The following is a 288,358-nucleotide window of genomic DNA, read 5'->3' as shown; positions in this document are numbered from 1 at the left end:
TTGATTGTTTCTCTAAAAATGTGTAGAAAATATCTTGTCACTGGATTATTTCCACACATATTTAGAGAAACAATCGAGATTCAAAAGCACAAGAACTGCTTAAACAGAAAGGAGGAGAGGATGAAGATCATCTTTGCTTGGTTTCCTGTCTTAGAGACGAGATTAAAATCCATGCGCTATTCAGAGCCCTTGGGAAGAACTTCAGCTAATGGGGAGAATATTGCTCAACGGACCAATCCCAACAAAGCAGTGTGACTCAAGCAAGGAGAAGACATAAGTAGTAGTCCATCTTCTCCCCCCCCCCCCCATTACATAAGATTTTATTTCTTTAAAATGCCGGCCACCCATTTGAGCAAAACATCCAAAGATGAAAACTTTGTCACAACAGCCAAGAAACCCCCCTACCCAAAAAACTTTGAATTTTACTACTTCACATGATGGTCACAAAAGCCTTTTTTGGATCTAAAGATAGTTCATAATTATATTCACAACTGAAAATATTAAAAAAAACACAAACCTTTGCTTTTGTTGGCATCTGTATAAGCGAAACCTGGTGCCTGACCAGTTTTACGACCGATTAAACCATTCAGATTAGGTCCAACCTTGTGTTTTCCACCTTTTTCCACCGTGTGGCACTGAGAACATTTCTGGACGAACAGCTTCTTGCCCTTTTCCGGGTCTCCAGCTGGTATATCTGCCATTGCTGAAAAAAATAGGAAGAAAATTAGAAAAGAATCAAGTATAACATAATGGAAAATGAATGCTCTCTTAACATGGTATGAATCAGTTTTCCAACCTGTGGTCAGGGGTCCACGAGTATTTTTCAAGGAAGTGGTTCATAGAGACGCTGATTTCGCTGTGGTGGTCGAGTGGTTATAGTGACGGACTCACGATGCGAGAATCCCAGTTCGAACCCCACAGTGGTGGTCGGCTGAAGTTGGTTTTCTGTGGTTCCCAACTTCAAGGAGCAAATGCGAGCCGATCTCCCCGTTAAAAAGTCTCGCCACAGAGAGCAACAGTCCTACAATGATAAATCATTCAATCATAACACTTCACTCATAGTTAGAAAAACTGGTGGCAGATGGCAGCACTACACATAACAAGCATTACAGAGAAACAAAAAAACTTCACGTCAGGTTTCACTATACGTACACGCACATACCCGCATGTACCGATTCATTGGGGGTTTCGCGGGGGGGGGGAGAGAGTGCATGTGTGGTGTAGCAGTAGTAGGTAGGGCTCGGGGATCCTTGATGTTCTTAAGTCAGCCACCTCGTTGGGCAATTTGCCTGTTGTGGCGATGTATTTGTATTTGTAATAAAGTGTGCATCTAAGGGGTGTCAATAGACATGTGCCCATTCGGTGCTTTGAAACGATTCTTTGCCACACTATTGGTGGGAGCCAATAATAGATGCTGGCCGGAACAAGGGAGCCACAGATGACGTGAATAAATGAACACCAGGACTCTGCCACGGGACTTTTCCCATTGCTGAGATCTTGGCTGATTTTTCATAAGTATGGTCAGTGCCAATGTAGCAACTTTTTTGTGCCAAAGTTGACAACCCTGACAGCTAAATCAATATTTCCTTGTTTTGGCAACTCTTTAATTAACCAACCCTTTAATCAACCGCATTAATTAACCAATTTTTTTGTGTTTATTTTCACATCAGTTAACTTTCCATAAGTGAGGACGCCACCAACGTGACAACTTTTTCCGAGCCAAACAATCAGTGCTTTTGTGGCAGCCAATTCAAGATGGTGAACAAAAAATTTCACAAAAAAAATTCAATTTATTAAATGAAAATCAGTCTAAAATTTGAAAAAGTACCACAAAATTATTTCAAAAAATTATGTTGACAAAATATGTGGTTGATACAGAGCTGCTGAAACTAGGAAATACTGATTCAACCATCAGGGTTGAAAACTTTGGCACGAAGGAAAGCCACCACATTGGCACTGACCACACTTATGGAAAATTAACCTCATAGTTTTCCCCCACATATTTTGATTCATGTGAGAAACTATATTTTTTGTGTAGACCTAATTGCATGTGTTCTTTGATGGCCAACTCAAATTTACCATTGAAAAAACTGTGATTGCTCGGGAGCAAAACAAAAAGTCAGCACTTGGCGCTTAACATGCTTATAAAAAATTCAACCAAGATCTCTTCCAGCCCACTTATGCAACAGAGTCTACAACAAAGTGTGTGTACCTAACAGTCTCGCCTGTGTTGTCTGATTTTTTTTCAGTGCTGCCATCTACGTTTCAAATTGTGAGTAAAATAAGATTAAATATTTGTACCATTGTAGACCTGTTTCTCACTGTGGTGGGACTTTAACGGGAAGATTGGGTCACATTCACGTCTCAAAGTTGGGAAGAACCAAAAACCAACTTCAGCAGACCACCAACATGACGTTGGTGGAATTTGAGCCTGGGTCCTCTCAATGCTAGTCACGTCATCAAGACCACCACAACGGATGCCAAGAGTGACAGAAGTTCAAGAACTTTTAAGGGGTTTGTGGGATTATTTTCATTTACCATCATTGCATGAATGGTGCATTTGGTGGACAACATAAAATTGAGCCAAAACAGTATTTTTTGACGATTAATTCTCAATTTACAGTGTACCTTTTTGTCCCTATATTTTTTTATTACACCCAAATAGCGACATGTCACTAACATCTTGGCAGTTAGACATTGATCTTTTTGTGGGTGTTCCTATCATCTCGCCTGTAACCCTAGCAAATAACGCCAAGTTGAATCTAGTGATTAACCTTTTTGACTTGTATGGGATTAAAGGACTTTTTTCATGCTAGCTGACAATTTTGTACTGACCTTAAACTTTAATTCATTTTCCACACATAAAAAAATTAGGTACCTGGGATTAGACATTCCCTGTTGTAGGCATACTAAACACATTATCAAAGACCGCAACAGGCTGTAAGTGACTCACGCAGTCTTGAAGCCCCCTTCCACACATTTATATGAGAATATTTTGATTGAATTCATCAGAAATTTGATTCACAAAAATAGAGACATTAGGTACCCCTGCAAACCCTTCACATCCTGTAGTTTTTTCCTCTGCATTAAATTAATTCGTAGTTTTAAAACAAACTTCCTGGGCTGGACCCTCTTACCAGCATTACCCCACAAAGCCATATAGTAAGACTCTAGGTTACCCCCCATCCACGTCACCTAGACATTACATAGGAACTAAATATCGGATGCATAGAGCTCTAGTTTTCATAGAGCGTTCATACTTTAATGTTATAAAATCATATTTGTAATAGTTACATATGTAATCATTGAAATGTATGCGGATACGCGAAATAGCGGTCACGTTGCAATGATGCAACACGTCCAGCACGCTCCACAAATTACGCTCTGGCCACGTATTTGGACGCAAACGGTGCGCTATTGCGAGATCATCATCAATAAACTACTCACCTCTTGTTTGAAATGTGCCTCAGAGACGAAAATCGTACAACGAAATGCCCTTTAAAGGTACAAAATCACCGGTTAAGATTTACGCACTTCAGGTCAACGAGGGCGAGTTAAAAAGAGATTGGCTCAAGTTTTAGAAATAGAGGAGCAGACGAGATACGCTTTTTTTTATTTCGGATGCATTACGTGATCCACTTATGATAGTCTAGCAGCAAACTTTAGAACTATTGTTAAAGGCACATTTTAGGCAGGTGAACGATTCATTTGCATTGAATCAATGAAGTTTTCGATAATTTTATCATAGATAGGGCCGGTTTTGGACATTGTTCAAGTGCACGCAAATAATACTTTGATGACAAAAGGCCCTCCTTCAGTTAGCGTCCCGAAAAATTGGCCCCTTCAGTTGGTGCCCTAAAAAATTGGCCCCTTCAGTTGGTGCCCTAAAAAATTGGCCCCTTAATGTGATGGCTTCTGTGGCCGCGTAGTTTGCAGGATTCAGTCCGGCCCTAATCACACCTACAGGTGGATACGGGGGGGGGATGGGGATTGTAAGGGACAAATGTGTACCCCCCCCCATTTTAGTGAAAAATTTGTCGTTGAAAAGTATTGCCATAGGGAGCAACAGACCTACAATAATACAAATATACAATCAGTACACATCCCTCGCAAGTTGAAATATAGATGGCAGCACTAAAATTCATGAAAAACACCGGATGCACACACACGTACACTTCCGGCACATATCTTTTAGTAGTAAATTGTCCATGGCGATAGACTGGAGTTGTGCTTGGTTAGAAAGAAAAGGAAATAGTTGTATTATTGGCATAGGTGGAAGCAGAGAGAGAGTAGTACACGTAGGTTTTCCCGCAATGGGGGTGAGGCAGGGCTGTCAAGAGCATCATGGGCCCCTGGGCCAAGTGATTTTTCCGAGGCCCTTTCTAAAGTACTCGCCTAAAAATTTACATGCTCACTCTATTGAAAATTTCACGACCAGATATCATTCCTGAGCCCCCCCCCCCCGCGCCTGGTTTGATACATGCATTGAGAGACAACCCTGGAGGAAGGAGGGTTCCCTTGACTATGGGTGTGAGGTGAACATTCCCCCCCCCGTTAATACTATATACACACCCTCAGATTTTTATTACACCCCCCCCCCTCATTCAAGGAGTCTATATCCGCTTATGCATGCCCCCATCATGCAGCAGAGCAATTTATGGTGTATTTACAGTACGAAAAAACACAATAAGAATCTTCTCAGGCTCAAGCCCTGTCATCCCCACCCTTGTGGACGGACATCACATGTGGTTGTCATACAGAGGTGGCAAAAGTGTTTCAAACCTGTGGATGCTTGTCTTGAGGTTTTACGTAGGAAATTTTGATATATGAATCAATTCTGAGGATTCTCAAGCACCCCCAGCCTCAATGCCACTCTGTCAGAATATTGTCAACTACTTGATCATGCACCTTCAACCCATTACTCGCGAGCACCACGGTGCTCCCCAAACCACCCAGAGTGCTTGATGCTTGTGCCCAATTTTGTGCTCAAGAGCACTTGATCAACAATTCCAATTAAACAACTTGTATACATTGAATTCAGGGATTGGAATCAACATAATGTCAAGCAAGTTCGAAATGCATTCGCATTTCAAACTTGCTGTAAGGGGTGCTCTTCTTTTGATGATAAGTACAGGCAGTGCTCATGACTAGAAAAAGGTTGAAGACGTCTGCTATAGAGTGTAAGGGCTATTTAGGCTCGTATTTCAGAAAAAATGTCTCACTGCATCAAAAGAGTGGTTGAAAGAAAAATTCACAGAAACTGTTGAAAAAAATTGTAGTTTCAAGACAATTGTTTCTTCCTCAAAATATTGATTGGAAGACATAAAAATTAAAATTTTATACCCTTAACTTAATTGATGCAATACCAATTAATAAAATATACGTGCTACTCTCTATAACACCAAATAAATTCACAATATAAGATTTAAATGGAAATTTTACTATCAATTGTTTTTTTTATAAAGGCCATATAATTTAATTTTTATACTTTCATTTCAGAAGTTCAGTGAAGAGTTAGGGACCAGTGTTTGCCAGTATGCATATGAATGTGTGATTTAAGCATAAAAAACATTCAATTTTACTCCTCCAAATTTCGTTGAGGAGTAAAAATATTCCTTCAAATTTTAGGTAGTTTTTTTAAGTACAGATTTAGTTATTTCTCACTGCTAAATATAAAAAAAAATGGCCCCTATTTTACAAAAATTCCCCTCAAAATTTTGGAGAGGAGTGAAATTACTCTTCAAAATTATATTTTTGGATAACACTGGTAAGGACACTTGACCAATGTTGCGTCTGAGCTCACAGAAAAAATTCGGGATCCATAAATTTTTCCTCTGACATTTTGCCCCGGTAAGTTTCATTCCTGGTACATTTCATCCCAGGCATTATGCATTATGCCTGTCCTGGCCGTATGAGTGGCCAAGTAAGTGACTGACTGTGTCAGTGACCAAGTGATTGGGTGAGTGGCTGTATAAGTGACCATGTAAGTAGGTGAGTGACCGTTTTTGTGATCAAGTTATTGACCACTACTACTACTAAAGTACACATTGTTTTCATTCCTCTGCTGCATTTCTAACGAATTGGTACATGTTGGAATGCGCATGTATGTGTTGTGAAGTTTGTTCCTGTGTTATGCTTGTTATATGTAGTGCTACCATCTGCCATGAATTTTTCTAACTATGAGTGAAGTGCAATGATTGAATAATTGTACCATTTTAGCCCTGCTGTTCTCTGTGGCAAACCTTTTTAAAGGGAAGATTGTCTCACATTTGTGCCCCAAAGAAGGGAACAAGTTAATGACCGTATGAGTGACTACACTCACAGTTGCCCACTCATTCACTTGTTCACTCATTCTATCTCACTCACTCTTCAATTGGTTTCTCATACTGTCACTCACCCCCTCACTTGGTCACTTTTATGGTCACTAACTTGGTTACTCGTACAGCCATTAACTTGATCACTAATACGGTCACATATTTAGTCACTAAACCATATCACTTATTTGGTCACTCAAACAATCACTTACCCACTCACTTGGGCAGTCTTTTATGATCTTGGGCAGACTTATGGTCATTCATTCACTCATACGGTCACTCACATGGTCGGGGCAGGAAAAATGTCCGGGGTGAAATTTCCAGGTGTGAAATGTACTGGGAATGAAACACGCCAGGGGCAAAACGTTGGGGTGAAAACTATCCTGCTCACATAAGAATACCACTTGTGTATACAGTAACAAATTACCAACTGGAAAACAACAAATCAACACAGGTAAAAAATATAATAATGAAAGGAATGTTGAAGAATCAAGACGTTTTCTGTTAGATTAAACACATGAACTTGAGGAAGGATAAAAATTATGTGGCCCTAATTACCGTCTTCATACTCAACAAAGTTCTTTGTGTCGACAGATTTAAAAAAACATTTCTTAGTCTTGTCATACTTCTACAAAATGATACAATAGAGCTCTTAAAATAAAAATGAAATCCCAAGTAATAGGATATGTGTATGAATAAAAACTGGATAAATCACACAAAACATGCTTCAATAAGTAAAAAGGAAATGAAATACAGAATTAAAACTTTTAATGATGTTTTATAAATGAACAATGATCTCTTATGTATATTCAGTCACTTTCTGAACTTGAAGTATCATGTCTTTTGGCAGTCCTGTGACATTCATCCTCAATTCTTGTGTATCTAGACTCAGAGTGCCTATATTTAGTGCTCTTCTTATTCTTCGAAACATCTTCATCAGTGTTATCATCTGAAGAATCATGACGAGTTCTCTTAACCATCTTTTTAGAATCAGAATATTTCTTTGATACCAAACGATGATGTGGTTGGTTATCGACAGCATCAGCTCTATGCATAGATCTTTCTGCTTTGTTATCTGAATCAGAGTCTGAATGAGAGTTTCTTAAATTCTTTCTATGAGGTTTATTCTTTGCAGTTTCATATTTTGGCTTACGAGATCTATCATCATCATAGTCTGAAGAACCAGAATCTGACGATACTCTTTTATGCTTTTTCTTCTTTTTCTTGTGCTTTTTCTCTTTTTTATGTTTCTTAGAGGATTTCTTGTGGCTGGAAATAAATAAATGTAAAAGAAATCAAATTTAATTTCTTGCTGAATACAAACCAATTTAATTACAAAGTAATTTAATCAGACCAATCAAACCACTTCCAGATAAATATTTAAGCAATTGCTAGATTACAAGTATTAAAAATTAAATGCCTTTGTTTATGGGATGTAAAAAGTTAATAGAATTTGACATTTTGGACAAAATCACAATAAATATGATCCAACATTATTTGAAATAAAATGACCCGGAATAAAATGTAAAAGAATTCATGGGAAATAATTTGGGGGCTGGCAAAAGATGAATAAATAGTAGATTGGCCGATGGAGAAAACAGAAATAATAATAAATTTTAGAGACAGTATTTCATTTTCATGAATCTGGAATTTAGCATTTATTCATTATTATATATTGGGTGAAACTTTTTTCGACAATGTGCAGAAAGTTTTTACGGACCAGCAGTTGGCAATTGAAAAGATCTAGACTCAAAAGACCCCCCACCTCACAACAGAGCTCTTCCTGGGCTAAGCCATAGCAGAAATTAGAATGAAAATACAATGAACAGCCATGTTCTGAAACTGCAGACTATCATTTCAAATACCTCTGATTTAGTATAATTTTTAATGTGAACTCACCCGAGGATAGCTTGACAAAATACAGAGGGAATCAATGACATTTATATGTTATCACATAATTGCTTGAGAGAGTTGTATAATGAGTGGATTTTCTCTACAAGCTCATGCTAATTTCTTATTTGTTCCTCCTGAAGCACTCTTTACAGACCCATTCTTAAGAACATCTTGAGAATCAAGAAGGTTTTGTGGATATTATTTTGAACAGTACTGGTCTCAGAGGCGGCTTAAGCGCCAAGGGTGTGATGCAGCTGGGCGACAGATTAGTCTTTAGTTAGACACCAAATTTTTTTAAAATTTCCAATGCTAAAAATTCATATGACTAGAGGCAGCTTATGGTTTAGCTGACTGTGGGCTACAAAAATTTTGCCGCCTTTCTCTCATCTCCTAATGTAATTTTCTTTACTATTTATTTCTTAAATTTGCCGGGCTATAGCTCGCTCAGCCTGTGAACATGCCTCCGTTCCTTAGTTATTTTTTCTGTCATTCTTTACCTCTTGAATGATCTCCTTGCTTTCTAGTTCACTTTTTGATCACTCAAATGCTTACAAACTTTCTAGGTCACTAATAGACTTGGCCACCTTGTTCTTTAGGTAACTCGTATGCTTGCACATTGTTTTGGTCATGCACAGGCTCGCAAATTCTATAGATAACTCTTTTGGCCACTCACATGTTTGCAAACTCTAGGTCACTCACCGACCTAGTCTTTCTCCCTCTCTGGGAAGAGAGGGATTTATAGTTTTGGAAATTTTAGTGCCCTTCTCCCATTATAATAATTTTCTTGACCACTTATTTTTCAAATTTGCTACCCTGGGGGTGGAAGCTATAGCCTGCTAAGCCCTTCTGTAAATAAGCCTCTGCACATGACATCATAGTTTTGAGCCATACCTTACTGATAAAGATGTTGAGAAAACTTAAGGGAGAAGACAGAGCTTGGGACAGTAACACCAGAAACAAGAATGCAGTCTATAATGAGGTGCAAAGGTGCATTTTGATGCTCTCGTATAGTAATTTTTTTGGAATTGTCAAATGAAGGCACGCAAATTAAGAATTAAGCTTCTTGTCCTATTTCTGGCACACCAGAAACAGCTGTAAAAATATTTTTTTAAATAAAAGTTGCGTTGATTAAAAATGGGTGATTGAAATGCAGCAGCCGAGCATTTTAAAAAATATCGGAAATTGAAATATCTCCTAGTATTGATTTCACCGAGATGGGTCACACTCAGGATGAGGAAGAATTGTGATTACTTTGTGAAATGGGCTCAGGTCTTGAGTTGAAAACAATGTGAGTTTCGATTCTTCTGAAGTCACTCCACAGTGTGATGTTTCCACTGGTTCAATTAGACCTTATGTGCCTTCAACTTTTCGCTGTGCTATTTTCAATTCAGCGCACAACCTCTCCCATCCTGGCGCCAAAGCTACTGCTGAAATGTTTCGCAGACGATTCATCTGGAAATTTTTTGAAAGGGAGTGCAAGGAGTGGTGCAAAACTTGCATCCCTTGCCAGCGATCAAAAGTTGGTCATCACACACATTCTCATGTTGGTGCATTCGGATTACTTTCCACAAGATTCTTGCATGTCCATATTGACATTGTGGGTCCACTTTCATCAATTAAAGGAAATCGGTATGCTGTGACTTGCAGTGACCAATTCATTAGATGGCCGGAAGCTATTCCTGTTCCCAATCAGACTGCTGAAACTGTGTCATTTGCTTTCCTTTCGAATTGGATCTCCCGTTTAGGTGTTGCAGAATGCATTACTACAAACATGGATTATCAGTTTGAATCTAAACTCTCCCAATCTCTTGTGAAGCTGCTGGGCATGGACAGAGTGCGTACTACTGCTTACCACCCACAAAGTAATGGAACCATCAAGAGATTCCACTGAGACCTGAAAGCTGTCATCATGTGTCACGCCACTGAAAGATGAGAAGCCCTGTCAGCCTTCCGCAAGTGTCTTCTTTAGGGGCAATACAAGGTTTTGCACCCAGATGGAAGGTAAGCTCGAGCCACCCCTGACTTGTCTAGAGATGCATCCAAGAGCAAATAGACTCAAAGCCTTTGTCGAGCATAACTAAGTTTTTATGCTCAATTCTAGCTCACCTGCTTTGCTTAAAAGTGATTAGCAAGAAATTTGGATAATCTCTGTTTGACAAATCTGTGATAAATATGGTAAACTTTTCCTAACCCAACCACAAATTAGAAAAAGGAAGGGAAGAAAAATTAGAAAAGAAAAAAAAAAGCAAATGAAAGGAAAACAGTATAATACATAAGTATACAAGAGAGAGAAAGAAAGATACTTATCTATTATACTCTTATCTATCCCTTACTGTAATACTTACAGCTAATAGAGTAGGTACACAGTAGATTTCTCTTTCCCCCTCACCTACCTGTTCTCTTTCACTTTTAGATGTATGTAGAAGGATACACATCACAGAGATAAAAATAACTATTTTTTTCCATAGGGTTGCAACAAAGCTTTACGGTGATAAGGACAGAGAAAAGAAAACAAAGAACTTTTTTGAATTTATTGTGTTTGGATGCAATACAGTCTATTCTTGTATTAACGAATATCGTTACAGTGAAAATCTAATTTTAACAAAAACTTTTCTAATTCCCCAGATAAGTTTACATAGGAACAACGTAAAAAATATACAATTCCTTTATAATGAAGTGATTTCTTCAATCTCTTGAAGTTTGTTATAATGGGACTTGACTGTATTATGTCTTTGATTGTAAAGTGGTTAAATATTTCATATCAATTGATGAAAATTTTCTCTCACATGTCAAATATATCTCAGTAACGATTTATGACCGGAAATAAATAAAAAACCAAAAGTGAAAAAGTAGTTCTTACCTCTTGGAATCCTCATGCTCACAAGTAGCTCTTGACTGCTTGTCATTCAGTTTGACAGTTTCAAATGTGACTCCATCACTGCTTTTCTTTGTTCGTCTGTTCATCATCATTGACATTCTTTCACTATAAAATCACGAATTTGAATAGATAAATGAAAGAAATTCCTCTATGGTGTCGAATTATAATGTTAGATTCCAGTCAACTATTTACTGGAAATACAATTTCATAATTATCACATTTTCTATCAAACTTGGAAGATCAAAAGGAGGTTTTTATGTGAAAAGTCATAAAAGATGCAGGCTTCATTCAAAAATGGGAATATGCTTTCCCCAGAAGGGAAAGTTCAGGGGTGGGGGGGGGGGAGAAGTTATTCATGAAATTTATGCCTATTTATGATATTCGTGGGGAAGTTAGTTAGAGTGCTAAAAAATCTTTTTACTCTTAGCTTTTAAAAGAAATCTATTGTCATAGATGCCTATTTCCAATCAAATATATTAGAGAAAAAGTACAGAAATATCTGCAGTTTGTTGTGTCAAAATATCTTGTTGCTGAAGAAAGCATGCCATACAAATATAAAAGGGGGAATTTGGGGGGATTGCATAGTGTGACCCCATTTATATATTACTAGCCATAATACCCGGCGTTGCCCGGGTTTTTTTCAATGAGGCTTTTTTGGATCACGTGATATCTACCTCTTTCTTTGAGGGACATGCAAACCGTGTCTAAGTTCACCAATATGACGACTGCCTGCGCGACTCATGAAAGAAACAAATCTAGATTTAAAGAAACGTAAAAAAATAAATATATATATTTTTCTTTTTTAAAGGGTGCTAGGTATTTCGATCTCCCCCTTTGAACTTCAAGTTATCCATCTGTCTGTTCCAGCTTCCAAAAATCCTTAGTTAAAGCTGTGGAATTTTTTCGATGCACTTTTCACGGGCTCAAAACTAATTTTAAAATATCCTAACCCACATGAATTTATGCAAATAAATATCAAAAGAGACAATATGGAGACATTAATTTTCATACTTGAGAAGATATAAATGAAATCAATGATATTGCTCGAATATCCAACTCAAAAGTATAGGTTTTGCTAATTACTTCATATTTAATCTCCTGGGCTAAGCGAACTGAATATTTCAAAAATCGAGAATTCAATACAATTTTTAAAATTATTGATGGGGCGGAAAATCCCACTAATTTCCGCATTTCTACAGTAAAATCGACAATTTTATCACTGATTTCTATGAGGATCACCCTTTTCCTGACTCTCAAAGCGATGCTGATGATGATTATGACGTCTATTCAAAAAGCCTCATTACTGAGAGTATATTGAAAATGTGGCAACCATTATAAAGGCATAAACTGTTATACATATACTAACAGGATTAAAGAAGTGACAAACCGTTGTAAAGGCATATACACGTCTGAAACGCATTGCTAGGGAGCCACAGTAACCAAAGTAAGCGCTTCGAAAGTGATTGTTGAGGCTCAAAAACCATTGTTGCCGGACAGTTTTTTGCCCATTTGGGGCATTTGCCCTGGGCTGACGAAATTTTAAAGTAGCCTATCGTTCAAGTCGAGTCCCATTTGGTATATATGCAAAATTTGGCGACGATCGATCTAAAATTGTAGATTTGTATAGAGAACATATACACACACACACACAGACAGAAAATCAATTATATATATATAGATTTATTGTGATTTTATGATCCCCATTTCCTGGCATATTCCGATATTTTCCCATCATTTTGACTGTCCAATTTCAGAAAAATTTTGTGTGAGCGTTTCAGACTGGATTTTAATAAGACTAAAAAAACATTAGGCGGTTTCCAGGTGAATCGGAAGCATTAGCACCTATGTATTACCATTCTATCTAATAGTTGATTCATAACTTAGACAAAAAAAAATGTAAATAATACTAATGAACACTTTGTTGCAAATTATTTTGAATGGGCTAAATTGACTATGCATTATATCTCAAACAACCTTTCAACACCAAGTCCTCCTATTCTTTCGATGCTCATTTCACCTCTGTCACTTTGATTCCTTTTCAGAACTTCAGCTATATCCTACAATAAATAAAAAATGCCTCAATACATGCCAGCCACAATGAACGTATAGTATAATAAAATTTGTACTAGAAAGCTCACATTTTTGTCAATTTTATCACATTTTGTTAAATATTCAACTGTATTTGAAATTCCAGTCTAGTTTCCTATGGACCACAAATGTAAAACATTCGAGAATCTCTGGTATAAACAATACAATCTATGAACCTCTCATTTCTAGTTAAAATATTTTACTAAATTGACTCCTCTGAGAGAATGTTAATTTTTCACTCTCTTGTTGATGGCACACTTAGATTTGTTGCTCAAATTCTGTGGAAAATTTAAAAATATAATTTTCAGTCTCACACTATCGATTCCAATATGAGTCGTAACACCATCAGATGGTCATATAATCAGGGCCCTACCACATATATTTTAAATTTATTATGCAGTGCAAACACAAGTTGTAAACTGCACTGTAGCTAATGAGCAAGCACCCTGGTGGTTAATGTCAATATTGTATCACTATTGATACATATATTATTAATATATAAGTGCATATAACATATAACAACACTATTATAAGGGTCATTCTCATGAAATTGGACAAAAATGAAAAAAAAATTGTCAAAAATAAATGTCAATCAAAAAAATCCAAAAAAAAATTTTTTAGGGACACTTCTTTACCTGCTGACAAATAAAATATAGCCAACACTGAAGTTTGTTCAAAATTAAATGGTGGAAAAAAATTAATTTAAATTTCACCATGTCAAGAGATAGGCAAATCTGACGAGGCATTTTGCCTATTTCAGTGCTTAACTTGATATTTATGCTTGACAATCGCAACATGTTCCATATATTTTGGTGACTCATTTTCAATTTGTTTGGACAAACATTGATACTCTGAGCAATTTCTTTGTCGATTGCGCTTTGATTTCTTTTATTATCTATGTTTCTCGCTCTTTTTTCATTAGTTTTATAGGGGACAACAGATTTATAATTTGCCTCTGTTTTGCTGAAGTATGAGATGCACTCTCAAACCAGTCTTTAGATGAAACATAACTGCAGCTTGATGTTGCAACCAAGAAATTTGGATTTTGTTTACTTCTCATTGGGTAACGCCAAGAGAAAGACATTTTTACATGTTTTGCAACACTGATCAAAAAATAAGCATATTGAAAACATGAGGTTTTTTTCAGAAATAATAGAATTCTCTGGAGTGAAACATGTGGAAAAAAAGTGAAAATAATTTCCAATTATATATTTCTCACAAAAAAAAATTGCCAGGAAAAAGACTTTTTAATAAAGGCACTTGCCTCTCCTGATTGAATCTTATTTGTGGATTAACTTACAATTCCAATTGATTTAAAAGGAAGTTCAAGGCTACATTCTTCTTTACCTTCTCAACACGAAATTTGACAGGAAGGTGGCAACTGATGTAGAACTCGAATATATGTTTTCCAAATGTCATGAATGGAAAAAAAAGCTGGAGGAAATTTTCATTCGCCTATAAACTGTTGGTAAAAAAATATTTAAAATTGTAAAAAAGATGAAATATAAAAGTATACTAGCCCAAAAAAAAAATTTTTTTTTTGTTTTAAGATAGAAGGTTATCATTTTAAAATTTGAAAAATGTGTTGGAGACAGCCAAGAGAGAGACATTTCCCTAACAAATGAAAATTTGTTCAAGCAAATTTTAAAAATCTAAATCTATAATCTAATTAAAAATAGAGCGGTGACTTTTCAGAAACTGGAATATACATAGACAGTGCTGAAAAAATAAAAGTTCTGTGTCAAATATATTCAGTGCAAACTGCCGGGGAATGGACGGAGATACGGGGGGGGGGGGGCAGCATCAAAGGTGAAATCAACTGATCTAATGTATATGTCTATATATGAATCGACATCATCATCATCATGCCACCTAGCAATAATGACAGTGCCCCTTCCAGACTTTCAAGTCTATTTCCGCCTATGTGCTGGGGGACACAATTTAGGCCAATTTCTTGAGAATCACCCATATACAATCCAGACTCGATGTAACAACCCCCCCTTCTCGTCCCGTTACAAATGGGGCATTATATTGGGAGGGTCCTTATATAAAAAATAAAACATATATGATAGTTGTTCTATGAAAACATTTGGGACTTATCCTACCAGTCAAAATAATAGAATGGTTGTTATAACGAGCGTTGATTGCATATTATATATTTCTCATAAGAATTTTAGTTTTGCTTAAAAAAAGAATAATGTAGGCCTATTGATTTCATTTTTCATAAATGATAATCAAAAGACACATATCTCTAGCTAATTACCTCTTTGACTAATGTCTTGTCTTCTTTTTTGGGCTCTTTGAGACCCCTGCAAATACAAAATTACTAATGTGAGAGAAATTCAATTGGAAATCAGCAAAGAATGAGTAAGCTAGAATAAAACAGACTGATGAAAAATTAAAGTCACACTTGAACATGTGTGACTTTAATCTAAAAAAAAAACCAGTTAAGATTATGCTGCTTTAACAAATAAAACTGTTCAAATGAATGCTTATTTGAAGATATATAATGTCACTCTCCGCTATTCATACAAAGGTTTTAACAGCTGGCTGATGCAAAGACAAATTTGGGAAAGAAAATTCCCCAGGGAATCAAACAGCCATCCCCTCAAAAACAGGGCGAGTGTGCTAGACCACTACACTACAGAAACAATGAACATCTATCCTTAGAGATTAAATAAAACATGTTATAAGCAGAAAAACATTTTAAACGGGAAATGTCTATAAGAATTATAAGCCATAGTGTGTTTTAAAAAGCAGTTGTTATTTTGTTAACAAACATTACAGACATATAGCGATTTAATAAGAAGCAATTATTTGTTATTCCATTAACTGTCTTGGACAAAAGCGCGCATATTGACAGTGCTGTCTTAATGCATGGGCCAAACCGGACGGGCCATACAAAAACAAGATCTAGTTGAAATTTTCAAGAGTAAGCATGTATTTACCAGGGACCTCAGAAAAATCACTTGGCCCAGGGCCTATGAAACTCTTTAGACGGCCTACATATTGAGACACCTTCTATTGGTGATCACCTCAGGTTCGGTAGGGCAAGAAGTTATCAGCTATGTCCTTTCCTGGGATTGAACTTACAGACCTGATGGTAGCCTTCATGGTGGTAGATGAGCATCTTACCACTGCACCCCAATTATATTATAGCTTTCTCTCCTCCAGGGTTGGGTTTTTGACATGACAAGCGTCAAAAACTGGTTTAAACTGTCAAAAACTGGTTTAAACCATCAAAAACTGTCGAAAACCGTCAAAAACCTAAATGAATGCCTTTTGATAACGTTTTGAACATAATAGGTGTACAACATGATGAAAAACTTACTTTTTGGCATATTACAATGTTTTATTTTTAAACATTAATTTATTACAATAATTAAAACAAAATATTAATTATAATTTGCAATTTTGAATTCTTCAACATAAGAGCCTAGAACATATAAAATATAATTTTATGGTTTATTTATCTAAGCTACTCATTACCTGTGTTCAATTTGTTAAGTGGATTAGAGCTGCTTATTCAAAATATGTATGATAGGGCATCAGGGTTAGGTTTTTGACCCCAGAAACTAACTCGGTATTAAAACTATCAAAATCTTACTGTCAATGATGTCAAATAGTTTTTGTTAACTTGATAGATATGTTAAATAACAAAACACTTACTTTTATTTAGATTAAAGGGTTTTATATTCAGAATTATAATTACTGACGAAAAATATATATTTTGATATTTTAAATTTTCTGATCTGCCCAAAATTTTATTCCATATAAAATTTTTCACTCACTGTTAATGCACTAACTAAACTCATTTATTTTCACCTAAAAATTTCTTAGATCAGTGTGTATAAATTCACAGAGCTTTAAAGATTATTTTCAACCAAAGCAGAGCTGACAAGACTTGATACCCAAAGCATTTGTTTTGCATGTTTGAATACAGCTTCAATTGGAAAACCATTGCATTATAAATACTAGTAAATGTACTATATCATAGTGCAAAAGTAAGAATAAACCAAGTTTGACATCTACAAGCTAGCATTGCCGAATTAAATGACATTTTAGTTCTACAATTTAGTATTTTGATCGCTAGATATATTTCAATATTATGTTCAATAAGAGTATTGTTTTAAGTATCAGTGGTTATCTAGATAATTTAATAATAACAGAAATCAACATTACATACATGATGTAATAAACTTTTTTAAACACTTATCTGTTGTAAAAAGAGTACAGCAGATGTTTATATCAATATGCGTATATAAGCAGTTGAAGAAATTTTGGAAGGTCAAGAATCATCTTGAATCAAAGAATGTCAAATCGTTCCACAGTTTTCCCTTCAATGTTTATGTTATGCTTTATTCAAATTTTATAAGAAAAAAAACCATATATTGTCCAAATTTATTCTGTCGGGACTAGAAAATTATTTTAGAATCTTATTAAATATTTATTCTTTGTATAACATAGTCACTTTAAACATTACATGCAATTAACGTGTGCATTTTCAATGGGAATTTTTATATCGAAAAGCAATATTTGAGGTTTTTGACAGTTTTTGACCAAGGTTTTTGACGTGATAGTTTAAACTGCGGTTTAAACCATCAAAAACTGCCATGTGTCAAAAACCTGCCAACCCTGCTCTCCTCACAGAGAGGTTTGGCCATATAGTCGCACACATAGCTTAATGAAGCTGCAAATACGAGTCACAAATTAAATAATTTTGAGGAATCACAAATTAAATAGATCTTCAAATACTCACAGAGCAATCATCATGGCTTCCTCTTCAGCTTTTTTAATGGCCATCTTTTCATTCTTTGCTGATTTATCTCCATCATTTTCAGATTTCCTTTCCTTGGCATACCAAGAGAGATCTTTCCCTTTTTGCCATCTTCCAACTGGCGCCATCAACGAATGCCCTATTGTGAGACAAATGGCATGCTCATAGTATAAATGCCAGGTTATTAGTGTGAAAATTTTCATTACCACTCACAAAACTTTTTATACACCTAAACATTAAATTTAATGTACATATATGGTAAAACCCCTCTTTTGCAAATACCAGTGGGACCAAAATATTTGTTCATGAAAGGGGGGGGGTGACCATAAATCACGGGTCTGGAACACATACTTTCATTTTGCAGAAGAGAAGTTATTGCAGTAAAAACCACTTTTAATGCTCACCCCCCCCCCCTTCTTTATGGCCAAATAATAATTTCCCATGTACAATAAAAGTATGCATTTCAGATCCGGGCATGAATCCAGGACGAGGTGATGAGAAATATGAATTGTGTAAGTTCATTAGATCGTCCTGTATTTTATGGGACAGACAAATTTTCCCATATTATTCAGTTCTTGGGGGAGAGAACGGTCATTCCTATCACCTTCTCTGGATCTGCATCTCAGCGAAGGCAGATATATTCAACTAAAATGGAGGAGAGGCAGGCATCTTCAGCTGTGAATAGAAAGGAAGTATACATCTTCAGATTCCAACGGAGCAAATGTAGACATTTTCAGCTGCAAATTGAATGGAAGCAGACACCTTCAGCTGCAAATGAAGCCTAGGCAGACATCTTCAGCTATGAGTGAAGCGAGGAAGACATCTTTAGCTGCAAATGAAGCTGAAGCAGACATTTTCAACTGCGAATGAAACCAAAGCAGACATCTTCCGCTGTGAACGGAGTGAAGGCAGGCATCTTCAGGTGTGAATAAGAGAAGCTAAGGCTGATATATTTAGTGGAGGCAGGTATCCATCATCTGCAAATGAGCCGAGACAGATATCTTCAGCTGAGAACGGAGTGGAGGCAGGCATCTTCAACTGCAAAGGAAGCGGTGGCCGATATCTTCAGCTGCAAATAGAGCGAAGGCAGACATCTTTGGCTGCGAATGGAGTGGAGCCAAGCGATATGCAGGAAGCCAAGCGGGGGAAGCGGTATACTGTGTAAGCGCAACGAATCGTCCCGTATTTTTTGGGACAGACAATTTTTTCCCACTGTTATTCGGCTCTTTCTTGGGATCGCCGCCTCCCACGGGATCCGCACTTGTTCAGACCCCTGATAAACGGTCACCCACCTTTTACGAACTTTTTTTTTTTTGTCTCACCGGTGTGAGGGGTTTCAATGTATTTGATCGTAAAAAGGGGGGGGGGAGATGACCTTTAAAAGGGGTGTTTCACTGTACTTAAAGAAAATCTGTGTCATACCTAGATAATTTTCCCTGTGTTTATCAGTTTTAACTGAATCCCACGTGAACTGATCAGTGCCGCCTCTAACGCCACCTCTGGACGGATGATACATCTTACAATTTGCTTCTATCCCGATTATTTACAATTGTAATGGTTGAAAAATAATCAAAACATATATATTTCTCCCGATCTCTTGTACAATGTAATGTTTGGTGAGCAACGTAAACAAAAGACTGGAATCACAACATTATACAGGACTTTTGGAAATATGGTTGCTTAGTATGTATATTTGTGAAAAACAAAAACGAATTGATTATTAAATATAAAGGTGATGAATATGGTAGCAACCTTTTCCAAAGTCTCTATGGGTGTTTTACATTTTGAATGTTGTGCTGTTATGTTTTTATGAAAAATGATATTTTTGAAAACGAAACAAAAAAAACATGGAGGTGAAGTACTCATGCTGCTATCTAGTGAAGGTCGAAAACACCTTGGGTTTCTTGATTGAGCTAGTAGATGGCAGCACTTGTTCCAATAAAGAAAAAAAATTAAACTAAACTGAAATCAAATAAAGAAAAAACGAATGAAATCAGTTAAATCGTAATAGAGTGTTCCCGTTTAAAAACAAAGCGAATACATTTCTTGATTGAAACAAAGAACCTTCAAGTATACTGTTGTCTACTGATGTGTTTCAAAAACTCGAATGTTATCCGTCACAGGTGGCGAAACGATGTACATTTCTGTTTTTATAATGTTTTGCTATCCCATCAGCAGATGGCGACGTAAATGTCCTTTATGTTTCATAACTCGGCTGACTGCATTTCCTACAAAGAAATATTATACAGTCAAATCCCGTTTTAACGAATACTGTTGCAGCGAAAATCTCGTTTTAACGAACACTTTTCTAATCCCCCAAATAAGTTCACATAGGAACAATGCTAGGTAACCTGGAATTCCTTTATAATGAAATTTCGTTTTAACGAAGTGATTCCTCCGGTCTCTTGGCTTTCGTTATAACGGGATTCGACTGTAATTCGAGATCAAATACGGGAACCGCCAGTAATGATTAGGATAAACACATCGAAAACTGAGAAAGGACACGTGCAAGCACACTTTTGGTAACGCCATTTTTTTTCAGTTTTTTAAAACAGATGGCGCTACTCCACTGAACAAAAACAAAACCGGCCACCAGAATAATCCTTTCCAACTAAAATGGAAAAACGAACAAAAACAGATGCCTCCCATCGCTTATAATGAATTGTTCCTACCAGTTTTATTGCATTTTTGCGGCTTTGCCTGAAGCACAGAGCGTGCATTACTTTGACCAACGATCTTCTCTGTTGTTACATTTATTGGTATTTTTGAAAGCTTTCAAAAGCCTTGTTGTTCCAAAAACTTTCAGGTTAATAAAATCTCAATTACATTGGGCGAGTTTACTAGCTACTCGCTTGCGCTTTTACTCGCTGCTACTGAACTCGCTATGTGTAATAACATTAGCAAGTAAAATCGCCGCTCGCTCTGCTAGTGCGAGAAAAGTTAAAGGGTAGGCTACTTTTCTCGCTACTCGCCGGCGTTTTTGTCATCTCTCGGGTGCAATATGGGCGTGGCTACTTTTTTTCAATCTCGCTTTGGCTCGCAACAAAAGAGGAAGACGACAATTCGCAGAAAAGGAAGGGAAAGAAAAAGAGTTGCTCGCTCATCTCTAGTGAGCGATTTTACTAGTCCTGTGTAATTGAAATTCGCTGCGCTAGTTGAAACCGGTTCGCTCGCCAGCGACTTACTCGCCGGAAAATAGCTTGTAAACTCGCCCAATGTAATTGAGTCTTACAGAGGTATAGTGTGACCACGGAAAGATGGCCTTTGACATTGTATGGCCTTAATGATGAAAAGAGAGGTTCATTCATAAAAATAAGGGGAAACATAAACATCCCCAGGGTTGCTGCTGGAGTTCTTCCCCACCCCCCATTTCTCCCTATCGAAGAATGAACCCTCTATTTTCGTGATGAAGAGTCATGCAGTGACCACCTTTCCGTGGTCACAGTATACAGAATGCATAGGTAGGGTATGACATATGACATTTTATTGGCGAACCGTTGCTCCTAGAGGCATACTTCCAGTTGGAAAAAATATCCAAATAACGTGTAGTACTCAGATATGTCATTCGTGACGCTAAGGGTTGTATGGCAATTAAAATGAAGAAATTAGCTTTTCCTACCTTTTTCGTGTGTCCAAAAACCCAATTGGAAATTTTTTTTTTGTCCCTGTTTTTGAGTACAATATTCACAGAAATATTTGAATTCAAAAACGGAGAAATGTTGGGGGAAATAGCATTGAATACGGGAAAAGCATTCCGCCGACAAGGTTCATTATCTCTTTTTTCTCATTGACCTGATCCCTCGTTCCCAGGTCACTCTTTTGGCCATTCTGCTTGCCATGGGCGGAGATACGAGGGGGGCCCCAGCGTCAAACGTGAATGAGTCAACTGATCTAATGTACATATGAATTGAGATCATCATCATCGTGCTCCCCCTCCCCCCTCAGACTTCCAATTCTATCTCCGCCTATGATGTTTGCACACACTCTAGGTCACCTTTTGATCATTTCCATGTTCATACACCAGATCACTCTTTTGGCCACTCAGTGACCCGGACCCTTGCCCTATAGATCATTTCCAACGCTCAAATTCTCTAGGTTTTGCCACTCGCTGACCTGGTCCCTTGCTCTCCAGGTCACTCTTTGGCCATTTACAATCTTGCACACGCTCTAGGTCACACTTTTTGATCACTCACAAACGTGGTCCCTTGCTCTCTAGACAGTGCCGCCTGGGACACCAACCGGGAGCTCTCATGATAATGAAATCTTGTTAAAATTTTCGATTTTAAGCATGTAAAGTTCATAAGCTATCATTTATAATGAGGTGGGGCCCTCAGAAAAACCCATTAGCCCCAGATCATCTTACTTAAGACGGCCTTTGTCTCTCGGTAACTCTTTTGTTCACTCACATGCTTCCGAACTAGTTCACTCGTTCCGTCACTCACTCACCAAGTCTTTTGCTCTCTAGCCAGAGACGGCTTCACTGCCTGTGAGCAATGCTAATTTTGGTACACTTCTCCCATTCTACTAATTTTCTTGACCACCCGTCCCTCAAATTTATCGCTTTGGGCTATGCTCCCCGCCCCCCTCCTCCAGCACGTAAGTTTGAATGACACGTCGTTCGTGAATCGGAGGACTGACTGCATTCACAAAAAACAATTTTGTACTGGAAATGCTTTAATGAAAATGAAATGTTAGACACAGAAATACACTCACGAGAAAGGATACAGCGGGTGATTCCATAGCTTTCTTTTATAGAAGTCCCCAGTAGCACACAGTTATAGATCGACGTAGGGATTTCGATATCGTTCGACGTAGAAATGGCATACATTTGTTGACGTAGTTTGACATAGAGAAATTTAGATAATTATCATACAAGATATTCTTCTAATGAAATGCTGTAAAAATTAGAGTAAAACTATTTCAGAGAAAAAAGAAGATATTGGATGTTTATTGAGTGAAAACATTTTTACTATATTCTTTCAATATCGAACACGTAAAAATGTCTGACCTGTTTTCGACGTTAGGTAATCATTCGACGTTCCAACGTCGGACCGGTATTGGTACGATATTTTAACGATATCGTTGTGCTACTGCGGGTAAGAAAAAAAAATCGTAATGAAAGAAAAGGGAACATATATACGAGTATATATGTTACTGTCAAAGCCCGAAATTGGCCACTTCGTGAATTGGGCAATTTCGTTATATATTGACCCCGGACAATGTCCAAAATTCGGGCATCGGCCGGCCCGTCCATGAAGTGGCCGTTGATCCCTGGCTACAGAAGTCCAATAACAAAAACATGATTCGGGATCATCGCCAAAAAGGCGTATTTTTTCGTGCCAATTATGTCCACGTTAGTCATGGCAATCCATCAGACTGCAGTCACGATGCGGTAATCATTTTTTCCCTATAAAATTTGGCACAAAAAACTATATGCTTATATAATTATTTTTCATTTTTTTCTCTCAAATCTCTTTCTTTTTTCTCTTGTCATGGAGCTTATCATCACCACCTAGAGATAGAAGGCCTCTGCAGTGTTTGCCATAAACATCATTCAGACTACCTAGCAAGTTTGCCACATTTTGAAATACAGCATCCTATTTCGTTTCTTCTTATTTCGGTGTAGAATATACCTGATTGACTCACAAATACCGCGTCGTGATTGGATGTGGGGCATAGAAATCGCCAATTCTGAGCCCGATCATTTCTTTTCCTCGCAACGATGATACTGGCGCGAGCAGGGAATTTTTTTCCCTGAATATTCTGAGGGAAAATGGACTACTTACTTGACGTCACAAGCAGAGTGCGAAGGCCTTCTATCTCTAGGTGGTGATGAGCTAATCCAATACTGCTGCTACATATAGACATGTATCACACGTTGGCGTTTAAAAAAATGGATCTGGTTCCTACCGGGCTGTCTTATATCAGCACATCGAGCTTTGGCCAAAACTCTTGGCCACTTCGCGAAATGGGCTGCCAAAGTCCTAATCACTTCTGCAATTTGGACTTTGTTCAAAACTCTTGGCCAATTCGCGAAGTGGCCGGTTCCGTTGCAAATTGGCTTCACTTCGGGTTTTGGCAGTGACATGTGTATATCATTCAAAAATGAAACGAAATATTTTCATCATCGCTGACGAATGTCCATCATCACCTGTATAGATCCTGGAAACACCAAATGTTTACTAGCAATTGCAGGCTCACTGGTATTTCATCAGAAATTCTCCTAGACCTTCTGCCTTAGACCAGTGTTTCCCAACAGGTGTGCCCCGGCACCCTAGGGTGCCGCGATATCAGCTAAGGGATTCCGCGAGATATTATGGAGATAAATCAAAAAAATATTACAGTCCACTTAAGGTATTAAAATAAATCAAGTCGAATAAATTACTCTCGTGCATGACAGACTAAGTCGCCATCTGTGGTTGCAGTGTCAGCAATGAGAACTTTCCCCTGAGTCTGGCTGTCCATCATGTACGGTCCCGTTCAGAGCACACGAGTTCTAAAGAAAGATGATTCCTTGGCTTTGTAGTCTCGTGTCCGGAAAATTCACCGCCAGCAATTCACCGACAACAATTCACCGCCGGAAAATTCACCGACCAACAATTCACCGCTAGGAAAATTCACCGACCAACAATTCACCGCCATGCAATTCACCACTAGGAAAATTCACCGCTAGGGAAATTCACCGACTAGCAATTCACCGACAACAATTCACCGCCGGAAAATTCACCGACCAACAATTCACCGCTAGGAAAATTCACCGACCAACAATTCACCGCCATGCAATTCACCACTAGGAAAATTCACCGCTAGGGAAATTCACCGACTAGCAATTCACCGACAACAGTTCAATGCGAGGGAGTGAGCGATTGAGTGAGTCAGTGATTGAGTGACCGAGTGAGTGAGGGACTGAGTGAGTCAGTGATTGAGTGACCGAGTGAGTGAGTGACCCAGTGAGTGACTGACTGACCGAGTGAGTTAGTGACCCAGTGAGTGACTGAGTGAGTCAGTGATTGAGTGACCGAGTGAGTCAGTGACCCAGTGAGTGACCGAGTGAGTCAGTGACCCAGTGAGTGACCGAGTGAGTCAGTGACCCAGTGAGTGACCGAGTGAGTGAGTGACTGAGTGACCGAGTAAGTAAGTGATTGAGTTACTGAGTGAGTGAGTGATCCAGTGAGTGATTGAGTGACCGAGTGAGTCAGTGATTGAGTGAGTGAGTGACCCAGTGAGTGACTGAGTGACCGAGTAAGTAAGTGATTGAGTGACCGAGTGAGTGACCCAGTGAGTGACTGAGTGACCGAGTAAGTAAGTGATTGAGTGACCGATTGAGTAAGTGATTGAGCGGGTGAGTGAGTGACCCAATAGTGACTGAGTGAGTGAGTGACCCAGTGAGTGACTGAGTGACCGAGTATGTAGGTGATTGAGTGACCGAGTGAGTGACTGAGTGACCGAGTAAGTAAGTGATTGAGTGACCCAGTGAGTGACTGAGTGACCGAGTAAGTAAGTGATTGAGTGACCGAGTGAGTAAGTGATTGAGTGACCGAGTGAGTAAGTGATTGATCGAGTCAGTGATTGAGCGAGCGAGTAAATTGGTTAGTGAGTGAGGGAGTGAGTGAATTGGTAAGTGAGGGAGTGAGTGAATTGGTAAGTGAGGGAGTGAGTGAATTGGTAAGTGAGGGAGTGAGTGAATTGGTAAGTGAGGGAGTGAGTGAATTGGTAAGTGAGGGAGTGAGTGAATGGTCAGTAAGTGAGTGAGGGAGTGAGTGAGTGAGGGAGTGAGTGAATGGTCAGTAAGTGAGTGAGGGAGTGAGTGAATGGTCAGTAAGTGAGTGAGTGAATGGTCAGTAAGTGAGTGAGGGAGTGAGTGAATTGGTTAGTTAGTTAGTTTTTAACCTAGTAGTGCCACAAATGATTAACAAATCCGATTGTTCCGAAAATGTATTTATGATGAAGTGTAGATTTGAAGACACTTGGATCGGGCGTCCTCTTCGTCGTGGTGGTCGTCGTCGTCAGCCGCGCTTTGACATCGACATTTGGAACTGCTTTCAAGGAACGCGTAACGATTTACCAACAATTCTATAGAAGGATGGCATCGAGCGTTCCAACAGCAATTATCTGCTCACCACCCACATAGATATATGGAAGTTCATCGGTGCCATAAAAAGAGCACAGAGTTTGAATGAAGTTCGGATGGAGCAAATTGTAAGTGGACAAAACCATCACATTGATTAGGAGAAAGAAATACCGGGACTCTGCGCAGAGATTAAAGAATTTACCCTTGACCGAATTCGCAAATTTTATGGGGTCCCAGACTGGATATACCTTGGGCTTCCACTATCGCAAGGACCCCTGGAAATGAAACCTTTTAATTTCCCCATGAAGGTATATGTGCAATCCCCCGGGTACCCCGACCCTGTATGTTGGGAGCACTGGTGATATATGCATATTTTACGTATACATACCTCTCGGCATGACCCCCACGAGGGCAGGGCTGACAGGGGCCGGAACGTTTCTTATCGCTTTTTGATATTTTCACACTATAAATTAAGCACAGAGGGGCCCGTGAAAAAGCTGGTTTGGGGGCCCGCCATCCATTTCAGCTTAGGGGACCTGCTGTAGGATGTGGGAAACTCGGGGTACATGCACATTACTTGGTCCCGATGTGTCAAATGGGTCCCGATATATGCAAGAGTTAAATGAAAACTTGACCCCAAAATCGTAACCGACTTCCGTAACACAAAAACGTAACAGATTTCCATCACTCAAAAAACGTCACCGACTCCCGTAATAAAAAAATCGTCACTAATTTCCGTTGCATAGGAAGTATATATATATACGTATATAGTAAATATAAAGTACATATAGATATACTAGATACGCACTAGGGCGGGATTCCTGAAAGTTCATCACGTGAAATCGCGGGTAACAGCTAGTTCATCATAAAAAAAATCCATTGGTTACTGATGATCAGCGATGTTTTTTTATAATATCAAAGTGATAACAGGAGATGATTTTAAGCATTTTTAGGAAGTTAATTCATCGCGTATCCACCTACTTTATTATCTTTTAATTCTGTTATTATCTCTTTTAACATTTCATTAGAAGTTTCTGAGTAAAACAGAGTTAATGGAATTTTGTTGAATATACTATCTTGTATTGGGCAACAGCAATTGTAATTTATACAAATACAAGGCCACAACAGGCAAAATGCCCAGCGAGAAAAAGATGCCCACAATAAATATGGATGTCATATATTTCAAAAATACAGCAACCCGAATCCGTATCATCTGAATTTCTTCTCATAAAGTCATTATTTAAACTTTCCGCCATATCTTTAGGACATGGCACTTACTCACTCAATAGATCACTCACTCACTAGATCGCTCACTCACTCACGGACTGACTTTCTCGCTCATTGAATCAGTAACCCACTCGCTCACTGAATCACTTACTCACTCAGTCGCTCACTGAATCACTTACTCACTCGGTCACTCACTCACTCAGTAACTCAATCGCTCATTCCCTCGCTAACTGACTCGCATCGAACTGTCGTCGGTGAATTGCATGGCGGTGAATTGTTGGTCGGTGAATTTTCCTAGCGGTGAACTGCATGGCGGTGAATTGTTGGTCGGTGAATTTTCCTAGCGGTGAATTGCATGGCGGTGAATTGTTGGTCGGTGAATTTTCCTAGCGGTGAATTGCATGGCGGTGAATTGTTGGTCGGTGAATTTTCCTAGCGGTGAATTGCATGGCGGTGAATTGTTGTCGGTGAATTTTCCGGCGGTGAATTGTTGGCGGTGAATTTTCCGTAAACCTTGTAGTCTAGTACTAGTGCGCTCATTCGGTAAGTGAGAGGACGTAGGTTCACAATTTCCCTCAAAGACAGGATTTATCCTTTCTTGGATTTATCTTCGCATCAGCCAGCTGTCGAAACCTTCGTAATAATAGCGGAGGGTGACATCATCTTCGGATAAGCTAAAAAACTTCATTTTTCAACACTTATCGAGATTGCAATATGCAATAGATATGTACTTTCCATCTCTTTCCACCGAGCGTCTCGACTGGCTTGTCTCATCATTTGATTTCGCAGACAGTGCGGAGAAAATAGATTTCATTGCTTGCTGAAAAAATCAGATGAATTTATTGATCTTCGCGGTGATTCCACACTCAAAGGTAAAAGCTCACCAAGAGTGAGTCGTCAGTGGCTGTTTTTTGTTTTGATTGGATTGAGAGAGGAGTATCATAATCTAATGACCCTTTCACCCTTTTCAACATCATATCATTCTATGCGAGCAAGCCTTTTCTGATTATGGAGACTATTAAAATACAAAGCAATAAATACACTGCAAGGCCTTGAGGACGATATGGGTGTTTCGTTGCCAAATCTAAGGCCTGATATCAAGTGTCCGTGATCTAAGCATCAATCAAAAGTTTCACATTAATGTTAATCGAACAAAACTCTATTGATGTATTTTCACTCAGTGATTTTTGTTGTAGTGAACTCTATTCAAGGAAGGGTGCCCCAAATTTTGATGTTATTCCCAAGGGTGCCGCGAACTTCAATAGGTTGCGAAACACTGCTACAAATATTCGCTGACTGACCCGGTCTCGTGATCTGCAGGTCACTCCTATACTCATACTCTCTAAGTCACGGGTTTCCAACAACTTCACCAAGCACCAACTCTGACCATATCGCTATGTTGCAATTTACTGCCATTTATGAGGTGGGTTAGAAATGAAAACGATGTGTCTATCGGTGGTCGCCTCGAGCACGTAAAGGGTAACGGGTTTCCAACTGGATTTCCGTGGCAGCTTTTTTGATGTTTCGCATGAACAAACGCCAAGGAATCCTTAAAAAATCCCGGATGCCAGAGAGCTTTCAAAGAAGAAAACTTTCCTGTTACTTACATTCGCGAAACAGTTCTTTGTTTTGAAGTTTACGAGGTAGAATCGTTCAAAAACAAAAGAAAAAAATCCAGAGCATTTGGATGACTAACATGGAGAATATGGAAGCATGTGAGGAACCAAAAAAGTGTGCAAATATGAGTGACCAAAAGACCAAATTATCTGGTGAGCGAGGGTAAAAAACAGCGACATAGAGGCAGGGCAGTCATAAGAGTATCAAGAGCCCCCCCGGGCCAATTGATTTTCCTGAGGTCCTACCAAACAAATTCTCGAAAATTTCAACCAGATCTCATTTTTGGGATGCCCCTCTTCGCTTGAGGCCCCAGGGCCGTGCCCTGGTGGAGCCCATGCCTTAAGGGGGTGTGAAAGCACGTTAAGGATCGAAAGAGTGACCTAGACACAGAGGCATATTTTTGGTGTGGTGGGAGGGGGGGGGGGACTATAACCAGGCAGGGTGGTTAATTTGGAGAAATGAGTGTTCTCAAGAAAACTAGACTATAATGGGTGAATGGCGGCAAAATTTGTATAGCTCACAGGCCACAAAACGATAAATCCGCCTCCGGAGGGGGTCTCGGGCAAAGCGCCCTCATCGGAGGTCCTAAAAATTATGTGACTGTTGTAAATTGCTCGAATTTTCACGTAGAAAAATGAAGCATTTGCCCGAGCGGCACCTACCATTTACCATTATCGTGGAGTGCCCCCCCCCCCCTATCCACCAGAGAAAACAGACCATGAGGTAGTTTATAAAAGAATCAAGAAATTCAGAATTAAAATGAGTGAAACAGCACTCAATGGTTCATAAATTTAGCAAAAATACCCTCCGTTGGAAAGCACCGGAGGTGTGGTAATGAAACGGCGGTTCTCAACCTTTTTTTGACTCGTGGAGCCCTTTCTGTTATACGATTACCATGGCGCAGCACCTCAGGTCAATATTTTATTTATTAATCACAGCTATTGATTAATTTTTATAATTTAAAAATATTTATAATAATTTTTTTTTTCGAATTTACTATTTTTTGTATATTCCCTTTCCTCGAGCGGCAGCGGAGCTCCTGGGGAGTGTGCTGCTCCGGGGAGCAGCGGTTGAGAACCGCTGTTTTAATTGGAAAACAATTGTTGTTTATTGTTGATGTGGTGGCGCCATCTCTTGTAAACATGTGTAATGAGCCATGCGCACGTGCGTTCTTATGTCCAAGTTTAGAAAAAAAAAAAATTCTGTTAACCCTAATTCAACGCTTTCTCTCGCATACTGAGTGTGTAAATTAATATCGTTACACATTAACGCTTTACTGCCGGTTTAGAAAGCCCCGTTGAGCGGAATAAAATTGATATAACAATGATACTTTATATTTTCCAGATAGAGGAACACACACTTCCTTTAATTTCGATATCTGTACAGAATGACAAAATAACATGCTACCTTTTATACAATATAGGGGATTTTTTTTTCACATCAAAAAAACTCTATGTACTCTATGAGAAGCAGTCTAAGTCATTCTCAGAGTATAAACGTCCATATTTGTAAAAAAAAATGGTGCCTTTCGTTGTTACTTATGTCCATAACCAACAAATGGGTAAAAAGAAAATTTTATCAGCCAAAATATATCCCCTTTTAGAAAATAACTACAGGATGTATTATACTGAGGAAATAATTGAACTAGAACCCCTCCTGCCACCTATCAAAAAAAAAACATAACTGTTAATGATCCTGCAATTAAAATTAGTAAAAAATGATGCGCCACATTAAAAAAAACATACGATATTAATAAATATTTTGTAAGCAATAATATAAATTTTGAAGTTTGCTGCAAAAAATTTAACAGTTGATGTTTGTGTACAATACAATAACAGTAGTAACACATGCAACGTAAAATGAAACTGTTTCATATGCTCTTCAATTGTAGTCACAAGAACACAACGGTCAAAGATGTATGAAGATTTCGAGAGCCGCTTTGACAGCGGTCGTCGCCCTTTGTGCGTGTTACTAACGTTACTTTATTGTAAACAAATATCAATTACTAAAATTTCGAAACAAATTTAATAGTTTAAGTAATATTTAATTACTTATAATATATTTACTAATATGCCATACTATATATTTTTTCTTTACGCGGCTCATGAGTCAAAAACCGCTCATGAGGGGACCATACCCCCTCCTACGCCAACCAAAAATTTAAAAAAAGTTCAATAATTTGGTTAAAAAAATTAAAACATTGAAAGAAAATATCTTTATGTGCTATTTCAACCAATTTCTGTGTGTGAATTTCAACTCCTTTTGGAGAGCGGTAACTCCAAATTTTTCGCGAAGACAATTTTTGTACTCCCCCCCCCCCCCCACAAGCCTTTTGTACCCCCTTGGAATGGAAGGTCGATCCTGCGTACGCCCCTGATTAAGAGGTGGTGCCTCTTTCATTTTGCCCTGGGGCATATGAGGCAATAGGGACACACTTTGTTTGGATAAATATTCTAAAATTTGTTTGAGCTCTGCAAAACAGAATTATTATCAGTGACGGACTCGCATCACGATGACCCACCACAGTAGTGGTCGGCTGAAGTCGGTTTTCTATGGTTCCCAACTTACAGGCGCAAATGCGAGCCGATCTCCCAGTTAAAAAGTCTCACCACAAAAAGTAATAGGCCTGCAACGGTACAAATTTTAAATCATCACACTTCACTCATAGTCAAAAAAATTGATGGCAGCACTAACATTAAACAGAACATTTACAAGTAGGATATTAAACAGGCTTAACAAGCGTTAACCAGAAACACATACACTCCGACATCTGCCAATTCGTTAGAAATTCCGTAGAAGAATGTGTACGAGGTGCATGTGCGGTTAAGTAGTAGCCTTATTATCCTTGAGGGTTCCGCCGAACAGCGTTATAAACATCAAGGGTTCCGCGAGAAACTTTCATGTTGGAAACCCCTGCTCAAGGTCACACTTTTGGTTGCTCAGTGACTCGGTCATTCGATCTCCAGATCACTCCCGTGCTCATACTCTCTTGGTTACTCACTGACCTGGTCACTGTTTTGCCCATTCACATGCTCTATAGGTTTGGTCCCTCACTCTTTAGTCATTTACAAGCTTGTAAACGCTCTAGGTCACACCCTTGCGCACTAACACTCCTGGGCTCACGCACTGTCTAGATCACTCACAGACGTGGTCCCTCGGTCTCTAGACAGTGCCGGATGGGGATCGCGTGTCAAAATTTTTGATTTTGCGCATGTCAAGTTGGGAAGCAATCATCTATTATCAGGTGGGGAGGGTGCCTCTGAAAAACCTATTTACATTTATTTGAGTGTCCATATGATCTTAAGACGGCCACTTCGCCACCCTTCTCCCATTCTACTAATTTTCTTGCCCACTCTGGTCCATAGCCCGATAAGTTTCCCTCCGTCCCAAGTTTGAATGACACTTCTCCATTCGTGTGAATCTGAGGATTGATTGTACTCACTAAAAACAATTTTGTATGTGTACTGGATATGCTTTAATGAAATGCTTAAACACACACAGAAATACACTCATGAGAAAGGACATTGCGATCGTCTCCATAGTTATTATAGAAGGGGAGAAAAAAAACAAACTTTTATATATATATATATAATGAAGGAAAAAAGGCAACATGCTCAAAACGAAACAAAAATATTTTGTATGACTGACAAATATTCATCACCATTATTAGCGGCCTACTAACACCAAATGTTTACTTGCAGTTGCAGGTTCACAGGTACTTCGTCAGAACTTCCCCTAGACCTTCCACACTTGCCCTGGACGGATATTCCCGCTTATACACGGCGGATAACCCGTACGTTTGGCGAAGATCGAGGCGCCTGAGATTCCCGGCGTGGTTGACGAAATACGCCAGGTCCTTCAACGTGACGGAAACGCCGTGCAGCTTGACGGAACGTATCGGGTTCTCCGACGACTCATCCCCGTCGATCAGTTGCCCGAGAGCCTTGCCGAACTGGCAGTTGATCCGGTCCTCGATCCTCATTGCGATACTCAAACAACGCAGGGAACGTTTCCATTTCTGCGTCATCTTGGCGTAGGCGTCGTCGTCCCTCATCACTCCTGGACGTCGGCACTGGTATTCGAGTTTCTCGAGCTTGTCGGTCGACAATTTGGACAGGACGTCCGGGGAATCGTTGCAAGTGATGAGCCGGACCAAGTTCGGTGAGTTTCCGACGACCAGGTAGAGCTCTCTGTCCGTCAGACCGCCGTAGCAGGTGAAGGACCGCAGCATCTGGAAACCGCCGTCTCCGCGTGCACCGCCGTCGCATTCGAAACCGATATTTCGCAGGGCCAGTTCCTTCATCAGCGGACAGCAAACCTTGAACTTCTGGACGTTGAATTTACAACGGCGGTGGCTCGAAGAAGGAGGCACGACCCGGTTCAACACGCGCAGTTCCTCTAGCAAAGGGCAACTCGCAGCGACGTCTGATAGATCGATTCCCAGATCTAGGCCGTAGACGTATAGTTTCTTTAAACCGCTGCACTTGCCGATGATCGCCTTGAAGAGGTCCCTCTCGAGCTGGCGACGTTTGTCGATGACCATCAGGTTCCGAACGTGTGGCAACAAGCCTCTCTCGGCGAATCCCTTCAGATCTTCCAACGTAGTTTTCCTCTCCTCGTGGACTTGTATGTCGCTCCACAGAGTCGGCAGCAGGGCGGCTTCCCTCCAACTTTGGCAGACATTGGCTACGTTGTCCAGCAGATTCTTGTTGCCTTCGGATATGACGTAGTATGAAAATATACGAACGAGAACATTTCTCGGAATGTCGTCCATTTTTACGGGAGACATCGCGGTAAATCAGACGACGAACGACAGCCACAACCGGGATTCCCAAGCGTGTTTGATCAGCAGAAGCGATTGGTAAGGCCTTTGAAACGGCTGTCACCGAAATAGGAAATATATTTCTAACGAAGTTTTACATCGGTGGTAACATTTTGTGTACCATGTGTGACCCGGGAAGATACGGGACATGATCTCTATTTCTTCCCCAAGGGGTTTCGCCGCCTGTGGGATTTTTCAAATTTTGCTCACTATACTCATTCTGTTCTAATTTTCTTGCCTATTGATTCCTTAAATTTGCCACCCTGGGTTATAGCACGGCCGACTCAATTCATAGCCAACAAAGCTAGAGATCACGCCATGTTATCCATCCGATGCTCGCTCATGGCTGGCTAGTTGTGTTTGGTCACGTGGCACCAGGCACGGATCTATAGGGCGGGGGCAAAATATGAAATATCACCCCCCCCCCCAATTCAAGAAATAATTTTCGTAACTTTTATTGCATCATCCGTTGAAAATTACCTGTATCAACGGTTTTGAATAAATAACAAATTCAAGAAAACTTCCACCAAATGACGGGAAAATTCTGGACGGAGAAAAAAAATGGGGACTGTCCCGAAAAATAGGGAACAAAATGTGGGACGTATGGTCACTTGATTCACAACAATTTGTATTTAAAAAAAAATAATTACCCCTTCCAACAGGAAGCTCCAGATCCGCCCCTGCGTAGCACATTCTGTTTGCAGCACTGGGGAGAAACGTATGGGGAAATATATTCAATCGTAAAGCAGGGTTTTCCTAGGAGCAGGTTTATACAACATTTGCAGCGTGAAAAAACCCCTGCACTAACCCATAGAGTCACACTCACTTACTCATATGGTCATTCACCCAAGCACCTGGTCCCCTCACGCGGTCAATCACGTACTTGGTCACTCACTCGGTCATTTATACATTCAGGGCAGGTGAAATGCCAGAGGCAGAATGTCAGGGGCGAAATTTCCTTATCCCAAATATACCATATTTGAAAACTCTGCAATGAGGACGCTCCTGCCCGAACTTTTGGCAACGACTCATTTGTTTTTGCAGACAACAGATGGCACTATTATACCGAACGTGGGTAAATGGCACCATTATTCCCAACTAAAACAGCACTGCTGTATGAATTTGTTTTTTACCACGAGACCTATTCTTGAGACGGATGCTACGGATTTTTTTCCTTCCAGGGCTGTTTTTGGGGTAAAGAGTTTTGGCTAGAATAAAATCTGCCATGTTTAAAAAAACACCTTCGGTGAATTTTAACGGTGATTTTTTTCCCCCTTTTTTTGTGAAGAGATTCTTTGTTTAACTGTTCTGGGAAGCCCCGGGTAAGCGTTGATTAGGGTAAGGGGGCACCGCGGGTGGGAAAAAGCTTGAGAAATGTCCTGCCCTGATTTGGGTTAAATTAGCTGTTGCTGGGCTAAAAATGGTATTCTCGAGATGATGGTTTATTTTTATTCCACAGCTTCTTTCTTTATGCGGTCCACGCCGCTTGATGTGATCACATCGAGATCGGGGTTTCTGATAACAATGACCGAATGATAACTATATGCGAAGAAGTCCCGTACTCAACTACAGCGAGCATACATTTCGTTTGGTTGAACGGGACGTATCGTAAAAGGGTATTGGTAAAACAAAAAAAAGAGAACTGTTTTTCTTTCCCGCGTAATTGGCTGCAAAATGTTTCAACCGATCCCTTTTTTGTGCTTCTAAAACAAGACCTTTTCTTTTTCTTCTTTTTTGAGCTGAAATTCTGCATTTTTGTTATTCGGCTAGGGGGCGCCTCCTCCCCCAGACGAAAAAAAATTTTTTTTTTTCAATTAAAATTTCGAAAGAAATACCTTTACATGTTATTATAATCGATTTTTTGTCTATTTCAATGCTATTTGAAGAACTCAAAATTTCTCTTTAAGAAATTCATTGCGACCCACCCTTTAAGCCATATATGGCCCTAAAAATGTGGCCCTAAAGGTTATCTGATGAGGCTTACCCTCGAACCCAATTTTGTAAAAATGAACTAAGTGGCACATTTACAGATCGCTTAAATGACCCGCGGCGCGATTCCAGAGCAATTAAGTGGCCCGTGGCACATTTCCAGATCATTGAAGTAGGCCAGTGGCACATTCAAAGATCGCTTAAGTAACCTGTAACACAGTTCCAGAACACTTAAACGATCCGTGGCTCATTTAGAGATCCCTTGAGTGACATGTGGCACAATTTTAAAGCACTTAAGCGGCCTCCCGGTACCGTTCTACATCACTCGAGTTTACCCGCGGAATATTCCCAGATTACTACTGTGATCCCCGGCATAATTACAGATCATTTAAGTGATGCATTGCACAGTTCCAGAGAACAGTTAAGCCTCACGGAAACATTTCCAGAGCACTTGAAGGATCCGTGAAACATTTAGAGATCGCTGAAGTGGCTCTATAAGGGATTTATCATTAGGGAGAATGTTAATTCATTTGCCCACAAACTAGCGAAAGATTTTTCTCGTATTTGGCGCACCGAGTAAGATGCCATGAAGAATATTTCATATTTTCATAAAGGCTGGTTGATGACGTAAGCATCATCCAAACTCCCCCCCCCCTGTCATCAAAAGTCAGCAAATCGGGAACCCCCCCCCCCCCATCGATGCTGACGTAATACTTGAATGACCCTTTATGCGTAATAGCCAAGCGTCGTCCATGACATTATGAATCGTAGCCTACTAAATTCATCACATTTACCGGTTATTATGTACAATCGCCATTTCTAATTGGTAAGTAGGATAAATATCGGTCTCTTTCCGTGTTAACATTTTATTATTCAGATGACCGTACTGTGAGCCAGAATCTGAATCAGATATAATGAACTCTGATTTAGCGAATTTTTTCGAACATCGTCGAAATAACTCCTATAATTAGCTCATATTTGACGAATTCTGAAACCTGATCTTGATATAACAAACTCCTATTTGACAAATTTTACGATTTACGTGCAATAAATCTTTTTTCCCAACATTAGGTACAAATTTAGAAAACAGATGAACATTCCCTGGATGTAATCAGCTCTAATCTCAACAATTTCTTGAGAAAACGTCATCAGCAGCGAAACAAGTGACGAAAAATTCGTCGTTGTATCCGAGGTGGTTGCATTTTAACGACGCTATAAGCAATGTTCATCAACATTATTCTTTATGGGAATGAGTACGAACCGTCAATTATAGGCATTACAGTCGAAGTCGTTATAACCGAGTTTTACTGTACGTTTACAGTCACGCATATGCACAAAACACGTTTGGATTGCACAAATTCCTTAGAAATTTCCCAGAGGAATGTTTATGAGATGCATGTGCGGTTAAGTAGTACGGTATAAAACTCCTCTTAACGGACACTGCACTGATGGAGTGCAGTGTCTCTCTTCGACGGGCAAATAATATTCCCCCCGGTGTAATAAAAGTATGCCATTGAAACCCTTGATAAACGGTCACCAATTTTTTACGGACGATTTACTGTACTTAATTATCGCACTAGTAAACAGATTAATGCTTTCCAAATCTGTTAAGCTAAGCAAATGGGTGGCTTTAATTAATGGGCGGCTTTCCTTGGCTCAGCGTGGAGTCACTTCGGTTATAACTGGAGAAACCGCGAGACACCCAGACTGACGCAAAAATCAACGTAAGCACTTCAGCCCCTCCCCCTGGAGGGGAAACCAGGTATTTCAGGTAAAACCAGAATTTATTGATATGCCAAAGATTACATGTACTGCATCGTAATGAAAATGATGTAAATCGAAGAATCAAATAAACCAAAAGTGAAAGTCAAAATGCAACGGGCACCAATAATAAATTATAGAAAAAGTTGCGTAAAATCATATTACAGGGGCAATCAAAAGTTTGATCGATCAAGGATTGCATGACAGAGAGGCGGAGCACCCCATTCCGCTCAGACAGTTCAAACGGTACTAGTGTCCTCTTGTCGAAACAGTCGATTGACGGTATATTAATAACTCATGTGGTCAATCCTATCCATCCCGAAGAAAATTTTACGGGAACCACAGAAAACCAACTTCAGATGACCATCAATGTGGCGACGGTAGAGTTCGAACCCGGGTTGTCGCATTCGACCACCACAGCGGCAACTAAGTTTGGCTGTAGTAGTCTTGAATGAAACGATTTCTGCTCAGCTCTGCGAACCCTTAGCCCACCACCTCAAAACCCGGCACCATTGGCACAGTGACTCGAAACAACGAGCCAGTGATACCATTGCCACGACGATGTTCAGTGTAAGTGGCTGAGCAACTGACCTCCAAATGCAGAGAGGGCGAACGCAAAGGGTTCGCTCACTCAAACTGCCGGGGGCCACGATGCTCGGTACCTCTCTGGTCCACAGAGCTAAGCCAAACTAACAGGGGAGAAAGAAAAACGAACCACAAAAACATCAAACGAGGACATTGGGAACCCTTCCCAGAGCTACCTAACCGTGTCAATGCCCACGACCGAAGCCCTAAAAACTGTGATTCTTACCTAATTCTAGATTAGGCCTCATACATAGGCCTTCCTTCGAGGCTAGACGCAAACGCGTCTTACCAGATTGGAATCTCCAACACGAATGATTTTCAACAGACGTTTCAACACCTACAAAATGTATTTTTAAGCATGCCATTGCTCAATAAGGAGCGAGAAAGTAATTCATTTGTTGAAACACATTGTTGTTAACTATGGTAAGGACGAATCGGCCAGCACAATGGTGCGCAAAACGGGGGTCGCGTCAATGAACTAGGGGTGTCGCGAGAGATTCTCCAAAATAAAAACTTCCAAATAAGAAATTCATTTTTATTTTAAAATGCGTCAAAACTAAAGAATGCCTTTATTCAGCTGAGCTAATTACCATGTATCGTACAATGTAATTTTTCCAAATTCTACTTGTACAATAACCAATATATCGGCTTCGTCATGCCAGAATGACGAATGTGCAATGTCCTTGCAAAAAAAAAAGAACGTGAGAAATGACAATTTTATTTACCATCCGTGGATGAACTATGTAAATGTTCCTATGTAATTCATGTTCCCATGAATGTCTGTGCGACTTGTCTAAGACTTATTAATACACCTTATTTGGAGAAACATCAGGAGTCAGTATATCTTCCTGTATAGGACTATAAAGCAACGCATAACAACAAAGACAGGCTGGCGTTGCAGAGAGACGATTTATACCCGTCTTGTATACCACAAGTATTACAGGACTTCTGTCCTGTGTACTCCAAGATGATCCACCATCTCGGTGAGATTTTACAAACCAACGGACACTTCAAGAATGTACCTCAACAAAGCTATAACCACAGTGTCATGGGACGCTGTTTAGAGCGCATGGGCGCTAGAATGTTCATCTTCGGATGGAATCAAGAACTTTCAGAAGATTATGATGTCGATTTTACAGTTGATTTTTAATTTCTTCCTCCGTATATTATGATACGTCCATTGATTATATGTTAATTTATATGTGAAATCTATATGTAACGAAGGTTTTAACAACTGGATGTTGCGAAGATATATTTTGGAAAGAAAGAAAATTCAACTGCCCCTGCGGGGAATCGAACCCACGTCCTTTCACTTTCCGGGTGTACGCACTAGACTACAGAGGCACCGAATTTCTCAATCTTTCCTTGGAGCTCGTGTACACTGAAAGGGACCGTCCATGTACGGTCCTTCAATGACCCCTAAAGGAGCTGAGAGAGAACACATTCTAGCCTCCTACATGGTCTTGCAGCTTGATAAAGATAACTTACACGAAAAAAAAATTCAGTTTGGTTAAACCTTAGCTTCAGAATGTGCAAAAAAAAAACTTTCGGTCGAAAAAAAATTGATAGCATTTTACGAAGTCCCGAGAACTATTCCCATGTATTGGTTCGTTCCGTTTCTTGCAAAAGTGATAACATTATCCGTGATTATAGTAAGCGCGTCAACTGTACTAGTAAAATGGAGCACAGAAGCACATTTATGGTTTTGCCGCCCTTCTCCGATTCTAGTCTAATATTATCTTGACTAATTTTTCCACGAATTCGTCACCCTGTGCTCTTACCCGCTTGGTCTCCCACGCTCCTGCAAGTACACCTATGTCTCTAAGTCACTCTTTTGGTCACTCCCATGCTCACACACTCTCCAAGTCACTCTTTTAGTCATTCCATGATTGCGCACAGTTTTGGTGACTCAAAAACTTGCAGACTGTTCTGGTCACTCACATGCTTGCACTGGACATGCTTGCGCACGCTCTAAGCCATTATTTTCGTTGCTCACTGACATGGTTCTTTGCTTTATAGGTCACTCTTTAGATCTTTTACACGTTTACAAACGCTCTAAGTCACTTTTTCGATTATTCACATGCTTGCACACGCTCCGGGTCACCACTCTTTTGCCCAATCACTCACTCAGTCCCTTGCCGTCTAGGCAGAGGCGGTTTATTGAGGGTTATACAGGCTTCCATTCTACTAGCTCTTGTGGTCACTTATTTCTCAAATTTGCCATTTGCCGCCTCTCTGAACTCTGGCTATAGCCCGCAAAGGCACCCCCCCCCCCCCACCTGCAAATACGCCATCAATGTAGCACGCAAGACCGCGTGGCTAGAACAGTATTTGTCTGGTGGTATAGTCAAGTGGCAACTTGGGTTCTTGTTTTCTGGAACTTGGATTGATTGACTGACACATGACTGATGTTTTTGAGGCATATTCATTCATTCCGTTGACTGTTCATTCGTTCATATTCGTTCATTTCCGTTGAGGCATTGCGGAGAGTGACTGAAATTTTCATTCTTTGTTTGTGCCCTCTCTGTGTTGCGAAAGGTGAACATTTTTTTTAATCTATTGTGCAGTAATTGCAACGACTGCTTGCAAAGGATAGTTTATAGCTATTTTCAAACTGAGATTACATCGTACAACACCCCCTGTGAGCAACACTTATAACTTCGGTATCAGATTTTTACGGCTTTAAGAATGAACATGCCGCTTGTTTTATTCGTCTATTGATCACCGTTCCCAAGTTATTTCATTTTAAAATCAGGGAGTGCTTTTGGGACACCCTGTATAAAGGCGTGCGAAATTACATAAAAAATGAGGACATCTGCAACCCTATCCACACGAGTTAAATCGAATGGCAACAGAACGTTGAGTTTTGAATCATCCTGTATATATTTTTTGAAAATTTTCGATATTTATTTGCAATTTTAGAAATCTGTAGAAAGTTTCTGGAATTCAATTAATGAGAATTTTCGTATTTTCGCGGAAAAACAAGTAACCAATCACAACGTAGGCTGTCCCAAATTGTTTAGACAGCAATTATCTGCGCAACCGTTGACTTTAGAATTACAATTTCAAGTCCAAAAAAGTTTCCAAATGACATGCAGTTACTTATAATCCAAAAATTTGTATGAGGGGTAACATACACACAAAAAATAAATATATAAACTGAAGAAAAAACTGGTACAGGCATGCGTATGCAAATAAAGTGGTATGGAACCAATCAGAGTACGGAGCTTCGGTCGGCAACGCCTATATAACACAACAAGTGTCTGGCATAGTTGTTAGATCGGTTACTGCTGCTACAATGGCAGGTTATCGAGATTTAAGTGAGTTTGAACGTGGTGTTATAGTCGGCGCACGAGTGATGGGACATAGCATCTCCGAGGTAGCGATGAAATTTGGATTTTCACGTAAGACCATTTTACGAGTGTACCGTGAATATCGGGAATCCGGTAAAAAATTAAATCTACGACATCGCTGTGGCCGGAAAAAGATCATGCAAGAACGGGACCAACGACGACTGACGAGAATCATTAAACGTGACAGACGTGCAACCCTACCGCAAATTGCTGCAGATTTCAATGCTGGGCCATCAACAAGTGTCAGCGTGCGAACCATTCAACGAAACATCATCGATATGGGCTTTCGGAGCCGAAGGCCCACTCGTGTACCCTTGATGACTGCACGACAGAAAGCTTTACGCCTCGCCTGGGCCCGACAACACCGACATTGGACTGTTGAGGACTGGAAACACGTTGCCTGGTCTGACGAGTCTCGGTTCCAATTGCTTCGAGCTGATGGACGTGTACGGGTATGGAGACAACCTCATGAATCCATGGACCCTACATGTCAACAGGGGACTGTTCAAGCTGGTGGAGGCTCTGTGATGGTATGGGGCGTGTGCAGTTGGCGTGATATGGGACCCCTGATACGTCTAGATACGACTCTAACAATTGACAGGTACGTAAGCATCCTTTCTGATCACCTGCACCCATTCATGTCCATTGTGCATTCCGACGGACTTGGACAATTTCAGCAGGACAATGCGACACCCCACACGTCCAGAATTGCTACAAAGTGGCTCCAGGAACACTCTTCTGACTTTAGACACTTCCGCTGGCCACCTAAATCCCCAGGCATGAACATTATTGAACATATCTGCGATGCCTTGCAACGTGCTGTTCAGAAGAGATCTCCACTCCCTCTTACTCCTACGGATTTATGGACAGCCCTGCAGGATTCATGGTGTCAATTACCTCCAGCACTACTTCAGACATTAGTCGAGTCCATACTACGTCGTGTTGCGGCACTTCTGCGGGCTCGCGGGGGCCCTACACGATGTTAGGTAGGTCACCAGTTTTTTTGGCTCTTCAGTGTATATACATACAGCCCTCGTATGATAAAAGTTCCAATTATTGAAATGTAGATCCCGCTCTGGAAAGTTATTTGCAAAAAAATTTCATATTTTTAAATGCAATGTATTATTTATCGACACATTAAATATATAAAATCACTTTGTTTCGAAAACCTATCACTGCGTTCGCAAGTTTTCATTGGCTCAAAAGTTTTTACTTTTTGGAGAAGAACACAATAGAATGATCACTCACGCATTTTACTTTTTTTTCCCAGTAGATGACAGTTATTTTGACAATTACAGAATTTTTACAACTTTGAATTTAATTTACTTGCAATTAGTGAACCACACTCTCAGAGTCGGTCGTTGGCAATAAATGCTGAAAATTTCAAAGTCAAATATCCCTATTAATATCGTATTTAAAAATATGTAATTTTTTTGTAAATGACCTCTTAGACCCGTATTCACACGTCACTAATTGCATTGGTGTCTGGAAGAAAGGCACGTGTTACAATTTAAAAAATTTTCAGAAAACGCCAAAAACTTAAAGGCATCTATCTCATTTCACAATTCCTGCGGAAATCACACATGGCCTTCATCGGTGTGCCCTTATGCGGTGGTTTTTGGACACCGAACCCATTACAGCAAAGTTTTTTTCACATCACATTTTACCTTCTTCCGTACATAATTTTTTTTTTGCAAAACATGTAGCATATTATGCCCTTCTTCCAGAAACCCATTTAATTGAAAGTTTTAGCATACTGGGCCTACAAAAAAGTTAGTTCCTCTAATTTTTTATGCACAGGAACCCCTCAAGACATTTTGACCAACCGTACATCATTTGGAAACATATTGTGTAATTTAAAGTACGTATGTTTCTAAAGGCAACGGTTGCAGAGATGTCGGCTGTGCAAACAATTATGGACAGCCTGTATAAAGAGTTTTGTTCGGATATTTCCATTTTTCTTCACTGAAGTTGTAAGCCTCCAAATCAATATTCAATCGAATCACCGCCATTTATTTACGTTTTTTCTCACTTCCAGTTTACAGGTCCGATTTCACATCAAAAGATTCCGGTTTCCAGATGCATGCCAAAGAAGCCCTACACCTTCTATGGGGATTCATCCATTCGACAAGTGTATCGAGGTACCCAGCAATGAGATCCGCCCTACAGAATACGAATCGATTCTGCTACAGGGAAGTTCTCGGGGAAGGTCGCTATGGGTTGGTCGTCAAAGCCCTCGACCTCGATGACAAGATGGTCGCCATAAAGGTCGTCGACGCGCGACACATCAGAGACGAAAACAGCGAAATTAAGATTTGGCCGAAACTCGAACACCCGAACATCGTCCGATTCCTCGAGTGGTTCCGGGTGGGAAAGCTTGCCTTTTTCGTCATGAGGCCCGCGGCACCGATAACGCTGGATTTCATACTCTGCGATAGGCGGATCCGTAGCGGCGACAGCAATTTCCTGATCCGCAGAAAATGGTTCAGGCAGATTCTGCACGCTCTGCATTACTTACATTCCAGGTCGTGGTGCCATCTGGACCTGATGCCCGAGAACATTCTGGTATCGGAATCGTCCGACGTGCTGTTGGCTGATTTCGGTAACATGATGAGCGGCGACATATTGTTTCCGAACTCCCACGTTGATCACATCCACGCGTGCTACCGACCCCCAGAGACTTTCTACGAGTTGGAGGTGCTCGGCTCGGAACTCGACATGTGGTGTTTTGGGATTCTGGTGGTCGAGAGTCTGACGCACTTCGTGATTTCCAGAAGAGCTCCGAGGCCGGTCAAAAGTCGGTTGAAAGCGAGCGCGTGCATCAAGCAACCCTCGTCGGATTTCTGGCACCCATATATGCTACCGTTCTTCACGCACCTGTTTCAACGCAACATCTTCCGAAGCATCGTCCGCAATCAGTGTCCTCATTGTCCCCTGAGCGACCAGCAGTTTTCCATTTGTCTTCACTTCATTTCGACGTTCTTCGCACCGGATCCGTCCGACAGAGTGACGGCGAACGTCGCACTTCGTCATCCATTCCTCACGGATTTCCAGGAGGTCTCGTTCAAGGTCGGAGCTGATTATGTGGATCACGGTATGAGAGCCTTCTCTTATAAGATTCCCCCTTCAATTATTACATAATTTCATCCCAGTTGGTTAGAGCAGTGTTTCTTAACCTTTTTTCCACCCTTGACTACCATTTGCACTAGATTTTCTTCTCTCTTGTGTCACCCCTCTCCCGTTTTACCAGCTGTTAGAAACCTATGTGTGTTTCAAATGACTCTTTAAAATCGAAGACTTACATTGCTTAGAAATAAAATTTACTTCAATGATTGAAGCATTCTGAGTGGGAAAACCTAATTGAGATGCTCTCTTTCGGAGTATGTTTTTCTCTAAAAGGGTTTTTGGTGTTTAGACTTGGTACGGAATGCACAATACGCTCTCGTTCAGAACGAATAAAAACTCAATGATTTTGGGGGAAACATGTGTGAGTCAAGACCCTACGCCTCCATTTGGCCACCCGCAAATACATCACTACTACTAAACCACACATGCATCTCGTCCACATTCCTCTGCAGAATTTCTAACGAATTGGTACGTGTTGGAATGTGCTTGTACATGTTCTGAAACTGATATAAAGTTTGTTACTGTGTAATGCTTGTTACGTGCAGTGTTGCCATCTGCCATCAATTTATCTAACTATGAGTGAAGCGCAATGATTGAATAATTGTATCGTTGAAGGTTGCTTTTAAAACGGGGTACGAGATCGGCTCGCATTCGTATCTCGAAGTTGGGAACTAACGCATCACTGGAAATTACTGTATTGAATTTCCTTTTGCTCTGTCACTCTAGTTCTGTGCCATTTGCAACGAGTTGTTTCTCATCTGAATTTTTTTGATGTATCTTCCAGTAAAAGGTCCAGATGGAATGTACCACAACGTGTGTCATCACAAGATGTACAAATACAAGAGTGACAAGAAACGACCTCAGAGACCTAAAGAGGCCTCCTTTCCCGACGTGACCACGCAAAAGAGCGACCTGACGCGAGAACCGTCGTCGCCGTCGACGGACGACGGAGGAGATAGCGAGTTGCAGAACCTGGACCTGTACAGGAGGATCATCAGGAGGAGCACCAAATCTGTGAAATTGGCTCCGTTGGCATCGGAAAATCCTTTCGTCAAACTTGAGCATGGATACCCACTGCATCGAAAGAAGACTGTTCACAAGTGACGGGAAAAAATTAATAAATATATTTTTCAATAAAATTAAATTTTTTTAAGGAGTATTTTCTTCCGAAAAATTATATTTAATAATGGAAATTTTTTTTGTAGAGAAGAGATATTCGATTTGTACAAGTCATAATTTATAAATTGATAAAGTTTTATTTTGTCTTATGATTGTTTCATAAATTTCTTAAGAGATGTAAAGCAATTATATTAATCAGATATGTTACGGGAACTGTGATAAACACGGTTATTATCTATAATAACCGGTCATTATGCATACTTACCAAACATTTTGGTAAGTTTGATAAATTTCCCTAAATTTATCACTTTTACTGTTGATTAAGCCTAGCACCCAAGCATAGTTGATAAATCTAATAAGTACTGAAAAGTTATCACTTTTACCGCGGCGATTATACATAATACCCAAGCATCGCGTCGTTAGTTAATATGATAAATTATACTATGCATGATAATTCATGCATGTAGTATATCGTTATATTGGGTATGATCGTAAAATTGGTTATGATTACACCGGGGTACGACTATATTAATCACACACACTCTAGACCAATTTGTAACTTTTTTCATATTTATCAAATTCACCAATTACACTAAGCCACTCTAGGGTGTTATGCACAATCACCCTTTATCATCAGATAAAGGCAATATATTTCAAGTATTATCAAATTTACCATTGGCACTTTATTATGCATAATCACCGGTAAAATTGATAATTTTTTAGCATTTATCAAATTTACAAACGACGCTTGGGCACTACGTATATTCCTCAGTGAAAAAGTGATAAATTTATCAATCTTACCAAGACGATTAGTAAGTATGCATAATATGTGTGTGTGTGATCGATTTATCACATTTACCATAACATGTGTATAAGATTCGGGAGGGATGGGGGTTATCGTTCAGAGCATCAGAGCAGTGGTTCTCGACCTCGGGTCATATTCTATAAAAAATGAATAATTGCATAGTTATTGAAAGAAATAATTATTAAGAATTACCAAAATATATAAATAGTTAGTGATTTAACAAAATAAATAATAACTCATTTAAAGTAATTAAGGATCAGAATTAATCAGAAAACTTTTGAGAATTAGTGATAAAAATTATTTCAGAACTAATGGAAATTGATAATTGACAAAATAAATTATTTTAGAATAAATAAATGTCTCCAATATTCAAATCGGGCTCCATTGGTCCCTTCTATAAAGATGTCAGTGTAAATTACATGAGAAGCACTCGTAAATCTGGAGATTCTATCTTAAAGTTATAAATACTTCAGTATATAAGTTGATGGCCTGCGTTCTTCGTGGGCAATTTTAATTTGTCCCGCGGTATTTGAACGGTTGAAGAACCCTGATCTAAAGTGTGACCACGGGAGAAAAAAAGATTAAGAAACATTGGTCTAGAGCAGTGTTTCTTTACCTACGGTCCGCAACGATGGTATAAGTGGTCCGCAGGCAGACTTGATAATTTAATTCTAACTAAATAAAAAATCAACCGTTTGTAATTGATATCAGTATTAACGGTATGGGTTCAGACAAAAAAATTACACTTTCATACTTAGGTTCACCATAAGTCAGCGAAGAAAATGCGATTCAAAATATGGGTTATCACTATAAATATTGCTTAAAAAATGCAATTTAATGCCTTAAGTGCAACTTGCTAATTACTATTGCTAAAATTGCTGAAGCGTGGGGAAATAAAAGACGTAACAAATAGTATTTAAAAAAAATTCTTTCACCTAAAATGTATTCGCATGATCGGATGCGATATTTCATTGAGAAAAATACGATGAACTGGAATCTTAAATACGGTAAAATGCGGACATCGGCAATTGTAATCCAAAACGTTAACCGAAGTAGGAGCAATGACCAGTTGTTATTTAAATTGCTGAAAATTGTGGGAAAAAAATGATCCTGACAAATATATGGCTGAGATGATATTTATATTTTTCGTCATAGTTGTCATAATATAATTTATATATTATCAAAACACTTTGTATTCGCGACTTTAGTAAACATTGAAAATTCAAATAAATTGTAAAAATGATACAAATTTATAAAAAAAAATCGGGCCGACCAAAATTACAGGAATGTCCCGTAATATGGGAAACAAGAGGTCCGTCAATTTGTTTCATTCATTTTGCTGGTCCTTGAGTTCAGAAAGATTGAGAAACGCTGGTCTAGGCAACACCTTCTAAAGCAGAGCCTGCTACTTTAGAAGGTGTTGGTCTAGAATAGAGGTTCCCAAACTAATTACGTCACGGAGAATTTCCAAGGAGATAATTTCATCAGACAGCACTAATTTTGAAAACGATCTCGATACACTGAAGTACCACACAATTAGGGATATATAGACAACAATATAATATCTTGTATCGATACTCACTACTCACTGCATCTGTAAATATGTCAACTTTTTTAAACAGGCGTTGTGTACCGAATTTGGACGAAACGTAGGAGTAAAACAATAAATCTCTCAAACCGGCATCTTTGTTTTAACATTTAGGAAATCAAGGGGAAAAAGATAAGAGCAAGTTTTCGCCAGAGAGGCGTTTTAATACCTGTAGAGTAAACATGTAAATTTATGTAATGTCCCGCAGCAGCTGTTATAAAACCCAGAAACATTCGCGGAGATCTTGTTTCTCAATGTGTTTGCTGCTCACAATGACGATAAGTTTACGAGATCGCGCTTTCTTGGTCAGATTGTTTTACCAAAACCGCAATTCCACAGTAACTGCTCTATAGAAATATCGGACTTGGAAGAGGATTCGAAAAGATCCCATGAATGTTGAAAACATTCGGAGTATCGTAACGAAATTTTAAACCACAGGATCGTTGACTGTTCGTCCTGAACGAAGAAAAAAACCCGTTTCTATAGACCCATTACAGGAGGTTTCGCTTCATTTGGAAGAGGACAGCTTCAAATTCTAGAGGTAGCTCTAGTGTCAGGCGTGTAGCACAAGTGTTGGATAAGCTACGTTCAACTGTCCATAAGATCATGCAGAATATCCTCCGATATTATCCGTACAAATTTTCACATGTGCAGCGGTTGCTTCCATATGATTATGACGTTCGACTACGGTTCTCCCTGCAGTTTCTAGCTCGCGTTGAGGACGATTCAGAATGGCCTTGGAATATTCTCTGGATAGACGAAGTGCATTTTCACTTGGTTGGTGCAGTCGATACTCACAACTGCCGAATTCGGGAAACCAGAAAATTCGCACGCTATCTTAGAGGTTCCATTGCATTCACCAAAAGTGATGGTATGGTGTGGATTTCTGCATCATTTATGTGCTCGGTCCCTACTTCTACGATGAGTTACGTTCTACAGGTACAGTGACATGTTCGATCACCGGGAAGCGATATGCATTTCTGTTACAGAACGAAATTGTTACGGCTCTGCAAGGACGTCACTGCCTTGCGGACACAAAATCTTTATGCAAGACGGAGCTCCTCCACACATTACAGTGTGTGTTAAGAATGTTCTTAAAACACATTTTACAGAATAACGTGTCATCAGCCGGCACTTCCCTAATCTATGGACTCCCCGATCCTCGGATCTTAATCGATGCGATTTTTGGCGTTGGGGGCACTTGAAACGTCTGGTAAGTCATGATATTCCAAGAACTTTACCTGACCTTAAATATAGTATTTCACGCCAGGTCGACACGTGCGTGGTGTGATTTCCCCGCACACAATTCGTTCAGTTGTGGAACATGCCATCTTGCGATTTCACATGGTATCTGATGTAACATCAATGATCTAACGAGCAAAATAATAATAATAATAAGCCCCAAAAATTACTGCTATATCAGCGCAAATATTATCATTCTTCGTAATATCACTAGAAGGGATAGAAATTAGGCGATTAAATAAACAAATCATTTTTACCGATGGTCTCAAGTATCTTCTACGAGTCCCGGAACGGCGATGGGACCACGAGGAGGAAGTCGTTGAGGGACCTGACGACAAGTTTCGAGAGAATGTGACGGTGCCTCGGGTATTTCAGGTTACAGGCCTCGGGCCACCTTCAGGCTTTCTCTCTTTCTTCAGGCCTCTGCTCTACGTAGAAGGCCTAGGACCCTTGTTGCGGGCCCTCGGGATATCCTCAGGTTTTCGAATGCCCCAGCTCAGCGTAGACGGCCAAGTACCCTGGTTGCGGGCCCTCGGGATATCTTCAGCTTCTCGAATGCCACTGCCCAGCATCGACGATCAAGGACCCTTGTTGCGAACCTTCAGGATATTTTCAGGCTCTCGAGTGACACTTGAGGTACCAGCTATGGACGACTAACTGTTAAGGATATCGGTGGAATTACTTATTATATGAGAGTCCTTACACACAGTTAACTACTGTCCGGAGGTGTCGAGTCTAACCGTAACCTTTTGTACGACATTCTCCTTCCACAGACCCCGATTTTGAAAGACCTTCCACTCATCCGCTCTGGAAATTCATCACGAATCTCTGAAACATCATTTGAATAACAATTTTGCTCATAACTAAAAGAAACATTTATGAGAGTATACCAACGAATCTTTAAGGTTCGGCTACAAGCCTGCTTTCCCAAGGGGCTCACTTCTCAGCGCGCTACATTTTTAGAACATCTCGTCCTTCAAGCTAAAAACCAACGGCCTCGACAAAGGGGGACGCTCGCCCTTCGAGAGAAAAAGAAGCCAAAAAATGTGACTTTCTACGTCATAAAGGTCAGGGTCGTGTCACGTCCACTGAGAGAAGAATTTCCAGGAGCGTCGCAAAAAGGCAAGCTAAAGAATATCAGGGCAACACCTTCTAGAGCAGAAGGCTTCTTCTCTAGAAGGTGTTGATCAGGGAATGTTTGCGAGGGAGAAAAGAACGATAAGAAGATATTGTATTAAGCAAAGCGTATTAAAGACGCTTTGCTTGATTATTGATACGCTTTGGTATTAAGTTGAAGCTACCAGAGAGCAAAGAATAGCTGCGCGTCCACCTGTGCCTGGCTCGAACGTGTCCAAAAATGCAGATGTACAAAATGGCAGAAAATCAAATAAATAAATATAAAGAAACGTAAAAATTCATCCATCGAATTTCAACGCAACACTGAAAATTATGGCCATCATGTGGAACATGTTTTGTTGCAGTAACAATTTTTAAAATTGAAAACGTTTGCCTAAATGTGTGCCATTTCTTAATAAAACGCCCTCTGGTGACGAAATATTCAACTAATCCCCCACCCACCCGAAACAAATTCCCATCACGTCATGAAGTCCTCCACAAAATTTCACAATTTTCTGATGACTGGTTTCGCTTGTGGCAAGTTTAAAATAGGGTCTTTTAATTATGGACGCCCTGTATTTTTACCATCTATTCCAGACTGTGATATGCCGCTCTGGTAAGGGAAGAAGTTTAGAGAGCGTTCAAAAGTAACAAAATTCTACGGGACATTTTAGATTTAAAGTTACACGGATAACACTATCATTTTCAATTCAGTTTTAATAGTATTACCTCAAAAATTAGAATTTGAAGAAACGTAAAAAACAAAGAGCTTTATCGATTTACACTGTAACATATGATATATTTTTTCAGACATCGATAGTGGAAGTAGTATTGGATGATATTAAATATTAAAAATTTTGACAGTCAGTGTACACATTCTGTGTGCACCTAATAATATATTATCATCTCATCAAATATAACTTCACAATAATTTTCAAATTTTCTCTATAACATTGTTCAAAGGCCATTGATTTATCAAAATGAAGTAAAAAGTTCAAAAATTTACCACCAGGTGGCACTCTGGTTGCTATCATCGTGTAGCGCATGTCCGATTTAGTATATCTAGACACTTTTCCCATCGTCCTATCTTGATCCATTCAAAAGTTATGATCACTTGAAGATCTCGTATACAATGACATATGCGCAGCCTCTTACAATCATTTCCACCTCCAAGAATCATTTTGGGATGCCCGGGAGCAAAAATGATACATATTTAAGAAAATAAAGAACATTGGAAATTTCATATAATCGTGAATAACTCCTGAAATATGGGAGATAGAATCATGAAAGTAGCACAGTGGTATAGCAATACGAGTACGCGCCAAATGATAAGAAAGGGTAGAACGCCCCCTGGTGAAAAATTTAGGAACTTTTTACGTTAGCTTGAAATTTAAGCAAAATAGGCAAAAAATTTCAACAACCAGGTCTTAGAAAGTCATTTAATTTATGAAAATCATACTTGTGGATATGAAATATGCATAGAAAGACATTGAAAAAATTAGTGTACCTGAGTCAGGTGCAATCACTACTCTGTGTTTTGCTGCTTATGCCTGCGTTTGTAAATTATTGTTATTTTAAGTGCAGTATTATGTTGTATGCCTAGGTATATGCTTCAAACTCGTTCACAACTCAGTCTATATGGGTCAGCCATCTCCATTCTTTGAAATAATTTCCTAACCATCACTGGGAAGACATCCATTACAAATTGAAATTCCAACTGCCAGGGTAATGCTAAATTTTGTAGTTTCCGATGACCGGATCTCTTGTGTTCAGCACATATCACAACTTTTGTCATTTTCTCAGTGCTTTTGAGCTCTCATCTTTTTTGACATGCTATGCATTTTTATTCATCATATTTAGTTTTATTGCTGTGTATATATGCTTATTTTATTCTATGTTGTGTTCAATTTTTTTTAACCCGTTAATAGGCATCATCTTTCTGTGTATTCCCCCCCCCCCTTCTGTTTGCGTTTGTTGAGTGTAATCTTGTCATTGTTTTTACTGATAACTGCTGGTTTTTCTCCCCACTTCTGTTGATTATTTTAATTTGAAATAACATGCAATATATTTTTTATACATATTTTTTTTTACCATATATTGACTTTTTTTGTGTATACATGTATGCTTTATTGCTTGTCATCTATATTTATTAGTGTCATCTCCCCCCTGCATATGCTCGTGTGTCTGATTAATTTATTGCTTTTCCTGACATCCTTGGTTTTTCTTTTCAATTTCATTGAATGTTTGTATTGTGCACCTAGTGAAGTCAACGCTCTTTGGCCTGTCACAGGTTTGTATACTGAATAAAAAATAATAATAATCATTTTGCATACTACGTACATCAGGCAAACTCACGAGGTCCTCTTTTTTTCCCTTTTTTTTGACAAAAAAAAATCCTTACAAACCCTTTACTTTTTATTTGCAAAATCAAGAGGGAACCTTCATGTCAAGGGATTTGGAGTCGTAAAAACAGTGGCCTATGGGTTAAATAACATTTTGAATAGTATATCAGTCTACGATATATACAGGGTGTTCGGTTAATGGACCGACAAACTCAGAGGGTTGTTAGTAGGCATCAAGAGGAACAAAAATTGTAATGGAATATGGTGTCACAAACCACGTTGATAGGGTGAAAATCGCGAAAAACGCATGCAGGCTCTGAGTCCAGAGGAGATGAAAGGTGGATATCAGTTGATCGCTGAATGCGTTCGTGGGTTCACTTACCATATCTGACGTAAGCAGCGTCGCGAAACACATGCGCTGGGGTAGGGTCACTCGCTGCTGACTACTTAAATTTGTGCTATTGCGGTAGTAAGCACGTGTAGCAGTTAGTTGTCTGTTTCAATGGGTATCGTGATGGCTGACTACACGAACGAGGAATACACTGATATACATCTGATTTACGGTCGAGCAGATGGCAATGGGCGCTTAGCACAGCCGATGTACCAACAGATGAGGTTGTCGTCGCTGCGGCAGACATCAAAAGCATACCTGGTATCTTCGAGCGCGTCCGGGAATCGTTTTTACGTTGTTATAAACTGTGCAATGACGTCAGTGCCACTTCCAACAAATCTTGTAATAATTAATCAAATAAATCTTTTTGTAGTTATTATTGTACTTTTTGTCGTTCCAACGTGACGTCGAAACCTGCATGCGTTTTTCGCGATTTTCACCCTCTCAACGTGTTTTGCGACACCATGTTCCATCGCAATTTTTGTTCCTCTTGATGTCTACTAACAACCCTCTGAATTTGTCGGTCCATTAACAGAACGCCCTGTATATGGTCCAAAGAGATAAGAGGATGGGGTTAAAAAAGTTTAAGAAACACCGTCCCAATACGCACGCAGTATCAGATTTTTGCAGATTCCGGTAAAAATCATCGACACGAATCCAAGTAAATGTTCATTTCGGTATGTAATGATGAATCGGACGCAACCCTGAACACACATGACATACCAAATTACGAACAGGCACAGATCGTTCGCGATTTGTAATGAAGCCGAGTCAGGTACGAAACTAAGGCGATGTGTCGAAAGTTGTGAAGGTTTCGTTGGATAATATCGTATTTACGGGACAAACAAATTCTCCTATATTATTCGGCTCTTAGAAGAGACAATTGCCCTCACCCCCCCCCCCTCCCCGGATTCACGCCTTAATGAAAGCAGACATCTTCGCTACGAATGAAGCCGAGGCAGACATCTTTGCGAATAAAGTTACGGCAGGCGCGAGCCCATGGTGACGCGTCGGGGAGAGGGCCTCGTCGTACAATCCCGTATTTTACGGGATACAAAAATTGTCCCATATTATTCGGCTCTCGGAGAGGTGATCGGCCCCATCGCTTCTTCCCGTGTATCTTTGTCTAGGTAGGAAAAGGTGCTCAGACTCTGTCTAATTTGAATAAATTGCTGAAATGAAGAAGAATTTTGGCGTAAAAGGGAGGTAGGATAAAGAATGAGACGCCCTGGAGTCATCAATACAACTTGTGCTAAAACCCACCGTACATTACTCTTAGTGTCTTCCGTACAAGAGTGGGAGCTTGTATCCATGGTAACGGATCTATCCGAGAAAACGGGGATTACATTGTGTGTGTGTGTGTGTGTGCGTGTGCGTGTGCGCAAACGGTAGCTGGGGCGATACCTGGAATTTTCAAGGTAATGGGATTCTGCTGTTTTGCATAATATATATGAATAAATATATATATATGCGATGGGACCACGGGAATAGGTTGTGGTGGAGATTAATTTTATCGCAAAAATGGAAGAAGCACAGTCACAGACGCATTTTTTCCCGGATACAAGGAATGTATCATGCATCGAATTTTCGTGTCTCTTCAAGATATAATATTTGCTTCGCTTTGAACTGTACATTTAAACCGAAGAAATAGGAATAGCATCATTAAATAACGATGAAAGAATTTGATCCAGGAGTTCTTAGCATTTTTTGACCGTGACCCAAAATTAACAACACGATCAACTTCGTAAAACATCGATCTATTTTTAATTTACAAATTTTAATTAAATTTTCCTGGTTAACAAAATTTTCAGCTTTCAAAATTAGTGAAACTAGCCCATAGTTTCTTTGCAAGTGCGCCACCAGGTCCTGATTCTAAAGGCCAATGAATCGAACAGTAGACCTCAAAATCCTAAATTATTTCTTTCATAAATTCTCAATTTTCACGAATTGAAAAAGTCAAATTTTCATGAACTTTAGACCAAATTTCTGCTTCGAAAAAGCTTGTACAACCCAGCAACAACAAAAATAATAAAATAATAATAATAATAATCGATTTTCTACCGTGATGGAATCGATTCGATTTTTCTCGGTACAAAAATTTTGTTTTTAATATTTTCATGATAATTTTTTTTCTTTTCGAGAGAATTTTATCGCAATTAGTGCATTACGCTGGAGAAAGTTCTTTTCTTTGTTACTCTTCCCATTAAAACACTGAACACACACAAAGGTTGCTATTTTTAGATCAATTAGTGAGTGCACACGGAACTCCGTGAGCTCACTTCACTTTAATTGTGAAACATCACAAAGAAAAGGGAGTAAGTACAAAGTACTCTTTCGTGTCCTCTTTAGCATTCATTTCTCGAGTGAGTGACTTTTTCGGTGAAAAACGAATGCCTTTCATTCTTCATGTTCGGGAACTAATGAAGTCACTGCTTCTTCAGAAAGAAAATAATTAAAAGAAAAATAAACTCCATTTTTTTATCTCAATTTTTCTTTTCGTTTCTTCTCGAAATTCTGAAGAAAAATCAATGTTCCAAACATAAAAGGAAAACTTAAATTAATTATGATTAATGCCATTAATATTATGATTCAGAAATATTGCCAGAAGTCACGTATCACAGGATCAGTGTTAACCGAAAAAAATAATTTTAAAAAGTAGTTTCACTCATCGGAAAAAATTTAAGGGTATTTTTGAAAAAAAGGGGGGGGGATTTTTTTTACGAGTAAGAAATAACTCTATTAAAAAAAAAATTTCTAAAGTTTGAAAGAGTATTTTTACTCCTCAATGAAATTTGAGGAGTAAAATTCAATTTGGATGCGCGAATCCCGCATCTAGGCGCGTATGGCGAATACTGGTTGGGACCGGCCAAAACTACAGGAATATCCCATAAAGTACGGGTCATATGGTCAGCTTTTATATGCAAGTTTCTCGCGAGTGGCAGAAATGCTGCATATCTGAAAATGCGGTCGTGCAATCTTGTATTACATGCAACGAACATCATCGAACTAGAACTCGTGCTACCACCTACCAAATAAAACTGCTACGATTCTTCGATTGATTCGGTGACCAGTCGCGTAAAAAATAAAAATAATAAAAAACAATGCGGTGTGATATTGTTGAATATTGAGCAATAATTATTACTTTAATTATCATGTTTGTTTCAAAATTTCAACCGTTCTTATTTATGTGTAGCAAATTAACATTAGTAAAATCGAGTATTTTACGCCCTAAGAAAATGCACTTGCCTCAGTCAGTCCCTTTGTCCTTTCGAAATCGTAATCGAATAACATAACATAAGCCAGAAGCAGGTTGACTCTGGTTTACCAAAAAATTATAACAGTTGTGTTTTTTATAAGGTAGGCAGCAGGAATTCTAGTTCAATAATGTTTCTTCATAATACTGCATGGTATTCGATAAAATAATTTTAATACTCTTAAAATAATTTAAGTGTAATTTCACTCCTCTCTAAAATTTTAATGGTAGTTTTATAAAAAGAGGGACATTTTTTTCAAGAAAAACGGAGAAATAATTCTATTAAAAGAAAAACCCAAAATTTCAAGGGGTATTTTCACTCTTTAATGAAATTTGGAAGAATAAAAATGAATTTCTATACATGAAACACACACGCATCTAGATTATGTATTGGTGAACACTGTACGGTATTTCCTGTATTACAAAAATATATATCGAAATTTTTTTCGGGAATCTTGTAGTATATTTTTCGAATTCTCAGTGAAATTGTAAAACTCTTTGAATTGTTGACGGTGAAATAAAAGTTATTGTAAAAAGTTAATAAAAAAAATGGTAGCAAGAAAACTATATTTTTCATCAATAGATGGCGCAGACATTTAAAGTCTCAATGAATCATATTCTCTACTTTTTTCTCTCCAGAGGTATACCTATGTGTATCTCATTTTTAACGGTTTTTAATGATTCTTTTTTTCAAGTTAAGACCTAACTCTATCGTAGTAAACATATCTTTCATAATTAATTAGTTAATTTTTCTTTTTGAAAGGGCATTTTGACATGCAATAAATATACAAATCAATCAAAAAAACTTTTTTTTGTTACGCACTTTTGGCCCAGGTATGAAGAGGATATACTGTATATAACAGCATCTTATTCAAGCATTCACCTAACAGATTCACTTATGTCGGTTACAGATGGGTCTGTTATCATCGGTCAGGTACGTAGCCAGAAATTTCTTTCAGAGGGGGAACACTTGAATTTCGGGGGGGGGGGGAATCAAAATCAAAGTGATGTAACAATAGATTGACCTTGCTTTCCCCCCTTTTTCAGTCATTTCCACGTGTTTCGATCGGATACTGCGAGAAGCTCAAAGAAACTGGTCTCTCGTACGAACAATCGTAGTTTTGGAGGATTATTGTATATTTAGTTATTGTAGTGGCGGGCACCATCTGTTACAGACTTAGGAAACACAGCAGATGCAGGCGAAATCCGGCAAATGGTGGATGATTGTCTGCGTCAGTAGGACCCGTACATAATGCTGGTCCCTGATTGTGAGAATCCGGGTTCGAATCCTGTTGGCAGTACAGTGGTGGTCTGCTGAAGTGGGTTCTCCGCGGTTTTCCAAATTCGAGGAGTGAATTTGAGTCGGGCTGCTATTTGAAAAATCTTTCCGCAGAGAGCATATAGGCAAACGTAACAAACAGAACAGACCGAGCATGACCAGGCTCTGTCGCTTACGCGATTTTAGCTCATTGCCTCGGAGGGCGTGGTCGTGCCAGAGAAAATTCTGAAACAAAAATAGAGAAAAAAATAATAATTGTTGTTCCTATCATGGAATCTAAATGATCCCGAATCATATATATGCATTCAAATTAAAAACTTACATAACATGAAAAAAAAAAACAGAAGCATTCGTCATTTTCAATTCAAAGTATGGAAGTGAAATGACAGCACCAGTATAATACGAGAGTGCCCAAGTGGCGCAGTGGTAAGATTGTCGTATACCAACATGAAGGCTGACGTCAAATCCACGGGTTCGATCCTGGGAAGCACATATGGTCAAACCTGAAGCAACCACCGATAGATGGCACCTTCATTTCCAACCCTAACGATCGATTGTAAATTGCTGTCTGGCGATATGACTGGAGTTGGTGTACGGTAAAGTAGTAGTAGAAGTATAACACGAAACAAGAGTGAAACTCTGACAACATGGCCACGTTAGAACCACACGCAACACGTTACTGCATGTACAAATCCGTTAGAAATTCTTCAGAGGAATTTTTACGAGATGAATGCACGGTTAAGTAGTGGTTAATGTCCGAGGCAAAAAGAGACCAGTCTTCCGCACAAACGATTCCAGTAGTGTAGACTCATAGAAATTTCAGTTATTGTAATGGCACCATCTGTTGCAGACAGAGACTATCCGCATTCCACAAGTTTGCATGATTGTGTGCGTCTGTGGGTCCGGTCATCTTACCTTTGAAGTTGATAGCTAGCCAGGAGAAACGTGTCCCGTATTTTTGGAATTTGTCAACCTTAATAACTATTCATGATCATGTGGTGTTGGCGAAGCATAAAAAATGCATGCTTAGATATTTTCTTTCGAAGAAATAGATGTCGCTCCTAAGTTTAATCAGCATTATTTCTCTTTCTGAAATGCCACCTCTCGTATTTTTTAACCACTTCGTGATAATCAGCTAACACGAGATGGGGGGGGAGATTACTCTGTTAAATTAATCTTCATCCCCCCTCCGTTAATTTGAAAATATTACCTTTGAGATTAAATTCTGAATGAATATTGTTCCAATTAGTTTTTTTTGTCCGGAATCAGACGTGTTTCCAAGGTCCTCCTTAATGATTTTGCCCTTCGACTTCAATGTCTCTTCGGAGATTATCAGGGTCATACTTCTTTTGTTTGCTTAAGAAATAATGCCTTGGGCGTCACCAAATAATGAAGCTCACATCGACAAAGTCTCAGAGGTCGACATTGCACGAAGAAAGAAATATATTATGGCCATTAAAGACACTGGTGTACAAAATTAAGATAGCTTTCACCTTTGGTCGATTATCTCCAGAAAAATTCAGGACAAATTTTAATGAAATTTAGAGTGTACATACATAGGTTGATACAATACAAACAAAATAGGCATACAACAGTTATATTGTACGCATGCATGATCGAGCGTAAGACTTCAAGACTTACAGCGAAATTGAAGAAAATGGTATTCATTACGTAATGACATTCTTAAACTGCGATCTTTCCATTACGATGATTCCAATTGAACAGTTTTTAAATGTTCATAATTAATTATTAATTACAAATTAACAAATTGTTTTTACTATTCAACAGATTTTTTTATTATTAATTTTTAATACTTGGCAGCACACTTGAGAGATAATTTTTAAGAAAATGGCCCAAGGTCCAATTGGGCCTAACACCCCTGCTTCTATAGCAGTACCAGGCACTTACACAAAAGAGATTTACCGGGCTGTGGGCTTCCAGAGGGTTCAGAACCACTGCTCTATAAGATTTAAGTCTGGCATTCGTCAGCCATTAAAATTTCATTAAAATTAAATTAGTGCCAACCGCAATCCCCTGAAAAAGGCAAAATTGGGACTTCGATGTGTCATCTCTATACCTCACAGCAGCTACAGATCCTCCTCAGACATGGAAGTCTGTATGCTCATTCAAATAAATGATGCCTGCCCGAATCTTCAAGCATCCGCTGCCATAGTGGTCTCTTTCTCTGCTGTTGGAGGACGTAGCGGGTATCCTGGTCCTTTCAGATAAAATATACACAGTAATTACTAAATATTTCCCATATGTCGAGAACGCTGGTGGTTAGACTGAACCTGTCCCGCTAACTGGTCTGTCCTCCAACATTGGTGAAAGAGATCACTATAGGGGCGGTGGTTTGGATGGACTCAACAGACCACAGCTAACGAGCCAAACCATTATGCTAGAAAAGCTGAGAATTTGCCATATTACTTATTTAGCTCTTATGATACATAAATATCGTGTTTATTTATGTTTTTTGCTGGAAATATGTCCAAATTTGGACAACGGAGAACAGAGTAACAAAGTTTCGAAACATGAAACGGATGCAGTAAAAGGAGCGGCTTTTATGTGCGAGTGGCTATTACGAAATTGACTGTTTTATGTGAGCGATATAATATTTATTAGGACTGGTCCGTTTTCTGTGCAATCAACTCCCGACATAATACATTAGATTTTCCTCCTTCTCTCCATGTCATCCCGATTGACGTAATGTTTTGTGTTTCACTTTACACGATCGTGACTTGAAAAAGAGCGTAAAAATCCCCACGGCAACATCGAGAAGCAATTTATTACCCTAGAGTGGGAGGAGTGAAAAATATTTCTCATACGTTGCTTGCCTGATTGATGTCATCCAACGTTTCTAACAAGTTCTACAAAAAAGTTCTCGTCTCACGAAATTAATAATGATGATTGGAAACCACTAATTGTATATCTGTTATGACATAGATAAAATATGTAAAAAAAAGAATCTGTTCTCTACCAGTTTTTGTGATCCATATGACCCGCATTTCACGGGCCATTCCCGTATTTTCCTGTGATTTTGGCTGTCCCAATTTTTTTTTTAAAAATTGCCCCTTTTTTTCTTACCTTCACGGAGCTAAATTTCAATTATTTAGAGAAAAATCAGGGATTAGAATAATTTTCTCAACTTATTAACTACATTATATGATAATTATGAATAAAAATATAAATATTCATCTCAAAAATTTGTCGTGTTATATATATAACACTTTTTCTTTCTTTATGTCTTTTCAATCAACTTTGATTCACAGTAAAGCTTCATTTACCGCCATTTGGCAATTTTCCAGTGATTTCAGTCACAATTGGCAACTATTGGCATCATTTTTGGCGCCAATTGGCGACTTCCCATATTTTCACTTATTTGGGATCCAGAATTCGTGTATTTTTTTCGGAGACCACTGGCCACATTAAAGGGCACGTGAGAAATAATCAGTAAGGACGAAGAACACAAGTGAAGTGAAAAATATGAAAAACGCTAGTTTTTGTAATGATGTACGAAAGGGTACGCAAGTCCCATACGCATTTCCAGAATTACTACATAATTCTCTAAATGATCAGAGGCGGATTTATGTGATACCGTCTGTGGGGCTATATAAATTTTGTCTCTCTTCTCCCATTCTAGTCTAATTTTATAGACCATCCATTCCTCAGATTTGCAGCCCGGCAAACAGTCGGGGCTACAGTCGTCTTTTAATTCACATGCTTGGGCACTTCCTTGATCACTCTTTTGGTAGCTTGCTGAACTGGTCACTCGTTCTCTGTGTATCTCTTTTGATCATTCACATGCATCAATACTGTATTGGCCACTCACATGCATCAATACTGTATTGGCCACTCACATGCTTGCATACTGCTTTGGTCCCTCTCATGCTGGCATAAGTCACTCTTTTCATCACTCGCTGACCTGGTCCCTCGCTCTCTAGTTTAGTCTTTTGGTCACGCCCATGCTCACACACTCTAAATTATCCTTTTTTCTTACTGTAATCATGAAATATGAATTTTTGTAAAGGTAAAAATGTTCCAAGGTACAACAGGAGATCTTGTACTTTAACGTATGCACAGCTGTACTTCGGAACGGGGAAAAATATGTTTCTAAATCTTTAGTTCTGTCAGTTCCTCTGATGCTATGTAATTGCATTAGAGTTACAATATCCATGATGCCAACATTTTCTGTACCTGACACTGTAAGCAATAAAATATTTTGTCACCTCTCCTGCTGATTTGGTAAAAGTTTCTGTTGTGGATGCATACCGCACTGTAAATCTATGTTTTGTGCAATTAATTTGGCCAGGAAATAGCCAGAGTTGGATGGAAGAGAAGAAATTGGAGTTTTTTAAGACAAAAAAACTTTTTAGAAATAGAACTAAAATTTAAATTGTATTTTAAAGCAAAAAAGAAGTATTAAGAATTAACGCAAGTTTTGCGTATTTCAAGGTGAACTAGGAAAATTTCAAGTTTTATACTGTTCCAAGGTACACGATCTTTTTTGTTTCAAGGTGCACGATGCTCTATTAGTTGTGAAAAATATTGATAACTTTATTCACGATTCTTGATATGATTGAGCACTTGGTACGATTTATCAGAAGGATGCATAGATTATAATCACTAAATATAGTTCACTAAATTTAAAACGTTAGGGAGAAACACAGCAAAAACAAGAACATATTTTTTTTTTACTTTATACACCTACTTGTAAAATATCTGTCAATGCTATAGAAAAAGAGCTGAAATCATGTTTAGCTGTGTAATGCTATGCATTTCTAATCTCTGGCACTCCAAAAACATCATCTATATAAAGTAGTAGTCTCAAAACTATTTCAAGTTTTTCAAGGTACTATGATTTTTATATCATAGATACAATATAACACTGCTAATCTTATGTCAGTGTTTACAATGGGCAAGGAAAAATAGTTTACCCCGTGTGCCATGCATATTCAAATACACACGGGACCATGAAAAGGTAATGCCGAAGATTAAAACTTGAAAGGAAAAATTTATACTATTCTATGACTCTCATGACATTATATTGACAGTATCTTATGAAATTACATTCCAAAAGAAGATAATTCTTGTTGCCGATGATCCATGAACGTATAAATATTGTCAGTATCGATTTGGAAATTTTTACCTCTTGATAAGGCGGCAGCTAAAAATGGAATTTGGGGGGTAAAAAAGTATTTTCCGCATTTTTTTTGTTTTGTTTTGTTTTATTTCCAAGAATGGGGGGGGGGGTGAGATACATAACCAAGTTATGTCGATTGCAGCGACCTCACAATTCGAAGGAGGATCTCATAGTCGCAAGCTAGACGATCGATCGAAGTTTCAGAAGGAGGTAGGGAGCTTCCGAAGGTCAATTTCTCCGCCATTTTGTGTGAAATCCTAAGCTTTAACCTAGCTACAATTTCGCATTTGCGAATTTCAAATGTGTTGATACAAATACAATATCACAGCACAAAATGTGCCATTCATGCAGTTGTAGTAAATGAAAATGAGATCTAATGCACCCCTAACAGAGTATTTTTGTAATTTTAGTAAAGATAACATGTTAATTTGAGTTTGTTGAAAAAAAACGGGACAATTGAATAAAAAAAGTCGATCCAACCAAAAATACAGGAATGTCCTGTAAAATACGGGTCGCTACTCATAGTGCTCAGTCGAAATGTTTCATACATTTACTGGTCCTTGGGTATAAAAAAATTCTATTACCACAGCAATTTAATTGATAATTTTTCAATTAGCTATGACGGTTAATTAATGGTAATATATACAGTTTACTTTGATTTCACACACAATGTTATTCTTATAAATTGATGAAATATTGCTTAGCAAAGTTGAGTAGTTTTTACCTTAGATTTTATTTCTGATTCCCCAATTTAGTGCGATTTTATGAAACTCTGAACAAATGGTACGAAAAATGGTATCACATACAATAGTAGCATGCTATGCTATTATACAGGGTAGATACTATTGACCACCTAATAATTACACACAGTTTTATGTGAAAAACTAATATTGAAAAGTATTTGCAGTTTTTCTGATTTGGCCAATAAATTATGGAGTTATAACGTATGAAATATTGATGACGTCACTTTCGAATCCTGACAAATTCATCGAACGTGTATCAAACGTACAATTTGGTGCGTTTTAAGTAACAAACGTAAGTTTTTAGACTGATGACAATGCTATTACCCTGAGAGTAATCAAGAAAGCTAAAGCTGTGCAACTCAGTTTTTCTTGCTTTGCCCTTTCCCCTAAAAAAATTTGCACTAACAGTGAAGGAAAGAAAATTACCGCATTTTGGCAAAAAAAGAAGTGCTTATTTTGGAAAAACAATTTTGCTAATAGATCTCGTTTGGCTAACACTTTACATATCTGGTGATAAATTTGCCAATATAGGGGGCGGGGGAAGAAAGTAGCACGCAACAACTAGGTTAACATCACTGTACACAAAGAGGAAAAAGCGCCAATCGTTAAAGAATAACTAAACTTGGCTTCGAACGGGATTGAATATTTCAGTTTATTTTCAATTACGCTGAATGGAATTTTTTTTTTCGTTGGGTGTTTGGCTCGTAACTCACCGTTAGAAAACTGGCACGCCACAAAATTTCAAAACTTTATAACTTCCGTAATATTCGTCTTAAAACACTAATATAAAAACACTTTGTTTATATTATACATATAGTTTCACAAGAAATCACGTTTGTAATTATTGGGCGGTCGATAGTATCCAACCCGTATACAATCAATAATGCAATGCTATTTTATGCAACAGATGGTACAAAGAAATGCTAAATGCTGAACTTGGGTACAAAAAACTTTATTATTCCTGTCTTGCCATATTACTGAATTATGATATAAACACGGAACATCATCGACTTTTTGTCAAAAGTGCCAATTGTCGATGAAGTTGCCTATAAATAAACTCTGGCTGAAAATAAAGTATTATAATCATAATAGTCATATCTAATTTTAAAATTTTAAATATATATACAGTATATATAATGAATCCTTATATCTCTTTGGTTACTTAAGTCAGCCACCTCGTTGGGCAATTTGCCTGTTGTGGCGTTGTATTTGTATTCGTATCTCTTTGGTTAAGGTACGTAAGATAACACAGGTCTGCAATGGAAAAGCTTTCTTAAAAATAATTAGTGTTTTTTTATAGTTTTTCGGATGCAAGTTACTGGAAAAATAATTAAAAATTCTATCGTTTAGTTTTTGAGATACAGTGAAAATTAAATGTCAATAGTAATGCATAGGCATCATACAAACCACATTAAAACAGTGCGTTGTGTGTAAACAAAAACACAATAAATGATTTCCAAAGATAATTCAGTGAATTTTATAGTGATTTTCGGGCGCTGCATTAGTTTTGTCAGATGGGCTCTCTTTTTAAGACACCGTGAAAATAAAATTTCAATGGGAATATATGAACAGCATACAAATCACCTTGAAACTGTGCGTTATGAATAAATATGTTAAATCATTGCCAAAGATATTTCATTGATTTTACGGCCTATCATTATGATGACAGAGCTAGGATATAAATGTGAAATATGTGTGTGATAAAATAAACATAAATATGCCAAAATATTTAGATTTGAGTTATTTTCCTCAAAATATGAAATTGTTTTATGAAAAAAACTTACGCTATGGAAAAAAAATTCATTCGTTTTTGGAATCAGCACTGAAAATAATATAAAAATCCTGTTATCAAAACTAAAAAAAATGCTTTCAAAAAGTTTTTTTTTGTAGACCTGTGTAATTAATTAGTAGAATAGGTTCAATCTCCGGAGTGGGTGACATGACAGACATCATGATGTCATTCGACATCAGAACGAAACAGGGAAATCGTAATGATGAACGAGATCCCACATAGGACAAGAAAAGGTTAACGTTCAGTTACGGCGGAAGGTGAAGGTGATTTATATTCCATGGAACGATGAAAGATCAAGTGATATTTGAAACTGAGTATATCATGAGAGAGAGAGAGTGACACATCACAATCTGAAAGTTCGCAAATAATTTTAAGTTCCTCCCATAATAAATATGTTGTCGTCGTCGTCCCCCCAATAGGGTTTGTGATAAATGCCACGTGCACTTAGATTAAAAAAAATCCTTACTATTAAAAAAAAAAATTCTGAGAAAGCATGCTGGGAAACAAAAAAAGATTTCTTTAAAACGGCGTTTCTCAACCTTTACTGAAAACAAGGAGCAGTGAAATGACTGAAAAAATTGGACGGACCACACTTGTCTCCCGTACTACGGGACATTCCAGTAATTTTCGTTGTTCCGATTGTTTGAATTTGAAATATTTACTAAAGTTTCATGAACAAATAAACACGTGCGGGCATGCGCACTGACACTTCGCAGAATATAAATTATGTTATGATAATTATATGGCAGGAATTATAAATAATATTTATCTGATATACGGGGTGATTATAAAAAAACTATCCCGACATATGGGGGTTCATGCTACAGTTGCCGTTCGAACGCTATTTAGGGTTTTCCACAATGGAGATCACATTCCAATACAAAAAAACTTGTGTTGCCATTTGATATTTTCGAAATTTTCTCACTGTAACCGTAACTGTTAGAGTGACACTGTTGTTTTCCATATCATTCTTGAGCGCATACCTCAAAATACCTTATGCCAAAATTTCATTCAGTTTCTGTGAATGGTATGATAGTTAGGGGCCCATATGTCGGGATAGTTTTTTTATAATCACCCTGTATTTCTATTTATAACCGATGTATCGTTGCAACTGAGGCTGAAATTTTGCAAGATAGTTTGAAAATGGGAAATAATCAAATGCAATCAAATATAAAAAAAGTGAAGTTATTTCACAATGTGTGTGTGTGTGTGTGTGTGTGTGTGTGTGTGTGACCATATTTTATCGAAAACCATTCACAAATTGTGGTCATATTCGCACAGAACATTGCTAATTCTTGCCAAAAATATGGTATAATCTATAAACTATGCAAACAACCTAAGAATTTAAATCCCTGATTTTATTATTTTAACTATACCCAGCTTCGTTGAAAAAAACAGGTCATATTTATGTACATAGGAATTTTCAAGGACTTTATTGAGAAACGGAGGCCAAGTTACAGAAAATGTGTCGTTATTTCCGGGGTCATTGGGTTTTCATCGACGTTATAAGAAAGATTTATTAACGAGACCACCAGTTATTGATATTATAGCCAAGATGTCGTTACAACTGAGGCCGTTATAACCTAGTTTGATTGTATACAGGCTGTCCCAAATTCTTTATAATAACAGATATCTCTGCAGCCGTTGACTTTGGAAGCATACATTCAATTGCAAAAATTTTTCAAATGACGTGCGGTTACTCGTAATTTGTTTGACGGGTGATATACATGAAAAATAAATTATATAATTAACTTTTATAGTCTTGGTAGGCTAAAAATTCTAAATTTTAAAATGTAGATTCTGCTCTGAAAAGCCATTTGCATAAAAATTCGTACTTTTAAATGCAATACTTACCGAGATGTTAAATATATGAAATCACTATGTTTTGGCAACTTATCACCGTGTTGGCAATTTTTCATGGGCCCAAAATTTGCCGTTTTTAGAGACTACATAAATAGAATGACTGAATAACTTTATTTTTTTATTCACAATATATAAGGATTACACTTTTGAAAATATTGTAATTTTTACAACTCCGAATTCAACTTACATTTCGCAACTTGCGAACCACACCCTCAATCATTAGCGATGAATGATGAAATTTCATTCAAATATATTCGTTAATATTGCAGTTAACTACATATTAACTACTAATATTGCACACTACACAAAAAGATAATTTTTATATTTTTCTTATGTATAGGACCCTTCGGGAAATTTAAGACATTTTGTGGGTAACCACTCGTCATATGAAACATTTTTGTGATTGAAAGTATGATTCCAAAGTATACGGTTGCAGAGATATCTGCTGCAATGCCGCTCTTACCAGACACGGGACCAGGTGCAAAAATAATAACGAGACTAGGTGCACCAAAAATCTTTAGGACCATCCTTTTCCCAATTGTATTAATTTTTCGGGGGAGGAAAATTGTCATTCATTATTTCAGAGTATACAGGAATGCTGGGAAATACCCATACAAAAAATTTTAAACATGCAATTAAATGTAAATTAACGCAAAAAATGATTAAAATTCAGAATGTAATTTTGAACTAATGAGAGAAAAAATTCCCGAAACCAATGAAAATTCTGGACTGATGGAAGAAATAATTCCAGAATTGATGGAAGAAAGAATTCCAGAATTGATGGAAGAAAGAATTCCAGAATTGATGGGAGAAAGAATTCCAGAATTGATGGGAGAAAGAATTCCAGAATTGATGGGAGAAAGAATTCAGAATTGATGAAAATTCAGAATTGATGAAAATTCAGAATTGATGAAAATTCAGAATTGATGGAAAAGATGATTCCAAAATTGAGGAAAATTCGGAATTAATAGAAGTTATAATTCCAGAGTGGATTTTTTTTTTCAGAATTATTGAAAAAATGATTCCAGAAAATCTTGAATTAATGGAAGAAATAAATTCAGCAAATACAGAATCAACGATAGAAAAAAATTTCGGAACTGAAGAAAATTCAGAATCAATACAAGAAATAATTTCACAATTATAGTGAAAGCCTCCAATATTTTACCGTGAGTGTGGTACTCCACAAAACGCGGGACCCGGTGTGACCGCACTTGTCACACACCCTTAAGGACGGCTCTTATCTGCAGTGCAAACAATTCGTAACAGCCTGCATACTATTTTGGGTACAAACGTTGAGTAGTCGTTGATTTAGGGGGTCTCATACCTTTTTAACATGGTAAAAAAACTTTCTTATGCAGAAATATTATTAAAAGTATTATTTATCCATTGATTCATTTCAAATTTTCACCACATAGATTTGATTGTGTATACTATTCTATGCTAGTACAAAACTACACATATTTAAAACACTTAGTTTTTTTACAAATTTTCAAAAAAATGCATGAAAAATAGCTTGCGCGCTTGATAAAATTGAATGAAATCAATGTAATTGGATAAGAAATTATTCAAAATGAAGAAAACTGTTCAGTTAATGAAATGATGAAAAAAAAACAGATTTTATCGCCTCAATGTTATTAACATTAATTGTAAAAATTTGAAAAGAATTTAAAATTTAAAAAAACATTTATTACTCGAATAATTATGAATGTGTGTCAAATCTTATTCGGCAATTTGTAAACTAAACAGTTTTATTTATTTCGAATAATTTTTTATTCATTTACATTGATTTCATGCATTTTTATCTTGCACGCAAGCTGTTTTTAATGCATTTTTTTGGAAATTTGTAAAAATTCAAATATTAAAAATATGTTGGCATAGGATAGCATATACAATCAAATGAGTTAAAAATTTGAAATGAATCAATGGATAAATAATATTTTTAATAATGTTTCTAAAAGAGAAAGGTTTTTACAATATTAAAAGGTAGGAGACCCCTTAATGTATAGCTGACTAATGCGGAAACGATTTCTCGAAACGGCAAAAAAAAACATTAAACAGACGTAATGGGATTGCGTGACCGATTCTGTCTCACCACATATGAATAATATTGACAAATCATTTTGAAGCCGTGCGCTTTTTTTCGTAAAAGGAAACAAAAGTGGTGCCAACATGTTTCGAATCCATTATCTCTATCGAATACGGGATTAAAACTTACTTCCAGGTTCGAACTTCCGTATGTTTTCATGGACGAGACATAAATCGATGGGTTCGTAAATATAACATTGAATGCTTTCGTTACGATGTATGACAAATAAGTAAATAACAGAAACGTTTACTGTATATTTCACAGCATTTTTTTTACCACTTCAAAGTTTTATTTCATTGAATTTTACTATTCATCATTAACATATATCAATAAGTTTACACATCATTTATAAATGAGATCTTACATACAATCACAACGGATCAAAATTAAAAAAAGATAATTTACTCTTAAATAGTTTGAACTATAAATTTCACTGTTTTTTCAATAGCTTTGGAATGTTTGGAATTCAAGAACTGAAAGTAAAAATTAGGAATCTATTTCTGATTGAAAAATTCTCTCAAAATTCACGAATTTGATGATTAAAAAAAGTGATTATTCGATTTAAAAATATGAAACATCTGAAAAAATCAGTATAAATTATAGATGTATGTATATATTTTTATAAAGAAGACGAAAAAATTAACTTAAAACAGAGAAGTATTGTTTTCATTTCATCGTATTAATGTAGCTGAATACGATGATTTTAAATACTGAATACTGAACGATTTTAAAATGCATCACTAATGAGAACTAGCTCAAAACGAAAAGATACTTTTAATAACTGTTAAAATTGTTGGTAAACTTATACACACACATTGGAAAGTCTTTATAATTAAAAATGTTGAAATGAATATACTTTTAATGCAATTGATATTTAAAAATTTATTGTGATCAGAAAATTATACGTAGTTAAATGTATATATATATATGTCTTGTTGATGTGCCTTACTAAAGTTTTTTAAAAACAATCAAAATAATTTCATAACATAATGGAATAATTTTTTATTCAATTATTGTTTTTATCATTATGATTACTACTGCTGCAAATACACCAGATTTTGTAGAACGAGCACAGGGCATTTGAAAAATGAAAGCTCACAAGTTCTGAAATTATTAATATTGATAAACTTGATACATTGGAATACAATGATCATAGATTATATTGAAATAAGTATACTTCTTATATATGTAACTAATTGTTTTAAAATTTGCTGTCAGGAAACTTATTTGTAGTAGAAAATTATCAAAATAATTTCATAACGTATGAAGTGATTTTTATTCCATTATTGTTGTTTTTATTATTATTATTATCACTAACTACTAAACATACTTTGTATTTTCTGAAATGAGCTCCAAACTTTCTGAAGATAAAATCTTTCGTAATAAAATAAAAGTTCCGAAATAATGAAAGTAATTTAAAAAACGATATCGGGCTTATTAATTTACTAAAAAATATATGTATATATAAATATGAATAAATTTTCCTCTTGATCAAAATATTTTCGGATTCAAACAATTCTATATTACCATAGAAAATAAAAAAAATTTTTGTTTTTGGAATTACTTTCTTTTTAAATTACTATTATTTAGAGATTATATTTCTTTTATACCGTTATTATTTGTTCTTTAAAAATCAGCGACACATTGTTGAATCCGAATTGGGTTATTGTACGTACGTATAAGAACATGTTATATTGCTTTCAAATATGAATTTTTATGCAAGTTATGTGTCAAAGATTAGGTTTCAAGAGTTTCCTGAAAATTTGTAGAATATTGAATTTCAAAAGGTATCTTTGTTATATTGAGCTAGTTCTTATCAGGTCATTAAATGAAGTTAAATTAATTTTTGAAATATAAGTAAATCAATTGTTTTTTAGAAAACATTATAAGTAACATATTTCGACACTTATACGCAATTAATTAATATAACTAGTTTTCTTTTTGGACATTTTTAGACTAAAATATTTTTACATCACCGGAAAAATTTAACTGATAAAGAATTAAAAAAAAATAAGCACACACAATTATACATCGCAATTAAAATCTTAAGCAAATTCGAATTACTAATACATCCAGATCACAATATATAAATCTACCAACATATATATATCTTACAAGATAAACATATATTTAAAATAAAAAATCACATATATCTTTGAATAAAAAACAATAATATCACTATGAAATAAATAAATAAATGAGAACTTCTCTCTCATGTTAAAAAATATGGTCTCACAGTAGTACATTGTAAATTGAATTATGTTACAATAAATTAATCGTAAATACACCCACGTGACAGTCACTACAAATAAATAATCGTACAGTAACTTTTATTTTTTAAATGATCAAGTCATAAATATACTTCACCGCATTAATTAATTTAGAGGTACAATATATATATCATTTTCAATCAAATTGAATTGATTCAATTGAATTTTTTCAATGTTTATTTATACATTATACATATTGCACATGATGCCGGCTCATTTTTCTACTCGCTAATGGTACGATTTTACACGATAACGAATTTACAAAATTCTATAATTAACGGAAGAAGAGGGAAAGAAAACGAATATAAAACTTAAAAACTTTAAAGCGTTACATCACAATTATCGAGTTTTTATCCTGAGGTGGCAATGTTTAAATGTCATGGCCACCTCTGGTTATACTTTCGAGCGGTGGACGTGTCAGCATTCAGTATTTTTATTTTCACACTGTACATTTTCTAAATACATACATTTTTTTTTTTTACATTTTACGTTTGGCTAAAAACAAATGTTGTAACATAAGAAGTTCATACATGTAATATAAAATTAACTATACAACAATTATCCATCTAAATTTCTTTCTGGTTTGTTACTTTCTTTTAAATTTATTTCTTTTTTTTTTTAATAACAAAAATTATTAACAATAAAGTATTTCATGGGTGTCATTTTTACTTATGTTTATCTTATAATTCCAAATTTATTCTACGTTATATTTGCTATCAGTATTTGATTTTCATGTTGAAAAAGACTTAATTATATGTTTTCATTCGCTCATACATATTTTTTTATTTATTATAATCAGTATTGTTTTATTTCACGTGGTACACTTCAAATAATAAAGTTTCAATTAAATCATAACGATATGAATCATAGAAGTTATTTTAGATGAATTTATTTAATGAATGGTCTATATAATTTTAAAAAACTAGAATTGTTGTATATTTTAGCTCCTTTTTATTATAAAATAAATTTTCTCTTTGTAGAGCTTTTCTATTTGTAGAACTTTAAATTCAGTAATTTATAGTTATTTAAATTTGACAGTTCGGTAATTTTAAACGCAATCAATTTAAATAATGTAATAATAATATTCAAATAATGATATTTTTACATCAAAATAGTGAGGATAGCATTGTTCTATGTATTTTATAATTTCTTGAAGTACGACAAGTTTTAATAAAACTAGCTATCAGACGATTCGGGATTAGTTTTAGTTTTGGAATCAAATCATTTATTACTCTAAGTTAATATGATAATCTATTATATAAATGTTTGTTAGAGGACTTAGTTTTGGTGATTCGGAATTAATTTTTGTGAAAATGATATTCTACCAAATGCGTTTGCACATGTAAAAAAAATTATGTATTCACTTTTAAGAAATGCGTAACTATCTAAAACATTTTGGCAAAGAATATGAAAATTGAGAGATCAAGTTCGATTGGAAAAAGAAAGAAAAAAAACAGGAACTTTTGAATGAGGTAAGTAGTAATAATATTTAACTGGATGCATCTCTTGCTTCTTTGTATAAACTATATAAATATGAAGGATAAATCAAATTTTAATGATTTAATGCATCGCGTGTTCTGTTTAATAATTCATCAGCGAATTTAACGCAATGTAGGCTCGCATTTTTCGTCATTTTAATTTAATCCGAATTCTTCTGGTCTCATATTCGAAGAAGAAATTTCTTGGAGGTTTGAACCCATCAACGAAAAATCTATCCGAAAACGGGAAAATTCTGGTATGAGTTACAAGAGATGCATCACAACACAGTGTTATTATAACTATTTCAGAAGTACTAAAAAAATTAAAAGAACAACACTTTCATTGATGATAAATTATAACGAACAGCAAAAGAAATAATCTCTTGAATATTCTTAAAAAACAGTAAAACAGAAATAAGAAAGAAATTATATCTTTCGCTACAGTAAAATAATTAAAATTCATTCATAAATTAAATTATATCAAATAAAAGTGTTTTTAAGCGTTAGGAATTCTGTTTCAAATTATTCCAAGAATTTGTAAATGAAAGAAATAAAAGAAATACGACCAATGGCATGACAACAAATTTTGTCGTATCTAAAAGAATATGTTTACAATTTTTGCTTCGAAAATTAAATTAAATATTTACTGACTTTCAAAAACGGTGAAAATTTCCTGTCCGAAAATGAGACCAGAGTTCTCGATAATTACGTATACGCTTTTGCCAACGTCTGCGATAAAAGTATATTTATTTTTATCTCGCTTCTACATTCTTTTTTTACAACGCGTACATTTATTGATTTCTCTGAAAAATTCCATTATTGCTTAAACGTTGAATGTCATGCCATTGATGTCTGATACTTAACAAAAAATGTTAAAAAAAAATGCAAATAAGAACCCTTTCCAATATCTTTCTCTACGTTTCATTTTATATCTCTAAGATTCAAAGTACAAACATAAAATCATAATGGAATTCATTAAAACATTTTACTCTGTTTCACAAGTAAATGAAGAGGAAATAATAAGGATTCGGTGTATCTCGTTTTTTGAATCCTTTACGGATTAAAATATTTAATCATTTCAAGATTGCAGTTTTCAAAAGAGCAAGAATTTTCAAGTGGGTTTGGTGCACGCAAAATTTTTTTAAAAACACATTTTCGAATTTTTCAATTTTCAACTACCATAAAATTTTCTGTTTCTAACTGTGTTCAAGTTTTTGTTCTACCTGAACTACAATATACTTCCAACGTATTTCAATATAAACTAATGGCAGGCATTATACATGCTAATGTTTCCAATTAAAACGTTCTTTTCTCAAAATTGAGTTTTTTGTCAGGTAAGGAACATCTTATCGAACATCACTTGCTCAAATGCTTTGAAACTTTGTGTCTCAACACTAAGGTGTTACATACTTTATCGAGAGAATTTTTCATTAAAATAACTTAAAGAAATTTTATGGCACGAAGTAGGCGTACATTTCAGCGATTTTTGAAAAAGCTGCATGTTGTTGAAGTTAGACTACGAGGGAAAAAAATAAGCAACAATTAAAATCTTAAATGATCTCGTTAAGTTTTATAAAAATATCCATAGAATTTAAGAAAAAAAACTGAAGGCCTAAAATGCGTGAACAGAAAATTTTTAAGTTTTCCTCAAAGAAGATTTTTCCTATAGGAAAGCATGGGAAGCCAAAATAGTGCACCAACCCCCTTGAAGAGAGTAAATGACACGTGAAATCTCAATTCTCATCTAACCAATATACAGCCTTTCACAGGCTGTCAGACAGGCTGTCATACAAAATTGAAAATATAAAAATGACTCGATAAAAACACGCATACAATCAATAATAACGATTTATGTCATGTGAAGTGTTTTGCTCTCGGAGTAACACCGAGATGCATAAATCAATATATTAACTCTGGAATATGGGACCTGCATGCTAATTTCATATAAACATCAATTAATTATGTTCAGTTTTTATAGCCGTGATTTATACTTAGATGATGGCAACCTTTATGGCGAATATATTATCTCTTTAAAATTTTCTTCAAGTCATTACATTCATAACTTCAAGCTCCATGGCATTTTTTATGAGGATATTTTTTTCAATGTTACTTCTTTATATATACATATTTATTTATATTTTTGCCTTTAATTTTATTTCAAGCAATTTTTTAGGCTATTTGCCTGATGTGGCTTTGGAATTTCTATTTGCGTTTTCAGATATTAGTTGCTTAACTTTTTTTATATATAATTTTTATTTCATTTTTTAATGAATTATTTGTATAAATCGCAATAATTTAATTGTAATTTTTTAAATTCATGAAACCGTTTTCACAAAACCAATAATTGCTTTATTATTAATTATTCAGTTTGCTGATCTTATGGTTATCATTTGAACTACATGGAGATAAATGTACCCTTATATACATATATAATCGACACGCAATAAGCAACAACTAACAGAATCTATTTATAATAACAATAAATTATGGAAAATAATCTAATCAATATTTTGAAAGAAATGGTCGGGGAAATATCATCATTCAAAATCATAATCGATTTTATTTTGGAACAAAGCCAAACGTCTTTGGAAGAAATTAAATATATTTCTTGTCTTTCTCAAAACTATATTATGTCCATTGAGTTATACGTGATCACGGACACTCACCAATTACACGCACACACACACAACACATGAACATGAGCAAGTTCATACAATGGAGGATAAACTATATTCTTTTCAGTTCATTACATTACAATCAAACATTTTTCTCTCTTACTTTTAAATATATATGTAAATAATGAACTGGTAATCGGATAATGGAATGTTTGCGAAGTATTTTTCATCTTCTTTCCGGCTAAAAATATGTACAAAGTATGAATTTTCAATTAAACATCACCCATTGGATGGATTGGTTCAATTCGTTCTTGGAAGTTTCTGAAGCAAAAAATTCCTATCACAATTAAGTAATGACGATTATTCGGAAAAAAATTTCTAGAACTGGATCGCTGATTAAGAAAAAATTAACACTGTTAAATAATAAATTTCCCTTTTTTACCTAAAATTTTTATTGAATTTTTATCTCGAAACCTTTCAATTTTTTTAGTATAAATATCTCACATTTTTTTTAAATTTTTATTATCTCCTATTTGAATTAAATTACTCAGTTTCTTTGATTATAAACTATTATTTCCTTATATATAACTGACTAATAAGTTTATATAAACTATTTCTAAGTCATTTAAAATTAGCTAATCCTTTAAATTAACTGTATATCAAATTGCATACCGAAAATTCTCATTTGGAAAATTTCGGAATGAAAGCTAGTTTTTTTTTATATTACACAATAAAATTGAGCTTAATTTTTTTGAGTAATTAAATGGACTTCAAATAAAAATTATTATTAAGCCTCAAGTAATGAATATTTTTTGTTTTTACAACATTTTAAAAATATTTATGTATTAATTATATTAGTAACAATTTCTAATCATTTGAGATTGAAGCAATTTTTTAACCTCATGTTATTACAAGCCCTAAAAAAATGTATTTAAATTTCTGAATCCATTCAAAATAAGAGAGCAAAATATATTCCAACAATTAAATGTAAATACCCTTCGTGACAGAGCAATTTATTTTGGAGTAAGGTAAAACAATTTTCAGAGATTCATTTTCAAGAAATTATAATAAGGTAAAAAATACAGGGTGGACGAGAAATCCAGGACACATTTCAAAAATTAATAACAAATCAACCGACCAATTGACATAAAAAGCTGTGATTTGCGCTAAAATACTTATCATGGCCTAGAGTTTTTTTCATAAATTGAAATTTTAATCACGGGTGGTTATGTAAAACGAAAAATTCGACATAACACATAAAATTCAACATAAACAGTGTATAATTAATATTTATGGCAATTTGCATTATATAAAACTATCGCATTTTCATATATGAGTGCCCTTTTTAGCTCGGGCTACATCTAAGCGAGGGTTAAAGGGTGCTCATGTCGAAATAAATGTAGTAGTTTTATGTAACGCAAATTGCCATAAACATTAATTATGCACTGTTTGTGTTGCATCTTATGTGTCATGTCGAGTTTTTCGTTTTATGGTGCCACCTGTGAGTGAAATCTGAACTTTTCTTTTTTACTTTATCAAAAAAGCTCTAGGAAAATGACGGGCAAACTTTTTTAGGAGCAGGCCAAAAAACAAAAAAATTTAGCAGGCCGGGAATATTCACACATCCGACGTAATTAGAATTTTTATACTTGGAAATGAAGTGGCGGAATTTGTTAAATTCTAGCACGATTCATTGCAAATGAGGCACATGTGGTTTATCTTTTACAACTGTGAAACAATGTGATCATATTCTAATAACTTTATGCATATTTAGTGCATAAATGTTCCATTTTTTTCATATACAAAAGTTCTTAAATAAATTTATATTTAAATTTTTTTACAACTATATTTTCCATGTGCTAAAAAAAGGGAACGTAATCCTAAACGAATTTTTTAAACACTGAAAAATTGAGTAGTTTTATACTAAAAGCGTAGATTTTGAAATTCGTGGAGAATGCATTGAACGTCTAATAGGGCCGCAGCTAGTCCTCCGGCCGTAGTTTGACCATCATTACTCTAGGCTATTATACGTATTTTAGTGCAAGCCGCACATTATGCCAATGGTTGATTTGTTGTTAATGTGTCAAGAAATTCTCGTCCACCCTTTATGTTTCTGGACAATTGAATGTAAATATCCTACGCGACAGAACAATTTAAATTGATCGGAATGAGCTGAAACAATTGACAGCGATTTATTTTGAAGAAATTAAAATAAGTTAAAAATAACATAATAACACAGGAATAATAATAATAATAATAATTGTAATAATAAGGGTCTTACCCTGCTGTATTCTAGTTGGTACCAAAGAGTAGAAGGCATCCAACTTAGCACTCGGGATCCAAACTCATAAAGAATTCGAATAAAGAGGGAATGTTGGGGAGCAAATTGAGGTACATGTTTGTTTGTTTTTTTAATTATTTTAGGCCATTAGAGTACAACATCCCTTCAGTTCCGTGAAGACTTCGGTGAAGAAACTTGGCTCACTGTTAATGCGCAACATTTTGCTGCTCAGCAGGTTGATGATGAACAGACACCGGTCCCAGAACTTCTCTTTGGAATCTTCGACTAGGAAAGGCTTCAGAGGGTAGGATATCTCGTTCCCCATGTACGAATAGCTCAAATACAGACAGGTCAACACGACCGCCTGCAGCTCTCTCTCGGACTCGATGTCCTCACCGACCAGTTCCCGGACCAGCATGTACAAGAAGACGACGTTCGCCGGATTTATGAACGCTATGTCTTGCCATCCCTGCAGCAAAAGACTCCTGTCAACAGTCCTCAACCACATGACGGCATCGGTTGGTTGGAAATCCTTGAGTTTTCGGCACCTCTTGTTTAAGAACTCGGCCAGGCATCTCAGCAACTCCGACGTGGAAGCTTGGATGACCGTCTTCTTGTGGGGGCTCTTGCCGATCCCTCCGTTGTTGAGTATGTTCTCATTGCTGCTGCTGCTGTTGTTATTAGAAGACGAAGAGCTTAGGGCTGTTATAGGCTTGGTCGATAACCCGACGGAAGCATTGTTAGAGGTGAACCCGAGGGGGCCGACTGCCCCGTGGTTCGAGGGTCGGACTAAGTTATGAGCTGTTAGGACGGCCGGCTTCGGTGGTAGCGGGGGTGGAGGAATGGGCTTCTGCTTGCTGTCTAGGTTGTTGTTGTTCCTGACAACAACGTCCAGCTGTCCGATCCCGCCGCTCTTGGAATTGTTGTAACACGTCAAGGAATTCTGTATGTTCTTGTTGTTGTCCACCAGGGAATGTATGCTATCCAACGGTTGCCTCAGGTTCTTGTTCTTCTCCGCTTTCTTCTTGCTGGACACGGTGAAATGCTTCCAACTCAGGGCGTTGATAAACAGGGAGTGCTTCTTGAAGTTGTTGTGGTGATTGCCGTGATGATGGTTTTGGTTGCCGATGGCCGACCCGTTCTTATCCGTTCCTGCTTTGTCCTTGTTCTTGGCGTTATTCAGCTGTTCGTAGTTATAGTTGTTCATATTGAATTCACCGCAGGTGGGCTTCCGTTCCCTAGGGGAGAAGCTTAGCACGGTGCCCATGTCTTTTGCGATTTGACACACGGCACAGTTCCCGATAGAAGCCAGGTCAGCTATTGCAGCCGTCACCGCTGATGTGATTCCTAACGAACCTAATTGGAACTTTTTCCGACTTATATCCTTTTATTTTCTTATCTTCCTTTAATTTTTTTAAGTCACGAGAAAATCAAGTACAAACGTAATTAACTGCGTTAATTCGCGCACACTGGACACCGTCATCATCATCGTCGTCACACTATCCTCTAGCTTCAGACACACTTTAAATCTACAGAGTCCGGTTCGAAAATTCCATGGTAAGGGTAAGGAGAAACGACTAGATTGAAATCGGTGGTTTTGTTTCCGTACAAAGGTGTGAAACTTATCATCTCTCAGTCAATTACGACACACAAACTCACGCACACACTAAAATGATTTTTTTTTTGTTTGTATGTGTGGAATTCCTTTTTCAAAATAAAATAAAAAGGGAGAACGAACAACGGTGTCACTCTTTTTTTCGGGGCTGGCGTGTACCAGCCAGCCCGGCTGCAGGGGCAAAACTGAGCATGGGCATTCCCTTCTGCGCAGAGGACGGGTCGATTCGAATCGGATTTGCATTAATGGTTTCTATAGTGATGTCGCTGCTGCCACCTCCCTTCGAGAGGGAAGTGGAGATGGAAATGGCGTCGATACTTGCCAAGACCTGGAGGGAGCTGGCGAGGAAAAAAAAAAAGAATATAATATGTACATGGAAGTACAGAGGCTTCATGAGTGACGTCATGTATGTGTTAGATAGAGAGGGGTGGAGATGGAACTAGGGATTGCCTGACTTTGTACAACCCCCGGGAAGCCGAATGCCAGACGTTAAGAATTATGTTCCTCATTCCGTCAGAGTTCTTTTCCCACTATTGTGTGTGTGAGTGAGTGTGTGTGTATGTATGTGCCAGCAATACGCCCACACACACACACGCGCGCGCGTATATTCGTGCAATCCATTTTCTGATGCCAGTTTGGTTTTTATACTCACCATGTCCGATCTCTTCCCCACACACCAAATCTTTTCTCCATATTCCTTTGATATCAAGCTCGGAATCAGATGCTTTTACTATACACCCGATTTAGAAATGTCAGTCTCAGGCAATCGCAAATGAATAGACTTCGCTTTGTAATGTCAAAACTCTATACACAGATAGAAATCGAGTTATCTGAAAGGGATTTTTAAAGTCCATAAATATGTAAAGAACTCGGAATTAGAAATTTCTTTAAAAAATGTATAACAAATAATATACACAGGATGCATAGGTAACATGGGTTATGGCATTTTACTGGCGAACCACGTTTTTAAGTACACTATTCTCTGACATATTTGAATTCGAAAATTGGAGTTGTTGTCCGTTACTTTCTGCCGTTCTTTCCCAACTTTCCTCCGATTTTTAAAGCGAATATTGCACTTGGAAACGTGGAATTTTTTGTCGGCCTCAGGAGAAATGGGACAAAAACTTTCTTATTGGGTTTTTGAGCACAGGGTGTTTGTATAAAAAAGTATGGGTTTTTTTTAATTTTAAGAACTATACATCGTATAGTTAACGTTGATAATAATAATGTTGATAGTATAATGACGTATCTGAGTTCCACACGTTATTTGGGTACTCTTTCCTGACTGGAAGTATGCTTGTAGAATCAACGGTTCTCCAGTAAAATGCGGCAAGGGGGAATTATGGAATCACCCTGTATACTAGAAATGATAACCATTAAGTCAGTGAAGTGAAACATTCAACAGTTACTAGTTTTGAAAATGACTCCGTGAAGTTTTATATATATATATATATATATAGAAAAAATTATAATTAAATTATTATAATTTCTTTAAATAATTTATTAAGAGAAATAATAAAAACTATATTAAAAAACTAAGCAATTAATATCTGAAAACGCAAATACGATTTATAAAGTAATATCAGGCAAATAATCCAAAAAAAATTGCTTGAAACATACAAAATTCAAAAAAAAAATTCAATGTCTGATTGATTTGAGTTGCTTTGTGTTTTTTTTAATTTAACTTCGATCTTTTTATTATCTGGATCGCAAATAAGTAATTCTTTCCTTAGAACAAAATTTTGCTACAACAAATTTTTTTAGTGAATGTTAAAAATCGTATAATAGGAAACTCTTTTATAATGAAATTACGTTACGGAGTGATTTCTTCAGTTCCAAGTTCCATGGAGATGGTTATAACGGGATTCGACTGAATACAAATTATTTCACCGAAGTGATAACTTTACATTTAAAGTTAATTTCATTCAGCTTCTGCTGTTACATGAAATAGAAGACGAAACAAGCACAACTCTGCCAACATTAGGGCATTAAGGCTACACACATATACTCGGACACGCATTCCGACATGTACCGATTCGTTAGAAATTTCGTAGAGGAATGTATGTCAGCTGCATGTACGTTTAAGTATTAGTAGAAGTAGTATAATATGGAATAATTTTAGGCACATTTTGTTTGAAAACTAAAGCTGGAAATGAAGACAATATTTAAAAATATCTCCTAAAAATCGAGATTTTGGACTTATTCACTTCTTTAAATTGAAAAGATTCAATTATAGCTTTCAATTTTTGGACTGTACATAGGTTTGAACTGCCATTCTGAGCTGGACCTGAAGATATTGCTTAAAATTACTGTAATCGAGTTTACCTGATGGTAATAATAACAATAAATAAGTTTCAAAATAACACCATCTGAAATCTGTCGAGGTTTTCTCTGCCGATGGAAACTTATTGCTGGGAAAACAACATCCTTAAAACATCGCGGATGCAATATACACTAAGGGTGCTCAACGTTTTGCAGAGTGCGGGCCACTTCATTGGTTTTAAAACTTATCGTGTCCCACTTGAGTGACCTCTAAATGTGTCGCGGGACACTAAATTGATCTATAAATACCCTGCGGGTGACTTCAGTTATGTAGGAATGTGCCATGGGCCACTCAAGTGATGTAGAACTGCAACCTGGGCCGCTAGAGTTGTCTGAAACTGTGTCGCGGGTCGCTCAATAATCTGTAAATGTTCCGAAGTCACTTAAGTAATCTAAATATGTGTCGCAGTCCATTTGAGGGATGTGGGACTGTACCATAAAATGCTCAAGATCTCTGGAACTACGTCGCGAGTCACTTAATGATCAGTAAATATGTTACGGGTCACTTCATTGATTTGGAAATATGCCGTTGGCCACTTGAGTGATTTATAACTGTGCCATGGGAAACTAGAATTGTCTGAAACTGTGTCGCAGGTCACTCAATGATCTGTGAATTTTCCGAGAGTCACTTAAGTAATCTGAAAATGTGTCGCGGGCCACTTGAGGGATGTGTGGCTGTACCACGAAACGTTTAAGAGCTCTGCAACTATGACACTACTCACTTGAGTGATCTGTAAATTATCTGCGCGCGCGCACACACACACACACACACCCATGTTCAGTATTTTTTACTCATTTGTTCACATTTCAGCATTTTTTACTCATTTGTTCACATTTCAGCATTTTTTACTCATTTGTTCACATTTCAGCATTTTTTACTCATTTGTTCACATTTCAGCATTTTTTACTCATTTGTTCACATTTCAGCATTTTTTACTCATTTGTTCACATTTCAGCATTTTTTATTTATTTTGGAATTTGCATTATTATTTTAAAAATTTTCTACTTATTTTAGTATGTTCTACTTATTTATTTATTCATTTCAGTGCGTTTTACTTTTAACATCGTGATTTATTTGTATCTGACTGCTCGTTTTTTACATGAACTTTAACATACTTTGCGTAAATGTTTTTCCATCCCTAGTGTAATTGCATTTATGCATTCTAGAGTTGCATATAAATGTAAATATTAAATATCGTGTATACTAATGTAAAAAGAAATTGAATATTTTTTAACTAAATTTGTGATTAAAAATGTGCATATTATTTTGGATGATTGTAAATAGTTTAGCACTGACAACCCCTTTGCATACCCCATGAAATTATTGTTTCTTCTCTCGATTATGTAAACAGAAGTACAACTTTCAGATGTCGATGGAATCTTAAATGAATTTTGTAACTGTACTTGTTCTGCTTCTACTATTGATTAAATGAATACAATAGAGGTTCCATGTTGAATGGTTCATAACAATACGCCAAAAAATGACTCTTTTATTGTTTTTCTGCTTAAGAAACTTTTTGCTTTAAAATTACTTTTTTTTCCTGTCTGCCTTCGGGGAAATTTTTTTAACAAAGGTAATTTTAGATAAAATGAACGTGGTTTTGGTTTAATACAAATACAAATACAAAAACAACGCCCCAACAGGAAGAATGCCCAATGAGGTGGCTGATAACGAGAGTTGCCCATAACAAATATGGATGTCATATATTTAGAAAATAGAGCAACCCAATTAAAAATGCAATTACAAACAATATATATGCATGGTAAAACATTATACAATGCCCATAAAGAATACTTATGATTGTTTTATTCTAAGTATGGATAGCTTCTCAATTTACCCCAACATGTTTGGTACAAAATTAAGAGAACAAATGCCATTTGGTGAATATTTTTAGCAAAAAAAGTTATTGCTAATTTTATGTAAAATTTGCTTATTTTCAGTACTTCTGATAGACATTGTACACTAAAACTACTGCTTGTATCAACATGTTCTTCACACAAATTATTGCCACGACAATGTTGTGTACAATGAAGTAAAAGTTTTAGATTACTATGAAAACTTTTTGAATAGTTTTGAACCGGATTTACGGAACAAATACACCTTTTTCGTTAAAAAAAAACTTGATATTCTCAATTCAAAATCCATGTAAATATAAAAGTTTCAAATATATCGCTTAAATTTTAAATTCACTGTACAGCCAGGGCTGTCTAAAATACAGTGGGAAAGTTTCATAGAAATATTTCTAAAAATGCTTGAGAAATCAAGTTTTTCGTGAAATGAAGAAACAAAAAAACGCAAATCTTCAGAAAACACATTCAAAAATTTCATTTTCAGACTAAAAGCATTAAGTTCGTTTTAATAGATGACAATAACTGTGCTTCTAGTTATTGTAGAAATGAAAATAAAACAGTTTTGAATTCTAGAATAACTGCACTTTTAAATGAACACATGAAAACAATTTCAAAATTTATTTTGCGAAATTCGTCATTTGAAAGTAGGCAGTCGCCTTAAGGGGTCTCACGACCCTTAAAGTCATATTTTCGAAAAATATTTAATTCAGTTACAAATAAGACACCAAAAATGCCGTGTCAATCGGTTTATTAATTCTCTCACAATAAAAGAAAGGAATAATGAATTATAATACAAACGTATACAAGAAAAAACACTTCGAACGCGATTTTCTCGGATGGCAGTTTTTGAGCTCATCCGTAAGATTAAAAAAAAACTACTCCCCCCAAAAATTCTGAAATGTTGCAAAAATGTTTATTCAACATATGTTAGTAAAATGGACCTCGAACTTAAATATTTGAAAATTTGTTAGAAATTTATGATTTTTTATTGAGCTAAGCACAACACATAAAACATACAATCAAAACAAAAAAATGACATTACAATGACGCAGACACTCTGTGACCCCAAAGGACTACAAGTCCAGTTTGGAAAAATTAATATAAATATCAAAAGTCTAAATTCAACAACTTTTTAAAAACACTAGTCAATCGCTAAATCTTAGGTCTATTTTACTTACACGTGTAGAATAAACATTTCTGCAAATTTTTATAATTTTTTGGCAGTAGTTTTCTTTTAATCTTAATGATGAACTCAAAAACTGCAATCTGTGAAAATAGCGTTCAAAGTGTTTTTTTCTTGTATACGTTTGCACTATAATTCATTATTTCTTTCTTTTACTATGAAAGAGCAAATTAACCGATTGACATGAAATTTTTAGCATTTTATTTGCAATTAAATGAAATATTTTCAAGTCGTTTTTGGAAATTCGACTTTAAGGGTTGCAAGACCCCCCCCCCCCCTAAATGCAGCAAAAGATGAGAGTATCAACTCTTGGCTTCATATTTTAATTCACGACGACACGTTACAGAGTGAATTTCTCCCTATTTCGCCCCAGTCGTTTCCCCTCGATATAATTTTTTTTAACGGCGAGAGAGAGAGAGATAATGCGCATGAGCACGAGCATGACTCATTATCCCCACTGTTAATCAACATTTGCAATACTGCGTAACATCAGTTCAAACTTAGGAGGAGTAATACTACTACTACTACTATGTATAAAGCGCAGTTCGTGGATGAACCGAAAATCCATTACCCTATAGTGCCACACACTATAGCTTCTCTCCTTCCCTATCTCTTGGCTGTTCCTCTCTTTGGGAATCCATGTTCGATCTTGTTTGATCCTCGATTCTCCCCCTTTTCAACTAAGTTCTGTCGATGTATGTGTCTCCCTCCTTTTCTGAATCATTTCTGTGGGGAAAGAATCTTCTCGTTCCTGGGGGGATATCAATTACATCGCCATATTAAGAAACAGTTCCCTCCCTTCCCGGTCTTTTTTACATGCGGTTGTCAGCAGTTCTCATCTGTTATCCCATTTATTGACTTTCCAGAATGGTACGAATTCTGAGAAAAAAAATTTAATTTTCGCCATTACGTCTGAAAACCTTGAACTTTTTCGCTAAAATTAAAATTATCAACTTTATTGCATTCAGAGCCACCCTTAGGAGTGTATGACAAGTGCGATCAAACCGGGCCCCCACGCTTTTTGAGGCCCCCCGCAGTAACGGTAAATTATTTGAAGCGTTCCCCAATTCTTAAATAAATGATTATATTTTCCAATTCTTAAATTTTTCAATCATTAATTCTAAATTGTCAATTCCGGAATTTTTTTCCACTAATTCTGAATTTTTAACAATTCCGGAATTATTTCTTTCACCAACTATGGAAATATTTCTTTCCCCAACTATGGAAATATTTCTTTCATCACAATTCTGGAATTATTTCTCTTTCTTCTCTTTCTCTTTTGCATCAGTTCTGAAATTATTTCTTTCATCAAATCTGGATTTTCATTAGAATCATTTCTAATTTGTGAATTTTAAAATTTTCATTACTTTCGTAACTTGTTTTCTTCATTAGTTTAAAATTACATTCAATGCTCAACTTTTGTGTTAATTCACATTTAATTGTGTGTTTAAAATTTTTTGTATGGATATTTCTCGGTATTTCGGTTTATTTTATTCTGAAATAATAGATGCCGATTCTCCTCCCTCACAAAGGATGCTATTACAAAAGGAGTCCTATATATTTTCTGTGCCCCGAAGTTTTTGAGATGCACCTGTGGCGCCACTATGATTTTTGTACCGGGCCTCTCGTCTTATAAGGCCGGTCTTCTGTGTGACCCCCAATAACTCAATAATTGTTTCTGTGGCTCACATAATACATTAGATGCTTAAAGAAACAGAAGTTCATCAATGCTCACCAAGGATTCATTTTTATTATCCTTGCTTCTACCGGCTACTCTATTAAATTACCAGTAGAGCTCATCATGAAATTTGTGAAGAGGCAGTTTCTCTCGAGCTCTTTAATAACATGAGTCTTAAACAGGCATGCAGTACGTACGGTGTTTTTTTTTTACTGGCCGTTTAAACCAGTTATACAACTCAGTAGGGCAAGCTCATATTTGTCCTTGCGCGTTGTGATGAATGTGACGAAGTCCAATGGTCACATTTACCAACTTGATCCTACCATCGAATAGTTACTAGGATCTCTCGCGATCGATGAGGAAGTGGCTGTTTCGGCTCCCTTGATATTCTCCGGGAACCAAAAAAGCCCGTGCCGCTGGTCCTTCCACATCGTGTCTGGAAAATTCACCGCCAGAAATTCAGCGAAAGCAGTTCCAGGGCGCGGTAGCCTAGGTCGATAAGATACCCGCTTAAAGTACCGATGGATATTTAGAGGTGTCGCGAGTTCGATACCCGGTTCGTCCTTGTCAGAAAACTTTCCTGACACCGGTTTATAACAGAAACGGCGACATGACCACAGAAAAAATTGCTATCGCAGGGAGTCCCCCATCGAGGGGTTAGTGCACCAACCTCTCGATGAGTATAAAAAACAAACCTGCCGTTCGGAATCGGTCTGATTAGCCCTAGTGTGCAGAAAATGACCGTGGTGTGACAAAAATGATCAACTAGGTCACTCACTCATTCGGTCACTCACCCATTCAGTAACTCTCACTCGCTAAGTAGCTCACTTACTCACTAGGTCGCTCACTCACTCAGTAGATCACTCGCGCACGGACTGACTTCCTCGCTTATTGACTCAATAACTCAATCGCTCACCCCCTCTTTAACTGACTCGCATCGAACTGTTGTTGGTGAATTTTCCCAGCAGTGAATTTTCTGTCGGTGAATTTTCCCAGCAGTGAATTTTCTGTCGGTGAATTTTCCCAGCAGTGAATTTTCTATCGATGAATTGTTGTCGGTGATTTTTCCGTAAATCCTTCCACATTGCTTTCAGCAATGGAAAAATGATAACCCTTGCAACGAAGAATAAATACAGTAACTCAACCGCCCTATTTTTTCTAAACAAACCTTATACCAAAAGGCAAGCTTATACCACTGTTGTATAAGCTTGCCTTGCTACCAACTGATACCTGATGACTGCCAGTTTCTCCAGCAATGTGTTGAAAAAAGTGTGGCTAATATTTCCCCATGCATTCGATTTCTCTCATTGACGCGTCCTTTTTTATATGCGTTAACTGGTGAAAGCTTCTACTTCATCAACAATGATTTACTTTGTTGATGCTTTCTAAAATATATTTACAGCCTTAATAATCATCAAGGGTTTCACATGAAACAGCGTCATAACCAAGACCCGAATGTCATTCACCTGAAAAATCCTGGAAAATGACCCAAAAACTGAAAAAAATGCCCTAAAAAATTAAAACAAATTTATACCACACTGACAAAAAATTCTATTAAAATAACAAGACAAATTTTTATGGAAACCGATTATGTTCGAGAGAACAAAAATAATTTATAAATTTGAAAAATCCACATTTATTCCCAAAATTTTTTAATTTCATCAAAAATTGTCAATGGACTTTTTTTTTTCAATTCAATATATTATAATTTATGTATGGGTTAGGAAATCTAAAAGACACAATAGAAATTTTTTTCAATTACAGTTTTGAGATAAATTTCTCTCAATATTACTAGATACTATTGGGGATATTTGTGTGGTGGAAAAGTCAGACCTACTCACAATTAGTTCCTCTTCAATTTCAAAACTTTCAGATTTCTTTGTGAAGACGTAAAAACGCAACATTAAAGTGAACGTAACTTCGATTCTAAGCGTCATATAAACGGAAAAAAAAGGCTGTTTTGATATCACAATAAACAGTGCTTTCATGAAAAAAAAAAGTATATTTTCTTCCAAGATGACATTTTCAACGTAATCGGAAACCTTTTAATTTTTAAAATGTGTACAGGATTTCTCATTCATCCGGTATTTTTCATTGGTAAAAGCTCTTGAAGTCCGCAACCTCGTTTTTTAAGACAAAATCTGGCGGCCTCCTTGATGTTCTTATTACCAAGTTTGACTGCGTTTTTTTTTCGAATTTCTAACAAGTTCGAGTCATTGACGTGGGAATCGGCAAGAGAGCCGTCGCGCCCGGTCATGTATATCTCAAGTGACTGTTATAAACCATGAGTGTGACAGCAAGTCACCGAAACGGAACACATACATCACCGTTGAAATGATCGACAAACACTTCAACTAGAAATAGAATATATAATAGAAGAGAGAATATCGCGTAATCGGTCTGAAATACACCACTGTATTGCGAAAACGGCTGTAGCTGGCACGAGTGGTAAAATAAAAAACAAAATGGAAGATGTCTGGATAGGTCACGCGACGAGTACGATGACGGCATCAAGGCAATCATTGAATACATAGTGGCAGTCACGTGGACATACTCTCAACCCCTCTCCCCTTGAAAAAAAAAATTACCAGCTAGTGACAGTATCAGCTGACGATATGATACGTATCGATATTGTACAAAACGATGGGTTGAATCCCCCCCCCCCAACTCCCTGATTGAAGGAGGCGTCTTCCCCTGCTCATACAAATGATTCAGTTGCATATCGTATCAATGAAGTATAGGGAGAAATTTTTTTTTCAATATTATTTTCCCACATAGAAAACATATTTCATCTGTTATAATAGTAGGGGAATAAGTTTAAAAAAAATGTTCGAAATAATACATTGTAGGGAAAGGAACAGATTTTTCAAAAGCTGCGTGAAGAAAGGGTTGTAATTGATGGTTTGTGTGCGTCAAGAGCGTATGTGTGTGTATCCCATTTTTCAGTTCTAATCCTTTTTTTCTTTTTCATGTGAAATTTCAAAAAAAAAACTTCACAAACCAAATAAAATAGGGTGATTTTTTTTTTGTACAAACACTTGATATGATATGCAAAAGATTTATCTTAATCAGTTGTATAAAATATGATTAAAAATTATTTAGTCATTGATTTTTAACAATCTCTTTTATTATATCAGTTCTAAAATTTTTAAATTTGAACTTTTTAACATTTTTTTATTCAGATTGTACATTTAACGATCTCTCTTTTATTATCTGAAAAGCTTTTTCTTTAATTTTTGCAATATATTTTTTTAACGTCGTAAATATATTTTTTAATTTTTAAAATATTTTTTTTATTTTTAAAACATTTTTTTTAATTTTTAAGAAACTTTTTTTTGGTTTTTATAATATATTTTTTTCATTTTGTAAAATATTTGTTTTAATATTTTAAATATTTTTTTTTCATTTTGTGAAATATTTTTTAATTTTGAATTTAAATTTTTTTTTAATAATTTCTAAATGGTTTAAAAATTAGAATTTTGATTCAACTTACGTTTCTTGTGGAAATGCATGAAAGAAACTATGACTAAGTTTACGAAATTAATTTATTTTCGCTAATTCTAGTTGAAGAAAAGTAATGTCTTTTAAAATAAGAATTATTGAACTTTTGCACATTCTCACGCAAAACTATAAATCAGATTAGAATTTTAAGTCTTTTCAATCCGTGAGTTCGTTATTTCGTTTCTTTTTCTCATAAACTTTTGGAATTCACTTACAATTAATTTTCAATTATCGAGAGCAAAAAAACGTTATTATATGCCGTTTTTATCGTTTTTATCATCAGTTGAGATTTCATAGATGCCACTGTGTAAACCAACATTTTGACCGTTTCCTTGCACCCCTCACCATATAATCTCCCATTGCTTCATGAAAAATAATGAAAATAAATCCTGTTAAATTTGTTTCCTTCAAACCACTATATAGATACGTATTAATATTTTTACCAACTTACCAACTACAACGCTCTTACCATAATTTGGTGACGCCTCAGGAAGCTACGATTCACACTTTGAGAACCAATATTTTAGATCAATGCTTCTCAACCTTTCTGAAAACAAGGACCAGTAAAATTCTTGAAACAATTTGACGGATGTCCCGTATTATGGGACATTCCTATAGCTTTTGTTGCTCCGATTTTTTGACGTGGAAACATCTTTAAAATCGATGCCGCGTGGGTAGTATTATTTTTATATTTGTAGCAGGCTGACCTCAGCAACTGCACACGCACAAAATAAACCAATGATTTTCGAGTTTTTGGTTTCGATATGTGTTCATATGTGGGATCATATCTCAAACTACTAATTCAATCATATTGAATTAAATGTACTTTTGAAGAGGAATATATGTGCTATAACTCATCTTGAAGAGTGAGTTTGTATCGTGGATACTTTGAAAGATACGAGGCTGTAAATTTATGAAACTGAACATTTCCGTATTTTTTCAAAATGTCACGATATATGAGTGCAAAGTACCACCAAAGTAAAAAGGATTGACCACGAATGCGTAAAACACAAAATGACGAAGAGAATGATACCAAAAAACCTCTGGATCCGAGCCCAAAACGTACGGGCAGTACCTCCACGACTATAGGCAACGCAAGCTCGCTTGGGCAACTCTAGCGGCATCTGACGGGAATGAATGGAGTATGGCTCTGGATTTCGTTACTGTTGAAATGTATAGTTCAACGGAGGTCGACCTAGACCCATTGCACCCACTTGGCTTTCCCAATGTGGCAGGGAGGGCCCGAAGTTGGACTTACAGCGGGGCCGACAACTACTTCAAAAAAAGTTGGAGAACGTTCACTGAAATTTCACAAGAAACCGAACACTACGAAAACCCATGGAAAGCAGACTATTTAAAAACGTTCGCTTAAATTTCACAAGAAACCAAGCCCCACGAAAACCGATGGAAAAAGTCATTGAAAAATTATAGAACAATCGCTTAAATTTCACAAGAAACCGAGCCCCACGAAAACCAATGAAATCAGCCATTTTAGAAAGCTGTGCCACGATAAAACTTCTCTACGGCAATTCTCGTTCTACATCACCACGCTCTCGGGCCTCCATTCTCATACCCAAAAGACATCCTTCGTTCTCGGGCCTTCGTTACCGTCATAGACTACCACTTCCGGGGACCTGTGAAAAAAATCGGCAATGATTCAGATTCATAGCTCTCACTTGAATATGCACTTTGCATAAACATGTCTAACACCTTCAACTCGCTTAGCGCCATTTTATGCGATCTTGCACTCCGTTTCAAATACATTCTACCCTATTACTAGCTTCAAAGTTCGTATCCACATCCATTCCTATTCTCTCTCTCTCCTCCACCATTCTCCCCGCCGAGGAGCCAACCTCAGATCGATCTTCATTTTGATATGGATTCCGAACCTTCACTTATGTGAAATTTCGTTCCCATGATCCCAATCACAGCATTTTATAGTACGAAACATTTAATTTCAATTTATTATATACGACTGATCTTTTCATGAAAATAACCGCGGCAGTGTCTAACACTGCCTATTCTTTTCTAATACATTTGAAACGTTTTATTAAACGTACTTATTTCAGTTTGTAATGTTAACTAAAGTCGCGTGAATATATACACACACACAGGGTTTTCATAATATAAATTATATAACTAGCTGTTACCCGCGGCTTCGCTCGCTTGGATTTGGTAATCTGAAAATTCTTGATGATTCCTTTCACTAACGTTTTAATCTCTCATGACCCCGTTGGGTGTTGCATTTCCAGAAATCCCGTCTTGGCGAGTCTATATTATAAAATATAATACTGACCGAATTTCAGATTTATAGCTTCCAGCGGTTTGGGCTTAGCGATGATTGCCCCATATAACTTTTGAACCCCCTCATGACCACTGTACGGGCAGAATTTGCAAAAAATCCCTCTTGGAGATTCTTGGTCATGAAATAAAAGTACTGTCCAAATTTCATAAATATTGCTCCAGTAGTTTCTGCTCGGCATGATTTTTCTGTATAATCTTTTGTCTCTGAGATGGGAAGCGGGTGTCCAGTCCTTAAATGTATAACCTTTGAATCCCCCTTAGGGGGTTCGAATTTTGAAAAACCTTTTCTTAATAGGTCTATACTTTATGAAATAAAACTAGTGACCAAATTTGATATTTATATCTTTAATGGTTCCCGCTCGGTGATGATGAATCAGTCAGTCAGGACATGGTATCATATAAGTATACATTATGGCAAAAATTATAAATATTCATTTTACATATTTGTCAGGTTTAAAGTTTTGCTCTCAACTTTTTCGGAATTTCAATTACGATTGGTGATTGTGGCTTCTTCTGACAATGTTTTGATGTCAACTGGCGATGATCCGTATTTTACGGATTGTTATTTAGGATACCAGTTTTCCCTAATTTTTTAATGAAATACGGTCATGAGTTCATTTGAATTTTTTTTTTTCGTGAAATACATTCTACATACACTGTGATTTGTAGCAGACCTTTATTTTCACAGCATTCAGAATTTTAAAATTCAAGAATGGGGTTTTTTTTTCGAAACCTCTCCATACGATTGAATGGAGCACAGAGCGAATACGAAACGACGAATAGGACCACGGAAACCATACCCTATCTTTAGCGAGATGTGCAAAGCAGGACCACGAGAATCTCATTATATCACAATATGCACAAAGCAGAAAGACCACGTTTACCATACTTATTTTATTACGAGATTTATATAGCCGAAGAATGTCAGGAACATTCTATCAAGACACATAGCAGAAGGACCACAGTAACCATACTCTATCGTGAAATGCACATAGCAAAAGGATGTCGGGAATCTATCGCAAGATTTAAATACAGCGGAAGGGACATGAAGGCAGTAATATGTTCATATCAGAAAGACCACGGGAACCAGTCTATCGCGAGATTTTTGCGCGAATTTTGCATAAAAATTAATTGCGTATTCCGGTCCTTCACTTGTGAAATTTTGTTCCCATGTCCCGTTTTTGTGTCATGGGTGTATCCTTCGCTTACGAGGTTTTTCATGAAGCGCGATCATAATTTTTAAGCAAAATGATCGCGCCGTGAAAAACCTCGTTAAGTGAGATCGTGTAAAGCGGATACCCATAACACAAAAACGGGATATGGGAACAAAATTTCACATAAGTGAACGACCGGAATCCGTATCAGAACGGAGATCGATCTGAAGTGCTTCTCAACTACTAAAAAGAGGAGGGCGGTGGAGGAGAGACAGAGAATCCGAATAGATGATGACATGAACTTCGAAAGTAGCTATGGGGCGGAGTGTTAATAGAAAGGAGTGTAAGAGCGCATGAAATAGCGCATTTTGATGTCGCGCTTGCGAAGTGAACTGCAAGCCCTTCACTTCTAAGGGTAGGCTAGCGTTTGCCCACCTTCGCAAACAGGAAAAAGTTCCAGATCTTCCAAGTAGCACGAAAGTGCAAACGAATGTCAGCGGCTGTCTAAGCCCTGCGAACCTGAGCGAAAACGGTTGTCCAATCCCTTCGATCTAGAAAGTAGTGAAACTAAAATTGTGCTGCTCTTACTGCATTCATTGGTTGCCGTGGGGCTCAATTACTTATATTATTTTTATCGTTCCGAGGAACCCCACGTAAATTATAACAATGTTTTAAACTTAAATAGCAATATTTTTTTTCAAAGAAATCCATTGAAAAAATAAGGCAAATATTTTAGTGTTCTTTAAATGCATGTAAATATAAATCAACTTAGTAGTTATGCTGTCTCTGGAGCTGCTAAAACATTTGTGTGGCCCTCGCACATGTGCGAGGTGTTTTACTTTAAGACCCATTTGAGAGTTGGTCAAATACAGCAAATCACCAGAAACAATTTAATTGTGATAGTTTCATCCTTAATGATATTTGACAGAAATACGGAATTTAAAAAGTTTTTATGCATATAAATTGCAATATAAATTAGTAAAAATTTGTATATTTTTTTCAACCGAAATTTTTTTCGAAATGTCAGTAGTTGGTACTTTCGTTTCTTGACTTAGCATTTGAAAATAATGACAATTACTGAGTGGTAAGTCTTGAAATTTTACATAACTGCTCATTTTTAGCACGTGAAAAGTGGTAAAAATTGAACATTTTAATCATCGATATCTGAATAAAATGGGGCGCGGTAGCCCGGTCGATAAGATACTCACCTAAAGTACCAAAGGATGTTTAGAGGTGTCGCGAGTTCGATACCCGGTTCGTCCTTGTCAGAAAACTTTCCTCAACAAAAAACGGCAACAAAAACGGGTACAACAAAAAACGGCGACTTGAAAAAATTGCTACTGCAGGGAGTCCCCCATCGAAGGGTTAGCGCACCAACCGCTCGATGAGTATGAAAAACAAGCCTGGCTTTCAGAATCGGCAATAAATTGTAAGTCCCGGTCTGATTAGCCCTCGTGTGCAGAAAATAACCGAGGTGCGACAAAAATGATCAAATGATCTGAATAAAATTTTCTTCAAATGTTATAAATTTCTTTCTCAATGTTATAAATTTCTTTCTCAATGTTATAAATTTCTTTCTCAATGTTGCAGATTTAACTGTTGAATTTTTTGATTGGGAACCAAGTAAACATTTACCTTGTAAATCAATAATGATTGGGGGACAGAGAGAGTTCTTAACAAACTCTTAAACGGGTCAGTAGTTCTATTTTATGACTCAGACTCGTCAAAAAAAAGAGTTTTGCAAAATTCGACCCTAAAGGGTCCCATAAGGGGATTCAAAGGTTATGCAGAGAAATCATGCAGAGCATAAACCGCTCTGGAGCAATATTTATGAACTATGGTCAATAGTTTTATTTCATGACGTAAAGAATCTCCGAGAGGGCTTTTTTTGGAAATTCCTCCCCTAAAGTAGCCATGAGGGGTCTCAAAGGTTATATGGGACAATAATTGATGAGCCGAAATCACCGAACCTTTAAATATGAAATTTGGTCATTAGTTTTTGTTTTTTTTTGTAATGTAAAATCTCTCTAACGATTAATTTTTCCAAATTCATACATAGGGAGACATAGGTAGGGTTTCAAAAGTTATATGGGGCAATCATCACTGAGCCCAAACCGCTGGAAGCAATGAATTCGGTCAGTATTACATTTCATAATATAGAGACTCGCCAAGACGGGATTTTTGGGAATGCGAAACCAAAGGAGGTCATGAGAGATTCAAATGTTAGTGGAAGGAATTCAAGAATCGCCAAGAATTCAAGCATCGTCAAGAATTTTCATATTACCAAATCCACGCGAGCGAAGACGCGGGTAACAGCTAGTTATGCATACTCGCCGAGAGACCACAATGGTCGATGATTATGCATAATCACCAGATTCATCACATTTACCATAACATATACACGGCACCAACGTATAAGTGTTGTCGAAATTGTTTTCCTTGATAAAGTTTTCTTCTGAAAAGTGCTCCTCGACGTAAAAAGTTTGAGAACCAGTGATCTAGTTCATTCGGATTTTCTCTAAGTATGATGACTATCGGTCTCAATAATATCCCCATATGAGAGATTCTATTACCATTATGCTGAAATGTTAAATTTCTCAGAATATCTTACATTCGGTGAACATAGAGAGTATGCCTTTTATTTTTTTACTGAATAAAGTTCTACGATTTTAAGTTGTAAAGTTGTAATATTGTTTAAAACGTGCTTAGTACGGTAGTAATGTAGTGGAAAATGTTAATGAATTTGTCACCAGGGTTGGGGCTTTATTGATGCTATCATCTTGTAGCGCGTGACCGATTTTGTTGCACTTGAAAAAAAAAATTCATTGCTCTATCTTCATCCATTCTCTAGTTATGAACAAACCCGTATCTCGAAACAACTTTACTCATTGGAATGGAATGAATAATAAAATAATAGAAATATCTTCGTCCAACATCCCAACGATATTAATTATAGCATAAAAACCAATTTTCGTGGTGCAGTACAATGTATTCCATGTGAAGAATGAAAGTAGTTTTATAAGGGGACGTCGTGTCGGAGGTGCGTCTCTTTTCCGGGAGGTGGCGGAATATCCCTAGACACTTGATATTGGAGGGGTATCCAATTAAAGCACGAAACTACGGAACTTAACGAAGAAGCCTTTATTTCGAAGCACACTCAAAACAACCTTCCAGGACGGAAGCCACATTCCAACTCACGTTCTCTTCTCTTGGAAGATATATTTTCTCTTCTCACCTTCTTTTAACAACGTATAAACAAACAAAGCATATTATGTGGCATAAGGCCACAGAGTTAGTAAAAATGTCCATACTGGAAAAATAGATTCGTTACAATCTCCCCCTCTGGCTCCGACGACGTCTCGGCGAGGATCCAGTAACAGCCATCTTTCCTTCGGGAGTAGTTCCTCACGAACAGAACGGGAAGCTCCGGGCAACTGCTGACACTCTTGTGTCAGGTCGAAGTTCAGTTCTCGAGTCACACAGGTTCTGGGGACGTCGACTAGGGTTCGGATGCACTTTTGAAGAACGCCACTCTCTTGGGGTCCGGGTAACCACTGTTGTGGTCTCAGCATCTCGTAATGGAGTCAAGTCCCTTTGGAATCGGTACTGCTTTACGGGATTCAAGACGAGGTCTTGTTTCCTCCCGTTCAGGAAATCTTCAGCTTCCTTAGTAGATTTAACATTTTCACTCTGATCTTATCCAAAACATCATTCCCACTTTGGGACTCGCGGAGAGTCCGTGAACTTTCTCCACTAAAATGAAGTTCAACAGCTCACACTGCTTGGCTCCTTTACCAATTGGGCTGGATAGCTTATCAGTGTGGCTGCCTGGACAGTTACGGGCAATATGACCACTATTTTTACACTGATAACACTATCGGATCCCAACATCTTCGGGCAACGTGTCCACGTCGACCGCAGTTATAGCAAGCATGCCTTCCTCGCGAGGTCGAGCGAGAATTTGAAACACGACACTTTTCGTAGTCTTCTCTAGGGCCACCTTCACAGTGGTATACCCTGTCATCACCACTCTTGTTGATCTGGTGATTGAGAAAAGGTCTTCCTCCCCCCCCCTAACTTGGAGCATTTATGGGATTCTTCTGAGAAGGAATAAAATTCTCGCTGCTCGATGAAAGGTATCGGGTTTCCCCCCTGGCTTGAAGCATCGCTTGAACTCCGGCGGGAATGAATCAAGTTCTCGTTGCTGAGAAGTAAGGTGGGTATCTTTATCTTCACGAAGTCGACACGAGGGTGACTCAGCAGGTAGTGCCAGGAGAGCACTGCTTTCAGATGGGCTTTCGACGAACGGATGTCGCTTCTCAGGAGCTTCAGAGAAGTACCACTTTCCTTGCTGAACATCCAGGACGATACCAGCATCACTGAGAAAGTCGGTACCGAGAAGGGTTTCTCTGGCCTGTGGTAGCACCATCAACTCGGTGGGAATCACTTTACCTTGGACGTTAATGTCCACAGTCGTAGTTAGGACTTCGGCTCTACGAGCATATCCATCGGTTAGTCTCATAACGACAGACTTGCGGGAAAAGGGCAAATCATGTTCTTGTAGGAGATGATATAGCTTCTCCCCTGCCACCGAATGTGTGGCACCCGTGTCAGCACACACTGCTCCACGCTTATTTCAGATGAAGACTTCGATAGCATTTCTTTGACGTCTCTCAGTTGAGAAACTGTAAAAGTCCAAGGTGTCGACACTGACTTCTGGGGTGTTCGTGGCAGGATTGCACGTTCGACATCGGGACTTGACGACACCAGGTTCTCCGCATCCGTAACATCTTAGGATATGACTGCTACTGGCATCTTTCGATTCCGTATTAGGATGGGATGATAAACTGTATAAGTCCAAAGCGTTGACACTGGGTCCTGGTCTATCCGTTGGAGGATTACACGTTCGGCATCGGGACTTGGTAACACCAGGTTCCCCACAACCATAACATCTTAAGATAGGATGACGTCCTGCATCTTCCGATTCCGGATTCGCACGTTGATTAGAATGAAAGTCTCTTTGTCGCACTGGGGACCTAGGGGGTTCATATTGCTTTGACTGCAACTTCTTCCTCGCACATTGGATTTCGCTCTTTTTGTTTCGAAGGTTATCATAAGCATCAAGCTTCTCCACGATCTCATCAGGGGTATTTCACTCACTCCAAACATCAAGAAAATGTTCTTCAGGAGGGATCCTCATCTTCATCTGATCCAAAATCATCAGATCTTTCAGCTCGTCAAAGTTTAAAATGTTCAGTTCGGACAGCCAGCCTTCAAAGTAACTTTGGATCTCAAAGTGATAGTCCTTCCAGGTACTTCCAGGTTCTTTTCTGTGAGTAGAGAAGAGCTGCCGGAACCTTTCCGAACTCAGCTTGAAACGGCGTAAGAGCACCCGGATGTGGTCGTAATCATGGGTCTTACCTTCAGGTTCTCGCGCAATGAGTTTAGCAACTTCATTCGGTAAAACTCCCAGCAGATATGCAACCCAGTTCACCTTCTCCACTTTCAAGAATTTTAGCTGTCTTTCAAACAACTTTAGGAATAGCGACATATCTTCACTCGGATTGAAATTTGGGATCAACCCCTTCACGTCGAACTTGGGCTGATCGATGAGAGCGACGGATGGCTCTTCGGCCGGTTGCGAGAGTCGTTGAAACTCAAGCTGCAACCGCATCTTTTCAAGTTCAAACGAACGTTCTAGTGCGATTCGTTCTTTCTCTTCAGCGATTCTAGAGCGATTTTCCTCTCTCTCTCTTTCTTCGGCTATTCTGGCTCGTTCTTCTCCTTCTCTTTCTCCGATAATAGTAGCCAGCAGGGATTTCACGAATTCTTCCTCATAACTGGAGGACTTTGTTATTATATGTTTGATATCTACTACACGCGAATCATTCGGAACTTCCTCTCCTAATTCTAGAGCGAGTAGAATCAAATCACGTTTCTTACCTTTGGCCAGGTAAGCCATTTTTTCTAGGCACTATCAGGAACCTCACAACCGAGTTCGAATGTCCACTTCGTATCACCTTGCGTTCGAGCTACGACGTTAGGCGTCAGTTTTATAAAGGGATGTCGTGTCGGAGGTGCGTCTCTTTTCTGGGAGGTAGTGGAGGAGGTAGGGAATATCCCTAGACACTTGATATTGGAGGGGTATCCAATTAAAGCACGAAACTACGGAACTTAACGAAGAAGCCTTTATTTCGAAGCACACTCAAAACAGACAACCTTCCAGGACGGAAGCCACATTCCAACTCATGTTCTCTTCTCTTGGAAGATAGATTTTCTCTTCTCACCTTCTTTTAACAACGTATTAACAAACAAAGCATATTATGTGGTATAAGGCCACAGAGTCAGTAAAAATTTCCATACTGGGAAAAATAGATTCGTTACAGTTTTACTTATAAGGGAAAAAATATGTACTGAAGAAGCTACAGAGTTTGGGACTCGACGTTTTTGTAAATATACATGGGGAATGCCTGTCAATTATCGAAGAAATAACAAGTGTGTTTCGAAAAAAAGAAAAATTGGTTTAAGAGAATAGTCTTTTTTCTTTTAAGGGATCTCCTACCTTTTAATATGATAAAAAACTATGTTATGTAGATATGTTATTGAAAATGTTATTTATATCCATTGATTTATTTCAAATTTTTACCACTTACATTTGATTGCATGTGCTATCCTATGTCAGTACAAAATTCTACATATCTGTAATATGTAGTTTTACATATTACAGATTTCAAACATTTCAAAAAAAATTTAAAAAAAAATGCGTTAAAAAGCACATGATAAAGTTATGTGGAATAAATGCAAAATCGTCCTTTCACGAAGTTGAAAGGACGTGGGTTCGATTCCCCGCAGGGGCAGTTGAATTTTCTCTCTTTCCAAAAATATATCTTCGCAACAGACAGTGGTTAAATCCTTCGTACGGTAGTGGAGAGTGACGTCATCCTTGCATAATAGTATGCTTATTCAATAATTACGGTATTTCTACTCAATTTTTTATAGCTTTTATTTGGTAAAATTTTGGAAAATCAAAAAATTTTCCTAAATCACATCACACTCTTTCCAAAGTGCTCATCATTAGCAAACCCTATTAAATATCAATTTTAACATTATGCCAATCAGTAATAATTTTTACACATCATCACCTATTGCAATATTAACTCTCCGACAAAAATATGTTTCAATGTGTCACGTTCTTTTGTTCGATTCCTTCCTGACCGTAGAATGATTTATGAAGCGATGACAAGAAAGTTTGCATGTTTGATCAACCTGAAATCCTCAAATTTTCAATTAAGATTCTGTTTATTTACAATACAAAACTTTTTATGCATCTGATCTTGCAAACACTTTTTTCAGACAAAGTGCAACAATTTTCATCCTTGGTTCAGGTTGGTGGCATAATACCACAAAATGTTGAATAACGCTAGAGGGGTTTAGAAGAGACGTTTTCAAATGTTGAGACAGAATTGAATCATCTCATTCACAACATCACCAATATCAAACTGTTCTAGGAAAAGATCATTTTTCTCATAAAATCATCAGTTCACTGAAGTCACTCAGTTCACTTGTCTTTTACAAGAAAAACTGCCATCTCTTTAGCTTTATTGTGTATTGAAGCTGAGATAGCTTGAAAATTAGGTTTTGATGGCATTGTCAATGATTTCGCTCATATGAAAATGCATTTATTGTAAGATATTTCATGTGGAGAATCTTACAATATATTTCTCATTTAAAATAGTGTCATATCTTTTTTTTTATGTGTTTACAAAGAACATGTGCTGTATTTGTTGACGTACCAAACCTCTTCGACCACAGTCGAGGGGAGGGGGACCACTTTTGTCCGAGGCCCCATCAAGTCTAAGTCAAACCCTGGTACCGTATTTCAAGTGGCTTTATATCATTTTCATTTGATCTTTTAATCGCATTGAAAAATGTAAAAAAAAGCGTAATTTTTCACCATATATATGGCTTTATTTATTTCATTTAACTCAAAATCCTACAAGGTTCTTAGTATCCTAGGTAGGTCCGGCCCATATTAGCTCGGATAATCGGGGTCCGACTGTGTAACGAAAAATAATTTTGTTGCTATATATATTGTCAATAAATATGAAAATTCCCGTCAAGTAAATTACCCAAATTTTTTTGTCTAATCTTCCAATTAATAGAATTTTTTTTTTCCTTAATGATTTTGATAATGTACAAAATAACATAAATGTACAAAAAGTATCTGTTCGTTGCTGACTTTCATAGATCTCAAGAGTCGTTCTTAAGATAATTTTTTCATCTATTTCTGAACAAGGTGGGGTTTCCATAACGAGACGCAATTTTCTTATAAGTTTTTTTTTCTCTTAGGTAATTCATCATATCTTCACATTAAATAGCAGCTCGGGAAAAATGGGTTCCCCATCATTTTCGACGGGATAATAATACACAAAATGACTTCAGGTGGGTGTAGCCTTGAGTCACGTGACTTTGGTATCAAGTACCTAAAAATAAATAAAAAAGAGAGGAAATGAGCCTTGACCGACTGCGTCATCTTTGGCATATTGTGCATAACCACCATTTTCATTGATCGATCAACAGGATACAAACTGCATATGATAATAATAATAACAAGAAAGGCACGCAAAAATTGTGGAGGGGAAAAAAAGTGAATTAGGTGAGGGAAGAATTTGGCATGTGTTATCGCGTTTGAAAAAAAAAAAATAAACAAATAAACATATTTTACAGTGCTTTTGTTTCCGTGACCGAGACGTGAGGTGATTTCTCTAACATTGGGCACGATTTCCAAAAATGAAATTCCCGTAACTTGGCGTGCAATAGCGTGTTCCAGTTTTTGGTTATGAGTTCTTGGTAAAAAGAAAAAATGTTTGGCCACGTTTCTGCAATTAACCGAATATCAAATGGGCAAGCGCCATTTTATTTTGTGGATTTAGGTATGTTTGAAAGTATTTTCTCATGAGAACGAGAAATAGGACACTTCGTCATTATTATTCGTCTATTATTATTATTATTATTATTATTATTATTATTATTATTATTATTATGAAGGTTTCGCTTTCTACGTATAAAAAGACACTAGGGGTAGGCACTTCCGAAGACCTAACTAAACATGTTCCGGTGGGGGGACGAGGTTTCTTCTAGTGATCATCGTGTCGTTAGTTTTCTCTGTAACTTTTCTTCGGATAAAGCTGATAATAAAAGAATGGTTCCTTGCTTTTGAAGAACCAAGTTTGACCTTTTCAGAGAAAGGTTAGTGGGAGTTTTCGTAGAGACCGGTTGGAATCAGTTGGTGTAGCGTCAATGGGAAGAATTTAGGGTAAAACTATCCTCTGTTCTGCATGACGTCACACCCTTTGTTCGTAGAAAGTGCGTTTGTTCGTCGCAATGGCGCAGTGGGAAGATGCTCGTCTACAGGTGGCTGCACACTACTCTGACGCAATGTGAAAACACGTTACGGCAGTAGCATGATGAATTCCCACGTCACGTCAGAGTAGTGTACTTGAAAGTTGCCTTGCTGTTATGAATGCTGACATCACCACCAGACCAACCGTGACCCCCCCCGCTCTGTCCCCCTAAGGGATATAAGCTGGTCCGTCTCAGGAGACGTGGGCCACGGTGGAAAAATCCAACTACATCCAAGACCAGCAAATCACCCACACCAAACCACACCGCCACAAGCCAACCAGCAGCAGGGCCCCTCATACAACTTCACCCCCCACACACTTCCCCACTTGTTGTACATGAAATGATATCAACAGAAAGATATGGGGAAACATGGACAGGTGCACAGACGCACATCGCCTGCAGGCCACGAGTGGGGCCCACGAAAACTAGTTATACAAGTTATATATTTATACGCATATAGAAAACAATGCAATTATGAAAAGATACAAAAGAACTGCGAATGATACATGGTGATCATAGATGCAACAAATACAACATACAAAATCAAAAATTAAAAAAGAAAAAAGTCCAAAGAGACAAAAACATTTGATTTGTGCAAACAAAAATACAAATATAACGAAGGATCGGCCGAACACCAATATACGCCAAAAACTGTATATAAAATTCGGTCTAAAATTCGAGAATTACACTTGCTTCATGAACACATTCAAAATCACTTTCCAATAAAACTTTGACAATGATGAATGCTGCCATCAGGTCCGCGTATTCGGTCTTGGAAAAGGACACAAATAACAAGATCATTCTCTACCGAACTTGATACGACCATCGATGTATGTCTTCCTCATTTCCGATCCAACTCGAACGGTAGTAAATTGCTGTATGGAGATATGACTGAAGTTGGTGTGCAATGAAGTAGTAGTAGAAGAGAGCAACAACTGCTGTGTGGTTGTGTGGGCATCATGATGGACTCGCCACGCGAGTTTTTTGTTTGCAAATTTGTCTGAATGGTCAGTGGTGCATTTAGATGACTTTTTATGGAAATATTTTGGTCTCATTATCCATCCAGTATATTTCCAATTCTCCTTGAGTCGTGGAATCTTTCTTCAATCTGTGATCATTAATAATTTTTGTCGCACCACGGTCATTCCCTGTACACGAGTACCAATTAGACCGGGGCCTACAATTTATTGCCGATTCCTAATGGCAGCATTTTTATACTCATCGAGAGGGAGCTTGGTGCGCTAACCCCTCGGCGTCCTTGCGGTAGTAATTGTTTTCTGCGGTCATGTTGCCATTTCTGTTGCAACCCCGCAGGAAACTTTCTGACAAAGATGAACCGGGTATCGAACTCGAGACATCTCGGCGAGTATTTTATCTACCTGCGCTATTGCGCCCTTCATCCTAAAAAAAAATCCTAATAGAATTGGCTTCAATTCATGAGAAACTAACTAGAATCTGGCTTCGAGTTAAGAGAAGGGAAATCGACCAAAATCTGGCTTCAGTTTAGAAGAATTCGACTAGAATGTAACTTCAGTTTATGAGATTCAGTTTCACACATATAACGGAAATCTCAATATTTTTGATGACGCGACACCAAAAATTAGAACTAATTATAATTTTCATTCCATCACATCCCTGGTACATTCATAAAATTCTATTTTCGAGTGACTCGAAAAATCAATGTCCCTTCTTAGGTAGGAACTTGATCGGAAAAAAAATAAGAATTCACAATCACAATCGACCCATTTTTATTTGATTTTTTTTTCTTTATTTTTTTTAAATAATTTACAAAAGAAAGTGTAGTCAATAAATAATAAATTAGAAGATTTTTGTGAAGTCCAACTCATGTATTGCTTACATTCAGCCTTCCTGATGTGCGAAGGTGGATTGATGACAGTTGGATTTGCATCTGAAACGGAATGAAAAAATTAGTTTAGCGATAAACAGATCTGAAAAATATATTTTTAAAAACTCGAAATTCTTTTTATTACGAATTTTTAATTTTGAAATCGTGTGGAACTGAACCATGTGCCGCTTAAGTGCTCTCGAGCTGCCCTGCGGGCCACCCAAGAGCTCTGGAATTGTGCCGCAGGTCATTTGAGTGATCTGTAAATGTACCGTGGGGCACTTACGTGATCTGGAAATGTTCTGTGGGTCACCACTTAAGGGTTCTGTTTGTTGGCCACGTGCCGCTTAAGTGCCTTGAAACTATGTCGAGGATCACTCTAGTTCCCTGTGTGATCTGTAAATATGCAGCTTTGTCAATTTTTACAAAACTAGTTTTGAGGACACGGGCCACATCAAATGATTCCGAAAGCCACGGGTTAAGCATGTATGCGGTAGACTGTCAAATGTTTAATTCGGACGGATAGTTATGTGAGTTATTTTACGAAAAAATATTAAAATTCCAAGATTGATTCCAAGTTGAAGTAATATATGAAAAATTATTTTAGGAAAAAATGAGCTGAAAAATAAAAATCACGAAAAAACGAAAGTATTAAATTTTTTAAACAGAATTCGAAAAATATTCAATCAGAAAAAAATTGTCCTTTTCTTCATTACGAAATAAATTTACTTCCTAATCTTATTTGGATAAAAATATCCACGAGAAATTCTTGATGTTTGTCAATTTTGACATGATCAAATAACTAATTCTGAAAATAAATACGGAAATACAATCGTATATAAAAGTGACAGAAATCAAGAATTTTTGGCGCGAATTTTCTCCCAAATATCCCCGGCGTGAATTTCGAGGAAAATGGACAAATGCGCAATTTTATCTTTCGAAAATTTTTGATTGGAGGCCATGCAGAAATCTTAAACATTAAATGCGTAGATTTGCATATGTGCAAAGGGTTCTTTAATCACTTCACGTACAAGAGTTTGTCAACAAATTTGGATTATCTCTATTTGACGAATCGGCGGTAAATCTGGTGACCTCGTCCTAACCTAACCGATCGTTAGGAAAAGGAAAAAGTATAATATATAAGGTGGATAAGATTTTTTTAGTCTCTATTCCTCCTCACCGTACGTGTAAACTTTCGCTCTTACATGCATTACATGCATATAGTAGAAAAATACATAATATGCGCGGGGAAAAAAATCATTAACAGGAGAATAGAAAGAAAGGAGGGAATAAAAAAAGCAACGTCAGTTGATAGGGTTACTATAAACTTCGCGATGATGAAGAGAGAGGAAAGAAGACACGGGACCTTGTATTGAAATTTATTCCACTAACGTTTGAACGCAATATTACGTCCATGATTGTAAAAGGGTTACACATCACTGCAGCCAGTTTGAAGATAAAAATTCACAATCACCTTTGCACATAAGCTGAGCCATATTCTTTCCATTTTATATTTTGAATTTGCTGGTAGATGTCCCAGTTAACGACGTTTCTCTAAAACGATAACTATTAAAAAATCTTCTTTTTTTTTTTCAGGAAAAAAGTGTAAATTCCCATTGTACATAAAAATCTTTAGGTAATTTCTGCATGACAAAGCATGATAACGAGATGTACAATACACCGAAATTTTGACTTCAGATATTATATATACTACAGAAGAATTTCTCACCTTATATTGAATGTTTAAATTATATAAATAGCTTTTTTTTTTAAAAATGTTTAAATTTGATTTTCATATAATTTTAGGTTTGAAAATTTTACAGAATACGAATAGCATAAAAAAGTAAATTTAAACTGTTTTCTACCTGTTCGGAAATAATTTAGTATTTGTATCCATATCCAGGTCCTTGGAAGTACATCTGAGTGTGTCCGCTTCCGTGATTGGCGTGGGCGGAGCTGTCATGGGCCTGGACACCGTATCCGTGACCGCCGTACCTGTCGTGAGAGCCGTACTTGTTGTGTCCGGCTTGAGCGTATGCACCGGTGTTGTGGGCGGCAGCCTGGCTATGTGCACCATAGCTTCCGCTGTTGGCAGCGTGGTCAGCGCTGATGTCGTGGTGTCCGGCCTTCTTGTCGTAGGCGTATGCCTTTTCGTAGCCTGCTCCTTTGTCTTGGGCGTAGGCACCGACGTTCCTGTATTTGCCGTATTCTGCGGCTGAAGGGAAAAAAAGTCACTTGTGAATTAATTTGATCTACGGAAATATGTTTTTTCGTTCTTTAGAAAGCAAGCTCTCGAACATTATTTTACACATAAATAAAATATGTATAAATATTACTGGGGCACCTACATCTTGAAGCTGGACCGCCATGGTTAGAATCTTTTTCGGGGTCCCTAGGCCATGATTTTTCACGAACTCTTATACAAGTAAACTTATAGTATAAAAAACAAAAATTAACGATATTCATCCCGGTCCCAGGGCTGGAATTCTGCTATCCTCTTCCTTGTGGAGCCACGGTACTAAAACTTTGACTTGTGACTTACGGGACATCCCCCGAACCCAAAAACATTTATTAGAAATATTGCGATTTTATTCTAACTTACCTTGTGCGCCATAGGCATCCTTGGCACCGTATGATCCGATGTTGTGGTGTCCCTGAGCGGCGTGAGCACGGTCAGCGTACTTTCCGTGGTCACCGTGGTATCCGTGTCCGTGGGCAGCATATCCAGCGTCTTGGCTTCCGTGGGCGCCATAGCTCTGGCCGTGTGCGGATGATGCAACGACAGCTGGGGCTGGGTAGGATTCAGCTACTTCCAACGTCTCATCAATTGCCCTGGCGTAAGCCGAAGTGGCGACGAAAAGGAGAAGTGCGATCTAATAATTTTATAAAAGTTTAAAACAAAATTATGTTTTGATCAAAGTCTGAAAGACTTGAGAAGCTATTTTTCTTACTTGGAAACTTAAAATACATGAGCGTGGAAAAGTTCTGTAAGAAATACTGTATTTATCATGATTATAATGCTAAAACATTAGAGAATTAGAATGTATTCCGACAAAAAGGTTTAAGAAAAATAATTATATGTACATAGAGCCTAGAAAAAAATCAATGCATGTTTTCGAATCTTAGTTCCTGAATGTTTAATAAAACTGAAAAAAAAATCCAAAATCACATCATCGAGATCTACATAAAATATTAAAAATTAAATTGAAATATCATTCATAAATAAGTCGGAAATCAAATTAATTTCAGCAATTATGAATTTTGTTAGTTCCACTTTTGTAGATTTCATACACATTTTTAAACAAAAAGTGCCACTTTTTAGTTATAAATTCAGTTAAAAGATAATAGATAATGTGTGTGCGTTTAATAGAAAAATTGAATAGGGGTAAGATAATTCAATAAAAATTAAATTTTGAAAAGCTCCAGTAATCATATCAATACAAATAATGTTTACGGGAATATAAAATTATGTATAATTTAGCATCAATGTAATCTCATCTTCTTTTCTCTCTAATTAATTTTTAAAAGAAAAATTTAATTTTGTTAAAGCATATTTTTTTCAATGAGGAAAATTTTTCCTAAAAAACTATCATTGGTGGTGGAAATTTAAAAAACAAAGTTGAATTTTTCAAATTATATACCCTTGATGATACACATGAACATTGATCTCATCGAAACTATTTGATGGTGCCCAAAGTCTGCATAGGTAAAAACATATTAAATCTTACTAAATTTGTAAACGTTTTACTGAAATTTTGTTTTGATGATTCCACGACATATTATACAGTAGAATTTTCTTTCAGAAACTAATAAATTTCCTACTCTTCTTTATATGTGGACGCCACTTTCGCAAACATTTTGCGCAATCGTTTCAAACCTCATTCATTGGTACACTACGTATATTATACTCGGTATATTGTAACATTAATCGAAGATGTAAATTTTTATTTGATCAATATGAAATAACGTTTGATGGAAAAAAGTTCCGAGAAAGAAAACGTGAAAATAAAAATGTTTGAAAATTATTTAAATTAAGGTTTTAAAAAATTAGTTAAAATTAGGTATTGTAAGATAAAAGTCAGAAAATTAGTTAAAATAAGGTCATGGCAAATTAATAAAAATTATGTATGCCTTGGCAAATTAGTTATTTGAAAATTAGTAAAGTCTTAGAAAATTATAATGTCTTGGAACTTAGTTAAATAATTCAAATAAGTTCATATAAAGCTTTAAAGGACGAAAACAAATGCCGGCAAGCAGTGCAGTGATTAGCGAGCTAGCTTCTGACTGTGCAGGTTAGAGACTAGAAGGTTCGAACCCTGGTTCGGGCATAGATGTCTCCTAACAAATTCCCTGGACTGATCCTAAAGATTTCTTAGGAATACGTGATGATCACGTTATGTTAAAGTTTTAAAAATAATAAAATTTTTAAAATTATTTTCTTACATCTTATTTTAACTTATAGGTGCTGAAACAAGATCTTAAAAAATCATTAAGATAATCCCTCGGATAATCAATCATTAAAATTTCAGAAAATCAGTGCTAGAAAATCGGGTCTTAGATAACGATTGGGAAAAAGATACCGACAATGAGGAAGAAAATTCACTAAAAAATTAGGGCCAAGACAATAAAAAATTCAATAAATTACTGATAAATATTATTTTAAAAAACACGAAAACACAAGGGGAAAGCAAATTATGAAAATTACCTATAAATTAACAAAAGGAAAATATAATAAAAAGAAAATTAAAAAAAAGGAAAAATCAAGAATTATAATTGAGCAGAAGAATGTTTTATGCACTAAAAAAAATTTGATTTATTAAATACAGATTCAAAACAATTCATTCATCGAGGAAAACTTTGAAATCGTAATGGATAATTCACCAAATTCTCATAAATAGATAAATTTTAAGATACATAAAGCTGCGAGTACATACTTAATAATGAATTTTAATTCAAAAATGAAGACAACACTCACCACTTTCATGATGGTTTATTCCAAAATGATTTTCGGATCAAATTTCCAAATACTTGAGGAACGTGTTCTTAAACTCCGATTGGTTTGGGTATGGGTCTATTTATACCAATTGGAAGTGGAGGTTCAAAACCAAGACCCTGAAAACAAAACAAAAAAAAATGGTCAATTTATTTTATTTATTCTTTAATTGTCCGGTCTTGTAGGCGTAGCTTCGGTTGTGAAGCAGATTAAGGATAGGAAACGCCTTAGAAATGAACTAACGCCATCTTTTGATTTATACATTTATTTTTTTTCCTTTCATTCTCGATGGTGATGACCGATTGAGGTCATCGAGCAATATTGTGCCCTGCCCATTGAAGTTTGTAGGAGGGTTGTTGTTGTGCATTTATTTATTTTTTTTAAAGGCATATGAATTAAGTACGGATAAACACAGTTGCAAGGATCAAGATTTTTTTTTCTCCCCGAGTGGATGTCCTCGGTTCTTTAAAGGGGGTGAGGGTCAGTCTAAAGACAGTGAGTGTGATTTCTGGTTTTAAGGATTATGAAAATGGGAATTTTGAAACGGCTCTTTCTTTAATTAAGTTCTACAGAAAAATTAATTGACAATCCCGAATAAGATGATCAGTGGTGGAAAAAAATGACTAGTCATAAATTTAGATAACGTGTCAGTCATTCATATTTTTTGTTTTTTTCCCGCGATTTTTAAAACTAGAATTTTAAGCACCAAAAGTTTTGCGCAATACCCCTTTTGGACCCTGCGCGTACAAATATGGTGGTTACTTTCTCTCACTGTAGAATTATTTTTTTTTTAACCTCAAGGAGTTAAGTCGTGACTTAAAGTATTGTGTAGGTTTTGAGTTAGAAATATAGGGAATATGAACTTTGGAGCCTTTCAGCAGAGGGCAGCACTTATATGAGGGGTTATAAGATGGATTCCAGGAGTAAGTCCCTCCGAGAAAAGTGTGATTTATTACACAAAATTCAACAATAAATTTCTGGTAAAAAAACTGTGTATGAAAATGAATATTCCCTGCATCATCTGGGGGAAAAAAATTGAATGAAGTGAAATATTTCTTCACAGACAAAAAAAAATTAAATTTTGAAAAAAAATGAAGATTTGCTGACATTTTATGCTTTTAATGTATTTTTTGAGTATCAAAAATGCAAAAACATTTTGAAAATTTCAAAAAAAGTGAATGCACGGATATGAAAGGGATACAGTCAAATTCGGTTATATTGAATTTTACTCCACCTGCACAGACCTGTTGTTGCGCGCAAAATTTCGATATCATTGAGGAATGATATATAGCATGCTACCTCTTATACAATATAGGGATTTTTTTTTAGGGATAACTTTGTGATAAGAAACAAAAAGAAAATCACATCTGATGAGAATCATCTCTTGCCCCTGGGCATGAGTCCTGCCAGACCCATCCCCTTGTGGAGGCCATGCAAGGAGTTGGATAGGAGCTTCCACGATACGATCTGGCCGAACGATATATGACAACAAATATGTGAATTAAGAGGTGGTGCCAAAGCCCTCTTTCATTTTACCCTGGGGTTAACATGTTGTTCACATGGCAGTAGGTATACTTTTTTTTATTAATATTCAATATTTTGTTTGAGTTTTGAGAACAGCCCCATTATCATCGGATTCCGCGAACAGCCTTTTAACTACCATGGGTTCCGCGAAAAACTTCGCGTTGGTAGCCCTTGCTCTAGGTCAGAGGGATTCCAACGTAAAAGTTCTCGCAGAACTTTTGATAGTTATGAAAAGAAGGCTTATTCAACGCCTCTTAATTTACATATTTAATGTCACAATTCATAGCTCCAAATCTTATCGTGGAAGCCCATATGCAAACGAGGTCTCAGTGCCGTTAAAATGGCCGTGGGTATCACCTAAAGTGGACATTAATTTTCCAATTCAAGAATCCTTACATATACGGGATAAAAAATTTCCTAAAAAACATTGTTTATTACAACTTATAATTTCCTAAAGGAAAGGGAGAAAAACATTCATGAAGTTCTGGAGTTTCTGGTTCGAAAATTCGATGTGAATAAATATAATGCCACTGCTTCTAAGTTTTTTAGTCATCCAAATGTCATCCATTACGTTTTTATGGGAGATGGCCCATAGAGGATCAAGACAAAATCGAAAAGACATCGAAAATATTCCGTAGTAACAAAATGTCGTATTTACCGCAATTTCGCTGTGAAAATTCGATTCCAGGTGGGTCCAGTGAAAACAGCTCAAGATTCGTTCACAACACCGTACAAATTACTGAACAACCAATTGCGAATGCTTTCATTGCATGATCCGCGCGCTAGTGTATACGCGCCTTTAGAGCTGTGTCGGGTTCCAAATTTTTGGGGGCGCCGCACTTATGGTAGTGATAATTCCATTTGTAAATACTGAATTTTCGTGAATTCTACAATTCGGAATTTTCATCAATTTTTCATGGAATTATTAATTTTCATCACAATTATGGAATTCAAAATTTTCCTCAATTATGGAATTCAAAATTTTCCTCAATTATGGAATTCAAAATTTTCCTCAATTATGGAATTCAAAATTTTCCTCAATTATGGAATTCGAAGTTTTCATCAACTGTAGAATTCTGAATTTTCATCAATTACTGAATTCTGAATTTTCATCAATTACTGAATTCTGAATTTTCATCAATTATGGAATTCTGAATTTTCATCAATTATGGAATTCTGAATTTTCATCGATTATGGAATTCTGAATTTTCATCAATTATGGAATTCTGAATTTTCATCAATTATGGAATTCTGAATTTTCATCAATTATGGAATTCTGAATTTTCATCAATTATGGAATTCTGAATTTTCATCAATTATGGAATTCTGAATTTTCATCAGTTCTGAAAGTTTTTCTTTGATTTATTTTGTTTATTCTGAATTTTCATCAGGTCTAGAATTACTTATTTCATTCGTTCGAAAATATTTATCAGGTCTGGTATTATGTTTTTCATTTATTCAGAGAATTTTCAATATTTTTTTAAGTATTTAAACGTATTTATTCTGAATTTTCTTCATTTCTGAAATTCTGTATTTTCATCAATTCTGCAATTCTGTATTTTCATCAATTCTGCAATTCTGTATTTTCATCAATTCCGCAATTCTGTATTTTCATCAATTCTGCAATTCTGTATTTTCATCAATTCTGCAATTCTGAATATTCATCAATTCTGGAGGTATTTCTTTCACTTATTACTGTTTATTCTGAATTTTTATCAGGCCTGGAATTATTTCAATCATTTATTGTGAATTTTCATGGGCTCAGTGTTAATTATTTTTCTTATTTTTGATTCATCGGTTCTGAATTTAAATTATTTCTCAGACGATTTCTTTCATTAGCTCCCAATTTAAATTAGTTTTGCAATTATTTCTTTCATCAATTAAAAAAAATTCTGTAAGAAGTTTTAATACATTTTTTTTTTGTTAAATCGAATTGAATTGTGTGTATATTTGTTTGTATGCGAAATTTTCAGCATTCCTGCTGTATATTTTGTTATAATGTATGAATTTTTGGATGTGACGATTTCTCCTTTCCCACAGAATATATAAAATCGGGGTCAAGGGGCACGAAATTATAAGACGCCTCTGGCCCCGATATAATTTTCGCACCGGGCTCTGCGTCTTTCAAGGGTGGCCCTGACAAGTTTATACGTATATATAGGCTTCAAAGGAGATCTATACAAAAAAAAAAGAGGACCATGACTACAAACGGATTTCTTTCATTTGATGGGCAATTGACATTTCATCTTAACAGAAAATTCATGTCTTGTATGTTCGTACTGCAGAAGCCGTACGCCGACTTCTAGCAGAAACGTCGCTGTTAATTTCCAGTATCATCCAAGACAAGTATTTATTTTGTGTTAATCGAAGTACGTTTTATCGAGGTCCTAGCGCATTATGTGTGTTTCGATTTGTTTTTCCGTCTCCTAGAAAACCAAGTTTGGCTGATGGAGCGGAAGAAAGTACGTACGCTCGGGCAGCACAATCGAATGGCAGAGATAGATCTCAAAACATTTCGGTCACGTATAACCACATGTGCAGTATTTCATGCGACAAGAAGAAAAAATTCTTTTCGGAGTTACTTTAAGCTGTATGTATGTACTACGAAAGAACGAGCGTGACCGGAATCTTTTGTGACGGATGATGTCGTGAAGCAATTTGTATACGTCGGTGCAAGGGTGTGTGTGTACGTGACATTCGGAAACGTGGAATGAATGTCAGTTTTGAAGTTCGTGTTTGTTCGATGCCATTGAACACAAATCGAAGTTTCGAAGGCTTCTACCCCCAGGGGTCTTCAATATCTCTGATACGGCGAGCCACATTGAAACTTCCCATGAAGCCCACAGGCACAGGCGTATGTACGTTTCTGCCGCTGCACAAATTTTGCCGCCCTTCAATCATTCTTGTTTAATTTTCTTGACGACTCATTCCTCGAATTCACCGCACAGTGCTATAACCCGTATGTCCTTAAATATGCCGCCCCCTGTAAATATGCCTGTGTCTCCAAGTCCTTCTTTTGGCAACTCAAATTCTTGCGTACTCTTCCGGTCACTCATGTGCTTGCGTACTCTTCCGGTCACTCAAGTGATTGTGTAGTCTTTTGGTCACTCCTATGTTCACACACTCTCTCGATCACTCTTTTCGCCATTCACATGCTTGCACACTGTTTTTTTTATTCACATGCTTGCACGCGCTCTAGGTCACTCTTTCAGCCATTCACATGCTTGCACAAGCTTTGCGTCATTCTTTCGGTCATTCACATGCTTGCACCCCCCTTTGCGTCACTCTTCTGCTCACTCACGTAATTTTGTTTACTCACGCATGCATGCAAACTCTCTAGGTCACTCACTGAACTAATCTCTCACTCTCTAGAGGCAGATTCGCGGTTATAAAATTTTGTTGCCCTTCTCCTATTATGTACTAGTTTTCTTAGCCATTCATTCCTAAACTTTGCCTCCCGCTCCGAACTTACAATCCTGGGCTATAGCCAGCTAAGCCTCCCCCCTCCCTGCATATACGGCAATGCCCACGGGCCACTAATTCATGTAATTTAATGACATCTTAATAGAAGCGGCTCATGAGGCTTAGAGTTAAACAGGAACAAAAATAATTGAAGACTTTTATCTGTTCTGAAATTATTTCTTTTATTCATTTTGATTAGTTCTGAAATAATTTTTAATTAATTACTGATTTAATTAATTAATTAATTAATTATGAGAATATTTCAATCTGAAATCACTTTAAATGATTCTGTAATTATTTTTTTCAGTAATTATGAAATTATTTTCCATCTCAATATATCTTGAAATCCTTTCTTTCAATAATTATGCAATTATTGAAAGAAATTATTCTGTTACTGATTGTGAAATAATTTCCATCAGATATTACGAAATCATTTCTCTCATTGATTTATAACTTATTTCTTTCACTGATTCTGAAGTTATTTGTTTCAAAAACTGTAATCTTTCAGTAATTCCCAATTTTCATCAATTTGTACTGAAATTATATCTTTCATTTATTCCGAAATTATATCTTTCATTTATTCCGAAATTATATCTTTCATTTATTCCGAAATTATATCTTTCATTTATTCCGAAATTATATCTTTCATTTATTCCGAAATTATATCTTTCATTTATTCCGAAATTATATCTTTCATTTATTCCGAAATTATATCTTTCATTTATTCCGAAATTATATCTTTCATTTATTCCGAAATTATATCTTTCATTAATTCCAAAATCATTTCTTTAATTATTTCTAAAATAAATCCTTTTTCAATATTTTCAACCATTTTCTGAAAATGATCAGCGGGCTACAACAAAAAGTTCCGAGGGACAAATATGACCTGCAGGCCATACGTTGAAGGCCCCTGCCCCTCCCCCCTTGCCTAATGAATTACGATGTCGATGTAGCGTGTTGTACAGGGCGGACGAGAAGTCTTTTGGACAAATTTCAAAAATTAATAACAGATCAAACCAATTAACGCATAAAGGTGCAGTTCGCACTAAAATACTTTACCATGACCTAGCGTTGTTCGTTTGTGTGTTTTTTTGGGTAAGTTAAAAAAAATCCAAATTTCACTCACAGGTGGCGCTGTAAAACAAAATCTCGACATAACACTTGAAATGCAACACAAACAGTTCATAATTATGAAAAAGTAAATTTTTACGACTAGAAATGAAAAACCCGAGGGTCAACAATTCACTGCGGTATCTAGATTCACACAGCGGCATCTAAACGGCTGGGCTAAGGCTCTGAATCAAACCATGGGGCCCGAAATTAATGAAGAATTTTATATATTCTGAGATTGTTCTTTCGTTAAATATGAACTTTCGTTAATAGTAAAGTTATTTTTCCATCAACTCCGAGAGTATTTTATCATCAATTCTTGAATTATTTTTTTCATAAATTCTGAAACTTTTTCTTTTCATAAATTCTAAAACTATTTTTTGCATTAGTTCTGAAATTTTTTTTAATCCTGAGCTTTTCATTAAATATGAGCTTGCATTATTTCTGAATCTTTTTATTAAATATGAATTTTTATTTATTCTGAAATTATTTTTTCATTGAATGCGAATTCTCATAAATTCTTGAATTGTCCCAGAAATTCCGAAAATATTTTTGCATTGAATATTAACCTTCATTAATTCCGAAATTATTTATTTCAATATTTCTAGTCATTTCTTGCATAAATCCTAAAATTATTTCTTTGAATTATTCTCAAATTATTTCTCAGTAATTCTGAAATTACTTCTCTCATTAGTTCTGAATTATTTTCCAAAAGTAAATTTTGAAATTATCTCCTCCATCAAGAAATTCTGGATATATATTTCTTCATTGAGGTTTTTTTCAGCATTTCTATGAATTCCATGACTTGTAATTATTTTCCTGGGAGACCACTGCCAAAGCCTCCTAGACACTAGTCTATCTAGGAGATATTGCCACAGCAAACAGCTTCGAGGGCCAAAAGTGACCCGTGAGTCATGCATTGAAGATCCCTGCTGAAAGTTGTGAGAAAATATTTCAAGATGAACAACATATTTCAACAAGATGATATTAAATCATGATTATAAGAAAATATTCTGCAACTATCACCGTTTCCAACGTCACCACTTTCCCTAGACATTAATTAATCGATGTTGCGATAAGTATTCACTAGGTTTTACATGAACTTTAGGGGCAAATGGGAATTAACTCGAGATTTCACGCATGAGAAGGTTGGTCCGAGGTTATAGGTCACACCAAGCATGGTCAACAATAAAATAATTGCAACAGCCAGAAGCATTTAATTCTAAACTGAAATTTTTCTCAGACAGTGCCTACGAAAGCGAAATGTGTCAGTGACCTTATAACGGCCAGCGGGTCTGGAAGCCTTGTACTTTACCTTGCACTAGATCCCAAGAAGCCTGACCTATAGCTCTAGGCACAATTTTTTTCCCCTATAATGACCATGAATGTATATAACTATAAACCAACCTAACGAAACACTTTCTTCTTTATCCATAGATATCTCATATCTTCTGAGGAGGATTGAGAATTTCTCTCGCTCATTGTCTTCTAAATGGTGTTTCCTACTTTCATCAACTCCAACGAGTCTTCTTTTCACCTCTTCGAGCTTTATCAGAGATATCACATTTTTTTTGATTAATGGAATTCAGAAATAAGAACGGAGAGGCTTCCATTCATCTTTAATAAGTTTCCCATGGATGAAGCTGCCATATGGTGCAAGCGCTTCTCAATGTAATGAGGAAAAGCTCCATTTATTGCAATTGGTTATTTTCTTGCTCACTGCGATCAATAATTTGCTCGTCCTTGTGGGGGGGGGGGGGGGAATTAAAGATAATTTTTTTTCTTCCGTCCCGAGTTATGATATCGTATAGTTTTTGTAGTAAAAAAAATTCAAAACCGTTTTTCGAAAATGACTTCTATGATTGGAAAATAGGTAAATTAAACTTCAGCCCATTATGTTGCTTGCCCAACTATGACACGGAGAAGAAACACCCCCCATAATTAGTGGTCAAAGGTGTTTGGCTAGTAAATGAAGTGGTTCTCAATGGCCCCTTGTTGTCCTAGGTCAGGGGGTTCTTAACCATTTTCTGCCGCGACAAAAAATCAACAGCAAGATCAGCTTTGCGACCCATGGGAGTGTTTGTTCTTCATAAACTAAAAACAAACAATTATATAGGTGAAATCAATGACTCAATGAATGCATTTATAACCGGATAATAATAAGTGGAATAGTTATAAGTGGATTCGCATGACTCATCTAGGTGGTGGCGTATTTACAGGGGGCCCCAGAGCGGCAAGTTCAAAGGATTTCAAGAATGAGTGGCTAAGAAAATTAGTACATAATGGGAGAAGGACAGCAAAATTTTATAACCACGGATCCGCCTCTGCCCAGAGAGCGAGAGACTAGGTTAGTGAGTGACATACAGAGTTTACAATGTGAGTAAACAAACGAGTAACCTAGAGCGTGCAAGCATTTGAATGATCAAAACATTGTAAAAGCATATTTGTGACTGAAACATTATACAAGCATGGGAGTGACCAAAACAGTGTGCAAGTATGTAAATGGCCAAAAGAGTAACCTAGAGAAGGTGGCCTAGAGAGTGTGTGAGCATGAGAGTGACCTGATCCAATCAAAAACCTTTTTGATGGAAACTAAATTAAAAAATTGTTTTCCAAGAATGAACGCTAAAGCCTGATCAAGCTAACAAAAGCTCAGCTTTTACTTCCTTGTACAAAAAAAAATATTTAAAATAAATCAAATTCAATTTTTTTTCAAGGAATATTTCAAAAAATAGGCTGTAATTATTTTTGAAAACCCCTTCCTTGAATATGTGAGTACATGTTCCATATTTTTTAGGTTATGAAACCTGTTCATATGCGCTATTGTATCTGTAAATAAATTAACACACAGTACTCGGTAATCAATCAAAAGCTGGATATAAGTTATCAATGAAAAAAAAAATGCATCACAATAGAATTTCAATTGAAATGATTGTTCCACGAATTCTGCTCTATTTTCCGAATAGCTAATTTATTATTTTCAGTTCTAAAGATTAGTTGTGAAAAATAAAGTGGGAGAAAAAACTACACGCAATTGTTTCGATGATGAAAAGAATTTCAACCCGATATAATTCATTTCAAGTTATTTAAAATCCCATTTCGTATTGGATTTTCGGGAACTTATTTCAGTATACATTTCTCGTTATACGGTTTCTTTTGGTTATTAATATGAAGTTCTCGTAGCTGGGATCTTCATAGTTCATAGTTGATTCCGTGAAACTTTTCGCATCGATCGAAATTTCTGAGGTTTCTTCCATCAACGAAATCTTTTGTACTTTGAGAAAAAGTTCTTCGATAAAGTTCTTAATTTAATTCTACCTTTAACACAGTATTATATTACATCGCAGTTTATAAAATTGCTTTTGAACTTTGTATGATTTAAAAATGGAAAATGAAACTGTCAACTAAATTAAATCACTGATATTCAGGGGAAAAGGGGAATTTTTTTTTTATCGTGTTGCAGAAAGTGAATGTTTTTTCTTAGAACCCGAAATTGAAGTTTTCAAGGAACTCGTAATAATGTATCTCAATTTAATTTTTATCTATGACTTCTATATCGAATTACTAACTAAATCAAATTACTTTTTTTTTTCTTCAAAATAACGTTTTTTATCAAAAGAAAACCAAGTAACGAAATTATACATTTCTCTTTCCTCCGAGTTTATTAGATTTTTGTATTGTCGTCATTATTCAATGTAATAAAAGGTTTGTATTTTGAAAATATTTTTAGTTGCAGTTTTTATATGGCGAGTTGTGGCGACCATTTACATAATATACTTAAACACCTGCTGTATATAATACACAGGATATAACCATTTTCATAGTTTTTTATGATTATCTGCATGCTACTCAAGCCGAGATTATAGTGTTATTTTGCAGGAAAAAACGTAAATCCCACGATGAAAAAAAATTGAAACAACACCCCTCCCCGAGAAAATTCTGCGTACACTTATGATTATCTGTGTTTTCCCCTCTAAAAAAAATTAGGTTTCATACTTTTTTTATGTTATTAGGATCGGAACTACCACCATTTGAACGATTAGGCTGTGACTACCTCTCCAGATGAGGAATAGAATAATTAAAATTTATGTACAAGAATGTGCTTGCATTTATATTTCTGGTAAACACCGGAAAAATGTTCGTAGATTTTTCCTTAAATGAAGAAAATAAAAATTCAGTTCCATGGTAAGAGTATGTTCAATAACGTTACAGGTAAATTTATTTTTGCATGGGAGTTTGATGATAAAAATACAAATTCAGTTGCCCGGTGAACTTATCCCATTTATGCTCAATAACGTTACCTGTAAATTTCTACATGTTTTTGTAAGTTTTTTACTAAGTTTACTTTTACTAAGTTTTTGCATGGGGGTTCCATCACAATTCAACATACGAATAGTAACTCATATCATTTCCGAGAGTTGGAGATAAGCCAAATCGACATTTTCGCTAATGACAGATATACATGTACAAGATATACCGAGTAGAAAAAGACAATAAACGAAACTCTGTTGCGTATCACATAAACGATGTGGTTATGACAGAATTAAATTGAATACTTTTTCAATTACCTGATGGATTCAAAGATTTTGGTCTTTCATTTCCTAAACACAAACACGGAAATAAATTTATGGGAAATACCCAGTGACCGAAACACCTTTTCCTCAAGTTTATAAACAGTTTCTGATATTACTAATTTATATGGAAGTGCTAAAAAGTATAGTCTATGTAATGTTCAGAATATTCGAATACACGCTCAAGGTTTTTTTTTATTCAGCAACATTGAACATCTAAGAAATTGCATCTGAAATGAAATATATAACTGAATGATTTTCACCTGCTGAATATGAAATCGCTGTGAAAAAAAAGTTTTATATTGGCTCTTTTCTTTTTTTTAATTTTAAAATATTTACCAGTTGAAAAAGTGCAATCACACACAGTAACATCTAACGAAAAACAAGAACACTGAATTCTCCAAAACCTATACAGTACTATATTGTAATGAAAAATTGGTCCACTTTTCTATAGTAAATCTATTATGTGGGCGGCGGCGATGTCTAGTTAAAACGGGGAAAGGCGGCAAAACAAAAATTTTACGATAAACATGTTTATTTCATTCAATGAATTTATACAGTCGAGCTCGCTTATAACGGACACGAATATTATGAATATTCGCATAAAATGAAGTTTTTCCATGTCCCGTGAATTCTGCATCGTTTTTCTGCGTTATTTTGATTGCTTATAACAAACACATATTTCAGCAAAGTGCGCCTATAACGAATTTTCAACCGGTTTTCAAACAGGAATTGTCGAGCATTCCTGTGTAATCTTACCTAAAAAAATCTCTTAACTAAATCTGATAATCTACCCCCCCCCCCATTCCTTCCCTGGAAGACATTCTATTAGGGTGTTTTTAAGAATTTACTTTATATAAAGTTATTTTTGCTTAATTTTTTTACTGTTCCCCATTGAGACTTATTTTGCTTGAACAATGCCTTAGAAGAAAGAAAAGTTGTTTATTCCCAAGGCCTCCCAACCTCTAAAAGACCTTTGCTACATTTACAACTGTTCTTTACCTAGATTCAGATGTTGGTTGTTTGTGGTGGTGTCATCTTGTGCTAGTGAATTTTGAGAATATCCAAGCACAAAACACTTCCTATTGCTTTCAAAATTGAGACTATACAGTTGATTTAAAACCAGAAACTGACAAAAAGTGATCAAAAGAAATTCAGGATTATTCGACCTTCATAATTCATGATTTTGAAGAGCAAAGAGACATTGAAAAAAAAAATCCCTTAGGATCAATCTTACTCGATATCTATGGTACTTTTATAAAAATCAATCAAAATAATCTTGAAATAATTATTCAAACTTTTCTTTTTCCATCAAAAGATTTATTTTCAGCTTGGGAGGGTGAATTTTATTACATCTACTTGTATGTTCCGTTCATCGTGTCTGTGCTTATTATACACATTATTCAAGGTGAATTTCAATTCATGCAACTCTTCTGTGTTGACTTTCCAAGATTTCGCAACTTTTAAAATGTGCTAGAAAAAAAATTAAACAAAAATTGATCAAAGCAGATATATGTAATGGTTTTCTCCTTCATTTGAAGTTTCATAATAAGATATAATATACACACACACACACAATATACACACACACACACAATATACACACACACACATACACACACACAGAGAGAGAGAGAGAGAGAACAATTTCTTGGCAATATTTGTGTTAGATCAGCTTCAATAAAACATGCAATATTTACATGTTTTGATTCTGAAAACATTTACGTTTTCTTTTGACTTAAGAACTCTAAGACACAAACCATTCCTTCAAATTACATAAGTTTTGTTTTGCCAAAAATTATATAGAACTCCTTGCATAATCATTCATCAAATCTGTAAAACTAATTTTTTCAAAATGAAAACCATAAATTTTTTTAGTTTGTCCTCAATATATTCTAAATATTACTGAAACCAAGTGCCTATAAAAGGGATTTTTGGATTCTTTTATTTATTTATTTGGGTCCTACAGAAACAATTCCTTGCATGCCAAGAAGCTTACAAACATAAGTAACAACTAACAAAGATAAACAATTCAGAGAAACTTAAAATTGCAATAAAAAGTGTAATACAAAAAATATATATATTAAATCAACATGTACGATAACAACATATGAATGCAATTTGAAAGTGCAATATAGCACTGCTGGATGCCATAAGGTATCAATGCAAATATTTAAAAAAAGAAAAGATTTGTACACACAATGCATACACGAATAGATAAATACATATATGATCACACATATATATGAAAATAGTGAGTAAAGATTTGATTCAAATAATACTAAGTAATAAGAAAAGAAAAAATAGTAATTATAATTAAAAATTAAATTAATTATTCAAAAATAAAAAAAACAGCACTTGCAAAGAAAATGAGAATGTTCACATGTGTACACACTCTATATACAAGTAATAAAGCAGTAACCAAATTATTTTTTCGTAAAGATATTTTGTACATATAGTTTTAGAATGTGAGAGATTTCCTTTTATTTGACTAAATTAGACAATACAGGCGGCCAAGAAATAAACAGTTTCTTAAGTTCTCTTCTGAGATGAACTATCTCCTTTGTCAGATTTTTTCATGCCAGAAGATGCATGAGATCTTCTTCATCGGTTCCATATTACACAACGAACTACTGGCAAGTTTCATTCTGGAAGAAATAACTTTGAAAGTTTTCCATGCCCAATAATAAATTGAGTCAAGTGAAAGTTGATGGAGAAACAATGACACTTCACTGTCGCTGGAATTGTAGGGAAAATTCTCTTTACTGGCCTTGCATTTTTAGAACTGAGATATTCCGTGTTTTACTGATGAATTGATTTATGTTGATTAACATACTTATAGTAAGATTTTTGAGCTTTCATGCTTTCTATAACATCAAGGAGTGTAGCAGGCCATGCAAGAGCATATGTCCTCTCATTCCCAATGATGGCATAGTGACTTTGAACATGTGTGAAATCGATTATAGATTTTTCTTTTTGAGATCATTTATAAGACACTGTCTCCACCACAAGTTTTTCTGTTCAATTTATATTTTGTAGACTTTACAAGTAAGAGAGAGAATCTGAACACATCAGTGCATTATTATTATTGTTTCCAACACAAGATGAAATCCACCTGGTGGCAAGATTCCAGCAAAGAATCTTGGATTGAAAGGCAGAACTAGTTTTCTCATTTGAATTGGCAAAACAGGAACTCATCTTCTTGCTTACAAACAACGTAAGCAAGGCCTACTTCGCTATCTACTTTACTGCTAAAGCCATAAAAATTCATAAAGATTTCACTTTTCCAGCCTACAATATATGAAAGAGATTTATGAATATTAGCATCAAGATACATTTTGAAAAGAAAAGTTATTGTGTCTCTGGTGTATCAGATAATGCGCTTGCTGGGACTGCAAAAGAACCCAAATTCGATTGCCAGTGGAGTGAAGTTCATTTTGACACTAATAAACAACAAAAACCTTTCTTCAATGTAAAATTCATTTTAATTCTAATTAAATTTAACTTCCCATCAAGTGCAGTCCCTAATGTAATAAAAGCAGTGTATCAAATTTAACATACTCTCCATCAATATAAAAAAATGAGTTTTCTTTCAAAGAGTTATAAATGAAAATAACCTGTAAAAATAGCACAGCCTTGTTCTATCACAAAAACTTTAAAAAAGAAGACCTGATCGGGAGAGGAGTTTGATCAGATGTACCTGACTATAGGTTATGTTAACAAGCCCCTTATAGATTTTGCAAAACACTGCCTAAACATAGTTGTGATTTGTTTTTGTTTTAAAGAAGAGCTCAAAAAATTGGAAGAATGATAAATATGAGTGGAAGGAACTCAGCTCTACTGTATTTGCTATCATAGTATAAAATAACTTGCTCATAATCAAAGAGTGAAATAAAAGATATATGTGTATATACTTTTCTTTTTTGTCATTGTAAGAAGAACAGGAAAACTTTGGTTACCTCTCTTGTGGCGGTTTTATGCATGGAATAAACTGAGTTCCTCGCTATTTGAAAAGCAGTTCTCAGAAACAACATATCAATACCTAAAAAATATTAATTACATTAATAAACAGTATTTTCTGAAAAACAACGATAAAACTAAAAACAAGTTTTGGCTGGTATTAGAACCAGTAAGATATAATTACTGATTCATCCCATTGGCATTCAGATGATCAACACAAAAAAATACTACCACCAATTGAGTTCAAATTTTTTCCGCCGATATAATTCCACACATATAAACATTGAAAAATCCCCATAAGTTCTGGTATCAATAATAAAGTTAAAGATATGAATTATTAATATATTTAAGGACATATTAATAATGAAAAATATTCCAATGAATTTTCTTATTACAGTGAAATCTTGATATAACAAAACTCTGCGGATCAAGAAAAAATATCATAGAGTGGTTATCGTTTTATCAAAAGGCAAAATTATTAACACGTCATCAAATTTATGCTCTTGTTGTCATCTTTTCTAAATTTGCATTGTTAGTACCTCTAGAAAATGTGCTTTTATATATTTATTCACCGCAAAAAATCATAATTGATTAGCTGATTAATAAAATTCAATTAGATGCATTGCCCCATTGATCATTGATCATTTTTGTTGCACCACACTCATTTTCAGCCGATGAGGGCTAATTAGACCGGGACCTACAATTGATTGTTGATTCCAAACGGCAACATTTTTTATACTCACAGAGAGGTTAGTGTGCTAACCCTTTGATGTGAGACTCCCTGTGGTAATAGTCTTTTTCTGTGGTACCCATGTCAGGAAAGCTTCTGACAAGGATGAACCGGGTATCAAACTCGTGACACCTCCAAACATTCTTTGGTACTTTAGGCGAGTATCTAATCGACCTGGGCTGCAGCAACCGCATTGCCCCGTATAATTGTTTACAGCGTTGCACTGTTATGTCACACACAGAAAATGGCAAAAACACTTATTTCCTTAGCACTTTGGTTATCCTGTGGTGCAAAATACTGATGTAAAGAGACACATTCAAAAGAATAAAAAACAAGTGATGAAGTTAAAATCAAATTCAAACTGATTTTGAGCAAATTATTAAAAGAAAACATAGTATCAGTTTCAAAAAATCTAAAAATATCATTATAGAGGGATTTATCATAGTAAAAGATATCATTATATTGAGAAAAGTTTAACATTAGACTATGGGTAATTCTAAGCAATATTTGAAAAAAATCATTGTAGAGGGATTTACTGTTATATCGAGTATCATAGTATGTAGCAAGGTTTCACTGTATCATATTTATTGGTGTTCAATTATAATAACTTTTTTCTTGTTAAAGCCTCAGCCAATCAATACTGAATGAATAAATAAATAAGTAAGCCTAAATAAAATTAACTTGCTCCCACCATACAGTTCTTATTTTTGAGAACTATTTTTCGTTATTCGGTTTTTTTTTCCTTCATAATGTTTTTTTTCCAAATAAAAGATTTTTAATAAAATTTTGTTAGTGATGAGCAATAAAAGAATCAATTTGGCCATACAATAAAAGTTTAATCAAATTACTGAACATTCAATTTCAATTAATTAACAATAAAATTTGATATATATATATATAGTATACAGGGTGTTCTGTTAATGGATCCACAAATTCAGAGGGTTGTTAGTGGATATCAAGAGTAATAAAAATTGCAGTGGAACATGGTGTCGCAAACCATGTTGCGAAAATCACAAAAAACACAGGCAGGTTTCGACGTCATGCTGAAATGACAAAAAGCAGAATAACTACAAAAAGATTTATTTGATTAATTATTACAAGGGTTATTAGAAGTGGTGGCCACTGACGTCATTGCACAGTTTTCAACGTAAAAGCATAGTAATTGCATAGTTTGCCTATTACCAAGATTCTATAGAATGCCAGTGACATCACAAATATTGAAACCATCTTCTTAAGTCACAGGTCTTTAACCTTTTTCTAGTCGTGAGCACTGCCTGTACCCATCATCAAAAGAAGAGCACTTTTATGTCATGTTTGACATACAAATGCATGAAATCAGGATGATTTTAATAATTGAATGCAATTTGTACAAGGTGTTTATATGAAACATTGATCAAGCTCCAAATCAGACACAAACATTGAGCACTATGGTGCTCGCGAGTAACGGGTTGAAGATGCCTGTCTTAAGTAGTGCAACTGAAAATATTTTTCATCTAGTACAGTGATACCTCGGCCAACAAATTTTTTGGCTAATAAAGTTTTTTTCACAATATTTTTGCTTCGGACAATGACTACGAATTCGGCTAACCAAAATTTTTTTTGACATAATGTCAAGCAACGTTATATAATGTTAACATGCTGGTATGTAGCTATGTTAACATTATAATGTTAACATAGCTACTTTGAGAGCTGAATTTTCACAAAAATCATCATTAAAATTGCTGTCGCTCTACCCTAATTAGTTTATGTCCAACCCCCCCCCCCCCCCACCCCCACCCCAGAAGCTCTTCCCAGATATACCTAGGATTTCCTTTCAGAAAGTTTTTAGATCATTCCATATATGATGAAAGATTGAGTAAAGAATAGGTGCATGAAAAAAGGAGTCTAGAATTGGATATTTTCAGTTTATACTAAAAGACGGATAATTCCTCCGGCTTTTAGTGTCATACTCCCAGCAACAAACTGACTTGTTTGGACATTCAAAGAGCTTATTTATTCACATGCATATATTGAGATAGAAAAATGATGAGCTAACCACATCACATTAGAAGACATTTATGAACCTTATTGAACTATACACATAGTGTGAAATAAAAAGATCAGTTTTTTAACCTCCTGTAAATTCTCATTTATTCAATTGTGGAGCTTTTCATTTCAGCCTTCAGTCAATTTTTTAAATTTTATTATTTTTTTTAATGTGCTTCTTGGTGGCATATTATAAAACTTCATTTAAAAACTATTATAAAACTTCAAGGCATATTATAAAACTTCATTTAAAAACTATTATAAAACTTCAAGGCATATTATAAAACTTTTCAAATTTTAGACAGAACCTGAAACGACTTTCCATAGAAACTTACGGGAAATCACATTTAGACAAATGAATGCTATTCTGGAACGAATTACCTTTGTTAGCCTAGGTATCACTGTAATATGATACAGTTCATGTTAGCGATTACCATTCATAAGAGCATTAGAAAATGAAAACAGTACCATATCATTAAATGAACTTTTTTTTTTGTCCTTTTAAAAGTATCTTATGATGCATTCTCATTTCTGAAATTTTCTACAACTTAAAAGTAAAAAAATATTACAAAAACTTTTCAAATTAATGTAATAAAGTAAATAATTTGCAATAAACTTATTTTCTTATTTTGAACATTACGAATTACCATAATTTCTGGTGAATAAGCCACATCCATAAAAATAATAGATTTTGTATAATTATAAAAGAAACAAATCCCCATTCATTTTTTTCACAAATAATAACTAAGAAAAAGAAAAACCTTTGTTGTTCTTGGTTCCAAATGGCGGGTTCATTATCACAGTATCAAATGCTTTCGTCCATTTTGATCCTATGTTTAGTACATCTGCTTCAATAAAATCTACATTGCCACACTCAACTTCTTTAGAGTTGGCATATGCAACATCAAGAGCATTTCTGTCTATGTCAAATCCAATGCACATCCTAAAAAGAAGGAATGGAGCATCTATTACTGATCTTACATATTATTTACATGAAAATTGATATTTTTAGTTTATTCGGTATTCAGACATAACAGATACACACATTCCCTCCCACCTCCAGAAAAAAACATTTAAGACTTGATTATGCATGAATGGAAAGAACAAATCAACTCAACAAGTTTTTCATAAATGAGCATACCTATCTTTATATTCAAACACAAATTTTTTTTCGAAATTCAAGCTGTATTTTTGATAGACTTCCATTGCTGTTAAGCAGTCTTCAACTGTGCAATAATTTTATTTTTGATGTGATTAATAAATGCTAATTTGGATGATATTCAAATGTACTTTTGATGTGGGAAATTAATTTTCTTTAATAATGTGATGATCACATATTCCCAAAAGATCTTTACTATTTGTCCAGGAAATTTGTTAGTGTTAGTAGACATCCATGGCCAAACCAGGATTTGAATCCAGACCTGCACAGTCAGAAGCTCCCTAACAGGTGGTCCAGTGGACCAGACAGTTCAGTGGTCTTTTTTGGTCATTGATTGAAGTAAAAAGGCATATCACATATTCTATTTGTTTTATGTTCATAGTGAAGCAGGGTTCAGAAAAACCTGTCCTTTTTCAAAAAAAACCCAATCAACTGTGGTTTTCTTTGGGTTTTTTCAGGGTTTTTGAGCTTCATAATATTTGAGCATGAGGAAAGAAAATTATATATGCTATACCCTATGTAAATAAAATAGACCAAGTAATGCATGGCAATTATTTAAGTAATTATTATATCAGTGGTGGCTCATAACAGAAAATTCTGGTGGGGGGGGGGAAATCATTTTGCATCTAGTTATGATAATGGGTTTCTTTCAAGGGTTAATCCCTATAATCTGAGAATTGCATTAAATACATAGATTTATTAATGCATTTCTCTTTAGATAGAGTGTGACAATTTAATAACACCAAGAAAGCAAAATGTTTGCAAGTAAGTGCAGTTTTAAGGTTTAGTGTTTGTTGTTTATTGGGTTTTTTCAAGGGTTTTTCCCCTCACCACTGTAATCTAAATAGCATTGAATACATAGATCTATTAATGTATTTCTCTTTAATAGTGTATGACAATGCAATAAAACCATTGGAATGTTTGTGAGCAAGTGCAGTTTTAAGGTGTAATTTTTGGTGGGTTTTTCGTGTTAGGCAAAATCAGACCAACCCTGTAGTGAAGTCAAATTTGCGAAATGAGTATGTAACTACACATGCAAGTAAAAAAACCAGCATTTTAAACATGTTCGACAGGTTGAAGTAAAGTAGGGAAACAAAATATTGAGAGGAAAAAAAAGAAAGCTTTGATTTTACGCAAAATAATAAGCTTAAGCATTCAAGAAATACGATAGCTACATGATTTTCAGATGAAGAGAAGTTAATAAGAGTAAATAGAAGAACTAGCGTTTATAAAACTACTGTCATGGCCATTAAAAGTAGAAAAGATTGTATTTTAACTGTATTTTCTCAGTCATTGAAGTTTTTATATACTAGCTCCATATGAGTTCTATACAAAGCAAAGAAATAAATTTGGGTTTTTTAGCAATATTAAGCCAAGAATGACTATTTGTGTTTTACATATAAAATCAATTATGATAAAACATCAATTCGTTAATTATGTCACAGGAACAGGACACAAAATATGAAAGATTTTAGACATTGTTATGGAAAAAACAAATAGTTACTATTTTAACCATTATTATTTATTTTTAAATAAAATTTCTATGTGTAGATTTAAATTATTATAATTATCAAGACCTGCATACCCTCATACTTGAAGGAAGAAGCAATGACAGACAGTGAATTAATGTATTATTTACCAATCAGGTTTGACTCTTCCAGAATATCTATAATTTGGATTGCCTAAACTTTCTCCCTCTCAATATATTTTTTTAGAACATTTCTGACAGTTCAACTTGACACCAACATCCCTATTCTAAGTACTCTCATGTTAGCATAATTTTCTTAGTTTTCATTCATTCATTCAGCAAGAAAAACTTATACTGAACCAATGTAATTTTTTTATTTTTATGCACTAAAATAAAAAAAATTCTTTTCAGATCAATTTACAGCTTTCATCACACATATTTTTTTTTCTGAGCAGTGAACTTAAAATTTTAGATTAAAAGAAATTTATATTTGAATTCTATTGATACCTTACATTAGTACAAATTTGAAAAATCTAATAAAAAAAAAAATTATAGAGAAAATCTCAAATAGTTTTAAGGTAGGAATAATAACTCACCCAGCATCCAAAAGACTAGCACCAATAGCAAAAGTACCACAGCCACATCCCAGATCAGCAATAAATTTGCCTTGAATATCCTGATAGCTCATATGGACAATATCATATAAAAGACTAGCTGGAAATAGAATAAATACACTAATGATTATCATGAATTTTACAAGTATTTTAAGTAGGCATCTCATAACCATACCTTAATCTTTTTTCACTGGGTTTGAAAAAATCTGCAAAACTAAATAAAAAAGTTATAACCAATAAAAATAAGGTCTAAATATATATTTCATCACTCAAAACTTGAAAGGTTAATAAAAAAATCTTTTCTTTTATGAGGGAAAAGCAAAATTAATTATTGCGTCTAATTATAAATATCAAGTTATGAATTTTTATAAATATACGCATTATAGAAAACAATGTAATGTTTAGTATTGTACTACAAACAGAGTAAATAAAACCAATAAAAAAGAAATAAGACAAATGAAATAAATGATATTTACATACATAAGGGCTGGGCAAATCCCAGGTACCTAGTCCCCATAGTGACTAAAAAATTAGTAGTGATGCCTAAAATTTTCCTTGTGTAATTGCATGCTGAGAGCTGCACAAAATGTTTGGAATTTATAGCAGCATATCTGCCAACATGAAAGAGGGCCACTATGCCTTGAAAAAGTCAAAAGCAGCATTATTTTGGACTTTTTTTCTCTGGATAAAAATTTTTTGGCACCTAATTTTTTTGCAATTTGTCCAACCCTGTCGTGCATTTCCTACCACCAAATATTTTTAGAAAAAAGTATGTTAACTACTAAACGAACAAACTAGGTGTATTAATAATTGCTTGATTGAACTTGGAAAATTTTAATGAGTTTGTACAAACTGTCAAGAAAAGCATTTTTTTAAAGAGGAGAAATGCTTTTTCTCAGCCTACAACACATTTGGAAAAAAGACTTGCTGGATATTATGTTGAGGGAAACTTCAGTAAAAAAAATATAATCCTCTCCACTGGGAATCAAACCCGAGTCCTTTTGTGCTGTCCTGGATTGCTAGGGAACCCAGTGAAGACAGCTAACTTTTCTTTCTAAAGTTTGCTTTGGCATAATATATCCAGAGAAAAAGTCACTTTCCTAAAAACTTTAAATCTCTCAAAAAAGACTAAAATAATGATTCGTGAATTCCAAAAATTTTCACAATTTCATCTCTTCATATATGTTTCTGAGGGGTCATCTAAACATATGTGTAAAACAGGGCTGGACAAATCAAAAATAAATTTAGCCACCAAATTTCTTATGGGCCAAGCACATTAGTATTTTCTTAAGAAAAAATAATGTTTTCATGTTTTCTCACCTTTCCAGAGACTTAATTACCACCCTCTTTACTTGTTAGAAAACACATCATTATAAAATCATAAAACTTTGCTTATTCATTCTTAGATTCGATTCAGCAATCAAATTTAGAAAATTTTAGGCACCATACCAATTGTGTTGGCACCATGGAAACCTGGCACCTGGGATTTGTTGAGCCCGGGTGTTAAGTTATTGAAAATATTGGATGTAGGGGAGGGGGGGGGGGTAACCTTGAACCCAATATGGAGATGGTGGCAATCAAACGGGAGTTCACGCCAAATGTAAGTGTACGCTGGGCACCTTGATAAATTCAGGGGCCCTACACATTTTTAAACCGGGCTCATTTAGCACAATTTATGCATTGAAATCTTTTACATGTGTATTATTTAAATTTTTCAATAATTTATAGTTCCCGTTTGAGGCCTCGTTGTTGATATTTATACTGTATTATACAGGATTTTAAATCAAAGGAGGGGGAGTTGAAGCGAAATATAAGTATTTTGCAGGGTATCTTGATCAGTTCAGGGCCCAAGTATTTTTTAGACTAGGCTCTTTTAGCACATTTCATACATTAAAACCTTTTACACGCATATTATTTAAATTTTTCAATAGTTTAGGGCCTCCGTTTGAAGTCCCGTCATTGATATTTACACTGTATTATACAGGATTTTGAAGTGAAAATGCAATACTCTTCCAATTACCTGAAGTTTTCGCAGGGGTTTGATATTGCTCTAATCTTATATCGGGGTCGTTGAAAGTTTCAAGATAATATAGAATGGTCTCGAGATGTTTTTTCTTCATTTTAGTTCATAAAAATCAAATATAAAATGAAATAATTTAAGAATTGCTCAAAACTTCATCACATGTTTTTTCGTAAACAACAAAAAAATTTTCAAAAGCTGTTCGAGATTGGTACGGCTATAATCGTGAATTCAAATATCGCTGTGTCACCACAAGGAAAAAAAATCTTCATTTTTTTATAGTCATATTTCAGAATAAATGTCACTGATTACGAATATAAATAAATATTTAAATTTTTTAACATGTTGGAAGTAGTTTTTAACACTGTTTATATATTTTTTTTGGATATTTAAGAAATTGATTTGTAGAAGGTGTAAAGACCACTCATTTATTAGCATTTCTTGTTTCCTCCTTTACCTCGAAGTCATCGAACCGGGGTGCACGCTCCAACCATATTCGGCAATAGTTTTTTTTTAACAGAAGAAAGAAAAAAAAATTGTTAAGTTGTCAAAATGGCTGGTGCTACAGCGGTGTTACAGAGATCGCAAGCAATAGCGGCGACAGATATGCAGTCGGGGATTGACATGTTGAAACAAATCGGTGAGTCGGTTTTGTTTATGGTGCGCTGGGATCGCTCCTCCGTTTGAATTCGGGAGTCAAACGGAATAATGAAAAATTTTCAGGGATAGCCTGAAAAATTCACACACTCATCGTGGAGTGCCTTGAATGAATGATTCATTAAACCATTCTTTGTTTATATGTGTTTGTTTTGTGTGACATATTATAGCAGCGCTCATTTGCTGTAAATTATGGGAGGAGAGAACGAATTACGTAATCAATGACTTGATTGTTTTCGGTATTCGTCTATGCACAGTATTTATAGCTTTAATAATGCGGAATGATCCAGTTTTTGAATACTCTTGCAGTCTCATTTGGACATTTTTATTCGTTTGGTGAATTTATTCACTTTTAGTCCAAAAGAATTTGGGTCTTTTTTGGGGGTGAAGGATGATTAAACAGTGTTAGCCAATAAAAATCAACTTTTTTGGAACTATTTGGTGACAAAGAATCAATGATATATGAAGTACAAATGAGTGGGTACCAGGGTTTAAGCTACGGTTGAATTTTTCGCAAAATGCGAAAGATCTTAGATTGCGAAAGAAGTGGTAGCCACTTTCGCAAAAATGCGTACAGGAGGTACGGAACAAGTAGACATCCAACCATCAATCATTACATTAGCATTGTAGCATTTTGCTAAAGCTTTTCTCCCCATTTTCGCTTTTTTGCTAAAAGAGTTTTTTATCTAGCTTAAACCCTGGTGGGTACCAAGCGAAGACAAGTTTCTAAAACAAAATTCTCATTTCTCTGCAGGGAATCAAACCACTTACTCTTAATCCGGGCAAGTGCTCTCCCATTGAGCTACAGAGGACAGACATTTTGGCCTCATGAACAGACCCATTGCACACTGCACAGTGGGCGGCCTCCTGACTCAGCAAACTGCTTGTAATGACATTAATCCCCCTCCTCACATATGGTGACAAATGATATCTTTCCCCGCTAATTATATGAAGATACCAAGTGAAGCGTTGCAAACAAAAGAGAATTCATATTTCTCTGTGGGGAATCAAACCACCAACCTCTCAATGATATATATGAATAACGGGGGGAAGAGGATAAACATGGAACTGGTGCAAGTTGGTGACAATTGTTCTATTGTCACCAAGTGAGTTGTATCTAAAGTGTACATATAACCTATCAGTTTTGAATTTGTATGTAGCATTGTGCTTGAATTTTTTTTTATTGCACTGCCATCTATATTTTGAATGATGAGTGAAGTGTAATGCTAGAATATTTGTACCATTGTAGATGTAGATAGGTATGTTGTTCTCAGTGGTGATACTTTTTGATGGGAGATTGACTGAAATTCACGCCTCTTAGGTAGGAAACCAACTTCTGCCATCCACCAACATTATGGCCATTGTTCTTCATACCTGGGTCCCCACCTTGAGTTGTCACCTAATATTAACTCTGTAGTACTGAGCGAAAAATAATATATCTATTCAAAGGTCAGAAAGAAGCTGGATGCTTGCATGTTAAGACCAGTTTACAGGAATTGAGTAATTAATTAAATTTTTGGTTACCAAGTGCCCTGAAACCTGTCTCAATGTAAGTAATCAAGTATTAAATGCTCATATGAGGCCACTAGCACATGTGCACAGTGTCTAGTTAAGTGAAATAACAGACTCGATCCTATTCTATTCATCTACTTAACTATTACTGTGGCGATCCTGAAATATCTTGTCCAACTTGATCTTTTAGGTTTTTGCTATCCCAAAAACTAAGATTTTCAAAACCCTCAAATTTCAGCATTGCCCAGATATTGTTATAAAGTTTCCCTCTCCTGATAACATGTTTCTCCCCCCCCCCCCCCCCCCCCCGTCAATCAACTGCCAGTGGGCAGAGTTAGCCTTTGTTCACAATCTGATAACAGAGGATGATAGAAAATTTTTCCTTTCCCTTCAAGGTAGTTATACGAATTGGAATTAAGCTTACAGACAGATAGACACATGACTGCCCAAAGAGACCAAATTAAGCTTGCAGCATAAGTAACAGGAAACAATTGTTTTGTTTTTTAATTGTTATTTTGTATTTGGAGGAAAGCATTTACCACTACACGAGATTGGAAAAAAATATCCTTGAAAATGGGTGGCGATTTCTGGAAGGTTTCATGATTTTCACTGTTTCAGTTATAATGTGGATCAGGAAAATTTTAAAGACCTCTTAAAGGGTTAACTACTAAATCACTTGCCAACTAAACTTGTGTGAACAGCCCTTAATATCTACATACACTCCAAAGTACTCAACCTGGGAAAACACTGCCTGAGATTTTCTCTCACGCCGGGAAATAAAGAAGTGAAATTTTTAGTTAGGCAACACTTTGATACCGGCAAAAGTTACAAGTGTGAGAGAAAATCTCATGCTTGAGTTCTCATGCACTAACAAACCTAGCGAGTTCTCCTGTGTTAACAACTTAAAATTTTATTAACTATTTTAATCTCCAGATATATAAGTGATCCAGACATATAAACAGACCTTACTTCAAAATGTGTCAACCAGAGCTTGACAAATTAAAAAATATATATATATCCCGCATCAAAGCAAAATATGTCTGAAACTGATGTATGGTGCAGAACAATCTTGGGAAGAATTTTGAGAAAAGAACTCTTCTGCATAGAAAATACTATAAATGAATTTTTACCATGGAACAATTCAAGTCTGCTGAGGACTCGTTGCAGAAAAATATATTATGGTATAAGTATTATGGTAAGAAAATTTTAGTTCTGTCAGGCTGTAAGGAATCTACATGCAATATCACTGTTTTTACACATGTTGATCTTCTTTTCATTTATAATTTATACAAGATGGGGAGTTATACAATTTTCTACCCTATAATTATAATTTTTTCCCCTCTTCCCCCCCCCTTCTTCGTGTGATATTGAATATTTTCTTGAATCATACAAGACATGTTTGTTTTTTCTTGTACAGTAGAGGCAGAAAATGTCACAGACGAGGAAGAAGTTCGGCTCAAGGAGCAGAGCATTTTGGAACTTGGTCAGTTACTCAGTAGAGAAGGAAAAGCTGTTGGTATGTATTGAAAGAAACCAGGTATAAAATACAATTTTTGTTTCATTAGGAGGACATTTTGTTTTTAAAAAAAATTAATGTGTGTAGAAACTTATCTGCTAGTAGGAAAGTCCAATTTTTTATTCTGTTTAAGTCAGGGCTTGAAAAATCCCAGTTGGTTGTGGTGACTAAAAAGATTGCATTAGCTCCTAAAATTTTCTGTGTATGGTTATTAAGAATCAGTTGAATAAAACTGAATCTGAGAACTATACACAAAAACTGTTTTTCTTGGGTGGGGGGGGGGGGGAATTAAGAATGAATAAGCAAAATTTTATGATTTCATAATGTGTTTTCTAACATGTAAAAAGTGTGATGATTAAGTCTCTGGAAAGGTGAGAAAACATTAAAACATTAAAGCCTAAATTTGTTTTTGATTTATCAAGCCCTGCTTTACACATACGTTTAAATGACCCCTCAGAAACAGATAAAATTGTGAAAATTTTTGGAATTCACAAATCATTTTTCTCTTCCTGTCTTGTCACTTTTTTTTAAAGTTGAAATTATAGAAAAACACCCAAGATCAAAAAGTAAAAAATATTAAGTTTAAAAAAAACATCTGTGGCCACATGAATTATTATTAAGATGGAAACATTAAAGTGAAATAAGATTAAGTAGAGATATGTTTATAACCTGCATGTTTTCACAAATTGGTTTGCATCCATGAAAACGCATTAATTGTTGCATGTAGTATCAGTCACAATTATGTTACCATCTTCTTATCCAAGCTTTTTTTTTCCTGAATGCAACAGCAGCCATCCTTTCACAGAGTTTAGAAGTGGCCAATCACTTGGCTAAAGTGATAGATGAGTTGCTGGCAATTTTGGACATTGACCAGGGCTGGAAAAATCCCAGGACCCAGATCGTCATGGTGACTAGTATTGGGGGCTAAAATTTTCTTAATGTGGTTGTTAAAAAAAACAAAATTTTCCGATTTAATTAGACTACATCGTTTAACATGGGAAAAGTTTGAAGAAAACACCAAACATTTTGTGCTGCTCTCACCCTGCAATTTAATAACTACACAAAAAAAATTTTGGGCACCAATACTAATTCTTTATTTGCCATGGCAACCCGTCACCTGGGATTTGTTCAGTCCTGGCCTACATCAGCAAAGTGCTACAATGCTAATGTAATGATTGATGGTTGGATGTTTACTCGCTTCATACCTCCTGCATGCATTTTTGTGAAAGTGGCTACTACTTTTGCATTTTGCAAAAAATGCAACCGTAGCTTTAACTCTGGCCTACATATGGGAAAAGATTTGTACTTACTAGATTTCGTTCAAAAATGTTGAATCATCAAAGTCAGATATTCTGTGGGTTTTTTAGAAAAAGTTGGGAAAGAAATTACCTATCTAATTTGTGAGAGTCCTTCACCCAAGCGATAAAGCAGTTTACTAAAAATATGTTGAATGTTTTAAAAAATTTTAATTAAACCTAAGAACAATTTAATTAAATTTAAGTCTGTTAAAGAAGAAAGAAGCAAATGATCAACTCATAAAATATACTGAATTACATCATTTTACAATTTCTTGTGATTGTTTTCACTAAATGTATAGTAAAACCCCTCAGATGCAGTCACTTCTCTTATGGCCAAATAATAATTCCCGAGTGTATAAAAGAAAGTATGTTTTCCAAACCCCTTATGAACGTTCGCCTCTATTTTACAGACAAAATTTTTTGTCCCACTGGCATCCGCAAAAGACAGGTTTTACTGTATTTCATTGAATGGCCAATCCTAAAGCAAAATATTTTGCATTGTTTTGCAACGAGCCCTTGGCTGACTTGAAATGTTCTGCAGTAAAAATTACCATATAATATTGTTTCTTCACTACACTTTTCTTGAAATTCTTCCAGATTTCAGCACATTCTGCTTTTAGGTGATCAATTTTGAGAAAATTATGTTAAGAAAAACTTAAAATTTCTCAATGATCATTAAGCACTATTTCAATTATCATTTCAAATAGGCTGATGTTAGTAGTCTGCTAATTTACCATATTGCTTCCAATTAATTATCTAAGCAATATAGTTAACATCTGAGCCAACAAATGTTTGTTTGTAGAATGAAACATGGCAGGTTTTTTATTTAAAAAGCATGCACTTAATTGCCACAATTTAGTTAGTGTAAATCTCATTTCCACATGTGAAATAAAATTAATGTGTTTCATGCATTTTTATTATTATTATTATTACAGAACTTGGCAACTTGATCAAGAATAGCAGGTCATTTTTAAATCATATTAGCAAAGCAAAGGCTTCAAAACTTGTCCGTGCTCTGGTTGATCTATTCCTTGATATGGAAGCTGAGACAGGCATGGAGGTAAAATTCGGTTTTAATTTTTTACCTAGCCCCTATATCAGTTATTTCTATTAAGTGAATAAAGCAAATATAAAAAATTTGTACAAAATTCTCTCACTATGCCAGTTATGCTGTGTGTGTGTGCATGTGTAAATTAAACCTTTTTTTTTGTACTTGGCATATTTCTTCCATTCGTTCACTTCATTAAAAAAAACCATTTATACAGTAATCAGCTTATTCATTGTTTGAAATACATTAGGGGAAAAAGTGATCATTCACATAGATATTGAATACTTAATACTGAAAAAAGCCGAAAAGAATTTTTGTGAAGTCCACACTTACAAATAAATCTGGTGAATTTACACTAGATCAATGAATTTAATCAACCTTCAGTTAAGCACATCTAATCTGTGATATTAAGTACCTTTTTTTTCTCATGTCCTAGAACTGTTTACGGAGAAAAGAGTGGGGCCTCTAGTAGCTTCCTGGCTCCCAACCACTCATACAAGGGTATCTGGAATTGTTCTCCAGGGCACTGTTGGTTTCTGTCAGGGGCACATTAATCTGTTAGATGAGTTTCACCTGATTGCATGATTATTTTTCATAATTTCCAAAATTTTTCAACGTTTCTTTTTATATACCTGCAATAGTTCGTATAACTATGATCCAGCCCCCCCCCCCCAAATTCATCATTATCTGAATAGGAAATGAAGATAATGATCATTATTTTCTATATGATCTGTGAGATGAATTGCTCCTGATCATGTCCCTGAAAAAAAAGAGAAAACATAGTTTTGCTATTGGAAATCGCAAGGAAATATGAGAAAGTTACTTAGAAACGCAAATACAATCTTGTGTCTGCTAAAAGTTCAGTTTGATAAGTTTTCCCATAAGCCTAGGAAAAAATTAATTTTTAATCTCACAGATGAGTGATGCTCAAACGTGCTAGGATTTGTATTGCACCCAACCAAAGGTTAATATCATTTACTTCTGCTTTCAATTGGACAATGAATGGACTGATTCTAGTTTCTGTGGATCTCTGCTATCTTGACGTTCCTTGTATGGTTCACTGAGCTTTTTTACCAAGACAATGAATAAATATAGCCAAACTCTGCAACCAGATTTTATCCTGTTACCATGATCTCTTCCAGCTTAGCTTTATTTTTTTTTTACCTAGACTATTCAAAATTTGGCCAACCGGCTGCATCATTTCTTTCCCTGTGTAAATTTTTGTAACAATCCAGATAATTTTGAATATCTCTTACAAATGTTTTGGTTCCAGATCATTTTCATAGATTACAAATCTGGTTACATTGCCAATGTGTCGAAAATTAGTTATCGTGAAAGCTTGATGGGTTCAACTAGAGAAAGGGCTACTTGACTTTCATCATTCATGTTGTCTGGAAAAAACTAATGAGCTTTGTTGAGTGGAAATTAGGAATCATGGTTTTCCTTTGATATTTGCCTCATGAATCTTCAGTTCCTATTGATTCTGTCTGTATGTCGTCTAAAATTTTCATGCTCATTGTATCATGATTAACATCAATAGAATTAAACTTGTAGCCAAATTATACCCGGTACGATTTTTTAAAATTAACTTTTTCAAAATAAAGTTATTGTGATATTTCATAACGAGAGTGATATCAGTATTATGAACAGCATGTTTTCATTTTTAGAATACAATGTCTAAAAATTCAAATATATATCCTTGTGAAATCTTTGAATTATTTATAAAATAGCGCAAAGAATTATACCAGGCTTATTGATATCTACTTGTAGGACATATAATTGAATCTCATCTTTTTTTGTAATACTTTGATTCATGTATACAAATATTCTTCGAAAAATTAAATTTCTCGAAAATTAAGGTACAGAGACAATTTTATGATTATAAATATTGTATGTTTCCTCATTTTTAGGTGGAATTATGTAAGGAATGTATAGAGTGGTCGAAACAAGAAAAACGTACATTTCTCAGGCAATCATTAGAGGTTAAAACTTTTCAAGATTTTTATACACTTTAACTTTGACTAATTGTCAATTTCTTTGACTTATTTACTTGGATTTTTGGTTTAATATTTGAATAAAGTAACTTTTTTTACTGTTTTCTATTTGCTTGAAAGTTAAACGTATTTGAATTTTTTTTATTTTTTTTATTTCATCTATAGGCTCGATTAATTGCCTTATTTTATGATACCAAGAAATATACAGATGCCCTGCAATTAGGTAAGCTCGTATTATTTGAGGGAAAGCTCTGCAAGAATGTTTTTTTTTTATTTGCTGAATCCATTCATTGTGAGAGTTGATGTTTTAAACCAAAATTTTAGTTAACACTTTTAATGTGTCAAGCATTAGGCCTATACAGTGAAACCTCGCTACAACAATACCTGATACATTGATAACTCCGTCTACAATGATAATTTTCTGTATGTACTTTGAAATTGCCTTTACTCTAATGTTAAACTCCCCTCAATACATATAATATCCTCTACTATGATAACTTCCTCTTTAACAATATTTTTGAAAGAGCTGTAATGATATTTTTTAGCTTTTGCAGTTTCCTTCTATCTTTTTTCAAACTCTTTTCTTCAACAAGTCTCTGTGAAATTGGTTTTATTCTGGTTTTTTTTCCGAAATGGTTGTTGTGTGTTATCAATTTTTTTTTCCACATCTGTACCCCTAATCCATTCCTTGGCTACTCCTGCAGGTTAGTATTAATGAACTTTTTAAACAACTGTATTTCGGGTATTGCCAACAATACTTTTTTGGGTATTTTCTGTCCCGCATGCAGAAGGCTTTCTCATTTGAGAATAGCAGCACAACCTAATTGTTCGCTACTGTAGTTATATGTGGGTTTTTTGACGACCACCTTGTCTTTTATTAAGGGCTTGTCGACTGTCTAGACTCCAGACATTCTTTTTTGTCTCTTCTACCAGTCACTTTAACCCTAAAATTCAACATGCCTGCTGTGCTACAATAATGAAGTTTGTGCTTCTGCAAAATGTCACGAAAATGCTGGATAATAATTTTTCCCACTGGTCACGTATAAATCTGTCATATATGAACAATACAAAAGTTTCTTTAAAGTATTTTCAGATATATATGATACATATTTTCTCTAATTTTTAGTCTCAAATTTCCATTGCCATACGTCTTCTGTTCAAAGTAATTTTAATTGTTATCACATAACTAGCGTATGCAACGGAGTGGGGATTTCTTGAGCTGACATTTTAAAAAAATAAAGTAGTGAAAACAAACTAACCATCCCTCTCCCCCACCTTTGTTTGAGAAAATTCTACTGATGTCTGTCTAAGCTTAGGGCAAATATGAACATTTTTTGTTTCCTACATAATTTTTAATAGTTAATAAATATTGGGCAAAATAAGAGTGCATAAGTGCATTTCTGATGATACAGACTATAAAAAAAATGTTTCCAATTGTGGCACAATGAGATGATGGTGATGCCTCTTGATATAATGCTAATCCCTCGACAACAATATTTATCTTGGGTCTGCAGAATATATCGTTGTACTGAGGTTTCACTATATACATAGTCACTGTGCATAGTATACTGCAAAAACAAAAGACAAAAATTAACTGCCATTAATTCTATCATACATTTTAAACAGAAACCAACAAAAAAGTTTACAATACTTAGCATGTTAAGAAAGTCAATTTTTTTTACAAAATGTCTGTAGATATTCAAGTTGCCTACATATGTGAAGTGGATCCCAATTAAGAAGTCTTTGCTTAAGACATTTTCCCATTAAGAAGCCCTATTTTTTCTCCCCACATAAAAAAAAATTCCATTTGAGAAATTCTGAAACTCTACATGTTTATGTTTTTATTGCATGGTCCAAACAATGAGGTTTTTAGCAGGATCCACTGTATGCATATGTTATAGCAAAAGAATGAAAATAGGTAATGCATACTACTTACAACAGTTAGATCCTATAACCGCTTTCAGTTTGGAAACAGGTGCGTGTGTAGCACAACAATAAAATGCTTGTCTACCGCCATGACGGTTGCTGTTAGATCAGCCGGTTCAATCCTGGGGATGAACATAGATGAAAAGTTCTTTCCTTACCAAACCTGGGATTTCCATTGTAGATGATGCCACGATATGCTCTTGCTGAAAGTTTCCTCTATCCAAGAAAAGAACAGATGTCTAACATGATTCTCTCTAGAAAGACAGGTTGCCACTGTGCAGTCATGTGGGCATCATGCTGGACTCCCAATGTCAGAATCCAGGTTTGAACCCTGTTGATGGTACAGTGGTGGTTGGCTGAAGGTGGTTTTCTGCATTTTTCAACTTTGAGGCGCAAATGCAAGCCAGTCTCCCATTTAAAAGTCTCTCCACAGAGCAGGCAGACCTTTAATATAATACTTACATAACAGGGAAATTCCAGCATTTACCATGAAAATGTGGGACACAGATGGCAGCACCAGCAAGAACATAAAATGAGTGCAATCCTAATAACGTAAATGCATTAGAGCCATGCATATATATATATATACTCTCTCGCAACATGTTCGGACGTGTACTGATTTGTTCTGCAGAGGAATGTGTATAAGGTGCCTGTACTGTTAGATGGTAGTAGTTGAAAGATTTTGACTCACTCAATGGGTAGTGAATTGGTATATGACTGGAGTTGATGTGCGGTAAAGTGGTAACAGTTTGGAAACAAAGTCTACAGTGAAAATTCATTGAGAAATTCCCAGTAAGGTGTTCAGAACAGTTCCAAACTACCTTGACTAAAGAGCGATCCTTGTGCAAGTGCAGCCTCCTTCGTTCCCTGTACAAAATCACTTGTCGATTTTAAGGTGAGGCTAAGTAATGTGGAAATAGCACATTATTAAAAGGGCAGTAAAGAGGTTTTTTTTTTTTACTTTCTATCTAATATCAATTAAAAACACCAACCACCCATGCAATAAAATGTGTGGATCTTATCTCTGACTTGAGAATAGTGCAATAATGTTTGATTTTTGGACTTCTGTTTAGTCAAGAACTGTCTGAAAATTTTGAAAACAGATTTTCCAGCAGACTCAAGGTTATTCTGAAGTAGAGATTCTTATTGAAAATAATTACAGAAAAGACAAATTTTATCAGATCTGTTTATATATAGATCTATTGCTATAGTGTTTACAAAGGTGTTACCATCAAATTAGTGACACAGAAATGTACTTGCATTCTTGGAGCTTGAAAATAACTTCGATGATTATTAAGAGAAGTTAAAAAATGTGATTTGTAAAGTAGATTATTTGGAAAAAAGATATTTATATCCTTTTTAAATAAAGTTTCATGCTTCAGTAAATGATTATTTGCTTTGGGACACACACATTTGGTTATAAATTTTATTTTAATGATGCAGTGTATATAATCTTGATTAATATATATAATGTTTTTATTAACAGGTAGTACATTGCTGAAGGAGTTGAAAAAGATGGATGACAAGAATCTTCTTGTTGAAGTCCAGCTGTTAGAAAGCAAAGTGTATCATGCATTGAGCAACTTACCAAAAGCCAGGTATACCTATTCTTCCTCTTTGGTGTAATTTTTTCCCCTCTTAATTAACCCTCATACTAGACATCTTAGTATACCTTATTGATAAAATAATGAAAATAAGGTACATACAAACCCTTATCTCTGGACAAATATATCTCATTGAAGATTCATTTACCGCTTGCAAAGTAATTTAAAACTAGTGAACATTTTTTGTGATATTATCAGCAGTACGGCAGATCTCAGGCATCTGGTTGTCATGGCCATTAGATGCTAAATAGTTATTGGTGCCTAAATGTTCTGTATGAGCTTGCTCAATAGGAACTTAAAGATGCCACAAGATCTTCTGATTTCATAATTGTCTCTTCCAACATCAGAGGGGGTCATTAAGGCCCAATAAAGTAAAAAAAAAAAACAATATTTAAGACATGCTTTTTTTTTTCTTTGGCAGAAACCATTGTTTGGCTCCAAAGAAACTCTGACAGCAGTTAAATTATGTTTTTCATTATTGTTAAGTTCTAAAAGGTTTTAGTACAGATTCAGCTTCTGCCCGCATGTACCGATTCGTTGGGGGGTTCCGCGGGGGGTTGTGGGCGGGGTGCATGTGTGGTGTAGCAGTAGTAGGTAGGGCTCGTAGGTAGGGTAAAAAAGGGCTCGGGATCCATGATGTTCTTAAGTACAGCCACCTCGTTGGGCGGTTTGCCTGTTGTGGCGTTGTATTTGTATTTGTATTTGTATTTGTATACAGTCTGCAAAAGTAATCCTGGGTAAATACAAGTCATTAAGTTTGTGCACCCTTGCATTATTGTATTCACTACTAGCCCCTAAAGCAGATTGTTCTGCAAGAAGCCTTCAGCGACTAAAAATGTTCTGTGGTAACAATTCCTTTAATGTTAGAATCCTGTAGTTTTCCCACACTTTTCTTAAAATTCTTCCAGAGATTGTTCTGTAGAAGCACTGATTGTTCTGCAACATACATCATAGTTTTCAGCATATTCTGCTTTGTAGGGCAGCATATTCTGCTGTTAGCTAGTTTGCAGTTCAAAGTATTGTCTGAAAAAATTATAGAAACATAGGTGCTAATGCTTCTGATTTACCCTTAAGCCTTTAGACCATAGTTTCCCAAACTTTTTGTTCCATCGCTCCCTTCGTCAGAAATTTTTTCCTCTAATCACCCCCCCCCCCCCCAACTCAAGTAAACCCATAGGATCCTATGTTAAATCTGTAGGTTCTATCGCTCCCTTGGACCATTCCATCGCCCACCAGGCGATATTGCCCACTTTGGGAAACACTGCTTTAGACCAATTAAAAACCAGGTTCTTCTGATAGAAATTAAGATTATCAGATTATCTTCTGATAGATCTTTATAGAAAAATTCCTCAAATTGTGCTTCACTTGAATGAAAGTTCTCAAAGAAAATACTCTTTTAGTCCTTGTAATTCCAGGCTGACCACGTCTTCTCAGGACAAATGTGGGAAATTAGGATTTTAAGTAGAGGGGAAATTGGTAATTGTCACCAAATATAATGCCAAAAGTAATCAGAGTTCTCAATTATTGCTGAAATTGCCAAAAAATCACCAGTCGCCAGAAATGAAGCGCTACTGCAAATTGCAGTGGATTAAATTGATTTTATGAAAAAAGTTTTAAATGACAAATATGTGAGAGACAATATTCATGTTTATAGTCATGTTGTTATAAGTTGCCAAAATAATTTAAATCCTTTATTTTAATGATTTCAGTAGTAAAATTTAAAGTAAGCTTCGTTAAGAATATATGGAGAAAAAAAATTGAGACAGCGTAAAATATGGGAACATCCCTGGGAAGGTCATATGGCCACCTTATGCATTCCCAAAAAAATACCCAGGTTTCTCTTTTATTTTTATGACATGTTTTTTTGGTATGAAATATTCCATTGCTCGGTAGATTGCAGATTTTGCAAGTCTGGAAATTGGCACCTATGTAAAAAAGACCTGTACTTTCTTGAATACAAGGGAAATCAATTTTTTATTACACAAATGCATTGATCAATTGTTTCATTTAAACCAATTATTGAAAAAAAAGGGGAGGGTAAACATTCGGAAGTAGCTTATATGAACATCAGTACAAGTGAATATGAATTGGGAATAAAAAGCATTTGATTGTTAATCAAAGGAAGTGTTTTATGTTTGTGTTCGCAATATTTCTAATTAATTTTTGAAATAAAAGTTAGAATATCAGTTCAAATCATTTTAATCTTTTTTTTTTCCTCTACAGAGCCGCTCTAACCTCAGCTCGAACAACAGCTAATGCAATATATTGCCCTCCAAAACTCCAAGCTGCTCTTGATCTTCAATCTGGTATTCTTCATGCTGCTGATGAACGGGACTTCAAAACAGCTTTCTCATATTTTTACGAGGCGTTTGAAGGTTATGATTCTGTTGACTGTCCAAAAGCATTGACTACCTTGAAATACATGCTTCTGTCCAAGATTATGCTAAACACGTTAGTTTCATTTTTGATATGAATTTGTAGTAAATGTATTTAAATACACTTCCATCGAATTGCATAGCTCAATATTTGAATTCAACCATGCAACTTAAGTTAGTATTTTAGTGAAATTTAAGCAACCATTTTAATCATAATTGTTAAATGTTATCATTCCTGTGCCCAATTATACAGCCACATCATCAAATGACTTCATGTCACTAACAAAATTTCTTTGCCACTCAAGAATTCTAAATTGATCTTAGCAGTATTTGGCAAAATATTTTTAATGTGACCCTCTTATCCTTCCCTGTAGTCCTGATTGCAGAATTATACTAACACTGGAAAGAGCGAAACTTATCAAAAATAGAAAAACTGTCATAGATATGGTAAAGCTTCAAGAACATCAATATAAATTCCAGTTAGAGCTGAAGAACCGATTTGATTTGCTATATAACACCACTGAGGATGAACAAGGTGCCACCATGATGAACAAAACTTTAACCACTACCCTAAAAGAAGTCGCTGGAGAAAAAGAAATCAAACCGGGGAAGAAAATAACAGAAAAAACAAAACTTATGAAAGACTGGAGAGAATTTCAGATTAAAAAGAATGACCCTAAATCAAAATTGGAATATGCGGAACTTTGCAAGACAAGAAAGCAGATTATAGATGTCAGGAAGCTTAATTGCGATATTGTAAAGGAAGATAACGTGAGCTTAAAATCAGCAAAACGAAAACTGTGTGTAAGGAGAAAGGAAATTTTTGCACTAAAAAGGAAAGATGGAACCATCACAAAAGATGGAAATGAAAGCATAAGTATTGTTAAAGAATTTTATAATACTCTATACAAACATGAACAGGATTGGAGCAGGAAAAAAAGAAAATGAAGCCGAATTTGTAAAAGTAGCACCTGTGCTGAAAGAGGAAGTCTATAAGGCTATAAGATGTATGAAAAAAGGGAAATGCCCAGGTGAAGATGTTATTTCAATAGACATTATTAAAGAAGCAGGAGAAGAATTTGCCAGTATGCTAGCTGCCTTGTTCACAAATTGTCTCACAAAATCGGATGTGCCTGAAGATTGGAATAACGCAATGATGGTTCTTCTTTACAAAAAGGGTGAAAAAGAAGATATCAAGAACTATCGATCAATCAGTCCCCTATCTGTAATTTATAAAATCTTCACCAAAGTGCTGACATATAGGCTTGAATCCAAATTGGACGAAGCTCAACCAAAAGAACAGGCAAGATTTTGAAGTCGATTCAGTACAATGGATCACATCCAAACAATCAGGGAACTTATAGAGACACAAGGAATACGAATTACCATTGTGTATGGCCTTCATTGATTTTGAGAAAGCGTTTGACTCTGTCTTCACATCTGCTGTTGTTTAAGCTCTAGATATAATTAGAGTAGAGAAGACTTGCATCAATATCATCAAGAAAATATAGGACAAAGCAACTGCAACGATTCATTTGGATAAAGTAAAAGCAAAGATTAAACTCGGTAAAAGAGTCAGACAGGGTGATACTATCTCACCAAAACTCTTTACCGCCATTTTAGAAGAAGTATTCAGAAAACTGGATTGGAATAAAAAAAGGAATTAAAATAAATGGAGAATTTCTCAACCATTTGCGTTTTGCAGATGACATTGTTGTTATCAGCAGTAATCCAGAGGAACTAGAAGAAATGATACAGGAAATGGCAAAGGCAAGTATTCAGGTGGGCTTGAAAATGAAATTGCAAAAGACTAGAGTTAGGTTCAACCCCTTTGCGCTGAAGATGATCTTGCTCAACAACACAGAGATAGAAGTAGAAAGCTATGTATACCTGGGACAAGAAATTACCATGGACAACGGAATCATTAATGAAATAAACAGAAGGACCAGGATTGGATGGAGCACTTTTGGCAAAAAGTGTGTAGTTCTGAAGAGTCACGTGCCATTATGCCTGAAAAGAAAAGTTTTAACCAGTGTGTGCTGCCAGCACTGACTTATGGAGCTGAAACATGGACACTCACAAGCAAGACGATGCAAAGGCTACAGACAACACAAAGGAGCATGGAAAGATGTATACTAGGTATCACAAGGAGAGACAGAAAATTAACCACTTGGATAAGGAACCACACAAAGGTATATGATATCATGGAAAGAATCAAACGTTTGAAATGGAAATGGGCTGGACATATTGCAAGAAGACAGGACAACAAATGGACCACAAGTATTCTAATATTCATGGTATCCCCATGGTGTTAAACGTCCGAGAAGGTGTCCCCCATGCAAGATGGATTGACGAGATCAGGAAAGTGACAGGAGTCAACTGGATGGCTAAGCATCAGACAGAGCAGAATGGGAAAATTTAGAGGAGACCTTCATCCAGCAGTGGATTGAAAATGGTTGTTGATGATGATGATGTGCCATGTCCTCATAAACCTGCAGCAGGGCCCTCAGACTGGGACCTGTGGCAAATCCTACCATAGGGTGATGGTCACCCCCCCTATAGCGTTAAAAAATGCTGGAAATGCTGTACTTTTGAACTGGAATCCTGTCAGCCCTGCTTTTATGGTGGGGGGACATAGCATCTTTTTTTAAATAAAATGACTAAATAGTGCATAAGAAGTGTTTGAAAAGGTGCTCAAAAGATACCTAAAGGATTTTGAAGGCTTTGAGAATGAGTGAAACTGAACATGGGATGGGGGGGGGGGGAGGAAACTTGTGAATATTGTAAAAAATTAGAATTTAAGGTGAAAATAACGTTATGATCTAACTTATTGAAGCTGATAAGGAAAAATTAACTAATGCATAGAGTTCAGAGCTGTCAAAGTACTAGGTGAAAATATAAGCACAGAAGTGAACCATTGTGGGTTCTTATATTTTTTACGTTAAAGTTAGCTCCGGGTTTTACTGAAATTCATAAAATTCACCTCAGGGTTTAAGCTAGATAAAAAGTTCCTTAAGCAAAAATGGGGAGAAAAGCTTTAGCAAAATGCTACAGTTTATGGTTGGATGTCTTCTCGTTTTGTACCTCCTGCATGCATTTTTGTGAAAATGGCTACTACTTCTTTTGCATTCTAAGATTTTCTTTTGCATTTTGCAAAAGATGTGACAGTAGCTTAATCCCCCAAAGCAGAATGTTTTGCATTGTTCTGCAATGAGCCCTCGACTGACTGGAAATGTTCTGCCGTTCCTATAATAGTGTTTTCTACATTTTTCTTAAAATTCTTCCCGATTGTTCTGCAATAGCACTGATTGTTCTGCAACGTGTGTCGCAGACTTCGGCATATTCTACTTTGGGGGCTTAACCCCTGAAAGGTCTGCAGATGACTGGAAAAAAATTTTCAACTGGATTTAACCCTCAAGTGGGTAGCCTTGAATATGTGCAAAAGGTCCTTTAAACGTTTATTACTGCAGCCAGTTTAAAGATAAAAATTCAAAATCTCCTTCACATATAAGGTGAGGTCATATTCTTTCTATTTTATATTTCGAATTTGCTGGCAGATATCACAATAAAAACTCTTTGTTGTAGAACGGTTTATTAATTTGTTAAAATGTTATGTTTGCATTTCTTTTTCTTACCTTGAAGTTTTCAACCTAATTTTTTTCCCCTAATTATAGTTAGAATCGTAAAGAAGGTAGTTATACTTAGTAAAACCCTGTTGTAGCACCAACCCTGCTTAGCTCTATAAAGTTTCAGTGAAAAAATCTTCTATGTAGGGAAAAAAATCTGTTTTAGCACCAACTATTGTTTGGATGTATACAAAGTCTATGAGTCATTGTCCAAGAATTTCCACTACATTTTTTCTTCCATCATTTTTTTCCCCAAAGAAGTGAAAGGTTATCCTTTGCATTCCCACTTTTATTATTGGGTAACAATATTCCAGAGCAAATGAATTAAAGAATTGAGAATGGTTTGTTGAAGGGGGAGGGTTATATATGAAACACATTTTGAATACCTGAACATGTGTATGGGCCTGAACAACCAATTCAAAGAAACAAATTTATTGATAAGGAGGAAGTGTGTAAAATGAGTATGTTGCACCAGTATGTTCAAGGTTGCCAAGAAAACGTTTTCAACAGTGCATGATTTACTCACTGGTCATTACATTTAGAGTAGTATTGGTGGTCATTAAGAAATCATTTATCTTGATTTGCTCCATTCAATCATATCGAAAGGAGTTGCTCTTTCAATATTAAAAAAACGAAATTTTTAAATATAAAACCAATACAAACTAAAAGCAATTCTGGCATCATTTTCCTTTGTTTATTTTGTTTTTGTACTCGTAAAATGTGGGTTGCTAAATTAAAATGATTTCATTACCGAATTGTGTACAATGTTTACAATTTTGCAAATTTTCTTTATTCTTGGAGTAACACTAATAAGACTTTGATATAAATTATAATAAATATGTGAATTTATGTAATAGAGCTTCTTTGAAACACTGTCGCAATTCGATATACAGTCGGCCTCCTGTATTCGCGGTTTCCATATTTGTGAGTTTTTCCCCTTTATTGGAATTTTTTTACAATACTCAGCAATCATCATTCACATGTTTTGTTTACAAAATTTGAGTTGTGCTTGTTTAGGATGGCTCATTCTTCTAGTGCTGCTGATAATGTTCGAAAAGGTAAATAAAAGTGAAAACTTGGCAAGAAAAATTGGATATATTGACCAGGGCCGTTTTAAAAGCATCATAGGCCCCTGGGCCAAGTAATTTCACTGATACCCTTCCTGCCAAAAATTCAGCAGCTGCTCATTTTTCTGAGGCCCTCTTCTCTCGAGGTTCCCTAGCTGTGCCCATGCGTTAAGACAGCACTGATATTGACTATGCTTGGCAAAAGTAAGTCAATACCTGCTGTGGTTCGCCATTACCAAATCAACGAATCTACAGTGAGATATATCAAGGAGGAGGAATCTGGAATTCGTTTAGCCGTAAAGCTGCATCCGTGGCAATCAAAACATCAGTGCCTATGGGATCCATGTGTTTCTCGTACAGAAAATGCTTTTTTTGTGTGAGTACAAGACATACAAAAAGGTATTCCAATTGATTGTAATATTATAACAGAAAAAGAGAAAACTTTTACTCTTCCATAAGGGAAGGGCTGGTGGAAGGTCTACTTCATCAGGATTGTATGCAAGTAAAGTTTGTTTCATAGGTTTAAGAAACAATTCGGATCACACAATGTAAAAATCACTGGCAATCAGTCCTCTGCCGACCAGGAGGCAGCTAGAAAATTTCCAAAGACTTTGTAGAAAATTATTGAAGAGAAGATTTATACATAGACGAGACTACACTATTTTGTAAGAAAATGCTGCAAAGAAGTTAAGCAAGAGAAAAAAGTGAGCTCCTGGTTTTAAGGCAAGTAGAGGTAGACTTACTATGTTTTGCACAAATGTGTATGATAAAGCTCACCATCATTTTCAAATCTTGCAATCCGTGAGCATTGAAAGGAAGGATAAGCCAAAACTCCCAGTATTTTGGACAAACAATAAAAAGGCTTATACTATGAAAACACTTTTCCTGTATTGGTTTAAATGATGTTTCGTTCCGGAAGTCAGGTGGTACCTTGAGAGTGAATACATGCTATTCAAAGTTCTTTTAATACTGTATTGACCGAAAAGAGGAATTAATGTAGCTGACTGGTCCTGAAACAAGTTGTACCAGATAAAGAAATAGAAAACAAGTTCACCAAGTAACATAGTTGAAGGGCTTCGCAAGCTCAAATTAGCAATAGATTATCTTTATAACATAGATCCCTCTATTTTACGTTCTTCACATATTAGTAGAGGAATCTTTGTGATATGAAAACTATATATACTTGATGATATGAAAAAGAAGACACGGCAAACCCTCAGCAATGGAATCAACAGAAAAGTCACAACGTTCTTTCAGAAAACATCGCCAACAATCTCTGCACCATCTTTTACATTCCCTTCTACCCCTGCCTCACCTTGCTCTTTCTCATGATGTTCAGTAAACGAGATATATGGAAAAAAAAAAACATGTTTTCAGTTATTCATGGATTTCCGTATTCGCTGTCACCCCCGGAACTTAACACCACCCCCCCCCCCCAAATACGGGGGGCCGGCTGTGATGTCAAACTCGTTATACTTCCAAAATTCTTCAGAACTGGTAGTGGCATTAAATCGGGGTTTGACTATATTTGGAAAGTCATATTACATCAATGCATTTATTTTATATTCTATTTTCAAAGCTCTTTATGTCCTCTGTGAAGCTCTGTATAAGCAGTACAATTTAAAATTGATTTCTTGAAATAATTTTTCCTTATTTCAATATGTGTCAGTAACTTTGAAAAAAATTTTCATTTCAAGGAAAAAATCTTACATTTAAAGGTTATAAGAAAGGAGAGGAAACCTATGCCCTTTCATGTTGCGAATAAAATTTATAACAAAAAACAGATACGTTGTTCAGTCTTCATTTGATATATTTTTTTAGTGCAAATGATATAGTGGTGGTGCAAAGAAAATCAATAATTTGCATATTTGTGAAACTTTGGGCTCTTACTTTTGTATAAATGTCCTACTTTTTATGTTTTGTCTTACTTTTTTTACCAAATCCTATCAATGAAATTTGTGTTTAATTGAAGAAATCATTGATATATATTATCAAATAATACAAATGTAGTCTATTGCAATTAATGAATCTGCCAAAGCAGAAATTGTATCATTTTTATGGTTATTTGGGGTGTATGTGGGCCATTTGGTTTATTAATTTTTCATTTGCTTAGTTTGATGGTTCAACAAGTAGAGTAGTCATTAAAAACTTATGTCTGGATAGAAAAAATAATTTTGTATTTACTACTCAATATAGTCTTGAACAGTAACATTCATCATTCAAATTATGGTGCACATTTTGTGTATAGGAGAGAATATAGGCAAAACAACAATTTTCATAACAAAACAGTTGGACATATAGGCCTATTCTAGGTTTAATGATTCTGATGCTACCCAATAGCATAGCTGCCAAGTCTCCACAATTTCAGCTTCATCTCTCGACCTCTCCCGAATTTTTAAGAAAATTACAAAAAATTCTCTACTTCGTTTAAAAAGAATCCCCGCTTCTGAAAACAATCTTCAAGGAATTTCCTGTGGGCAAAAAGTCTTTTGCCTGTTTTTTTCTCCTTTTGAAATGACGTCACACATCGTAAATGGAAGAATAGTAGGCAGTTTTACAAACCCAAGAAAAGTTGTTTGTCTTATCGTGCAGGGATATATCTTAGCAGCCAATAGTCCTGGATAATAATTGAAGATTATAATGACGCGCATGTGGTCAAAACTTCCTCTTTTGTTGAAGTTGCATACGTGTGATAACAAAACATGAATACTGATAAGCAAAAAAATATTTAATCAATTTTAAAGATACTTATTCCGATGAATTTCCTTTCATCCAGAAAAGGGCAGACTTTTTCTTTTTGTACAAGTTGTGTTAAGGACATAAATATCGGTCATGGTGTAAAGACTGACATCACGATCACCCATGTGAAATCAAAAAACATCAAGCCATTTTCACAAAAAGTCGGTGTTCTTCAAAAATTGATGCTTTTTTACTTCATCTTCCGATTTTGGAGTCATTCGTGCAGAATGTTTGTTCACATCGTTTCTGATTGAACACGATATTATTTTTTTAGATCTCCATTGAAGTTTTGGCCTCCAATTTCATTTGGTTTTTTTTTTTCATAAGGATTTTATTCCCAAGGATTTAACTTCCCTGTATGTAAAATCACTATTTTATTTGGAAAAATCCCTTTTGTATTTATTAGGGGATGGTTTTAGTGCAAAATCTCTCTAATTTCCATTTTCAAAAGTTCACAGCTATGCAAAAGCATTCAGTTGTCTTCTGTATTTTTATAGCATGCAGAGGCATAAACAACATTTACAATGCTCAGCAAAGAGCTAGAAATTAAAGTGCTTCAGTTGTCAAAAAAACTATCATACTGGCATTGAACAGTGAAATGTAAACAAATTTCTTTGAAAAAAAAGGATGGACAATGCAGTAAAACTATCTGGTTCACCTTGACTTATTTACATTGGACCTTGTGATTTACACATTTTGCACTGTGCTTTTGAAAGTGGTCTCGAAAGAGTGTCATTCTTAAAACACTTGCTTGTCTTCATAATCTGCTGTGCATTGTCGAAGAGAATTGATGGACTGGTCTTTTTTTTCTTCGAAAGACTCCAAAGAAAAGAATGTTATGTATTGAGAAGAAAGAATAGAATTATCTGTGGTTTCTAATACACTGTTTTGGCCACAAATGGTTTTTGTTGCCAAGTCATTTCTGTCATTTTGCTTTGGCACTAGTCAATCTTATAGGATACTGAAATGGTACCATGATTTTTTTTTTTTAGTTTTTTAAAATAAAAATTTTAAAGGATTTTTATTTATTATTCTGTGATTATGTTGTCTGGGGGGCGGGTTTACTTCCCATCCTACTTTTTGTTTTTTTTGAGGACGCTGTAGCCCAGGTCGAAAAGATACTCACCTGAAGTATCAAAGGATGTCTAGAGGTGTCACGAGTTCGATACATGGTTCATCTTTGTCACAAACTTTCCTGACACAGGGGTGCAAAAAAAATAATAATAATAAGGTTTTAATTTCTATGGTCAAATAATATGACCATAGAAAAAGATTGCTACCACAGGGAATCCCACATCAAGGGGTTAGCGCACCAACCTCTCAGTAAGTATTAAAAAAAAAGGGTGCTATTTGGAATCGGAAATAAATTGCAGGTCTAATTAGCCCTTGTGTGCTAATGACAAAGTGCAACAAAAAGGATCAAATAATTAATTTTTTGTGGGAACCCCGGAGACTATTCATGGTGTTGCTGTAGCCCTTATATATCACGTCACCACGATAAATATCAACTTTATCTATACACATTTATCTGATAATTAGCAATCAAACTTGAATAGTAATCTTTGACAAGAAATGCTCATAATCAAGAGTCAGTGTACATTAAAAATATAGTGTCATGTGTGATATACATTGGACAATTCGATTCTAATGCCTCATATTGTCTGAATAACAAATGCAGGATTTTAACTCAAAGGGGAAAAAGTTCAGTTTTACAATAGAATAAAAAAAAATAGAATGCTTTTTGAACATTTCTCAACTGATTACATGGGAAAGGAAAAACAAAAGAGTTGTCCAATTTTTCCAATAACTGCTTATCATACATCCCTTTTGGCAAAACGGGATGTATGATCACTACTTGCAAACAGGACTTTGTTGGGATATAGTTGTCACTCGGTTATTGCTATCAAAATTCTGGTGTCCCAATGTGATCACATTAAGTGCCATGGAGTGTATCATAATCAGTATGTTAAGCTTATTTATATATTTTGGTTGTTGAATGAAGAATGTTGATATTAAATTGACAGTCAATTAGACAATGTTTTTCCAGACCGGAAGAAGTTAATTCAATAATCATGGGAAAGTTAGCCCTCAAGTATGCTGGGCGTGAAGTAGATGCTATGAAAGCTATTGCAAAGGCCAGCCATAGGAGATCAATGGCAGATTTTCAAAAGGTATGTTTTTTCCCTGTTCACCATTTTTTTTTATTCTTTTTGGTAAGCAAACCTCAGTGAATAGTCTAATATTATTCTTTTCCATTTTTATGATCACAGAAGAGTTTGATTTTATTGCAAATAGCAAATTATTTCCCACAAGGAATTTTAAAGTCACCAAAATATATGGTGGTAGAAAATAATGGGTGTGTCTGATTGGTATAGTCAGGACTTGACAAATCAAAAAATAGCTCAAGTGCCAGCCAAATTTCTTAGAAGCCAAGCATGTTTTTCCTTCACCTCCCAAGAAAAACAGCCGTAAATAGTTTTACTTTTCCCGGGGCTGAATGATCTTTTCCTATACCAGAAGAGACGTTATTAAGTCATGTTTCGACTGCAATTCGGCAAGCACATTACAGAAAATTTTACTCACCAATAATGGATTTTCTAGTTGCTTTGACCAGAACAGCCCATCATAGCAACTGGATTGATTTGCCAAGTCCTGGATATGGGGATATGATAAAATATTTCAATCTCATGACAAGTTCTCTGGGCAAACAAAGTAAAATTTGTTCTTGTTGCTATTCGGAAGCATATTACACATAAATATACAAGATGTCCTGGAATGCTGCTGCTGAAAATGAAAGGTACACATCAAGGTGAAAAAATTTTTTAATGAAACTCAGGGTTACAATCCATTCATTCTGGTTATTACTAATATCTCCCCCTTCCGAAAGTGGGCAAAATACAACAGCCTTGCTATGCATCATATAAGAGGCACAGAAAAATTTTGTAAATGTATGATAGGTATGTTCCCCCCCCCCCCCCACCACAAAAAAAAAATATTTTGTCTAATTGCAGGCAATTACAATTTTCTCCCCTTTATTTTGTAACCCTAGGTTCCATTATAAAAACTTTTTGCCTTGATGTTTACTATTACTTTTCTCATTTTGGAAGTAACGTTCTAAGGCACTGTGTGTTTGGGTGGGTCAAAAAAAATAAAATTCACATTTTTTTAAGGGGCACAGCGATAAAAAGGTGCTAAATGGTCTCAAAATAACGTGATATTTTTTAATATTCTGATAAGTGTAACTGCATTCAGATTAATATTGATTTTTTCGATGTTTTTTTTTTTATTTTTATTTTTTGAAGTTTCAGTTAGGGTTTTGACTAGTTACGTTACTTTCTACAAATATAGACAATTTGTCACGAAAATTACGAAGCGTGAGGGGTAGAATGGGGAGAGTCTAGGAAGACCTATGCGTGATGCCCATGTTTCCCATAACTCTGGCTGCATTAAGGCGAGATTGTGTTGCACTCTTTTGGGTATTTTTATCATGGATCGTACTCATTCAAAGTGGAAATGTCTGTTATTTTATGATTCAAGTGACATTTAATGCAATATGTTACCAACCTATGAAGATGTTATGAAATTCTATGAGTGGAACTGTCATAAAATAAAACGTGATAATGAAACTAATAAAGAACCCATGTAAAAAGAAAAGATGACATTGTCGTGGCAAAAATTGAAGAGATAGTCAAGAACTTCTATTCCTTCTGTCCAACATAAATGAGTGAAAGCGATGTTGAAGGCGTGTCATCTGAAATGTAAAAATCATTTAAAATCACACCCTAAAATACCAAGGAAGAAATTAGAAGAGTTTCGTCATAAATTATCGTTTGACATTTCATCCTGCAATTGTAAAAACATCAAAGAGTGTATTTGTCCCAAACACAAAAAAAATACCTGTCAAGGAGCTTTCTAATCGAGCAACAAACCACTAGAAGAATGGTGATCGGAACCGTAGATATTGTTACACTAAAGGAAATAACGAACACCTTTGTAAAGGAAAGTGATAAGGTAAAAATCACAGTTTCAGTCTCAAAAAGAAAATACACAGAAGCTTGGTGTGTCAACTTCATCTGAATCTTGTCAATCGGACAGTGGCAACGTATTCCAGCCATATTCACAAGCCTGAACGTCTGTGGCTGCTGCGGATATGCCTACCGCCACGAACAGTGCAGTAGACTATGCTTTATTCCCAAAAACACGTGTGATAGATATGAAGTATCAGACAGGGCTGGGATATCTATTGCTTCGACAATTCTTCACACTTCCACTTCAGAAATTATTGATAAAAAATAAGCTTTGCCAGAAATGCCATATAGCATAAAAATTGGCCACGGAAAATTACAAAGTCCTACAAATACCTGCTTTATACTTGAACAGACGGAAGGATAAAACTTTATAACATTTTTCTGTCCTTTTCTGATATAATTAGACAGATTTCTGAAGAGCATATTCCATTGATAATGGAACCAGAGTCGAAGCACCAGTTTCTTCACATCTGAATGCATAGAACAAGCAATCTTCGATTTCTTCCTGGAATCAGAAATGTCTATGGAGGCTTTGGTGGCAGTTGGGTGTGATAGAATTAATGTGAACATAAGTAAATCTGGAGGTGCATGTCTTGAAAAAAGGATTAGATAAGCCATTGCAGTGGATTATCTGTCTACTGCATATGAACAAATTACCCTTCTGACCTTTGTTTCTACACATTGATGGCAGCACATCGGACACAAAACATTTTCAGGGAGAATCAGCAGAGATATATAAATATGTGAAAAAAAATGGTGTTCATTTCAAGTTATCTCAACAGAGTTACCCAAGCTCTTTATTCAAGGTGTTAGCACAGACCAAACGTATTTATACAGAATAGTCTCAGCAGTTTCAACAGGCACATTTGCTAAGGATTTAGCAAACAAATCGCTATGCAAAATGTCTCATGCCCAATGGATTTTCATGCTATTTGAAATATTATATGTCATTTTGTCATTTTTGTACACTTTTTTCTTGTAATAAACAAACGTTACTCATGTAATTTGTATTTGTTTTATAGACAGACATTAAAAATTTTTTAAAAACTTTACTGTGTGTGTGTGTAACAACTCATCAAAAGTTTTTTTTTCAAAATATGTATTCTTTAAAGCCAATCCAGAAGCAGAAGATGACCCATTCTAAAAAAATTTATATGTGAGCTAAAGACATTTGGTACTTTTTTCTTGCTGTGCCGGATAGACCATTGTGAAAAAAACATAAGCAGGAAAATGCTATATACTGGAAATGTTAATGTGTGAGAATTTGTTGGAGTCGTGGGACCATGAAAATAAGTTGTATTAAGCAGGAAAATGTTATAAATGGGATTGACTGTATATGTTAGAGAATAACATTCTATTCTTTCATGCAAATAAATTGTATTCAGCTGGTATATGTTTATTTATATTTGAAAAAAATAAGTGAATAAAAAATCCTAAGGCTGGAAAGGTAGATAAATTGATTTGCTAAAGGCTGTATATGTAAGAGATTTGTGGACTGATAAGTGATTCTCTCAGCAAAAACCCAGTGGGTTTTTTTTAGGTGGGCCTGTGCTTTGTATACAGTAGGATAACAATTTATTCTCCCATGCAAAGAAATTACATTTAGCTATATATCGTATTACTGTTTAAAAAAAGTAACAAAGGTGTAAAATTATAAGATGAGAGGTTGTGTTTTTTTTTTTTGCTAATAAATAATGATGTAAGTGGGATTTTGCATGCTAACGAAAGTTGGGCCCACCTAGAAAAACTTGGACAGGTTTTTCTGGGCTGGGCCCAGTTTGCCAACCCTGATAAAACGTCACACTCAATAATTCAACACAATAACAAGTAATACAATAAAATATTTGAGTAATAATGCCATAAACAAACATAATAGGATAATGTGTGTTTTTACAAGTTAACTAAAAAAAAATTCAAGTGCACATACGCGTAGTTACAATGTTATATCTAGTTTCGTATTGTAAACAGTCACATTCATGCGAGTGTTCATTTTTTGAGTTAGGCATGCTGACCAAAGACTGTAGGGGAGAATATTAACCACAATTTCACACAGCCAGGGGTGGGAACTCTGCGCCAAAACTAATATCTTGCGCCATCCTGCTCCAATAGCGTATTTTCGCATTTTTCTGCGCCAAATAGCGAATTTTGCTTCAGTATGCCCGGAATTTCGGAAAGGACGCCAAAAAAATTTTGTTCCTGCTAGCCACGAAACGTTTCTTTACGAGAGAAGAGCGTGTTTTATTCCAGTATACTTAAACTATCACCTTCTGATCGGGCTTTCCATCGCGAAACCCAGATATTGTCCGTGATCGTGGAACTGAAGATGGCTTGCAATGCCTTTCAGCTTTAAAGTGCAAATTCGAGTGTTTCCGTTTAAAAAAAAAAAGTCGTCACTGGAAGCAGCAGAAATTACTGTAGTCTATTGTCATTGTGTTAAATCCCGATGTTTCGTGAAAAAAATTTTCATTCCGGGAGTAAAAAGCTCATGTCCGCCGAATTACAAATGTTAGTTTAGAAACTTTGCCGAATAGCGAGCGTTAAATCGCTAATTTTGCCGAATAACGAGCATTAAATCGTCAACATCGCCAAATAACGAGCGTTAAATCGTCAATCTCGCCAAATAGCAAGTGTCAGATCGCCAATCTCGCCAGATAATGAGTGCTAAATCGTCAAACATCGAGTTGATTGTTCCGAAATTCTCTCCCATTTTGCAACAACTTCTTTCCAAGTATAAAAAAATTAAAAACTTATAAAAAATTTTTAGCTCATTAGAAGTGCTGCTGTTCAAAGCAGCAAATAGTGCCCACAGTAAGCAAAAATCATCTTAAATAGACAGGTGCAAAAAATTTTATGATAGCCGCTCTTTCAAACAAGGTGTCAAAATCCTAAAACACAAAAATCAAGCTGACGAAAAGATGTTTGATAACAAATAATAGTGCAGTTTTATTTTGAAAAGGGTTGAGGGTTAACGAAAATATTCTTGTTAATTTCACCGTTCCAATTTATAAATATCTGCTCCGAATCCCATATTTTGCTGCTCCAAATCCTGAATTTTGCTGCTCCGAAATGGACTTAGTCACTTCCCACCCCTGCACAGCACATGTGTGGATGAAAGCGAAACACCATCAGCTCAGTTGTGATAATGTGAAAATAAATAGACGAAGTGTAAAATTTTTTCTTGTAATGTGAATCATCGCTTGTTAACAAGTCAAAATCTGTTCAAAATTTTTACTCGTTATATGAATCACTTGTTAACCGAACCACTCATTAACTGAAGTTCCACTGTATCATAATTCATAAAACATGTTTATAATTCCATTCGAACTCCTCATAACAGCTGAATTTAAAAAATAAACGTAGGATTTCAGCTTAAAGCAAAAATATTGATCTTTAGAAAAATATGGAAAAAGACAATGTCACGATTGAACATTTTGCAACCAGTTGTATGGAAAAGAATTATCCCATTTTAATATGTCCTGTTCGATTAAACTGGAGGTATTGACATCGTATTTGCTAATCGATTTTCTTTCAGATATGGTTATCAATCGGTTATGTTGTCAAACTCTGAATTGGGATGTAATCACATTAAGGGGTATGCACTGTATAAACTGCACATAGACATGCAGTAATTTTTTCCTCTTCTGTGCTTGAAGAAAAAAATGCTGGATTATCTAGTCTCTACTGTACTAATTTAGTCGTGTATTTTGTAGGCCCTTGCTGATTACCATAAAGAGTTGATTGATGATCCCATTATTAAAGCTCACTTGAATACACTTTATGACACAATGTTGGAACAGAACCTATGTCGGATCATAGAGCCTTATTCCAGAGTACAGGTGAGAATACAAAGCAGAATTATTTATCTAATATTTTTATTGGTCTTACAAATTAATGATTTTTTCCCCACATCTCCCTTATAAAACATTAAATAAAACATATTCCTTTTGACTTTTGTGATAATTTACTCATCTATATACAGTGAAACCTTGATACAGCAATACTGAACAAGAAAAAATTTTATTGTTGTGGAATTATTGTTATATTGAGAGGCAGCAGTTTGACATTGGAGTATAGACATTTTTAAACAAGATTTGAAAAAATATCCTTGTAGAGGGATTTATCATTACACTGAGTAGCATTGTATGGCAAGGTTTCACTGTATAAACTTTCATATATACAGCACAAATTGTTCAATGTCACTTTTTTGTTGTGTAGAAGTTAGCACTTATATCGAATATTAATAAAACTATTTCAGGTGTCTCATATAGCAGATACAATTCACCTACCTAAAGTAAGTTTTTCCCCCTTATTTATGATTTAGTGTCTATGTATCACTAGTGTTTATGTATTCATTTTTTAATACTCTTCATTTAAAGTTTTTACAAGTTCTTATGTTTATATTTTATGCAATGAACCTCGAGTTGTAAGTTCAATTTATTCATGTCAGCTACTCATATCACAAAAACTTGAAGCAAACTTTACTATTTAAGATGATGGAAATTAAGTTTGATTCACTTTAGATCCACATAATATTGATGCTCATAAAAAAATGTACGTGGTACACACAGTGTATCCTACATATAATAAAAGTTAGACAAGTGCCTAACATTACAGTTATAGAATAACTACCAAATTGGGCTGTTTTAAAGCACTCAAGCTTTTTAGCTCAAAAATGAATTGAATGGGCTTCAATCTTTGTAGTCAAATTTTTTATTCAAATAGAGATTGAAATTTTATTCAGATAAAAAAGTTTTTGAAAAATTGTTTTTATTTTTAGCGCAGTTAGCACTGAATTTAATTTGTGTTGTTTTTTTAGGACACAGTGGAGAAAAAGCTTTCACAAATGATTTTAGATAAAAAGTTCAATGGTAAGCACATTTATTTTATTTTTTTTTTTTAAAGAAATTTGATTGCATAATGAATGGACATTTTGTACACTTTTCAACAGTATTCAATGACCCATTTTATCAAATTTGTTTCTACAAATATATTTTGAGTTATTTTTAAAGACACCTTTGTTTTGCCTTTGAACAGTTCTCATTTCTCTAACATAGATTAAACTATATATCGCTGACTGGCAAGAATAACGTCACAACTCACAAATTCATGAATTTCATATTCACAACAATTTTTTTCTCAACAAGTCAGTAATATTGACATTCTTGTAGCTACAAAACTGGCCTCCAGCAAAACTTTGCTTTAATAGATGGCCTTTTGTATTGAAAAGTTTTTTTTGTTCTGCAATTTCAGGTGTTTTTAGTTGTCACGTTATTCTTATCAGTGCGTTATTCTTATTCACTACCACAGATTCACAAAACACTTCAAAACTAGCATTTTATTTAGTTCATCCCAAAATTTTGCTACATTTTACCACTTGATATTCTCAATATTACTAATTCATCTAACATCTTTTATTCAGTTAAATTAATATCATCTCAATCAAGGAAATACCTTTTCTGGATATATATATACTAGCTAATACCCGGCGACGTTGCTCGCCCTGTTAAAAATTTACATATATATAGCTTATTAATTATTTCTTAATCAAAATATTTCTGCATTAAGTAAAAAAAAATTACTTTCATTTTTAAATATTTTAATTAAAAACTTCAGGCAATCGCTTGTGGATACACAATATTTTTGTTTGTCCATCTGGTGTGTAGATGTACAAATTTTTTGGATTAACAACACGCGAACAGGCGACGTAAAGCTGTCCGTGTGAAAAACAGGGCTCAAGTAGGTTGATACCTGCCACTACTAACAACTGGCCTTGCGGTTTGTTGATTGTCATGGCAAAAGCTAAACGAATCGGGAACTGTAATCGCTTTAAAGTGAATGGCATTTCTTCAGTGATAATTGGGGTACGTGGAATGAAGACGTCTTCTCCTTTGGCACATCCAGTTAGAATCGTTGCTTCAATGATGTAATTGTGTAATTTTGTCACGCAGAGTCTGTTGCCATTGCAGAGTATCGGTGTCTCCAAATTTCTTAAAAGCATTATAGGTGCTCCGACTTTGAGGGTCAAGTTGTGTGGTGGCACACCCGGAACATCCACAGATACAGCACTGTCTGCGCTGTGTCTGTGACAGTGTCAACCGATTTGTAAGATGTGGAGTCTCCTGGAATAATTTTTAGGTTTTTTTCGTTGATCTTGTTCACACTGTCATTTTTCGATGCCAGAATCGCACTCTCACAAAGCCACTCATGGTTTCAGTGATTTTGTTGAATGTTTGGGAAGACTTTGTCTGCAAGTTCTTGAACTGAGTTTATATATAATAACTGGCAAAATCCATTTGGGAACATTATCAGTCCAGTGCTTGGGTCTACGGGAATTCTTCCATTGCCAAGTTTGATCAAATGATGTGAAAATGATTGCAGTGCTGAGTCATTTTGCAGTTGAACTCGCATGTTGGTGGATAATGATAATTTTTTAGTTTCGTGCCAGAATGCTGATGTCCTAACGAACTCGAGGCGACCACCGATAGACACCTTCACTTCCAACCCATCTCACTAATGGCAGTAAATTGCAATGTAGCGATATGGCCAGAGTTGGTGTTTGGTGAAGTAGAGTGCTGATAATTTGAGGCAAGCATTGAGTTCATCGGTTGACGTTGAACATTTTTATTCCCAGTTTTGTCGTCGTAGTTGTTCTTCTCTATTGTTAGCGACGTCATACGTCCAACTTGTGCAGCAAATATTATTCAAACGCCTTTTAAGCATTTTTTAAATTGAAACTATACCTATACAATGGGCGGTTGATGATTTAAAGGCAGCATTATCACTTACAGGACACCCTGTATATAGGCTAGCAGAAATACCCGGCGCTCTTTCCAGGTTTTCTTCAATTACTGGGAGGATTGGAAAAGTGACAAACCGTTATAAAGGAATAAACTGTTATAATAACAGAATTAAAGGTGTGACAAACCATTGTAAAGGCATATATTCACGTCTCAAAACCCATTGTTGGAAACCACGGTAACCAAAGTAAACGTTCCGAAAGTAATTGTTGAGGCCCCAAAACCATTGTTGCCCGACAGTTTTTTGCCCATTTCGGGCGAACTTTTAAAGTAGCCTACGGTTCAATCCCGGACCTGTTTTGTATGTATGCAAAATCTGGCGACGATCGGTCTAAAACTGTAGATTTGTATAAAGAACATACATACATACTTTCACATTTATATATAAGACTAGCTGATACCCGGCGACGTTGTCCGCCCCCGTAAAAAATGTATATATGTATAGCTTAATAATTATTTCTTAATGAATGAAATTTCCGCATCAAGTAAGAAAAAATTACTTTTATTTTTAAATATTTTAATTAAAAACTTGAGGCAATCGCTTGAGGATACACAATATTTTTTGTTTTCCATCTGGTGTGTAGATGCACAAATTTTTGGGATTACCAACGCGCGAACAGGCGACGTAAATCCTTCCGTGTGGAAAACAGGGCTCAAGTAGTATCCAGCGACTTCAGAAATTTGGCAGGATACAGAACTGTCTGCGCTGAGTCTGTGAAAGTGTCAATCGATTTGTAAGATGTGGTCTCCAGGAATAATTTTTAGGATTTTTTCGTTGATCTTGTTCACACTGTCATTTTTCGATGCCAGAATCACTCTCTCACAAACCCACTCATGGTTTCGGTGATTTTGCTGAATGTTTGGGAAGACTGTCTGAGTAATTTCTTGAACTGAGTTCAACAATTGGCAAAATCCATTTGGGAACGTAATCAGTCCAGTGCTTGGGTCTACAGGAATTCTTCCATTGCCAAGTTTGATCAACTGATGCGAAAATGATAGCAGTGCTGAGTCATTTTGCTCGCATGTTGGTGGATAATGATAACTTTTTAACTTCGTGCCAGAGTGTTGATAATTTGAGGCAAGCATTGAGTTCATCAGCTGGCGTTGAACATTTTTATTCTCAGTTTTGTCGTCGTATTTGTTGTTCTCTGTTGTTAGCGACGTCATACGTTCAACTTGTGCAACAAATATTATTCAAACGGCTTTTAAGCATTTTTTAAATTGAAACTATACCTCTACGATGGGCTGTTGATGAGATAAAGGCCGCATTAGCACTTACAGAACACCCTGTATATAGGCTAGCAGAAATACCCAGCGCTTCCCGGGTTTTCTTCAATTACTGGTAGGATTGGGAAAAGTGGCAAACCGTTAAAAATGAATAAACTGTTATAATAACAGAATTAAAGGTGTGACAAACCATTGTAAAGGCATACATTCACGTCTGAAACGCATTGTTGGAAACCACGGTAACCAAAGTAAACGTTCCGAAAGTAATTGTTGAGGCCCCAAAACTATTGTTGCCCGACAGTTTTTCGCCCATTTCGGGCATTTGCCCAGCTCTGACGAATTTTTAAAGTAGCCTACGGTCCAATCCCGGACCTGTTTGGTATATATGCAAAATCTGGCGACGATCGGTCTAAAACTGTAGATTTGTATAAAGAACATACATACATACTTTCACATTTATATATAAGATAAATGTCTGGATATAAATATGACATCCATATTTGTTACGGGCATCTTTTTATGAGCCACCTCGTTGAGCATTTTACCTGTTGTGGCATTGTTTTTGTATTTTTATGCTAAGATGAACTTAGAAAGAAATGTTGTGGTCTCCAACAGGAATCAAACCCAGATCCTGCTACAAACTAGACAAATATGCTGCCATATACACTAGTAGAGACATTGCCTTGCCTTTCTTATTTCACGTGTTGTGATGCGAAGTGTTAAAGCTATGGACCATTTGTGCTGAGACCAGATTACTTTTCTTCCCAAGTTTTACCTTGGCATAAAAATGCAGAAAAGGTCTATTTCCTTTATGTATTGGGCTGGGAAAAGATCATTTCGCTCCAACTCAATCTTACGTATTGCTCCTTGGGGTCTGCCCATAAGTATTATACACAAGGACAGACCAGGGTAAACTAAACTCACAGCTATGACGGTGCATGGTATTGTTCCAGTTTTCATTCTAATTATTTCAATTTTTGAAAACTAATCAGCAGGGCTCCCACTCGTCCTACTTTTTGGTAAAATGTCCTACTTTTGTCCTACTTTTCCACCAAATCCTATCGACAGAATTTGTGTAATTGATTTTAATTGAGCAGGAAATTATTGATATATTGCCAAATATTACAAATGTTGGAGAATGCAATTAATGATTCTGCCAAAGCAGAAATTGTATAATTTTTAAGGTAATTTGGAAAGGGGGGGGGGGTGTATGTGGACCATTTGATTGATAAATTTTTAATTTGCTTAGTTTGAGGGTTCAAGTATAGTAGTCATTAAAAACTTCTGTCTGAATGGAAAAATAATTTTGTATTTATTACTTCATGGTCTTGAACAGTAACTTTCATCATTCAAAATTATGGTTCAAATAGGTGAAACAACAGTTTGCATTTGAAAGCAGTTGCATATGTAGGCCTGGCCTAGGTTTGGTGATTCTGATGCTACCCAATACCATTCAGTTATCTTCTGTGTTTTTAAGGCATGAAGAGGCATAAACAATATTTACAATGCTCAGCAAACAGCTAGAAATGGAAGTGCTTCATTTGTCAAAAATGATTACACTGGCATTGAACAGTAAAATGTGAACAAAACAGTAAAATTTAAAAATGATGAAAAACGCAGTAAAACTGTCTGGTTCACCTTGCCTTATTTACATTGGATCTTGTAATTTACACATTTTGCATTGTGCTTTTGAAAGTGGTCTCGAAGGTGTGTCATTTTTAAAAAACTTATGTCTTCGAAATTTGCTGTGCCTTGTCGAAGAGAGTTGACAAGCTCTTCACTTTGGAAGACTCCAAAATAGAATGTAATATATATGAGGAGAGACAGCAAAGAATTATCTGTGGTTGCTAGTGCACTGTTTTGGCCAAAAATTGGTTTTGTAGCCAAGTCATTTGTTATTTTGTTTTGGCTTGACTGAAATAATGCTAGGGGGGAAAAAAGTTAATTTAAAATTAAATTTTTTTTTAAATTATTAAAAAAAAATTTTTAGGCATTTTTTTTCATTATGCTACTATGATTATGTTGTCTAAGGGGGTTACCCTCCCCCATCCTACTTTTTAGTCCTGCGTTTTCCTACTTTTTCTCATTTTTTGAGTGGAGCCCTGAATCAGTAATTATTTCAGTTATGAGTTTTTGTTGATTTAAAAATTAAGAACATGATGTGAAATCAGTTTCAATGCATTCAAAAAAAATTTTATCATGAAAATATATTTTATTAGCTTTAAACTTTTAAAGGAGGAGAAATTAATTGGCCAGGTGGCTGGTTAAGAGTTTGGCACCTCTCTGAAACGGTGAATGCTAGGTACTGGATTCAGGGTTTCTTACCCTACTAATTTGTACTAGCAGGATTAGTAGGATGCAGTTTACTCTTAATTTCTGTATGTCCCAGAATTCTGAGTCAGGATGCAAACCCATGTGCATTACATAGTGCAATCTATATATATAAAATTGATTTTCTGTGTGTGTGTGTATGTTCTCTATACAAATCTACAATTGTAGATCGATCGTCACCAAATTTTGCATATATACCAAATTGGACCTGACTTGAACGATAGGCTACTTTAAAATTTCGTCAGAGCAGGGCAAACGCCCCAAATAGGCAAAAACTGTCGGGCAAAAATGGTGGTTGGGCCTCAACAATTACTTTTGGAATGTTTACTTTGATTACACTGTGGTTCCCTAGCCATGCATTTCAGATATGTATGTGCCTTTATAATGGTTTGCCACTTTTTTCAATCCTCCCAGTAATGAGCACTTTTTGAATAGACACCATCATGAGCATCACTTTGAGGGTAGGGCAAAGGATGATCCCCCATAAAAATCAGTGTTAAAATTGCTAATTTTACTGTAAAAATGCAGAAATTTAGTGGGGGTTTTCTGACACATCAGTAATTTTAAAATTGTATTGAATTCTTGATTTTTGAAATATTGAGTTTGCTTAGGATGAGAAAGAAGCCCAGAAAATTAAATATGAAGTAATTAGCCGGACCTACTTTTGAGTTGGATATCCATGCAATGACATTGATTCCAACTTTTTATTTATATCTTCTTAATCATGAAAATTAATTTCTCCTTATTGTCTTTTAATATACAACTGCATCAATTCATATAGTTTAGGATGTTTTAAAATTAATTATGGGCTCGTAATGTACATCGAAGAAATTCCTCAGCTTTAATTAAGCATTTTTTTGAAGCAGAAACGGGCAGATACATAACTTGACGTTCTGGGGGAAATCGAATTATCTAGTACCCCTTAAAAAAGAGGGAAAAAATATATTCATTTCTACGTTTCTTTAAATCTATATTTGTTTCTTTCATGAGTCGCACAGGAAGTCCTCATATTGGTAACCTATACATGGTTTGTATGTATTCAAAGAAAGAGGGAGATATCACGTGATCCAAAAAGCCTCATTGAAGAAAACCCGGGCAACGCTGGGTATTATACTTTACGTATTTCATGTAATTTCACTCCCTCCTTTGGTCAAAAATTTTAAACATTTGATTTTGTTCCTTAAACTAACCAATTACATTTGTTATTTATTTTCTTCATTTGTTATTGAAAAACCTTTTTGAAATAATTAATTTCTGTAACAAAATCAACACTTATCCTCTCACATTACAGGAATTCTTGACCAAGGTGCTGGTGTACTAATCATATTTGAAGATGTTGCAGTCAGTAAAACATATGAAGCAGCTTTAGAGACAATTCAAAGCTTGGGAAAAGTTGTGGATGCTCTGTATCAAAAAGCCACCAAGTTATCTTAGATAGATTATTTTTCCTCCTTTTTTTTGTTATAAATATTTTATAAATATCATTCACTTATGAACCATTGTTACTGCTTGGAATTTTTATTGGAACAAACACTACACTATTCATTACCATTTGATATAAAGATGAGTGTGGAGTAAGTTCATTGTATAACTCAAATAAATGTTAAAAATCTCATTTTTTTTATTTGCTTTCCATTTTTTTTTTTTTTTTTTAAATCTAGAAATTTCATCAGTTACAGAAATTTACAAGAAAATTCAATGCAACATCTGCACTAATTTGTATTTCTGAACTGTTTGCCTAACATCTCCTACTTGATAAAAGAAATAGATTAGTTTCATATATGGGTAAAAAAAAAGTTATGTTCTTCCAAAAGAAAAATGAAAAGTGTATATTTTCCAATAAACTTATTTATGAGTTTGGTCTGCTAAATTTTATGCTGCATACCTTTTTTTGAAAAATGTGACCATGAAAGTTGAAATTATATTTCTAAATCTTACTATAATTTTTTCATGTTATTTTCTTTTCAGTGTGACAATTTTATTCAAAATAATGCAACATCTGTGGTAGAACTATAAGACCAGTGAATAGAAAAATAACATCCTATACATTGTATCCATGTTCTTTATTACTTAGTACCCCATGAATATTAACACAAAAACTCAGCCGCCAAACATATTTTCTAGTCGAAATCTTTCAACCCAGCTTTATGGTGGAGTCTGGAACACGCTCCTACGTTTATTGAATTTAGGAAAATACAGTCAGATCTCGATAATTTGTCTCAAAATTTCAAGGTTTCTGATAAGCTGAGATACTGAATTTTTCTAAATTCCATCTCAAAATCTGTTTTTTGTCATGAACAAGTTTTGTTTCATTTTTCCAAGTAATTTCAGTTTGAAATGGTGTTGATTCCTAAACTGGGATCTTCTGTGAATCCCCCCCCCCCTCCGAGACCAGAATTTTTTTACAGTAAATTTGTAGTGCGAAAAACTATTCATATTAAGCTGTTGAGGCAGAGTATCTGTCAGCTTCCCTTATGAAGACCATGGGCTTTAGTTGGCAGTTGTCTGAATTAAGCCATCATTACATTAAGGGAAAAACAGCTATCAGTGGAGAACCATTTAAAATGTGTTTTGGATAACCTGAGTTTTCAGTAAAATCTGAAATGGTCCTTTGTTCCATTTACCTCAGATTATCAAGACTAATGTGCATATAATTATGATATAATTTTGGAATTCCAACTTTTCACTTAGCTCCCCCCCCCCCCCCCCCCCAGGGTTCATGTGACATAATTATTTTCAAAGAAACAACAAGATGAGTTTTTCAGAAAAATTTACACAATACAGTAAGACCTCACTTTTGCGGATGCTGATGGGATAAAAAGATTTCTGTTAATCAGGGATTTTTAAATACATACTTTCATTATACAAGGGAAAATATTATTTGGCTGTGAAAAAAGAGAGAGGGGTGACCCTTAAGAGGGGTTTTACTGTACATTTGATTGACCACTCCCTGACAGTCTTAAATTCAAGGGTGCCAAACTGCTTCATTCGTCTAATTTTTTATGAAAAGGTCAAATTTTACTCTATTAACCAAACGTATTTAAGTTTAATCACACATGGGATTACCAGATTTACCAACTGAAAAAATCATTAAAACTGGTTCTTAACAGGGGATGTGAAGTGGAAAATTTTTTACAATAATTATGTGGAATGAATAATTCATATTCAGAGAGGGTGCAAGAATGTGATTTGAACCTCACTGGGTGTTTGAGGCCCGGGATTACACTATAAAAGTTTGATCAAAATTATTTTATACAACTTGAAAATAACCAATACGCTTATTGGTTGCATTATTCAAAGGTTTATCAAACGACTTCAACAGACTTGCCAACACACAAGGAAAGATTAGTCATGCAAAAACTCAAAGCACCTTTGATATGTCAAACTGTATTATCTTATTCCGCCTTGAATACACTGCACAGAATTCATATGGGTCAAGGAAAACCTCAAATTGTCAATTTTATTGCTGGCATAGCATGTATTTGTTATAAAATTCTGGAAAAACACTTGGGGGGGGGGGGGTCATCCGATAATTTTTTATAAAATATCTTCCAAGTTCTGATACAAAGAAATTAGGATTGCAGGAATGCTTTTGGTAATGTTCCATCTCTCACAGACTATTTTATCAGATCTGAAGAATACATTCCGATGTTATTTGTCTCAAATTACTGGCTCAGTCGAAAATTGTCACAAGACATCAAGAAAACGATTTTATTTCATCAATATTGTAGAACAATATGTATAATATACACTTGGAAAAAGCAACAGAAACAAATTTGTTCGTTTAATATGCCTAAACTATTTGGTTTCGTTGAGGTGGCTACACGTTAACTGCCAGCTTGACAAGCATGCATGTTCAATCTTTTTGTACAAACATGATTGATTAACTGCCTGTACAAGAATTTCGCACAACCGTTTTGATTGTACAATCAGAATGAATTTGGATTGTGCAGGCAAATGGGAAGTGTGTACGTTTTCACACTTCAGCAAGCCATTAAAGAGTATTTTTTATTATCATTCATCTTCTTCACACAAGGGTAAATGTAGCCAAAGCGAGAACACATCATTGCCATTAGCTCCAAATATACTAGTGCCTGTGTCTTGTGGTTGAGAAGTTGTTCATGCTCTGGTATTAAAAAAAAAAATTCATGCTTGTCAAACTTAGTTACGTGTGTAGCCATCTTTATGCAGACTTCAAGCCTATAGGAATGAAATGAAAATACATTACAGGCCTATATATAGATTCTACAACATGGATGCACACACTTCAGCTTGCGGTCAAATTTTGCTTGATTTCTTTTGTGGTTGTACAAATATGAATAGAAAATACCAATGCTACCTAAATTAATCATCTCTTTTAATCAGTGTAGATGGCTTTTCACTGTCATTGTCACAAATTTGAGTACTCCTAAAAGCTATCACAGTATCACCACCTCTTCTACTTGCAGCAACAAGCCCATCTGGAAATGGCTATGCCGCATGTTTGGTGCATAATTCATTACAGTGGAGGCAGCTAGAATGATATCCAGTTGCATCAAGGGTAAAACAGCTGATTTGAGAAACCTTAATGAAAGGCCAATCTTTGGAATATGTTTCACAAATGGCATTCATGCACTGCGGGAATCAATCTAAGGTTGTTAGAAAGAAACAACCGACCAAAACAACGATCACAGTCCTGGCAGATCATCCTGCAATGATTTGCAGCCAGCTACCTCTTACAGAGGTGGAAAGAAAAGAAATAATGAACCAGCAACAAGTCAGTTATTCATAACTGATGCTGAAGGTTAGCTGTGATTGTTAAACATTTCTCACTTAGCATCAAATCATCAGCTACAATAATGGTGACCAGAACATTGTACTGCAGCAGATTGAGCCTTTTACAAATAGGCCTGCATCCTAGCCACAGCTTATTAGATAAGTAGTACAAATGTAACGGCTCTTTAATCAACAGATATTACAGTCAGACCCGCTTATAATGAACAGATATTACTAATTTTCACATACGGTTTTTCCATGTTCTGTGAATTTTCAGGAATCTCATCTAAATCTTATCAGTAAATTTACTTTTCTATAATGTGAAGGTACAACTGATAATGATCCATTTCTTTCCTTGAAAGACATTCTTGTTGGGAGTTTTTGAGTACTGTAAAATCCTTTTTGTACTTTTTTTCTCCTTTTCTAGTTATATGTATATTAGGGTGGGTCAAAAAAAATTGTATTCACATTTTTCAAGAGGCACAGCGATAAAAAACACTAAATGGTCTCAAAATAACGTGATTTTTTTTTTTACATTCTGATTAGTGTAACTGCCTCCGGATTGATATTGATTTTTTCAAGGTAGGTTTCAGTTAAATTTTCAACCAATTACGTTACTTTCTACAAACAGACAATTCGTCATATAGTTGTGAGGGATGGGGAGAGTCTAGGAAGACCTTACACGTGCTCATGCGACGCCCATGTTACTCAGTATAACTTCGGCTGAAATAAGGCGAGGTTGTGTTGAGCTCGCTTGTGCCATTTTCATCATGGATCATACTCGTTCAAAGTGGAAATGTCTGTTATTTCGTGATTCAAGTGACATTAAATTGCAATATATTACCAACCTAGTTATGAAGTTCTATGAGTGGAACTGTCATAAGATAAAACGTGATAATGAACTGAAAGAGCCCACGTATAAAGAACTAGAGGACATTGTCGGAGCAAAAATTAAAGAAATATGATCTACAGCGTCTATTTCTTCTATCCAACATAAACGAGTGAAAGCGATGTTAAATGCCCATCGTGTATGAAATACAAAAATCTTTTAAAATCACACCCTAAAATACAGAAGAAGCAATTCGCTGTAAATTATTGATTGACATTTATTTCATCCTGCCAGTGTAAGAACATCGAAGAGTGCATTTGCCCCAAATACAAAATGTACCTGTCAAAGAGAGAAAAAAAAGCTTCCTAATCAACCAACCAAAATTCTACAAATAACTGCTTTATATTTCGACAGACGGAAGGATAAAACTTTAATTATATATATCAGAAAAATGTATAGACAGAGCATTCTTGAAGAGAATATATTCCACAGATAATGGGGGGAACCATTGTTGAAGCACACCAGCTTCTGGCACATCTGAATGCATAGAACAAGCAATTTTCGATATCTTGGAATCATAAATATCTATGGAGTCTAGTGGCAGTTGAGTGTGACGTGGAACTAATGTGAACGTTGGTAAATATGGAGGTGTCATACATCTGCTTGAAAAAAAGGTTAGATAAGCCATTGTGGTGGATGAACGAATTACCCTTCCGACACGTGTTTCTACATATTGACGTCAGCACATCGGGACCCAAAACATTTTCAGGGAGTTATCGGCAAAGATATGAAAAAACCCAGTATTTTGTTTCTAGTTATTTCAACAGAATTACCCAAGTTTTCTATTTAAAATATTAGCACAGACCAAACATATTTGTACAGAATTGTCTCAGCAGTTTCAAAAGGCCTAAGGATTTAGCAAACAAATCGCCAGGGGGGGCGGTAGCCCAGGTCGATAAGATACTCGCCTAAAAATCAAAGAATGTTTAGGGGTGTCACGAGTTTGATACCCGGTTCGTCAGAAAACTTTCCTGACACAAGTACAGCAAAAATAGTGACAAGACCACAGAAAAAGATTGCTACCGCAGGGAGTCCTCCATCGAGGAGTTAACCCTCGATGAGTATAAAAAAACATGCCTGCCATTCGGAATCTGCAATAAATTGTAGGTCCCAGTCTAATTAGCCATCATGTGCAGAAAAATTATCAACAAATCGTCAGGCAAAATGTCTCATGCCCTATAGCTAACTCGTGCTAATTGAATTCTGCATTTGTATGTTTTGATGGAATCTCCTCCTGAAAATTTAATAATTCTAGCAACGTATGTTGTCAAGTTTTACGCTCCAACTTGGTTTGCTATGAAAACTCACCCTTCCTGTAAAGATGATGAAACACAGCACCTGTTCAAGCTCATCGCTGCAACTAGGTATTTGCCCGCAGAACTGAAAGGCAAAATATATCCCGTACTTCGCACACTCTGAAAATTCTTGATCGCAATGCTGACCGACTCCGAACAGCACATCCGTGAACCAGCAGCCCGCCGCATTCAGAAAAATAGACTCCGACTGTTTCAACTTCCTACTGTAAAATTTGATGTATCATCTTACATCAATCTCATTGACTGGCAGAAGCAGAATAGCTCTGATCCACTGCCATACTCTCTTTTACCTCGGCTGTGACCTATTGGTTAGAAATTCTTTGGAATATGGATCGGGTCGCTGTTTAGGTTAGTGTCTCGAAATGCTTTGTCAAAATTCAGTAGTAAGGATTTTTGCGCTATTTGAAATATGATAATAATATAAATGCCACTTTTTAACCTTTTTCTCAGGACCTTCATTTCAACTTTTGCTGGGGGGGGGGGGGGGCGTCGTCAAAGAGCATGTACTAAAGGTGTGCATATATATATATTTGTATATATATATACACCATTTGCAGTGTATTTTCAAAAGCCAGGGGAGAGGCCCTAAATGACGGGCCTGCTTCTTCTTGTAATAAATAAATATTACTCATGCGATTTGTTTTATAGACGCACATTGAAAATTTATTTTAAAACCTTACTTTGACAAATCATCAAAAAAGTTTTTTTTTTTTCAAAATATGCATTCTTCAAAGTCAATCCGGAGGCAGATGATGATAACCCATTCTTAAAAAAAATTTATATGTGAGCTATAGGTATCATTTGGCACCCTTTTCATGCTGTGCCGGATAGAAATTTAAAAAAAAAAAAATTTACATGGAACGGTGACCCACCCTAATGTATATATAAATCCTATTTTTCTTGCCGAGAACCTTATCAGGAATAAAATATGAGGCAATTTATCAGCAAGAATCTAATCTTCAAACAGTGGGAAAGCTGATGGGCCAAAAAACCCCATTACTTAACATCTTTAAAAAGGCTTGATATAGTTGGTTGAAAAACAAATGGGAAAGAAAAGTGGGATATGAAAGAAATTTAAAATGTATAGAAGTTTGCTATCTATGATTTCGCAGAGGAGGAATTGAAAAGAAAATGTTTGGGTGATGAACAGAAAATCCACAAGAATAAATTTGGAAAAGAAGTTCATACTGGTGTGATATCATTTTTTAAATGATTCGAAAAAAATGGAAGAAAAATGTTTCGCTCACCGGACCCTTGGAGAAGGCACCACTATTTTGCATGCTTATTAGGCAAAAATGATTTTAATGCAAAATGTTGAATATTCAGATATCAAAGAGGGAAAAAGACAGTTGACAATTTTTTTGACATATTCAATTACATAAAAATTTCAATTAAATTTTTTTAGTTCTCTTTTCAGAAGCATTTTATTTACTTATTCTAAGAACACTGAAATTATTAAGTGTGTATCATGCATTTAAATTATATTTCACTTTACTTAAACGCATAATTTTTCAAGCCGGTATAAATATAACACTGTTTTTTCTGACTTCCTTATAAACAGGTCCAACTGTATTACATCAGATAAGGAATTCTCAATTTTTTTTTAGTTTCGTACAGCACCCTTGGAAATTTTAAAATATCTCTGTGCCTCGATCGCAAGGCAGTACATTGGATACCTTTTAGACTCTTGCATTAGATTTCATGCCTCATACTTCAAAGAATAATTTTAAAATTCATTTGCACACTGGAATTGCTGCACCCATGCACTACACAACATGACATTATCATTGACTTTATAACTTTTACACAAAAATATGCACACATTAACAGTAGAAAAACATTTTTAAAAAACTGATAGACAACTTACTGAAATGAAAGATATTAAGTTTTCTACTATAGAAATGATAAACGTAAAGTAATACATATCTTTCCTCACATGCCAGAAGCACGAATGTGCAAATTTTCACTTTTTTGGGTTCATCAGCTGGTTGGATCTTTTTTGTATTGTCAGGAACACTCAAATGTTTAACTCCTATTGGATTGAGGTTACAAAGCATTTTAGGGGAAATAACACTCATAGAGTAAACATTTAAATCATTTCTCATGTTTTGAAAATTTGCACATTCATGCTTCTGGCATGATGGAGACGATGTATCTTATTCTACACATGGAACTGAAATCATGGAGTATTACTAAGAAACGGTAAACTGCACAGATGATTAAATTCTTAATATATATATATATATATAGTTATACAATTCCTACAAGCACTTACAAATATCTTATTTCCCATTTATTCAATTTGTACTCTCTTGTTGTGCATTGTTTACTTTGCCATCCCGTCAGGTCTCATGTAAATAGTCGTAGTGCCAAGAGGACCGGCTGATGCAGCAATAGACTGATGCACCGGTGGCTGGAAACAACGCACATGCTCCACTGGCAAGTTATCGGAATCGCTGGATTTCAGATAATTGTTCAATACTGCAAATATCTGGCTGTTTAGAACTTGGAATCTTCTTATTCTGTCCACCATTCTTTTCAGTGGAATTCCTTTCACGACCTCATCCTTGCAATCTATTCGCTGCACTCGTAAGATGTGATAGCAAAAATCAAGAGCTTCGAACCTTCTCTGCTGCCCCAACAACACAATCATTGCACATCCTGCCCAGTTCAGTCCCTCACCAAACAGCTGTTCAACCGTGAATTCGTTTTCACCCACGGGTATGCAATAAACAAACTGCAGGGCACTCCACAATCGATGAAATTCATTGCACTCGTCAACGTTCATGACACCATTTATCGGGGGTGTGCCGCTCCAAAGCGGGTCATCTAAAAACGATTTTATCCGAGCCAGGATAATCTGGAATATGGACAACCCACAACAAAGTCTCTCTTTAGTTAAAAGGTCACCCTCTCTTGCGATGGCTGCTTGTTTGCCAGTACCTAAGCGTTCGACATTCTGCACAACTTGCAGTGGGGCATATTTGGCTTCGAGTCTCTTCAATTTTGTCTCTGGCTTCTCCCCATCTTTGCAGTAGGGACGGGGCAGAATATTTTGAAATGGAGTGGCTTGCAACAAATCGCAAACTTCTTCTTGGGACAGGCTCTGCTCTATTAACAAGCAAAACAGGATAGCATTACCGACTTCTCTGAAACATTGAAACATTTCAGTTTTCACATCAGAATACTGAACAACATCGGTCAGCTGCGCTTGGTAATAATGCAGAACCCCGGGGGACCCGTATTCGTACAATGGAAGCTTGCAGAGTTTCGGCATGACATTCATCAATGTTGTGGTGTATTGCAAGAGAGTTCCTTGGATGAGGCTTTTCACGATTTTCAACAGCTCCTCCATGACAACAGCAATTCCTTGATATCCGAGAAGACAGCAAATCGCACTGAAATGTGGCGCACCAACAAACCCACTGTACATGCCATATATGCTACTATTTGCCACATTCAGTGCTTTTGTTCCCCAGAAATAATGAGGATGGGCAGCGGGCGGCTTATCTCTGGCAACTGGCTGTGTAAATGTGATGTCTTTGACCTTTACGAACCGATTGGTAGCTGCATTATAACAATAATTAGGAAGAAAATCAAAATTCAGTTCCCAGAAAACATGGAGGCAGATACGCCCGTAAGGTGCGAGAACATTATGATTTGCCTCTCTGAACATAGCATCAAAATCATCTAATGTTATGTACTTGCTCAACAATTTATGTGCTAGTTTGTTAACACCAATAAGACCTTGGAGTTCCACGACCCCTGTCAAATCACCAGCTTCGAATCTACTGATCGCTAAATCCAATGACTTCTGCAGGGCAGCATTGACACGTTGAGCAACCAAACGATTCAGATCTATTGAACGCCCGAGAAGTTGCACATGCCTCTGTTTCAAGAGTGTTTCATATCTATTGGCTGGTGGGTAGTTGAAGCATGTCCCATATGAGGCGCACTCAGCTCTAAAACGTTTGTCCAAGAGTATGCTGCCAGCCAATTGTTTGTAGTAAGCAAAAACCTGATCGCTCAACTTATACACGAACTGATCGAAACACAGATTGACCTCCGCTTCAACTTCGTCATATAGAAACTGCTTCTTGAACCTTGTCAATGCATAATACGCGCTGTCGTTATACAGATCCAGTGGATACAAAACACATTCCATCATGGACGAATCCTTGGTTTTGAGGATGTGATCAGTCAGAATCCAAGGCAGAGACATCTCGATGGGAAATTGAATGCGCTTACCCATAGTCATTTCCAAATAGAATTCCCTGTACCACAGCTGTGAAAGGTCACAGCATTCTTGAAGTGTCTGGCTAAAGTTCAGCAGATAATTCCAGTAGAACGACGCTTTGTGAAAAGCATCAATTGCCATCAAGCTTGGACCATCTATGTCTTTCCTCAAGGTTCTTTTGCCGCCACTCTTTTCAGCTACGAGGGACTCCAGCATCGTTCGCACCATATACAACTGGGTACTGGAAGGTCCAACATTTCTGCGAGGAACTTTCAAATCAAACCCATTCTCCGGATCTTTTTTCCCTTTTAAAGCTGGATCTTCGAGCGGTTCGGTTCCCCGCATCCAGTCAGCGCAGGTCTCGCGGACAGACATAATAATGCTCCGTATGAGATCTTTCTTGCTCTTCACAGCTTTCCTCAGAGGCTCCCGCAATTGAATCTGGACGAACTCTTGGAGTTCAGAGTATACATGTCTTCGTATGGCGTCTGTGAAAACAGTCTCCATGCGACTCATCAAAACCTGTAATCCTTTAATCATTGCTATCACCTCTATTAATCCGAATTTCTCCTCATCACTGTAATTATACCTTGTAGCTCTCTCATACTCTTCCGCCTGCTGAGGACATTCTTTATTCTGATGATGGTCAGTCGGATGCATCAGTTTCCATGAATACAACTCGGTGACATGAGTGCTCCAATCGGATAATAGCTGTAAGCCTCTGAGAGCTAACTCAGTGAGTTCCTTGTTCTCGTTATCTGTTCTTGGTGTTTCTTTCACCGTAGTAGTAACTTCATTGTTATGACGAGCCAGTTCACTGATGTAGCGAACGTACTCATCCCTTATTGTGGGTAAATACTGAAGCAAATCAGACTGAGGGCTGGGCGATGAAGAACTTGCCAAAGGCCACCTGGACTGATCATAATGCGGACTACGTTTTATATAGTTGAAAGGAGCAACTTGCATGTCGCCAAAGAGTGGCACCATCTCTAGCTGTTTGAACACTTTATCGATTTTTGCGATGTTGATTCTTTTCTTCTGATCCATTCGGTTGATATTGCATATGTCGCCGTCAATCAGAAACAGGCCAAAACCCATGACCTTCACCAACATGTGCTTCTCGCTAGGGAGCATGTACATTTTCGCTTCATACATTTGGACACCTATATTCACCACATCAGCCAAGAGTTCTTCGTACCCAGGGATCTTCTCGAGAGCTTCCTTGAGGGTATCCCTAATCTTATTCTGCGTAGCTAAGAACATAGATAGATTCTGCGACTCTTGCAAAGCTTGGGAATCTGCCATGACTTTAAGGAACTGGGCGGCACGTCTATAAGTAGCGTAATCGTTCTTCACACTGGATTTCATATTCTTCAACTCATCCAATACAGCGAACATGTTGATGAACTTCCCTAGAGTCAGCAGATAAGCCTCCGACACAAAATCTTTCCTCTTCTCCGCATGACAAAGCCTCTTGACTTCTGCGCTGAACCTCTCGATGGCCCTCCGTTGGAAATACATGAAATTAAGAAGTTTGTTAACCTCCGGCGCCAACACCTCCACCGTCTTTTCGTATATGTCAACTCGATTCGGTTGCTCATTGGATTTCGGCTGAGGAATAGCCCTCGAACAGCACCTCCAGGTGAACAGCATCACGGCGTGCTCTTCGCCTTCGACCAGCATCTCGTTGAGTTCCGAGTGGACCGTCGCTTCCTCGATGTATTTGGCGACGCCAGTCACGAAGGCATTGCGATCCTCGAAGTTCGTGTCAAAATTGGCGTGGTAGACGATGCTGCATGGCTGCGCTTCGATGCACGGTTGTTGATCAGGTAACGGAAGTTCATCCAATACATCGACGTTTGACAGAGCGTCCGCTAAGGTAACTTTCTCCGCCATTATTAATCTAATCAAAATCACCACGCAAATCAAATGACAAAAATAAATAATTCTCACGTAAACATGAACGGAATCGAAACGAATTAAATCGGGGACGAACGGAACCGAAAAATTACGAGAGCCCAGCCCCAGGAAGCTCAAGAGCCGGACTCCATCTTGAATTTTTGATAGATATGATTAATAAATAACAAAAACAAAAACCCATTACAACACAAGTCGTTGTAGTTGTTGTTGACAAAACTATTTATTTTTATGACCATATTTTCCAGGACAGAATTTTTTTTTTCCATAAGTGTTCGGTTTACTTATTATTTTAGTGAAAAGGCTCATTCTGTGAAAAATTTTATTAAAGGTTACTGTGAAATTTTAAAATTGTGCATTTTTTTCAAACGTAAGTTGAGTATCAATGAAATGTCCTTTTTTTAAATATGGTCTTAAAAAATTTTCAATGATTATTTTTTTCGATAATGATGAGTTTAAATAAATTATTTACAATTCAAAAATTATTGTATTCTTCAAAAGTTCATTTACATTGATTTTATCATTATTTTAATATAACCAGAAATAGACGAATACGAATATTATAATTTTTTTTGTTTTCTCTGAGTGGAAATGGGCTGAATTGGCGCCAACAAATATACTTCCATTATTTCAATCAATGAAAGTTCGCATAATAGCGAGTGACAGCATGAATTGATTCATTTAAATCCCGCGCAGATGACAGATTGCGTTTTGTTTACAACGTGAGTATTCTCATAACACGCAAAATGTTTTGAATATGTATAATAAATCGCATTTTTCGACCCTTTATTGCTATTGATTCTATAATTTTTGATTCATACACAAGATGAAATATGATGGTATAATATGGTTATATACACTGACTGCCGGACCCTTACGCCAAGATCTTTGCTTAGTTCTCAGATCAGGATTTTTCACTGCGAGCCTCCATTTCTTATTTAACTATTAATGTAAAAAAGGAAAAAAAATGACGGTGGGTGGGGATCCCAGGGCTAGCTTTGTCAACTTCCCCCATGGGGAAGATGAAACTGCACTTTGAAACATTTTTATTATTTGAGGTTTTTAGGCAAATATTTGTGTTTTGAGTAAACAACAAAAATTCATCAACGGTGGCACTGTGCACTCTTAAATTTTTTAATTATTTAAAATTTTTCAGTAAATTTTTGTATGTTGACTAAGTGCTATGTTTATGATAGTTCCCTCACAGCCTTTGTCAATTTTTTCAACTGTGCCAGCATTTTTATTTTATCATTTCATCGCACAGAAAGGACTATTTATGCAGGTCAAGTAATTAGTAGTTAAATAAGTTTTAAGACTGCATGTACAAATACTTTAAGATCTGTCCCACCGTGAAGCAACAAGTAGTGAATGATCATTGGATGATACAAGGCCGTGTGCATAATGCCTACGTAAAAGAAATAAAAGACTGGTACAGACCAGTTTCGGATCAGAAAAGGACCACCCCCATTAATAATAAGTGCTTATAATTTTAAAATATTTATAATAATTTACTTTTCTCATCGTGATAAATGATCATGATGCAACAACAATGATCATCGTGATATCACCACTCATCCAGCATCAGTCCAAGGTCGTTGATTGCAGTGTCATATCCAGAGATGCCCAACGAGTTGTTTACATTGGATTGACACACGGTATTGTGGTTGCTGTTGATGCATCATAAAGAAAAGAATCCCGAAGATATACAAGTTCTACATGTGTTCAACAATGATTGGCCACCTCTTCAGTGACCGCTGGTATATAAAGTAGTGATGAGATTGTCACATTGTTTGCTTGCATTCTTTCAACTCACCGCCTAATCACTTGTCAGGTTGATCTCCACTTGGTGAGTCAGCATCTTCGAGCTGTGGGCTAGCTCTACTTTTGCCATTGTTGCCGTCATGGGCCCCACAAGGGGTGGGCTGACAAGGTTCCAGCCCTGGGGCCAGGGTGATTTTAATCTTTTTTTTTTTTGTTTTTCATGCTATAAATTCATCATAAAGGGGTCCCGTGAAAGTCTGGTCGGGGGGCCTGTATAAGATCCCAGCCTAGGGGCCCTGCTTCAGTATGTGGGGGCCATGGTTGCCGCTTCTGTACATAAGGTCAAAGAGGATGGAAAGGAACAGTCAGCTTCATTCTGACGATCTCGGCGGATTTCCGGACCATAGCTTGGATAAACTATTCTTCAAATATTAGATGTGGCAAAAATTTGTATTGTCAAAATTTACAATTTGTAAATTCAAATCCGTAAATTTTGTTAAATTGAGATTAAACGATTTTGTTCATATTCTCAACTCTTGTGTTTGCTTGTGATACTCTCTCTTGATCTCTGGAATGTGATGTGGTCTGTCACACTTAATTCTATTCTTCTTAACCGCTAAATCACTTGATTATTTAACTACTGAAATGCATCATTCACATGCTCTGAATTTGCTTAAAATGTAGTTAACTACTAAATTACTTAACCTATGTGAGAGGCCTTAAGGCATACCCAAGGAAATAGGTGTTAAACTTATATCAGTTGTCTGTGGGTGGAGGTGCATTTTATATTTGTGTAGAATCTAGGAGTTGGGGTGGGGGGGTAGGACTGCTGCTGGGAAAAAAATTATTCTGCTGGAGCTAGTATGCATTTTTGGGATGGCCCCCCTCTTCTCATTATTTTGAACGGGGGGGGGGGGAAAGAGAAGTAAACTCTGCTCCTTTAAAAGTCTGTCAGACCATACGCGACCCAGGCTCTGTCCCTTATATCGAAGCTGTACCCTTAATAGTCTAGCACCCCGGGGCACCAGATCTCCCTCCCCCCCAATTTCTGAAGTGTTGGCAGTTTTGGACAATATGGTAAACAATCTGGTTTTTACTTTTGACTAATGCCCAAAACCATGCCAACCCTGATTTATATTTATTATCTTGTGATTTTTTTACATTTTTTTATTATGGTGTGAATCAGGGTTTAAGCTGGATAAAAAAAATTCCTTTTGCAAAAAAGCGAAATTGGTGGAAAAGCTTTAGCAAAATGTTACAATGCTAATGATTGATGGTTAGATGTCTACTCGTTTCATACCTCCTGTATGCAGTTTTGCGAAAGTGGCTACTACTTCTTTCGCATTCTACGATTTTCTTTTGCATTTTGCAAAAAATATTACTGTAGTTTAAAACCCGGGTGTGAATTCAGTTTTATTTAAGTTAAAAGTGAATCTTTTCTTGAAGACAATCAATTAACAACATTTCAGTACTAGTACTGACTACTAGGTCTGTTTACACAGGTTAAGTAATTGACTAAACTCCAAGACCAACTTCTTTAACATCTGTCCCAACATAAGTAACAAATAATGAATGGTCATTGGTTATAGTATGCTTCCATTCCCACTGGTGCACAAGTAAATTGGGTTATTAAGACAGTCTTGTGTAACTAATTTTTAGGAATTAATGGAAAAAAAACTTGATTAAGCTTGAGTTTTGACAACTTGAAGTGGTCAAAACTGGTATAGGCCAAAGGGGTTAAAAGCTAAAACTGATATAACCCTGTGTATCATTCATTTTTATAAACTTGTAAGTTTCAGTTTGAGTCTCATTTTTTTCACTTTTGTTAATAAAAAGTTGCTCTCTCTCTCTATTTTTCATTATTTAGATCCCGTGATTTGACAAAGAAAATAGAAAAAAAAATGAGTTTTCAAGAAATGTGGCACTCTCTTCCGAGTGCTGATAAAAAAGAGAGACTTCGTTTGTATGACAGAATATCCAAGTAAGACTTTTCTCTGTAAATTTTTATTCACTGGTTCTAACAAGATCTCTGCTATCTAGAATTTTATTAGACTATAAGCAAAAAAAATTTCAGAATTTTATCCTGCAAAATCATTACTATAATGATGAATAAAATATGAACATTACTATATTCATTACTATAATGAATAAATTGAATTCATTATTAAATATTATCATTACCGATGAATAGGGATACATTGATTTTGTATTTATACAACAAAGATGCGATAAATGCAAAATTTTTGCAAAATAGATGTAAAATTTACGGATTTTGGCAAATAAATACAAAATTTACATTTTTTGTTACTTAACCATGAAATAATATTCACAATAATTTCCAGTTGTGAAAGCAAACATTGTCATAATTTTGCTCAGTACTTGCACCTTAAATCCTATAACAGGCTTAGAAAGCCAATATTCTCTTACATAAACTAGATCATCTTGTTGCATGTGATTGTTTTGTAAAATATGTGACGAGTTTAGATAATCATCCTTCAGTTTTTAAAATGAAGTTTTCTAGCTCATTTTTACGAGTTCAGTTGATTTATTTTTCTGAGTTATGTTAGAAAATGATGGGGCTAATCAATGATCTTTAATGATCAAGCTATCTATTCACGCAAGTTTTGTGAAGTTAATAATAAATTAGGGATACTAATTTAGTCTTGGAATCTTTTGAGTGTCAAAGTTGAATGCATTTTTGAGAAAAGATGAAAGTTTCACAAAATGAGAATGATAAATTGAAGAGCATACAATATTATGCTTTAGACAGCAGCAGATAATTATTCAAATAAAATTGACTATACACAAAATTCAAAGCAACGAACAAAGCCTACCAGCATATAGCTATTTTGACCATCTGATGGCGCAACAGCATCAACATCGTTCTTTATACCCAAATTTATTACTGGAGCCCTTTTCCAAAAAATAATATTTTTTTAATGATGCAACACAGTATGGGAGAAACAAACATGTTTCATGATCACAGACAGCTACTTCTAATGGTAAACCAACAGACTTTTAGATATGTCATGCAGACTTCAAATAAGTGCACTGGAACCCTGCTAATCCAAACTAATTGGGTCTGGGACCTGTTCAGATTACGGGCACAGTAGCCCAGGTTGGTAAGATACTTAAAGTACGGAAGGATGTTTAGATGTGTTGCAAATTTCATGTGCGGTCGTCCTTGTCAGAAACTTTCCTCACACGGGTATAACAGAAATGGTGACACAACCACAGAGAAAGACGGCAGGAAGTCCCACATCTTGGGGTTAGCGCACCAACCTCTCGATAAGTATAATTAAAAAAAACAGACTGCCATTCGGAATCAGCAATAAATTGTAGGTCCCAGTCTAATTAGCCCTTGTGTGTAGAAAATGACAGTGGTGCGACAAAAATGATCAAATGATCTGTTCAGATTACCTGGGTTTGTCTTTTAAATGTGGTTTTTTAAAAAAGTAATAAAAGTGAGTACCTCTACAAGTGGGATAAGAGATACAGACCAGATAATTCCATTTTATAATGACCAAAACAAGTCTTATCAAGTTTTGTAAAAGATCTTTCACCCAACTTTTATAGTGTAATGGTCATTTAAATTTCAATATGTCCTGTATTTTGACTAAGCCTTCCTATGTTTCCAATATACTTGACCCCAAGAAATTAAAACCTATTGTTGCCTCTACAGATTGTTTTAAATTCAGTTTCCTTCTCAATACCATAGTTGAATGGAACAAGCTTCCCTCTACTAGTGTTAACTCTCCCATGATCTCTGATTTCTTGTCAAATGTTTCAAAGCATATGTGTAATCTACCATTTCCTCTTGTATAGGCCTTGGGCCAACAATATTGCATAAATAAATAAATAAATATTGATTTTACTTTTTTCAGATATCTTTCTGAAAAGACTCGGCAAACACCTTCACCAGAGTGCTATGAAAATGAGCCAAACAGTGTCACTCTATTAGAACAAGATCTAAAGTCTAGCAGCCCAGAAAAACAAATGGTCATTTTAAATGCTGCTGGGCAGTTGCTTATAAAAAATCATACTGGGTAATTTCTTTTTAAAATTTCTGAAAGTCACAGGGCATATGTCCCATAATCACATAAAGGTTACACAACCACTGTACGTTTAAATACCATTGTATATTTTTATATGCTATTAAAGTCAGTGTCTGTTAATTTAATTTTTTTTTTCACAATTAGTTGTCTGTTAATTTAAAGTTGTTTTTCAAAATTAGTAATTCAAAATTTCTATAAAAGGAATTTCCTAGGCCCTTCTCCCCTCCACATTCTTCAATCTACCAGTGTGTCCTCTTCCCCGAGATGCATTCTATGTATGCCTTTGGAGGCGAACATAATATATTTGTTCAATCACCGAGGACCAGAGTTGGCTGATTTTTGCCACTGTGGAAAAAAACATGGTAAAAACCACCCTGGCAAAAATAGTTTTTGCCACATTTTTGCCAGTGGCAAAAATTCATAGAATTAAAAAATTAGATTCATCTGTTTCAAACTTATTCTGTTTTGAAATAATTATAGTTTTTCACATAGGAATTTTTTATAACAAATATTGATGCTTATTTTATTGAGATAAAGCAAAAAATTTTGCCACAGGCAAAAATTCATAAAATTTAACAATATATTTATGTTTTGAATTCAATAAATAAATCTTTTTTTCCCCTTTTTTTGCCACCTGGCAAATATGAATAGAATAGAATTTAAAATTAGGATTTATGGCTTGAACTTTATAATTAAATAATAAGTTTTTTTAATTCAGAATGCTTTCTGGGTGATATGTATTTTATTTGGATAAAGCAAATATTTTTGTCACTGGCAATATATATTCATAGATTTAAATATTGGATTTATTTGTTTTTAATTCTATTAATAAATAATCAAATATTTTTGCCACCTGGCAAAAATTCGTGGAATTAAAAAATAGGATTTATTCGTTTTTAATTCTATAAATAAATAATCATAAAGTATTTTACTTATCAATTTTTTCTAGCAAATCTTTGGTGATGCATATTTTATTTTGATGAAGCAAACATTTTTGCCACTGGCAAAAATTCATAGGCTGGGGTTCCACTATAAAAGTTTGATAAAGGATCTTGTACCAAACATAAAAAAAAAAACAACCAATAAGCTTATTGGACGAATGTAACAGACATGTTTTATGGTTGTATTTTTCAAGTTTTATAAAAGGACTTTTATCAAACTTTTATAGTCTGATCCCGGCTATAGAATTAAAAAATTAGATTTATCTGTTTTGAATTCTATGAATAAGCAATAATAAAGTCTTTTACTTATGAACTTTTTGTAACATATCTGGATGTGTATGTGTGATGCATGTTTTGTTCAGATATGTTTTCATACATAAGTTTCACATGTTTTTTTAAGTTTTTATATAGAAAAGAATACTTTGTAATTTAAAAACTAAGCTTGGTATTTTTTGATTAAAAATAATAATTTTCGCCAATTTTTGTTTGGTTTTTTTCCACTGTCCCGACAAAAAACCCAACCGGCTGAGGACTATATGTGGCCTTTCTTATTTTCATAAATGTCAATCATTAGCCATAGCAATGATAAGAAAATTCAGTTTTTCTCTAAGTTATTCGTAAATCACTCTATTTGCAATAATTGGATATTCATTATCTTATCTGTTTTAAATTTCTTCAATAAAATCAAATTTAATCTGTATGTTACTGTATTACTGCATAGAACAAAAAATATGTGATTTATATGACTTATTTCGGTATAACATTTAACTTTATAGGTTATTCTCATCACCCCAGAAGAAGAAAATAATTTCAGGTAATTCTGCAATTTGTATTTAATTTCTATAAGGCTAATACTTTAATGCTCTCATTCTTGTGAGTGAGTTTTCAAATGATTTAAATTGCTGCCTCACAGTTTAGCAGTTAGCATACCAATGTCTAGTTTAGTGATGAAAAATATATTTGAGAGAATTTGAATATAAATTGATTTAAAAACTTTTGCATATGCAAAATATTGGAACACATATGAAATTAGATATGCAAAAAGTTATTAAAACCGTTCTCTCTCATTTGCAATGAAACTGTGGCAGTCTTCAAAGTATGTAACACATCCGCCACTTAATTTTTAAGCATAAAAATTCTCTAATTATAAAGAAATGTTTAAATATGTCTGTTCTTTCTTTACAAAATTTATAAAAAAAAATTCTTTTTTGTTTTTTGCCTTTCTCTTAAACAAGTTTGTCCATCATTGATCTAGTTGAAATATTGTCTGAGGCTTTCATGGCCAGCATTAAATGACTTGCAAATGGTTTCCGGGTTATTAGGCCATGATCTAGGAGATTTTCTTCCTGACGTTTCGCCCATATCTGTGGCAGGCATCATCTGAGGTTATTTGGACGTAAGTCTCCGCGGCAAGCGAGAAAGGCTTCGTACATCTACTGTCATTGACTTGTTCTCTATATGCACTTCTAAGACTTGATCGGCCGTAGAGGAACCGCATTGTGCAACGTCCCTTATGGGAGTTGCTTGCCCGGTTCTAAATATCCAGTAATTGTAGTGGCAAACGACAAGTGGAAAATTATAAAAAATAAACTTTCGCATGAAAATATTATTTATTAGGTTCGAATGTATAAGTTAGACATTGACAGAAAGATAGTCTCACCGGTTTATGGTCATCAATAGTCAATCTTCTATGCAGATCGGACATCCAACGTTGATAGTCACTTCAGCGTAGCGTATCCCCGTAAGTATCAGTGGAGGTCTCTCGGTTGAGAGCCAGATCGCTTTGATCAGCTCCGGGGGGCCTCTTGGTTGAGAGTCGGATCTATTCCAGCAGTGGCCTCTCGGTTGAGGGCCGGACCACCTCGATCAGCTCCAGGGGGCCTTTTGGTTGAGGGCTGGATCTCCAAGATGTTACTTACCGCACGTAGCCTTGACAAGGCCAACTACTACGTTACTTTCCGTCTATCATCAGCAATGAAGTATTTCGACTATGAAGATAAATTAATGCTTTCGATTCCTGACCTGCCGGGAAACAAATTCAGATACTATAAACTATTTCATTTTAAATAACTATTTGCTTATTTTCCCAGCCTAAGGCCAAATGATACGGTAGCAAGACGGAGAACCGTCCAACTAGAGGGCTTCAGTTGAATGAACAAAACAAGGGATGAGTGCAGTGTCAGAGGCAAAGAGAGAGGAATTTATACTCCCATTTCATAAAAATTTTGGGACCACATGTCCTCGCAAGGCCTTTTCGCCTCAACAAAAATATCTGATTTACATACTCATGCGTCACTAAATAATAAACATTTCAAATAAAATATTACATCGGAAATCATCTGGCAACATGACATAATCCGGAGAGCTGATCAGACTCTCCCGACTATGTAAACAATAACCAAACAAGACAAAAAGAAATGAAATGTTCCGACGGAGATCTGCAGCCCCCCCCCCCCCCCCCCGCTGCCGAAAATAAGTGAGTACAACTCTATGTTTTCCGTACAACGATTGTAATAACTTCTCCCGGGAGGTTCTTAAATAAAAATATTTTACCGGACAAACCCTTAAGTTTTGCCCAAACTATACATAATGTGAACCAGACCCCTCCACGAAAATAGCGACATCGTCGTCATGCGGGAAATTAATTTATATGGGACATCAGTAGCCCGACCTCTGGCCCGTTCTCGTTCGACAGCCGAAAGACCCCACCCGCCGACTGCCGAACTAAGCGAACATTCTGGCCCTTACCGGTTTGCCAGCGGGTCCTCAAGTGGTTTCCGGTAACTGAGAGGTCCCTGGGGTCTAAAATAAGAAGGAATTTCCCACATAACGACAAGATCACCATTAACGTAGAGGGATCGGATCCCAATACGTTACAATTGGTTGGCTTGTGTGGATGTATTGTGAGCTGATTGGCTGCAAGTGGTGTCTGGTGGCGATTGGCTGTCGAGGTCATTTTCTCTCTGGCATTCATTGGAAGCACATCTTGACTCTCTACGCTGCTGAAATACCGAGACCCAAGTGGGATGCACCTTCATCGTCTCCTCCTTTCAATTTATGTTGCGGTGATTGAATATTTTGATGGTTTCTCTATGAAGACGAGTATGGTAGTGCACCTCAGACGATATTACCTTGGTCTTTTCAAATTTAATTTTGTGGTCGGTTTCCCACATATGTTCTGCAACGCTGGAACTTTCGGTTTTACCCAGGTGGCAGCTTCTTTGGTGTTCCTTTATTCTTGTAGCAGTACTTCTTTTTGTTGTTCCTATGTATACTTTTCCACACGAGCATGGAATCCTGTAGACACCTGCCATGCACAGCGGGTCTCTCGGATCTTTTGCCAAGTGTAGTTGTAGTGATTGTGCTAAGTTTCTGGTCGGTTCAAAGCTAACGGTTATACGATAAAAGAGTTTCAAAGAGCCATACGACCTCGCCTGAGAAACAACAACAATAGTAACGAAGGAAATCGAGAACCCTGAGCTAAAGCCTATTTACCATACATCCGGAAGGTCACCAATCGAATCGGTAAAGTTTTGGAAAAGTTCAACATCAAGCCAATTTTCAAACCGACCAGAAACTTAGCACAATCACTACAACTACACTTGGCAAAAGATCCGAGAGACCCGCTGTGCATGGCAGGTGTCTACAGGATTCCATGCTCGTGTGGAAAAGTATACATAGGAACAACAAAAAGAAGTACTGCTACAAGAATAAAGGAACACCAAAGAAGCTGCCACCTGGGTAAAACCGAAAGTTCAGCGTTGCAGAACATATGTGGGAAACCGACCACAAAATTAAATTTGAAAAGACCAAGGTAATATCGTCTGAGGTGCACTACCATACTCGTCTTCATAGAGAAACCATCAAAATATTCAATCACCGCAACATAAATTGAAAGGAGGAGGCGATGAAGGTGCATCCCACTTGGGTCTCGGTATTTCAGCAGCGTAGAGAGTCAAGATGTGCTTCCAATGAATGCCAGAGAGAAAATGACCTCGACAGCCAATCGCCACCAGACACCACTTACAGCCAATCAGCTCACAATACATCCACACAAGCCAACCAATGCAGTTCTTCTGCAGCCGATCAAGTCTCAGAAGTGCATATAGAGAACAAGTCAATGACAGTAGATGTACGAAGCCTTTCTCGCTTGCCGCGGAGACTTGCGTCCAAATAACCTCAGGGGATGCCTGCCACAGAAGAAAATCTCCTAGACCATGGCCTAATAACCCGGGAACCATTTGCAAGTCATTGGTCTAGTTCATTAAGTCTGTGTCGGGTCAGTCTGATGATGGGCATCGATGCAAAGTCTTAGTCTAGTCAGTCTCTCAGGTTCATAAAATTACTACAGGATGAAAAACTTATCGTCAACTGAAACGTTTCAGATCGCAAAATTCTGATGTCTTGGTTCACATAATTCAAAGGAAGTCTGTCTTTTAAAGTGTTTTTTCCCCTTTTCCATGCATGAAAAAAGTGAAGTTTATATAGAATGGAATATGTTTTGACCCAGCACACTTTCATAAATCAAAAAATATTATTCAATGATAGAATGAGTAAACGTTCAAAAACAATAAACTGACACACAACATGCAAAATTAGGTTGACAGATCTGGTTAAAAGTAATATTACTGAAATGATATGAATATTTTTTAAGTGGTTGATAATAATCATGCAGTGCTTGTTCATCAATGGAATATATATTGTTTTTTGTAAATTTTCCAGCACTAGCAGCAGTCTTAAAGAATAAAAATCCGCAAGTGTGTAGCAAAGTGTTTTGGTGTCTAAGCCGTATCGATATTTCAGATACAGAACAGAAAAATGTAAGTTTGTGCTTCATTCATGCATGACTGTTGGTGTTATTTTATTTGTTTTATTATCCTTTATAATGAAATTCATTCATGCTTGTAGATTTCTGCACTTGTCATAAGTTCTAGAACAAATTATTGACAAATACTAAGGTATCACTCAAGGTTGTAGTGATTTAAATCAACTGATTTTTTTTTTTTAAATCACTGATTTAAATCACTTTTTTTCAAATATGAAAATTATCTGTTGTAATTGAATAAAATTATTTATGCAGCTCTAAAGATAGAGTGATTTAAATTTTCATTAAATTATTTTAAATATCAATTAATTTAAATATTATATTTTCAAATATTTTTATAATATTATAATATATATATATTAATATGTATATCAAATATCAGAGATACCATAGTCTTACCAATTTAGTTGATAAATGGTTACCTAAAACTTAAGTGACTTAGAAAATCAAAAATTGCATGGCGATGGATGGATATACATAATGAATAAATTCTGTGTGTCATCAAACGGTGTGGTAAAGCCATCCATGTTGATACTATTGACACATCCGGTTTATCACATGCTGGATTTAGCAAATGTAGTTTTTAGTTCAGTGAAGTCAACAGAAGAAAACTTCAAATGTAACATATCAAGTTTTGTTACAGACAAACTTTTTGTTACTGCAAATATGGTTTCTTCCAGAAAGACTGAATGAAAAGCTTGGCTTTTCAGGACTTACATATTGGTACATTTTAAACTTGTTAGCTGAAGATTTGGTTAAAACTGATGTTACAAATATATTTAGATGCTTCCACAATCATCTCTCAAAAGCATGGTATCATGTGTAAGGTAGAAGTGCATTGGTCTTCCTACAGAGGTATGATGGAATACTTATTGTGATTCTCTTGAATCTTATGTTAAAAATTTGTCAGTTGTTACCAAAGTTTATAAAAACCACAAATCTCAGATAGTAACATCTTTAGTGAAATCTTAAATATTGATTCAAAAAGAAATGTCAAGGACATGATTGCAAAATCTGAAACCAATAGCCAAAATTAATGATTTTGTACAAAGGAACACACACGACTGCTATATACCGGAATGTGTATTGGCATGGAAAAAGCTGCAATTGAAGATAAAAGAAGCATCAACATCAAACAATAAAAAGGTTTTGTCATCAGAGTATAAAAATATATATGAACAATCATTAACAGATGCACACCTTAATGCATTTATTCTAAGCTCATCAGTGTTAACTTCTAATCGGGAATTAATGTCACAAAAGAAGAGAGAAATAAGGGTCTTGAATTTATCAAAAAAAAATGTGGCTCTGGTTTCTTGGCAATTACATTAAAGTTTTTGGGAAAGTTGGAACCATTTCCATGCTAATTTTTTTTTTTTTTTCACCCTAAGGTTATTGATACAATGTCTGATTTGGAATGGTGGAATCGTTTTTATAATGTTTCAGGTAAAGATAGTGATTACAGAGAGTTATATGTGATTTGTAAACATGCTAACTACAGCCAAATCATTGATGCCTGCGCTGAAAGGAATTTTTCAAGGTGCAGTTCATTCCAAATAGCGAAACAGATTAAGAGTAGGCAAAGTATTCAAACCAGTGTTTCTAATGAAAAAAATGAACAATTATTCACACAGGGTAACATTATTTAATACTTGATGTACGATATCTATTCAAAAAGTGTTTCCACCCCCTTTTTTTAATAAAATGTTCTGAAATATTTCACAAGTATATGTGTGTGTTTCTTTATCTTTAGTTTGCAAATATGTTTTAAATAGTCATTATTTTTGTAAGTTTAAATTTCTTTAATTTTATATTCTTTAAAGAAAGTATAGATTAATGACTAGTGTGTTAGTAATATATATATTATATATTTCGTTTAAAAAAATCAAAAAAATCTGATTTAAATCAAATAAATCGATTTTTTTTTTAAAAATAAAAAAAATCAACAACCCTGGTATCACTAATAATTCTGTTTGCATCATAAAATAAAGCTGTTTTTTTCCCAGAAATGATGATGAAGAAAAAATAATGAAAAATTTAAAAAAAATATATTGCTCGGAGGTAGTCAGTAATCTCATATTTAGGGGTCATTCAAGTATTATGTCGGCATTAGTGGGGAGGGCGTTTCCTATTTGCTGACTTTTGATGACAAAAGGGGGATTTAGATTATGATTACGTCATTAACTAGGCTACTCTTTATAAAAATATGAAATATTCTTAATGGCATCTTACTCTGTGCACCAAAAATGAGAAAAACCTTTCGTTACTTTGTGGGCACCTGAACTAACATTCTCCCTATTGATAACTTCCCTACAGAATCACTCTAGTGTGTCTCTAAATGTTTCACGAATCCAAGTGCTCTGGAACTGTGCCACGCATCAATCTAGTGATCTGTAACTGTGCTGTGGATCACTTAAGTAATCTGAGAATGTGCTACGGATCGCTTAAGTGTTCTGGAACTGTGTCGCAGGTCACTTGAGTGATCAGAAAATGATGTGCCACAGGCCGCTTAAATGCTCTGGAATTGTGTTACGGGTCACAAGCAATCTGTAAATGTGCCGCTCTGTTCATTTTTACAAAATTAGGTTCAAAAGGGCAGACCACATTTGGTCTGCGAGCTGAGGGTTTAGCATATGTGGCTTAGAGGGTGGGGTTGCAATGAATTTTTTAAAAAGAAATTTTGAATTCTTAACTTTCAAATAGCATTTAAAAATAACAGAAATTGATTATAAATATATATAAAGGTATTTCTGTCGAAATTTAATTAAAAAAAATTTTTTTTTTGCATTAAAAAAAATAAATGAATTGTTGATCATTTGTCCTCCCCCCCCCCCCCAATCTCTGATCCCACCAATATCAGGGGTGGGAACTCTGCACCAATTGCGCCGCACTGCGCCAAAACTAATATCTTGCGCCATCCTGCTCCAATAGCGTATTTTCGCATTTTTCTGTGCCAAATCGCTTCAGTATGCCCGGAATTTCGGAAAGGACGCCAAAAGTTTTTTTTTTCCTGCCTTCCACGAAACGTTTCTTTACAAAAAGAGTGTGTTTTATTCCACTATACTTAAACTATCGGCCCCTGATCGGGCTTTCCATTGCGAAATCCCGATATTGTCCGTGATCGTGGAACTGAAGATGGTTGGCGATGCCTTTCAGCTTTAAAGTGCAAATTCGAGTGTTTCCGTTTAAAAAAAAAGTTGTCACTGGAAGCAGCAGAAATTACTGTAGTTGATTGCCATTGTGTTAAATCCCAATGTTTCGTGAAAAAAATTGTCATTCCGGGAGTAAAAAGCGCATGTCCGCCGAATTACGAATGTTAGTTTAGAAACTTTGCCGAATAACGAGTGTTAAATCGACAATGTTGCCGAATAACGAGGGTTAAATCGCCAATGGTGCCGAATAACGAGCGTTAAATCGCCAAATAACGAGTGTCAGATCGCCAATCTCGCCAGATAATGAGTGCTGAATCGCCAAACATCGAGTTGATACTTCCGAAATTTTCTCCCATTTTGCAACAATTTCTTTCCAAGTATAAAAAAATTAAAAACTTATAAACAATTTTTTAGTTCATTTGAAGTGCTGCTGTTCAAGGCAGCAAATAGCGCCCTCAGTAAGCAAAAATCATCCTAAATAGACGGGTGCAAAAAATTTTATGACAGCCGCTCTTTCAAACAAGGTGTCAAAAGCCTAAAACACCAAAAACAAAAATCAAGCTGATGAAGATATGTTGCATAGCAAAAGACAGTGCAGTTTTATTTTGAAAAGGGTTGAGGGTTAACGAAAACATTCTTGTTAATTTCACTGCTCCAATTTATAAATATCTGCTCCGAATCCCACATTTTGCTGCTCCAAAATTGCTCCAAATCCAGAATTTGCTGCTCCAAAATTGCTCCAAATCCAGAATTTGCTGCTCCAAAACTGCTCCGAATCCTGAATTTTGCTGCTCCGAAATGGACTTAGTCACTTCCCACCCCTGCAATATGCAATAGGAAGTAAGGGGCAGAGCTGATGAAGGTTTGCTGATGGGGGGGGGGGTTGAAAATGGCTAAACATTTGCTGACATAATACTTGAATGGCCCCTAATGCCTAGAAAAACTAAGACAGCATTTACTTAATCATTGAGATTTTTCGAAAATATTTCATAATTAATTATTTGAGTTTTTTCATGACTTTGCAGTTTTTAATATTGCTTTCTTGTTTTTATCTCTTAATTTGAGATTTTCTGATACTTCGTGATTTGTGTTCCACCTTATTTTTGAAATTAAAAAATAGGGTGCTGTAGCTGAAGGTCAAGGAGATCGTCACTCTTTGTACCAAAAGATGTTTAGAAGTCTCTTGATTTTGATACATGATTGACCCTTGTCTAAATTTTTCATACAACAACATAACCACAGAAAAGATTGCTTCTGAAGGAAATCCCCTTCCCTCCGGGGCTGGACAAATCTATTGCCTAACATGCTTGGGGCATTAAAAATTTTGACAAGGCATGATTTTTTTCAGTAGCATGCACGATGCTAGCATGTAAAATATGGTTTTGGACATATATTAATTTTAGACTGGCATACAATTTTTTATTTATGTCCAGCTCTTCCCCCACCCCAAGAGGTCAGTGCATCAACCTATCAGCGAGACATTTGGGTTTAAATTATAGAATGCTACCATTTGGAAACAGTGTCAATTGTAGGTTTCTGACTGTTTATCCTCCGTTAGCAAAAAATCACTGGTGTGACAAAAATGGTCAAATGAACTTTTAATGATTCATCAGCTTTCATCGTCATGTAGAATATAATACATAATGAACTTCATATGGAAACTTGCCTGACCAAATGCAACATCTAGTTCCTCTTTATACTGAAAATATTTTTTTCATGCATAGTGTTTAGAAATCAATTTTATGTTCAAATACATGTAAGACTTTCAATAAATTAAACTTTCAAATTTTTTTCTTCTATTTTATGCAAAATCTTGATTTTTTCATTTATGGTGTTCATTATTGGGACCTTTTTTGAATAGGAAGGAAGTATTTCTGTTCATCATACTTTCTTTTCAGTTTTCAGATTTCATAGAAAGCCTTGAAATAATGTGTATGAACATTAAAAATGTTGTCCTCGCTCATGAAGGATGTTGTTTTATGAGAAAGTAAGTGTGAAAGCTTCAAATTTGTTTCAGATCTTATGTGTTTTAAAACTTATGTATCATACATTGTATGATTTAATGCTGGGTGTATGTGCGTTCTCTCTCTCTACATAATTTTTTTTAAATTCTTGTTTTGCATACGTTAATGCATATTTGTAGGAATGGTCTGAACTCTCTATATAATTTTCATTCAGGAAAATAATTTTTTTTAGGATTTTTGAAATAAACTGTTGTATAAGAGTGCAGAGTAAAGCAATTTAAATCAGTTGGTTTAAATTTCATTTTTCCTTTGAATTAACTTCAATGATATTGAAGTAAAAGTAACATAGTATGATATGCATTTTATTGAATTGTTTTAAAGGTATTGATTTTAACCTAAACCTTAGATACAGTTCAGAAAGATAGCTGTTCTATTTCTAGATTTTGTGCATGGGAAAAAATTGCAGAAAAATATAGGGAGCTGAACTTATAGAAATACCTTCACTAAGCATTTGCAATGCATTACAATGGGGCACCAGGGTTCCCTGGTAAAAAAATAGAGAAATTCGTTTCTGTATGAAGCCTTGAATTCTATGCTCCTTGATTGCCAATTTACAATAGATATTGCACCAACATAAATACTGTTGGACTTGAAATTTCAATGTGAAAAGTGAAAAAGTTCAAAGCTTGCTTGTGTTTTAAAAAACTCATTAAATCTGTAAATGAATCAAAATATGCAAATTATTAAGCAACATTATGAAGGTGAGAAACACATCATAATAAATGTTTGCATCAATCGCACACAAAACAATCTTTTTAATAGAGTATGTGTTTTTTATTCAGTTGACCCCTTGGTTGTATAATCGAGTGAATTGAGAAACCTTGCACCATATGCGATACTGAATCGCCACCAAGCATTCACTTTAAAGAGGCTAGGAATAAAAGCACCTTTCTCTACAAGAGAAACGTGTCAATCCATGAAGTTAATTTGGGCTCAAGTCCTTCATGTTACATAAACGCAGAATTTTGGTGGTCATATTTTTTGCTTGTAATTTGTTTATTGTTCATTTGCAGTTTATTCATTAATGCTGAGTTAAATTGGAGAGATTAAGTGAAAAACAATTGGTAGGTGGTATGAAAATATGCATTGTTAATGATTAATAAGATTAGTTTTAATTAATAAGCAGACAGAATGAAAAAATCTCATTTTTTTTTTTTTAATTATAATTTTTTCATAAGCTTCTTCATTAACCATTTTGCAGTAGAATGATATAAATAAATATAGTTTCTTCTTACTATGGAGTTTGAACATTTTTTTTTATCCTAATTTGAGTAATCTCATGTGAAATAGTTATTCCAAGCAAAATTTTATGTTGTGTGCCATACAAAACTAATTCTATCTCAAGTGCATACGTAAGGGCATACAAATCGACTTTTATTATTATTTTTTTTTTTTATGGATTATGTAAATTTTTTGTTCATCTTCATGAATTTGATTTTAATTTTAACTTTTCCAATGAATTGTGAATCATATTATATAATGAATTTTGTATGTAAAATATTTATTTCATGTTCATAGATATATAGTAGTACTCTTTTGACAAATGCAACAATGCCAGTAACACCTCTATTCATTTGTATGCACTGTTGTGAACGTGACATAATAAAGCGCAAGGAAGAGAGAGACTTATCACATGTACTTGGAATTTGTGTGTTTGGGGTTAATAAGCTTTTATTACTTTATTTTTATTTTTTTGAATGGATGGAAAGTGTTGACAAATGTAGTTTTATCATATGTAGAAGTAATCTTCTTTTATTCTTCCAATTTTATATAAATTTATGGTAGGGTTAAGAAAAACAAAATAAACACCCTGAAACTTGAGGAATATTTGCTGGATTTTTTCTAAGAAAACATATTTAGTGGTTCAAAGAAGTTGTGAAGTCAAGCTCAAATATCAAGTGATTTTGGTGTTTCAAGACAGTTAATAAATGTGTGGAAAATGTGTTCATTTTCAATACTCTCAGGAACATGTAAAAAGTCATTTTCTTTCAGTACGACCTAAGAAAACAAGATAGAAGGAACACCCAAAATTCAAGCAAAGAGAGATCCTCAAAAATCCACTAGGCAACAAAAATTGTGAATTTTACTCAAAACGTGAACTTAATATGTGATTGTGTCACTTTTAAAGTATCACCTGAACATTATGGAGTTATTTGGTCATCGGTCAAGCAAAAATCCTTGCCTTATTAAAAGAGTAATCAAGGTATCATAGCTTCTTCCTATCAAACACAAAGACAGGAGTGTTGTAGTATGGGCATGCTTCCTTTGCTTAAGGTGTCTAGCCTTTATTCTTTCTGAAAATGCTTCAACACTAAGGTTTGCTTCTGTACACAAAAATTACATTGCATAACCAGATGTTGTCATTTACTACCTGGTACATGTCGCTGTTATCAATATTTCAGCATTACAATGACCACAAATACACAGTCGTACCTCGTTAACGTCAAATCATGGTGGTGAAATTTTTGCACATTAACCAAGTTTCATGCCAATCTAAGAAGCAGTGACAGAAAAAAAAAATTGGCATTTCTTTTATGTTAGTCTTAAATTTGATACAGTGTAAATTTGATATACTGAATTGATCAATGTATAAATTCTTTTTTTCACTTCTTTTTTTTTCACAATTTTCAAAACCAAAAAATTTCCATACCAACAGCATTTGAATCATTTTTTGAAAAAGTCTGTGATAGCCCACTGCTTCATTTTCTTTCTAGTACACAGTTGCAGAAACTTCAATTTCATCCAAGTACACTGCTGGCCACCCAAATTGCAACACCAAGAAAGACAAGAGATATCGCAACAATATTTATTTTGTAGATAACATGTTGACCAAGCATCAAATGATTAAATTTATAGACTTCTGTGAAGTGTGGTTTCTGCCAAAATCAGTAGCCAGAGTAGCCGCCATTGTTGGAGATCACTGCTGCCACACGCCTCGGCATTGATTCAAAGAGACTTTGGATGTGTTCTTGGGGTACAGCAGACCAAGCAGCTTCCACGCGTTGCCAAAGTTGATCTGGTGTGGCAGCTGGGGATGTAATCTGGGTCAATCGTTGAGCAACCATGGACCACATGTTTTCTATCGGCGAAAGATCCGGAGAGCGAGCTGGCCAGAGAAGCAATTCAATCTGGCGATTGACGAAGAACCTTTGGACAATGCGTGCCACGTGTGGTCGCGCATTATCCTGTTGAAATATGGCTGTGGGCAAGCCCTGAAGGTAAGGAAGGACAACTGGCTCCAACACCTCTGAGATGTAGCGCTGGCTTTTTAAAGTACCGGCAATGCGTACTAGAGGAGTGCGAGAGTGATATCCAATACCGCCCCATACCATAATACCCGGTGCAGGACCAGTGTGGCGGTGCATAACGCAGCTGTTCAGCATCCTCTCTCCACGGTGTCTCCAGACTCGAATCCGACCATCGTGGTGTTGCAGACAGAAGCGTGACTTGTCAGTAAAGACAATTTCATTCCATTGTGCCATCCACATCCTTCTTTCATCGCACCATTGGCGGCTGAGACGTCTGTGGTTTTGCGTCAAGGGTAGACGAAGCAATGGACGTCTTGTGGACAGACCACTCTGCTGTAAACGGCGTCGAATGGTACGCGCAGACACTGGATGATGCGGTACAGACTGAATGTGCTGTGCTATGGTTCGTGATGTGGCTGAGCGATCCGTCACTGCCATACGCACAATACGCCTGTCATCACGTGAAGTGGTGCACTGAGGTGGATGCGATCGAACACGTCGGTCCATCTTACCCTCCTGCATCCAACGATCACATATCCGCATTACAGTTGTTTGGTTTCGTCCAACACGACTACCGATTTCCCTGAAAGATAATCCACAATCTCGGTAGGCCACTATCCTTCCTCTGTCGAACTCGGATACTTGATCAAAAGATGATCGCTGTTTTCTACGAGGCATAATTGATCGTTTTTGTGAAAAAAACCACAAGAAAACACAATTGCCATACTTCAAATCGTCGAAATCTCCAAGCCTTAAATAGCGCTTTGAAGTGGCGCCACAGGCGCGCGTGATGTGCATCTACGCTGAAATTCGAATCATTTGCATATCTCACCTCCGCTAATGCATGTTGTAAATTTCATATTATTTGCATGCTTCCTTCAGGGTGTTGCATTTACGGTGGCCAGCAGTGTAGTTCAGGGTGGAGGAAGCGTTTTCTTGATTCATTAATAAGTTACTAAGTGTTTTCAAAGCTTTTGAAGCTTGATTTCCTGAAACATTGGGTTGAAATTTGGTTTCTGTTTCACATCTGATTCTACTACATCACCATCTGTGATCTTACATTGTTACAATAGCTTTTGAAAACAAGCCGACTCAGAGATAAGAGTATCAACATCACTTCCTGCTTGCCCTTTCCCCAACACATGCTTAGATGGAATAAAGCTCTCTCCCGCAATGACAAACAAATTTAGCATGTTAACATTAACCCGCCCTTTGTCTTCCCCGAATTTTTCTACAAAACATATTTTTTATTCAGGTTGACAAATCCTTCCACGTTAAGCAATCTCCTATTTAAAAGGTTCATGTTAAGCAATTAAAATTACATCGCCATAGAGAATGACAGGACCAAAAATTCTTTTCACCTTAATGATATTTAGCTGTAGCTCAAAAGTTGGACATTACTTTCAGAGCAACAGAGTGAGAGTTTTAGAAGTAACCAAGTCTGAGCCCTGATTTGAAATTATCAAATATTTGTAGATTGAGTATGATAGACAAGCCAGAGCCAGAAATTATCTGAATTCAATGATTTTTCAATTTTGTAAGAAAAAAAGAATCAGAAAAAGTATCCACTGACCATGTGTCAAGTGTATGTCCAGTAGCTTTACAATCTAAATTGCTCCCAAGAAAGTATCAAAAAACTTTTGACCCAACATATAATTTAATTAATTTTTTTCTGATTTAAAATAAATTTAAATGCACAATATTTTTCACTTTGTAATGAGGTTCAGTGTGTGTTTCATAGGACAAATTTCATTTTAAAAATTCAAATATAAATTTTGTAGGCACATTTATGGTTGTCAAAACACTTTTGAGCGCTACTGTATACACACTCAAGTTTTGTGGTATAAATAAATACAGGCATATTCTATTCTTTTTGTAGACTTCTCAAAGATCATGCTGTTGAAGTGGAGAAAGAAATCTCCACTGCTTCCAAGTATATTATTTTCCCGGTTTGTCACCCGGCATCAAAGATACGAGAGATTGCTCATGGGACATTTTTATTAGCTTTGCCTCTGTTAATGAAACACCAACCAAAAGTATTTCAAAATGTTTCAAAGGCTCTGAAAAGTGTAAGTGTTATGTTATATTGAATACTCAGTTTTTTTCATAGTCAAAATTATATACACATATATATATATATCAAAATGTATTATACAATTTAATATAGCAGTACTGTTTTTTCATATTAGTTATTTATATTTTAATTTTAAAATATTTTAAAGGGAAAAAATATCTTAAGGATCTTCAAAATTGGAGTTCAAATGACTACTGAAGGATATTTCGCTTCATAATAACCATTTCTTTTCTTTTTTCACTGATGAATATCAAATTGAAAGTTTTCATAAGATGAAGAAAGAATATCCATATAACATTTTTCTAGGTTTTTAACAACTATTTCATTCATTACTGCAATATAAGCATGTTTTAGTTTAAACAGTAAGTCAGTTGAACGGTTTATTTGAATGCTGCTGATTTACAAATTACAAAAGACTGGATACCCCACACAATCGAATGAGTTTTGGAAAGAAAATGTCAGTCCTCTGTAGCATATAAATAGGTTTTACCCTTGTTCACTGGCGATGTGCATGAATGATTTATGCACCTGCCCATGTACATAAATTTTGCTCCATCCTCCAGTGATGGAAAGCATTTTCTTTTTAAATCAATAAATGGTTAGGTTTCCCAAAGGTACCCCAAGTCCCTTATGGAACAATGCGCTTACATCACCTATTATGACAGAGCCTGAGTGTCTCTTGGTTCCTATCCCTCTCAGTTCTTTATATCTTAAAGGCACTCACCCAGATTGCAAGGGGGATAGTAGTTCAAAGGCGTGTGAATTTTTTTCTGAAATTCATTTGTGTGTTGATACTTTTCATGAGCAACAGAGAGTGGCATCACGCATGCATATTTCTCTTTGTTGTTAATTTGTCTCTCAGCACATTGTTTGCATTACTAAACTACAGATGGAGAAGTACATAAAATATAAAAAGATGGGGACGGACTGTACAAGCTTTAAATTCTTAAAGAAAAAAATTATCATTCTCTTCGGTAACTGAAAATACTGTGAAATTTTGAGGACACCAGATTTCGGAATGTGAAGATAGGTCTTTTCCTGGTATGTGATGATGTGAAGCAAATGAAATAATGATTATAATGGGTTTTTCTCTCTAATGTGTTTTGCTCAGAAAGTTGATAATTTTCTTCCAAAATTATTATTATTTTTTATTATTATTATTTTTTTTTTTTTGGAAACAGACCAATAAATAATCTAATTTAGGTAGCCAAAAGAAACATGTTTTTTGTTTTTTTATTTTTAGACAAACATTTTACAGTTCCTAGGTTTTCGAAAATCAAGTTTCTTTGAGATAATCATTCTGCTTCAATGTATTTGTTTTTGGGCCGAATTTCACAGGAAATTTTTTTTCAGTCTTTTCAAAAAGATATGCTTCATCTGTTTGATCAAAAACAAGAGAAGTATGTGCTAGAGATATGGTGCCATCTTGTCAATATTCTTGGAAAGGTACTGGTTTTTTGTGTCATTCAACTCATATATATTATACATATCATGTTAACTTGATGATGAAAATAAATAATATAACTTAGAATTTTTTTTTTCTTATTCTAATGTTTTTGTAAATTTTTAGGATTTGCACACTGGAGCATCCATTCTTAACGCTCTTATGGAAGTTATCGAAAAAGGGTTCAAGTCTAATTCAGAAGATACTCTTAAAGAGTCATACAATGCATGGCTCTCCATTATTCAAAACTTTTCTCTCAATTTAGGTAAATGTTTTCTTTCATTTATCATCTTCATAATTTTTTCCAAATTTATGTTACACACAAATCTAAAATATACATAATCAACGTATTTCATAAGTGAGGCCATCAATAAGAAACTGGGCTGGAAGAGATCTCGACAACAGGATAAGTCTGGTAGCAGAGTTCTGGCATTCAATTCGTTCATGCCATCAATTACATTTGTGTATTGAATAACATAGATGTTACAAAAGGTTGATCAAACTTATTTTTAAATGCATTCTTATTTTTCTGTATGACTAGATTTTTTTTTATAACCATCTGAGTCATAAATTTTTTTTAGCATTCTTAATGTCAAGATGAATGCTTTCATATCAAACTTTTTCAGTTACAGAGTATTAATGCTCTAAGTAGCCTCAAATACAACCTCAATGTACCAAAATTTTCTTTTTTTTTCTTCTGTTAACCAAACCACTAGCATAGATCCAGAAATATTTTGACTCCTATTTGGCTATGCATTTAATATGTGTAGTTAAACGACAATACCACTTCTTGAATTCACAAATATATTTCATTCATGATCTTTTGTGAGCACCATAAATTTTCAGGAAGACAGTAAAAAGAAAATGATTGTTTACTGGGCTTGAAGTAGATTTTGTAAGTTACTTGTGAGATAATGTAAATTGTGAGTTCAAACAATGTCATTAGTATTAATTTCCTCTTTGAGAAACAACTTTAGCATAACTGTGAGACTAGATCAGTGTTTCCCAACTTGTGGTCTATGGGGATCTGCGAGTACTGGTAAGTGGTCAACAGAATCAGTTTCATTTACTACCATTGCATGAATGTCACATTTTTTGCTGTGAAATTGTAATTTATTCCATTTTCTGTAATATGCAAATTATAAAAAAAATACATTTTAGATTTTATGGGAAGGTGGTGTCGATATTGATCTTCTGACATTGAGCCGCTATTGAGGCAAGAGGTCCGTGGAGTATTGACCTGCACTACAGGGGGGTCTGCGATGTCAAAAAGGTTGGGGAACACTGATCTAAATGCAAGACAACATGAAAACAGCATTTATATGTTTGTAAAAATACCAAATACCCCGATGTTTTTGAATATGTTTACATTGGATGAACGCAGGTGTCGAGGAGATATGATCGAAGTGTTCAAAATTTTCAATGGGATGGATAGGATGGACCATGAACTTTTAGTACACCGCCAATCGACTGCTTTTACAAGGGGACACCAGTATCGATTGGTGAGGGACAATGCAAGGTTATGGTGTCGCAGGGAATTTTTCTCCAATAGGGTTGTTAATAAATGGAATAGCTTACCCCCGGAGGTAGTAAATTGTAACACAATTGACACGTTTAAAAAGAAATACGATAAACATGTTGGGGTAAATCGAGAAGCTATCCATTCTTAGAATAAGACAACCATAAGTATTCTTTATGGGCATTGTATAATATTTTTTCATGTGTATATAGTGTTTGTAATTTGTGTTAATTGCATTTTTAATTGGGTTGCTGTATTTTTGAAACATATGACAACCATATTTTTATGGGCATCTTTTTATCAGCCACCTCGTTGGGCATTTTGCCTGTTGTGGCGTTGTATTTGTATTTGTATTTGTATTTGTATTTGTAATGTCAGTATGTCTTTGTATTACAATGTTGGAGTAGAAATATTTCACCATATATAATTTAAAGTAAAAAGCAATCTTTTGTGCAAATAAATGACAAATTTAAACATTATTTTTCCTAGCTTGATGTGTGTTTTGACATTAACACTTCAACATGCAAAGTGAGCTTCTGTTTTCTATTCATGTTGAAGTAAATATTTGATTTTAAAGAAATGGAAATTATCTAGCTGTAGTACAGCAGTACTATGAGTGAATAACATGCATTTATTTTGTTTTCCCAGATGTTTTGAGCAATCCTAAACGCTTGCAGTTACTTTTACGCCCCCTGAAATTGAATATGAGAAAGTATGAAAACATCTACCCAACAGTCTGTACCACCTTCTGGCAACTAATAATAAATCTCAAAGATAGATTGTCAACAAACTTTGAACAAGTGAGTTTTTCTACTAAGCCCTTTTGACTAACTACATTTGAGTTTTGAAAAAAATACTGTAAATTATGCAAATTTAGTATTAGTTCATATTGGTAAAAAAAACATGCTTTGTAGAGAAGTTAAAAAATTGTTATATTTTTTATGCATTTTACAAATGTGATATTTTTGCATTGAACAGTTGCTAGATGTTTTCAGTAATTCTAGAAAAACGTTTTCATAATACAGTAAAACCTCGTTAAGTCGTCATTTTTCTTCAGACCTTCCAGCTCTCATAGACCACAATGTTATTAAACCCTCGTTTACTCGTCGCTAATTTTGGTTAAGTCGTCACTATGAAAAAGTTTGAGAAAGGCGAACAGACAATTTTTATGGCTCCCATTAAAAAAAAGAGCTTGTTAACAGCATTGCCATATGCTTAAAAGTCACCATAAAATCCTATATACCCAAACGGAACAGTTTAAGTAACGAAAGTTACACTGGGGAAGTTAATTTGCCGACTAAGGTTTTTGGAACGTTGGGGACTGTTCCAGCTAGATCTCATTTCTGCATGGGCTCTACTGGAGAAACCGCGAGACACCCAAGCTCTGTCGCAAGGTGCATCGTAAGCATTTTGTAACGTTTTAATGTTACTTCCCGAATTATATTTTTTATCCTCAAGTATTTTGACAGCACGAGGAAATAAGACGACAACAGAGTTCAAATCAAGACATTTATTCAATTATAAAAACTAAACACAGTTACAATATTAATTCAGAAATCTTCCAACGATATTAAAAAAATTAGTTTAACGTTAATTTAAAATAATATAATTGTATCACAGAGACTTTTTCATATATTGCACTTATCTGGGGAAGGTCCGGAACTTCGGCATGTGGTTATAAGAGAGACACTAAGTCCGGTTGTGAAGTGGATGTCCGCGAAGACGAGACCCGTCAGAGGCCAATTCTCACTGACCCCGAGATCGGTGAAGTCGGCTGGGAGCCGTGTTTCCCATTTCTGGGTGCACTGTTTCGAACTAGCACAACATCAGAACCAAGAGTATGGCGAAGCAACAGATGTGAATCTGTAGAAGAGACGATTGTCGAATGTCAATCCAGTGGGTGTCGAAGAGCTAGAGCTGCAGGAGATCGGGAATCAGGAGGCGATGAGGCAGATGTTGAGAACAGCTGTTATCGACACATCTATTTCACACAGTTGACGATACCAACTAGACCAGGAACCCTGGGTAGAGACCTTTCGACAACACCCGGTTAGCGTTAGAAGAACCAAGCCATTGCTCTTATGTAAAGCTACTATTAAAAAGTTCGGACCTGCCGAGACACAAATATAAAATTAGATACTCATGATAGGATATGATTCCAAGCCTAAGGCTAGATGAGGTCACGTTACATTAGACCTGACTAGAAGATTAGTACCACTGCACTATAACATCGGAATACCTAACTTGTTAAACGAGTGAGGTGAAGATAAATGCAACGAGATGTGATGAGATGTAATGCGATTGTTCAATAACCACAACTTGTATATATACGCTAGTGGGGAACAAGTATTTTGGCCCACTTGGACTGTGGAAATACTCTGTCACATCATGAAAAATATTACGTCACAACAATAAGAACATCGGTATAATTTGCATATAATTTTGAAATATTAGTACAAACATTAAATTACCGTTTGGCAACATGTCAGGCGAACTGGCCAGGTTCACCCAACACGACCAACGACAATTGGGAAAGTTGACCAACGGAGGTCCGTGGCCATCCGCCGGCAAACGAAATACTATGTTAATATAAAATTTAGAACATACGAAGGAAAACAACCTCCAATGAGACTAGGTGACATCTCTCCCTGAAGACACCAACAGATTAACAACTCTAAAAGGTAAGTATTCTCTTGACATTAATTAAGGAAACATGACCCGGAGTTATGTTACAATTTGTAAACATGTTACATTTGTAACATGATTCATGTTGCAACATAAAGGGCTCTACTAATTTAGGGCTTGAAATTTAAACAAAATATCTTTGTTGAAAAAAATTAGACATTCTTTCCCAAGTTGAGGTCTTCGGTTTACTCTTCCCTGCCCAGGGCTAAAATTAAATTTGATGTACATGTAAAATTAATGTGCAATAGAGTTCTGTTATGAAGGAAAGCTACTTATTCAAACTGGTGCTCTGTCTATAAATTAAAAATTACTAGTATAAATCAAAGTGTATAGGACATTTAGCCACAATAATTTAAGTAATAAGAGATAAAAAAGATAAAAAATTGCAATTTCTTTTTCTTTTGCAATCTATAAATTTTATTAATATTGTTATTTTGATTCATACTTTAATAAATGTCATATTACTTTAAATTTATACGATTTTCATAACATTACACAGTAAAACTGACGGAACTCCGCTTAAGCTGTCATAATTTTTCGATAACTTGAGGTGACGACTTATCAAGGTTTTACTGTATATGTACACATTGTAGCAAAAACGTTTCCTCTCTCATAAATAATAATTTTCTTCATCTATCACACAATAAAATATCCTATTGATCAGAAGGTGTTTTTCTCAAGTTTACATTTTTTTTAAATGAAAATGTAAATGCATCTGAAGAAGTGCGAAACATTCAGAACTTATGCAAAATGTATTTAATGAATTATAATAGCTTTGTCTAATCACACATATGCCATTATGTAGTACAACATAATACTCTTATTGAAATTGCGATCTTTTTTATTATTATTTCTACATAGGCGGCGATACCACTCCTTGAATTTACTGTATCCTCATCCTTGAAAGATAGTTCAGAAGCGTACATGTCACCTTGTGTTCATCCACCTGCTGGTAATTAATTATGAACTTTATGTTTTACAAGACAGAGTTTTTCAAGATTTATAATTTATTAATAATTAATAATGGTAATTTTTGGTTTTTAATTTTTTTATTGTAGAAATCAAATCAGCTTACTTGCGGAAGACAGCATGTGAAATGATCATATGTATTTTAGATGAAGGAAAATTGGTGCAACCTTCCAGTCTGGCTGTGAAAGTATCTGATTCAGCTATTAGTAAGATACCATATACTTTTTCATGTTAGAAGTAAATAATTAATTACTCCATATACTTGTGAATAAGTCGTTTTTTTTCTAATTCAAAAATTCCCGAAATTGGGGGGGGGGTGATATATGCAAGTCAGTTTTTGCGAAGAAAAATTCTTGATCTGCTTTATGGTTTTAGTAGTCAAGTGGGGGGGGGGTGTAAACTTCTATACAAATATTTATATATATATATATATATTGTGACCACTGAAAGATGGCCTCTGACCTTGTATGATCTTCATCATGCACAGAGAGGGTTCATTCTTCACTAGGGAGAAATGGGGAGAAAAGAAATCCAGCAGCAAGCCGGAGGAATGAAGACCATACTAGGTCAGAAGCCGTCTTTCCGTGGTCTATAGTATGATATTTTTTTATTGACTGGTAAGATAAGTTCATATTAAAATTTAATTTGACTTATATAAAAAAACTTATAATCAACAGCCATTAATATTTCAATATTTTTTTTTTTGATTAAAATTTATTTTTTATACTTTTAATTATCATTAAATGCATCCATGTGCAGTTTTATACATACAATGATATTCCAGAGACCAGGTTAAAGTAATGTTATTCATGATTTATTGCTATAGATGGAATATATTTACACAGGTTGTTATGTATATATATTGGTCTATAGGTCGAGTTTTCCTGTTATAAACAGCAGAAAGTATGAAAATTAACCCTATTTTAATTTGTAAGGGGAATGTTTGGCAAAACAATCATAGAAAAACAATGGAAGAAAGAATTGTTGAGGTACACAAGAGCAATGTGATAAAAATTTTTGAAAAAGCCAATGCACTTTCTGAAATAAGTCATAGTCTATTTAACACTAGAAAGACAGACAAGGTCTGTGTGATCCTGTGCACTCTGTCTGCTCCTATATCTCCAGTAAAAAAATTAACCGAAAGCTTTAAAATTTCTCGTTTTTTTCTGAATTCATGTTCTTAGCATACACCAAGGCTTTCTTCTTAATCTTTCTTAGGAACGGAGATAAGAACAGATATTCCCATTATCCACTTATAAAGATGGAAAGGGGTCACACTGACCCTCCCATATATTTTAGAATACATTCGCCATATAATACTACCAACATTGTTACAATTGATTTTGTAAGGTCTAAATTCTTCTGATAGCATCTACTATGATTATGCATCTACTATGGTGTAATCCCCATTCGTGAGACTTTTTTACCTTCATTCTTATCTGCAGATGCTGGTCAGCAGGAGTCTCAGCTTTTTTTGTCAAGTACTTTTGTTATTTTGTCCCATAAATTGTTTGTTCTGGAAAGTAGAAATATCAATGTGCTTATGAGTGTTGTAGAAATGGCAATAAGATGCAGCTTCATCGAAGAGGAAATTTCTCAAAGTTGGCAAAAACTGAGACAAACCCAGAAAGAGTGGTGCTGATAATGAGAATTCAGAGGAGAATGAAAACCACCCCAAGCTAAACATTTGTGAAGCATTGGTGATGAATATGTGAATCAGAATGAGCAGATCCAATATGAAATGCTATTAGAAAAAATTAATGCCAACCACATTGAAGTCATTAATAAAAACCTAGAACTACATCAAAAACTCGACTGATTTTCATAAATATAGATCTCAATAATATCCTGTTTATGGGTAGCAAAGAAACTGCTGCAGATGAAAGTGTAAGAAATATCGTGGGACCTTCCTTGTTAATAGGACGTCAAAGATTCCAAAATATTTTACGAAAAACTCATTGCTTACAGATACTGATTCCACATTACTGGAATTGTGTGTGAATTTTTTTTTTTTTTTTTTCAAATCTAAATGGATAAGCTTAGTTGAAACCCTTTGGAAAGATCATCGTTCGTTGGGTGCTTCCAACCATGAAAAAAAATATAGCGCATACATTTATTGATCATATGCATGACCTAGAAGTGATGTAACACTGAAATCCTATTGGGAATATAGAAAATACAGATTCCCCCAGTGTCGAGTTTCTTCCACACTGACGCTTGTCAAGAGAGGTCATTTGCACAGAATGCTTCAAAATCGAAATAATAATAAAAATATATAAATAGATCAATGATTTCATCCACCAATTCCTTGTGTTATAAGTCTTATTCTGTCATAAAAATATTATACCCGGCTGTAAAATGTAATTGCAATTAAAATGTTTAAAAATGAAAAAAATCAAAAAATTGCCAGAAAAAATCAATGGGGTCGCATAGACCCCTTCCCGTTTTTCTGGGTATAGTCCTTCAACCCTTCTTTCTAGTGTTAAGCTAGGTTTAGCCGTCATGTGTCAAGTTAGAAAGCCCCCCCCCCCCCATTGAATTTGGTGCTGTACTAACCATGGGAATAATGTTGAAGTTATCTCTGCATGTGGATCAATAATAGTTTCAATTCAGTAATAATAGATGCACCAGAATAACATATTGCTTCCATGCTCTTCCAAACACTAGTCAATACTTATTATAAGAAAAATATTTCCTAGAATTGAAAATTTGACTTTATACCCCAATTTCTTCCTAATCATTTTAATGAACACTAAACATGGTTAAAAATCATTCAAACTCACAAATATTATATTTGCCAAAAAAGAGAGAGGATGAATTCACCCCTGTGCTGAAAACATTTTGTGTTCATTATCTAAATATGGTGATCTCTCACTTATGTATCACTGCAAGGGAAAAGGAAAAAGATGAATAAGTGAGAGAGACATAAGTGAATAGGATTATTATGTTATATTCTTTGACCGAAAGGGCTGAAAATAGTTGTATAACTGAGAGAAACATGCAAGCTTATAAGTGAGGGATCACTATATTTATAAAAGTTTCAAACATAAATGTATCAGCATGTGTTTTGAAAAAGTAGAAAATATATGTTTTGTTTTTCACACAGAAGTCAAATTCAGCTGTAAAAAAATGTTTTAAACTTTTTTTTTCATGTATCTTAATTGATCACTGGAGCCTGGATTATATGCACTAAAAAATGGCAAAATATGCTCTGAAAATATGCAAATATGCTCTGAAAATATGCAAATATGCACTTAAAAATGCAAAAATAAGCACTTAAAATGCAAAAATAAGCACTTAAAATGTAAAATAAGCACTCAAAGTACAAAATGTGCACTCAAAGTACAAAATGTGCACTCAAAGTACAAAATGTGCACTCAAAGTACAAAATGTGCACTCAAAGTACAAAATGTGCACTTAAAATCCCAAAATATGCATTAAACACCCCATAATATGCACTAGAAATATTGAAAAGTCAAATTCCGAAATATGTAAAAAAAAATGACAAAATATGCATTAAAAAAATCTCCATGCAAAACAAAAAAAGCAGATATGTTTTTGAAAGGCATCTTTTCTGTTTCTTAGTGCATATGTATTTCATTTACAAAAAATATCCCCTCATATACAGGGCCGTCTTAAGAGTATCATGGGCCCCCGAGCCAAGTGATTTTTCTGAGGCTCTACCAGGAAAATTCTTGAAAATTTCAACCAGATTTTTTATTTTTGTGAGGCCCTTTCTCTCTTGAGGCCCCTGGGCCTTGCCTTAAGACGGCACTGCTCATATATATATAAATATACCACATATGCAAATAACTTCTACATATTTTTTATTCAGACATTTTTTAATTTTCAGTTTGATGCAGTTGCTCAATAACAAAAATACCAGTAAGAAAAATATTTTGACACTATTTCTAAAAACAAATTTAGCACTTTGATATATCTCTAGCCTATATTGCCTTACAATAAAATAGTATTCCTAAAATACTTTATTAATATGTATTAATTCACTAAATTTTACCTGCGGGAAAAAACGATATTATGAACAGTATTTGAAAAATTAAAAAACAATTGAGTGCGCTTAAATAAACCTTCAAAAATATGCACTTAAACTGGAAATTCTTTGATTTTATTCATTTATATGCATTAATGCTGTAAAAGGCCAAAATATGCAAATGTGCATTTTCATATAATCCAGGCTCTATTGATCAATATTTCATCAGCAATCATGTACTGTTATGTGCACTTTGTGTGTATGAAAAGTCCTAATTAATATTGGCTTCATATTGTGAATGGCTTGTGAAATCTTTTTATGAGTGACTGAACATATACAGTCAATGCTCATTTTTACAAACCCATTGTGTTGTGAAAAATTGGTTTGTAAAATTAAAAGGTTGTAAATATAGGAAAGACATTTAAAGGGATGGTGTATAGTTTGGGTCCAGAAAGTTAGTTCGTGAAAACGTCCAGCTCATAAATTGGGTGTTTGTATAATCGACTGTACTATGAATTTAAAGTATCCCCATGTCTGCAAAACTCTGTGCTTTATATTTTATTCAAAATTAAGTATTTTTATGTGGGTCTAGAGAGAGAGTAATTGACGATTGATTACTTTTTAAATTGTAACTAGCATTTTTGTTTTGTTTCAGTGCCTTTAGATGTGCCTATTCAAAATTCAGTATTGTTGAGCCATTTCAAAGCTGTAGTGAAGGCATCAAAGATAGTCATACGCGACCTGGGTAGTGATGAAGAAATGGGTATGCACAGCATCACTAAATTTTTGTCATTCCTGATTGTTTTAAATGAGATTAACTTATTACAAAAGACTGTGATGATCTTTTTTTCATGTTTCTATTCACTGTCATTGCAATTAGATTTTCAAGATAGAGAGTTTTTCGAGGGAAATGTTATAAAGACACTAGTGGAAATGCATTGATTCAGTATAACAAATATTGCAAGATTTATTTTTCGAGATAGTGTATTTTAAGATAATAAAGCTGTATTTAATTTATTTCTACTGTATTGAAAATAAAAGTTTGGCACACAACTTACTTTCTGTGCATATAGTTTCAGTAGGGAAATTTGTCATTGGAAATGTCAAATTGGAAAAATTGACAAATGTCATTGGAAATGACAAAAAAAAATGACAAGTTCATGGCAGGGGGAATGTGTTTAGATTTAAAGGAATATTTTTTTTTCTTACAATTGTATTCAGTAACTTATTTGTAAACTGTTCTCCCACACAGATTCTGAATTGGGGATTTTGCTTCAATTGCTGGTTAGCAAGATTTCAGTGGATTCTAATGATTCTAGCAAAGACATTGTGGATGCTGTTTCATCTATATTGACTCTGGCAGCAGACATGGTTGAGCAAGAGCTGTGTTCTCCTTCTCTTTGCTTGGTAGTTTAATGTTTTATTAATATAGTATAGTATAACTACTTTCTCATTCTGTTTATTGTAATTTGTGTTTGTATTTTTATATTCTTAAAATAATGTAACACAAAAATGTAAAAGTTGTTTAGATCAGTTTTCTTCAACTTTTATACACTTTCTGACTAGAAAATGGGTGGAAAATTTTTGGGGACCAGTGGAAATAAGAAAAATATTTCACAGACCTACTGATGAATAAGACTGAAATAAAAACCAATGGGGATTTCTATCTATTCTATTCATTATTTATTAAATCTGTAGTCATGAATTCATAAATGTTAGAATTTTTAATTGGTGCAACTTCTATCGCAGTTTCTTCGATGGAAAGTGTCATATCTACGATAACTGCGCTCTTTCTGACGGTTGAAGAACTGCATTAAATCCTACTCTGTAGTTCTGTTGGTTTCTATTACTGGCATGGTCTTTATACAAATCTACAGTTTTAGGCCGATCGCGCCAGATTTTGCATATATTCCAAACAGGACTGGGAATGAACCGTAGGCTACTTTAAAAATTCGTCAGAGCTGGGCAAATGCCCGAAATGGACAAGAAACTGTCGGGCAACAATGGTTTTGGGGCCTCAACAATCACTTTCGGAACGTTTACTTTGGTTACCGTGGTTCCCTAACAATGGGTTTCAGACGTGTATATTTATGCCTTACAATGGTTTGTCACACCTTTAATTCTGCCATTATAACAGTTTATTCCTTTATAACGGTTTGTAACTTTCCCAATCCTCCCATTAAGTGAAGAAAACCCGGAAAGCGCCGGGAATTTCTGCTAGCCTATATACAGGGTGTCCTGTAAGTGCTAATGCGGCCTTTATCTCATCAACCGCCCATCGTAGAGGTATAGTTTCAATTTAAAAAATGCTTAAAAAGTGTTTGAATAATATTTGCCGCAGAAGCTGGACATATGATGTCACTAACAACCATGCGAGTGAGTAGAATTTTCTCGAGAGGGGTTTCAGATTTTTTTTCCTTCTAAAGGGAGGTTTTTAAGTTTTTCCTGCGAAATAACACTATAATCTTTGCGCAAGGAGGGGGAGGGGGTTAGAACCTCAACCCCCCCCCCCCCCCCCTTGCGTACGCCAATGCTAACAACAGAGAAACTCAGAATAATAAAAATGTTCAACGCCAGCTGATGAACTCAATGCTTGCCTCGAATCATCAGCACTCTGATACGAAGTTAAAATTTATCATTATCTACCAATATGCGAGTTCTGCAAAATGACTCAGCATTGCTATCATTTTCACATCAGTTGATCAAACTTGGCAATGGAAGAATTCCCGTAGACCGAAGCACTGAACTGATTACGTTCCCGAATGGATTTTGCCAGTTGCCACACAAAACTCAGTTCAAGAACTTGCAGACAAAGTCTTCCCAAACATCCAACAAAATCACTGAAACCATGAATGGCTTCGTGAGAGAGCGATTCTGCCACAGAAAAATGACAGTGTGAACAAGATCAACGAAAAAAATCCTAAAAATTATTCCGGGAGACTCCACATCTTACAAATTGGTTGACACTGTCACAGACTCAGCGCAGATAGTTCTGTATCCTGCAGAATTTCTGAACTCTTTGGATATTCCGGGTGTGCCACCACACAACTTGACTCTCAAAGTCGGAGCACCTATAATGCTTTTAAGAAATTTGGAGACACGGAGACTCTGCGTGAAGAAATTGCACAATTACGTCATTGAAGCAATGATTCTAATTGGATGCACCAATGGAGAAGACGTCTTCATTCCACGTATCCCAATTATCACTTAAGAAATGCCATTCACTTTCAAGTGATTACAGTTCCCGATTCGTTTAACTTTTGCCATGACAATCAACAAAGCGCAAGGCCAGTCGTTAGCAGTGGCACGTATCACCCTACTTGAATGTTTTTCACGCGGACAGCTTTTCGGCGCCTGTTCGCGTGATGGTTATCACAAAAATTTGTACATCTACACACCAGATGGAAAAACAAAAAATATTGTGCATCCACAAGCGATTGCCTGAAGTTTTTAATTAAAATATTTTTAAAAATAAAATTAAATTTTTCTTACTTGATGCAGAATTTTTTTTGATTAAGAAATAATTAGTAAGCTATGCATATATACATTTTTTACGGGGCAGGCAAAGTCGCCGGGTATCAGCTAGTATACATATATAACAGTTAGAAAGAGTTGAAAAGCATTCTTCTTGTTCCACAACAATATAGTAGCTGCTATGTATATGAAATTTTTTGTAGACTGGCAGAATATTCCCATGGACTGGCATTGGTCAGTGGACCGCTGGTTGAAGAACACTGGTTTAAATAATTCTCATATGTGCTGTGAAAAGATTGAATATACTTTTTTAACTTCTAAAAGATTTTTTTTATTAATTTTTTAGAAAACATTGGATAGTTTGTCTAAACTGCCACAGTGTATGTTAACTTCTCATTATTATCATTTGAGAAACCTGGATACAATACATGTGAGTCATCATTAAAATTTTAATATTTTTGCCTTGTTCAAATTTTTATATTGTGTATACGTCAAAAAATAAGATGTTCTGGTATGGTTAATTCAGTTATTTACATAAACATAGGTGTCAACTCAAAAGTAGTTGATTCTCGTAAATTCAGCTTTTAATCAATATTGTTCATGACAAACAATCTGTGCAGACTTGTTTGATACAGACTGAGAAACACAGATAATTATATACAGCTAATAGCTCTCAAATAATGAAAAGCCATTGAAATTTCACAGTGAAACTGCTTCTTAAAAAAACAAAGACCATATTTATTCCATCTTTAGTTAAAAACCTGTTAATCTATTTATTGGGCAGTAGAGGACTTTATCATTTACACAGACACTGATTTTTTACAAACTTGGTATAAATGATCTTAAATAATCTTTCAGCACATTGGTAAAATGCATTGATGCTCTGCTGGTGATTACTTTTATTAAAAACAAAGTGTTAGTTATTCTTAAAATCTACCATTTCATTAGCGACAACCCAACACTCCGATAACACAATAAATTGTTATGTTTGTGTTAATAGTTAAATCATTGAAACAGTATTTGTTTAAAATCTCAATTTGAGCATGCTACATAGATTCAATTGTAGGTTCAAGTTGGCCGTGAAAAAAGAAAGGTTGAAAAACACTAATATAGATGCACACGCTTACATAACACACCCATGTCATGAGCTGAATGTTAGTGCCAATCATCAGAATTACTGTCACGTGAGCCAGATTAACTCATGTTTACCTATAAACCTTTTATCAGCTGTACCTCCTGTTCTATTTCTGAATTTTTTTAAACCATTTCATATAAATTGAAAGATTCAGCTGATAGAAAATGCATTGCAAAAAAGAGCCTTATGTTTGTATAATGCAACTTCTTTCAGCGCAAGACTCTTAGCATCAAACTGATCTGTCTGGAGATTCTACGAGATAGTATTTTCCACCTGCACATAAATATGAGTTACAGAAATGAGCTAACCAAATCACAAATAGATGGGGCGCCTACAAATTTGATTCAGTTGTGTCAACAGCAGCTTTGTTAGTTGTGTACATAGTGTAAAATAAAAAGATCTTCGATATCTGATCTTGTAAATTCTCATCAAATTTTAAAGCTGTTCATCTTATCTTTCAATCACTTTTTTTGATAGTGCTCTTTGGTATTTTAACCCTTTATATCTGACATTGTGAAAAATAGAATAAGAAGAAAATTATAATAAATTAAAATAAAGATATTATATATATCTATATATATATATTTATTTATATACATATATATATATGATGATAATCAAATAATTTACATTATAAATATTTATAGGTTATTTCAGTTCTAGTTGAAAACAAAAAAAAATGTTTTTGAAATGATTAGTTAGTTCAATACAAATTATCTAACCTGGTATTTCAAAGTACTGTCAGAATATAAAGGGTTAAAAAATGTCTTCAAATTTTTGGCAGTACCTGGATTGAATTAAACGATTTTCCGTAGAAACCTATGGGAAAATATCACATTTTGGTTTATCAAGATTTTGACTAATGAATGGGGTTCGGGAACAAATTTATAATCATTAGTTGAGAACTGTATATGAAATTTCTTGTGTTAAAGAAGACGTAATGTGACAGCAAATACATTTAGCTATGCTTATTAAAGTTTTGCCTTTTCAAATGTGATTAATATAAATATTTGGTGTTTGAATCTGTCTTGGCTATAATTTCTTTTATTTTCCCTAGCAGAATAATTTGTCCGTATCACTGATGACTCTACTTTTAAAGCCATATGTTTTGTCTGTAGGGAAGACAGACTTTCTGTAAGTTGAATTTTTTTATTATATCATTACATATTTCAGTGTTAGAAATGTAAAAGGACCTTCTTATGAAAACATGAATTCCTCTCAGGGTGTAGACAAGTTTCTCAAACGTTTTTATTTTCCCGCACTATGAACACATTAACCGTTTCTGTGTTGTCCTACATCTGACCTTACAGTTTAGCATAGCTGCCGAGTCTCCCGAATTTCAGCTTCATCTCTCGACCTCCTGAAAAGTTCTTAAATCTCCCGAATTTTTACGAAAATCACAAAAAATCCCTAATTATTTCTACTTTATTTAAAAAGAATCCCCTCTTCTGAAAACAATCCCTAAAAAATTTCTGGGCAAAAAGTCTTTTGCCTCTGTTTCTTTTTCCACTTTCGAAATTACGTCACACGTTGTAAATGAGAATATAGTGGGAAATTCTTTTTTTTTAAAAAGTTTTACGAACCCTCTGATGGTAACAAGAAAAGTTGTTTGACTTATCGTACAGGGAAATAGCTTAGTAGCCAATAATCCTGGATGATAATTGAAGATTATAGTGGTGTGCATGTGGTTAAAACTTCCCCTTTTGTTGAAGTTAGGTACATGGGATTGCAAAACATGAATACTGATAAGCAAAAAATATTTAATCAATTTTAAAGATACTTATTCCGATGAATTTCCTTTCATCAAACGTTCCAGAAAAAAGCCAACTTTTTCTTTTTGTACAAGTTGTATTAAGGACATAAACATCGATCATGGTGGAAAGACTGACAACATCATCCATGTGAAATCAGAAAAACATCAAGCGTCACAAAAAGTCAGTGTTCTTTAAAAATTGACGCTTTTTTTCCTTCATCTTCCAGATTTTTGGTTCATTCACACAGAATGTTTGTTTTTTAGATCACCATTAAAGTTTTAGCATCCAATTTCACTTGTTTTTGCGTAGGGATTTTATTCCCAAGGGTTTAACTTCCATGTGTGTAAAATCCCTATTTTATTTGAGTTGGGATTTTATTAAAAATTGACGCTTCAAAAATTGATGCTTTTTTTCCTTCATCTTCCAGATTTTGGGTTCATTCACGCAGAATGTTTGTTCACATCATTTCTGATTGAACACAATTTTTTTTTAGATCACCATTAAAGTTTCGCATCCAATTTCACTTGTTTTTGCATAGGGATTTTATTCCTTACTTTTTAATTTTTGTTTGGAAAATCCCTTTTGTATTTCTCAGGGAGTGGTTTTAGTATAACATACGGGTCTGCACGAAAATCTCTCTAATTTTCATTTTCAAAAGTTGGCAGCTACGAGTAAAGTTGAAGTTGTTTTTCAAAGAAGGAATACCAATAAAACTGTTGTGAAATGTCAATTTACATTATCTCACAAGTTGATTACAAAACTGTGTACTTGAAGTCTTTTATAATCCTAATTTTAATAAACTGAAGAGAAAGTGTGTTTTGATCTTCCTGTTAGATGACTTTCAGTTAAATTTCATCTATGAGGCATAAATATAGAATATAAATCATCCTCGAACAGAAGTCTTCAGCATTACTGAGGTTGATTGAAAGCTTATGCTACACATTCAGCTGTGATTTAACAGTTAAAATAGCAATTGACATATTTGTGATATTGTGAAACAGTGGTTTCCAAATGAAGTGTTCATGATCTTGGGGCGTGATTTTCAGAATGGGTCCAAGGTAACTAAAACTGCGCTGAGCGAACCATCTATAAATAAAGGAACAATTCAAGATACAATTAAAAAACTGAATTTATTGAAATATGAGTGGGCAACGACTGACGAGCCACATATTGTCAGTTTGGTCGCTATGATGATGCTGAGTTTCATGTGCAGACATCCAAGGCAACGACCGCTCACCAATGGTACACTGCTGCCATCTAGTGGCTTTAGCAACAAGTGATTCCAAAGAGGTCCCTAATATGTGATACAGAACAAAGTATAAATTCAATTGAAATTTAGGGAGTATCTGTGTGCAATCTGTGTGTGCCAAACCAGGAGCTTTCCCAGTTGAAATTTGGGTCTGTTTCTAGACCCTTCACAACATTATGGATCTGAAAATTGACCCTTAGCAAAATACAAATTAAGGAAACCATAAATTTGGCATTTAATTTCTTTCATGATAAATTAACTGGATTGCTTCACTTTCCACAAAATTAATGACCTTTTCACAAAAATAAGACCCTACAAAAATGTCTGGGCAGACCCTTGCAAATCTAGAAGGTTGTTGGTTTCCCCAATATTTGACCTGGAAATCTTCCAGTATGTGCTAATTAAAAAGCCCTGCTATAAAAGTATTTTCTTCCCCCATCCCTCATCCAAGGAAATTAACCCTCTTTTTGAATCAGGTGATACAGAACAAAGTTTGATCACAAACAATCTTTTTGTGATCAGGTCATTTTTTTAATGGAAAATTACTGTATATATACATAATGTGTGTAGTTAATTTTTTTCCCAAACAAGTGTAGTTATAAAATTAGAAGGGGGATAGGGCATCAATATTGAAATCTGACACTATGATGCATGATAAGATATTATTGATGAGCAATGGATAAGTTGTATTCTCTGGGAAACTGTTAAATTCTCAAAACATGTGGCAGAGAATATAAAGGCTAATATAACTGGTTGTTCAATTGAATGAAAGTTATGGCAAGTTATTATATTTAATTATTAATTCATTGAATTTTTAGTCATTAATATTTTTTAATCAATTTATGTAACTTTTTGTAATTTTTTCAGTTATTTGGATGCTTTCAAGCGTTTGGCTGGTGCTAGCATATCTGGTACTCTGTCACCATTGATGTATGCCCAAAACTTTCTTGGCATGATCGATGCTAAGCACATTAAATGTGTTGGAGATAAGCTACATATGTGGTCATCAATTGCTTCATCTCTTGTGGATGCTATAAAAAAGGTTGGTCTTATTCGTGTTATACAGAGGACTTACACCTTTCAGATATTGTGGGCCAAATCAAAACTTTCATGAAGCCTACAGGCCATTAAGTTATACTGTGGTATTTAATTGTAAGCTGTACAGATTCATAAGAATTTAAGATAATTTAGAGTGGAATGGGCCCTAAATTAGTGAACAATTTTCTCTGAAATTCTTCTGAGAAAATTGTTCTGATTTATTCTTTTTAGTGTAAAAGTATTTCTTGCAATAAATATAAATTTTCAATAATTCTGAGATTATTTCTCTCACCAGTTCTGGATTTTTCTTTCTTCTGTCGCATAATTCTAAAATCAATTGTGAAATGTTAAAATTTGTTGTTATAAAATTTTTCTCTCACAAACTCTGAAATTGTTTATAAAATTAATTATGAAATTATTTTTTTCAAGAATTTTATAAATTCTAAAAGTAATAAGGAAACCATTTCTAAAAGTTATTATAAAATAGTTTGTAAAAGTTGTCAGGAAATAATTTTTAAACATAATCATGAAATCATTTTTAGAAGTAATTATGAAACGGTTTCTCCCATTAAGTCTGAATCTATTTCTAAAAGCAAGTCAGAAATTACTACTTTCAATAATTCTAAAAGTTTTCCTTAAAATTAATTATAAAATCATTTCAATCAATGAGTCTGAAATTATTTCTTTCCATAATTATAGCTGAATACTTTAAGAATAGTTCTGAAAATATTTCTTTTAGAAATTATATTATGATATTAATTGGAAATACTACTACTAAAACACACATGCCATGCGTTGAAGACCCCTCCTTCCCTCCCGATACAATGTATGACGCAGTTCATATATAAAGAAAAGAAAGGTGCTGTGTATTTAGGCCTCATATTAAGGCAAGTTTTTTTTTCATTTAAAAATTTGTTTGTATACTGGAAGGGGGAATTGGCTTATACATGGATCAGTTTTTGAGGAGAAAAACCACTTCAAGACCACTGTTTTGATAGTCATGACGTGGGGGACCTTAGACTTGAGTATATATAGCATATGAATATTTTAGAATTTCTGGGAAAAATATAAATTTTTTGTAGAGAAAGGGTAAGAAACGAATTAATCAAGTTGTTTTTTATAGTTAAAACTGAAGCTATATGCGTGAATATCTACTGTAATATTCCATTGAATTACCCTGATACTGTCTTGTGGTTGATTGATATATGAAATAAGACATTGGGTTTTATGTGTAACTTTTTAGGGATGTGCTGGAAACCTAACCTTGAATAATAAACATTTATCGGTTTTTTCCTGACTATAGTTGTTTTTATAGTTTTTATCTAAATTCTTGATAACATTTGAAAGCTGTTCAGGGAAAAAACTTCTCATCAGCACATGACAAGTCAGAAAAGCAAGGGATATAATAATTGTAAAAAATGGAATATTTTTCATCATTAAAATGTATCATGGTAGAAGTGGTTCTTTGTATAAAGATTTCACATTGGAAATGGAAATAAATTACATTTTTTTTTATTAATCAAAATTTTTTTACAGCTTGAAAAATTTTGCATATCATTGCTTTCAAAATTAAAACCATATTCAATAAATATATTCTTTTAGTTTGGTGATGCACTTGTTCCACCATCATTTTCATTCATTTTCAGACACAAGAGGTTAATCAAGGAGATAGTTTAGAAAATGATTTCACATGTATGTATGCAGCTTTGATTTACCCTGTAATGCATTTCATGCCACCGAAAGTTCCACAGGTAAATGAATGGTTTGGTTAATAAATTCTTTAGTACATTGCTTTACGATTTTTTCTCAAACTATAAGATCTGTAGATAAGGAATTTTATCATTTCTCAAGTGATGTACGAATTGATATCGATTGATGTACGAATTGATATCGATTGATGTACGAATTAATGTAAAAGTTTTATTAATTTTTTCATGCTGTAATTGATTATCTGCACAGAAACATATACATAATTTTTCTACTAAATTTGATCAACATTTTCTCTAGTTGGTCTTCAGATCTTCAATGAAGTTGTGGATACAACTTTACAAATTATTCATCCGTTTTTCATCTCTGATTCCCTCTGTTGAAGAAAACTCAGTATGTGAAGATTTTTGCCAAAAACTAAAAGCTGCGGTCAAAGAGGAAAATTTAATGGTTGGTCTTGTACACATTTTTATTTAATATAGTCTTTCATAAATTCATATTTTATAAAAAGTATAGCAGCATATTTTATAAAAGTATTTTATAAATAGTATAAAAATATATATATATAATATTTGAAATTTTCAGTTATCAACAAACCTAAAGCATGTATCTAATGGTTTTGGTTAACGAAGAGTGTTGACGAAATGTTCATTCAGTCAAATCCCATTATAACGAACTCCAAGAGACCGGAGAAATAACTTCGTTAAAACAAAATTCAATTATAAAGGAATTCCAGGTTTGAATTTTCCTATGTAAACTTATCTGGGGATTAGAAAAATGTTCATTAAAACAAGATTTTCGCTGTAGTGGTATTTGACTATACTAGAGATGAAAAAAGACTAAATTTGTCGTTGCTTTTTCTTATATCATACACATCTGTAAGATGCATACAAAATACATAAAACAAAATCCTAAAAACTGTGTTTTATGTTTGCCTAACACATTTAATGTAAGTTAGTAGTAAAAAAAATCAATCTATCTTTTTAAATATTAAAAAAGTAGGGAAAAATGTCATTTTGCCGTATACAGAATAAAACAGTCTATAAAGTGTTGTGATGATACCCATTGGGTAACCAAAATGCATCAGGTTGTAATATTCTGTTTGTTTGTTTGTGTTGTTGTTGTTTTGTGTGTTTTTTTGAATATTAGATAAAATACTCATTGTCATCTTCAAGATTTGTGTGTATTGAGAATGAATAAATATTTGCTTTTTCAGTGTATTCAAAATTTATGTAATCTGCTTTTTCCTCCCGTTCATCACATATATATATACAGTTGGGCTTGCTTAAAAATTAACACAAATATTACAAATTTTCTTACATAACAAAGTTCCCCCTTCCCCAATCTTGCAAATTTTTTAATGCTTATCTTTGCTATTCTTAGTGCATTATGTCGCGTAGTTTTTATTAGATATTCGTTACAGAGCAATTACAAACACGGTCACAATCCAACAAGAACACAAGAACATATATGAACATTCCATGAAAAATAAACAATAAAAAAAAAGACAAGAATAAAATATATCTTGTTAATGGCTAGTCTTGCAGTCGAGTTAAAAATGATACTTGAATATCTGTCCTATTTTGAGTCTTGCCACATATCTCCCCTCTTCAAATGTTCAGCGTCTCGCTGTAACTGCTTAGAACGACTCCTCGTCAGAGGTCCAGGAAGATTATGAATACTTGCTGAAAGTCGGTTTGCATTCGCTTGTGTACGGCTCTGCTTCTCTGGATGTGGATCTTCTTGTTGCTCTTTTGGGTCATGATACGGCTTCATCCGTAAAACATGAACAATATCCTTCAGTTGCCGCTTTCGGGACTTTTCCTCACAAGGTTCTACTTCATATGTGACTTGTGATAGTTTTTTCACTACACGATAGGGTCCAAAGTAACGTCTAAGAAGCTTTTCTGATAAACCGAGTTTTCGGACCGGTGTAAAAATCCACACGAGATCACCTTTTTTGTATTGAACATCGCGATGAGCTTCGTCGTAACGGCTTTTATCTTTCGCCTGAGCTCTCGAGATATGCAATCTTGCAAGTTCTCGAGCTTCCTCTGCATTCTTTATTAATTTGGCCACATAGTCACTGGGAGTATGATCGGGATCATCCGGTAGTATGGCATCCAGTGGTGTCTCTACATCACGTCCATGAACGAGGAAGAATGGACTAAAGCCCGTCGTTTCCTGTTTTGCCGAGTTATAAGCATATGTGACGTATGGTAGTATGCAATCCCAATCTTTTTGTTCTGTGTCGACATACATAGATAACATATCTGCCAAAGTCTTGTTGAACCTTTCTGTTAGGCCATTGGTTTGCGGATGATATGCCGTAGTTAGTAGATGCGAAGTCTTACACAACTCATTTATTTCCCTTACAAGATTTGACAAAAATGATCGACCTCTGTCACTAATTATTTCTCTTGGTGATCCATGCTTTAGAATAACATCTTCAACTAGAAATTTTGCGATTTCCATTGCATCACCGCTTGGCAGAGCTTTCGTGATGGTGAATCGGGTGAGATAATCTGTACATACAATTATCCATCGGTTCCCTTGAGTTGTCAGCGGGAATCGTCCGAGCAGATCTATCCCTATTTTTCGGAATGGGGCATCAGCAGGTTTAATCGGTTGAAGATATCCTGGAGGTCGTTGTGATGGTGATTTTCTTCTTTGACATTCCTTGCAATGAGACACATAACGTCGTACAGTTCTATAAATTCCAGGCCAGTAGAACTTTCTACGTACTTTATCATAAGTCTTTGCCAAACCTAAATGGCCAGCTGTGGGTGCGTCATGAAGGATTTTCAGCACTTCCATTCGAAGATGTTTTGGCATGACCAAGAGCCATGGTTTTCCCAAAGGATCGTAGTTCTTCTTATACAAAATCCCATCTAGTATCTGGAAATTTCGGTAACTACCAATTTCTTCAAGCTTCTTTCGGATAACTTGTAACTGACAGTCCTTTAATTGTTCGTTTTTAAAATTTGAAATGGCATTGAGAAATGGGATGTCGTCAGCTATTTCTTCTTCTTTAGCTTCAAGTACTGGGTGCCTAGAAAGACAGTCAGCATCGCTGTGTTTCTTCCCACTTTTGAAAACAACCGTTACGTCATACTCTTGCAGACGTAATGCCCATCTCGCTAGTCGTCCAGAAGGATCCTTTAGATTGGCGAGCCAGCATAAAGAGTGGTGATCGGTTACGACTGTGAAAGGGCGTCCGAACAGGTATGGCCGAAACTTGTTTATGGCCCATACAACGGCCAAGCATTCCTTCTCGGTTGTTGAATAATTCTTTTCTGCTGTTGAAAGTGACCGAGAAGCGTATGCGATCGGCTTTTCATTTCTATCTTGAATCTGGACAAGAACTGCACCTACGCCATATCCACTTGCGTCCGTATGTATATGGGTTTCTGCTTCGGGCTTGTAGTAGCCAAGGACTGGGTGTTTCGTGAGACATGATTTCAATTGATCGAATGATGATTGTTGCTCCTCTTTCCAAATGAATTTTGCATTTTTCTTCAACAACCAATGCAATGGTGCAGCTATGACACAGAAATCCTTAATAAAGCGTCTGTAGTAGGAACAAATTCCTAAAAATCCCCTCACGTCGGAAATGTTTTTCGGGATTGGAAATCTTTCGATGGCTTCTATCTTGGCTGGATCTGGATGAATTCCATCTTTATCCACTAGGTGACCCAGAATCTTGAGTTTCTTCTGTCCGAAACAGCATTTCTTATGGTTTAAAGTTAATCCAGCTCTTTTTATACATTTCATTACCAGTCTCAAACGTGAAAGATGTTCTTCAAAAGTTGATCCGTAAACTATTACGTCATCCAGATAACATAAGCAAATATGCCATTTCAGTCCTTTGAGTAAACTGTCCATCATTCTCTCGAATGTAGCGGGTGCGTTGCAGAGCCCAAAAGGCATGACTTTAAACTGGTAAAGACCATCGGGAGTAATAAATGCTGTTTTTTCCTTATCTTGCTCGTCTACTTGTATTTGCCAGTAGCCAGATTTTAGGTCCATAGAAGAATAGATTCCTGCCTCTGCGAAACTGTCTAATGCATCATCAATTCGCGGAAGAGGATATACATCCTTTTTGGTCATCTTATTCAGGCGACGGTAATCTACGCAAAAGCGCCATGTTCCATCTTTTTTCTTCACTAACACTACTGGGGAAGACCAAGGACTCTCAGATGGTTCAATTATGTCCAGTTTTAGCATTTTATCGACTTCGTTTTGTATTATACGTCTTTCTGCTAGTGAAACTCTGTAAGGCTTCTGTTTTACGGGAAGAGCATTACCAGTGTTTATCTTGTGTTTCACACTTTTGGAAATCTTCACCGATTGGGTTTCAAAATCAAAAATGTCAATGAACTCTTTCAATAATTCTAAAATTTTTGCTCGTTCTCCGTCGTCAAGATGAGAATCCACGAATTGCTCTAGTTTCTCTAATTTTCCTTGCATGTCTGTTACGACTTTATACTTATGCTTTTCTTCGTCTTCTGATCCAGTATCACAAGATAGAGAACACAATTGACAGTCGTCCAGCTCTGTGAGTTCAACTAAAGATCTTCCCTGGGGTATGAGTTGAGACTGTGATGAAATGTTTGATACCCATACGTCCCCTCGACCATCTTCAAGCACGATGACAGATGCTGGCACACTCAGTTCTTTCTCTAGTTGAATTTCTTTTCTGCCAGTAACCATAACATTTCCACAGATTTCTTGACATTTGCTCACCACGGAAATTTTCCGGACAGAATTTCCAGGAATCATATGGTCTTCGGCAGCGTACAGATTAATCGCCTTTCCAGATTCAGGATTGTAGTAAGAAGCTTCACCAATTTGGATCTCACCCATGCCACAATCAATTATTGCATCTGTGGCTTTAAAGAAGTCCCAACCCAATATAAGATTATGGCTACACTGCGGGAATACCAAGAATTCGAATGGTTGTACATTTCCGTTAAAGTCCACTCTTAATACACATCGTCCAAGAGCTTCCACTAGCTTTCCACTGGCAGTACGAAGGATATTACCACGTTCAGCGAATAACGGTGTTTTCAACTTGCGACGTAAATGTTCTGTAACGACGGAATAGTCAGCACCTGAATCGACCAAAGCTTTCACATTATGTCCGTTTATCACGACAAATACAGAATTTTCCATCAGTCTAGCCGCTGTATGCACTGGAGGATTTCCTTCAATTGCGGCCTCACCCCCGTAACAGGTCGCACAGCCTAGTTTTCCTCAGCGGATCGACCGGGCGAACGGCTTGGACGGCGACCTGGGGAGCGCGACTGTCGGCGAACTGCATTGCGTCTGGGGTATGGGGAGCTGCTTCTATAACGTCTGTCGTCGTCTCCACTCTCATGTCCATATTCGGCTACAAAATTAGAACCCAGTGTTTGAAACTGATTTGGTTCCATCCTTGATCGTCCAGAGTTGTAATTCAGTTGTTGATTTGACTCCCTCCTGGCCCTTATATCTGTGAGGTCACGTCTTCGATCGCGGCAATATCTGATCACGTGTCCAGCTCGACCACAATGGAAACAGACCGGTACATTTTCAGGTGTACGCCAAAGATCGGTTTTCCTCTCTACGATTGGAGTTGCCGGTTGTTGTGGACGTCTCGGTCTGGTTTTCCAGGAATTCCTCTTACCTCTTTCTACGGGCATCAAGGATTCGGTGTCGTCTCGGGTGAGAGGGGCTAGCGTGTCCTGGATCATGTTTTGTACCTCTTTCCGGATCATATCCTCCCGACATTCAGTTTCGTCGTCTCGTGCAAGCGAAGCTATCTGAGGAATCACTCGTTGAATTTCTTCTTTGACAATGCGTCGGATCAATGTTGACAAACTCTCTGTGGTCGTCGAAGATACAGCCGTCACGTTTGGTAGCCTTTCATACTGTGGCTTGATTACACGACGTCTCCTCATTGTCTCGATCTGTCGACAAATAGATATGAACTGGTCTACTGTAGCTGCTTCTTTGTTTATCAGTACTTGGTAGAAATCCTCTGCGATCCCTTTCAGGAGATGGGAAATTTTCTGGTCATCTGTCATGGATGGATCAACTTGGCGGCATAATGAGAGAACATCTTGAATATAGGACTCAAACTTCTCACACGGACGCTGCGCCCTGGTTCTCAACAGGTCTTCCGATCGTCGCTTGATGTCCTCGGGCTGTCCGAATGTCTCTTTGAAGTCTCGCTGAAAAATTGTCCAGCTTGTAATGAGATCTTCATTGTTCTCAAACCATTGCCTAGCAGTATCAGTCAAGTAAAACACAACATTAGCTAAGCGAATCGAGTCATCCCAACGATTGTAATTGGAGATCCTTTCATAATCTTTCAGCCACTTTTCGGGGTTTTGACCATCAGTACCGGAGAATATGCAGTGGTCGCGAGGCACTTGGTACATGGGATAAGCTGGGGCATATGCATTGGGAGCAGGTTGAATAGATGGAGCTAACGACTCACCTTCCGGATTCTTGGACATAGCCATCGGGCACCGACGTCTTCTAAAAGAGTCAAGCAGTGATACGGGCTCAGAACCTAGCCCTTGCAGTCTACGGCTTCTTCTGATTGAGTTTTCCGTAATTTTGGATTACCCGGCGCCTCCACCAAATATGTCGCGTAGTTTTTATTAGATATTCGTTACAGAGCAATTACAAACACGGTCACAATCCAACAAGAACACAAGAACATATATGAACATTCCATGAAAAATAAACAATAAAAAAAAAGACAAGAATAAAATATATCTTGTTAATGGCTAGTCTTGCAGTCGAGTTAAAAATGATACTTGAATATCTGTCCTATTTTGAGTCTTGCCACAATATAATGAACACAGATTTCAGCAAAGTCTATCTATAACAAATTTTCAAACATGAATTTTTTTTATAATCTTATTTATATCTTCTTATCTGTAAATTTATCTTTCTACAATGTATAGGCACAACTAATATAATGCCCCTTTATTTCTCAGAAAGTCATTCTAGTAGGGTGTTTTGAGAACTGTGAAATCCTCTTTTGCTTCACTTTTCTCTGTTGAATCCTATTTTGTTAGCAGAAAACCTTATCAGGCAGAAAAGATTGGGGTTATATATTCCCAAGACTCTAGCCTCCAAAAAAACATGTAATGCATATTTACCAATCTTTGGTTAGATTCAAACGTTGGTTGTGGTGATTTTATCATGTGCAAGTTAATTTTTGTGAGTTATCAAGGCAGTTGGAGATGCCTTGAAGTTTGCTATCCGTGGCATTGAAGAGCAAAGACAAATTGAAGAAAAAAATTTTCGGGTGCTAAACTGAAAACTACAACGAGAGAAATTCATATAAGAAACTTTCTAAATGGTTCAAAAATTTAAAAAAAATGTGCACAAACTGGGCTGTTGATAAATGAAAAAGTTTAAAGTTTAATGAAACACAAAATGTTTAATGTCCACAACCATATTGTGAAGATAGAATAGCAAATATTTCAGTTTATTTATTTAATTATGTAAGATTTGATAACCTTTTTTTTCATTAGTTTGATCATTTAAGAATGCTTAAACTATTGAAAAATGCCTATCATGCATTTAAATTATGTTTTCTTTTGCACAACCTGTGGTGCTTATATTAAAAAGTTTGCTTATATATAACAAACTGTTTTGCTGTTTTTTCTGACTTTGTTAAACAGTGAGTCCAACTAACCCCACCAGCGCCACAGTGGTGGTCGGCTGAAGTTAGTTTTCTGTGGTTTCCAACTTCAAGGTGTGAATGCGAGCCGATCTCCCTGTTAAAAAGTCTTGCCACATAGAGCAACAGGCCCCTACAATGGTACAAATATTCAATCATTACACTTCACTCACGATTTGAAGTATAGATGGCAGCACTGAAATATCAAGCACAACACTAGCTACACGCTCAGACTGTTAGGTGCACTCACTTTGTCCCAGCCTCTGCCACGAAGCTGGGCTGGAAGAGATCTCGGCAACTGGATAAGTCCGGTGACAGAGTCCCTGGCATTCATTCAGGGGGTCCAACTGTATATACAGTATTTATGAATTTACGAATGACATATAATCATTGTCATTTTTCTCTCAGGAAGAAGATAACTTTGAATCTCTTTGTCAAATGTTACAAACTATTATAGAGAGCACCAACTTCAAAGTTCAAGACGCATCTATTCAGAAAAATGGAAGTATGTTATTTTTCAGTGTTTCAATGCATATAATTATACTACTTATCATTGTGAAAATATAAATATATTGGGGTTTTTTTTTTACTCTGTCCGATGAAAGAGGGTTCCGCAATAATTTATTCACCCTATTCTGTCAAGGTGTCATTGTTTTCTCTGTCTCCACACTTGAAATGTATGTTGAGCATTGTAGTTTTTTTATTTTTCATGATAAAAATATTGGCTAAAATTCATAAACACTTTGAACTGAATGAAACTAAAGATTTTTTTGTTTCTGTGTATTAATTCTGGCAAAAACATTGTCTTAAATATTTCAGTAAATTATAAATAGAAGTAATAATTATAATGGTGTGTAATATATATAATTATAATATCTTGAGTGTGTTTCATCTATCTTTGAGCACCTTTAAGTTAATTTTTAACGTGGAAATAAGTTCAATTATTTTAATTGATTATAAATATACAGGTTGGTATGGAAAAGTGTGTTAAATACAGGTAAACTTTTACCCGCATTTAATTCTGTTTTTCCCCAACTTTCCTCCATTTTTTGAATTTGTATTGCACTTAGAAACAATTTTTTTTTTTTTTTTTGGCATCAGGAGAGACAAGGTAACGACTTTGTAGTTAGGTTCTTGAGCACAGGGTGCCTGTATAGAAAGTTAAGTTCGCACTGATTTACAGCAGTGATGCTGCTGAAGGTATTGTCCTAAGGGATTGGAAGCTTGCTAATGTGGTTCTGATTTTTAAGAGGTGGAAATGCTTTAGTTAAAATAATAATTTATTCAAAGAAGTATAACATTATGTGGAACATTAAAAACCATTAAAAGTTAAGACGTTCTTCACGAGCACACAGCGCCTTGGTATTGAGCTGAAAGCAGAACTGAAGTGTGTTGTACAGAGGAAGATCTTCCTTTATATAGGTGGCTCGCAATAACAATATATTTGTGACATCATCCTGGCGGATCGACGTCGCCAGCATTCAATTTGCATATCAGATCCCAACACTACATGATGTCTAATCACTTCTCGATTCAGTAGTAGCGTTGTAGGAAATCAGACCCGTTTCTTTGGCAATCGTTGCTGGAACAGTAGAACTTGAAAGTTCTTGAAGAAAAAACAATAGGAGCCTCCTTTCTGTCTGGATTTGATAACTCAGTACAGTGCCCACCCCAAACGGGATGCATCACAATTGAGTATGAGGGGTGGAGAGTCATCAAAAGACACCAAAATACTAGAAGAAGGGATTAACACTAGAACTGCAGCATTTTCAGTATACCTAGAAGTGCAGACTGGGTCAAATTTACCCAAACTGTAAAGAAACAGTGTTCCATAATGAAATAGGAATTTATTTTCAGTTCCTGGGGTTTTCCCCTATTCTTATTCAACATTGTTTAACTGTGTATTCAATAACAGAAAAATATGTTTGTTTATGAATATGAAATAGGCTTGGCCATGGTAGACTCCTCATCCACAGGCAGTTGCAAATACGCCTGTGTGAAAGCAATTTTAGCCTAAAATCCGCCTCTATTTAAGTTTGACAACAAACTATCTATTGAAGAAATTGGATACGGAAAAGCAGCTATAGCTTTATTAAGCATAATTTTTTAGTCTCTGCGCAAACTAACCTGGTTCGGCTGTTTCAAAACAATAGGGTACAATAGGGGTCTCCTACCTGGCATTATCGACTTGCTCGATAATACCAGGATGGGCCCATGAGGGCCAATGGAACGTTTCTAGCCTTACAGCATATGGGAGGAAAATTAGGATCGATAGCTAGACTAACTGTAGGCCGTGTATAAGTTCCTCAAAAACTTGCGAAAACTCAGCAACAATGCCCTATAGAGGATCGGAAACAGAATTTATGCCGCTGAAACCAATACCAAGAAGAGGGAACCATGAACAACCCAATATATCGGAACAGCAGACATTGGCAATCAAAAGTTCCAACATCAAATCACAGTTTTTAAACTGAACCTGCACCTTGCCACAAGTTTTATTGAATTTTTTTGAAAATCTGTCGAATTCACGGAAGTGTGAGATATTTTGGGTCTGTTGGAGTCAAACGTGGACCAAAAAATATCGAACGAAATTATGGAATAATACAATCTGAAACCCTGTTCCATCAATAATTTTTTCCATCCAATTTTGCACAAATATTTTGTTTGAGAGAATTAATTTGAATTACGGTATTTAAGGAATAATCATCATTATTCAGAGGAACTATTCAACATCAATTTTTTTTCAAACTTCTTTTTTGAAATTTACGAGAACTCGATTTTTTATGACATGCCTGTTTAATTTGACCTTTGACCCCACACAATGTACAAATTAAGTTTTTGATGTGGCAAATGGCTTGATCGTGCATTTCGATGCAACCAAAACAACCCCTGTTTGAGTTTTAAAATTTGCCCTTTTTTCCCTGCATTTCCACCTTATCCACAATATTGTAATGAAACTTTATCCTTCGAAATTGCAAAGTGCAGCTATTAAGTTTTTGAAATATTAGAGAAATACTGTTTTATTTAAGTTCATATTGTGCATCTTTTTTTTCTCTTCTCAATTCTTTGTCTACAACTAGATTCTTGTTAACATGATTTTCATTTTTTTCCCTTTAATATTTGCAGGCAAATTGATGAAAGGAGCTTTGCTTCGAAATAGAGGGAAGCCTTTAGGAAACCTAACGTCATTAGTGACCATTACAGCAAATTATATGACAGTTTTTGTCAAGAAGTTCTCTCAAGAATTTGATGATGTAGAAAAGGAGGCCAAAGAAGTAATTACTTCCATAATAATTAGCATACTATAAATAACAATAAAACAGTGAATACGTGTTAATGTGTTCATATAAACAAACTGAATTGTCAAAAAAAAAACCCCTGTGTATTTTGTTTGCAAAAATTATTTTTAAGCTAACGGCTAGCATAGCAAACCTGATATTGTGAAATTTATTTATTTATACAATATTGGTTAGCGGAGACCTATACAAGGGAATGCAGAGGTGAAGTTAGACAGAGACGATTGATGTTGCAAAAAAATCGGATACTGTTGTACAATCAATAATGTTTGGCGGGAGCTTGTTCCAGTCGATTATTGTACGAGGAAAGAAACTAAATTTGAAATAATCTGTGAATCAAGCTTTAAGACGTGCTATTTAGTCCAGTGGATAAAATATCTGACTCTCATTCGTGGATGAATGATGAACAATTTGAACAAGAATAGCTATCTCATCCAATGACCATTTAAGAAATTCAGCTAATATGAGATTCTGTTATTCTAAAGTAATTTCATCAACTTAGAGAAATGATGTTGTATGACATATATATACTTTTCTCCTTATTAATTATATAAAGTTAACATCATTAATAGCCATTAGATATGGCTTTAGTTACATAGTTAAGGTAACATTGTGTATTAAATTACAAATGAATATCTATGTTAGTAATTTTCTTTGTGTGACTCATTTCATCCCAAAACACATTCACACTAAACACTCAGCACACTCAAATATGATTTGTTCAGTGTTGGATTGAGTTTTCTTCCTTTTTCATTATTTCACCAAGATGCTATAGTGATCATCTTTTGGGCTGCCACAGTACCAGAAAATACAGTGTAGAAACCTTTCCTCTCTTTTACGATTTCATGTTTATTAAGTTTGACTGTAGTGTATCTCATGTTATTGTTTATTTCATCTCTTTTTTTTTTCAGAATTTGAAAACCAAATCTGCAAAGTTAGCCAAATATGCAGTTTGCTTAGATCTTGCAAAGTCAATTACTTCAAGTTTATCTAATTCCATCCTGATTCCTCAGCTGTTTCTGCTCTATACTGATCCAATCTCAAAAATAATTACCCTATCAAGTGAAAAGAAACTTGGTGCTCAATTTAATTTGAAAGTAAGTTTTTACTGTTACATTTTACAATTAAGTTTTAAAATGTTCAGTTATGTGGTAATTTCAATTCTAACAAATATACAAGGTGATTACTTAATTCTCCTTGCTACATTTCACTGATAAACCGAGTGAAATTGTCCAAATAATAGGGAAAGAAGCAATGTCCCTTAGTTTATGCTGTTTTTACCCAACTTTTCTCTCATTTTTTTAATTCAAATATCTCTGTGAATACTAGAAGAAACATGGAAGTTTTTTTTTGTTGGCCTCAGGAAAGACAGAGCAACAACTTTCTAATTGGGTTTCTGAGGACAAGGTGTCCCCATGAAAAGTTTTTTTTTTTTTTATCACTGTACAACCCCTTACAACATGAATGACTTATCCAAGTTCTACACATCATTTGGATAATTTTCCTAATTGAAATTATGCCTCTAGGATCAACAGTTTGCCAGTAAAATGTGTGGCAATGACTGAATGCAGAACTTTGCCACAGTAAAATGCAGCAAGGGGAATTACGTAATCGCCCTGTATATATAGTTGTACCTCAGTTAATGGAGATTATTTGTCCCAAATCAGTTTTGTTAGCAGAAACACACAATTTTCCCCATCGGTTTCTTTGAAAATATCATTTAATTTCTTCTAGATTTTCGCTTGAAATTTAAAGATAAGTTTTATAACACTCAGACACATTGCAAAAATGATAAAATTTTACCACATGCTGAGATAAACAACTTAACAATTAAATGAAGAATTTAAAGGAAAATAAGAAATAAAGATCTTTCTATTCTACATTATCTACTTAACCCATTTGGGTTCCTAGGTGACCCTCCCTTTGTGATTTGGTCAGCTTGTTCCCCTGTCTCGTGCATGGAAATGGAAAAGATAAGCTATAATAATATAATAATAAGATAAATAAAATAAAGATAAAAATAAGGAAAAAGATAAAATGTCCAGACTGTTCATTTTGATGATGCTAAGTCTTACTATGTGCACTGGAAACATTCAAGTTGAGGTTTTTTTTAAATACATTTTTTCTTGGCTCAATCTTTCATTTTATATGAAATGGTCCAGAAGTATTACTGAAAGAGAAATAAATGTATATCTTATAAGTGTTGCACTACTGACATAAATTAGTCAGGCTCAAATGACAGCAATTCTGATGTAATGATTTTCCATGTTATGTTAACACTTCCAGTATCTATGACAACTAAAGCATTCTTAAAAATGGCTATAAAAATATTCATTAGCCGAAGTATCACCGTGTGGTCAAACCTCTCTTAACTAGATATTGTTCGGACAATTATCCACCTCAGTGTGTTACTCACTTATGAAGCGAAAAATTATCCAGTCTCTGACTGATTATCCAGTCAGAAATATTTCAGTGCAATTGCTTCTTTGAATTTTCTTACAACATTATGTATTCAGTTACAAAAATATTCATGTAATAAAATTATAGGACAAAATGTGTGATGTTGTATAAAAAATACTGCATGTGTATTTGTGAAAGAAATGATGTAAATGCAGTTGCATCAATGCACTTTACCTATGGACGTCTTATCTGTTGGTTATAGTGTCTAAGAACTGAGTCAAGGCAATGTTTGGCATAAACTTAGAGAAATCCTTCAGTATTCATCAATGAAATATATCACTTTTTAAATTCTAATTTTATGATGAACACTGTTATTGGTTATCTTTTAAGCTTGAAAACTTGTGGAATGTACTTACAACTTCAGTTTTGGAACACTATAAAGGTGCATATGATGTAGATTTCTTGAATATTCTTTGTCCATTGTTTGAATCTGCACTCATTCATCCACGTAAAGGCATTCAGGATAAAGCCAAACAACTTTGGTGCAAAACATTTGGATGCCAAGAATCGTTACAGGATTACCCAGCTTCACTGAAGTAAACATATTTAATATATATTTTTCAATGTTTATGGATTTTATTCTATTTTATCTGTTTGATAAATTACTTATTGCTATATTATACTAGCTGTATCCCGTGGCTTTGCTCTGTGATGATTTCGCCCCTTATAATCAGGGTTGGGTTTTTGGCAACAACTGCCGAAAACCGTCAAAAACCTAAATGAATGCTTTTGGATAATATTTTGAACACAATAGGTAAATAACATGATGAGAAACTTTTTTGCATATTACAATGTTTTATTTTTAAACATTAATTTGTTATAATAATCAAAACAAAATATTAATTATAATTTGCAATTTTGAATTTTTCGACATAAAAAGAGTCTAAGAGCATATAAGATTATATTTTATGGTTTATTTATCTAAACTATTCATTACCTGTGTTCGAATTGCCAAGCAAAATAGAGCTGTTTATTCAAAATATGTGTGATAGGGTTAGGTTTTTGACTTCAGAAAACAACTCGGTATTAAAAAACTCATAAACTTATTGTCAGTAGATTTAAGTGTTTTGTATTTTGAATGATAATTACAGAGAAAATAGATATTTTGATATTTTAAATTTCTGATCTGCCCAAAAGTTTATTCCACATAAAAATTCTCGCGCAACATATGTTGATACTCATTAAAATCATTTATTCTCAGCTAAAAATTTCTTAGCTCAGGTTGTATAAATCCTGAATTTTGAGAGAGTGTTTTCAATCAAATCAGAGCTGGCAGGACTTGATAAACAAAACATTGTTTTGCACATTTAGACAGAGCTTCAATTGCTGCAAAACCATTGCATTATATAAATTATAGTAAATGTACCATATCATAGTCAAACTTAATCATTCTTACTTTTGCACTAAGAATAAGTTACAGTAGTTTCTTATAAATATCATATGCACAATCAGCACTGCCAAATTAAAGGACATTTTAATCCTGCAGTTTAGTATTTTGATTGCTAGATATAGTCTAATGTTATGCTAATAATGATATTGTTTTAAATATCAGTTATTATTTAGATAATTTAATAACAGAAATCAGCATTATGTATATGGTGTAAAAGAACTTATTAAATGCCTATATGTTATGAAAAGAGTACAGCAGATGTTTATATCAATATGCGTATATAAGCAGTTAAAGAAATTTTAGAAGGTCAAGAATCATCTTGAATTGAGGAACATCAAATCATCCCATAGTTTTCCCCTTCACCATTTATGCTGTGCTTTATTCAAATTGTGTATTTTATAAGGAAAAAAAACATATATATTGACCAAAATAATTCTATAGAGAGTAGAAAATTATTTTACAATCATATTAAGTATTTATTCTTTGTATAGCATAGTCATGTTAAACATTACATGCAATTAACGTGTGTATTTCCAATGAAAATTTTATATTGAAAAGCAATATTTGAGGTTTTTGATGTGGCATTTTAAATCACGGTTTAAACCATCAAAAGCTGCCATGTGTCAAAAACCTTCCAACCCTGCTTATAATATTTGGATCCCTTCGGGGGTTGAATTTTGAGAAATAGTCTTTCTGAGTTTCTATATTAAAAAATATAATACTGACCAAATTTCATTTCATTTTTAGTTACAACGATTTAGGTTTAGCGATGATTGGCCCATATACTTATCAACTCTCCTTCCCTTTATGACCCCTTTAGAGGTTGAAATTTTGAAAATCCCTCCTTAGTGAGTGTCTATAATACAAAATAAAACTACTGACCAAATTTCATATTTATAGCTTCAGCTATTTCTGCTCAGCAAGAATTGCCCCATATAACCTTTGAACTCCCTCCCCCACTTATGATCCTCGTAAATGGTGAATTTTGAAAAATCCTTTTTTTAGTGAGTCTCTATATTATAAAGTAAAAATACTGACTAAATTTCCTATTTATATCTTCAGTGGTTGTGGCTCTGTGTGATTTCTCTATATAACCTTTGCAACCCCCCCCCCCCCATGATTTTTTTATGGGTAGAATTTTGAAAAAAACTGCTTAGTGAGTCTACATCATGAAATTAAAATACTGGTCAAATTTCAAGTTTATAGTTTCAGTGGTTTTGGCTCTGCGATGATGAATCAGTCAGTCGACATGTTATTTTATATATAGAGTTATCCAAAAGTAACGCAACCCATTATAAAAAAAATTAATTTATCAAATTCTACTGATTTTTTAGTGTTTTTTTTTTTCATATACAGTAGCACTGTTTTGTTTGAGATGGAGTGTCTTTTTTTTTTCATGGGTATTGATACTCTCAGTGGCTCTTTGTTTGTTGTATGATCAAGATGGTTTTTTGCCAGAAGCAAAGAATTTTTGTGATTAAACAATATTTTTCAACTCATTCGTTTGAAGCCGTTATTGAGGCATTAAAAAATGAATTCACAAATGCTTCTGTGCCCAATAAGACAACAATCTTCTAATTAGTGTCCCATTTTTGAGAAACTAGAAATGTTGAAGAATACAGGTGAAGTTAGTATCCATCTCTACTGAGCCAGCATGGAATGCGTGAACTAAAGGATAGAATGTTGTACCGTCCACGGAGCCTCGACGAAATTAGAGTTTAACACTTGTGTTCGGGTTGTTCAGGAGTTGAAAGCTCCAGATCAGATCAAATATCAGTATTTGGTGCACCGAAAATCTGCATATTTATCATGAAAAGCCTCTGCATTCGATCAAAATCGATGTATGGTGCTCAGTTTCACACTGTAAGAAAGTGTGGTCCATTTTTTTTAGAAACGGTGGGGAAACTGTACAAGGATATTATCATGTAATTCATCACATACATCTAATGAGACAATGAATTACTTCACAAATTTTTCTATGACGGCCTTATTTCAAAAGAATTGCGGCCACCAAGATCACTGGACCTGTCATCCCCTGATTTTTTTCTTATGGGAACACCTGAAAACAAATGCACAAGAATAATCCCCATTTCATTGATTAAGTAAAAAGGCATTCAATCAAAGATGGAAAAGGTGAGTGTCCTGGGAAAAGTGGACAGGAACATGGCAGAAAGAATGCATACTTGCGTTCACGCAAAAGGCTCGCAATTTGAATACATGTCAGAGATGTCAATGACTTGCTATAACGCACCAAATACCCAAAATTTTAGGGAAGGGCGCATAAAAATTTGGTTCACGGGTCCTCTGGAACGCATTCTTTCCAAGTTCGAAGATGAAAAAATGTAGAGAGAAAAACCTCCCAACTTTTTTCCCCTTCTTCTTTTCACAATTTATCATGATCGCACAACCTTGAAAAAGTGGTTTTACTACTTTGTATACTGTACTGTAATGATATACACCCGGGTTGTTGAAGATATTTAGTTTATCTTAATGAGGGGCCATGTACAGAATTTTCAAAGAGAATTTCAAGTTTTTACTTCCCTTCGGATTTTCTCCCAACCGATTACATATCGGAAATTACGGTACTTTCGTGACTGTCTGTCAGCATTCAAAGACAGCTGTCTATACTGTGTAAATTCGCCTTGTTCTTACAAGATTGAGAATGTGTATTTTTTTAAAAATCATAAAGGATTTGGAACATCTGTTCAAAGTGTAAAACATTTCCAGAGATTATTCAAAAAAAAAGAAATCTGTAAAAAACTTGAATACCCACAGTTTTATCATCTAGCTGCTATGTGGTAGTCACAGCATCTCATCGCAAAAATCACTGGTGTGTACGCAGAATTGGCTTTTGGAGGGGCAGAAGGATTTTTTACACAGAAATTGTGGGTCACTAATGCTCAAAAAGAAGTTTAAATTAACTTAGTATAAGACTATTTTTTTTCCAAAACTTTAATTTTCTACAAAAATATTTTCAATTTTTCATTTTCTTGGGGGGGGGAAGGGGCTCGGGCCCCATACCCCCAGATTTTGCCTTTGGTGAAAATCCGGGTTTAGAACCCGCTATTGCACAATCGTAATCAGCTAAAAATATGATTTTCTAAAGTTTTCCAATTTTGAGTCAACTATTCCTTTTAAAAAAGCTCTGGGGTTTTGCCATGAAAACACAAACCTACAACAGAAATATGTATACATGAAATTTCAAATCCATGTATTACCAATTTGGAGGATAGATGCAGGGCCGCAACTAGGGTGAGCAGGCAGATCTAGTGCCCCCCAGGCTCTGGACTAGATGATGTGCCGAGAATTCACTCTTTATAACTCCTCCTTCTACGTTACACAGGGTGCCAAAATATGTGTTTGCCCCATTTGAGAAAGTATCTAGTTGCAGCTCTAAATAGATCCACCACCTACTAAACACAAAACACGCTAAATGCTGGTCACACACACACACAAACACACTTAAGTTTTACCAACACAAATCAGACATGACTCCAATATTCAGGTGTGAAAATATGTGGCAGTTAAATGACAACAGATGACAAAGGTGGACCATCAGGGAGGGAAAATAAAATCATTCTACCAGGAAATCTCTTCGTAAGGATTTGTATGAAATCCTTGCTGGTATGAATATAGAATTGGAAGATAAGTGTCTCAGAGAATGTGTACTGAGAGGGAATCTCATTTTCTTTTTTTTAAATTTAAATCAGAAGATATTATTGAAAGAGCTAAGATGTTTTTAAGAAATTAAAAATCAATCAGTAGGGAATTTATAGATTGATTTATTAGTAAATATATAAATGTGTGCCTCTATAACTTTTAATTACAGTAGATCCTGCTTATAACATTTTTAAAAAAATTGTCTTAAGAAAAACGTAAGCAGGAAAACCCTTCAAACGGGAAATCTTAATAAGAATTACTTAGAATTGGGACCATGAAACTCTGTTGTACTAAGTGGAAAAATTTTCTAAATGGGAACGTGTTATAAGTGGGATCAACTGTATATTTGGTTTATGTTATATGTGCTACATTCCATACGTTAAATTCTCATTAATGAGCTTCTTTGCAAGCTTTTTTTACTAGTAGACAATGAAAGTAAATGAACCTTCGGATATTGACATGATGGACATAGGGTTGACATGATGCTCATTAATATAGGTGCTCAATGACAATTCATTTTGTTTGCAACCTTTATTTAAGCCTTCCTATTCAAGTTTAAATGTTAACTTACGTGTGAAAGCTCTTATTTGTTTCGATCGACCAGGGTGAGGCGTTATAAAAGCATTGAACTGCGCTACACATGATGGCCATTTGCCCAGATTTTAGATAATACTGAATGCTGACTTTTTTCAAGGACGATCTGTATAATTGCAATACAAGGTAGAATTGATGAAGCCATCAACATCAAATTTTTTATATTTAATATGTTGTGAAGGAACAACTACAGTTTTAATTGTAATTTTTATATCAAAACAAATAAAGAGTCGGGGAAAAATGTTTTCTGTCCAAAAAATAAAAAATTGATGTTTTCATAGTTTTGCATACCTCACTACTGTCTCTTTCAACCATGAAAACACCAGAGGCAAAAATGCTTTCAGTCCGCTGCAATAAAAGGTGAAAGATACAGCATAAAAAGGGGGACAATTTACTTAGTCACAGCTTCTTTATGGTCTCCTAGAAAATCTTGTTTTATGGACTGAAAGCATTTCCTCTCCCCCTGGTCCTTCATATGTATTTTCCCATATTTTAGTCAATTTACTAATATTTTTGTGTGTATTTGTATACAAATTCAAATTCGACTGTTATCATCAGTCCCATCTATTGTACAGTTGTTGGGTATTGGCTGAATGTCAATACTGATTTACTATTTATTCAGAAAACAGGATGCTTTTTGAGCACTAAACATATCTCAAGACACACATGCTCCTTGTTGTTTTGTCTAGCTCCTATTGAAATTTTGATACAACAGGATTACGGGCTACATCTGTTCTTCTACCATCTCTTTGTTTGATAACAGTTATGAATTTATATGTTTAGCACCAAGTTCTAGTATAGAATCAATGTATTTGTCTCACTACATCTCATTTGTTTGATTTAATTTCAGAAAAGTGCTGCTGAAATCAAAACTGATTTTGAATATAGCAACTCCTTCTGATATAGTTGATGAAGTTGCATTGACAGGCTCTTTTAATGTAAGTTGAATTATTTTTATTAAATTTAATTTCTGGCGTGTTGATTTCATACCTTTTTACAAGATTTGGTTTCTCTTGTCATATTTTGTTCTTGAGAAAAAAAAAATTCAGTTTTTTTCTATTATTTGAAACTGCTTTTCAAAAAGCAAAAAATATGCAAATGATTAGTGTTTCATCAAAATTTGTTTCATATACATATCCAAATCCTACAGATTTGTCATTTTAACCATGTCATGTCTTATTTTCAAGTTCATTTTCAGGATTAAAATCATATGAATTTAACTCCAAGCCAAATTACAAAGGTTAAAGTTTTTACCTACTTTTCAAAATAAAATTGCATTGCAGCAAAAACGGGTAAAGCAAAGGATAGAAAGGAATTACCTTTTGGGTTAGATAATACAATGGAAAGCAACGTAGATGAACCCAAAATTGCAAAAGAACCACGACTATACACGTTTCAAAACTATATGAAGTTCCTTCATCAGTAGCAGAAACAAAGAAGAAAAACTCCTTATAGCCGGAGTTACTTGCTGTTGTCGACGAAAGAGTCGAATTCAAAATGAACCAGCAACAAAAGAGTAGAGGAGGATGTAAAAGAAAAATGGCGGAGCCAATCACAAACGAGAACGTGATAGTGATGCTGATGGAGAAGGATAATTATTGTAGAAACTGTTGCCAGATTTTTGAGAAGGGTGGTGTGCTAGTTAGGTCGTTGACCAACTGGTTTGTGTTTTTGTTGATGTGGAATGATTCGAAGAAGTCCAAGTCAGATGGTGAGGGGTATTTTTGAATGATTTTGGCAGAAGAGAAGTCAAATTTATGGTCAAAGGACCAGCAGTGTTGGGCTAGGGATGAGCTGTTAAAGTCTTGGTTGGTTACGTATCTTCTATGCTCATTTAAACGGTATTTTAGGGCATGTTTAGTTTGGCCTATGATAATCTGCATTGGCATGAAATACTGTAGATGGGCATCTTTTTATCAGCCACCTCGTTGGGCATTTTGTCTGTTGTGGCGTTGTATTTGTATTTTAGTTTAGAGAAGTGAAGTTTATTTACAGGGGTGAAAACCACAGAAAACTTGTATTTTCTAAGGATTTTAGCGATGCGTTGGCTGGTTTTTGGGAAGAAAGGCAAAATAATCAAGTTTTTGTGTTCAGGTTTAGGCTTGGTTGCTGAAGTGTTTTTAATAAGTTTGCTGTATAGATTATCAATGACGGAGCTGCGGTAGTCACAATCGACTGTTATTGCTCTTAGGATATTCAGTTCAGCATCGAGTAGCGTCGGTGAAGAGTAGATATTAATGGCTCACTTCACGTGTGTAGAAGGAGGCATATTTTTGTGCCGGAGGATGCACAGAAAGGTTATGAGGAGGTAGAGAAACAGCAAACGGTTTGCGAAAGACAGTGGTAGAGAAAGTTTGTTCGTGGCGAGTGACCAATACGTCCAGGAATGCAATTTGGTTATTGTTTTCTTCCTCTATAGTGAATTGAATGCAGGGGGTCAATGGAATTGAGGGTATTTAGAATATGGTCAATGTTAGGACCATAAATTTGAATTCTCTTCTGCCAAAAACATTCAAAAATGCCCCTCACCATCTGACTTGGATTTCTTCAAATCATTCCACATCAACACAAACCAGTTGGTCAACGACCTAACTAGCACACCACCCTTCTCAAAAATCTGGCAACAGTTTCTACTATAATTATTCTTCTCCATCACTATCACGTTCTCGTTTGCGATTGGCTCTGCCATTTTTCTTTTTCCATCCTCCTCTACTCTTTTGTTGCCAGTTCATTTTGAATTCGACTCTTTCATCTACAGCAGCAAGTAACTCCCGCTATAAAGAGTTTTTCTTCTTTGTTTCTGCTACTGATGAAGAAACTTCATATAGTTCCGAAACGCATATAGCCGTGGTTCTTTTGCAATTTTGAGTTCATCTACATCAGCTTTCAATTGTAAAGCAAAGGATATCTTTAATTACAAGTATTAGGTTTAATTTTGATGTTTTAAACATATTTAAAAAATGGTTCATAAATTCCTGGTACCCTCCATTTACAAGGATGACGTCACTCTCCGCTGCCATACGAAGGTTTTTAACAACTGGCTGTTGCGAAGATTAAATTTTGGAAAGAAAGAAAATCCAACTGCCTCTGTGAGAAATCTAACCCACGTCCTTTCATAGTCAGTTGAATTTTTTTCTTTCCAAAATTTCATCTTCCCAACAGCTAGTTGTTAAAACCCTCCATTTGTTTTTTTTCAAGTTAGAAGAGAAACCTTGTGGTTATGGACAGCACCCCAAACATTTAAAACTGAAACTAGTCCTATGATTAAGGTTGCAAATAGAAGTAGTGTTTTGAGGCTTTTTTTTTTTAATTGAACTTAGTCTTTGTAACTAAACTTGCCATAAAAAGATCATTGCGACATGCCAAACTTAAATTTATTGTAAATCAGTTCCATTTTCATCACTCACATGCAAAATATCATGATAGTAATGTTTTGCTTTGTTTTTTCTTGGGTAGACTGTAGACCTTTAAGTTTGTAGCTTTGATACTTTCTTCTGTAAATTGTGATAAATAGGTTATTTAAAAACCATGCAAGTTATTCATGGAAGATACATTAAGTTTTTGCATAAAAATTATAAACAAAATAAATTTTAAGTTATTTTGATGTTGCAGCTGATGTGACTTATTATTATTTTTTTAATAACTAGTTATAAAAATGTGTTCGTATATTTTTGTATGCTTTAGGAAACTTTGGATGCTTTTGAATTTGTTAAAACACCTTTCCGCTCCACATTTGCTGCTGCAGGAGTATGTATTCCAGCAATCGACTCTGAAAATGCAAAGTTGAAGACACCAGTCAGTCTGAAAAAGAAGCAGATTCCATCAAGAGGAAATATAAATGATCTGCCCGATGAGGTAATAATAAGTTTGGGGTCATTCAAGTATTACGTCAGCATCAAGGGGGGGGGGGGTTTCGGATTTGCTGACTTTTGATGACAAGGGGGGAAGGGGGTTTGAAGGTTGCTTACGTCATCAACCACCCCTTTTTGAATATATGAAATATTCTAAGCTGCTGACGGGGGAGGGGGGTCACTGTTTTACTGACTTTTGCTAACAAGGGGGAGGGGGTCAAAAATGGCTGAAAATCTGCTTACGTAATACTTGAATGGCCCCCTTTGCAGTGGAAGTCTGTTATAACGACAGTTCTCACAATCACAAGAAAAAAAATTTATTATAACAGACTTCTTGCTATAAGTGAATTTTTTGTTTCCTTTGCTGTGTCAGGTTATAAAAATTGTAAAACAATTGCTTCTTTATGTGGATTGAAATTTGTTTTGAATTTTTTCGTTTTAATATTAATGAATGAACAGTACTCTAGTTATGAAATTGATTTATTGGTTTCACACCAGTGAGCTATTCCCTAAAGTATATATTTGCATAGAATTATGTATTACCAAAGTGATTTGGTTGACCAACTAAACAATTAAAGTCTCGATTATTATAAATTACAAACACTAAGGCCACAACAAGCAAACTTCCCAACGACGTGGCTGTCTGAAAAATATTCCTATAAAAAATATGATGTAAAATATAACTAAAATTATTACTCAATTACGTGGCTATATGGACTTGTCAACATTTTCCTGCTAATTGTAAAGTTTTTTTAACATGATTTTTTCAGTCATTTGAAACAAATTTAAACTGCGAGTTCTGGTCCCTTGGTCTTTTAGTCACTGTAAGAGACGGAAGTTGAAAAAAATCATCACATAACCTATGTGTATAGTAGGGAAGCAAAACGGAATTTTGGGTATATCTAACGTCGATTATTCAATTGTATTACTGAGGTGCTCTGAACAAAGAATCAACACAGGAAAAAGTCAACTTGCTTAACCCCTTCTTTCTATTTTTGGGCTTCCCTACTACACACATAGGTTATGTGATGATTATTAATCAACGTCCTATTATTCTTATAATTCAACGTCCTATTATCCAAAGAGTTGGGTATATCCAACGTCGATTATTCAGTTGTATTATCGAACCCAAAAGGTAATTCATTTCTATTTTTGACTTCGATGGGTCGTATATATTGTATTTTTGCCTTGTCGTATTCTTTGTTTTTCTTCTTTCCATATTGTACTTGTATTTTTGTGTGCTTGTCGTTCACCTGAATTCTCGTTGTTCTGTCTACCATTTTTCCTTTGCACCACCATTTTTGTTTGCTTGTTGCTAGCACGTGGTGCACACAAATATTTTTCTCCTCGTTCGTAATGCTCGTTTGTATTTTTCGACTAAATTATGTCCCTAATTAACAGATTTTGCAATCTCTGTCTTAAAAAACACAGATTTCTTGAACACCTTCATTTTCTCCTTGACTGTAAACGTAAGAAGTTGGTTCCGAGTTTTATTGACTTACAATGTAATTTTACAGACTCACCAAGGATCGTTAAAGTATTACGTAACTCCAAACTCGCTATTTTAAGAGCTCTCATACAAGACTGTCGCACTAAAATCTCCGACATTGAACAGGAACTTTTTGATCTCCATCTAACTCTCTCCAACACAGTTGATGACTGGAATACTATCGACAATAGGTCCAGTACATGAGCATGCCACTCTGAAACATTTTCCCCTCCCCAAGGTTAACAACAATGCTATAATTAATTTATCAAAAGTTGAAATCAATGACCAGGAGCTCAGTGCTCTAAAATAAAAATAAAAATAGCCGTGTTTGTTTTGGAATTTTGGGTATATCCAACGTCGATTATTCAATTGTATTATCAAACCCAAAAGGTAATTCATTTCTAATACCTCAGTAATTTTCACGAGGAAATGTACCATGATGAGAATCATCATGTTCAATTCTTGGGGAAAGAAGGAAAAACTGCATTTTTTTAGAAAGTTTTTGCCATTATATCAAGTGCTTTCTAATTTTCAGCTCACTGTAATTGAATATTTTTGTATCTTTAACATTAGCTATTTGGTAATCACTCATTATAGCAAGGTTCTTGTTATAAGCTGTAGTTGTTATAACAGACTTTTATTGTAAACAGATTTAAATATATTTCTTGAGACAGCTGCTGTGTTTACATTTCCATTGGATACCCAAGGAGAACTCTGAAATCCATTCCAAATAAAATATGTGTAATGTGGGGAATGATCACATGAACACATTTAACGGGATACTAAGATAGTTTATTCTGTTGATCTTGATTAAAAATATGAAACAAAATAATAAAACAAAAGCATCAGTGTGGGAGGCCACGTCTGATCTCACCCATGTATACGTCGACGTCGCTCAGATCCATACACATCGTTAGAGGGTGCTCTTATCTTACCGAGAGAGATGAACGCCTTCCTTCCTACAGTAATGAAATTTTATTATATGGCAACTTTTTAATTCATCACTAAAATATATTATTAATCTTTTTTATTCTACCTGTATTGTGCTATTGCCTCCATTATTACAAATGGGAACTTGTATGATGCCATTCTGCAGCACTGGTCTTATTAAGGTTTTGCATGAAGTTTTCTTATTTGTATTAAGTTCTATTATAATCAAGTTCTGATCTGTTAATGATAAAAATGGTGTGATGTAAGTTTTAATCACAGAACAAAAATATCACTTCAATATTATACAAATTTTTCCACTGACTTATCTGCTTATGAGCAGCATACTTACGGAAGAAATACTTGTAATTTTTGACATTCCCTATGCAAAGCAAACATTTCAGTTGGTCTGATAAAATGCTGCCGAGATGATTTCTCTCTTATAAAACTTAAGTAAATAATGTTCTTGTCTTTCTGTGAATTGGTTACCTAGAATTAACCTTAAATAGTATAGATAATACTTCAAGCCTATAGCTGTACTTATGTTAGCAAATTTAAAACTGTAGGTTTGTGGTGGTGCTGTCGACAAGAGTGCATAGTTGTTGGCTTTCCAATATCATAAATCTGCTAACACATCATTTTTGTGAGCATGCCTTTTTCTTTACCTCTCTTTCGCTGTTCAAAAAAAGGTTTTTTTTCCTTGCAGAGTCAAGATGTTATTTTCTATGTGTTCATGATATTCGTTTCTTTTTATATGTGTAACATACCATATGTTTCGTCAAATTAATAAGCTTTATATTTAGCCCGTTCTCTGGAATTTAAATAATTATTGTGGAGTCAAACTTGAGCTGCCTACCACTCCTTCAATTTAAGTGCCAGTATACAACTTTCTATGCCAGTGGATATACATGCCCATAATGGTGACTACAGGTTACTATATACCCATGTTAATGAATGGCAGATTCTCTCTTGAAACTTTTTTTTTTTGCTTTTCATTAATTCTATTACAATGGTGTAAGATTATAGTTCTGACAGAGGGGGGGGGGAATTAAAATCACATAAAGGAATTATTTATTTTTACCATAATTATTTTTGCTTATTTTTATACTGTTCTCTTTTCTTATTCTCTAAAATGATGTGGCTATTTATAATCATGTCTTTGATCCAAGGTATTTATCTGGTTTTGATTTTGACAGGAATTTGTAAGGATAGAGCCAGAGGGTAATATGTCCCCAATCACTCCTAAAAGAAGAGTTAAGACTAGGAAAAGGTACACATCATTGTTGATATGTTTTGTATCCATAGTTTCATTCTACTTAGCATATCTCATTATTTTATGCATATTATTAAAATATTGCTTTATTTTGAAATGCGAACTTCTTTAATGCATTTATCACACCATTGACTTTTGGTTTAATTTTGTTAGTTTATCTTCTTTACTGCATACAACTTGTTTGAAATTGGATTTGGATATACATGACTATTTATTTCCATCTTTTTTTTTTTTGGTATGTGTCTGTTTAATTTTATATACCATCTTTGTGGTTTTTGTTTTCTTTTTCTTAGCTTTTTACCTGCTATGTATAATGAACTGTCACAAAATTCAGATTTGGCATCATTGAGTCAAACATCTGAAGGGTAAATAACTTTTCATACATAATATTTATTTTTGTATATATGTGCATAGGGAGGGCCAAAAATTAACTAGAATTGTTAACTGATAGGATGCAGCCTATTGTAGTGTGCCTGAGTGGCGTGGTGGTAAGATGCTCATCTACCACCGTGAAGGTTTCTGTCACGATCTCGGGTTCGAATCCAAGGGAGGATATAGATAAGATATTTTCCCTAACGAACTTGAGGCGATCACCGATAGACAGTACCTTCGTTTCCAACCTATCTAGTTAATGGCAGTAAATAGCAATATGGCCAGAGTTGGTGTTTGGTGAAGTAGCCTATTGTAGTGCATACTTTTACTGCTAGATGTCTCTTGCAAGAAACATGCACTAGAATCTGCTGACTGGTGTTGTCGAGTGAAGTCATGGTATCATGTATTATTCTTTTGTTCAGCACCAATCATTAATTTTGTTTTTATGTCTATGATAGCTGAACTTGTAATTGAGAAAATTCATAAACTGATCTTAGAAGACTGTCAAAAAAATAATTGAAAAACTTGGTATGTCCTGGAGTTTCTGCCGCAGATTTTTAGCAAGGAACTGAGATAAAAAGAGTTGCGGTAAAATTTGTGCTTTACGTGTTCACAACTGATCAAAAGCCATCATAAATTGAATGAACACTTACTGCAACTCTTCACTTGAACTCTATTGGCTTGAACGCTGGGCTGCAACGGAAAAGATTGTTCCTGCAGGGAGTCCCTCTCCCAAAGGGGTTAGTGCACCAACCTTTTGGTGAGATACAAAAAAAATTCAAAACTTCAAACGTTATTGTTTGAAACCAACAATAAACTGTCATCCCAGTCTAATTAACCCTTGTGTGCAGAAAGTGGTCGAGGTACGGAAAAGAAAGATCAAATGAAATACATTGGTAGGAACTTTATGATACACCAGAAAAATCACACACACACAATTTCTCAGTTCATGAAGGCCTTCCAAGATCAGTTCAACACTTCTTATAATGTCTTTGTTCAACCATCATCCTGAGGAAAGTTAGTCTGCTAGAGCAGTGGTTCTCAACATTTTTGAGACAACAACCTGGAAAATCAAAGTTAAAACCATAAATAATCATTAAGCAGTTAATTGCTATATTAATAACTCATTACTTAGGGGTCATTCAAGTATTGCGTCATCATCGATGGGGGGGTTCCGATTTGCTGACTTTTGATGACAAGAGGGGAGGGGAGTTTGGATAATGCTTACGTCATCAACCACCCTTTATGAAAATAAGAGTTAGGATTCAGAGGGGCAGAGCTGATGACGAAATTTTGCTGACAAGGGGGGGGGGAGAGGGGGTCAGTGTTTTGCTGACTTTTGCTGACAAGGGGGGGGGGTCAAAAATGGCTAAAAATTTGCTTACGTAATACTTGAACGGCCCCTTATATGATTATTAACTGACATCACATTAGTTAATGAATTGAAAACAGCCAACTAATTATAATAGACATCTTACTCAGAAGTCCCCAATGAAAAAGGCAAACACAAAAAAAGATAAAACTCCTAATCATAGGTGTACCAGACTTTTCTCTGGTGGGGGGGGTTAAGTTTTTTCCTGTAAAATAACACTATAATATTGGCTCAGGAGGGTTAGAACACCCCCCCCCCTTTGCGTACGCCAATGCTCCTAATATATTTTGACATTATGGGTGCTGTCTTCAGAGGAAACATAACCACTATCATGCTGATGACAGATCCCACTTGGATTTGTTAGTATATCTTAACTCCTCTTACCAAATGTTTTAACTCGACTTGTAGAGATGCATTTTTCTGTTGAACAGGGAGTTAAGATTTGGTAACCAACCCAAGTGAGATTCCTGGTCAACGTTATAGTAGTTATATTTTTCCACCAAAGACAACATACACACAAATACAAATACAACGCCACAACAGGCAAATTGCCCAATGAGGTGGCTGACTTAAGAACATCATGGATCCCCGAGCCATTTTTTGGAGGCCCTACCTACTACTGCTACACCACAAATGCACCCCCCCCCCCTGCAGAACCCCCCAACGAATCAGTACATGCGGGTATGTGCGTGTACGTGTAGTGCAACCTGACGTAAAGTTTGTTTCTCTGTAATGCTTGTTATGTGTAGTGCTGCCATCTGCCACCAGTTTTTCTAACTATGAGTGAAGTGTTATGATTGAATGATTTATCGTTGTAGGACTGTTGCTCTCTGTGGCGAGACTTTTTAACGGGGAGATCAGCTCGCATTTGCGCCTTGAAGTTGGGAACCACAGAAAACCAACTTCAGCCGACCACCACTGTGGGGTTCGAACCCGGATCCTCGCATCGCGAGTCCGTCACTATAACCACTCGACCACCACAGCGGCCAATAGACGTTGGTGAACAAACAATAGGTATTCTCAAAATGGATGTTGCAGTTTTCTTCTTTCAGAGTTTTTCCAGTCTTCTTTGGAGCAAGCTGGGCCATGGTTGAAATAGCATTTGCCCTGCTTGGACGCAACTTTAGTTCTCCTATTCTGGGAATTTCAAAGGCGATTGTTCAAAGCGTGTAAGAATGTGGGGAAAAACTCTCATACCAATGTTTCAGAATGAAAAACAAATTCCCCCAGGAAACCTGAAAAGGAGGACAAAAAAGGGGAATTTTCCAAAATGTAGGGGAATGTTTGAAATAACAAAAAAAGGACATCTCTTAACCGTAGCGGGGGTGCTCTGGTTACGCCACCTTCTGATAAAAGCTGTAATTAGAAACAAACATTTACTTTGCCATACTGGGCCAAGGTCCATTTCTGACCCACAGAGATTTCGAATGGGAAACCAATTTCAGTTTCCTTTCCGATCCAGAGCACTGGACTACTAACAATCCCCTTCCTGAGTTCCAGCTCTGCTCTTGATGTTCCCCTTTCTGTTAGTGATCCGTGGAGTAAAATGAACTCATACCAATGACAGCTTTTTGCCCCGAGAACATCTCTTCCAATTGACAACAGCTGATAACCTCATCAACTACTAAAAATAACTTGAAGTTGAATGTTTTTGTGTTGTTGGTCAACTTATCACAGTGGGATAGGCCTTTCTGTGGATAATGACAGAAAAATGAAGGCAATATATTCTAATGTTTACCCAAAAACTTTTTACGAGTGATCCCAATGATGACTTACCGATGAAAAAATATTGTCCCAAAACCATTGCGAATAGAGTGCTTTTTTTACAGAGGCTGTTTCATACTGTAATTTTACAATTGGTTTTACATTTTGTGTTTATACAAACATTTACAGTCAGGGGTGGCTCAAGCTTATCTGCCGCCCGGGTGCAAAACCTGATATGCCACACCCTAAAGATGATCCTGGTGAGGGGCTGGCAGGGCTTCAGTCAAGGGGACCTACAGATACACTATAATGTGAAGCTTGTTTCTGTGTGATGCTTGTTATAGTGCTGCCATCTACCATATTTTTTCTAACTATGAGTGTAATGTTACAACCGCTAACTAAAAAGAAACTTTTGTGGTCCGCTGTGATCCATATTTTTAAAGAATTGAAAAATTCTCATCATCGTAGTTTGTATGTTCGTGTGCATGCATCGTGTGAATTCTGTATTTCATTATGAATTCTGTATTTTTTCATGTATTCGTGTCTTTTATTTGTGACCTGAGGCAAAGGTTTATTTACTCTTCCACAGAGCACCTTAGTAAGATTTGTTATCAAATAAGTTTTGCTGTTGATGCTGCTGCCTACTTGTTGAGAAAAACTGTGCTAGAAAAGTTCATTATTTCTGAAGCAAAAGTGTCACTCATAAACTTTTCTTTCCCAGAGCAGGTTCCATGTAACATGTTGTAATGGTAATGGTTCCTGTAGCCAGATTACAACTGTTTCCCATACCATTTTCTCCAACAGGAAACAGAATTTCACAGCCATACATTATTCTAATTTTTCAGTACCTTTCACAGAAATTGAGACCTAAGAGAGAGGCATTTAACCCTTCATATCTGGTTATAAAGGGTTTAAAAAAATTATTATATGCAGTGTCATAACTTCACTCGATGATGTCAGTTGACAAAACTGATATAGGAAGTTTCCTGCAATGGACCCTCCTACCAGAGAATGATTCCAGTTGCTTTTGAGTTTCTTCCATGTACATAACTTTTTTTTAAACTCCTTAATTAGTTGATAAACCTTGTTTAACATTAACAAAATTGTGAGTGTTGGTTCGTAATGTATGTTATACTGAGCCTATAAAGCAACATACATGAATATAATCATGTCACAATTTATTTTTTCTGAAATAAAGTACAATGCATTAGTTAGAGGGCACAATTTTCTTGTCTACATTTTAGCTCAACTAATTAAAGCAGCAAATTTTCTCTAGTTTTAAATATGAAATAATCAATGTGAATATGTCAAATAATAATGTGAATCAATGAATGCAATCAATAAGTGTTCTATCAGCAAGTTATTGAAGTTATAATCTGAGAATATTGCTTTTCCACTTTATTTCTCTTAATGGATTATATTCAGATTAATATGATGTTTTATTTTTCATACACTTAACCTGAATTTCCTATAGACAATGAAAAAAAAAACCTATAGTTAGGCTGGGATTGCACTAAAAATTTTATATAAAATCTTTGATGAAACTTGAAAAATCCAACCAATAAGTATATAAGTTACATTCAAGCAAATACAACGGATGATCTTAGTGGTTGTTTCTTTTTTTTCAAGTTCTGTACAATATCTTTTATCAGACTTAATATAATGTAAGCCCGGCCTTACAGATATGATTTATTATATTTCCTAGATGAGATAATTGAAACAGCTAATATACTTTTGGAATTGTGTTATTTTGTGTTTATAAGTTGTGTTTTTTTTCCCCCCAGTGCAGTGCTTAATTTTTTTTTTTTTCAATTTCAGTTCTCTTTCATGTTCTGCGTCTCTTCAGGAAGAGAAAGATGTAAGTAAAATAGGTTAAATTTTCAGTACATTTCTCATGTTAACTATGTTTATTTTACGATTTTTTTTTGAAATACAGTTGATGCCACTTATTAGAATCATTGATAATGTTATCATTTGAGTATTGTTATCATTTCACAAAATACGAAAATACGGAATGAATCAATATTATAACATAAGAAAATACTTATAGTTATCAGGACTTCAGTTTATGTTATCAATTTTTTTTTTTTTTGTTGAAAGTTTTTCTATTTTGCATATTTTGAAGTTAATGTTGAACCAGGCTCATTTTTTTCCTAATTTTTATTGTTTGACCTGCTAGACTATGAGAGGTGAGAAGGCTCCCTGGTTGACAAAAATTGCCATATTCACAGTGTCTTAATCGGGCTACAATAGCCACTATGATCCATATACGAGTACACTGATTTTGCAAAAACTTTCCTATGGTTAAGGCATGTGTAAAAAAAAACTTTATTTCAATTCATGGTCAGTTTCTTTTAATTGACCACATTCACAGTTCTTCGATCAGAAGATTTTCACAAGAGATCTGTTAAACATACTGTGCATTAAAAAAAAAGTCTTGTGATTTATGATACACATTGAACAGTTCCTTTATAACTGGTAATAATTTCTGAATGAAAAAGGTGGATTTTAGCTAAGGGAAAAAATCCTTTTTTAAAACAAATACAGAAAAAATGGCATGTTTCAACATTTCAAAATCAGTTATGTGAGAAAGAAAAATGGAATTTGTCGGGCTTCATAAGTCTCGTTCGACCAAATGGGACACATTTACTACCATGGCTGCACAAATCACAAGAAGGTCTGGGCACCAGAAAAATTTTTACCCAATAAAAACAGTTCAAAATAATGTTTCTCTTTTGACTTTTTGAGTTTTTCAGGGCATAGTGACCCTCTTTCATATGTTGGCAGATATGCTGTTATAAATTCCAAACATTTTGGGCTGCTTTCAGCCTTCAATTTAGTAACTACACAAAGAAAGTTTTAGGCACCAATTTTTTAGTCGCTATGGGTACCTATCACCTGGGATTCATCCAGCACTGCTTACTACCAAGATTTTTTTGGATATAGCTAGCAAACGGTTATTGTTATGAGAAACCCTGAGTCCTTGTGTGATCACATTAAGCTGCTTTCACTGTACTGTGTAGCCTGTTCTTTTTTTCTTTCTCTCATGTTTTGTTTTTCATGAAACAAAAATTTTTATATATGCAATAATGAGTAAATCCTTGTTGTATGAAAGAAAGAGTACAGTATTTACTCCTTGAAAATTTTTTTTGATTATGAGAATATCAAAGTTTTATAAATAACAAAATGAGTATTATCTTACTATTCTAATAATTGTAAACCAATCATGAAAGGAAAATCAACTTAATGAGTAAGTTTTTAACGTTTGTCTGAATGTCAAACTTCTTTGTCACTTCTAATCCTCAAATTTTATCATTTAGGTCCTGAAGGAAGAGGTTCTTGTACTAAATAGTAGTACATCTTGTGAAAAGACACCTGTTGTGAAGAAATGCAATGCAAATTCTTCAGTGAGAATGCCTAAGGAAAATTTCCCTCAAGAAGAATCATCCCATGATACAAGTTTTATGAAAGAGGAAATACTTATGATTCCTGAATCTGATAGTGAAGGTTCTGCTACTGTATTAGAAAAAAAGAAGAAAAGACGGTCTAAATTGATTCACGATCAAAAGTCTTCTAAAATTCTTCATGATACTGATTTACAAAGTTGTAAAGACAAGCTTGACGGTTTTGTAAATGATGTCAAACAGATATCTCTTATTGGCCAGTCTGTCTTCAAGAAAATAAATTCTGTGGAAGAAATTATTGTGTCAGATTTTAGTGATATCATTCCGAGTTCACAAAATTCGGATGATAACTCAAGGTCACCCAACAGAAGACTTTCTAGGTTATCGAGAGGTTTTAAAAAGCTGTTTGAAAGCAATATCAGTAATTCCCCATCTAAATGTGCAAGCAAAGAACAATCCTTACATAAAATAGACACAAACTTGACTTGTGCAGAAAATCCAGAAAAAAGCAATGATATTAAAATTAAAGATGATTTTGACAGCTTAAAAAATACAGAAAGTGATGTTGTTCAAGAAGAAAATGTTAATAATAGTGCCAAACTTGGTTTTGACACCGATTCTCAAGAATCTGATTCAAAAGTTAATGCAGACATTGCTAACATAATAAATGGTCTGTTTGGAGTAAATGGAAGTAGTGATGAAAATGATAACATCTGCAAAACAGATAAAACTATCAAGCAACAACCAAATAATTTTCAAAGAAATGATATAGCTATTGAAGAGACTCCTACTGTTTGTTCATCTGAATTAATTAGGAAAACTGAAACTACTGGTCCTAAAATTGAAAGCAGTGAGGAAATGTTTGGTACAGAATTAGAGGATAGTTCAAGGAAACATATCAAAAGCTATGACAACAAAACAGAAAATTCAGAATACAAACTGATAAAATCAGAAAATGAAATGGATGATGCCATTGTTTTGAAAACAAAAAGAGCTAGAAAATCTATGCCATCCAAGAAAGCTAATTTACACATGGTAAAGCTCTCTAGAAAATCTCTCTCAGCTCTGAAGAAAATTCCGCATTTTTCAAGTTTATGTTTTTCAGAAAATCTAGCAAGTAAAGAATCGCCAACACCCGAAATTTCTTTATCAAAAAATGATAATGCAGCTGTACAGCTTTGCAGTCCATCTGAAGACGATGAATGCTGCATGGAGACTCAAGAAAATTTTACTGATGGAATCAGTGATGTGAAAAATGATATAAATAATATACCTGCAGATTCCAAAGTAAATCCTAATGAAACTGACATCGGTCAATCAGATTCATTAGATTTAAAATCCCCAGTTTTAGTTTCTGATGTCCAGCAAATTGTAATGTCGCCCAAAAGAAAACGTAAGAGTTGTTTAATCTACAAAGAAAGCAAATGTAGGGAATCGACAACCCGACACTCTTTGCCTAACCTCAGAAAGCGACGTGCCAAATGCTTGCAGGATACAACTTCCGAAAATATTCTATTTAACAACAACACAGGAATTTTAGACTCCAATGCAACTCTCAAGCCATGTGATACCGATCTACAAAAAGACAGCAAAATCACCAATATCAAGAATCAAGAAATTCTAAGTTGTAAACCTGTTGAAATTAATGATTCATTGGACCAAAAACTCCTTCTAAGTTCTTCAGAATCGAACAGCTGTGATCAAGATTATAATATTACTGAAAGTAAAGACTGTTTAAAAAACATTGAGTCAAATATTGAATTGGTTCAACATGTACCAAAAAAAAGGAAGAGTGTAAGATTGAGCATAAAAAAACAAACTGTTTCTAAAGAAGAATCTACCACTCAGTTTTCAGCTTCTTCAAAAAAACGAAATATCAAACAAAAGGCTTCAACTAAAATTCAAGATGCGTTTCCAACAATCAATTCTGATTCTGCTGAAATTATGGAAATTGATTTAACAGAAGATGATGCAGAATCAGCTAACAAGTCGGGTGAAGTCAGTGATGCTTATAGTGATATGAAAGAAATGGGTGACAGTAACAAATTACTTTCACATGCTGAATGTGGGAGAAAGAATGAGAACCTGGAATCTCAGACTGAAGTTTGTATGAAACACGACTATCCTCAAGAAATTATAGAAAATGTAGAAACAGCACCTATGAAAAATGAATTTTCAAAACTGAATCAGAGCGAATGCGAATCAGCTCTAGGTGAAATTGTTCTTTCCAAAGTGAATGATACTACTAGTAGTAGTAATGTGAAAGATAATAAAATAGCATCTAATTTTACTGAATGTCATACAGAAGTCCCCATAGCATTTGACCATTCATTGAAATCCCATGAATTTGGGGATGCAATATCTTGCAAAACCAATGAGGAGGAATCAGTAAAAAGTGAATCCAGTTGTAAAATATTAAATCAAGATTTAGCAGAGACAGATATCATTACAGATTCTTTGTATGAAGTATCAACAAGTGAAATGATCAAAGAAACTATTGGATACTTAGAGACAAATTCTGCAGAGAATGCTGAAATAGTTAAAGAAAATGATGTTGAAGAGGGTGGCTTCAGAGTCAAATGTGTTCAGCATGATTTAGGCATCTCAAAATATAGTGAAATGACACAAGAAAGGGAAGTTGTAGAAAAACAGAACGTAAAATCAATGGATTTTGAGCATAAATTAGGCGAAGATCTTGAGCAATCAAGTGAAGAATCAACTCATCATAACAACCCCAATGGAGTTTTTTCTGATGATTATCCTTTGGATAATTCAAACGAATACGCAACATCAGAAAACCAAACAGTTATAAATGGTTGCTCTGAAGCTTTATTCGCTGATAAAAATGAAATGGTCATCACTGAAGAAGATACAATTTGCTCAATGGGCCCAAAAATGTCTTCAGAGTTGCATTCTTCACCATCACAAGAAAATATTCCTGGTACTATATTGAACATGAATAAATCTGCACAAAATGCATCTAGTAATCATTTTGATTATGAGACTGGCTGTATGATTGGGAAAATTTCTAGTCCTGATTTTGCTGTTTCCCCAAATACTCCTATGGTCCACAGAAGTGTGCCTGATAATGAAGATGAGGATTCTGTTTTTGAAGTTAGTGTTAATGAAGTTTCTGTGCTTGATCCTAGTGCTTCTACTGACAATTTAAAGGTTGCACAGAACAAAGGAACAGAACATGTCAAATTATTGCAGACACAAAAGCTCTACTCTGCAGAACAAGTATCTGAAACTGAAATATCTAATGAGGATGTAAGCAGTGAACCAAAAATTACAGAAGCTGTTGATAAAATGACTCTTGATAATGCTGTTTGTATTGGCACTAGGCATCATAACACCATATCAGATGTTAAGAAAAGTGCTGATGAATACACAGAAAAACTTATAGAACATGAAGTGCATAACCAGAATACAACCTCTTCCCATGGCAACATAAATCATTTTGTAAATGAAGGAAATGAAATTGATAAACATGTTGCATCACCTCAAAGGTGTGAAAATCACAATGAGAGTATGTTATCTAAGCGAAAAAAACAGTTAAAAATTACAGATTTCAGCCCTCCCCAGAATGTCAAAAGCTCTAACTCATCAGCTAAATTGACAGGAACTCTTAGCTGGGATCCAGAAAATCAAGTGGTTAGAGTGCAATTACATTCTCCAACCAACTTGAAAGAATATCCAGAAAATCTAAAGCATGAGAGTGTAGATTCTTTGACATGTGATACTGAAATTGATGCTGAGCGCAATGATGGATTTAACCTGGAGGCTGGGAACGAAGTTTCCAGTAGAAATATAAACGAGGCTATTTTTGAAACTTCTAAAGAACAACTGGTTTCAGATGAAAAAGCTGTGTTGCTACCTGTGATGAAAGCTGATTCATCTGAAACTGAAAACCTGTCAGCTGAGTCTATCAATTTGATAAGTGAGATACATCTTACTATAGAAAATGAAACAAAAATGGATGATGCATCGCTGGAAAAAACTAACCACAACTTGTTGCAAAATACAAAACCACTATATGTTAAGCAAGAGCCTGTTGAAAGTCAGGATGCTCAACATATGGTTACTTGGTCTGATTGTGCAGTTTCAGTGTCTTCCAATGAATTACCCGTCAGTTTCAAGGAAGAGGTTATGGATGTCATTTCAAAAAGTAATATGAGCATAGACCATTCAAAAACCATGTGTGAATTATCCAAAGGTAATTACTGTAATGATGTCAAATCTGTAGATACAAAAATCATCAAAAAGCATGAGACTTCCCCTATTTCCAAATTGCATGAGACTTCCCCTACTTCCAAATTGCATGATTATCAGAAAGGTGCCAAAAAGAGAAAAAATATCACACCCATTCGATCTCCAATAGTAAATAGGCTACGTTCAAGGAGACTGAAAGAACCGCAAACTGTCATTCTTAAAAAGAAACTGTCAAAAAGTAAGACTGCAAGAACAAAAGTTAATGCTGTTCATAATGTAACAATTTCAACCTTGGAAAAAATGCTAGACCAAGTACAGATGATTGCGGAGAATGAAGAAAATGCCATCAAGGATAATAATCTTTCTGTTGAATCGTCTTCAGCTGAACAACCAGATGGGTTCCTGAAAGATAAGGACTCTAAGGATCCCTCATTTCCGTGCAATGATGCAATGAAAAGTAGTCCTCCTATAGTAGCCAAAACCCTTTCTAATGACGATCCTTTACTGTCTAAAACTGCACTCAACCTCTCACCATTTTCAAGGAGTCACAGAATCCTCCAGGCTGCCCGTCGACAAAACTTGTTATGTTCTGATCAATCAAGTGAGCAGAAAGCCTCGTCCTCACCTACATCGTTACTAGAAAGCATCCATACAAATCAGTCAGTGGACCCACCAAACACAAAAAACTGTGATTCGCCTAGATCTAGTCCTGGTCATGGCATCAGAGGGAAGAAGTTATGCTATCCAAGTACTGGAATACTGAAGAGACACAGCCAATCTTCACAACATAGTCTGATGAGTCCAAAAATGGTAAAAGTTTTTATTTTATCCCCGGTAACGGGGATTTTCGCTACAAACCGTTCACATGTCGTTAAGTTTATGCTGGTAATCCCCCTCTTCTTTCCGGAAGTCATCACTGGTTACGTAGGTTGAACGGAAGTGATTGATTCAAGATGGTTGACGAAGGAGCTTATAGCAGTTTTCGCGGCACAAATGATTATGGGAGAGAAGGTCGGTGTCGACCTCCAATCCACCCCAAGAAAGATGGGCTTTTTTTGATGAGCTTCTCTCCTACCTTTTTCTTCCCTACGAGAGGAAAAAAGTTGTCATGCCGGTAATTACCACCAAAGCGACCCCCCAATCTTGCACATGTGAACGGAGCTTATGATTTCTATCAATTTGTATAGTCACACCATTTAAAATTACTGAAAATATTCAACTCTAGAATACTAACTACATCTCAGAGACGTAGAGGTATAGACAGTTAACATGCAATTTTATCAGCTTTTTTTAGATAGTATTCTATGGTTAAAATTCATTGTACTTGTTTTACATTCTCCATTAATCCATTCAAATGGTTTGATATTTTAATAATTATTTTATCAGACTTTGAACGAAAATACTGCTGTTTATATCTGCCTTTCTGCCCCCACCCCAAAAAAAAAACTTTTTACTCAGGCTATTTTTATGGGTGCAACCGGCTTATTCTCTGAAAACTATGGTTATTTTATTTATGTTTCATTGTAAATGAAGTATTTTTTGTGGTTCCCACTTTTGAGGCATGAATGCAAGCTGATCTTCCCTTCAAAAAGTCTCACCACAGGAAGCAACAGGCCTACAATGTTGCAAATGATAAATTATTACACTTCACTCATAGTTTGAAAAATATATGATGGATAACAGCATTGAAATAAGCAGTACGCAGAAACAAATTTACTTTAGATTCCCAACACGAACACGCACGTTCCAACATGTACCAATTCATTACGAGGTTCCATTGGGGGAATATGAACGAGGTGTGTGCGTGTGTGGTTTAGTAATAGTAAATGAAATCATTTATTTGTACAAAAAGTATGCACAATACTAGTTTCACACACAATCTCTAATGTATATTATTAAAACTGGATTTATTTCAAAAATTAGTTATTTTTAAGGCTTTCTAATAGGAACCCTTTTTTTATGGTCACCCCCCCCCCCCCCTCTTTCATGGTAAATTTTTTTTTGTCTCAAAGGTGTCTGCAAAAGAGGGGTTCTACTGTAATTAGTATGTGTGGTTGGTTTTGGTTAGTGAATGGTTAGTGAAGTTTAAAATGGATTTTGGAAGGTTAGCGAAAAAAAATATATTAAGATAAATTGATTTAGTGGTAGTTCTCAAGAGACTTTTTTTTTTTTGAAGGAGTGGCTACAACTAGGAATTAACACTAAATTTGCCTAAAAACTTGATTGCAACAGAGAAATGGAAAAATTTTGGTTTTTTTTAACTCAAGATAAACTTTAATGTCACACCTATATACAGGTAATTCTCATGAAATTCGGCTAAACTGTGTCCTCATCAGTTTACACATACTATATTTGACACTGAATTTTTTTGTCACTTTCTATTTATATTCCTGTTTTAGACAAGTCACAATTCCATTTATATTTTTTTCCATCAATATATTTTTAAAATTTGATTGAAGAAATTTACATTTCTTAAGGAAATGACCTTTTCTCATAGCTGTTTCCAGCCCATTTTTCAAACTTTAAAATTATAACTTTCCATCTTAAAACAAAAATATATTCTTTTTTTTCAATAATATATAAGTTATTGTATATTTGTAGGATCGGTATACTTTTTCATATTTCATCCTTTTCATAAATTAAATATTTTTTATCAATACTTTATAGCCGAATAAAAATTTCCCCCACCTTTTTTTTCCCCTTCATTCCTGACATTTGGAAAGCATTGGTTTAAGTTCAACACCTGTTGCCACCTATCAAGTTTATTGTTGAGAAGACTGTATCCATCACTTGAACTTCCTTAAATCAATTAGAATTGTAAATTAATGCACAAATTAGATTTATTCAAGAAAAAAAGGCAATTGTTTTATTAAATGCCCTGTCCTGACTACTTTTTTTATGAGAAATATATAACTGAAAATTATTTCACTTTACCTCGTTTCAGTTTAGAGACTTTATTATTCCTAAAAATCACATGTTTTTAACATTCTTAGTTTTTGATCAGTGTTGCAAAACATGTAAAAGTGTCTTTCTCCAGGCATTAGGTAACCAGAAGGCAGGTTTGATAATAAGTAAGGGCGAAAAAATAAGCAAAATCGAAATTTCTTTGTTGCAACATCAAGCTGCAGTAACGTTTCATCTAAAGGCTTTGCTTTGAAAATTCAACTCATACTTGAGCGAAACAGAGGCAAATTAAAAATCTGTTTTCCTCACAAAATTGATGGAAAAAAAGAGCAAGAAACAAATGAAAAAGAAATAAAAATGCGGTTGAAAAAAAAAACTGTTCAGAGTATCAGTAATTGTCAAAGTTGAAAATAAAATACTAAAAGTGTATAAAACATGTTGCGAGTGTCAAGCATATGTATGAAGACAAGTGCTGAAATAGACAAAATCCTACGTTGGATTTGCCCATCTCTTAACATGGTTAAACTCAAGTGAATTTTTTTCACCATTAATTTTGAACAAACTTTGCTGCTGACTATATTTTATTTATCAGCAGGTAAAGAAGTGTCCCTAATAATTTTTTTTATTTTTTGATTAACAGATTTCATTTAACATTTTTGATCATTTTTTTTCTATTTTTTGTCCAATCTCGTGAGAATGACCCATGCATGTTTTTAATTCCCAATTTTTTCTTCATGCAGAAGAAAGTAAGGTTTGCACATCCTTTGGTACAGGCGAGGACTATACAAAAAAGATCTCCAGTAGTTCTCCAAGTATTATCCAAGCGTAAAAAACACGTCAAGTCTCAGGACATCCATCAGGTAAAAAATGCACAAGTATTGCAATACTGATGTGAAGTTTTACATGAATACTAGCTATAATACCCGGCGCTGCCTGGGTTTTCTTCAATGAGGCTTTTTTGGATCACGTGATATCTCCCTCTTTCTTTGAGGGACATGCAAACTGTGTCTAAGTTAACCAATATGGCGACTTTCTGCGCGACTTCGTGAAATAAACGAATCTAAATTTAAAGAAACGTAGAAACGAATATTTTTTTTTTCCTTTTTTAAGGGGCGCTAGGTATTTCGATTCCCCCCCCCCCCCCCGAACTTTAAGTTATCCATCTGCCTGTTTCAACTTTCAAAAATGCTTAATTGAAGCTGTGGAATTTATCCAATGTACTTTATGGACCCACAATTAATTTTAAAACATCCTAAACTATATGAATTTATGCAGTTGAATATTAAAAGATAATACGCGGAGACATTCATTTTCATTCAAATTTTTTAATTAGTTTCATTTAAAAAATTCACAAGTATTGCAATACTGATGTGAAGTTTTATATGAATATTAAGATGTATCAGACTTTCCATTCACAGTTATATTTGATTTTTCAAAGTTTATAATTTTCATAAAATGTTCAATGAATTCTGTGGAAAAAATGTAAAGGGATGTATGTATTAATTTGAATAATTTTTAATCAATTTTTTATTTTAGAAATGATATTGATATCTCAATTGTGACATTGACCATATTTTTTTATTTTTACCGAGTTATTGGGGGAATGCATAAGATAGTTCATCTTCATCCCCTTAACCCTTCAAGCAACATCAACAAGATATCTTGCCTCCTTAAAACTTTTCATTTTAGCATTGAGAAATCCGGATACTTTGTAAAGCTGATTTTTCAATGAAACACTTTTTCCTATACCCCCTTAGGCAAAGCACAGTGAGGGTATGGACGTTCATAATAGAGACTAGCAATGAAAACAATTATATTGTTTTGTTCTACAACTTACATACTCGAGGAGTGAGACAAAGAAGAGAAAGAGGCCACTCTCAGCTAGGTGCACGACTTGAACAATCCTGTTTGTTTTCACTGACATTCTAAAGGGTTTTAGTGGTTTCTGCTGTGACACTTATAGGGTTAATTTATTGTGCGTTATTTTCTAAAAAAATCAGGGAGTTGAGAGGATGAAGTCAGGGTCTTAACCAGAAACTTAAGGCCCGTTTACACGAGGCAAGTGCTTTAGCTGGTAACTTAATTTTTAGTTGCCAAGTATGATACAATGTATGCAGACGATAAGCGCTGTTTACATGGCTTTAGTTGGCAAGTGCGCAAGTGATTTAGTTGGTAAGTGAATACGAACTGTTCTATATTTTCCGGCTAAGTAGACCTATGCGCATGCGCCAGTGGGCGTGACCTGCCTCGCTGGAGGGGACTTTTTGCTCTCTCACGGAGGGGTTTATTTTGATCTCAAGCGTGAACCTGTTCATACTCCGTCGTCTCCTGAAGTTTCGCTAGAATTCCGCGGAAATATTGGATGGTGAGGTGGCCAGAGGACACCAGCTTCAAGTTTGTTGAAAAATATCTTCGCCATGAATGTTTGTTGAACTATTGAAATGAAAATTACCTTAACAAACAAGCTAAAAATTATTCGATGTTGGAAAAAGCTATGGAATATTCTGTCGACGTGATGTCAGGAGTTGAAAAAAATTGAAGATTCAAAAATATATATCAGGTGGGGAGGATTTATATATTAAAAACTGGAGGGGGGTTTCGAATATTTCTCTCATCCAGAACGAATTTGCTGCCATCTGTTGTAAAAATACATGATCAAATACTGTATTTAACATAAAGATATCATCTCTATAGATTAAATTAAAAAATAATAATGATTTCGAAAATTTGGAAATAATTTTTGTTTAATGAATTTTTATTTTTTAATTTTTAACCCTTAGAATTTCCTAAAAATGCCAAGAATCTTCTCCCATATTTTCGGCTTACATAATTCATAATTTATCTCCTCTTTAACTTCGATTAAAATATCATATAATCGATATTTACAACTTAGAGGAGAAGTAGAGAAATCTTATATTTCTTCTCTGAGTTACATAAGTTTATAATATGCTGTGTATTCTTTTTTCCCCTGTGGCGTCATCTCTCGCCCCCTCACGTGGGTGGCAGAGGCGAAAAAAGGGGACAAGCGAACTGTTTCCCTTGCGTGACCTACTTCTTGCTCAGTGTGTTGCTCTCGCGCAAGTGATATACACTGCTGGCCACCGTAAATGCAACACACTGAAGGAAGCATGCAAATAATATGAAATTTACAACATGCATTAGCGGAGGTGAGATATGCAAATGATTCGAATTTCAGCGCAGAAGCACTTCACGCGTGCCTGTTGCGCCACTTCAAAGCGCTATTTAAGGCTTGGAGATTTCGACGATTTGAAGTACGGCAATTGTGTTTTTCTTGTGGTTTTTTCAAAAAAACGATCAATTATGCCTCGTAGAAAACAGCGATCATCTTTTGATCAAGTGTCCGAGTTCGACAGAGGAAGGATAGTGGCCTACCGAGATTGTGGATTATCTTTCAGGGAAATCGGTAGTCGTGTTGGACGAAACCAAACAACTGTAATGCGGATATGTGATCGTTGGATGCAGGAGGGTACGACGGACCGACGTGTTCGATCGCATCCACCTCAGTGCACCACTTCACGTAATGGCAGGCGTATTGTGCGTATGGCAGTGACGGATCGCTCAGCCACATCACGAACCATAGCACAGCACATTCAGTCTGTACCGCATCATCCAGTGTCTGCGCGTACCATTGGACGCCGTTTACAGCAGAGTGGTCTGTCCGCAAGACGTCCATTGCTTCGTCTACCCTTGACGCAGAACCACAGACGTCTCCGCCGCCAATGGTGCGATGAAAGAAGGATGTGGACGGCACAATGGAATGAAATTGTCTTTACTGACGAGTCACGCTTCTGTCTGCAACACCACGATGGTCGGATTCGAGTCTGGAGACACCGTGGAGAGAGGATGCTGAACAGCTGCGTTATGCCCCGCCACACTGGTCCTGCACCGGGTATTATGGTATGGGGCGGTATTGGATATCACTCTCGCACTCCTCTAGTACGCATTGCCGGTACTTTAAAAAGCCAGCGCTACATCTCAGAGGTGTTGGAGCCAGTTGTCCTTCCTTACCTTCAGGGCTTGCTCACAGCCATATTTCAACAGGATAATGTGCGACCACACGTGGCACGCATTGTCGAAAGGTTCTTCGTCAATCGCCAGATTGAATTGCTTCCCTGGCCAGCTCGCTCTCCGGATCTTTCGCCGATAGAAAACATGTGGTCCATGGTTGCTCAACGATTGACCCAGATTACATCCCCAGCTGCCACACCAGATCAACTTTGGCAACGCGTGGAAGCTGCTTGGTCTGCTGTACCCCAAGAACACATCCAAAGTCTCTTTGAATCAATGCCGAGGCGTGTGGCAGCGGTGATCTCCAACAATGGTGGCTACTCTGGCTACTGATTTTGGCAGGAACCACACTTCACAGAAGTCTATAAATTTAATCATTTGATGCTTGGTCAACATGTTATCTACAAAATAAATATTGTTGCGATATCTCTTGTCTTTCTTGGTGTTGCAATTTGGGTGGCCAGCAGTGTAGTTTCTCCTTTTTTATTATGTGGAATTAATATTGTTAACCTATGTAAATAGTTTTTAAAATTAAATGAACTTAAATATTATCGATCGTTTCTTCAATTGGAGTCAGAATATACATCGTCCTCAATGTGTACCACATAACTATACCCCTCTTGGGTAAAAGTGAAAGTGAATAAATTTATATTCTTCTTTAAAAAAAATATATAATGTGGCTCTGATCACAGTATTTGTAAGTTCTACCTGATCATCTTCATCCATTGTTACGAATGCTATGAATTTAAAAAAAAACACCTTTCTGAATGCCAGATAAATAAAAAATTATTAATATTATGCTCCCGCATGTTGCGTCTCTCTCTCTCTCTCTCCGTGGATTTGAGTAGACTGAAGCGCGCATGCGCTAACTGCGCTTGCCTCCGTAAAAATTATCCAATGAGCATCTACTTGCCACTTATACGTGTGGCCTTTTTCAAGAAGAATCGGTAAGTTAAAATTAAGTTGCCAACTAAAGCACTTGTCTCGTGTAAACGGGCCTTTATATGAGAGAGAGACTAGTATTTCGAAGGAAACCGAAGTTATAGAACAATAGTACCAACCATGTACATTGCGTGAGGGAGCCTCCATCTCTGTTCCCCCCTCCTCTCGCTATAGCCTTGGATGAAGTTATTTCATAAGGAATTAAAAAATTGAGTTCGCAGATTTGATAGACTGTGTATTGTAACAATTTATGTTTCATCATTTAAATTTTTAATTCAAGTGATTGTGTACTGAAATCTTTTCGCTTGTGTGTGAGCGCTAAAGATGCACAAAATGGGGAAACATTTGTTGCTCTGATTGTGCAACGCATTCATTGAAAGCTAAGGTGCTGACACAAAGGAAACATAGGCACGAGTGGGGGGGGGGCACCATACATCCGGTATTATAAATTACTGGATTGTAAGCTCTATATGCTTATGCATGTATTATGCGCTACTACTACTACTACTTGACCATACATGCACCTTGCACACATTCCTCTGCAGAATTTCTAAGGAGTTGGTACATGCTAGATTGTGCTGACTGTATGTATGTGTGGCCTTGCATATAATTTATTTATGTTATCATTCTGCTTGTGTTATGTTCTGCTAGTGCTGCCATTTGTCTTTCAGATCCCAGCCCCAAAGCAAAATGTTTTGTATTGTTCTGCAACAAGCTCTCAGTTGACTGAAAATGTTCTGCTGTGAAAATTCCTATAATAGTGTTTTCTACACTTTCTTCAAATTCTTCAAGATTTTTCTACGACGTATGGCACAGATATTGGTATATTCTGCTTTGGCAGCATCAGCAGAATGGGTGTATACAGGAGGGCAATGTCTTGCATTGTATGAATTATTGGGGAGCTAAAGTACCCTGAGCTCCCAGGTTCCAGCTCCTGTGATTGACCAGCCAGTGAGGTCCTGGGCAGTCAGCGGTCATGTCAGTGTGTCTGTGATTGGCCATAACATATATTTGATATTGTTTTCCAAAAATATTTGCATCGCTTTTTATTTATTTGTTTTTTAAAAACAAGGAATGTTTATCACGAGTTGTTTGATTCACAGGCTGTGGAAGTTCCAGGGAAAACGGTTGCTACAGCTGATGAAGATATCAATCCTCCATGTAACCCATTGACGTCATGTCCTAAAATTCTAGAATCTGCTGTCAGCCTCAGCAAGATACTTTCTGATGTTGTAACCTCCTCTCAGTGAGTTTCTATTTTTCTATTCAATTTGAGGTTGCTTGTAAATAAATTTACAAAATTTAATTAACCATTCGATTCAAGGAGAATTCCACCTGTTGTTGCCTTTCTTATTTGGAATTTCAGTATAAAAATTGAGGGGATATTTTTTACTGAATGTGCTATGTTAATGGGTATTTTAGGGCAGGGTTTGAGAAATCGCAAAAAAATCTAGGCACCAGAATAATTTTTTAGGTGCCGAGAAAATTTTTAACCCAAAGAAAAAGGTCCAAAATAATGCTTCTTTCGACATTTCAGGGCATAGTGACCCTTTTTCATGTTGGCAGATATGCTGCTAAAAATTCCAAACATTTTGTGCTGCTTTCAGACTGCAATTTAGTAACTACACAAAGAAAATTTTAGATGCCAATACCAATTTTTTACTCCCCATGGTAACCTGGCACTTGGCCAGTCCTGTCTTAGGGTACAAACATAGTGAACATGTGTTCTTGCTGATTCTGTTCATTGAAGTATATGCAGTGGGTCCCTACCTCGTTCCCTCATTTTATTTATTTATTTTAGGTCCCTGTATCTTTTGGGTAATTATCTCAACCCTTATTTTAATGAATAAAATTGCCAGTTCTGTCCAATTCACAAAGTCGGTTTGACTACACCTGCACTGCAATTCAGAAAGAATCTTATTTTTTTATATTTGTTTTTTATATATAGACTAGCTATAATACCCGGCGCTGCCCGGGTTTTCTTCAATGAGGCTTTTTTGGATCACGTGATATCTCCCTCTTTTTTCTTGAGGGACATACAAACCGTGTCCAAGTTAACCAATATGGCGACCTGCGCGATTCATGAAATAAACAAATCTAGATTTACACAGAAATGAATGTATATTTTTCTTTTTTTAAGGGGCGCTAGGTATTTCGATCCCCCACCCCCCTGAACTTCAAGTTATCCATCTGTCTGTTCCAGCTTCCAAAAATCCTTAGTTAAAGCTGTGGAATTTTTTCGATGCACTTTTCACGGGCTCATAACTAATTTTAAAATATCCTAACCCACATGAATTTATGCAAATAAATATCAAAAGAGACAATATGGAGACATTAATTTTCATACTTGAGAAGATATAAATGAAATCAATGATATTGCTCGAATATCCAACTCAAAAGTATAGGTTTGGCTAATTACTTCATATTTAATCTCCTGGGCTTCGTATATCTCTAAGCGAACTGAATATTTCAAAAATCGAGAATTTAATACAATTTTTAAAATTATTGATGGGGCGGAAAATCCCACTAATTTCCTCATTTCTACAGTAAAATCGACAATTTTAACACTGATTTCTATGAGGATCACCCTTTCCTGACTCTCAAAGCGATGCTGATGATTATTATGACGTCTATTCAAAAAGCCTCATTACTGAGAGTATATTGAAAATGTGGCAAACCATTATAAAGGCATAAACTATCATACATATACTAACAGGATTAAAGAAGTGACAAACCGTTATAAAGGCATATACACGTCTGAAACGCATTGCTAGGGAACCACGGTAACCAAAGTAAACGTTCGGAAAGTGATTGTTGAGGCCCAAAAACCATTGTTGCCAGACAGTTTTTTGCCCATTTGGGGCATTTGCCCTGGTCTGACGAAATTTTAAAGTAGTCTATCGTTCAAGTCGGGTCCCATTTGGTATATATGCTTATACGTTTTAATATATAGTTTTTACTAATGCGGCGAAACGATATCTCGAACCTCCTATATTACGCAGTATACTGAGTGCAGACCTCGCAGCTTTCCTATTTTTCCTACTTTCGCCGCAATCTTCTTTTTTTTTACTGCAATTCTCTCCTACTATTCGTATTTTATCCCTCCTTCCCATTTGCTTACAGCCAATATCTCACTACGAAAATTCTTAGAAACCGCAAAATGTCATTGATTCCGCAGTTTTTTTTTACGTGTTTTATTCACATTACAACTCGCTGCTGGAAAGAAATGAGTTACATAATGACGTTACGCATTTGCGTTTTCCAAGCGTGGCGCACCGGCTCAGGACGGCTATATAGTATATGACCCTGGCGTCATATACTCTATCAGCTGCATGCTCCGGTTTAAAGGGAAGATACACAACACGAAAATGAAGGGAAGATCGCTGAAACGCGCGGCACACGACGCTTAACTCCTCCAGAAGCAGTCTGCCAATCACGCCCGACGTAAAGCGCTGTCGTGAGCCGTATTGCGCTCTGTAGGAAAACAGTTGTACTGCTTTTCATATTGATGAATAGACGGCGTGTCGCGCTGGGTGATTCACGTTGCGCGCGACATCGAAAACCGGCTTTTAAAAGTGACAGCCCGAGCCACGTCTGGTTTTACGGGGGGGGGGGAGGACGAGCCGATCAGCCGCTATAGCTGAACCCACTTTTTTTTAACCTTCAGAAAATAACTTTCGGATATCTTTATGTTAGGGGTCATTCAAGTATTACGTCAGCATGGATGGGGGATTTTCGATTTGCTGACTTGATGACGTGGAGGGGGGGGGGTGGATGATTCTTACGTCATCAACCACCCTTTATAAAAAATATGAAATATTCTTAATGGCATCTTACTCGGTGCGTGAAAAACGAGTAAAACTTTTCACTAGTTTGTGGGCACCTGAACTAACATTCTCCCTATTGAGTCTCCTACAGAGCCACTCTAGTAATCTTCAAATACTTAGCAGATCCAAATGCTCTGTAGCTGTGCCGCGCGTCATATAAGTGATCCGTGATTATGCCGCAGATCACTTAAGTAATCTGGGAATGTGCCGCGGATAACTTGAGTGATGTAGAACCGCACTGGTGGCAGGACCAATGCTCTAAAACTTTGTCACATGTCACTCAAGGGATCACTTAATGTGCCACAGATCGCTTAAATGGTCTGGAAGTGTGCCACGAGTCACTTAAGCGATCTGTAAATGTGTCACTTGGTTCATTGTTACACTTGGTTCATTGTTACAAAAATAGATTTAGGGACAGGCCACATCATAACGCCAGGGCCACATGTGGTCCACACAGGCCGAATGTTTACCACGGGTCAAGGGCTTAGAGAGGTAGGGTCACAATGAATTTCTTGAGCAATTTTGGGTTCTTAGCCTTCAAATATAATTGAAATTAACAAAAATTGATTATAATAACATATAAAGAAATTTTGTTTCGAAATTGTAAAAAATATTTTTAAAAAATTCTTTTAAAAAATATTTTGGGGATTAAAAAAATAAATTTTTGATCATCTGGGGGGGAAGCCCCCAATTCAGATTCAGATTCCACCAATAAGCGTTAGGAGGAAGAGGGCAGAGCGCTGACAGGGGGAGGGTGAGAGTTTTGCTGACTTTTTCTGACAAGAGGGGAGAGTCAAAAATTGCTGAAAATTTGCTGTCATAATACTTGAACAGCCCCTTATTTTAAAGCATACATGTGCTCAACACATGGCCTAAATGTGGCCTGCCTCAAGTGGCTCGTGGCAAATTCTTAGTTCAATTGAGCGGCCCGCGGCACATTCCCAGATTGTTTGAGTGAGTGATTTCCGGGGGGGGGGGGAGCTTTCTTTCTTTCAAACCAAGCACAACTCAGGTCTATTACCATCTATGGGCAATTGACTATCTAGGAAGTTGTGCTGGAAGTGTGTGTGTGTGTGCCTAGATTTGCTGCAAATATAAATAATTTTGTAAGAAAAATCTTTGTCGGCTGTGGTTTTTATTTTGAATAATTGGAGGGGGAATGAATATCACTTTTAGAATTTTTATAATTTATGTGATGCTGTTATGAGTTATATTTTTGACTAATACTTGAAGGTTTTAGAACACTTTGGTGATGACAGAAAGCATGTATGTGGATTGATTATTTTATGAATTCTTATGATGCTGGGTAACAAATCAAAACTTGTAATTTTTTAACCACTTCTACATCTATATTTTTGAGAAGAGGGAAAGTTTGTTTGCAAATTAAAAATAAATTTGCATATGTGCCCTGCCCCTTTTTTGCTGTAAAACTTGTAAGTTATGAAGTTTGCCATGACTCCTTGAAAACTGCTTGAAACTCCTTAAAAAGTCCTTAAAAACTCCTTACTTTTCATTTTGAAAATTTTGTATGAACCCTGATTTTACTTTTCCTACTTTTTTATCAAATCCTATCAATAAAATTTGTGTGATTGATTTGGTTCACCTTGACTTATTGAGGAGGGAATCATCAATATATCCAAATATTATAAATGTTGTAGATTGCAATTAATGATTCTGCCAAAGCAGAAATTGTATCGTTTTTAAGGTTATTTCGTGGGTGTAGGTGGACCATTTGGTTTATTAATTTTTCATTTGCTTAGTTTGAGGGTTCAACAAGTACAGTAGTCATTAAAAACTTCTGTTTGGATGGGAAAAATAATTTTGTATTTACTATTTCATGGTCTTGGGCAGTAACTAGATAGTCATCATTCAAAATTATGATGCACATTTTGTGTATAGGTGAAACAATAGTTTGCATTATGAAGCAGTTGAATACATAGGCCTATTCTTCGTTTGTAGCATTTAATTGTGTTACATTTTTAGGGCATGTAGAGGCAGGCATAAGCAATATTTACAATGCTCGGCAAAGACCTAGAAATAACAGTGATTCATTTGTCAAAAATGATTACACTGACATTGAACAGTAAAATATAAATAAAACCCCTTTAAAAAAAAGGATGGACAACACAGTAAAATCATTTGGTTCGCCTTGACTTATCTACATTAGACCTTTTAATTTACATATTTTGCACTGTTCTTTTGGAAGTGGTCTCGAAAAAGCGTCATTCTTAAAAAAACTTACATGTTCTCATAATTTAGTTATTGCATTGTCATACTCTATCTCAAAAGAAATACATAAATAAATCTGTATATTCAATAGTATTTAGATTATAGGGGTTAGAAATAACCCATTAAAAATTAAACTTCAAAACTTCACTTATTTGCAAACAGTATGTTTTCTAATGATGTTATTGCATTGTCATACCCTCTCTATCTGTGGCCCCAACAAGGGTGACGGTTGCAGGACTCCAATACTTATATACATAATAATTGCCTTAAATTACCCAGTCTATTATATTTACTTACAGCATATATAACTTTCTTTCCTTATGCTTCAATATCAAAAACCCCTGAAAAAACACCAAAAACCCTGAAAAAAAACCCGGTCTGTTGGGTTTTTTCTGAAGAAAACCCGGATTTTTGCCAACCCTGGGAGAGACAGAAAAGAATTATCTGTGGTTGCTAGTAGGGGGCCCATTCAAGTATTACGTAAGCAGATTTTCAGCCATTTTTGACCCCCCCCCCCTCCCCTGTCGGCAGCTTAGAATATTTCATATCTTCAAAAAGGGATGGTTGATGACGTAAGCAACCTTCAAACCCCCCCCCCCCTTGTCATCAAAAGTCAGCAAATCCGAAACCTCCCTTCCCCCCCCCCCCCTCGATGCTGACGTAATGTCGCACCTTTCGGGTCTGAGACCGTTCTCGTAAGTACGTAAGTGAATAACCTTCCCTGATTTCAATTGCATTGCGTTGTGTCTATATAAAGTATAACCCAGGCAAAGTTTACACAAAGTAGTCATGCACGAGATGCTGGAAATTAAGTTGTTTATTTACACTGTAGTTTATTGAATTAATTCCAATTGTATATTCCATATCATCATCCTTATTAAAAATTAATACATATTCCAATTAAAAATTAATTAACAAATTCTTCAGTCGGCCCCCAAAACATTAAATTACGAGTACCTACACTAAGTCACATATGGGAGAGAGAATATAATCCATGCATCACTCACCAGGTTCACTGAGAGACCCTTTTCCAGTCTTTATCCCCTTAGACCCGCATCGCAGACAGGAAGCCGATTCTCGAGATTACAACCTCGCCTTCACACACACTCAGCATCTCTTTCTCAGTCCCGTTTGTTACTGCCTTTCTCTCTAACTCCAACTCCCAATATCTAGATTTTCTCTTGCCCTTTAAGATTTCATTTCGGACGTCCCAATCCCTTCGAAAAACTCCACCCATTTAATTTGATTTGATATTTTACCCATCATCTCTAAGTTTCTATTCATTTCTTGAAGGTTTATTCATAAGATTGGCCATTGCCGATCCATCCCTAATTTCTTTGTCCAAACGACTCTCCCTTCAGGACCCCGAGAACCCCAACGGCCATTGCCCAACCTTTAACCATCTCAAACTTTCTCTTTCACTGAAGCTTCCCATGACTAACATACTCTGCATTTTTAGATCCTCTGTTATACTTTAATTGCACCCTCTAAATAAAGGGATTCTACTTCTATTTAAATGGCCATCATCTATTCTCAATCTTGAAATTTGTCTTTCATTCGTTGGTCCCCCTTTATTTTCTACAATTCCCTGCTTTTTCTCCAAGAAAACTCCTCGGACAATCCCTTTTGCCTAGGACACCCCTGAAGTACAACCGACCAGATGCTTTGTGACAGTAACTAAAAGATTCCCTAATGAATGGTGATTGCCCCATCTACTTACATCGGCCTGTGATTGTATTTCTTTTAATTGGGACTATGTTCCCACCGGCTTGGACAAAGCTTCTTTCATCAACATGATGCCACTTACTTCAAACCCTCAAGAAACATGTCTACCATCCATAGACAACCATTCTTATTTACGTTCCTATTATTCAATTATTTGTTTGCTGTACTATAATATATCGGTTACTGTCGCCTGCTTTTGGCGCCCGACCTACAGTTCTTTATTGTTAAATCCAAAATAACAAATTTAAATATTCCAAACTATCAATTTTAAATATATCTGAAATTAATCATTTTAAATAATATTCCCTTTATTCTATATTTCTATTTTAACTAGCACAAGCTAGTTAACAGTAATACTTGAATGACCCCTAGACTGTTTTGGCCAAAAATTGTTTTCATAACCAAGTCGTTTCTGTCATTTTGCTTTGGCTCAAGTCAATCTTACAGGATACTGATATAGTGCTATAAAAAAAATTAATTTTAAAATTTTTTAAAAATGAAAAATTCATTATCTTATGATTATGTGGTCTGGGGGGGGGGGGGATCCTGTCCCATTTTTTAGTTTTACTTTTTCCTACTTTTTACCTAATTTTTTGAGTCTGAGCCCTGTATTAAGTAAAATTTATTTATATTGACGGCTTTCTTTAGCCCAAAACCTTTCTTCCAAAATTGGCACCGGCTGGAAAAAACCTTATCAAGTACAAAATTTTATGGGTTTTTTAATGTTTGGTTTTGTGACTTCTTTCAATCACACACTATCAAGTCATCAGTCAAAGCTATGAAAATTCCAGTCAAAATACCAAAATACCTTTATCTAAAGCATTTCCTGTCTTCTCCAATGGATGATGCCACCTTTATATTTTATGAGCAGTCAATTCTCTACTTTGTGTGGAATTTGTGGTGAACAGTAATAACTGACTGGCATTGTACAAATGACAGACACAAAGGCTAATTAGTCATCTATGTTCAATTCTCAAAAGGAGTCGCTCACATTAATATTACCTATTCTTTACAATCCAAAACTAAGCCATTCTTCATTCTACTAATCATTTCATGTGATTAATTATTCTTTTAATTTATAAAACCACGAAGTTGCTTCTTCCTGAATTACTCTGCACATGTGAAAGGTTTTGTTTTTGTAAAATCTGTATAATTATGGCAGAGTTTAACATCTGAAAGAGGCATTGCATGGTAAAGTTCAATTTTAAAAGTTTTTGTCTTCAATATCGCATGCCCTTGCAGGTCTTTATGATGTTAAGCATAAAAATCCATTGATCAAACTGAAGCTGTATCTGTTTACAAAATTAATTAGGAAAATATGCAAGTGCATGTATGTAGTTGAACATGATGTAAAAATTTCTTATTTATATGAGTAGGTTTAAGTGATTGAAGGGGGGCAAAAAATCAGAATCTATTGTGTATTAATGTTTTGTGAAAGTGTCTCATCCAATAAATTCCATAAATGACAAGCAGTGGGGCGACCATAGAGGTGTATTCCTATATGAATAATTTTACATTCCTAATTTTTACATATTTAACCATTTACCTGTTTCATTTCCCCCCCCCCCCATTTTTTTTGGTGAAAAATTAAGCACCTCTGATAGATAATTTTACTTCTATGTTATAATAATAAATTTAAATCGATAAATGTAACTGTTTTAGATTTTGAATTCAATAATTTTTGCTAATTTTTAATTGAGGAAAAAGAATAGAAACATGTGCATACAAATTAGTTTTGCAATCCAATCTTTACTAGACTACTGGAGCCATCTCTTAGAAACATTTTGAACAGAAATGAGTGAAAATTACATGCATATCAGTATAGTGGCAAAGATCCATAAGTAGCCCAAATGTTGTTTAGCAAAACAGTTGAATTGGTTATGTTGTGGCAATTTGATAATGTCATCTAAGTAATATTGAGATCGCTAATGTTGTAATTTAATAATGTTGTACAAGTAATGTTGATGTCAATATAAATCAATGCATCTTTCTCTACTTTTCAGACTAGAAACCATTGAACCCCTGTTGGATGATTTAAAAGTCTCAAAACTGGGTGATCTTTCAAAAATTGGTTCAAACGAACTTGAAGTCTTGGAACCTTTGACTTGTGAAACCCTTGTCAAGGCAATTAATTATCACTTTGTGGAGGCTCAGTCATCTATCGTAAACCAGGTGACTTTTCATGAACATAGGCAATTATTTGCAACTGAAGCTGCTGATGTTAAAATATTTGGAAGTGTCATATGTTGTTCTTCGGAGTCCTGCACAGAATGTAATTTGAGAAAGCAAATTATCAAGAGCTCTTTGAGCTCAGCCCTTTCGAATGGAGATCAGAATTGCGAAGAAACTCCTGCTGATTGTCCTGTTCCAAATGACGATATGGAACAAATGCCATTAGAAAAGTTGACACCTACGTGCAATGGAGTCGAGGAAGCATCAGAAAATGTGGTAGTAGAAGATAATGATGATGTCAAAGTTGAAACTTCCTGTAACAGTGATTCAGAGATGACAGTGGTGAATGACGTGCCTGAAATCAGTGAAATGGCTTCTGTTCCTGAACGTGACACCAACTTTGCTCCTTCATCCTCTGGTGGTGAGTATTCATGTTTTTTTAGCACTTCTGAATGTTTTCACAATTAAACTAAATTTTAAAATTTAGCCATTGTTAACTTTGCATTTCCAGGTTGAAAATGAGATGCTAAAATTAAAACAGCATTATGACAGGGTTTGTATGGGTCAAGGAGAACCTTGAATTGTCTGGGGGAAAAAAAATTTACCAAAAAAAGTCAGTGAAATCTGGGAAAATAGCCCATTTTTGTTCTAAAGCCTGGGAATTTCTGCTAACGGACCTGGAAAATCGGCACGATTAAGGTCTGATCACCAATGGGTATCATCTTCAGAAGAAAAATATTTAACCACTAGTCATGCTGACCGAGTTTCCCACTAGGGTTCAATACAAATACCATTTGGTATTCAACCCAAGTGAGAAACTTGGATGGGTGCTAGGCATTCTGATTTTTTTTTAAAGAAACGTAGAAATGAATATATATATATTTTTCTTTTTTAAGGGACACTAAGTATTTCAATTTTTTTTTATCCATCTGCCTGTTTCTGCTTCAAAAAATGCTTAACCCTGCAGTGCTCTGGGACTCCATGCTCCTTGTTATTTTAATGGAGCAATATATGCCACGCGAGTACTGCAGGGCAATTAAAGCTGTGGGATTTATTTGATGTACTTTACGAGCCCACAATTTTAAAACATCCTAAACTATATGAATTTATGCAGTTGAATATATTAAAAGACAATGCGTAGACATTAATTTTCATGCTTGAGAAGATATAAATAAGTGGTTAAAATCAATGTTTTGCATGGATATCCAACTCAAAAGTAGGTCCAGGGCTAATTACTTCATATTTAATTTTTTGCTCTTTGTACCTAAGTGAACTCAATGTTTCAAAAATCGAGAATTCAATTCAATATTTAATATTATTGATGTGGCGGAAAACCCCACTAAATTTCCACATTTCTACAATGAAATTGGCAATATTAATACTGATTTCTATGGGGATCATCCTTTGCTTGACCCTCAAAGTGATGCTGATTAGGATTCTGACGTCTATTCAAAAAGCTTCATTAGTGGGAGGATTTTAAAAAAAGGCAAACCATTATAAAGGCATTCTGAAACACGTTGCTAGGAGAAACCATAATAACTAAAATAAACATTCCGGAAGTGATTGTTGAGGCCTAGAAAGTGATGGTTGAGGCCCATTTTAAGCATTTGTCCAAGTCTGACAAACTTTTAAAGTAGCCTATCATTCAAGTCGGATCCCATTTGGTATATATGAAAGTTTGGCACCAATCGATCCAGAATTGTAGATTTGTAGAAAACACACAAAAAATCAATTTCATATATATATACCATATAGATTAAGGCATTATTTTTTATATTTTATTGTATTAGTTATTATATTATTATTGCTCTGTATTAATTATTGAACACTGTTTTTATTAGTCATTTTTACGTGAATGAATAATTGTGGGAAGTATTATCTGAGTTTCCATTTTATATATATATATATATATTTTTTTTTTTTTTTTTTTTCATGGGAGAAGTTTGATTCAAATAATTCGATTTGGATTATGAGCACATTAGCAAAACGAATTAAGCTTGTGAACCAAAGTTCCGCTGCAATTTTTAATCATTATTAATTTATCCCAATTATAGTTTAGATGGGCAAATTTTTTTAGTAGCAGGCAAAAAAACAAAAAGAAAAATTTTTGTTGGGTCGGACATATTCTGACATGGATTTATGAATTTTTATGCTTTGAAATAAAGTGGCGGGAAATATGTATTCTTTGACGACTGTCATGGTTTCATTGCAAACAAAACACAGTGGTTTATCCTTTACTACCGTGAAAATAAATGTATTTTAATAATTTTATGCATTTTTATAAGTGATGTTCCATTTTTTTTAATGTAAAATTTTTTAATAAATTATTTAATAAAATTGCTACAGCTATATTTTGCATGTGCAAAAAATGGAACACCCCCTTCAAATAATTTTTTTTTTTTTTTTGAAATACTGAAAAAATTTCTATACTATTATTTTAAAATCTGCAGCAGGCCATATATAACCTCTAAGCGAGGCATCTTCAACTCATGGCCTGTGGGCCAAATGTGGCCCTCCGAGCCTTTTGTTGTGGCCCGCCCATCATTTTTAGAAAATAGCTACTTTACATAGGAAAATGATTAAGTTGCAAAAAAAAAAAACGTGAAAGAGCTCTGGCCATAGGGAATCTGTACTGCTGTATTTAGAACTGTGAGATACTTTCCAGATTCGATAGCAATGCTGTGCCTTTAAAAGGGCTGTTGTAATGAATTACTGGGGACTCTGAGCCAAAACAGTTTTTGTGGCCTTTTGATTTCATACGAGCCACATATTTTGAGAGGCCAAATTCGCCATCCAGAAGGTGTAGATAATTATAGTACTTATGGAAATGCTTCTATCTTAATGAATGAAATTGCAAAAATTTATAATTATTGAAAAATATAATTAATAATTATAAGTATATTAATTAAAATTACATAATTATTGAAATAAATAGTTTCATAATTGATAAAAATCTATAATTAATGAAAAAATTGTTAGAGTTACTGAAATAAATAATTTTTCAGAATTGTCAGGAGTAATTAATGTTCATGAAAAGAAAAATTTTTACATAAATAATTTTGTAACTAATGAAAATTTAAAATTAATGAAAAAATAATTTCAGAATTATCTGGAAAATTTTGGTTAAGTAATTAATCAAAAAGAATTAATGAAAGGAAGTTATCCAAAAATGAATAAAAATTCAAATTTAATAAAAGAAATTAATTCTTAGCAAATAAGTGTTCAATAAAAACTTCAGGAATCCTGTTAATAACTTAGAATACCATGGTATGACTTGGTGGCCTGCAGGCTCTGTGGGAAGTTTAATTTGGCTCGCAATGTATGAAAGGTTGAAGACACCCCCCCTCCCCAGTCTTGAGCAAACCACATCTGACCCACGGGCCGTGGTTTGCCTATCATTGGTTTGGGGCCATTCAAGTATTACGTAAGCAAATTTTCAGCCATTTTTGACCCCCTTCCCCCCCCTTGTCATCAAAATTTTCTCATCCTCCGCGTCTTTGAATCCTAATGCATATTGGGGGGATCATAGATGTACACAGGGGGGCTTGTGCTGCCCCCGACGATCAAAAATTTATTTTTTTAATGCAAAAAATATCTTTTTTAATTGAAATTTCGCAAGAAAATACCTTTATATGTTATTATAATCAATTTCTGTTAATTTCAATATTATTTGCAGGCTATGAACTCAAAATTTATTTTTAATAAATTCATTGCGACCCACCCTCTAAGCCATATAATAATAAATTGCATAAAGGCCCTTGGTCTGTGGACCACATATGGCCCTGGGGGTTATCTGATGCGGCCTACCCTCCTCAAACTTAATTTCGTAAAAATGAACTAAGCGGCACATTTTCAGATCAGTAAAATGACCCGGGATACAGTTTCAGAACACTTAAGCAATCCGTGGCACATTTACAGATCCCTTGAGTGACATGTGACATAGTTTTAGAGCACTTTAGTGCCCCTAGTGCAGTTCTACATCACACAAGTGACCCGTGGCACATTCTCAAATTATTTAAGTGATCCGCAGCATATAATTATGGATCAATTATATGGAGCGTGGCACATTCTCAGATTATTTAAGTGATCTGCAGCATATAATTATAGATCAATTAAATGGAGCATGTCACATTTCTAGAGCACTTAAGCGGCCTGGACACATTTCCAGATCACTTGGATCCACGAAATATTTATAGATCACTAAAGTGACTCTGTAGGGCACTTATCAATGGTGGGGGGAATGTTACTTCAAGTGCCCACAAACTATTGAAAGGTTTTTCTCATTTTTGGCACTCCGAGTAAGATGCCATTAAAAATATTTCATATGTTGACAAGTGTGGTTGATGACATAAGCATTATCCAAACCTGCGCCCCTCCCCATCAAAAGTCAGCAAATCAGAAACCCCCCCCCCCTCCCCCCATCGATGCTGACGTAATACTTGAATGACCCCCTTTAGCAAATCGTAGTACATTTAGTTGACTCACCCCCCCCCCCCTCATTTTGGAAAAAAGTGTCTGTTAATGGAAGATTCCATTATATAGGGTGTCATGTAAATGCTAATGTGGCCTATATCTCATCAATTGCTTGTCGTAGAGGTATAGTATCAATTTAAAAAATGCTCAAAAGGTGTTCAAATTACCCTGCACCAGTTTTGGGAGTGAAAATACAGTGTGTAACAAAATTTAAAGAAATCTAAATTTTTTTATATGGTCCCGCTCCCAATTAGAAAGTTGTTGCCCGGTCTCCTGAAGTCAACAAAAAAAAATTCCAAGTTTCTAAGTGAATTCAAAAATTGGAGAAAGGTTTAGAAAGAACAGCATAAATGAGGAAAAGGAGCATCGTGTGAAAGTGTTTGATGTTCTTTCATAACTTCTCTCCGATTTTTGAATTAAAAATATCTTAGTGCATGTTGCACTTGGAAACATGGAATTTTTTCTGTTAGCCTCAGAAGAGACAGAGCAACTATTTTCTAATTGGAAGTTAGAGCATGGTGGACCATGTAAAAATTTAGTTTTATTTTGTGACACACTATTTTCACTCTCAAAACTGCTACAGGGTAATTTTTGAATCCCTTTTGAATATTTTTAAATGGAAATCATACTTCTATGATGGATGATTGATGAGATAAAGGCCCTATTAGCATTTAGAGGACACCCTGTATGTTTATTTATCACTAACCTTTTATATATTTAATTATTGCAGTTAGCGAAAAGGACGAAGAATTGTTAGCTGCTGTCCGTCATATTTCCTCATGCAGCTCCACAACTTTCACCAACATTCCAGTGTCTTTATTAGCCAGATGTATCTCTAAGATGTCGAAGGCTATAGAAATGATCTGTGAAAAGTGAAAATGGAATTTTTTTTATCTGATATTTCTCACATCCCTTGAATGTGAATGTTCTTTTTTTAGATTAGATTTTATTTTTTATTTTATTAATTTTTTTTGCATTTGTGTGTATATACATTCAAAGAACAATTAATAAACAAATTTTTTTTAATTGGTGGCATCTAATGAATAATCATGTGTATGGAATTAAGTTTTATTGTACAGCCGGATCCATAATCCGTATTTAACAAACTGATTTAACAAATCCCTCGATTCATTCGATGGCTCTCAAAAATGTCTAAATCTGTTGATACCGGTTTTGGTATAGCGCAAAGATGTGCGATTGGCGGAGAACTGCGGCGGGTTGGCAAGAACATTCTAGAGGGTTCCGCCCCCTCCAGACAGCAGCGCCACAAACCTGGTACTATGAAATAAAAATTTGTGGAATATTCTTTTTCTCGAAGTTTCAACCAGAGCTAGGAATAGTGAGGCAATCACAAGAAGAGAGATTCCATATTCGAGAGATTTGTTGAAAAGTCAGTTGAACTTAGCGAGAAAGTTGTTAGCTCTCTGATTAGCTTGTAAATACACATAAATTGCTGTTCTATAAATAAATCTGTGTTTGTCCATCAAACCACTTCTTGTTTTGCAATCTCGAAGTCTTGTGAAAAATTATCCGGAACAATATATCTCCCTACATGACTAAATTCATAAATTATGCAAATTACCTTCATTTTATTAAAGAATGTTAATTATGAGCTTCATGGACAAAAGGGAACGTTTATATAAATATGTCAGGGAGGGGAAAATTACTAAAAAAAAAGGAATATCTCGTATACGGCTCATATTTGACAACAGACGAACATTTCCTCAATGTGCTAAGCTCAAATTTCTTGGAAAAATGCCATAGACACGGAAGAAAAAAATTTGTTATATCTGAGCTTGTTTAATTTTCATCGTTATATCTAGAGATGTGAGAATGTAAAAATTGGAGATATATTCTCCTGGATGTAAAAATTGGAGAATAATTGAGAATATTCATTTTTCTTTTAAATAATTTAAATTTTTTTACTAATTTTGTTTATATCATGAAATATAAATCAGTTTTCATTGCCTGAAACATTTGCAACAAATCAATTTTTGGTATAATCGCCCCCAATGACAACTTTTAGTTCGAGAAATATAATCAGAATATTCTCTTGGTCATGATGAGAGGTTTTAAAAGTTTGGTTATAAAGATAAAGATTTTAGAAACCTTTACTACAAACTTCAATATTAACTGTCTTCTTGACGGGAAGAGAGACGGACAGAGATATTCTTGAGAATATTCTCCTAAAGGACTATTATAAATTACCAGAGAATATTCTTATCATAAAATAATAAGAATTATTCTCAAGTTATTTGCAGAGATTATTTATTATAATGCATGTTATCTTATATATAAATGTGAAAGTATATATGTCTGTTCTTTATACTAATCTAGTTTTAGGCCGATCGTCGCCAGATTTTGCATATATACCAAACAGGGCCGGGAATGAACTGTAGGCTACTTTAAAATTTCATCAGAGCAGGGCAAATGGGCAAAAAACTGTCAGGCAACAATGGTTTTTGGGCCTCAACAATCACTTTTGGAACGTTTACCTTGGTTACCTAGCAATGCGTTTCAGACGTGTATATGCCTTTACAATGGTTTGCCACTTTTTCAATCTTTCCAATTATGAGAGCTTTTTGAATAGACGTCAGAATCATCATCAGCATCACTTTGAGGGACAGGCGAAGGCCCCATAAAAATCAGTGTTAAAATTGCAGAGTTTACTGTGGAAATACGGAAATTTTGTAGGGTTTTCCACCACATTAATAATTTTAAAAATTGTATTGAATTCTCGATTTTTGAAATATTGAGTTCGCTTAGAGAGGTATACGAAGCCCAGAAAATTAAATATGAAGTAATTATCCGGACCTACTTTGTAGTTGGATATCCATGCAATAACATTGATTTCAACTTCTTATTTATATCTCCTCAAGCATGAAAATTAATCTCTCCATATTGTTTTTTAATATTCAACTTCATAAATTCACATAGTTTAGGTTAGATGGATAACTTGAAGTTCAAGGGGTGGGGAGAAATCGAAATACTAAGCGCCCCTTAAAAAAGGAAACTATTCATTTCTATGTTTCTTTAAATCTAGATTTGTTTCTTTCATGAGTCCCGCAGGAAGTCGCCATATTGGTTAACTTGGACACAATTTGTATGTCCCTCAAAGAAAGAGAGAGGGAGATATCACGTGATCCAAAACGCCTCATTGAAGAAAACCTGGGCAGTGCCGGGTATTATAGCTAGTTACAAATATTCTTGAGAATAATCTCTGGAAGGACTATTATAAATAACTGAAGAATATTCTCATCGGAAGAATATTTGAGAATATTCTCTGGAAGGACTACTATTTATAACTTCAGAATCATTCTTATTATTTTCGATAAGAATATTCCCCAGCAATTTGTAAAAGTACTTTTTCCAGAGAATATTTTCAAGGATATTATATATATTTATATTATAAATAACAGGAAAATATTCTCATCAAGAATAGGATTCTCAAATTATTCATAATAGTAGTCCTTCCAGAGAATATTCTCCTGAAGATTATTCTCAAGAATTTTACATCTCTAGTTACATCTAAGGTTCGTGAACTTTATTCTAAAATTATTGGTGCTGTAGCTGAGGTGGTGTTACAACCGAGTTTAACTGCATGTTACAGCCAAATACATTTCGACATGCACTAATTAACCCTTTAAGCGGCAATTACAAATCAATAACCCCTTCAAAATGCCATCTTTTTTAATGTAGTAGGCTTTCTTCCGATTTTCAACAGGTGCAAACTAAAGGGTATAGGGAAAAGTTTTCCATTGAGAAACTTTACAAAATTTCTGGGCTCGTCAGTGAGAAAATAAGAGGCTTTTATGACAAGCTATCTTATCAATGCTGGCAACCTCAGTTTTAAAGGGTTAAGATGATTCGCTTCAAGCTTATACTTTAGCAAAGTATTAGACATTAATATTCATCTGTTGTTTTTTTTCCAAGAAAGGGAGCCGTGTCAAGGAAGAAAAATATTACGTAAATTCTCAAAAATTGCATATCTCGCACACCAATTGTACATATCTTCCTATCACTTATTATACAAATTCACTTACCTTTCTGCCTTTTTTTTCTCGTCTTAATAATACATAATATTTTTACTTTTTCTTTTGCCAAGTTTGATACCCAATTTGTCCTT

The 288,358-nt window shown here is 35.5% G+C and overlaps 9 protein-coding genes across 13 annotated transcripts in view; 2 read left to right on the top strand and 7 right to left on the bottom strand.

The window, feature by feature from the left end:
- LOC149067483 (cytochrome c) overlaps positions 1-3,550 on the bottom strand; it is a 7,126-nt gene extending 3,576 nt beyond the window's left edge. The window contains exons 1-2 of one of the 2 annotated variants that reach the window (XM_089252629.1): positions 3,448-3,550; positions 518-703 (exon numbers count right to left, since the gene is read on the bottom strand). In XM_089252629.1, the coding sequence (XP_089108755.1) occupies positions 518-701 (184 nt within the window). In that variant the 5' untranslated portion in view covers positions 702-703; positions 3,448-3,550. Of the gene's footprint in view, positions 1-517; positions 704-796; positions 1,022-3,447 lie in introns of those variants that run through there. The other variant, XM_089252630.1, reaches the window with a different exon arrangement.
- A 3,515-nt stretch (positions 3,551-7,065) lies between these two features.
- On the bottom strand, positions 7,066-19,589 carry LOC149067482 (uncharacterized). The gene is made up of 6 exons (XM_089252710.1): positions 19,373-19,589; positions 17,933-18,089; positions 15,437-15,482; positions 13,060-13,142; positions 11,068-11,190; positions 7,066-7,583 (listed from the first exon to the last, which is right to left on the bottom strand). Exons 1-6 carry the CDS (start codon positions 19,464-19,466, stop codon positions 7,124-7,126), a joined length of 963 nt encoding a protein of 320 aa, XP_089108836.1. The 5' UTR covers positions 19,467-19,589; the 3' UTR covers positions 7,066-7,123.
- A 56,701-nt stretch (positions 19,590-76,290) lies between these two features.
- LOC149067481 (cyclin-dependent kinase 5 activator 1-like) lies at positions 76,291-79,755 on the bottom strand. Its single transcript, XM_089252660.1, has one exon. It carries the CDS (start codon positions 79,109-79,111, stop codon positions 77,984-77,986), a length of 1,128 nt encoding a protein of 375 aa, XP_089108786.1. The 5' UTR covers positions 79,112-79,755; the 3' UTR covers positions 76,291-77,983.
- Positions 79,756-104,635: 24,880 nt separating this feature from the next.
- On the bottom strand, positions 104,636-109,766 carry LOC149067480 (uncharacterized). The gene is made up of 4 exons (XM_089252717.1): positions 109,679-109,766; positions 107,306-107,576; positions 106,569-106,918; positions 104,636-104,766 (listed from the first exon to the last, which is right to left on the bottom strand). The coding sequence occupies exons 1-3, from the start codon at positions 109,685-109,687 to the stop codon at positions 106,584-106,586; spliced, it is 615 nt and encodes a 204-aa protein (XP_089108843.1). The 5' UTR covers positions 109,688-109,766; the 3' UTR covers positions 104,636-104,766; positions 106,569-106,583.
- Positions 109,767-121,661: 11,895 nt separating this feature from the next.
- Positions 121,662-132,584, bottom strand: Mettl5 (Methyltransferase like 5). 2 transcript variants are annotated; one of them, XM_089252715.1, is made up of 5 exons: positions 132,340-132,557; positions 130,302-130,419; positions 127,840-128,021; positions 124,323-124,405; positions 121,662-121,836 (listed from the first exon to the last, which is right to left on the bottom strand). In XM_089252715.1, exons 1-5 carry the CDS (start codon positions 132,437-132,439, stop codon positions 121,690-121,692), a joined length of 630 nt encoding a protein of 209 aa, XP_089108841.1. In that variant the 5' UTR covers positions 132,440-132,557; the 3' UTR covers positions 121,662-121,689. The 2 variants fall into 2 exon arrangements, with proteins under 2 accessions (XP_089108841.1, XP_089108842.1); XM_089252716.1 differs by having other exon boundaries at positions 121,672-121,836; positions 124,278-124,405; positions 132,340-132,584.
- Positions 132,585-132,780: 196 nt separating this feature from the next.
- Rpn6 (regulatory particle non-ATPase 6) lies at positions 132,781-169,954 on the top strand. 2 transcript variants are annotated; one of them, XM_089252592.1, is made up of 12 exons: positions 132,781-132,979; positions 135,926-136,024; positions 138,258-138,382; positions 140,281-140,352; positions 140,530-140,587; positions 143,777-143,888; positions 146,118-146,345; positions 155,749-155,872; positions 161,440-161,565; positions 161,985-162,020; positions 162,546-162,597; positions 169,376-169,954. In XM_089252592.1, exons 1-12 carry the CDS (start codon positions 132,892-132,894, stop codon positions 169,516-169,518), a joined length of 1,263 nt encoding a protein of 420 aa, XP_089108718.1. In that variant the 5' UTR covers positions 132,781-132,891; the 3' UTR covers positions 169,519-169,954. The 2 variants fall into 2 exon arrangements, with proteins under 2 accessions (XP_089108718.1, XP_089108719.1); XM_089252593.1 differs by having other exon boundaries at positions 132,797-132,979; positions 135,929-136,024.
- Positions 169,955-171,781: 1,827 nt separating this feature from the next.
- Cyfip (Cytoplasmic FMR1-interacting protein Sra-1) lies at positions 171,782-181,338 on the bottom strand. The gene has a single exon (XM_089252585.1). The coding sequence runs from the start codon at positions 181,175-181,177 to the stop codon at positions 177,371-177,373; it is 3,807 nt and encodes a 1,268-aa protein (XP_089108711.1). The 5' UTR covers positions 181,178-181,338; the 3' UTR covers positions 171,782-177,370.
- A 459-nt stretch (positions 181,339-181,797) lies between these two features.
- Positions 181,798-285,256, top strand: LOC149067475 (uncharacterized). 2 transcript variants are annotated; one of them, XM_089252587.1, is made up of 33 exons: positions 181,798-181,920; positions 184,827-184,940; positions 186,844-187,005; positions 188,732-188,769; positions 192,678-192,775; positions 197,831-197,919; positions 203,084-203,273; positions 204,632-204,724; positions 204,849-204,987; positions 206,890-207,041; positions 209,788-209,878; positions 209,985-210,101; positions 214,542-214,649; positions 215,139-215,293; positions 217,707-217,790; positions 219,553-219,629; positions 222,366-222,540; positions 224,183-224,287; positions 224,544-224,693; positions 232,336-232,432; positions 235,054-235,202; positions 236,135-236,320; positions 238,014-238,219; positions 244,178-244,265; positions 247,012-247,182; positions 250,791-250,864; positions 251,161-251,232; positions 256,134-256,173; positions 257,636-262,741; positions 265,576-265,695; positions 270,910-271,052; positions 279,591-280,180; positions 284,963-285,256. In XM_089252587.1, the coding sequence occupies exons 1-33, from the start codon at positions 181,895-181,897 to the stop codon at positions 285,106-285,108; spliced, it is 9,351 nt and encodes a 3,116-aa protein (XP_089108713.1). In that variant the 5' UTR covers positions 181,798-181,894; the 3' UTR covers positions 285,109-285,256. The 2 variants fall into 2 exon arrangements, with proteins under 2 accessions (XP_089108713.1, XP_089108714.1); XM_089252588.1 differs by having other exon boundaries at positions 181,818-181,920; positions 219,556-219,629.
- LOC149067476 (uncharacterized) lies at positions 229,406-230,752 on the bottom strand. The gene has a single exon (XM_089252594.1). It carries the CDS (start codon positions 230,750-230,752, stop codon positions 229,490-229,492), a length of 1,263 nt encoding a protein of 420 aa, XP_089108720.1. The 3' UTR covers positions 229,406-229,489.
- Positions 285,257-288,358: the final 3,102 nt, after the last annotated feature.

The sequence above is a fragment of the Pholcus phalangioides genome, unplaced genomic scaffold, assembly GCF_987345545.1.
Source record: "Pholcus phalangioides strain wild (caught in Gottingen) unplaced genomic scaffold, Ppha-v1.0 ptg000030l_1, whole genome shotgun sequence".
Taxonomy (NCBI): Eukaryota; Metazoa; Arthropoda; class Arachnida; order Araneae; family Pholcidae; genus Pholcus; species Pholcus phalangioides.
This window is presented reverse-complemented; position numbering and strand designations above follow the sequence as displayed.

Coding starts and splice junctions, on each gene's coding strand:
- Cyfip (XM_089252585.1), bottom strand. CDS start 181,177: ATGGCGGAGAAAGTTACCTTAGCGGACGCTCTGTCAAACGTCGATGTA.
- LOC149067482 (XM_089252710.1), bottom strand. CDS start 19,466: ATGTATCATCCGTCCAGAGGTGGCGTTAGAGGCGGCACTGATCAGTTC. Junction 18,090..19,372: donor ACACAGGGAAAATTATCTAG/GTATGACACAGA, acceptor GTCTCACAATAG/GGCATTCGTTGATGGCGCCA. Junction 7,584..11,067: donor GAGCATGAGGATTCCAAGAG/GTAAGAACTACT, acceptor ATTTATTTCCAG/CCACAAGAAATCCTCTAAGA.
- LOC149067481 (XM_089252660.1), bottom strand. CDS start 79,111: ATGGGCACCGTGCTAAGCTTCTCCCCTAGGGAACGGAAGCCCACCTGC.
- Rpn6 (XM_089252592.1), top strand. CDS start 132,892: ATGGCTGGTGCTACAGCGGTGTTACAGAGATCGCAAGCAATAGCGGCG. Junction 140,588..143,776: donor TACAGATGCCCTGCAATTAG/GTAAGCTCGTAT, acceptor TTTTATTAACAG/GTAGTACATTGCTGAAGGAG. Junction 162,598..169,375: donor TTTAGATAAAAAGTTCAATG/GTAAGCACATTT, acceptor CTCACATTACAG/GAATTCTTGACCAAGGTGCT.
- Mettl5 (XM_089252715.1), bottom strand. CDS start 132,439: ATGAAGAAAAAACATCTCGAGACCATTCTATATTATCTTGAAACTTTC. Junction 130,420..132,339: donor AACCCCTGCGAAAACTTCAG/GTAATTGGAAGA, acceptor TTCTATTTCCAG/CTAGTCTTTTATATGATATT. Junction 128,022..130,301: donor GCTAGTCTTTTGGATGCTGG/GTGAGTTATTAT, acceptor CCTTCTTTTTAG/GATGTGCATTGGATTTGACA.
- LOC149067480 (XM_089252717.1), bottom strand. Junction 106,919..107,305: donor GGATGCCTATGGCGCACAAG/GTAAGTTAGAAT, acceptor TTTTCCCTTCAG/CCGCAGAATACGGCAAATAC.
- LOC149067476 (XM_089252594.1), bottom strand. CDS start 230,752: ATGGCTATGTCCAAGAATCCGGAAGGTGAGTCGTTAGCTCCATCTATT.
- LOC149067475 (XM_089252587.1), top strand. CDS start 181,895: ATGACAGATTGCGTTTTGTTTACAAC. Junction 224,288..224,543: donor TGCCACCGAAAGTTCCACAG/GTAAATGAATGG, acceptor CATTTTCTCTAG/TTGGTCTTCAGATCTTCAAT. Junction 224,694..232,335: donor TCAAAGAGGAAAATTTAATG/GTTGGTCTTGTA, acceptor TTTTTCTCTCAG/GAAGAAGATAACTTTGAATC.